The following is a 282,330-nucleotide window of genomic DNA, read 5'->3' as shown; positions in this document are numbered from 1 at the left end:
AAAACCAAAACAAAGCTCAGGTGATCTCAGCTTGCTGTACAACAAGCCTTTACTTTAACACAGCCTGGTTTAAGGGGTTGGACTTGTTTGATGGTTCCTTTTTTGCAAGGCCACGCAACGCTGAGATGTGGCTGCTTTTCCTTCTGCGTGCTGCAAACTGGGTTAGGATTTTTTGGGGTTTGTTTTGTTTTCTCAAATGTGAATTACAATTTGAAAGGAGTTAGAATATTGCCTGGATACTGGATGCTGGGATTCCTGCTTGTTTGCTCTTGGAATCTGGGTGTGGGTCTGCTGCTGCCTCATTTCTGGAGAGTCTCTGTGCTGGGGACAAATGAGAGGGACAAACCAAGCGGTGCCTGTGTGTGCAGAAGAGGAGGGATGGTGGTCACCTCCTGGTTAAGGAAGGGCTGAGCTTGTGTGTCACTGCAGCAGAACCATCCCTCTCCTGGGTGTAGCTGGATGAAGGTCCCTCAGCCCAAGTGATGTCTCATGGGCTGCTCTGAGGCTGATAAAGCAAAGCCAGGCTGTGTGTGCTGGGCAGAGCCAGGGTGGCAGAAGGGAGCAGTGTTAAAAAGAGATTTGTTTTAACTGTACTCTTTGGAAAGTGTAGTTAAACATCCCACATGGTCCTTGGTGCCCCACTCGTGCTGGTTAGTGTGTGCAGCCCCTGGGCCCTCCTCCAGCAGCACCTGCTCTGATGGCTCTGACCAGCCCAGATCGAGAGCCAAGGGGAGCCTTTGGCTAAATGAGGGAGGATTTGGGCAGCAGACCCCTGGATTTGGGAACTGGGCTCCAGTTGCTGAGTTTGTCATGTTGAATTGGCTTCATATGATATGATGCTTTTATGAGAGTGATTGAGAAGGAGCAGAGCCAGGTCCTGCCTGTTCCTTGCCACCAGCAGTACTTAGCACAGCCTTTTCATTTTCATTTTCTGAATATTCCCTCCTCACCATGGCCTGTTTCTGACAGGAGGCTGCCACGAACTTCAAAATTAATTTTCCTGGACTATCCTAATCATTCTGGTTGAAACATCCCCTTGTTATGCCTTTATTGGGATTTGGCTCTGGGGGATAAGGGTGTTTCGATGAACCTGCCTAATGTGGCAAAATTAAAACTTATTCTGGTTTTAATTTGTACTAATCATACACTCAGAAATAAAGAATTGGTCCCCCAAGTGTTTTTTCTGGACTGGAGGGCCAGGCTCATTTATTTGCAGGGATTAATAAGCTGCATGCTAATTGTGGGATGCTGATATTAGCCATGCCCCAGAACCACACTGAGCCAGGCTGCAGCCCAGATCCATCCAAACACAGATTTGTGCAGGTTTTTATCCCTAGATTTGCCAACAGAAAGATCGTTACATTCAGAAATAGATTCCCTTGTGTTAGTTGAAGCACCTCATTAACTGAGATGAGCACTAATTGGACATGCTTTGATCAGGTGGGATATTTCTGCCCCACTTCAATGTAAGGGGCAGCAGGTGTGTGAGTTGAACTGTTTGGACCAAGCACAGTGATGCAGTGGGTTGCTGAGCCACCCCTCAGTTCACAGGGACTGTCACCAAAACACCTGTGAAATAACAGCTCAGATGTTTGCAGGCTGGTGCCTGGTGCTGCTCTGGCTGTGATGTGTCCTTGTGCCCCCAGTGCCTGTCCTGCTCCCTGGCATGGCCCTGGAGCCAAGGTGAGCCCCTGTCTCTCCTCCAGGCACAGCACAGCTGGAATATGATCACTTTGTGTGGCTTTTGGGGTGGGCACATCACTTGTCATTAATATTATAACAAGCCAAGCAGGGATCAGGTTGCAGCATGTGGAGCTTTGGGTCCCGTGGCACCCGTGGGCAAGTGTCTGTGGAAGATTTCTCCTTCATTCAATGGCTGGGGTGGAAAGAACTTTAAAGATCCTGCTCCACTCCCCCTTCCATGGGCAGGGACACCTTCCACTAGACCACGTTGCTCCAAGCCCCATCCAACCTGGCCTTGAACACTTCCAGGATGGGAATAGCTCTGTTTAGCTCCATGTGTGCCTGTAAGTGCCTCCTGCCACAGGTACCCTCTGTGTGTTGGGGACTGTGGGCTGTGTGTGCACACCATGGCACTGCCTCTGACTGGGGGGTGCTCCAGTTACAGGGTGCAAAGTAAACTTGCCAAAACTTATCTCAGGTATTTTCCTGCTGTCACAGCCCAACCTGATGGTAATTATGAGCCTGGAAGTCAAATTTATCTTTGAAAAGCCACGTGGAAGGCACTTATGCTCGAGGCAGGAGGACACGGGTGGTTAAAACCCCTGGCAGGTTGTGTTTTGGGGAGCTGGGTCACTCCTCACAGCTCAGCCAGCCCCACTAATGAACCAGCTCTCTCTAGTCACCTCTCCTCCATTAATTAAAGCCCTTTGGTGTGAAGAGGAATTAAGGAAGGGCTCTTGATGCAGCTACTCTTCCCACAGATGTTGCTGAGTATCCATTACTGCCCGTGAAAGCCTTGTCAACATTTTTCCAAGGAAGAATGAAAATGTAAATAACTTTAAAATGATTCAATGTCACTGTGGTACGGAAAAAGGTCATGCTGCTGGAGACCATTCATCTTTTTGCCGATTTAAAGAGCTTTTTTCCTATTACATTTTTTGAAATTAATGTTTTTAAACATTACCCAAAGTAATGTTAACAATTAGGGGGTTTATGGGATTGATCGTTATGCAGGCTGGGATTTAAATTGGAGAAGATTTGTTTTAGGTGGTCGTTGCTGAGGGGTTTTAACAGACTTTTTGATTTAGTGCTTATAAAAATGATTGCATGATTTAATGCGAAGACAAACCCACATCCTGAATTCCCATGTAAATATGGGGGTGGAGTATTCTTTGGGAATGAGTTTTGTATTATGGAGGAAGAGCTTATATGTGGATGTAAATGTTAAAATACACGTCTGAGGTGAGGCTGAAGGGAGAGGGGCCTTTTTTTCGGGTTAGGGGTTGGGGGAAAGACAGTTTGGAGACTCTGTTTCCCCTTGTCCCCATGTAGTGCTTTTGGAACTCTGTGCTCTGTGGGAAAAAAACCCTCTAAGAGCATTGAGTGCAACCATTAACCCAGCACTGGCAGGGACAGCACTCAGCCGTGTCCCTGAGCACCACAGCTCCATGTTTTTGCTTGGAAAGGCTGACATAAAGATGCTCTTTGCATCTGTTCCACTGAGGGCAGCAGTGCCAGTGGTGACAGGCTGTCAGGGAAGATGGGACGTGGCTCCTGCCCTGGCAGAGCTCAACCCACGTAACGAGGTGGGCCAAGACCTCCTCGTTAACCCTCTGCTCCAGCTGTCAGGGGGCTCATCTCCCCCTGAGTGTGAAAACAGGAGACACTTTGAAGGCTCCCTGCTCCTCTGCACGGGAAGAAGGTCTGGGGAAGGGGGGAAATAGCTGTGCTGCACCAGCAGTGCTTGACCTGCCGAGATGTACTTGCATTTTTCACCTCTCTTGCCCCTGCTACAGCAAGTGTGAGGGAGCAGGGGATGCCACAGCTGGTGCTTTGCATGTAATTTTCACCCTCTTGTTAATGACCTTGCAGGGATTAGCATGGCCTTCTCCATATGCCAGTAGATTATGTCTGTTGGCAGCTGCTGCTACTGGAGCAAAATGGGATAGTTTTCATTAGGAGTGCTTGACACTGGGCTGCCCTGGGTGTCGTCAATCCTAAACTGTCAGTGCCTGTGAATAAAGCAGTGTACAGATGTGATTTATTAGACGTGCTGCTGCTTTGCTGAAAATGTGGCATTTCCAAGTCAGCAAGGTCTTGCAGAAGGTGTGAAAGGGATCTTCTTGCTCTTCCCTACTCACTTACCCTTCCACCCACGGGCTCTGTGGGGCTGTCTTGCAACACTGGATGGAAAATCCACCCTGAAATGATTGAGTGATGTGAGGGCTTGGATAAAATACCCCCCTGTGCTGCTCAGTGTAGCTACTCACTAGTAAATACATGTGTGTTTGTTTTTATTGGAGGGGATTTGTGATTTTTTTTTTAACAGCTTTAACTTGTTATCAAAGAAAATTTCTATCCAACTTGAATAGGGGATGGGAGGAGCAGGTTCTGTTCCTCAGTGTTGGAACATGAGTCGACTTTGAAATTATTTCATTTTGATGATTAGGAAAATATTCACATTTACCACACAGACCTCTCCCCTCCTAATTCAAGCAGTGCAGAGTGAAGTGATGTTTCACTATCACCTTACAACCATAACTGAATCAGGGGCATATCCTGAATTATTTTTGGAGTCTGAGGGGGGCACAGTTTCTAGGGTGAGATCCTGGCAGCTGGCTGAGGGAGGGATGCTGCAGAGGCTTCCCGGGGAGGAACCAGACTCTCTGTGTTCTGCAAGGTTATTAATCCTCTGTTTATCCTGTTTTAAAATAAGCAGTTTAAAGGAGGTTGTCAAGATGATAGGCCACAAATCCATGTCATTCGTTTGATTTGCAACAGCAGAGCTAAACCCTCGTGTGTCCCTCCCCTAACACGAGGGGGGTTGTGCTCCCCAGACACTGCAGGAATATCCCAGCCCATCCTGGCTGCAGGGACCCGCTCCTTAGGCTGGAATGCTCATTTGGAAAGGCCAAAGGCTCTCCCTGGGAGCATCCAGAGAGCCATTCACAGGATTCAGGGGTGTTCTTTGGGGCTGTGCCCCCCTGACAGACCCATCCATCACTGATGGATCGAACAGCAGACCTGGGGAAGGGCCCAGCTGCTGGGGGGGAGTCCTGGAGCCCCTCACTCTGCTTGACTTTGTGCTGCTCCCAAGAGCAGACCCAGTAGCCCTTCCAAGCAGAACAGTTTCACTATGGCAATTTAGCTACTTGAAGACTCTCTTTGCAAGTTCAGTAACCCCAATTCACTATTTGAGGCATGTCAGGGGAGGATTAACAGCCATGTCATACACCAGGTATGATTCATCTCCTGTAAATATGTCTCTTATCATCAATGGGTAATTACTTCATGAGAAATAGTTCTGATTAAATCTAAATTAATAGTGTATGTGGAAGATTTGGTTTAAAAGTGGTGATGTAAAGTGAATATTCCTCCTTTATTGCAATACAAAAGCTCATGGCAGAGCTGGCCCAACCCAAATGCCCAACAGGCACAACCAAAAAAAAAAAAAAAAGAACTGATAAAAAACCCCACAAATTTGGATCAAAATAATTTACTGGCACACAGTAATTTGAAAACACATCCAAACATTGCCTGTGGGCAAAGCTCCTGCTGCCCTGGGGCTGAGGGGGGTCTTTGGGCAGGTCTGGATGAGCTGGGCACTGGGGGAATAATTTTGTGCCCCAGGGACAGGGGGTGGGGGCTGCAGGGGCCTGGGGAGCAACTTGCTCTGAGCCCCTGAAAGATTTCCTAGTCAGAAGAAGGCACAGGGGAGTGGTGAAAGAGTGTGGGCAGGGGATGATGAATGAGGGAGGAGGGAAAAAAAAAAAGGAACAAGAATGGAGAATGTGAAAAGAAGTGCTTGGACTCTGGCTGTGGCAGAGCTACACCCCAGATGGGCTGGACTTGTGTATTCAGCAGCAGGAATAAAACATCTCCCTGGGCAATCAGAGGCAGGATCACACAGACAGTTCTCTCTCTGGAAAAATAATCCAGGTTAGCTAACAGTGAGAGTCCTAAAATGCCCAGGAGGTAATTTGAACAGTCTATCATATGTAAACTAAGCTCCAATCCCAAAAAAACGCAGAATAAAAAGTAATGATCATAGCTATTTAATTCCCTGATAAAGAAGGGTCATTCAGAAGATATAAAACTGAACTACCTGATGGCTCTGCTGCCAAATGGACAAAAATTTGGGATATGGAGAGAATATTGATTTTATTAAACTAGGAATTCTATTAGCTGAAATAAAGAGATATTTGAATATAATTGTATTTTGAACATAAAAAGTCATAGTCATGGTAGGGAAGTCTCATTGCTTTCCCCCCCACACACACTTTCATTCTGTTCTCGTTAGAGAAAAGCTGGCTCCAAAGTTTAGCTAATTATTTAGATTACTGGTGTTTTCAGCAAGGTTTACATTCTCTTGATATCATAAGCCTAAATTAGAGAATTCAACACACTGGTTGTCAACACCTATTAATTATGATGGGATTTTGGTATAGTTGATGTTCTTGATACCAGGACCACAGTCTCATGCCACATGACATCAGGCAGCAGCCTCCTTGCTGCAGGATGCTCCAAACACTTCCCTTCCCAGAATTTGGCCCGTGACATTCCCATATTCCAATTTCAGAGGCTCTGCAGTACGGTCTATCAGGAATTATAATTATTCTAACTACTTGTTAGAATAATTGGGTGGGGAGAAACCACAATTCCCAAATCCTGGAGACTCTTCCCCGGGGCACTGCCAGGTTAAAGCCAAGCCCAAGGTCTCCTGACAGCACAAGAGTCTCATAAAGGCTGACACCTTCCTTAGCAGGGCAGAGGTTCCACTTTCAGGGACTAAAATAAACAGTTAGTCCCAGTTTCAGGGACTAAATAACTGCAGTAACATCTGGATTAAGATTAGTCCCAGGCATGCAGAGGAGGGGGTGTCCCTGGGTAGGAGCAGAACCAGAGGGTTCAAGCTACTTTCCAAACCACCCAGGGAACACAGAGTTATTGGGATGCTCCTGATTCCTGACTAGATTTTTTTTAATGAAGTGCAAGTCTGTAACCAGAAGACACTAAAAAGCAATTGCATTAAATCAAGAACTACATCTGACTTTATGGATTGTTTATGGGATCTTTCTTTTATTAATTCTTTATCCTTTAATATTATAAAGGATTTGTGTCTACAATAAATAATGTAAAGTTACATTACATCCTCTTTGGCTTAAAATTTTAATATTCCTATTGCCCATGTCCATAAAGAAATTGTATTTGAGGTCATTGCATATGTATAGCTGGAGCCATAACCCTAATGGAATTACTATTCAAGCAGAGGCAAGATTAGTATGAACGCCAAGAAACTACCCGTCTGTCAGGGGAAAAGGTAAAAGTTCAGAGTTCAGCTTGCATCCAAATTATTTATCTCCCTAATAACTTAATAGATTGAATATATTACTTGTCAGTGACCTTGATGTACAACAATAAAGACCCCTTGGTAGTGTCAGAAAATATATGAGACTATAATAAGTAGTACTTATGTAGGGGAATAAAAACATATTCTTTATGATAATGAAGTCTCTTCCCCCAAGGACACCACAAGGACATGAAACCATGTAAATATAAACACTAGTATTTGGTTATAGCCAGACAGTGGATTGTCTCCTAAAACCAGTGGAATTGCTGCTGGTGTAGGATGCTGCATCCTGCAGATGCCCTGATGGGGCCACTGGTCCCTGCACACCTGGTGAGGGGTGGATTGTGCCCTTTGCTGCTTGTCCAGGCACGTGTTACATCCCCCATCCCATCTTACAGCCTCCTTCTGCAGGGAGTTATTCCCTTGCTTTTTCAGACTTCCTGCCCCTTCTAATTATTTCCCCTCTGGATCTCCTGAGTGTTTAAAAGAATCATTTAAATTAGAGTTTAGGATCAAAGGTAATACTGCAAATAGGCCTGTTGTAAACATGCCTAAAAATAGGGAGGTGATTTCCCCGAGTGCCGTGGTCCCTGGAGCAGTGTAACACAGTGTCTCTATTTCTTTCTGTTTCTATGTCTATTTTTCAAGGCTTCACAGTATCTAAAGGGGAAAACAATAAGCCCTCGAAGGATATTGTTCTTTAATAAAGCTTATGATTATGGATTTTTTTCTTCCTCAGCCAGCACAGAATCACCGTTAATGTAGTCAAATGGATGAGCCTCTCCTCTTTAATAGGTCATTTTAATCATATATTTAAAGTTTCACTTGGAGATAGAGGGGGAAGGGTGAGAGGGAAGACAGGAAAAAAAAGGAACTTATTTGATCCGATTGATGTCTTTCAATTAATCCTCCCAGCATGTCCACCCATGGTGCCTATGCCAAGCTGAGCAGGGCAGCTGGCTCTGATCCATGCCAGGAAGAGTCCTCTTGCCTCCTGGGATGCCCTGGGTGTGCACTGTGTGGGAATTTAAAGGAGTCCCGTGTCCAACACAAACACCAGTCTCGTAAAGCAAGGTGGTGTCGAGGTCCCTGAAGTCACCAAATCTTTCTTCCTCTGTCAGCAGAGCTGCATGGCCCCCCCAAAAATCCAAGACCCAGCCCTGCAGGCTTGTCCCTGCTCCCAGAAATCCCAGTGGAGCTGGCATGTCTGTGGCTGGGCTCCCGTTCCCCGGCCTCTTATCCCAGCAGCCTCACGGTTTTGATTGTATTTATGGCCACTTAATCTGTGCTTGCAGCCAGGATCAAATATATCTCCAAGTATTGATCAGCTTTAGGCTGATAGAAGTTCAAGCTCACGAGGTCTCGGTCTTTGACCCTCAAATAGGATATGAATCTCAATCCAATAGACTGATATTCACACGCAGTCGCTGCCCAGGGTTGCAGGCTGAGAGGGAAAAATCAATGGAGAGTGCTAATGATTCACAATTTATAGAGCAGCTGCCATTTTAATATTAGAATAAATGTTATATTGCAAAGGGATGGGAACATAGGTGGTGGCATGGAAAATATTTCTTTGCAGCCTTTTCTGTGAGGAAATGATGTGCGTGGGATTTTATGAAGTATAATTTATTGGCCTCATTTAGACTTATAATTTAAAACTCCTTATGAAAAAAGGTATTTAACTAGAGTGGATTGGGTAGGAAAAGCAAGGGCAGAGCTGGCTGGCTTAGAGTGCTCCAAGCACGTGCTGGTGGGGGAAAGGAAGCAATATCCTAATACAGGAGATTGGATGTAGGAATTCCCCTTTGCTTAAACATCCCTGCAGCATCTGGCAGCAGAGAGGCCCCATTCTTTGCTCTGGCTCTTCAGAGCACACTTGTAAATGAAAATACATATACTGAACATGCTGATGAGGTACATGGAGCACATTAAGATAAAATAATGGGTAGTGTCAGAGTGGAATGGTAGGGCAGAAACTCTGCTGAACTGGGGTGTGAGGGTTAGAGAGTTGCTGAAGGCAAAGAGAAGCAGCTGGAAGACAGATTTCAAACCATGGGAACATGGGAGCTCTCTGTCCACATCACACAGGTTTTGTTGTATTCTCAAATAACTCATTTTTATTTGTAATGCAATACAGTTTCGTTTGAGGTTTCTTTCCAGCAGTTCATGGGGCGAGTAATCGCCAGGCTGGTAAAGGGGCAGGAATTACAGGGATGTCAAAAAAAATGGAAGGTAAACTCTGCCCTCTGGCCTTTTCCTGGGGATTGGAGCTGGGAACCTTTCCAGAGAGAGCAAGGAGGAGGGAATGCAGTTCTCAGGGTGACCCAGCAGCTTGGGCCAGGCTGGTGTTGGTGAACTGGAGCCCTTCCTTGGCTGTAGCTGTGGGGCCAGTGTCCAGGGAGGTGGTATGATCCTGACCTGCTGCTGTGATGTCCTGGAGGATGAATGCCAGAGCTCTTTGTTGGGAGATGGTGCTTTTGGCTTGTCTGTAGAGAGCAGCATTCCCAAACTGGTTTGTGATCCACCCTTGTTGTACCAGAACAGGCTGGGAAAACAACATCTTTCCCTCCAGTTTCCAGCAGAACTACACATTTCTTCTCAGTTCATGTGCAGTAAGTCTTCACCTGTAAGTCCAGGGCACTATTTCAGTGTATAATAATGGCTTTCACTGTGTAGATGCAAATGGTAAAAGGATTTTCAGTACAAAGAACCCAGGCTTTTTAGAACAGACAAGGAAAGATGGAAATCCTACCTCAAACCCACAATTTATGGCATCTGTTTTGGCCATCTCTGTATTTATTTTTTTATAGAAGTGAAAAGAACTTAAATAATTCATCTGCCTGAGAGCTCATAACTCTCTGGCCTGTGTAGAATATGTTTCATATATCTCATAACCTGGAGCCTATTGACAAACTGTATGAAAAATAACAGCCCTTTCACTTGCAAAAGCAAAATCCAATTTATTGATTGTGATAGTCTGAATAATGGCATTTCTATGGACCAAAAGGTATTGCCCAAACAGGTTAGAGTTTACTTAACTCAGGGTGTGAAATGTCCCCTGCATACCTTCATAAACCCAAAATTTACTTGCTGTTTCTCCTTCCTTGATCCTACTGCCACTGTGACCAAACTGTTGAACTTGCAATGGAATTAAACATGAGATCTTTGAGGGGCTGGGTGGAGGTGAGGGGGGGAACAGACCCAGGGCATGAACACATTTTTTTAAGTCTGACAAGATACAGCAAAGGCTCAACCACACAGCTGCTCTGGTAACCCTTAGAACTACAGGGGTTCCAGCTTCTCCTGCTGACAGATGCAAGTCTTAAAGTCTGCACCCCAATCTGCTTCCTGAAGTATCTGCACTTTAAGGTGGGTCTGCTCCAAGGTCCTGAATTTGAACTTTCTCCCCATCTTGACAGATTTCTGATTTCCTTCGGGTGTTTTTTTCCTCATTCCGCATCAGATTCTCTCTAATTGGGCAGCAAAGAGATTGTTACAGCATCATAAAATACTGAGAACCCTTCCCCATCAATTCTGCCCACTGGAAAATGCTGTTCTCCAGTCCCAGTCTTGCATACATTCTGTTCTTTAATTCATAAATGTTTAAATAGGGGCCTAAGAGATCCCAACTGTGTCTTTTTACATAATGAAATTACAAGGAGCAATACGTTACTACCATCCATAAACTTACTGTGCACTTTACATAACATTCAGATGGGTGGCTCTGCATGAATGCAGATTTTACATTTTCAACTTTATTAAAGAAATGACTAGAGTGCTGGAAGGGCTGCGGGGCTGGATGGTCAATTCAGATGCTGGGGCCCATAAATCTGAGAGGCTGTGATTTGTTGTTCTTTGCTCACAATAAATTAAGCCTTTCCTGATGGAGAGGTTGGCTCCATTTGTTGCAGTTTAGGTCACGGTGTTTGGACAAAGATGTGCTGGGAAGGGAGTCTGTGCTGGGTCTGATGAGGAGGGAGAATATCTGCATTTTATCCAGCTCCTGGAGCAGGTTTTCAAAGCAGGATAACTGAGTGAGACGATTTTTGGCTGAGGGCTGATCGCGTTTTAAAAGCTTTTGATGTATTTCTTGGAGGTTTTTTCACCTGAATGAAGCAGTGGTTAAACCAACAGGGTTAGGGTGGCCCAGCTAGGAGCTGTGTCCCCATTCCCTGGCCAGAAAGATGCCACTGGAGCAGTTTTCAGGGAAAAAAAAAAAGGCAGGGCAGCCCTGTGTCCTGGGTAAAGCCAGTTCTGGGTAGTGCACATTGACCTGGCATGGCAGAGACTCGTGGGCATCATACAACTACAGTAATGTCATTTTACCTCCATCCCTAGTAAAAAGTGTCCCAAACTGCTAATTACTGGTGTCTCTTCTGAGTAAGGAATGGGATGATACCCAGGGTCTGGTGAAGCAAAAAGTATTACTGTTTCAACCACAAAATCATAACATCATTCAAAAAACAAATCATTTCCAAGTGCTCAAGTCTGTCATGTCTAGTGTGAAGGATGATTTAGTTGATAGTGGCTTATAATTTTCCATTAAGAAAAAATAATCACTGTTCCTAGGTTTGCTTTTCCTCATCAAGATTTAAACTTTCTTTTAGCCAGGAAGGAAAAACATTCTTGCCATTGAACAAGACAAAGGGCTGTTAAGTTGAAAGAGCAGCTCATTGAAAAACAATCTCAAAACCAACCAAACATGAGAAAATCAGACATAACTGCTGATAAATTGGCACTTAACCTTTTCCTGGAGATGCCTTTGCTGGAAGCAGAGTTATTCCCATATCTGCACACTAGATATAGGTGCCTGTGTGAGAACTTACAGCTGCTTAAGAATTCACTAAACAGCTCAGGGATATTGGTATTAACTTTATGACATTAAAACATAAAGAGTTCAATCTCTTCTGTCATATTATTGTAACACAGGACGGGTAGGTGTGGGTGGCTCATTTCAAATCTGCTCTGAATAAATATTGGGTGAAGACAGCAAATTTTGTTCCAGTGAGGAGTATATTTCAAGTTCAATAATAAAGTGGCCAGGTCAGCCTGGAATTCTCTTTCCCAGAGAGGCAGTGCTGTCAATTGGATGTTAATCTGTGTTAGACCCCATATCTGCTCTAAACTTCAGTTCAGGAGAAGTTTAAGCCTTGACCCTTTGAGGGAGTGCCCGTGCTGAGGGGTCTGGCCAGGTGGGTGATCCCTGCCAAGGCTTTCAGGGCTCTCCTGGTACATTCACTCCTAAAATTCCCTGACTCAAGTCTTGTGCAAAGCTGAGCTCTGGCCAACAGTGGCTGTCAGATGCTGCCATTGCAAACCCACCCTACATTTTGGTTCTGGTCGAAAATTTTGCCCACAAATTGCCAGGCAGTACTTGCTGAGGGAGCCAACCTTTCTGTTATCACCAGGGCAAGAATGGGTGGATTAAAACACAAAATCAGAGGAAAATGGGAAACCTGAGCTGGTACCTATGAAATGTGTGTTAACTTCTCGTGTCCCCAGTGCCCAGGGAAAACTGCTCTGACCTCTGTAGTCTGAACATTCCCCCAGTGCCGACACAAAGCACCTGACAGACTGTCCCAAGCACAGCCTGAACTTGAGGGGAATTGCTTTTGCTGAACAGCGATTATAATTCCCGCTGTATATCCAGATTTTGACAAGTAAATCTCATATTTTAAACACAGGATTAAAAATTTTTATTACTACAGTGGGGATTAAGTAGTAAAGCCTCAGAATGTAAGTCTGCAAAGTAGGAGAACAGGAAAATAAAGTGAAATGTATTGTTCAAAATAACTCGGGCTTAACCCTCTGTCCCCTGGTTCAGACCCAGATTGTGATCAGTGCAGTCCTGTAGCAATTATCCACGGGGCTCCTCTAACATTTCACAGGACAGGTAGGGGATATGGAATTTCTTCCTGTTGTTTTTCACATCCCTCCATTTCCAGCCTTGGCTGCACCACCGTGCTCAGAAATAGAAGTGGCATTGAATGGCATCCCAGAGAGAAACCCAAGCCAGCCGGGCTCGTCTGCTGCTCTGACTTGGCTGATTACAAAGTAGCTCATTTCCGTTCCTCCTTGTTTGTTTTCAAATGAAAGTCTCTTTATTGAGAGTTTCATTGTGAAAGTGCAGCAAATATAACAACTTATCAGCTGAAAAGCTTTCAAGCCTTTGGGACCCACAGGAGCCAGCAGAAGCCTGGCCCTTGTCCTCAGTGAGCCTGGGATTTTACCCAAAACTCTTAATTTTGAACCTGCTTCCCAGAAGGATGATCTTGGAATGAAGCAGAGGAGCTGCAAAGTGTGGGTTCTGTTTCCTCAAAAACCTCCCTTTCCTAAAATGATGGATAATAATATTTCTGTACCTGTCAGGTGGAAGTTTAATTCGACTGTGGATGGTAGGAGATTTGAAATCCTGAACGATATTATTGAGGTGGAAATAATAATTCTTCCAGGGTGATTTGAATGCACAAATTTGGAAGCTGCCACCTTCAGCTTCAGAAAGTGAACTCACAAGAGGCACTGATGTCACTCTGCTAAAATTTCCCCCCAAATATTCCCATCCAGAACAACCAAACACTGAACTTTACCACAGGGAAAACTGTAGCTGAAACAGGTACCAGTAGTAACCATCTAATGGGAAAAAAAATTGAATTTTTGGATGAATAAGGGAACTGTTTATGCTTACTATGTCTTTACTCCTCTCCCTGAGCTCACAGAGCTGATAAATTGCATTTTCCACAGCAGCGTTGGGGATCAGCAGCTGCTGGGTTCAGGATCAGGGGAGAATTTAGAATTTGATGTTGAGGTATATGGTGCAAAACTATCAAACCAACAGCTCCTGCTGTTCCCAGGATTTGGCTGTTTCTACCAATATTGCTTTTCTGAACAACTAATGAACCCCTAATATCCATTTAGCTGCTCCTTTGGATACAGGCACAATTCTAATTCTTATGAATTTGAAATCTTTACTCTTGGTTCTTCCAGACAGTGAGAATTCTGACTATCTTTTTAATTTTCCAAATGAACATTCCCGTATCTCCAGCGAGGCCATGTGAGCTTTTGACTTGATTCAAAAATTAAAAGTGAAATGGTTGATAAACATAAGCCTTCAGAGGTTCCCCCGCTTTGCTAAGGGGGGTAAATCTATCTAATCACAGGTTAATTACCAGCTATTTTCACACTACCAAAACATTCTTAAAAAACAAATCAATGTGTAATAAATGATTTATGTGTGTCCGATAATTAAAACCTGAATGCTCAGCACTTACCAACTTACCATGCTGGAACTGTCAGAAGATGTTATTTCATTCTAGCAGTATCAGGTTTTATATAACCCCCTGATTCCTGCACAAGGAAATAAAATTATTGAACATACAATTATTTAAACCCTCCCTGTGCTAAGGACATGTAACAGTTGGTGGCATAATAAGCTAATGCAGTTATTTTGCTCACTGGCACTCTCAGTCACATTCCTGTTTTCCTAGGCAAGGAACACACAGATTTGGCTGTACCAAACACAAAGGGAGCTGCAGGCAGGGATGGAGGTCATTCTGGGGCCAAAGAAATTTTAATTTCCATGTAATTTTAGCTGCCTTTTGATACAGTTCTTAATTAACTGGCAAATCTGTCTTTTCATTTCCATTGAAACATGTTGACAGTGCACTCTGACTTGGCTTGTAACCTGCTATTTTCCCTTTGCTGTAACCAGTGCAGAGGTGCCACCAAAAAGAACTTCTCTTTATCCCACGTAATTAATTGCCTCTTTATCTCCATTCCATTATATAACCAGTGTAACAAAATCATCTAGGAGGCTGCCTTATTGGGAAGGTGGATTGAATTTTTTGGCAGCACAGGTCATCCTTGCTTGAAGCAGAGCTGGAGACGAGTCTTGCAGTGTGGAAAAACAAAGCAAGGTCCGGCTGCCCTCGAGGAAGGGCTGCCTTGCAGTGCTGTGCCCATTGCAAAGGGAATATGTGCTGCAGCCCCTGCAACTATTTTCAGAGCTTCCATTACTTGGAGAAGCTCTGCAATTGCAGGGAGAGAGGTCCCACACGTGGGCACACGTGGTTATGGGAACACAGGATCTGCTCCACTCCATCAAACTATTGACTTGTCAGTTCTGGGGTCCTGCACTTGTTTCAGAAGCTGAAACTCATTACAGAATTTACGCCAACTTCCCAAGGGGGAGAAGGCACTGGAGTGAGCGGGAAGAGAAGGTGTGAAGCCTAAAGTTATTCTTCAACATGAAGGATTTAGCTTTGTTCACAATTTATTTACTAGATCCAGCAATTGTAACCTAGAGACTGAAATCCAGAGGTGGTTCTGGATGCTGTTGTTGGAGCTGAAGGTCAGGTTAGTTGGAATCAAAAAGCTGTTGGAAAAACTTTCAGTCCAACCAGCCTTTATGTTCAGGGGGTGACTGGGTCGTGCTCACTGTAGGGGGGTAGCCACACAGTTACACGGCCCTTCAGAACCCTCATGCACACAAGATGGGGGCTGAATGAAGCTGTTCAACAGGTTGACTCCGTACTGCTTCTTGTGTCAACTCTAAAAGTACTTTGTGATAAATAATAGATAAATACTGGAGGATAATGTTGCTCCACTGCCGTGAATTGCACAGAGCTTTTATCATCTCTTAAAGCAGACTGTGCCGTGGGGCTGTTGGGTAAAAGCTCTGGGATTTGGTATAACAGAAGGAAAGAACAAAAGATGACAGAAAAGGTAAATGAAGGTTACAGTTTTTGTTAATTAACTTCCTTCTTGGCCTTTACTTTCACTCCTGCCAGAAATCCAATTCCTGCTTTGTCCATAAAGCCCTGTACTCACAGGTGACTGATCCTGGGGGGAGTCTATGTTACATTTAAGATTAACATAATGCCACAGGTAAGCCAGAGGTAATGAGTTTGGAACCACTCCCTTAGCAGCTGGGCAAGGAAAGACAGAAAATTGGGATTGTTCAGCCTGGAAAAGAGTCATCTTGGGGTGACCTAATTGTGACCTGAAGGGAGCCTACAAGAAGGATGGAGAGGGACTATTTACAAGGGTATTTAGTGACAGGACAAGAGGGAATAACTTCGTAATGAGAGTAGGTTTAGATTGGATTTTAGGAAGGAATTGTTCTCTGTGAAGGTGGTGAGGCCCTGGCACAGGTTGCCCAGAGAAGCTGTGGCTGCCCCATCCCTGGAGTGTCCAAGGCCAGGTTGGATGGGGCTTGGAGCAACCTGGGCTAGTGGAAGGTGTCCCTGCCCAGGGCAGGGGTTGGAACAAGACGATCTTTAAGGTCTTTTCCAACCCAAACTATTCTGTGATTTTTATGATTCTATGAACTCCACTGCTAAGTCTGGTGGTGCCAGATTATCCAGCGGTAATGAATCACAGACTATCCCAAGTTGGAAAGGACTCACAGGGATCACCCAGTCCAACTCTTAACCCTGCACAGGACATTCCAACCATTCCACCCTGTCCCTGAGAGTGTTGGTGCTGTGATCTCTGCCTCGGGGAGAGTTCAGCGCCTAGCCACCCTCTGGGGGAAGAACCTTTTCCTGAGATCCAACCTAACCCTCCCCTGACACAACTTCGGGCCATTGCCTCAGGTCCTGTCATTGATCACTAGTGTTGCCCCGCCATGTCCCCTCAGGAGGAAGTCAATGAAGGCAGGACGCAAAATGGGGAGCGGAGGGGACAGGGCAGCACAGGAGAGCAGGGACAGGCGGATGAGAGGTGGAAATGGAGGGTTTAGAGGCTGGAATAAAACACAGAGAGCCGCGTGTGGAGGAAAATGGCGCATCCTCCCCTTTTCCCTCAGCCCTGAGGGGCCGCCCCCCCCCCCCCTCCCTTCCCCTCGGCCCCACAGAGTTCCCGCCTTAACGGTCCCTCAGGCTCTGGCGCCCCCTGTCGGCGCCAGCCCCGCGCTCCCCTCACGGATCGATCCCGCTCCATTACCCGGGGCCAAACCTCGAGGTTTTTAGAGCAGGTTCACCAAATTGTCAATTAAGTGCAAATCAATCCCCGGCCATTTATCACTGTGTTAATCCGCCTGCGCTCTGCGAGGCGAGAAATCGATCTGCTCCGTGTCACCGGGGAGCAATCGCGGCGCGCTGGCAGCCCGGCAGCTGCCGGATCAGGGCAACCGCGGAAATTTATAATCCCGGAGAAAAATTGCTGCTTGCCAAGAGGCACATTAAGGAAGTTGGGGAAGTTGAGTGTGTGCAGAGGGAAGGGGCTGTGACAAAGAGGCTGAGCAGGGAGACCCGGCTCTGGAGGTGTCCGGCCGGGAGACTGCAGCCTGAGGAACCGCTGATTTATTGAGGAGATAAATAAAGATTATTGTTAACTGGGATCAATGAGTTAATATGTGAGGGTTTGAGGGCATGGTGAGGGTGGGTGTGGGTATCCCGCTCCTCAGGAGCCCCTGTTTGGCTCCAGTCTGGGGAATCATAAAGTGAGGCAACAAAGTCTCTTCTCCCAGGAAACAAGTGACAGATTGTGCCTCTTGGATATCAGGAAAAATTTCTTCACGGGAAGGATTGTGAAGTATTGGAACAGTCTGCCCTGGGAAGTACTTGAGTCAGTCAGTATCCCTGGAAGAGTTGAAAAAATGTGCATGTAGCACTTGGGGACATGGGTTAATGGTGAACGTTGTGGGGCTGGATTGATCGTGGAATCATGGAATGGTTTGGGTTGGAAGGAATATTAAAGATCATCCAGTTCCACACCCTGCCATGGGCAGGGACACCTTCCACTAGCCCAGGTTGCTCCAAGCCCTGTCCAACCTGGCCTTGGACACTTCCAGGGATGGGGCAGCCACAGCTTCTCTGGGCAACCTGTGCCAGGGCCTGCCCACTCTCACAGGGAGGATTTCTTCCAATATCTCATCTAAGACTACCCTTTTTCAGCTTGAAGCCATTTCCCCTTGTCCTGTCACCACATGCTCTTGTAAAAAGTCCCTCTCCATATTCCTTGCAGGATCCCTTCAGGCATGTTTGGACTTGATGATCTTAGAGATCTTTTCCAACCTTAGTTCCAGTCATGGTTCCATGATTCTATGATCATCACGGCTATTTTTTAAAATTCTCGGAAAAAAACACCCCACGCTAACTTTGCAGGGAAATAAAACATGTCAATTATCCTTACATGGAGATCCTAGAACTGCTGGAAAGGGTTCCAGAATGCCTTCCCTGGAGGTTTGCCAAAGGTCAACATGGGGAGAGCCAGTTCTGGGAGAGTTCACCAAGAGAAGAGACTCTTGGGGAGCTCATTTCTTGAGCTTTCTTTAGGGTCTTACTGAATGCAAAGCTTGAAATCATAAGCACAAGCCAAGAGCTGGGGAATTAAAATGGTGAAGTGATTATTAGCTTAAAGAGGTGAACGGTTATTTCCTCTGGAAAAGAATGACTGTGTCCTGCACAGGGAGATGAGGGGTCCTGGCCTGACCCTGCTGCAGGATTTTGGGGTTGTGATTTCTTGTTTCACAGCTGAGGTTGAAAAAAAACCCCTTCCTCTGCTGCTTTTGGGGGATGGCAGAGTAGCTGTGCTTTCACATCAGCTGGGTTCCCCTGCTGCAATACTGAGAATAAAAGAGCAACTCAACTCGTAAAGGGAAATTGAACCAGACAAGAAAAAGTGTAGTAAGAACCCTTGAGGTTTTTACTCCTTTAGTCCAAATGAAAAATCTACCTTTTTTTTTTCTTCCTTTATGGCTGTGTGAAGGTCAAGAAGTTTGGTTCAAGACTCGGGTAAATAATTAAAACCCAAAATTCTTGTTTAAAGTTTTATATCAACAGTTTTCACAGCTGTGTTTCAATATGAACCAAATAGAAAACTACCATTATGTGTCTCAGCTTGCTCCTTGGCAGAATCATAATGGGGAAGGTGCAGTTTTCTTGCAGAAAGGAAATCTCTGTTGAATCAGGATTTGCAGTTTTTGGCAATGCCAGCAATCTGGCTGTAGATGGAAAAAAATCTGCTGAATATATTATTGAACTCTTTAGAAACTGCTGTATTTCAACTAAAGAAAAAGGTACTTGCAAGCTTCTCCTGCCACTCGGATGCTCTTTATCCATAGGGCTGTGTAGTTATTTGGGTTATTGGGAGGAAGGGAGAGTCCATGTGTATCTTCTCACTTCCAACAACTTTCATTAGAACAAAAAAATAATATCGAAAAGGAATCAACCCCTGCTGGGGGGTGTGTGTGTGTTACATTTTTCTTGTAAAATCTGCTAAAATATCACTCAGAATCAGGTTGGTTGGTCTTGGTTCCCAGATTAAGGAATTAAAGATCGACTAAACTCTTCTCAAGTATTTAAGAAACGAACCATCTGTATAAGAATCTAGGACAGATTACACTTAACCTTATTCTGAAGCAAGAGATTAAGATGAGAACAGCTACTGTAATTAAGATGCTGCAGATGCTGTTCACTAAATATTCAGCAAAGGAGATCCTGGAACCTTGTGCTGCAAGAGAGGGAAAAATAACAGAGGATCCTTTCTAAAAGAGCCTCGATATTTTGTGAAAACTGTCTCGCTCCAGTAATTTTTCACTGAACCTGTTAAATTGTCTCGGGCAGTGCTGTGCTGGTGATTCACTGCTGGGCTCACTTCCCATGGGCTCTGGTGATGTTCCCCACTGAAGCCTTTAAAACCAGGCCAGGTGCCTGTTGAAAGGTTGTTCTCTTGCCCAAGCACTGCAAAAACTTCTGGAAAAGGGCTTAATTCCTTTTGTGGGAGGTTAAAGGAAATGGGCAGGCTGCTCCAGCCCAGCTTTACAGCTTATTTGGGGATTCCCAGCTACAACCCGTCCTTCCCTCACCTTTTTCTAGGCAAAATTTACAATCTCTAAGAGAGGCTGTGACTCGGGAGTAGGGAGCCCTTGGAATTAAGACAGAAAGAGGGTTGGTTTGGGGTTTTTGAGGTTTTTTGGGTTGTTGGGTTTTTTTAGCTTTCAGTTTTTAAAGGTCATCCTGAAACCTTTCTTGAGAGTAGAGTAAATAATCAAGTGACACCGTGAAATACCGTGTACCTTGTGTAGAATCTGTTTATCTTGTGTTTTCCTGGACAAAAGGACTCCTTGCTGATGCCTGCAAGAAGTCCAGGCTCCTCCTGCCCGTGAGTCTGTGGATATTGCCAATTCAGGGATTTTTCAGGGATGCACATGCAAGCCATTTTCTACATGACCTTTGCATCTGGTAGCTAAGGAAAGGTTTTTGGCTACTAGGACTAGTGGTCATAAGGTGAAATACCAGAGCATCAATCTAACTGGCCTTGAGAAAACCTCAAGCAGTGATGTGGTTCCCACCGGGAAGCCCAGGCCTGGAAGTGAGCAGATCATTCCCAGGCTCTCCTCTGTAAATCGTGTCGTAACTCATCAGTCTGGGGCTTAATGAAGTGTTTATCATCCAGGAGGCTTCCAAATGGTACTGGTAAGAGAGAACTAAATCCCTAACAGTCTTCCAGCAACTGGGGTTCCCAAACGAGGCGGGAAGCAGGAATAAAATCCAGGATGGTTTTCTTTAAAACTTATTTACCACTAGAGATCTAACTATTAGTAGTAAGAATTTTCTTTCACTTCCCAAGGGGGAGATTTTTATGAAAGAAAAAGAGAAAAGACACTGAGGTGTTCCCTGAAGGAACTGAAGCTATTTGTCCATCCTGCCTGTGCTTTGAGGATATTTTCCCAGCCAGGCCTTGATCTGTGCTCACCAGACAGACCTTTGCTGTTCCAAAAGCCTCACCTGAAAGGAGGGGGGAGCATCTTCAGAATATTATCTGAGCTTAATAAAAAGCAACATGTTTGAAGCTACTCCAGAAATGAGTTGTGCATTATTTAAAAAGGGAAGAGTATTACTGCCTTCCCTGGATCTTGCTTCTCTTGCCTATCAGATTTTTTTTTTTTGCCCTGGGATGGCAGGGAGTTGCTTAAAATGAAAAATTGATCCCGATGAACAGCTGAAAACTGGTTTGCATAAGTCACAGTTATTATTCTGATATTACAATGCAAGGCAGTGAGACCCATGAATACTCTCATGGAAGCATTTAAATATAAAAGCTGAGTACTTCCAACCCCAAACAATCCCTGCAGCCTGCCAACAAACGAGAATCTTACTGGAATACACATAAATCATCTTGTTTCTGACAAATCCTGAAGAAGCAGGGGGAGGGGGAACAGAATCCCTTGCTAATTCCCCCAAGCTGCTGTTTATTGAAATTAGGCAGCAAGGATAAACTATAGCTGGATCAATAATTATCTGTCTAATATAATCAAGTGCCTCCTATGAGAGTCTGTCGTTAAGCACAACTTCCTGCCAAACCCTTGGACAATGTTTCATGCAAAGAGCTATCAGGCAGTTCAAATGCCGGGAATGCCAACTAGGACGTGTCCTGCTGGATCTCGACTCAGGAGAGGGGAGCTCCCTTCAGCCCTTGCTTTGTGCTGCTGCTCCCCCAGCTCCTGCTCGTTGTTTGCACGGTGTAGGGGCAGCACAAGCAGGTAGGGAGAGACAGGTGAAGTCTGAACTCACAGGCTACGAATCACCCTGATCCCGCAGCAGGAGCAGCAAGGCAAGAGCAGACAATCCCTTTAAATAGCACAAAATGCTCATTTTTTAATATTTTTTTTGTGTTGCAACCCTTTTGTTCAGTCCGTTCCTGCTCAAAGTCTGGTTTCTCCTGCCACCAACTAATTTGTGTGCTCTCTCCGAGGGGTAGATTTGAAAACCTGTACCTGTGAGTGAGTGGCTGCTCTGACAGAGACCAGCTCTATCCGTTGAGAAACAGGGAGTGCAGCTGTGAATCCTGGAGCACAGCCCACTGAACCAGCATTCCTATCGAAACAAATGAACTGTGAGACAGAAATTAGCAGGGAACATTTCCTTCAGTGGGAAAATGAGGGACAGAATCCATTTTGCCATTTTCTGCCCACAAAGCCCTGTCGGTTGAAACAACTCTATTTACTCTCCAGACACCAGAGGCACCAAGACTGCAGAAATTCCATTATTAGACACCTGTACAGACAGAGCTAATTGAACCTCTGTGATGAGGATGAAAGCAGAAAAGTATTCTGGTCGTTTTCTCCTTCTCCAAACTGCTTTTGCCATTCATCAAGAGGTTCCTTGCATTTTCCTGATTTTTAAGCTTCCTACTTGAAGTTTCACATCCGAGCATTATTTTGACAGACAGCCCACTTACCCTGTGAATTAGGCATTTACAGGCGACTTTCTTCTGTTTCCACAGTTCAGCTGCAGAATATTAAAGGCTTGTAGGTGTTACTGATAGTCATATATTGCGGCAATAATGTGTCCTACTGCTCTCAACGCCGCTGCAGAATTCATCAGTTCCATGAAAAATAGTTCCACGTGCAGGAGTGGGGAAGTTCAGTGCAGTGCCTGTGCCTGGGCTGTGCCGGTGCTGCTGTCGGCAGTAGGCATAGATCACTCCCTGACACTGCTGAAAGCTTCCCCACATACATATGAAAATGCCTCTCTGAAATGGAATTCACAATTTTGGGCCCTCCCCAACACCCCCACGGGTACATATGTTCTCAGAGCAGCTTAATGTACGTTCTTCTGATAGGCACCGACTTATCTTTATATCTCCAGTCAAGATTATCTTTCCTGCCTGTTCTCAGCTTGGATCTGATTGTGGTGCAGGGTGTGGAACCCCCAGAAGTTTTGGGTTATCGTAAGGATTCTTATTTCTTTCGAAAATTTGTGTTTCTTATAAATTAAGAATAATTACATAATGAACATGAAATAAAAATAAATACATGTGAATACAAGTATATACTTGCCCAGTCCTCTGGTTGGTGTCATCTGTAGATGCAGCCACTCACTAGGTCTAGTCAGAACTATTCAATTAAAAGCTTTCATCATTAATATCATCAGCTAAGAAGGGTCTCTCCTGTCGGAAAAGCCACTTCTAATGCAGATGTCCTTTCTCTTTTCTGCTGCCTTGCAGGAGGCATTTAGACTCGACTAAAAGCAATAAGCTGATATATCTCTGTAACACATCCTCTCTGGTATTTGTGTTTCAGCTGGCAGTGCAAATCGGAGCAGCCACAGCAACATTCAGATGCAAAGTCATTTCCTAACTAAGTAGCAAAATTCCTAATTAATTCTGTACAAAGTGTTTTATTGGACCTGCTTGCTAAAGCTCTTCCTACCAGCAGAACCACAGATCCTGCAGGGCAGAGAGACTTGGGGCTCTCTTCACAGCCCCCAACCGTGCAAATGCCTCCTGGGGAATCCCATTCACCATTTCCCAGCCAGCCACCTTCTACTGCAGGCTGGGAAAAACCCTTTGGGACCTGCAGGCAAGGGCAGCCTTTCCTTTCCTTTCTGATCAGATAGTGAATAAACCAAATATTCTGTCTTAGTGAAGCTGCAAGGGCTGGTTCTACTGAGAGGTACAATCTTAGGAGGATTCCAGGAATTATATTGACTTTTAGGGAGCATAAATACCTGGATATTGCAGGTATAAGTTATGTTGTTTTATAGGAATACCCTAAGAGGCTCTGAGATACAGAGATCTGAGTAGACTGAGCTCAAGTTTGCTCTAAAGGAAGAATTACTGCTAAATAAAACCTGGTATTCAGAAACAGGCTCCTTAAAATCTGTCAAGAATAGGAGACTTTAATACCTGAGCAGATAAAATCAGCTCCCAGCTTGTGAAATCTGGCTCCTCAGAAATTGCCCACCAGGAGAGCGTGAGAAACATTTAATGTTCTAATGCTCTGTGGCTACTTTCTGATTTAATTTTACACTTGGGTGAATAAGTTGAGCTGCTTTGAATTTTGCCAAGTGTAATTTAGATCATCATTTGTGTCCCCCTCCCTTCTGTGTTGTGCAAAATGCAAGATCCAGGCCTGTGAGGGGCAGGACACCCACGACTGTGGCCTGAAAGAATCCATGTGGGGGGTGTGGACTGACATGTGCTTTTGCACAGTTTGATTTATCATTTAGCTTTACATAACAGAAACTCCACAAATAAAGAGCTGATCAACTTCTGGTAGATATCTATGACCACAAAGAAATTAAAATGCTCTGTTCTAGAGGGAGAAAAATAAACTCAGACCTCTCCAAGAAAACAGGTGCCTTTATAGAAACCATGGAAATAGCCTCAAAACTGTTTGTGGTACTTAGACCTGGTGATTTGTGGTTCTGCCCTTCGAGAGCTGTCGTGCTCCAAGTGCTTTATACAGCCAGAGGTCAATCCTGGCTGACTTTGAAGGATATAAGACAGCAGCAGTAATATGTAAACTGAGAAAGATTTGACCTCTGGACTGTATTTACAGATAGGCAAAGGGCATCTTTGACCATACCTCAAAGTAGGAATGTGCAAACGATAAGATATATTAAATTTAAACCTGACAGTCTCTCACTACTGGGCCTTTATCCTGGCTTATACTGGAAAACCTTTGCAAACAGAAGTCCTGCTAGCAACAAAGTGACTGTGCTCGGCAGGAATATATGTAAAGTCAAACATGCACATGTATATTTAGGAGGTTGAAGCCCTCCTCAAAACATCCTGCTCTGTGAATACTTGAAACCATGAATAAAAGATCTCCATTTGGCTCAGTGGTCTCTCCAGGCTGGGTTCATTTCCACTTACAGATTATTACTCACCAAATGTATAGTCTATGGAAATGTAACTAATTTGTTGTTGTTTTCTGGTCGCTGCATCCTGCTGAGTTATTGATTGTCTGGACTCAAGGTATGCGTGTTATTGTAATAGGCTCCTGAGCTGTTAGCACACCATTGATTCAATATTTCTCTGGAGCAAAAGCCGACTGCCAAGGAATTTCCAGGCACTGAGGGGCTGTAACTATTCCTATAAATTTTATTCTTAGCACTTTGAACTCGGGGAAAACTCTTCTAGTTGTTGCCAAAACATTTCTCGTTATTAGCAGTAGAAGCGGGAAGCTGAATAAAAAATAGGAGCAAGAGAAGCTCCTCTTCTGAAGGGAAGCTTCTAAATGTGTTTTACTGCCCAACCCAATGTTCTCTCTCTCACCAGACCCTAAACTAGACAGGCAGAACACCCTGGTGAGGGGCAGAAGCAGTAAATAAACTGAGTTTTGCCCCCAGCTCTGATTTCCACTGGCTTTGGGAGCCCAGAGTCAACCCCACTCAAGGTCTTGAGATCTGAGGTTACTGGTTATTTTTCCAAGCCTCATTTCCTGATCAGAATCCTGATTCTGTGATTCCCTGTCCACAAACAGGGGTGGTGCTGGAGCTGCCTCACTGAGGAGCAGTGCACCAGGATGGGGTAAATCACTAAGTGGGTTGAGTTGAGGTGTTGGAAAAGTGAATTTGCTCCTTGTTTTGCCCTGCACTGCTAGGAAGGAGTGGAAGCCCTGACGTGGAACTGCTTGGAGGGGGGGTGAGATACAGACCCAGCACCTCTCCTTGCTCATGGAATTCTCTTGGGAATGCTCGTGGGAGCTGCAGTTCTCCCAAAAATGGGATTCCCATTTTCCAGTATCATATGCAGAGGTTTTTTCACGGGGTGAGGGGACAGAGCAAGCCTTTTGCATTATATTCCTAATTGTTAGTGGGGTACACAGGCAACCCAGAAACATTTAGAAAAGGAGCGTGTGTGTGTGTCCCATTTGCATCAGTTGGTTGCAGTGCTCTGCAGGATCATGGGTAGAGATTCTCCGAGTTCTCTCATGCTTGGCTTTGCTTTTTTTGGTAAGCAGAGCATTTCTTGCAGGGGATGTAACATCTCCCATGGAATAAGTGACACTGGGTGGGGTGAGGGCTTTATAACCATAAGTAAGGATCAGCCCGTATTTGTCAGCACTGCTAATCCCTCGCCTGTCCCAGCACTGATTCTCCCAGCTGAGCAACAAAGCCTGCAAGGAACCAACTTAAAAAAAAAAAAAAAAAGATGCATGAAACTAAAGGAAATCAAAAGCAAATTATTTTCCAGATTATAGCCCTCCAGAGCTGCTGAGATATTGCCCATTTTTCACAGCAGACAAAAACATTTTCCTGGGGATCAATTTAGCTTCCAGAAGTCGGCTCCTTTCAACCCATAATCCATCATATTTCCCCATTTGCAATCTCTCTGTGTCTGAGTGTTTTAAGTTTCCTATGAATTATTTTATAAAGAGTATAAAGAGGCCTTTTTTCCTGCTGAAATGAGGGAGTTGCCTTTCTGCCCTATCAGGTCAGATACCATTAGACTGTTGTACAAGGGGGCCCTGCCATCCATACCTCCATATTGGCAACTACCTTAGTAGGCTCATCTGTCAAAGAGATCCAGTAATCAATCACTGCAGTGATCAATATGCAGCTTATGCATTCATCATTCCTTTGAGGAGACTATTAGGATGAAGTTGTCAGTGAAACAGGAACAAAGGGAGAAATATACTGAGATGGCTGAGGGGTTGAATGTGTGTTGGGGCAAGAAAGAGGAGCTTAAAAAAGAGGAAATACAGCTCTGCTGAAAAAGGCAGAGGATTGTACCTTGAGGGAAGGAGAAGTTTGTGACAGATTTATCTGGATGCCCAGGAACGTGGTGCAGAAGGTGACTCATCTTTCAAGAGGCAGAGTGGTGTAAAAATTTCCAGATCTCTTGATTGGTGTGTCACTATGATTTGTGGGCTGCTCTGCCAAGGTAAAACAGGTACCACGAGGAGCTGGGTACAAGCAAGGCAAGGAGGGCGATGTGGGAAAGCTTGCGGACGAATCCGTGAGAGGCACGTTGAGGCAGGGAGAGGGCTATTTATTTATTGCTCTGAACTCGTGCCTTTATTCCATTTAATCTGAGCCCAGGAATTATTGCAAACATTGATGATCACTTCTGCCTTGAAAACACACCAGGGTCCCTCCAGGTGTCAGCAGCACAGACACTTGGAGGCATTTCTGATGAGCACAAGCTCCCTGCCTGGGGCACTCTGACCACAGGCCCCCACAAGCCCACATTAAATCTGCCTCAGAGACAGGACTGTGTTTTCCCTGTTTGCCTTTGCCAGGCAATGCTCTGTGCCTGCCCTGAGCTCCATGTCCACAGGGACAGGGTATGTTTTGCACACTGAAGGGAGACAGATTCCCTGGGGGAAGGCAGCTGGCTTGGATTGTTTCTGCACCTTGAGTGGGAAATACAGGACGTGTCCCTGTGCCCCTGAGCGTGGCCCTCCTCAGTCAGGTGAAATCCTGGCCTCTCTGGGCAGGTACCCCAACACTGTGCATTTCTCTTCTTCCACTGCTCCATCCACATCCTTCCCTGGTGTAACAAATATCTGGTCACTCTTCTGACCTTGCTGTTGAGTTAAGCTGTAGCAGCTTGGGAGCTTGCTTTGCTCTCCAAGTTTTTCCCATTGAGGCACTGGAGCAGGGTGACTGGAAGGACAGGTGGGGGCAGCTGCAGTTACTATGATAGTTCTGGTGTTGCCCAGATCTTCATGGATGGTGATAAGAGCATTGGATCAGGCAGGCTCAGCTCCTGCAGCCAAAGGAGTTGGGCTGGTACCCACTTCTCACATCAGGTCCAGTGGAGTCAGGGGAAAGGGTTAATTCTGTTGGACCTTGGGACGTTTCAGGCTCAATTATGATTATTCCCTTATCTGATGGCAGAGCCATTATTTAGTCACTGTAATAATTTACATTAATTGGAAGTAATGCATAACAAATTTATGAGACTGGGGCCGGGCTCAGCTTTTGCATGAAACTCATCTTTGTGATGTGCTGACCAAGCACAGTGGGCTCAGATCTGCCAGTCAGAGGAGAAGTGGTGCTGGCCCACATTGCCCAGGGACAGGAGAGAAACATGCTCAGCCCTAGGCCAGTGTGCAAACAACCTCTCTGTGTAGCAGGACCACAGGCTCTGCAGGGCCATCCCAGGGCAAACACAGGCAAGGAATCCAGGCTTTCCACACAGTTGCTAAAAACCCTTCAGCTCTGGTTGCTGTGGGGCTCTTACCCATAACTGGTAATGGTTGTATGTCTCTTCAGCAAATGGCTTGCACCATGTGGAGAGAGGGACACAATCGTGTTTGCCACGGATTGTCTCCTGTCTGGTTCCAAATTGAATGGAAAGAGGGAAGAACCTGGAGGTTTCTTCAGCAGAGGTTTCTGAGCCGAGCCAGGGTCTGTCAGGCAGACAAGTGGAGGCGAGTGGTGACTGGGAGGCTCTGACTAGAGGTCAGAGAGGACTCGGAAACAAAGAGGAAAGGGAAAAGCCTGTGATGTGATCCCTGGTGCTAATTAGCTTGACCCCAGTGATTGTGTCTTAAAGTAACACAGGTGACCCCTGACCGTGAAGGTTCTTCAACTGTGATCCAATAAAAGTTGCAGGAATGAATTTCGCTTTGCATGTGGCCCCAGGGTATTTCTCTCTTAGCTGATTTGTAAGAAACCTGGGAAAACACGGAATCCTTCCATTAACCTTCATATCCTTCCTTTACAAGACACAGTTTCCTTCTCAGACCTAATGACTGTTCATAAAAGCATCCGTCACCTCCAACCTCACACCCGGCAGCAGGACACGTGCGCGGCACGGGCTGGGTGAGAGACACGGCAGATGCTCCAACGTGCCCACCCTGAGGAAACCAAAGAGGCTCTAAACTGACCTTTTAGAGGGGGCTGAGAGTGATGGATCCCTCTGCCCTAAGTCCAGCATGTGCCAAGGGCAAGTCCTGCTGGTTGGTTCCATTTTGGTGCTTTCTTCCCTTGGTAGCCCCACTCTTTTCCTTCCTGGCGTCTCCCTACATTGACTGGTGACCCCAAGCTTGAGTCACTGTCCACTGGGACCAGCAGGAGCAGGACTGGCTCTGCAGTCAGCTCTCTCTGAAGGTGCTGTAGCTCTGTGTCACTGTACTTCCTCATGCACCCTAAGGAGTCCAGTGACTTTATCACATTAAACTTTGTGCTAACTGTAAAACTAACTTTCATCCTTCTCTGACCTTGGTGCACTGATTTTATGGGCTTGTTTTCATACCTTACATTGCTATTTTGAAGCAGATCCTGAATGAAGAACACCCTGTTTGGCAGCAACAGTTCAGATCTTAAAAACCAGTGCAGGCAAAATCCTCACGTGTGAATTGGTCAGATGAGGATCCAGCTGGAAAACAAGCAAAGCCTCCAGGTCAAGTGGTGCAAACTATCCATCTTTTAGGGACACTTGCCTTTTGTGCTGAGATAAAGAACCATCATCCTGGCTTTTCTCTAGGCAGGATCCCTGGAAAGCAATGGAGAAAGTATCTTGGCTTTCTCTGAGGTCTGGAGCAGAATTGCCATGGGCAGAGGCACCAGTGTCCCCAGCAGGGACAGGCACTGTCCACCACAGAAAATAAGGAAAGGATCTGGCAACTCTTCTGCTCCATGATGGTCCAACTAGTGACCAAGAATCCAAAGTCCTTCTCTCTTGACAGTCTCTTCCAGGGAGCAATGTATCTTAGTCGTTTGTCCTAATAATTTATTACAGAATTAAGTGTATTGCCTAGGAAGCATGCCAGTAATGCTCTGCCAGTATATGTACAACACTTTGTTAATTAAAAGTATTAGGCAATATAGACTCCATTGTTGTGAATTAATCAGTTTAATTACAAAGAGGATCAAGTATCGTAGTTAAAATATTGGCTTTTGTCACACACCAAGGTGAATGCCTTGCATGTGGCAAATATTTTTTGCCTCTAAAAGGAACATCATTGTCCACATTTATTTCCCTTCCCCTCTGCAATGTGTGGTCACCAAAGTGGCGTGAAAGGGAACAGGATCCACTTCTCCCCTGTCCTTAGCCCACCCGGGTGGGACTCTACCAGAGCTGGGAAGGGGAAGTGCCACAGGCACTCGCTCCTCCTGCACTCTCCTCAGACCTGCTGGTATTCGGGTGGAGGGCTGGGAGCCCGTGTGACGATCTCACGGGGCTGCTGGAGGTATCAAAACCTATTTCCCTTATTTATTTGGGGGATTACTCCTTTCTCTCAGGCAGGAGTGGAGCGCAGGGGGGTTGAAGGAGGTTTAATCCCCGAGACAAGAGGAAACCTTCCAAAAGGTTAATTGCTGGGCTTTGTGTTTTGTGTAGTGTGGCTGCTCAGGTTACAGCAGCGATGCCATCTGCTCAGCACGCTGCATAATTCACCAGCCCTGTTCGGATGGGCACTTGTGGGCTATTCATGAGGAAGTTACCTTTAGGCAGAGCTCAGGTAACAGGTTACTTGACACTCCAGACTGACTTCTGCTCTCTTGTCCTTTTGCCCTTATTGTTCCTGTCCCCAGGCTGTGGGAGTTACTGGCTGGTGGAGAGGAGCTGGCTGGGTGGTCTATCCCCAGCCTCCTCCTCCAAAAGTCACAGGGCACTTTCCTGTCCCCAGTCCCTCCTCCAAAGGCACAGGGCACTGTCCTGTCCTCAGTCAGTGCTGCTCCCCATCCTGCCCTGCTCAAGCATCACCTCTCCACTGCAGCAGCACTTGAGTTGCTGTTTTGGACTGGAACAGCAGGTCTGATGCTATTCCCTGTCCAGCCCATCTCCTTGCCCTGTGCATGTGTGCAAAGACTCTTCACTTTTCTTCCCCCATTAAAAGCTCAACCTGTTTGGAAGTTCCCTCTTGCTTCTTTAACAGCCACAACCTCACACAGGACTTTTGCCTGCTGACAGAGATGTGCTTTAGGGCTCCACTTTGCCCAATACACCACTTTACTGGTGACGTTGAGGTAATTAATGCATTTCAGCAGCACAAGGTGATTGGGATTTTTTTCCTGCCTCTCCATGCCCAGGCCCTATGTGGGGTAAGTCACTTCCACAAGGGTTTTTAACCTGATATGGAGTCGCTCTCCTGTGCCAGCACACCCTTCTCATCTCCGCTGTGTAACTCGAGTTCTCGCCCCTCGTTTAGTAGCTACCTCCCCATGAATATTTAACCAAGGATCTGAGCAGATGAGCTCCAGCTAACATGTGGCAAACAGATTTCCAGTACAATAGGGCCTCCTGAAATGATGATGCATAAAAGAAACCCTGGGAGGAAGGAGAAGGTTCACCTTCTGGAAAGGGAAGCGCAGTTGTTCCCAGTGAACTCCAGCCGGCTGCTCCAGTTGGCTGAGGAAGAGGAGAAAGTGGAGCACTGAGGGCTCTGGCAGAGCGTGCAGGGAGGGTGTTGGTGAGAGACAGAGACAGAAACATCTCAGGCAAATAAATTGGAGCTCTTCTGGTTGGCCTAAAGCCTTGTCCATGTGAGCTTGGAGTGGTTTAATTGATACTTCAGCCTTCAGCAACCTGCTGACCAGAGACCTCCTGGGTCAAAAGCAGGAGACAGACATATAATGCATAAATTTGCATAGTCTTCTTTTAGCTCCTTCCCAGGGACACTTGCATAGATCCTCCAGCAGTGAGTTCCATGGTTCATTAATTCTCTGGGGGAAAAAAATACTCAGCCTTCTGCCTGGTGATTTTCCTGTGTGCCACTTCATTCTTCCACAGAGAGGAACTGAGCACAGCCATGTTTTACTCCTTTGCTTGGATACAATCTTGATTATTTGCAGACAGCTACTGTGTACAATTTCTCAATATACTCTACCCAGGTAAATCTGTGGTTCTGAGGTTCATTAATCAGTAAATTGAAGATTAATTTCAGATCTAATGAGAGATTAATTTGGCAATTTCCATTCACCAATGAGGTGAAAACCAGCAGTGCTGTCAATAGCAAAAGGTCTTTCTGCTCTATTGAACAGCCTGAATATTAACAATAATCTCTGCTGCTCTCTTCAGCCAAAAAAAGAGATGCTCTGACCCCCACCCCCTAAGGACTCATTAATGATAAAGGGCCCAGATTACCAAATTAAACAGAATTACTTTGACCCAAGTAAGGGCAACAGGTTAATTTTTGCATAAACCCTGGCTGTGTCCGTGCCTGAATTGCTCTCCAGGCCCCTGCCTGGGTGTGGGGCTCAGAGGACACTGAGAGGTGAAGGTCTCCAGGAGTCTGTGCTGCTGAAATATTGGCTGTTTCACCGGGTTTCCCTCGTGAGAGGGATGAGCAGGATTTACAAGGCAGGGCTGATTTGAATTGGAGCAGCCATTTGCACAGAATAATTCCCTTTTCAAGCCCTAAATTCAGACTTTATGGCCTTCCCTGCTCCTTTTGGTCTGCTGCGTGTCCTCCCTCTGTTCCCACTCAGAAGCTTGGGGCTGCCCTGCCAAGGGCCAAGGAGAGGTGACAGCAACCTGTACTCACAGCCTGGCAAATGGACATTGGGACACTCAATCCAGTTTGTAATCCCTGTGTGTGCCTGTATTCCAAGAGGGAATTACACCAGCAAAGGCATCAGTGAGGGTGGGGCTGCACTGGACCTGACTGGGGGGCTGGAAGCTTTTAACAGAGCTGGATTTGGGGGCTGTGAATAGAGGCACAGCTTCCTGGGGGGAAATTCCAACCACTGTGGAGATGGAGGCTTGGCCACCTCTTTGCAAGTCCGGCCAAAAAATCTGGCACAAAGCCTGGGGTCACTCCTGTGCTTCTGGGACCAAGAAGACTCTCCTTCCTAACACACACTTAGGATTTAAAACAAATCTGCCATGAAGAGGGGTAAAGAAATCCCTTGGGAAAGCGTGTGAGGCTTTGGAAAAGGACCCTCAGTGGTCAGGGCTGTAACAAGGAGCAGGGTCTGCCCAGCCCTGCCTGCTCCTACCCACCTCCTCTCCCTGAAGCTCCTTGCTCCTTCCCAGTTGCCTGAGTTCCCCAGGCAGTGGATCATCCAGGGAAAACCAGGATTCCTCTGGAGTGTAGAGCCCAGGGTGCTGCTGGAGGTGGCCCAAGGCAAGCGGGGTTCAGGCTACTCCCTAAACAACCTCTCACTTTGTGCTAAGCTCTGCAATTTATTGTTAGTGTTAGTCAGGTTAATGTACTATTACTTTGCATATTAATAATATCTTATTACATTTGTTCTTAAGAGTGGTATCATGTTGAGGCAATGAGGATTAATGGCACCTCGGTAATATTTACATATTTACATTATTAAAAAGTAATACATCTTTTAGACAGCCCCGTGCATGGTGTAGAATTGCAGATGCTGTTCCTGAGCCCACTGCAGCCTTCACCCTGTGATACCTGTCCTGCTCACAGCCTCCCATCCCAGCTTTTCAGCAAGTTTAAGCACAGTGGGCAGAACCTGCGGCTCTCAGCACCCCCCTCCTTCTGAGCCCACCCATCCTCTGGCCATATCCTTCACAGCTCCATCCTGCTCCATGGTCCCAGGGAGTCTCCTAAATATCTGAGCAAAGGGTGCCCAAACCACCCAGCTCCTCACAGGTCGGGAGATGGTTGGGGGATGCAGTGGGATGGTGGTTCCCTCCCTGCATGACTAAGGACAGTGACAAGGGAGCAAAGGTTTCTCCCTCTCCAACAGACCACGTTGCTCCCCCAGGGAAAGGCTCTGCGACTCGGCTGGAGGCTCCCAATCACCTCCACAGTCCTAAACTTAATTAAAGCTGCCAGCTTCTAATTAAACCACTTAATTAAGTGCCACATTGTCAGTAGGTAAAGATGGAGCAGACTTAATTATTTAACACAATGACATAGAAGAAAAAAATCCCTTTAAAAGCCTGACACCTCCTAGGTGGGCAGGAGCCCACTCAGCCCTGCTGTGCCACCCCACAATGCCACCAGCCCAGCCAGTGTTCCCAGCAGCCTGATGGGACCAAGGCCTTTGGGAGCTGTTTTGGGTTTCTCCAGAAAGGAGACATCCAGAATTTCCAGTGACCTCACAGTCCCACCCCTGCCCGGCAAGCTCCTAGTGGGGTCAACCCCCACCTTCTCGCTGTCTCTCCACTCCCCCAAATCGCCCCCAGATGTGGATCATTAACCCTGGAGCACAGGGGGGCCATCCTGACCCCACTGAATCAATGAGCAGGGCCCAGCTGTCTCCCCAAGGTCAGGTCTCTGCTGTCACACACTGGTAGAGGCTGCTGGAGGACACCCTCCCTGTCCCCGGGCCCTGTGGAGCAGAGCTTGGCTTCACCCACCACCTACTTTGTCTCATTTCAATCTTCCTTTTAAAGCTTCTCTGGCCAAACACTCCTGTCTGCAGGGGTGATGTAACCTGAGTGACTCCCAGGCTGGCATTCTGGGGGTAAGATTAATGGCAATGTCCTTGTCAATAAATCCATAAAGCCCCCAAACCCGGTGATGAACGTGCAGAAGGTAAAGGCAATGGTTAATATCTTCCAAATAGGCCCCAGAGCCTTTGAGTGCAGGGGAAGAGGAAAGCACTAGTGACCCTTGTTAATCTTTTTATTGGCTCCAGCAGCTATTGGCACCTTTTGCTGGCCAGGAATTTGCAAGTCTTTGGGGAGCAATGATTTCACAGTCGGGGTCTCTTTGAGGGAGAAAAAAAATTCCCTTTGCTCCTAAAATGGGACCATTCTTCCAAATGAAAATTGACATTTTGGTTTGAACTTCATGACCTCCAGTAATCACACTAATGGCCTTGGCTGGCTGGCTGGGAGGGAGCTGGCTGTGGCCAGGATTGATGGGGACCTGTATGGATCGCTGGAAATGGGCCTGGAGATGAGGATGGGAGAGGCTGCTAACGCTGGGCTCTAACTGGCCAAGGCACTGCAGGTGATTTCTGACCTGCTCCAGAGACTTTTAACTGCATCAGGTTTGATCAAAGGTATTGGCAGGGCAGTCACTGAGTGCTCTGAGCCATCCATCCACCCACCCACACACCCTGTGTCCATCCATCCATGCCGAGCTCCTAAAGCCAAGGAGCACCCTTGGAGCTGTCAGATCAGCAGGAGCAGGGGGAGCTGGGGCAGCTCACGTGCTTCCCACAGCTCCCAGCCTTTCTTGGATGCTGCTGCTGAGCCTCTTGGACCAGCAGCACTGGAGAGGGGCTCCCTGCCAGCCCAGCTGTGGACACTGGTGTCCAGGAACAGCACGAGGATAATGGTTCCCACCACCATGGTATTGCCAGGGCAAAGCTGGAGGCAGGTTCCCCTTGGTCTCCTCTCCTCTTTCTTCCTCACTGACTTCAAGCAAATGCACTTTTCATGAACTCTTAGTGGAAGGACAATTTTTTTAGTCAAAAGAGCTTCTCCCTGCAGTGGTCTGTAAAAGTGAAGGGGGAAGAAACACAATACACCAGAGGCAGGATATAAACCCTGAACAGCCCCAGCCAGGTCACAGTAACTTCCAGGTTGGAAGCAGAGTTAATATTTCTCAGCACTTCCCAATTCCCTCCCTGCTGGGTGTCACAGACATTTTTTTCTACATTATTTTCAGTCCTTTGGTGTGTTTTCACTATGAACATGGGAGGGTCTTGTCTTCTCCCTGCTGTGTTTGTTCTTCAGTGTTGAATTTAGAAAACTCACGTAGGCAACTCTCTCTCACAGATGATTTTTAAGTAGTATTGAGTAAATATAAAAGGAGTTGTCGCTGTCCAGAGGTGTTCACAGTGTGCCTTGGGCCAGCTGCTCTGACTTTCCTGAGGGATGGATGCAATCCTAGGGCAGTTCAGGTGGATCTCTGCTCCTCCAGCATGGCTGAGACTGGCAAAGTTGAGATCTGGCATCAGATAAAAATTCTTGGACCATCCAGATGGAAATCCCTGTGGATGACACACTGTTGTTATCCACCTACACCATACAGGAATTGGCTGTAGCTAAGAAAGCAAGAGGGTCCTTTTAGTTTATTTTTTTTTAATACCTCATTTAGTAGGTTAATATTCCATGTTATTTTAGGCTGCTTGCTCTGTACATCTGCCACCCAAGCCCGTACAGATGTTTTAGGATTCTTTAATCCTGACAAAGGACTTAGCGTTAAGGAAAAATGGGTTACATAAAGATCCTTATCTCCTTAAGAAATAAAGCATGTTTTGGGCATATTGTGTGCAAAACAAGACTAAAATAGAGACAGAACATTCTGGGGCCACTTACCAGATGTCCAGGTTGGAAGATGTGGGTCTGGTTTGCCTGCAGTTCTCCTGCCTGGCTCTTGGATCGGTGCTGCTGAGGGAAGAGGGGGGGAATGTTCTGCAGGAGGCAAAACTACCAGCTCTGGTGTGGCACAGGGGAATTATTGAGCTCGTAGAACTTCCCACTGACAGCAGCCTCCTGGGTTAGATGGCAGGAGTTTTGCTTGGGAGAGGACTTTTCCTGGGACACCAGCTCAGACTGATTTCCAACAGCAGGAAAGGTGCCCCCAAGTTAAACTCCTCTCCCAGCCCGGAGCTGCTGGGGTTTCCAGGCTGATGTCCAGTATTTCACCCCATAAAATTGACACAGTTCTCACTTTTTTGTGACTCAGTGATTGATCCAGCCCGTGTAAATTACAAAAAGGAGTCACAATCCTCTGGGGTCTGAGGCAGAATATCAAAAGAGCACAGGCTCCTGCTGCCTTAATTAAAACTTAGTTTAATTAAAAACCTTGAGAGCTTTATTAGACTGGGTAATTGATTTAATTTTCTTGTGGAATTCTATTACAAAACACTTCCAGCATGTTGGCTTTGGAATCCTGGCTCCAGCACCATCCTTCCCCCTAAACAGCACCTTTTCCCACTCCGAGGGGCAAACCACGAGCTCCTTGGCCAGGCAGATCCCGGAGCCTCCCGGGACATTCCCTGGCAGTGAGGGCTGAGGGCTGGTCCTGGCTGGAACAGCAGCCTCAAAGCTCTGTCCCTTGTCCCATGAAGTCTCTCCTTTGTGCCACCCAGAGGGGCTGGCACTTGGCTTTCCCAAATTCCCTTTTTTTCCTCCCAGCTCTGCTCTTCACTTGCTGCCTCAGGCTAAAGTAGTGGCTCAGTTAAGGAATCAGTTGCCACATTTCCCCCAGCCCTGGCTGCATCTCTGTGCCAGAAAGGGTTGGCAGGGGGAAGAGCTCTGGGAATTGCCCCAACTCCACCTCCCCAGTCAGCTGGCAGTGGATGCTCTGGAGAGATTCTGGGTGTTAAAGCCTTTCTGACCAGGACACAGGGAATCAAACAATAAAATAAGAATAATAAAAAAAAACCCAAACCCTGCCAACACACAGTGATTGTCTGATCTATATTTATTTCATAACATCCAGAATTAATAGGATACAGGAGTTAAAGCAACCATGGCAACTGAATGCAGAAAGGGCTGTCCTTGTAAATAAATGAATTCATAAATAACTCACAAGTGCTGATATAAAAAGTCATGGGAATCTAATGCAATGCTAATGCAATTCAAGCCTTCCCTTTTTTCCAGGCAGAATTAGAATATTGGGAGCGCCTGGCTTTGCTCTGTGCTACAAGTGTCATTCTTAAGATAATAGAACTTGCTAATTGTACCAGGAGCCAGGCTGTGATTGATGAGGGCTTTGGGTTTTTGTCTCCTTCATGTTCTTCCTTGCAAAATGTTGCACCAGTAAGTTACAGGCTGGAAGTGAATTCCAGAAAGTTAGGGAGCAAGGAGCAGGATTCACCCTGCTCTGCTCCCTGGGCAGGGAACTGCAGGGACACTCCAGCAAAATATGATTGTTTGGTGACCTGAAGTGTAGCATTTTTGGGAGCAACGTTCTCAGCTCTTATTCCTGTGCTTCCTGAATGATGAATATCAGATTCATTGATGGAGGGGCAACTTGGCCACAGAGATCCACATTTCCCCAGTTCAGAGGAAATTATAAGGACAGGGAAGTGCTGTGATTTTCACCAAAAGCTTTATTTCCCTGCAACGATTTCCCCCAGTTTGAAAAGACACAGCTATTAAAAGTTGAAAGACTTGAAGATAGTTTTGTCTTATAAATACTTTGTTCCTTTTTTCTTGATCATTTTTATTGATACAAATTTTGCTGCTGTTTTGATGCTGGAATTTTCTCCTTTGCACTACACAGTCTAAGCATAATCCATGTCAAAAAGGTTCTGAGCTGGTTTTGAGCACCAGAAGTTTCTTTCAAATTGTCGGCGAAGTATTTTTCTCAATTGAAGCCAAACTATTGTCAGACCCCTTGGGCTGCCAGTGCCAATTCCCTTGGGAACAGAGGGACACAGTTCCTCTTAGCAAAAGGGACACAGGGTGCAGTTTGTCCCCCAAAAGCAGAGGTGAAGATGGCTCAGGGTCACGGGTGATGCAGAGGGTTCCCACTGAGGGTCCTTCCCGCAGGTACTGCATTCCCATCCCGCATCTTGGATACATCAGGAGGGACAGGACAGGCACCCACCACCTTGGACCGAGGCAAGGGGTTCACAGCGCTGAATCCAAAGCTTCCAATGCTGTGGAGCTGCTTTTCCCCGTCCCGCTGCTCCCTCCCGGCTGCGGCGCAGCAGCCGCAGCATCCCTGGGGCAGGAGCACCGCCACGTGGGATGCGGCCGCAGGCACAGCCCCGCGCTCGCCCACGCCGTGGGGACCCCTCGGGGGCTGCCCACGCCACCGGGACCCTCGGGGGCTGCCGGGGATCAGAGCTGACCCTCGCAATGCGCTGTCCCAGATGGGAAGGGTTTGGAGTGGGGAGGGAGGCTCACCTGCTCCACCCGGCTGGTTTCAAAAAATAATAGTGATAATTAAAAAAGAACTCGACACTAATTTACCTTAAAATATTCTTGACATATTTTGAGCACCCCACCAAAAAGCACCCGGTATTTTGGATTTCTGGCCCAGTGGACCCCTTAGTGCTGACAGTCACAGCTAATTCCAGCACACGGACACTCGGCACTGACTGATGCTCTGGAATAATGCCTAGGAAATATGGGAAAATTCGTCTTTCTATTGATCCCACTGAGCTGCTGTTCCTAAATTTGACACTCAGCCACTGCCTGGGGTTGATGGTCCCAGTGATTGACACTGGAGGGACAGGGGAGCTTGGGCACAAACATTTTTGCCAAGTGAAGGTTTGTTTCTGCTCCCTCTTGCCACTCTCCATCTTTCCTGAGCACCTGCCCTTTCCTTGGATGCAGGTACTGGATAAATGAGGCTTAAGCACTGGAGAAGGAATGGCAGGAGAGGTGGCTGAGGTGAAAGTTCAAATCTGCCTGGGTATCTCAGTGCTGTTTGTGGTTTTTCCTCATCCTCTGTTATTCTCCAGGATATTGCTGGAGAAGGAAGGAGTGGGATCTGGTCTGTGTTCCCTCACTGAAGAGCTCAATCTGAGTATTCCCATTTTTCCCAGTGTGGAGCTCCCAGGGTGGTTATTTGCCTTTGGCTGCTGGGGGTGCTGCTCTTTATCTGCAGAGCCTTGGAGTGCTCCTGTTGCACGAGGGGCTGTGGAACTCCCTGCCCCAAAGCCTGTCTGCTCCAAGTGCTGGTGTGGGGCTGAGCACCCTCCTGGGGGTTCAAATACCTCAGAAAATAGGGATGGGGGCACTAGAAATGCCAGAGACAAGACTTGGCCCAGCTCTGCTGCTGACCCAGGGGCAGGTTGCTGTGGCTAAAGTGCCCCCCAGAGCAGGTAGATCTCATCCACACAGGAGGATCCTCATGGATCCACACAATGAGCTTAAGAGGACCCGTCTGATACAATCTGAGATATAGTGTTAATGAATGGAAAACCAGGGAACTAAGATTCCCAGGGGAAAGATGTCACTTTGCCCTGAAATAGCACCCTTTGAGAAACACTTGGCAGAGCCAGAGGAGCTGGGAGGCTTCATGATCCTGCCCACCAAGGCAGGGATGGATTGGGTCTGTTTTACTGCCTCGTGCTTACATTAGACCCAGCCTACAAAGGAACAGATGGCAGAGATGACACTTCTCCTCGAGAGTTTTCTGCATAATAGGCAGTTTCTGACATCAGCCAGAACGGGACTCGCCAACATGATGCAGCAACAAGCCTTGGCAGGAGTTCTGTCCCTGGCAAAGCACCCGAATCTATTTTCATTTGTTTTAGAGACAGTTACTCACTCACCATATGTGTGCAGCTGGCTCCTGCTCCAGCCCCTGGAGGTTCAACAGGAATCTTTCCATGACTCCAGCACCTTTAAAATAACTGCCTTCCCATTCTCCAGAGGTGAGGGAATGGCTGGGCTAAGTGAGGCTCTGTCTTTTGGGGTAAAGTGTCCCTGCTATAGGACAACACACATTTTTTTATGAACGTCAAGCTTTTGTGGGTTCACTGGGATCCAAACCACACTGGCACTGGACTTTCTCTTTCTGTCCTGATCCCTGGAGCAGGGAGGGAGCAGTTTTCAGGGCAGAGCCCTCCAGCCCCTCGAGCCCCCCCCAGGCTTGCCTGGTTTTCAGTGCAGTGAGGGCTGGCAGCAGATTATTATGCCCCAAAGCATGTTGATGTGTCACGTAGCTGGAATACATCAAACATTACTGTCTCACCAAGCCTCACACCAATCATTTATTTCTTTAGAAACTGCAGACTGCTCTGGTTTTATATTTCGCCAGTCACCTGTAAAATATATATCCATAAAAATATTACAGGAGGCAGGATTCCTGCAGGGACACGGAAACAACTCCGAGCTCTGCAGCCCGACCATCTGCGCTGGCACCTCGTGTGTGCCTGGCACTGCCTCTCCCCAGCTCTGCAGGCTTTGGTGTTCTCTGCATCAGAAGTGCTGCAGAACTAGGAATTAATTTCACTTTCTGCTACGTATATTTTTATTTGATTAGTCCAATAGGCTGCATTATTATTTACCACGTGCAAATCTCCCCCCGAGCTGATTAGAGCCGACGTTTCGGCTGCGAGACGGGGTCTGGAAAGGAGTAATGAGGACAAATTATTTCATAAGCTTTTGCACTTTAGATCAATTACATTTAAAATTTAAGGGCCAAACTCCATCCTAAATCTCCTTTAAGGAAAAGGAAAGGATGAATTCCTTAATTTGTTATATTTCTGGCTCAGCAGAACCCAGAGGAGTTTGCACGAGGTGCCGTTGGTTTCGAGTGGTGGTTTTTGATACGACAGGAGGGCAGCAGTGAGTGCTTGAAAAATACCATGTCAACACATTTATTATCTTTAAACCTCTAAGAATTGTGTCTGTTTATATGGCTACAGAATTGCTGTGGAATTACTTGTTTCTGGGTCACCCAAAGAAACTTGGTGGCTGTTTTTCTGAATGCACTTTTCAGCACATTGGTTTTTATTTACTGATTTCTACTGGGGACCAAATAATGCTGGGTGCCAGACATTTAGAAAGCACAATCCCCATTTGAAGTAAAAAGCGACCAAAATGGTCAGTGAGCCTATGGAAAGTATATTTTGCAGTGAGAGAGAGAGAAAAAGAGAGAGGAGGAGAGTGTTGCAATGAGTTCATTCCCGCAGCAGCTACGTGGACATTGTTATTTTTTGTAAAACAGGTGTAGAAAGGTTAAAGACCAAATAAGGGTCTTATTTTCTGAGGTCCAGGTATTTTATAGGGTTGAATATACCTTGCAGCCTCCTTCCCACAAACTTGTAAATGAGAAGCTCTCCATAAAACCCTGCTTACGCCTGCAGAAATGCCATGTTTAGCTCTCCACAAGTAATAGTATTGAAAGCTTTTCTAGGCAGGGGTCGGGCCCATTTTATTGTGAGTGCAGATCCACTCAAAGAGCAAAAGGACTGAGCTAAAGGACATCTCAATATTACAGGGTTGTTACTCCAGCTCCAGCCTAAATGACCTGACTGAGGTGAAAGCCAGGCAGCCTGAGGCCGCAGTTCCCAGGGAAAGATCAAATTCACAAAATGATCAAAACTGTGCAGGGAATGTGTCCACAGGTGTGGCTCCTCTGCTCATCTCAGGCTGAAATGAGATGGACTCTGTGGGCTCACGCTGAACTCATCCATCCAGACAAGGTCTGTCCTTGACAGGTGTTTGCTGGAAAAAATGCCCCTCCAAACAGGAATAAAAAGGTGTTTCCATTATAAAATGATCGTGACGACTCAGCTGCTACTTTTTTGCCCTCGGCCTCGGAGGCATCTCTTGCATCCCTGTCTCAGCACAACCACCTCAGAGGCCCTTCACGTGCAGCACCACAGCCATTCATCATTACCCAGCCTCCAAATTATTCTAGTGTTGATTAAATTAGTAAATGCAATCACAATCTGAAGCAAGTTAATTGAGAGAATTTATTTGGCCCTGACAGTTTTATGCATGTTTGATTAAGTATTATAAGGTTTGTTTTTGATTTTGCATAATTTAACTTTAAATCCTGCACTGGCGTGGGGGGGGGGAACAGCTATTAATGACGGAAATAAACTCTTTTAAGACTCCCATATTTATGATTTATTTCTAAATGCAATATCTCCCAGATTTTTTTTTGTTCTGTTGCCAAAGTGACAAATATGTTTCAAGCAATATTTTGAGCCGCTGGGCTCTCGCTATAAATCTTGTGAAATGTGCACAATTCATTAAAAGTTTTGAAAGAAGTACAAGTTAGCATTTATATGGCAACAAGTGACATATAAATGTGTGTGTTTGTCTTCGGAGGGCGCCATAAAACATCCCAGCCCTCGCCGGCTGCTCTGACGGGGACTAATGGCCCGTTCTCGGGGCTGGTGATAAGTTCCACCACAAATCTTCAAAGCTGTCAACACAAAAACTGTTCAATCAACAGGAATATGAGTTGTGTCTTTAGGAAAATTAGCACGGGGAAGAAATACAGCCCCGAGAGCCGTGGGCGGGTCCCCTGTGGGTCCCCTCCTCCGGGAGCTGATCTCTCTGAATGTCAAAGCTCCAATTCATGCCCAGCCCGAGGACAGGTTGTTGTTCCTGGACACTCACACGTGTTTCAGCAGCACAGGGGTCAAAATACGACAGGCAGAAAATTAAATAGGGCTGTCCTGATTTTTTTGTCATAGAATCATGGAATGGTTTGGGTTGGAAGGGATTTAAAGCTCTTCTCATTCCACCGCCACCTTCCACTAGCCCAGGGTGCTCCAAGCCCTCTCCAACCTGGCCTGAAGTCAGCCTGGAGTCAGTCTCAGCACATGCGTGTTTGGGTTGTAGGGTGCCCAGTGGAGCTCCCCGGGTTTTCCTGGAGGACAGGAAAGCCTTTTCCCACCCAAGGGGTTCCTGCAGGACACCAGAACCTCCCTTTGTCACACTTGCATTCAGCAGCATCTCCAAGGCAAAGCTGGAAAGCCAAAGAACCTTCATAAATGTTGTTGCTTGGGCTGAAATTCCCATCTCTGGGCTGTGGCTCCAATCCCAGGGAATGGCATAGGGAAATAAATGGAATGTGGCTCTCCTGCTTAACTCAGTCACCAAACAGACGGTCCCAGTTCCAGGCGACTGGGAAAACTCTCCAGCTCCACTCCTTCCCTTCTCCCTCACACCAGAAGCTTGGGGGAGGGACACAGAGAAGCCAATTTCCCAGGAGAACACCCCAATGATTGCCTTGCCCAGAATTCCCCCTGGATGTACATCCTGCACCTCAGGCTGTTCCTTGTGTTTCAGGACCAAACTGCTCTGCAGGGCAGGGGAACAGGGAGGCACCAGGACCCAGGGATGTGTTTGGCCTCGTGCCCTGACTCCTGTGCAGGGCAGCAGCTCTGAGCTGTGGCAGATGGCCTGAGTTATTATTATTTAATGTTTTTCCACCATGGCACTGCCCAGACTGCAAGTGGGGCAGGGAGCCAACGACAGAGTTGTGTATTCTTTCCGTTATGGAAAGTAATTCCTAATTGAATCTGAGGGAGAACAGCAGGGAGGATGTGGTTTGTTGGGGTTTTTGGTCGTTTTTTGTTTGGTTTTCTTTTTTCCCTTCTCTATATATTGTTTTGAATTTTCGTCCACCTGTTTGTTTTTCAGGAACTTTTGGAGATCTTTATGACCTCCCAGGACATCTGGGTCTCCTGCATTTGTGATTTGACCCATCACCACCTTGTCTGGCAGACCACGGCTCTGAGTGCCAGGTCCAGCCTTTCCTTAAACTCCTCCAGGGATGGGGACTCCCCACCCTCCCTGGGCAGCCCTTCCAATGTCTAATCACCGTTTCCAGGAAGAAATTCCTCCTGATGTCCAACCTGACCCTCCCCTGGCACAGCTTGAGGCCGTTTCCTCTCTTCCTGTCCCTCATTCCCTGGGAGCAGAGCCTGATCCCCCTGGCTCCTCCCTCCTGTCAGGGAGCTGCAGAGCAAGCAGGATGGGAGAGTTGGGACTGGGACTCGAGAATCTTCGGGGCGACCTAATTGTGGCTTTCCAGTGCCTGAAGAAGCTACAAGAAAGATGGAGAGGGACTATTTACACGGGCTTTTAGTGACAGGACAAGGGGGAATGCTGTCACATCGAAAGAGGGGAGATTTAGATTAGGTATTGGGAAGAAATTGTTCCTTGTGAGGGTGGGAAAGCCCTGGCACAGGTTGCTCAGAGAAGCTGTGGCTGCCCCACCCCTGGAAGTGCCCAAAGCCAGGCTGGAGCAACCTCTGCCACAACCTGTCCCCGTTGTGCCCCGGGCTGGGCCCAGGCCCGGCCATCCCTCTCCCCCCTCCGTTGCCATGGCAACGCGTCCCCTCCGCTTCCGGCCTCGCGGGGGTGGGGTCGCGGCTCGATGACGCAATCCCTAGGCGCCGCCGCCGCTTCTCCCCGCGCGCCGCCGCCGGAACCGGAGGCCCCGGAGCCGCCCTCGCACATGCGCAGAGCGCGCGGCCCGCGGCCCGGGCCTCGCTCCGCCCGGGCCCGGCGCGGCCATGGGCACCGCGGTGAGTGCGGGGGCACGGCGGGGACACCGCGGAACGGGGGGGCACGGCGGGGACACCGCGGAACGGGGGGGCACGGCGGGGACACCGGAGAGCGAAGGGACGGCCCCGGGGCCGCTCAGAGCGGGCGGCGGGCCCGAGGCCGGCGGCGGGCGGGCACAGCCCGTGGGGCCCTGTCCGGGCCCTCCCCGGGGTGGGTCGCGGTGTCCGCGCTGCTCCCGGCGGGTCCCGGTCGCGCCGTTCCCTCCCGAGCGGCCGCGGTTCCCTCGGGATCGCTGGGATGCAGGAGGAGCTGGGTCCGCTCCCCCCGGCGCTCCCTGTTTGGGTGTCATTGCCCCTCACCCCGGGGGGCTCCTCCGGGATCCCCTCGGCTCCTGTGCGGGTCCCTCCTCCCGAAATGTCTCGGCTGGTCCCGCCTGGAATGTCCGGAGGATGCAGAAGAATTCGCGCTGTGTTCCTGCGCCTTTCCCACCTCACGCTCCCTTTCCGGAGGACAGGGAGTGAGAACTCCCCCAGGCGAGCAGTTATCCGGGCTTTTAACGCCCTGATGAGGCCACTCCAAGTGTGGGGTGGAGGACAAGGAGGTGCCTTGAGCTGGAATTCCTGGAGCTGCGGGATGGTGGCCACAAGAGGCCGAGTTGGCTTTCCAGCCTCACAGTGATGTGTTTTAAGACAGAAAGGCCCCCAAAATTATGGGATGGGTGTCCAGCTCTGTTTGTGGGCATCGTGTGCCAACACACAGATTGGGGGATCATGGAATGTTTTGGGTTGAAAGGGACCTTAAAGACCATCCAGTCCCACCCCCTAGCTGGGCAGGGTCACCTTCCACTAGCCCAGGTTGCTCCAAGCCCCGTCCAGCCTGGCCTTGGACACTTCCAGGGATGGGGCAGCCACAGCTTCTCTGGGCAACCTGTGCCAGGGCCTCCCCACCCTCACAGGGAAGGATCTGCTGTTCCATGTTCAATTTGGGAGGTGTTGGCTCTGTGTGTTCTGTGGATGAACAGTCTGTAACAGGAGAAGATGTCCAGCACAGTTCTTTTTGAGTTTCTCTGTCCTGGCAGTGAATTCCAACCCACTGATTCTTTCCAGCATGAATCAGTCAGCTGGAATCCTTATTTCATTGAGTGTGGGATTCTTTCTAGAGCCTTTATGGGATTAAAAATTCACATTTGAGGAGGGGCCTTGTAATTCTGAGCTTTATAATGAGCAAATTGAAGCTTAACTCTGTCATTTTGTCTTTCAGATCAGCTCCTGTGTAGAGTGTTGTGAGTCTATGAAGCACCTTTGCAGTGTCTGTCGCTCTTCCTAGAAGGTGTCACAGGAAAACTTCACTGTTTTATTACAAGAATTCCGTGGTGTCCTGGCACAGCAGTGGAGTCCAGACCTGCTGAGTGGATGGCAGCACTCTTACAATGTAATAACTCATGAAATTTATTCTGTTTTCACAATATCCCTCTGCTTGTGGCTGTTCCAGTGTTGATATTTGAGTTTATCCCACGAACCCCCCAAAGGCTGGGCACAGGAAATGGGAACAAAATGCTGCCTGTGGCTGTGGCTGTGTCAGAGCTTGCTGGGAAAACTTTGTGTCCTGGTGAAAGAAGTTGCAAAGGAGAGGCTGTATTGTTAAAAACTGAGTGCTCTGGTCCCAGAGTGTGTGATTTTTGACCTGTCTTGCTAATTTAGCCCTGAAATTGTCCCTGAAAGCAAACACTGAGCAGCATCACGTGGGCTGTGTGTTGGGTCACGTGCTCCAGGCCCAGAGCTGGGATTTTTGGAGCTGTGTTGGTTCAGTGTCTGAGCAATTTCCTTGTCTTGCAAAATCCACGTTTCTGAGCTGCCTGGTGTTTCCTTTCTGCAGGCAGGAAATATGGCAAGAGGGACCTGAAATTATGAGGGTGTCTTTGGTAATGGAGAAGAGCCCTAAATTTAGGTTTCCTAAATTCCTTAACTCCTAAATTAACCCCTACTCCTTTTTATTAGCCCCTGATCCACGTAGAGCCAAGAGATTGCCTCAAATTTCTTTAACAGCAAAAAGGAATTAGGACCTGGGGCCGAGCAGGACAGATCAGAACTACAATTTCCATTTCCGTGGAATGTGAGGCAGGAAGCAGCACAGAGTCTTCCCCAGTGATGGGCATTGTGTCAGAGAAGGTTTTTGATATGAAAGCACAATTTCCTGCAGCTCTGTCATTGACTCTGTGATTAGTTCTGGTAGTAATGAAACTAAAAAACTCTGGAAGTAACTTTTAAATTAGTTTTACTTTTAGAAGCAGTTAGGGTTTTGGTTCAACAAAGGAAAGATCTGGGTGTGTGAGGAGCTGGGGAAGTGCCTGTTGTTTTGCAGCATTATCTGATGAGTGCATTGTCATTTCATAATTCCCGGAATTTGGCACATGGGGAGCCTGGGGTGAAGCAGAGAGCAGCTGAGAGGCTCCTGCTCATCACTCACACAACAACAATGGGTGTGTGGAAGGATGTTAAGATTATAAATCCTAAACACTCCAGAGGATCAAGACATCTCACTTATCTCTGCAGGTCCCAAGGGGAGGAATAAACTGGGGGATGCCTTTGAAAGGCTGCCTGGCCTTGCAGTGACAGGGAGAGCACAGGGCTGGCCTGAGCAGGGGGAGGGACATCCTGTGGGGTGTGAAAAACATGACTGCCTCATTGTTCTTCCAGGGCCCACCATTATTTTCAGTTTGTTTATTTGGTGAAGCTTTGCCAAGTTTGGAAAGGAGCAGAAATCTGGAATTCTCTTGCAAAAGTACTTGGAGAACTCCTTTTTTCTTTTTTTTTTTTTTTTTTGGCTTTTAAAGGAAATATGATCCAAATGCAAATACATACTTCAATATTACTACTCTCACATTAATCTCCCTGCTCACAGGACTGGACTGTTGCAGGGTGGCTGTTTGATTAAGAAGGATCTGTGAATTAGGCAGGAGAATTTCAGACCAAAGCTTTGTCCTGGGTAAAGTTTATAACAGGCTGGAATCTGACTTGGAAGCAGAGTTGGAAGGGACCCACAAAGATCATCAAGTCCAACCCTTAGCCCTGTACCGGACACCCCAAGGGTCCCACCTTGTGCCTCAGAGGGTGGTCCAATATTTTCCTGTGTGTGTTTCTGGGAAACAATAAGTAAAGAAGCAAAACAAAGTTGTTTTAAACTATAAGAAGCAAAACAAAGTTGTTTTAAACTGTAAGTAAAGAAGGAAAGCATTTGTTTTAAACTATAAGTGAAGAAGCAAAACATTTGTTTTAAACTATAAGTGAAGAAGCAAAACAAAGTTGTTTTAAACTATAAGTAAAGAAGCAAAGCATTTGTTTTAAACTATAAGTGAAGAAGCAAAACAAAGTTGTTTTAAGGCAAGAAGTTGAGGTTTGTAAAGCAGTTTTAAGTGTAGAGTCTCTGCCGTGTGGCCTCTCCAGCTGGGGCTGTTAACTGTGTTTTCCTTCTCTGCCTTTGAAACAAATTCTCAGCAAGCCAAGCAAAAATACAAGGTTCTTGTCACATTAGAAGCACGGATAACTTTGGCCTGAAATAATTCTGCATTAATTCTTTATTACCTGTTTAGTGTTAGTATACTGAAATCTTCAACATTAAAACCTTAAAGGAAAAACGTATCCGTGCTAATAATGAACGTGCCTGATTTAGTACAGAATGTGCATCATTTAATACAGAATGTGCATCATTTAGTACAGAATGTGCATCATTTAGTACAGAATGTGCCTCATGTATCAGCTTTTTCAGTGTCCAATATGTAACCCCCCTCCCCGCAGGTCTGTCCCTCCCTGGAAATCCAGCCAGGAGCTCTCCTCGCCGGGCCGTCGGACGCGTCCCACGCTGAGGGATCCCGTGTGATATGTGGGGCCTGGCTGCCGGGGGAGGTGCCCGATGCCTGTGATCCCCATCCCCCGGCGGGTCCGCTCCTTCCACGGCCCCCACACGACCTGCCTGCACTCGGCCTGCGGCCCCGTGCGCACCACCCACCTGGTGCGCACCAAGTACAACAACTTCGACATCTATCTCAAATCCCGCTGGATGTACGGCTTCATCCGCTTCCTGCTGTACTTCAGCTGCAGCCTCTTCACCTCCATCCTCTGGGTGGCACTCTCGGTCCTCTTCTGCCTCCAGTACCTCGGCATCCGCATCTTCCTGCGCTTCCAGTACAAACTCTCCATCATCCTCCTCCTGCTGGGCCGGAGGCGCGTCGACTTCAGCCTCCTGAATGAACTGCTCATCTACGGCATCCACGTCACCATGCTGCTCGTGGGGGGGCTGGGCTGGTGTTTCATGGTTTTTGTGGATATGTAAATAAAAACCAAGCGCATGTGGGCTCAGCAGGTGGCTTTTCTTGCGCCCCGGGACGTGTCGATAACCTTCTTTTTAATATTAATTAATTTAATTTGTCAGCGCTCGTTTTTATCGATAAATTAACGTGCTGCTCTCTAGAATTTGTATCTTTGTGAGGTGCCTTTTGGGTTATCCAAGTGCAACACTTGAACAGGTTTTTGTCTCTAGAATTTGTATCTTTGTGAGGTGTTTTAGTCTCTAGAATTTGTATCTTTGTGAGGTGCCTTTTGGGTTATCCAAGTGCAACAGTTCAATAGGTGTTTTGGTCTCTAGGAGTTTTATATTTTTGAGGATCAGGGTGCCATTTGGATCATCCAAGTACAACACTTGAACAGGTTTTAGTCTCTAGAATTTGTATCTCTTTGAGTTGTTTTAGTCTCTAGAGTTTTTATATGTTTTAGGTGCCATTTGGGTTATCAAAGTGCAACACTTGAACAGGTTTTAGTCTCTAGAATTTTTATCTTTTTGAGGTGCCTTTTGGATCATCCAAGTGTAACACTTGAACAGGTTTTAGTCTCACTTGAACAGGTTTTAGTCTCTAGAATTTGTATCTTTTTAAGATGCCTTTTGGATTATCAAAGTGGAAGACTTGAATAGTTGTTTTACTCTTTGCACAGTGCAATGCAAAGAATATAAGTTTCTTTAATATGTTTCTTTTAGTCTTTTTTTTTAATTATTTTTTTAATAGTCTCTACAATTTGTGTCTTTGTGAGGTGCCATTTGGATTATCCAAGTGCAACGCTTGAGTAGTTGTTTTACTCTTTGCAGAGTGCAGTGCAAAGAATATATTTCTTTAATATAAGTTTATTTTAGGTTTGGGGTTTTTTTAATATAAGTTTCTTTCAGTCCATAGGAGCCTGTTTTGCTGCTGTTCCTGTGTTCCTGTGGACAGGAAAAAGGCAGTGATTTATCTGGAGCACAGAAGCCAGATAACTTTGCAGCCCTTAATCCATCTTCACCCTTTTCCTAAAAATGTTTCTAAAAATTCCTTAAGTTCCTTAAGGTCTCAGTCATGTAATATTTATCTCTCTTGACTTGTCCTGTGCATAGTTTGCATTTTGCATATTCTCTACTAAGAATATGGGGCCAAATTCCATATACTTATATATTCCTATAGAGTTGTTTTTTTTTTTTCTCCTGTTTTATACTGTTGTGTCCACTTTGAGGTGATTATATAGCTTTGAGTGGCTTTGTCCTTTTCAGGCAGTTAGTGCTGAGTAATTGAGTCTTTCCCTAACAGCACAAATCCATGGAAGGGATGGGAGCAGAGCTTGGTGTCATGTGCTCCTGAAATTCCTAGTCACGGCAAATCTGTTCTCATTTTGCAGTGATTAAGGGGAACCCATTGCAATGATCCTCAGTGTTTAGATCTTGGCATTTGGTTCTACTTTCCCCTGAATTGATTAGTTCCAGTTTTCTCACAGAGATTCTCCTGTCTCAGGGAGTACAGTGAGGTGAGACTGCCTTACCTAGAGGGATGGAGAGCTGAGTGTGGTCTGAAATGGCAATAATTGTTCCCTGGAATGACACAGATCAGTGAGAGGGGGGGTCACTGCAGAGCTTTACCCACAGCTCAAGAAGGGAGTTGAATATTAAGCTCAGCTTTACTGGTCTTTATCTGAGAGGTCCCTGTGCAGTCAGTCAAGTGTCTCCATTTATGGAGCCCAGAAAACTGGCCTAAAGTTTATTTTTATTCTGCTTTTGTTTGTTTGTTTTTCCTGATGACGGAATATTGCTCTTTCCCCTGCAGTTCTTTAAAGAACTGTTTAAAAACAAGCTGGTGAAAGCGATGGAGACCATTTTTCCCTCCCTCCACAGAATCTTTGGGGCCAATCACAGTGGAATAAGCAGGACTGGAAGTCCACGACTGTTCTTTTATCATCTTGGGCTGAGCTGTGAGTGTGGTTGAGAACAGGCCGGTTTGCACACAGGGAGAGGTGCTTCACATTTCAGCTCGTGAGTTTTCCAGTCTTTTGGTGACATACTTTGGTTTGTAGGCCCAATAACTCCCAGCCCAGTCCTTGTTTCACCTGGGAGTGGCTGAACTTCAGCACTCCTTGAGTAAAAAGGTGATTTGTGGTGCTTGGCTCTGCTGTGCCCCCCTCTCCTGCCTGCCTGGTGCTCTGTGAGGGACACACTCAACTGCTGGGCCAAACCTGTGGAGGTTTGGTCCAGGCTCCCAAGGAAATGAAGCTCTGGGCTGTTCCCAGGTCGTGAACTTCTCTAGTTTCAACCTGTTCTTTGAAAACCCCCACAGGAACAGGGTGACACTGAGCTTTGATGTGTGTGAGCTTGTAAAACCAGATCATGTGATTAACACATGAATAGCAGGTGGTTCTTCCAGCACTAATTTGGTCAGGGAACAAAGGAGGTTCAAGTGGGTACAAGGAGTCTCATATGTACCTTTTTCATCACTGGTAATTTGACTGCCAGCCAGAGGCTTTATTCCATAAATATGAGAGCCTGAGGGAGCCTTTTTGGAGCTGCCTGCATGGAGGGGATCTCCCCCAGAGCTGGGACACCTCTCAGGGTGAGTCCTCGAGGCTGAGGGACCCCTTGCAAACTGCAGGTTTTGGTAAGTGACTGATATTGGGCACAAACTGTATCACAGAGGACTAAAATCTTGCCTTGGGGGCTTTGCATCATTATCACTTCCTCTGTGCAGGGAGGAGGACACTGAACCTTGCTGTTGCACTTGGTTAAGCCTCACTTTTACATCTTCCTTCAATAAACCCACCTCTGCTGCTCGGAAAATGAGGGCAGGGAAAGGACATGTCCTCACCAAAGCACAGCCAAGAACCTTTGCCAAATGCCCAGAGGTTCCCCAGGAGAGACCTTGGGGCTGAGCTGCTTCAGGAGACAGTGGGAAGGGATTCCTCAATCTTTTGCAAAGGTGGTCAAGTACCTACACTCAGAATGCCCCAAAGCTCAGGGTCTGCTGTGGCACACAACAACCCCAAAATCAAGTCATTGAGGAGGCCTCCAAGGCACTATGAAGTTCAAAAAACTCTCATTTTTGGTCCTCACCAGCACTTGGACACCTTGAAACACGGGGGTGGTGTGATCCCACCAGCACAGGGGGGAAGTGAGGTCCCTGTGAAGTCCTGCTGGCAAGGAAGAGGAATTAATTTTTGAATTATTTGGTTTATGATGTAAAAATTCAGAAATTTTAGCTCTACCTGAGTGGAGCAATACTTGGCAGTTTTCAAAGCATTTTCCAACTGGAGCTGATTCAACCTCCCCACATCCCCAGGAGGTTGCAGAACAAGTGGGATCTTGGTAATGGTTCAGAATGTAAATTCATTGGGTTTAATTTTATTGTTTTAAAGCCTTTAGAATTATTTTGCCGAGGTATTTTTTTCTCAAGGAACTGAGATTCTAAAACTTTCTTAGAAGCTCAAAGGGAGCCAAGCCACAGCTGAGGGAGGAGAAAGAGTCAGACTAAACACTGTATTAAGTTTATGCAAAGAATAACCTGGTTTTTTTCCCCCACATTTGGTTTAATTGAAAAAACTGGCAATTTTTATTAAGGGAGGGGGGCACAAAATTATAAGTAAGGGGAAGCTGAACTTCCTGCTTTTCCAGAATCAAACAAGTGGCTGATAATGATATTTGCCAGAAATATTTCATGTTGAGCAGGTTCTTGCAAACTGTGCCTTGTTGGGAAAGTTCATATTCCTTTGTATTTTTCACTCCTTCCAAATTCATCAGTGCTGGGAGGGATGGACTGGGCTCCAAAATGTGTCATGTCTTCCCTTTTACTATATGGATGGTTTTAACTCTGAAGTAATGTAGAAATTTTCATTCCAGTGTTCCTTCATGCTGCTTCCATCCTGAACAGCGAGAGCAGATGGTTGGTTTGGTTGGATTTTTCCCTTTCTTTCCATGTTTGGGCTTTAAATGTCGTTATTCTGCTTAGTGAGTTAAAAATGGCCTCAAGAGTAATCAGGAAAATACTGATTTGGGAGAGTGTGTCCATCCTAGAGCTGTTCCAGCCCCTTCAGAGAACATCCCCCATGAGTCCTGCTCACTCCAGAGCTTTCCAGGTGTTTGGGTGACAGAGGAATTCCGGCTCAGGCCCGGGGCTGATCCGTGCGGTGGCGGAGCCGCCTTGGCCCGTTGTGGTGCCTGCAAATGTAGGAACGAGACTGAAGTGTTGGAGTTTCACCTCGTTATCTCCTCAGAACATGGCACCAGCTGGTGTTTTGGGTGCCTGGAAAACCCTGCATGAAACATGCCACCTACATTAAACTTGGGTTTTTTAACATGCTGATGCTTGGGAAGGAAAAGGAAGAGTTCTGTCTTCTGGTGGTGGCGTCGCTCCGACGTGGGGGTGTCCTGGATCCTCCTCTGGTGATGGGATGGTGGGGCAGGGGTGCAGTTTGGGTTGAAGGTTGGACTTGATCTTGGAGGTCTTTTCCAATGTTAATGATTCTGTGGTTCTGTGGAATAGTCAGGGTGAGTGCAGGGAAGGGGAGATGGGAAGGAGCTGTCCCTTCCCATCGAGGGGCACATCAATTCCTTATTCCTTTCCTTGCTGGAGCTGAGCTGGCAGTGCAGAGCTGTATTGTTTAAGGACACAGGTGTGATGATTCCTGTGGGAATAGAGGAATATTCCTACTTTGATGGACTTTGTCATTCCTGCTGTTCTTGTGTGATGTGCAACAGCATAAAACCCTAAATAGATGCTGGACAGGACTTGTTCTCAAGTAACTGGTGAGGTTGGAGCCAGTGGAGCACAGGCTGCAGAGAACCAGCATGGAGAGGATTATTTGTGTCCAAGCTGGAGAAATATTTGTGTGGACAGAGCAGCCCACATTCCCATGTGTGTAGGAGATGCTCCTTTCTGTTATCCCAGTCTAACAGCTGAAGAGTTGCAGTGGAGGACTTGAAAGAAAGGGGAAGGAGGTTTCCAAGGGAGGGAGAGAATGATTTGGGCAAGGCTGGATGTGTTTTCCCTTTCAGCAGAACGTGGGAGACCATCAGCAATGCTCAAAAACGTGGCTGGTGGTATCAGCACAGTGGCAGGTGGGAAGTTGTTCAAGTGCTGTGGAGTATCTTGAGGGCAACAAAAGGCTCAAGAATATATATAAATGTATATAAATGTGAATTGTCTATTATTAATGTTATTTTTAAATACATCTCTTGAACCTTTGCCATCTCCTGGGGAAGAACTCGTTTGCCCAGTTCCTAGAAGGAGCTTTGGGGCCAAGTTTTGACCCAATTTATAGCTGTGAGTCTCAGAAGACACTGGGAGCAGATTGGAGAAGAGGCCCTTACCAGCCTGAAAACTCCCTGCAGTTCTTCCCAGGGTTCTCCTAAGTCACTGCTTTTGTTTCTCTCCCTCCTGGGGAGGCAGGAGACAGCCTTTGCTACCAGTTGTGGAAAAGAGCACGGCACGTTTACTTTCAGGAACAGCTTTGGCTCTTCTGGAGCCTCCAGCACGCCCAGATAACACGCTGTTCCAGCGAACACGTCGCTGGAAAATATGAAGCCTTGTTATCTTTCTGGGGTTTTTATTTAGCCAAACAAGGTTTCCATAGCTCCTGGACAGCTCTGCTGCTGGGGGAAAGGAAAAAACAAAAAAAAAAACACCAAACCACCCTGTCATTTCTTCACCTGCCAACTCTCTGCACTAATTTTGTCTTCCTGCTTCAAAGCGTTTGTTGTGCCCAGAAAACGTCAGTTCAAAGCGGAGTTTTGTCCAGTAACGAGCCAGTGAAAATTGTTTGGTGTCAAGATCTGCCTGTGCAGCTCTCGGAGCTGTGCTGAGGTGAGAGCAGGGCTGGGCTGGGCTGGTGGGGGCTGCTCTGTGCCTGCTGGGCCTCCAGGCTGCTTTGCCAGAGGAGCAGCTTTAAGGTGACACAGGAAAAAAAGGAGCATCCCTGCACCTCCTGCCATGAATTCACCTACTGGAGGGGAGAAGAACTCCACGTCACATGCCCAGGGGCTGTGTAAACAGGACACTGCTCCGGGCTGGGCTCTGCAGAGCCTCTTCCCCTGCTGACCTCCTCCCCACACTGCCCTGGCTGTGCAGACTGTGCTCCAAAGCCGTGGGATGTTCCCCAGGCTGGGTAAGTGTGTGAAAGGGAGCTGTTCCTGCTCCTGCCAGCGCCTGGCCTTGGGACGGAGCCTGCGGGGGCCACAGCCTGACCTCGCAGGCACAAGGCCGTAGTAAATCAGGCTCTCTAATGCATCCAAAAGCCAACTTTTCCCTGCAAGGAGAATGCTGTATGGAGCACCGAGAGACAAATACCAAAGTCCTTAGCTGGTTCTTGAGGAAAAAAAAAAAAATAAAAAAATCTCCCGTTGGCCCTGGTGAGAGTTTTGCCTGAGTAAGGACATCCAGATTATGCATGCTAATTAAATGAGCGACCCATCCCTTCAGAGCCTGCTCTCTGCTGGGAATTCCCCTCTGAGTAACTTGCTCCCAGTGAGGAAAGGAGCTGCATGAAAAATTTCCCAGATGGTGAATCTGTTAGAGAAAATCACAATCTGTTTGTGGCTTTTTCAAACAAAAAAGAGCACAGGAGACGCTGAGGAATAAATTTGTTGTTGCAAACCATTTGCTCGGTAATGGGGAGAATTTAGATGGGCAAAGAGCTTTTTTTTTTTTTCTTTCTTTTTTTCAGAGCAGTCTCATCTCCCTGCCTCTAAAAATGAGCAATGGTTTAAAAAATAAATCACAGAGATGTATATTTTAAGAGCCTGATGCGGTTCCTTTAATGCTGCCTGTTCATTTATTCTGACATCAAGGGTGTCTGAAGCTGTCGGGGGACAGTGGCCTCGTCCATGCAAACCTCCCAGGGAACAATTGCTGCTGTGTTGCTGCACAAAGGAGCCGTTTCACACATCCTGCTGGGCCCCTGCCAGCATCCCTGGGCACAGGGACCCACAGCACCCGGATCCTGCTCCCCTGGCTGACCCTGACCCTGGCATTTGGGGCCAAAAACCAACCCCAGACCATGGAAGGGGCTCAGGGAGCAGTGGAGTGATGGAGCAGGGAGGCACTCGGGCTGGGGCAGGCGATGGCAGAGCCAACAGTGGTGCCAGGCAGGCTCAGGAGAAGGGATCTTGTGCCCACACTCCTGCCAGCCCCTTCCCATCGCTGCCAGGTGGGAGTGTGTTGGGATGCCAGGCTGTGCCCGGGGCCTGCGGGTCACTGCTCCTCCCTGCAGCACCTCTGGAAGGGGGCAATGGCCAGGGAGGGGTCACTGCTCTCTCCTGCAGCACCTCTGGAAAGGGACAACATCCAGGGAAGGGCCTGGCAGGTGGCTGGCACTGGGGAGGACTTGGATGCCTTGGATCTGTCAGAGCCCCAGACAGCACATCCCTGCCTTCAGCCTCCCTGTGCTGCATCACTGATGCTGCCTGGCCACGTTTCCCTTCAGCTCTGTATTTCATAAGGAGCTCCGAGCCAAGAAAAATCCTTCCAAGATTTTCCTTTTTTTTTTTCTCTCTTTTTCTTTCATTTAAACTCCAAATGAGCACTGCTTAATACTTTCTTGGAAACACGTTCGCTTGCAGTTCTGTGCAGTGTGGGCACTGTTACTTCCCTCTTTTCCATGTGAGGCTGACTGCAAACTGTCTGGTGGCAAACATGAAACCAGCGTTGTGCAACAGCAGGATGGGATGAGGGAGAAAGGGGTGGGGGCAGCACACACGGCTAAAGGGGCTGGAATTTTCAATGTGGAACTTTCCAAGCAAAGCTGACGGGGAGTTCTTGTGCACATACATTGGTTTAATCAGCCCTTTTAACAACATGGGAAGTGCTAAGAGTTACATAACCACGTCTGGGCTTTGCCAGGTTGTTTAGGAGAGATTTATGTGCCTTCAGGATTTGGACAACTTGCTGAGCCTCAAGGACTGAGGCAAACAGGGACTTGCTCACAGTTGTCCTGCTCTCCAGCCTTTCCCAACAAACTGAGCTGGGAGTGCTGATTTGCCAACACATTTCCTATTTACTGTTCAGCAGAGCATCAGTTGTGACAAATAAACAGAAGAAGGCAGCATTTCACTGAAAGCATTTTATGCACTGATTAAGACACTGTACAAAGAGCTCCTCTGGGTACAGGGGGAGCCTGGGTTTGCAAAGGAGCTGTTGCAGAGCTTGGGGGGGGCTGCTGTGGGGGCTTTGCAGGCCAAAAATCACCAAAACAAATGTATTTCTGCCTTCTGGCTGCTCCAAGCCAGGTGAGAGCATTCAGGGCTCTTTGCAGGAGCAGGGGGAGGTTTCCACAGGGGTTGTTTGGATCGTGCCTGTGCTCAACGTCGTGAATGACTTTGGAAAGTGCTCGATGTGGGGAAAACACAGGATCTTTTTTATGATCAGGAACAACATGATAGCAAAGTGCTACAATAAGGACAAGCAAATTTCATGCTTCAAGGGCTGTAGCTGCTTCCAGAGAGGGCAGGAGGGGACTGATGCTGCTGGGCATGGTGGGCATGCATGGAGGGGGCTTTTGGTCTCTTCCTTTAAAGCATCAAGCGCCAAAGAACTGAAGCAAGAACCAAGACCTGAAACCCTGATTATAGATCTTTGTAAATGTCTGATCCTGCTGGAGTCACTGGCAAACTCTCAGCGCTTCAGCAAGGTCAGGGTTTCACCTTGTCCCTTCTCAGACAAACCTGCCTTTTCTTGGGGAAATAAATAAACCAGTTGAAAGCAAAGCCCACGAGGTCAAGTTGCAAAGTGTGCACGTACAGAAGATGTACATCATTGTGTCCTGTGTCACACAAGAAATATGAATTCACAAACCCTGAATTCCCTCATTTCAGGCCCCTGCTGTGGGATTTTTCCCAGGCTGACTCTGCTGTAGCTCCCAGGTTGCTGCTGCAATTCCTGGCTGGCACGAGGAACAGCACATGGGTGGGACCATCAGGAGGAGGATGAGTTTGCTTTTCCCATGTCAAGGGCAAGCACAAGGGGTTGAATTCAGCCCAGGTGTGAGAGCTGAACCTCCCTAGGGGTGGTCCAAAGGCCCCCAGTGTGATAAGAAGTGAGTGATTTGGAGAAATCACCTCCACAAGGTCCTGCTGGGCCAAGGCACTCATCGCCCACGGCTTGAGCTCCACAGTGGTGACACCGAGGACAGAGATGGGCAATGATCAGGTTTGTTTAGGGAGAACTTCGTCACAGAAAAGGTGATTAATCATTGGAAAGGGCTGCCCAGGGAGGTGGTGGAGTCCTCATCCCAGGAGGTGTTCAAGAAATGACTGGACATGGCACTCAGTGCTCTGGTCTGGTTGACAAAGTGGGGATTTGGCACAGGTTGGAACTGATGATCTTGGAGGTCTTTTCCAACCTTAATGATTCTGTGACTCTGTGATTCTGTGACTCTGTGATTCTGTGACTCTGTGGTTCTGTGACTCTGTGGTTCTGTGACTCTGTGACTGTGATTCTGTTGTTCTGTGTTTCTGTGACTCTGTGGCTCTGTGATTCAGTGGTTCTGTGGTTCTGTGACTGCCCACAGCCCGCCCATGACCTTGAACATCTTTTCCATCCTTCCAGCACATGATTCGGGGGAGAAAGCAGCGACGGGGGCGGTGGCACCAGTATCGAAACGTTTGTTCAGCAGTTGCTGCAGAAAAGCAAACTTGCTTCAATCTGCAGAGATGCCAACTGAATTTTGTTTTGTTTTGGTATTTTGGAGGTGAGCCAAAAGCAGGATGTTGTGAAGCCTTCGGCAGCGACTGCCTGCTTGTTCCATACCAGGCATAACTCTGGATATATTTTTATCGGCAAACTCGGTCCCACGCATCGGGATGTGCAGACTCCAGCCCTGGCTGCTCTCTGAGGGCAGACTTTCAGGAGCTGCCCTCCAAAGGTTAATCCCTTTTCCCTGCCAGAGGAACAGCAAGGGGTTGGTTTGATTGGAGAGGGGGAGAAAAAGCAGCTCAGCTCCCACCAGGGTCCCCACTCCTCGGTGTCCACGCGACGGAGGTGTCGGTGTGGTCCTGGCTGCAGCTCCACAAGGTTGCAGTGAATTCCAGGGATTGCTTTTTGTGATTCACGTGGGGCTGAGGCAGTTTGTGCTTTGTCAGCAGAAGGGCCTGTTCTCTCCCTTGCACAATAGAACACTGCTGGGTATAAATAGCCTTTCATGCCTGTCACCTCAGTGACTTTAATGGCGATGCCCTGATTTATCCCTGCTGCCAGAGGATGCTTCAGGTGTGTGCTCTCCCCACGGGACTGAACACACATTTAAATTAAACTCCCCTTTAAGAGGCTCTAAGCAGCAGCACACTAAGCCCAGGTTTTAGCATTTTGCAGAGCTGGGACTGGCAGAGGGGGGAGAACCGAGCCTTTTGTTGCTGTTTAAGCACTACAACTGTTGCCTTCACAAAGGATCAGTGCTTGGAACAGGGAGACATCTTAAGGATGTCTGACAAACGTATGTGCACTCGGGGACCACGGGCCTCATATCTGGAATACGATGAAGGGAATGGAACATGACAGAGCTCCAGGGGGGATAGAGCCAGTGCTCCACCTGCCTGCCTGGAACCAGCCCCCTGGACCCCATCCAGGGTGGGATGGCAGGGGCTGGTGGGGGCAGGATGGGTGCCCAGCACCCAGCGGGCACAGAGGGGATGGGTGCTCTCTCCTGTCTTTGTCCAGCTTCACATCTCACTCCCATCAGTGTTTTCCAGTGCTTACCACGTCACTGCCCCAGTGTCACCTGGGGTCAGTAAGTGTTACCAATTTAATAGCAATAATTAAGAGATTTATCTCAGGGCGTTTAAGGGCTGTGCATAGAATCCCAACCCAAGTGACAGGAGATCTGTGCTGAGGTCTGGGCAGAGACACCCTAACGGGGTGTCCCAGTCCTGCCCTTGCCCTCTTTGCCCCACCTGCATCCTGGTTGCCCCTTTGTTCCCAAGAAGAGCCCCTGAGGTGACTATGGATGTCTTTTCAAATGCTCATCGTCACATTATCCATCAGATACATATTTACAATCATTCATTAAATTAGGATGTACGTTTCATTCTTCTTTCTTAGAATATTAATGCCTACTCCTGGCTGAAATGCCATATGAATATTCATTAAAAAATCAATCAATTCCTGTGCCAGGAATGATGTCATTTGAGCAATAACTGAAGCAGTAATCGAGCTCGCTATGAAAAAACGATGAATGCCATCAGATCTAATGTTTATTGAACTCCGTGGGGGTAAATCACAGCAGGTTTTTTTCCCAGGCTTTTGTGTGCGTTCACTGGTGCTCCAGTTCCTCCTCCTGCCTGGCTCTGGGAGCCCAGCCCAGCCTGGGCAGGAGTGGGAGCACCTTGGAGCAGGTGTGAGACATCCCCAGGGGATGGATGGGGCTGGGGGCCGGGGGGACGTCACCTCACTGCCATGGATCAGAATGAGGAGTGGGTTAGGAATTTGTCTTATAACAAAGGGAAACAAAAGCTCTCAAAACAGTTGTGGGAAACCTGGAAAATTAATTGCCTGAAGTCTTCTTTCCAATAGATCTTTGGCTGGTAAAGCTCTTTCCCCTCACTTGGAGCGTTGTCCTGAGGGATGGCTTTTCTAGGGTTGTCCTCTCTGCTCCAGTGATGCAGCTATCAGGGCAAATTCAGAAAAAAGAGTAACAATTCGCTTCAGGAGGGATCATTATTACTCTAAATTTCCTCAAATCAAGACCTTCCCAACAATAGCCCAGGAGCTGTGCCAACGCACGGGCTCTATCCCGTGATAAGATCACACTCTGGTTGTGTGGGAAATATTAAGAGTTTTGGCTTCACTTCAGCAGCAAGAGTCACTTGATCCCCTACAACGAAAACCCAGACTATCTCATGTCCAGCAGCAACATTTCAGGAGACATCTGGGCCAAGCCCAGAGCTGTGGGAGGCTCCATCCCCTGCCTAGTCCATCCTCACTGATCAAGGTCTGCTGGTTTAGCTGTCCAGGTGCCACCGTGAGCAGGGAGAACCCTCAGTGCCAGTATGAGCCCATTTCCAGTGGTGAAAGAGCCCCTTCCCAGCAGCTCCTGCCAGTGACACGGGATCCTGGTGGGGGAGGAGGAGCAGGAGCCAAGGTTACCCACTCCCACCTCCAGCACTGCAGCAGCGACTCGTGAATCACGGCTCTGACAGCGCTGACTTGCTGCATCAGTCACATCACAGACACTTCAACCCAAAATATTCCTCTACAGAAAGGAAGGGGAAACACAGGCCGATTATGCCAGTCTCATTTACATGCTTAGCTGGGAGAAATTCAATGCCTGGCTCTGTCTCAGGCAGCTTCACGCTCCCTTCGAGGGCGTCATCGTCTCCTGCAGAGCAGACATGCAGCCACCTCCTCCCCTTTCCACCTGGCCAGAGTTATTTGCCCTCCAAGGGCGACCTGAGCTGCTTGATTTAAGGCATCTTGCTTGTGTTTCTGTGCACCTACATCCCCAAATGGTGAGGGGTGGAAGAGAAACTGTAGGGAGAGCCTGACACCATTTGTTTGCTCCGTGGTCAACTGAGTGGTCAACTTTAAATCAGTTCAAATTGTTAGCCAGGAAAGACTTTGAAAAAGTGATGGTTGTATCAAAGAGATGAGCCACACTGTGTGAGAGGCCTGAGAGAGTCTGTAGGGAGTTTGGGGTTGAGATACATCACAGGGCTTTGCTCGGAGTCCCCACATCCTCCAGGGTGGCTGCAGACACCCCTCCATGCCACAGGGGTGCACAGGGCCCAGCTTTTCCTGCTCTGCCAAATCCAAAAGGGACATTTCAGAGCTCTTTAAAGCAAAGATTGACTCCAATGCAATGTGATGCAGCAGGAGGGAGTCCTTTAGAGAGTCACTGCAGTCACCCAGGCGGCCTGGCACAGTGGATCCTGCACTAACGGGATGTCTGCTCCCACAGCCAAGTGTCAGATGGTGCATCTGGGGAGCAGAAATCATGGAGAGAGCTCAGAGAGAGAACAGGCAGCCAGGGGAAGGCTTGTGATGTCCTGTGAATTGCACCAGCTCCAGCTGAACACCATTTCTGAGCGTTAGAGGCAATTAAATATCAAGATCGTTTACCAGACGAGGTTCTGTCCACCAGCACATCGAGTCTTTAAGATGAAAGCAGATTTCTTTATGGAAATTTGTTTTAATGCTGCTCCTGGGAAAACAGTCTGCAGCCTGTGTCCAGGGAGGTCAGGAGCCTCCCAGCATCCCAGCCTGGCAGCCTCAGCCGAGCCCGGGGTTTTAGTACCTGCCGTGAATTAACACAGCCAGAAAATGCCTCCCAGGGCTGGGGCTTCTCTGCTCCCTCTTGCACAGTCACCACACCATTACATAACAAATAATCACTGAAACAGGCCAACGACACATGATTTTTGTTGTTGTCCCACTCTCACCTCGTGGGAGCCAGCTGGAAACAAGCGGTGCCTTGAGCTTCTGGAGCAATTCTCCCAGCAGGATCTGAAGGATTTCTCTATTTACTAACAAGCAAAGCCTTTTTACACACAGCCTTGTGCCAGTTTAGCCGGGACCACGAGGCCGCCTTGGAGACACTCTCATTTCTGTTTGTTTTAACTTATTCCCAATCATTTTAATGCAAATCAAATAAGCCTGGTTGGAGTCAAAATAATCAACATCTGCACCAAATCAGCTGCCTGGCTCGGGGCGATGCTCGAGCCTTGTGTAGGTGCTTCATGTAAAGAACTCAGAACTTTATTTACCTCCCTCATAAAAAAATAACAACTCTAACTCCTCCCCATCCCTGGAAGTGTTCCAGGCCAGGTTGGATGGGCCTTGGAGCAACCTGGTCTAGTGGAATGTGTCCTGCCCACGGCAGGGAGAGTGCAACAATATGGTCTTTAAGGTCCCTTCCAACCCAAACCATTCCATGATTCCAGGAACATCCGAATCCATCCCACGGGCTCCCTCTGAGCAGTGTTTTATCCCATGAGTGACTTCATCATGTTCCTGGGGATGCTGATGTGGGAAAGCCTTGCCCAGAGCAGTGAGGTGGCAGAGCCTGTGCTTCCCTTTTCCTGGTTGACATCATGGGAGCCAGAGCAGAAAGCTGGGATAACTGGAGCCATCAGAGCCTCTTTGAAGCTGGAGAGGAGGGGAAAAAAATGACTGAGCTGAACAGCCAGCAAAGACAACAAACAAAAGGCTTTCTCGGGTAGGAAATCATCTCCCTGGCTCCTGCAGCTTTGGCTGAGCAAAGATTTCAAGGGCTTGTCCCAAAATGTGGTGTTTTGCCCCATCCCTCCTCCCGTGTTCTGGGTACCGGAGGCTGCACTGGATACTCGGCTCATCATCCCTGATGTTACCAGGGGGCTGGATGGCAGTGACATCCCGGGATCATGGCTGGGCTCAGGGAGCTCAGACCCATCAAAATGCCAGTTCTGAGCCCCAGGCCTCCCGAGGGAGCCGTGGGGGCTGACCTGGAAACATTACTGGGCTGGAATGAGACCCCTGTGACCCAGGAGAGATTTCCTGGAGCGGGGTTGAGGCTTTCCCAGTGAAACACATGCCAGGGAGGCTCCATGGTGGGAGCAGAGGGTAATCCTGGAGTGGGAAGTGGAAGGAAGACACCACAACACGGGCAAGGAGCAGAAGCAGAGCAGATGAAGTCCTGGGATGGCCACAGGTTGTCATCAAACCTCTTCATCTCCACTTCCCAAAGGGAAAGGCAGGTGTTACACCTCCCTTCAGCCCCGGGCTGAGCTTTGTGGCTGAGAGGTGTGTTCCCAGAGGAAAAGGCAAATCCCCCTGGAACAAATAAATAATGCATGTAAACAAGGGTTCCTAATACGTTTTGTTTTGTTATTTGCTGCTATTCATAAGTTATGTTAATCCCAATGAACTTTATTCAGCTGTAATGGAGCTGCCTGTCCTCTCCTCCCTCGGTGAATGCCAATTGTGCTCAAGTGGTGGCTAAATGAGCCATCAAAGGGAAGGGCTCTGGTAGCAGGTGATCTTCTCTACCTAACAGATGGCCTTGTAGCACAAATATTGGTCACATGTGTCGGGCTGGGGAGATAAAACAAAGCAGACCACAAAAACTCCTCCTAATACGACCATTGATCTGAAGGATTGCTGAAGGAAAAGGAGTCTCTCAGCAGATTCCTTGATTTTTGCACATCTTCCAGAGTCCTCTTCCACCTGGAGCTGCCCTGGTGAGTGTTTGGGGTGATTCCCACTGCAGCAAAGTGCTGGGGACCAGCCTATGGCATTCCTCAGCCATGTCCATGGGCATCCCCACAGCAGCATCTCTGGAGGCAGAAAGGTTGGAAAGACCTTGAAGGGCTTTTTTCATCACCAAGTTTGCTGGAAAGTCACATCCCTGCACAAAATAAATCAGAGATTGGTGCAGCGATGCCCTGCCATGGGCTGGTCCCCAGCCAGGCACAGGCATCCAGAAATACACCTGGAAAGCAAGGTACAAAGTGTATTTCAACCACCTTCAGCGTCCTCAGAGCCCAGAATTTGGAGAAGGAACAAAATCTCTAAAGCTTTGCAATGAAGAGCTGAAGTTAAGCTGAAGAGCTGCAGCCAGAAAGGGTTAAAGGGACGTGGGATGCTGCAGGATTGTTTCTTCTGCTTCACTAAACCACTGTTCAGATGGAAAAAAAAAAAAAAAAGTTAGCTTTCCTCCTTCAAGAATGTAAATGTTGGGTATTTTATCAAGTGATTTCTTCAGCCCTCAAGCCATTCTTCAATTTGAAATGCTAGATTGAAAAAAAAAAATGCAGAGAAGAGAGAGAGAGAGAGAGAGAAAGAAAATATTTCCACAGCCCAAGAACACTTTGCAGACATTATGGAAAATGTTGCCTGTTTTGTTTCCTCTAGTCACTGAACCAATCTTTCGCATTAAAATCAGCATAGTAGTAAATAAACATGTTTTCTCTCGCCCCGGAGCCATTCTGAGACATCAAATGGTACTTAAGAAATGTTTCTTTCTCCATCACAGAGCGTTTTTAAAATGTCCATGGCTGAAGGGAGGGAAGATGCTCCCCGGGCTGGAGCATTAACAGGCTCTCTGCTCTTCTCTCCGAGCTGGGGAGGCCCCGGGCCAGTCCCAGAGCTCAGATTTTCTCTCCTGTTTGGAGGAAGAACAGGAGTTTTCCGTGCAGCTCCCCATGGATGTAGCTGAGTTTCCTGTGACCCTTGGAGGGGTGCTGGGGGCTTCCAAAAGCCACGTCCCTGTGCTGAGCTGAAGCATCTTGGGGCGACACAAATGACCTGAGTCGTGTCCCCACATCCTCTCTGACATGGGGATGACCTGGTGTGGGCTGTGGTGCTCAAGGAGGGACAGGTGGATGGTGCTGGTCATCCCACAGGGGTCTTTGCCCCAAGGAGCAGACCCAGGAGGTGGATGGGGTGTTTTGGGCACCCCCTGGGGCATCTCCTGTGCCAGGGAGAGCTCTTGCAGGAGGTATTTCATATATTCCACATGTTTGAGCTGGAATGAAACTCAGCAGCTCTGCTCTGCTGGCAGGTGGCCAACAGGGACACCATTACCCAACTCCCTTCTCCATGGGATGGGGGGTGGGTGTCCATGCAGGTGCAGAATCATGGAATCACAGACTGGGTTGGGTTGGAAGGGACCTTAAAGATCATTCAGTCCCACTCCCTGCCATGGGCAGGGACACCTTCCTCTATCCCAGGTTGCTCCAAGCCCCGTCCAGCCTGGCCTTGGACACTTCCAGGGATGGGGCAGCCACAGCTTCTCTGGGTAACCTGTGCCAGGGCCTCCCCACCCTCACAGGGAACCATTTTTTCCTAGTATCTATTCTAAATCTACCCCCTTTCAGCTTAAATCCATTCCCCCTCTTCCTATTACAGTTCCTGAGGAACTGATGTCGAGATGCTTCAATGAAAACCAAAGGAGGGCAGCTGGGAACGTCACATTTGAAGGGAATACAACTGCTCTGTCTCACAATGCAGTTTTGGGACATGTTTCTCATGCATCATTTCTAAAAAAAAAACAAACAAAAAACCCTCGATTTTATCTTGAGCAGAAAAGAAAATGTGTTTGTCCTGACCTGACACTGTTTTTTTAAAGTGTCAAGTGCTAATGAAATTCCTCAGCCTTGAGCAGTTCTAGGCATCCGATGTTGATTTTTAAAATATGGGGATATTTCACTGCGGATTTTAAGGCAGCCTCGAAATGATAAATGTTTCGGGAGAGCGAGAGGAAAGAAACTTCCAGATTCCCAGAAGTTCTGCCCCGATCTCGCATGCAAAGCAGGCAGCAAACAGAGGGGTCGTAAAGAGGGGCTTTGTTACTCCTTTGAAATGTGTTTAGCAGAGCCAGGCCAGCACCGCGCACTTTCATCATGCAAATGTGCTGATTTTCATATTTTGGGCTTAGAGGAGCAACAAAGCAAAATGTCTTTTTATTTTTTTTAGGCTGGAGGACGAGATCTGGAATGGAAATGTGTCCGCAAGGCTGGAGCAGCCCCACCTCAGATAACTCTGCTTTTTGTCCCTGATGCTTTAAAAGGCTTTTCCTGCTGGAGAAGGGCATGGAAGAAGGGGCAGCCCGGGATATTGGGAGCTGGGGGCCCACAAAGACCAAAACTCCAGTGGGTTTTCCCAGGGATGGAAGCTCTGGGCCCCCTGGGTCTCCCTTGGTGCTTCCCTTGAGTGGTGGGGATGGAAGAAGGTTCCAGAGCTGGGAGTGCTCCCTGGGGATGCAGAATCCCAGTGGATGCAGCCAGTGGGAATGGGAGATGCCCATGGTGCAAAGTTCAGTAAATGCACCAAGGCTGATAAAATCAAAGAAAAAAAATTATATGACGAATAAAGTAACAAAATAAAGGAATAAGGGTGAATAAAACCAAAAGGAATAAGGTTAAATGAAAAAAAATATAAAACGAAGGGAAAAAATAGGAAATGAAGTGAAAAAATAAGGGAAAAATAAATTAGAAATAAGAAATTACAATGAAATAAAAAGGAAATGACAAAATGGAATGACAATAAAAAAAGAAAGAAAAAAGGAAATAAAATATGAAATAATAAAATGAAATAAAATTTAAAGCAACAATAAAATAGAGTAAAAGGATAAAGTGAATAAATAAATAGATGATAAAATATAAAGCGATAATAAAACAAAATAATGGAGTAAAATAGATTAAAAATAAGTGAAATAAAATATAGCAAAAAATAAAATAAAAATAGAATAAAATAAATACATAATAAAAGAAAAATAGAATAAAATGGAATAAAATAAATAAATAATAAAATAAAATTTAATAAAAATAAAATAAAAATTAGATGGAAAATAAAAGAAAATAAAAAATAAAAATAAAATAAAATAAAAATAAAATAAAAATGAAATAAAATAAATAAAAATAAAATTAAATAAAAAAAATAAATGAAATAAATGAAATGTAATAAAATAAATAAAAAATTTAAATAAATAAAGAATAAATGAAATGAAATAAGTAAGAATGAAATAAAATAAATAAAAAATAAAATGAAAAATAAATAAAAAATAAAATAAATAAAAATAAAATAAATAAAAATAAAATAAATAAAAAATAAAATAAATAAAAATAAAATAAATAAAAAATAAAATAAATAAAAATAAAATAAATAAAAAATAAAATAAATAAAAATAAAATAAATAAATAATAAAATAAAATAAAAAATAAAATAAAATAAATAAAAAATAAAATAAATAAAAATAAAATAAATAAATAATAAAATAAAATAAAAAATAAAATAAAATAAATAAAAAAAATAAAATAAAAACAAATAAATCAAAATAGAATACAATGAGTAGCATAAATTAAAACCCGAGGGAACGATCCCGGTTCCCGCCCCGTTCCCGGGCCGTGCCCGCCCCTCCCGCGGCCCCGGTGGGGGTGAGCGGGGCCGGGGGCGTTCGGGGGTCCCGCCCCCCGCGGCTCCTCCCGCCGGTGCCCCCGGAGGGGCCGGTGCCGCCCCCCTCGCCCCGTCCCCGCCCGCCCCCGGCGGCCCTGGCGCGGAGCCGCTGCCGGTGCCGGTCCCGCCGGGCCGGTCTGTGCGGCGGCTGCCGGCGCTGCTGGGCGAGGTCAGGGAAAGTCCATGTGAGGAGCGGCTGGAATCACTTCCTGCCGCCGCCCGGCCCCGCCGCGCCAGGCCCAGGGCAGCCTCGGGGGCCGGCGCCCCGCAGGTGAGCGCCGCGCCGGGACCCCGCGCTCGGGGGGGGACCCCCGGCCGGGCACCCCCGGCCCCGCACCGAGCCCCCGGCGCCGCCGCAGCGCCCGGACCGCCCGGGGGGGCGCGGGGGCTTCGGGGGCTTGCGGGGGGGGACGCGCACATCGCGCCCTCCGCCCGCATCCTGCGGGGGTCCCCGGGGGGCTCGGTCACACCGCGGGGTGCGGGGGGTGCGCGGGTTGGGAGGGGAAGGGGGGACACCCCCCCGCCCGCACCCCCGGCGTGGGGAGCGGGGTTTGGGGGGGTCGCGGAGTTCCTGCCGGTCCTGCAGCAAGGTGGGAATTGGGGGGGTTGTTGGACACCCCCCCCAACCAACCTTGGAGGGGCTGCGGGGCTGAAGGTCGGGATCGGGGATAAATGCGGACTTTTCGCTCCCGCGGGGAGGAAAACGCTGTGAAAGGGGGGATATTAAAAAGGAAAAGGCGGCGGAACGCTGGAATTGGGGGTTGGGGGAGGATCCCCGAGTCGGGGGGGGGGGGAAGTGCCCCCCTGGAGGGGGCTCATGGGGGGTCTCGCTATGGACTGTGCCCCCCATCCCGGTGCGGGGACCCCTCTGTCCCGAGGGGCTCCGTGAGCTTCGTGGTGGAAAAACTGGGATAAAAGAGCTGGGTTTGGATCTGGGGAGCGCCGGCGCTCCCCTGCCCACTGCAGCTGCTGTAGTTACAGCGCTCAAGGACTTCTCCAAACATCTTCCCTGCCGTAGGAAAACCCAACGCCAGCGGTACATCGCGTGCTGCTCCCGCCGGCCCGAGCGATGGCAAAGTGCAGGATCACTTCCAGCCAAGCCTCCATTACCCGCCGGGTCATTAATTTGAATATTCCCTTTTCTCTCCCCCCTCCACCCGCACCCCCCCTTCCTTTCCGGAGGCATTTGCGAGGTTGCGGGCGGCTTGATGTGCTCTGTGCCTGCCAAGTGTTTGCCTCTCGCCCTGGGTAATTGAGGGGCTGGCGTGCCGGCTCACCTTCTCCAGCTGAAATATTAAACAGCAGGAGAAGCTGGAATCGGTAAACAAACCGGGAAAATTGCTGCTTCTCCATGGGGAGAGCTGGGGAGACTCTGGCAGAGGGGTCCCCGGGAGACCCAGTCCTGCTCCAAACTGCAGCCTCCCAGCATGGCTAAGCCCAAATTTCCTGCTCTGAAATTATATAAGTTTTTCACCAAAAAGAATAAAGCTGAGCTGTTCCTTATGAGCTGAGTTGCTGAGGATAATAAGTCTGTGACCCCAAGGTGCGGATAATGGAGGTGATAGTAGCTGGATTTGAAGTAAGCGGCAAATATAAAATAATTAGGGTTCTTCTCCTCCGGAGAATAAATGTCCTTCTGTGGTTGTAGCTGCTGTGTTTTGGGTTTTTTCCTCCTGCAGAGGCCTTTTAATTAAGGCTTCATGGGGGAAAAGCTGTCGCATTGGGACACTGGAGGGTGGGGATGGATTTCTGGAACTTAAAATTTGTCAAAAAGCCCTCCCAAGGCAGCTGGAAATACAGACAGTGGGGTAAATGCAGGCGTCAGGGCAGGAGCAGGGGGGGGTCTCTGCAGCATTGGAGGGGTCCCACTGGGACCCTTGCTGTGTTGGCTGGGCTGTGGCTTTGCAGAATTCCCCAAATTGTTGTTCAGGGCTGCCCAAACTTTCCCCAGAGCCCCCCTTGTTTTAGCAGATGGATGCCATTAGCTAAGGTACATGCGTTGATGCTGGATCACTTTGGAAGTGATATTTTTGGAGCCCTCTGGCAATATAAAAGCCTTTTCCTTTCCCCAGCCGTGACTCTGTGCTTTCCTGAGGGAGTCTGCTGGGATTTGGGGCAGGAGGGTGGATTTTGCTTCCTCTCAGCAGGTACCAGTGACAGGTCCAGGGGACACAGAGCATCCTCACTGCTGATAAGTCCAGGGAAGGAAAAAATCCCCTCTCCTTGAACTTGATCCTGCCTGGAGCATCCAGGTGAGTCCCTTCTGGCCTGGGCTTTGGCTCCAATCCCAGCTGGAGTGTCGGGAGGTGTGAGGCCGTTTGCGGCGTTGCCGGTCGACGCTCGGAGAACAAGAGCCAAGAAACCTTCTGCCAGAGCCTGACCCATGCAGTGAGCTCTGGGTTGGCTTGGGAGAAACCTCCAGACTGGCCTGTGCTTTCCCAGCCGGGGACACAAACCAGCTCACCTTGGAATGGAAATATTTATCTCAGACTGTCTTGTTCTCAAAGGCCCTTGGCCCTGCCAGGCCTTCTGGAGGGCTCATGCCGGGCTCGGCAGGGATGTGCTGGCCCTGGTGACACACCAGGACTGAGCTTGGCACTGGGGTGACGTGGATTGGGGACAGACAGCACGGAACAACCTGTGAAAGGGTGCTGGGACTCAGCTCCTGCTTTGCTCTGTGTTTAAAAATACTCAAGCCTGACAAAATGGGGTTAGAAGGGAGGGTTCAGCCATGGGTTTGAATTTTTCCAGGTTTTCTGAGCCAGCAGCTTTTCAGGTGGGGAAATAGGGTGGGATGTGCTGGGCCGAAGGGAACTGCTCCCAGAGAGCTCCAGGGATGCTGAGGAGCAGGGGGGCTGCACTTTAATGGCTTTCCCCCCCCCCCTTTTCCTACCTTTCTTTGAGTTTACTTGAATGCAATGTAAGAAATAAAACCCAGGCATTCAGCTGGAGGAAATGAAAGGGAATTGTGAGGTCCCTGCCATACCTAATGGCCAGAGCGAGCATCAGATCTTGCTGCAATTAGGCTTCAAATCGAGCTGAGCCTGTGTTTGGCATCCAAAGAGCAGCTTCCCAGCCCATTTATTCCTCATCCAGGGAAGTGGCAGCGGATCCAACAGCCCTCAGCACCCACTGGGATGGGCACACCTACAGGAGGGTGGTGTGGGGTTTTTTTTTTAATTATTAAATCAAGCCTGTAAAGCAATTGAGAAATAGGTGAAGCATGCTTAAAAGAGGGTGAGGCTGTTGGTTTTCTCTACCTGACTTTATTTGTGAAGTGACAGGAATTTTGACAGGCTTTGTGTCTTTTTTAGCAAATCAAGTGTCATGCCAGGTTTGCCTGTGGATGAGATCATTTGCAAAATATGTTTCCCAGCTTGCTTCAGGCATAATTCATTGTGTCAACTGCAATTGCTCATTTGCTAGGAACTGTGATTCATTAGCGGTTTATTTTTTGTTGGGGTTTTTTTTTTGGGTGGTTTTTTGTTTTATTATTTTTTTTTTTAAGTCCAACTTGTTTTCAAGCGAATGTTTGGAGGCAGCGCAGGAATTTTTAAAAAAAAAAAAATAAATTAAATCTTGCATTCTTTGTACCCGCAAATTCTGCTGCTAAGGGGAAAACTTGCTAAAATGCTGTGATCCCAGGGAGGGAGAGGCAATCCCAGGCGAGCTCCCCGGGCAGGATTGCGCTCGGGTTTGTCATGTGGTCGCTCCTAAATGGGGACGGAGGTAATAAAAATCAGACTGCTGGGACAGAGCCTGCCATGTAGATGATGGAAGGAGCCTGTGGAGCTGCTTCCTCCTCTTCCCTGCTGAGGGGCTCAGCCTGGTGAAGGTTCCCCCACTCCCCCTCATCCCCAGGTTTGGGCAGAGGTTGCCCCAGGAGGGATGAGGGGGATGCTGGTGTGGGCAGCCCGTGCACGAGGTGTTGGGGCAGTGGTGTCGGGAGCAATTATTTGTTACGGTGACCGAGACCCCCCGAAAGCTCAGGGCTCAGTGGGATAAAATGAAGATAAATAGCCCTTGGCACAGGTTTTGTGCTGTGTGTGTTCCCGGGGCTGCTCGCAGCCGGCGCAGTTTGGCCTCGGGCTTTGCAGAGGTCCTCACGTCGGACTTTTAAAAGAATTTTGCGTGTCAAGTACATTTTTGTGTGTTAGATTTCCTATGAAGACAAATAGTTCAGTGCATTTTTTTTCCCCTAGGTGGGTGGATTGGGGGGGGTGGGTGGCAGGAATGGCTGCTCCTGCTTCAGCAGCCACAAACTACCCTCCCCTAACAAACCAGTCTGTGTGGGCTGAATAAATTGATACACTTCTCACCAAAAGATTGATTTTATTTAAAAATCCCCCAACCTTCTAAGTGATTATGAACTATACATTTAAGCATAAGTAACTTGACAGGTTTGTTGGTTTTTTTTCCCCCCCGTGCAACAGTTCTCTGTAAAACACTCTTAAAATGTTTTAGGGTTTTGGGGTTATTTTTGCTGAGTGTTTGTACGTTCTTCGTGTTCTCCTCCCAGTTTAAGGTTTTTAGAAGCCGGAAAAAATTAGGAGAGGGGGAGAGAGAGCACAGGAACGTGGGGAGTCTGCTGACTTCTGGCGCACCGGCGCCGTGCCCGAGCCCTGCCAGTTTTGCTGCAGAGCCCAGTGCCAGGAGCGAAGGGCAGCGGAGCGTGAGGGGAGGGAGGTGACTCCATCAGAGTGACCATATATAGTCACTGGGATGAGATTAAACACTTCACCTCCCGGTGTCATCCCCGCGGCCGTAAAGCCAATATCAGGATCTATTAATCATTCGTTAAAACAGCAGGAGAAGATTCCTGCTCTCCTGCGCAGCACCTCGTTTGTAGCAGTCAGGGCTCTTCTGGGCGTATCGATTGGGGGAGAGGAGCCAGATGTTTTTCATCCCTGGGTGTCTGGGGCGGGGAGGGTGGGGGGGACGAGTTTCAGCAGCACAGTGGCATGTGCAGAGAATTGCAAGTTAAGTGGGGGTGGAGGTTGTGCTTCCTCGGGCTCGTGGGCTCGGTGGCAGAGCCGTGGTGGGCCCTGTGTTCGGGTGCCAGCGCTGGCTCTGCTCCACACACCCATTCCCATCGTGGTATCCACTGGGGAAGCATATGGCAGCCTTGGAGATATATATATATATATATTGTGTGTGGGGGGACATGTTTTACATGCCAGTTCTCCCTGTCATAGGACAAACATTTACGCTCCGATTATACGAAGCATTAGGAAAACGAGGATTGGGTTTGGAGGGAGCATCGTTCCCTGCAGGGAGGTTCTGGGAAGTGCTGTTTGGTGATGACATGGCAGAGGAGTGGCAGTGTTTCGGTGCTCAGAGCTCTGGTGGCATTGTGCTGCACAGAGGTGTAATGTGCAGGTGTATAAATAGAGGGTTGGTGCTTCAAGGTGTGCCATGCAGAAGGCAGTGCCCAAAAGAGATGGGGAGCGAGGATTTATACACTTGAAGGTGGTTAAAATGACTTGATTTCCAAGGGAAGAGGCCTGGATAGCACTGGTGGGAGACTTCCAGTGGGATAGGATGTACCTGGCTGGCCTGGAGCACCATGGATCCCTCCTGGGAGAGGTGCTTCTCTTAGATGCAAAACTCATGGCTGAGATCCTGTGGGAATGAAATTCCCAGGAGTAACCCCTCTCCATAGGTGTCCCTTCACTAGCAACCTGTCTGTGCACTGCACCAGCTGCAGCGACCCTAAAGGACTAAACCTGAGCAGGATTTGGTTGTTGTGTTGTGGTTGGAATCACATTCTCACTGCAGATGTAAAGTTGATGATTTGCTAATGGTCATAAGGAGGGGCTGTATCCCTCTGACCGGATCTTGTCCCTTCTTGCAAATTCTGATGGACTGTGAGGGAAAACACTGTGTTTTTTGGATCACCCCTGGAGCTGCAGCCCAGCCCCACGGGCAGGTGCCGGCGACTGCGTCGCTCCCTCCTTCCTACAAACAAAACTTGTTTGAAACTTCATTTGTCTGCTCCTCAATTATCCTCTCCTTCTGCGCCTCCCTCCGTTTAGCCGTGCTCACGCCATCAATGCCCATGCTTAATGAAACATTATTGCTTAGGTTTAATTGTCTTCTAATTAAGTGAAATAAAATTCTGCGCGGCGGTGGCGGCAGCGCCTCTCCCGTCTGTGGATTCTGCTGTGGTTCCACCTGAGCCCGTGGTGGTGCTGTTCAGGGGTGATGGACAGCAGCAGCCACCTCCTCTGAATCTGCTGCTCCTCTGTATCATCCTGGTTAAATTAGATTAATTTCCAGGCTTAGAGCACCCTTTTTGGGGACAAATTTAAGCATTTGGTAATGCTGCTGGGGTTATTGCTTCAGCACAACCCTGCTGAAAGACACCTGGGCAAGACAAAAACAGGGCATGCAAGTGTAGCACTGAATTTTTGACTCTTGTCTGAGCACGGTTTCTACTCTTAATGCATCATTAACATGGTTTCCTGCATTGCATTCAGTTCCCATTACAGCACTCAGTTCCGTCTGTTAATTTTGGTATGTTGATATTTTTGTTGTCAGCAGTTTTTTTCTTTTTTGAAGCATATAAAACCATTAGTGTGAAAGAAGATTAAAAAGATACATTACAATTAAAATGTTAATGAAATCGGCATCATACAACTTTTGAAACCATTTAGGCATTAATCTTTCTTGGTCTCATGTCCATTAACTCGGGCGATTCTTATTCCACACTGACCCCTGCTGAGAGAGTCGTGCTATAATTGGATTTTTAAGAACTGGGGGGAAGAAAAGGAGGGCGAGAGAAAAGCCTTGGGAAAAAGTGGAAGTTGGGAAGGTTGCCTTAGCTTTCTGCATGGTGTCCATGGAAATGAACCTCATATAAACCAGCCCCACGGTTCCATCGCTCCCGAGTCCTGTGTTCTCCCCACCGGGCAAGTCTTGCCTGGGAAGCTGGGAATGCTGGTGTTGGAGGCTGGGGCAGAGCTCTGGGAAGTGCTGGGCTCCTTGGCAGCTGGCTGTCACCGTGACCTTGGGTAGGACACGAGCACCAGGCTCCGCTTTGGTTGATCCCAGTGTAACGTGAGCAGGGCCGGAGCCGGATGGTGAGAAGCCTTTTTAAGGCTCTCGGAGGAAGGGAATGGGAGAACAGCAAGTAATCACTTGCTGTTATGGCTTCAGCTTTCCCCCGTTCCTCCAGAATAGTATTTCTACATTTTATCTGTTTTGGGTTGGTTTTTTTTTTCAGCTTACACAATATTTGGGTGAGGGCCAGCCCCCCCTCCCCAGGAGAAAGAGGAGGATTGACTAATTCCCAGGCTGTGTAGTGAATCCAACAACGGGACTTCTTGACTCATCAGACAGCTCCCAGGATCCGTGCCACAGCTCCAGCAAGGCCATGGGCTGTGCTTGGCTGCTCCAAGGTCCAGCCCATCCAGAACACTCTGTGCTGGTCAGTCTGAGGCTTAGACTCACTCCTGGGCACCTTCTCCAGAGCTTTGCCTGTGCTGTCCAAGAACTTCACATCTCCTGCACCTCCTGTGGGATGCTGGATAAACTGGGAAGGGCAGGTCCTTTAGTGAAGAACACAACTGTCCTTCCCAGCATGGGGACGGGGTTTGGAGTTGTTGGGAGGGTGGGTGTGCTGCTGTCCCGGCAGGGATGTGCCTTGGGAGTGGATGAGCTGGAAGTCGAAGGATGAGAACATCCCGCTGAGGGAGGAGTGGAGTACCAGCCCAGCTCATGTTTATGCTGCAAGCATGAATTTTATTTTATTTTTTTTTTATAAAGAAAAAAGCCAAAGAGCACTGTGGAAGCTGCAGAGTTGTTGTCTCCCAGCCGCTCCGCTCTCCTCCCCACTCGCTGTTCCGTGTGTTACCACGCAGGCAGGGGAGCAGGGAGGGATGCTGGTGGGCTGACTGGGAAGCCCACTGGAGCTGAAACATCTGCAGGGCTCGGGAGAACACGCTGGCAGTCTTTGGGGGCTGGGTTCATGCCTTGTGAAGTGAGCCATGAAGCACAGAGCGTGCTGCTGGCACCGCATCACAGGGACGCGGGTGTTGGACGGCCGGGGAGATGGAAGTGCTTTCTTGGAACCATGGAATAGCTCTTTGCACACACCAGAGCCTGGGGTTTAATTGTTTTATTCCCTTTTTATGTGGGTAAAAAAACCAATTTATAATGTTGTTGTTTTGTGTCAAGGCATCTCGTGGATTTATAACCTGAGAGAATTTGGAGTGAGGATCCAGAATCTTCAAATAATGGCAGGAATGGGGGAGACCCTGCCCGGAGTGTGACCCATCCATGTCCCAACTCGTGCAGTTGGATGAACTGGGGATGTGTTTTGGCACAGGGGAGTGGTTTGTGCCTTTGGGTGAAACCAACAGTGTTTATGCCACTCAAGTTAAACTGCCTTTGGGAAGGGAAAGGAAACCAACCCACCAGAGCAACAATATCTCGGTGTGTTTGACCTGTCTCTGCCTTCCCATGCTACAGTCCCACTGGGATCCTGTACAAGGAGAGAATTCCTGGGAGCAGGAAGGCTGGCAGGCTCCCGAGGGTTACCTGGAGGTCTGGTCCAGAAGCCCTCAGAGGTGCAGGCAGGTGATGACCACCAGGATGGAGGTGGGAGCTCTGGTGGGTGTCACACTCTCCTTTTCCTGCGTGAGCTCCCCCTGCTCTTCCATCTCTCTGGGTGGTGGCAGACGTGCAGGCAGGGAACAAAGGCACTACTGTCTGGAATTCCTGGCTTATTTTATTGATGTGCAGTGGCAGTTGTAGGCCAAGGGAGAGGGAGCAAGAAAAAGCAGCCCTAGACATTCCCAGTGCGTGTCTGTGGCCCGGCACACAGGTGGGATTTCTAGCAAGGTGCATTTCTGTGCTGCAGATTGAACACACCAGAATCAATATCTGAGTCGTCCAATAAAATCTGTGGGAATTTCATTTCAACTCATTGCAAGCAATCTAATAACTGGTTTTTCAGGCAACTGTTAGGTTGTTTGGTTTTTTGAGGGTTTTTTTTTTTGGTGGTGTTTTTCCCTGAGCAACTGTAAAAATGTAGATTGAGCCCAATGTACTTGTAGTGCTTTGGTCTGGCAGTGTGAGCACTGAGCCCAAGGCTGGTTTGCTGTGGGGTCAGGCAGTGAGGGCTGGAGAACCTGTGCCACCAGCTCAAGGGGCCTGGCTCTGGGTGGTTTTCAGGTCTACTGATGGTGGCAATGCTTCTACTTCCAGACTGCAGCACTTTTATATCCTTACATGGTGGTGTTAGGATTTCTACTCCCATGTCCTTGAAGGTTCATGAATCAGTTTGGGGAGGAGCCTGAAATGCCCCATCCTGTTCTGCTCCCCAGCTGGGACCAGCCTGGAGAGGAGCACAGGTCTGGCTGCATCTTGAGTATCCATCCCTCTTCCTGGGCTGTCCAACAGTCCCAGCTCAAGACCCTTCCCAGGCTTGGGAAAGCACCTGAGCATTCCCTTGGGAGTCTGTGGCCACAGCAGAGCAGCTGGAGGTACCTGAGCCATGTGGTATCTCCATGAGTATTTCTACAATCCAGTTTAGGAAGTTTCCTCATTTACCTCCCCTTTAAGATCCCAATCTGGCTGTTGCCTCGTTTGTGAGTGCCTTAGGAGAGGTGTATCCTGCAGTACTTGCTGACTGATCTGGATTTGGCACAAGAAATGATGCAGAAGGGAGGATTTAACTTCTTGCAGTGGGACTTGGAGGGGGTGGAGAAACCAAGTGAACCTGCAGCCTGAGCGTGTCTGGTCCAGGCCATCACCCCACCACCAAGCTTAATTTATTTTTTTTTGCTTGGCCACCATCAAAATACAGAGGACCACTCCATGTACATGTGTCCACTGGTGATGTCCACAGTGCATAGTGTTGATTTTCAAGGGATTTTAAACAGCAAAAATATCCCAGTGGCCTTTACTGCTCTCTTGTAAGGTTTTAGAAAGTGAGTCATGATTTGTACGTTCTTTGCAGCCCTTGCACCTTCAAACTGGTATTTCCCCCCCCCCCTAGAATTCTTCAAGCACTTTCTGTGCAGTTCAATTGCAACATATTTATAAAGCAACACAAGTCAATGCCAAGTGCCAGCCCAGTTGCAACCATGCTCCTGCAGCCTCCCTTGGCCATGCATCACGGATAAGTGCTGTTGGAATGGTTTGGGTGTCCCACAGTCTGTCCCCTCCCCACCCTCCAGCCTGCTCCTGGCCTCCTGCGTGCCTCAGGAATGTTATGTAAAGCGTGATGTGCAGCATTAGCAACAGAAGTATTTGGTTCAGGCGGTTCCCGAGGCGGTTCCCACACCCTCGTGATCTCCGGAGCACACGTGCCGACGGCTGCCGGTGTTCGCTGGCACTTTGGAGAAGGTTTCCCTCTTGGCATCCAGGTGATGGTGGATTTGGAGCTTAGGAATTGAGTCTGGTGGTACCAGTGTGGATGGAGGTGTCAGTCTGGGGGAAGGAAGGGAGAGATTCGCTGGCAGACCCGTCGGAGGGAGGCTGGAGTGAGGTGTGGCGAGGAACTGCTGGACGCTCGTTAAAAGGTACGGAAAGGAGAGGATGGGATGGGGTGGAGGATTGTTGGAGGATTAACCTTCTTCCAGGTGGGGTGTTCTGGGACCTGACAACACACTGCCACACTGTCTGCCAGGATGGGGATGGAGGGTTTGTGCCCACAGTGCCAGAGCATCTGTTGGCACAGCTGGTGTGTGAAGACCCTGCAGAAACATCTGAGCGTGTTCGCGGGCTAATGACACTGTGACAGCCAAGCCACCAAGGGATGAGTGTCTGCAGAAATGCTCCCTGAAATGCTTTGTAGCTGGTCTGTGGTCTGAGAACTTTCCCTGCTGTTCTCCTGCCTGTTGCTGGATGTGGTTGGACAAACTCTGCAAGTTCCCAAAACTTGTTGACAAGGGGAATGATCCCGTGTGTCTGTGGCGGTTTCACACCGAGGGCAGTGGTTGAGCTGACATCTGAGAGGCTGTTTTCTCCTTGCCCTGACCGCACAGATCTGATATTTGAATTTTAGTCTTCGTTTTGTAGGTGGGAGAAGAACCACCCACCCTCCAGGCTGAATGATGCCCTGTTGTGTGTGTCACAGGCGTGGGTAGCACTGGCTGGACTATACGTACTTTCTGCATGTGGTCCATGGGCAGAGGCTGTGGGCACTGACTGTCTCTGGGGCACATCCTGGTGTTGGCACTGCAAGGCAACGCTCTTGGGAGCACAGCCTACACCGTGGATCCTGCTTCATGCTTCCCTCCAGATCTGAGGCAATGGATTGATCTGAGAGTTTCTTTGCCTCTCGTACGACTCCTGTATTTTATCGCCTCGTGCGAGGGCTGTCCCAGGAACCTCTCTCTTGTAGTTCAGGGAAGGTTAGCTCAGGTTTAAACCACTTGGTTGTGGTTGTTTAGTCTTAGTGACATATTAAGTATTTAATATCCAAGTGCATTAGCTTCCCACCCACATCCCCCGCTGCAGATGGGTTGAGGGAAATCGTCGGTGCCCACATCTATTAGGATGTTGCCCGGCATACTTGTATAAATGGCTTCCTCCTGGACCTCTGCTTTTATGTTTAGTTCCTGACCTAATTAGCCATGAACGATGGCGTTGGTGGAGATCTTGTGGCTGCATCAAACAGGGAGATTTCGGGAAGATCACTGCCTGCCAGAGGGGACACCTGGCACGGTGGGATGTGGCAGCGGCGTCACAGCCGTGATCCCTGGTGGCTCTGCAGCCAACTGGGCCAGAGCAGTAATAACCCAGCCTAACCAGTGTCCCCAGTCCCTGGTGGCAGGTAGGCCATGCCCTGGTGCTGCCACCTCCCCTCGGTGCTGGTGTGAGCAGAGAACCCGCCTTAATTGCTGCGGTGCATCTGATTGTGTTACAGCTTAATTTCCAGGTCCTTGCTTAACTCGTGCAGTACATCAGAGGCTCTTGTGAAATGTAATGTGCTGGAGCAGCAGCACAGGAAAAAGCTCTGCCTTCTGTGAAGCCAGACTGTTGCAGCGTAATTTGTTTTGTAAGATTTTGAAAGGCAGTGTTGCAATCTGTAACAGTAGAATAGTGGGAAGATGGTCAGGTGGTTCTTGGGACTTCAACAGACAGATTTCATGTCTGTGTGTTTTTGCAACACCTTTCTATAAAGGGAAACATAATTTAAAATATGATTACTTAGTGTTGTAACAGTCTTCTCAAACGTTTTTGCATTATGCAGAGATCATTATCAGAGGCTGATATTAACTTGCAAAGAATATTATGCAAATCATTCTCCTGTTCTTCTAAAAAGAAATTTCCTTCATAATGCAAAGCGTGACAAAAAAAATTGTGCAGAGGCTTTTGGCAAAATTACATTCAGAAGATGTAACAGTTTTTCTGCTTACTAGCACAATCCGTTTCTGCCTTTCCACTGGATTTGCTCAACTCAAGCTGATAAAGGCTGAATTTTAAAATGAGGGCTGGGGTTGGGGGGAGTGTGTTGTACCTCGTGGGTTCAGGAATAGACAGGGAGGTGTTTTGTGCTTAGATCGGTGTTTCAGACCTGTCCTGACAGTGATTACAGGCTCTGATGGTTCTCAGCTGTTCCTCCCTCTGGAATTATTTGGTGGTGTTTCGTATTCCGTGGGTTTGGGGTGCACAGCATCACCCTCACCCTGAGCAGTGCCCTGGGGGCACCAGGCTGAGATTCACCTTACAGGTCAGACTGCCCAGATGTGCAATATTACCCATTTATGGCTCTGTTTGGCCCCTCATCCTGAATGGGGGGCACTGTGAGTGATGGGAGGCTGGACCACGAACACCGGAGGTGGGATGGGTGGCCCTACCCTGAGGCCTCCCAGCCTTCCAGAATCCCAGAATCACTGAGGTTGGAAAAGACCCCTAAGATTGAGTCCACCCTGATCCCCAACTTGTCCCCCAGCCCAGAGCACTCAGTGCCACGTCCAGTCCTTCCCTGGACACCCCCAGGGATGGGGACTCCACCACCTCCCTGGGCAGCCCCTTCCAATACCTGACCACCCTTTCCAGCAAGAAATTCCTCCTGATGTCCAACCTGAACTTCTCCTGGCACAGCATGAGGCCGTTTCCTCTTATCCTGGTGTTACCTGGGAGAAGAGGCCGATCCCACCTCTCTACAACATCCTTTCAGGTGAAGCAAGAAGGTCTTACCTGAGCTTCCCTTTTCTCCAGCCTTGGCATCTTCCTTGCATTTCTCCAAGCATCAGCATGTTCCTGGAGGTAATCCTGGCCTGGCTGAAGTCATTGAGGATTTTACCACTGACTTCATCCCTCCTCCATATATTTTTTGTGTGTGCTACAAACTGGTTGTATCAGTTCAGAGCTGCCCCATTTCTCGCACAGAAACCAGACTCTCCTAAAATCGAGCGGATTGTTTTAGAGGTTTTGGATGTTCTGCTGTTGTTATGGATTGATTGACAAAAATAGACCCTAATAAATATTGTAAATGACTAAAATATTTGCAGGCTGTGCATTGCAGTCAGATTTGGAAAGGCTCATTTGCTGTAGAGCCCCGTTTTCCAGGCACTTAACACCAATTTATAAAAATGTACCATTTGTCCTGAATTTTTTTAAGGCATTTCTCAATACAAATTTGATTGAGAAAAGTCAGTAATATTCAGGCATGTAGATTGAATTACAGCGTTATAAAATGGCAGGCAGAGTTCTCCTGAAGATGGGAAGTTTTCAGGCTCCTTTTCTTGTGTCTGGTTAGATAACTCAATATTTAAAAATCAACCCAAATTAGATAAATAAGCTGGAAGTTGTAGTTAGCATTCGTCAAGCAACTTAGGCTGGATGTTCCAGCCCTGAGTGACTCCACCTCTAGCTGCAGGGTTTCCCTGTTATGAACGGGTGAATACTAATCCTTGTTTATTCCCTGCTGCAGAGAAGTGGATTTATCCGGAGTTTTCTGCCTTGAAAAGGAGCCCTCGGTGCGAGCGGGGTTGGGTGGGATGGACCCCTTGAATTCCACCCTTCACACCTTCTACCAACACCAAATACCTTTTCTGGGTGACACAGGGGAACTTTTTAACACCCCGAAAGTGGCCCCAGGGTGTGGTTGGGGTGTGATAATCAGAGCAGTGAGGCATTCCATGAGTTGGCTCTGCCCTGTGCTTCCCTGGGCATCTCCCGGGGTCAGACTCACTCCCGAAGGGAGCTGCTGGTTGGGTGTGGAACCCATGGATGAATTACTGGGAAAGGGTGACTTTTTTTTTTTTTCCCCCAAAGATTGTGTGGAAGGATGAATCAAAGCAGGGAGGTGTTTTATTCTAAACAGGATGGCAGAAAGGAATCTTTTTATCTCCTGGGTTTCTTTGTTTCTGGAATGTTTGGTAGCGCAGACTTGCTGGTGGAGCAGTGACAGACACATTCGTGCAGATCTCCTTCTGGTGCCCCCTTGAAAAGGCTGATGCTGCCAAACACAAATATTTAGCTCTAAACTTTTGTGGGGTTTTTTTTTCTCCCAAGGATGCCTCCTTTTGACTGTATTTCTTGGAGTTTTATGGTATTTCTTAGAAGACCATTTGCAGTGCTGATTATCAAGGCCAGGTTGGACGGGGCTTGGAGCAACCTGGGCTAGTGGAAGGTGTCCCTGCCCATGGCAGGGGGTGGGAACAAGCTGAACTTTAAGGTCCCTTCCAACCCAAACCATTCTGGGATTCTGTGATTCCCTTTGTTTTCCCCCTTTTCCCAGTTAACCTCATTTCAGACTGTTCATATCCACAGTGGCTTTTATTCTTTACTGCTCTACAGGTTTTCTATTCCTACCTGCCTCACTATAACCATGTTCTCACCATCAGTCATTAATAAAACCAAAGCAGAGGCCAGCGTGATCTGCTGCTCCCTCTGTGTCTGCTGGAGGGAAACTCTTCCCAACAGAGGGAAAATTACAGCTGGTTATGGAAATCATGGGGAAGGGAAAAAAATAGGATTCACACCTGGTTTAATTTGTGGGTTTATGTCTTGGATATAAGTTATACCAATGCATAGCACAGGTTATTTTAATGTGAATTATGGGCTTGCCCTTCTCTGAGCGTGATGCCGCCTCATGATGTGGGAGCAGATATTATAACCTTGAAGAATCTTGTAGGACATAAAAGTTTTAATTAAAAATCTGGCTTGGTAGAGGGTATTTTGGTTTAGTATGAATGTCTTCATTTCTTTTGAAAAAAGAATTAAATGAAACCCTCAGTATTCCTCCTTTTTTTTTTTTTTCCCCTCTTTTTGATTTCCGCATATTTATTCTTGAAGTCGGAGCATTAGAAAATAATTGAGTAAAACAAAATCCACAAGGCTTCAAATTACCTCTAGCTTAATGTTTTATTTAAGAGGTTTGCTAACTGACATTCTTTATAATGAATTAGGTCATGGGGCTCTAAAGAGTGTTGTCAGGGGGGTTTTTTTTTTTTCTTTTTTACATTTAAATTTGAGGCTGCTTCCCTTGAAACTTGGGCTCTGCCGCCGGAGCCGGGCGCGGCTGCGACTCCCCGGCTCGGGGAATCTCGCTCTAATTATTCTCAATCACACTTGTGCAAATGAATATATCCATGTTTGGAGGATCGAAGTGGTGTTGTCATGGCAATCTCCGTTAAGGTCATGAGAAACTCATGGATATTGTTCGCCGCCTCTCCCGGGAGGCTTCTTTCCCTACCTTTGTGGAACCGTGGGGTTTGCAGGGGTTGGGGAATAAGTTTAAAGCGCGGTTTTGGAGTGATTTGGTTGAAGGGGTTCGCTGTCTCCTGCTGGGGTTCAGAGGAAGGGGGTGGTGGGCTCGTGGCTCACTGGTCACCCTTCTCTGGGCACCAGATCCCAACCAGATCCCATGGACCAGGCTTGCTCTGGAAGGTGAAATCCTTATAAGTCTCCGGGGCAGCAGAAGGGACCCGTTTGGTCGGTGCTGGTTGATGGGGCTCAGTGTTCTGGGATGGGATTTGACTTGGGTTAGTTTTGCTTACACCTACTTAAAAAAAAAAACCAAAACAAAAAGCCCTAAAAACAACTACAAAACCCTCAAAACAACAACAATGAAACAAAAACAACAACGAAACAAAAACAACAACAAAAAAAACCCCAAACAAACAAAACTAACTCTGTTTTCTTTCAGGCCAGATCGAGTGAGTGACCTGGTCTAGCAGAAGATGTCCCTGCCCACGGCAGGAGGTTGGAAGGAGATGAGCTTTAAGATCCCTTCCGACCCAAACCATTCCATGATGCTGTGATTCTTAATTTCAGGGGTGGTGGTAGCTGGAGGTGTAGCAATAGGAAGATGTCCCTGTCCCCCAGCATGGCTGGGACTGGCACCCTGAGCCCGTCCCTTCCCTCGGTGTCCGTAGGATTGCCGGGAGCGCTGGTGGTGCTGGAGGCACGGAGGGTGCTGAGTGCTGCAGTCACTGCAGAGGAATGTGGGCAGGGACACGCGTGCCCTGCTTGGCCAGAGCTCTCCTCTCCTAAAAGAGATGGTGGCAGAGCCACAGCTGGTTTTATTTGGGTTCTGGAAGGTAAGGAAGTGATAACAAGGTGCAGCGAGGGGTTTGCAGCTGCAAATGGGGGTCTTTGCGAACTTGGAGTTGTGAAATCTTAAATTAGCTTTAATTCTAATTTAAAGGGGGGAAAAGTGTAACAGCAATCCAAACAATTCATTTTATTTAATAACTTGTATGGAGACATTTTGCATGTTTGGATGCAGCAGCAACACCAGTGACTTTACACGTCTGGTGTGGTAGGACAAAGGAATTCACTGAAATTGGAGTTCACTAAAATTGGAATTCGCTAATAGTGGCATTTAGCAAGTCTTGGTTGAGGTGATCAGTGTAGCCGTGGGTTTATGGTTCTATATTTCCGAGTTATTTTTTGTTTTTAAAAAAGACCCAGGTACCACAAAGAAAACATAACCACAAATAAATGGTTTTGATAGAGAGCCATCAAAGCATTTTGATTTGCAACTGAATTCATGTTAAATCAGCCTAATCCCAAATATACATACATATGTGTATATTTATACATACCCAAAGATACACAGATATACACACACACACACCCATCTTCCTGTGAGCCTTTAGACAGCTCTGGCACCTCCCTGTGCAATTTTTTTATGTGCAGGTTGCTTGGTTTGAAAGACCTGACATTATTTAATGATTGGTATCAATACTCTACAGAAAGGTATGAGATCCATGTTGAAAATTAAAAGAAAATCTGAAACTTTATTGGCTGTAGAAGAGAGGTGACTGTGCCTGCAGGGTGCTGGCTGAGCCTGTTATGTTATGTGTGTTATCAGCACCTAATTGCTTCTGGTTGCTGTGCCTTTCAAGGTGTTGAGCCTCAGTGATCTCGTCCTCTCACACCCAACATGTCCTCACCCATCAGGGGAAGAAAACAGGTTTTCACGGGTTTTTGCACCTGGCAGGTTTTCAAACAGGTTCTCCCATCCCTGCAAGACCCAACTCACAGAACCCCTGCCCTGTCTGGCTTTGCCCCTGCCCATGGAGTGTCCTGGCATGGGGAGGGTCCTGCACGTGGCAGGGGACACCCCGGGCCGTCACCTCTGCCCTGACACTTGTCTGGGTCCGTTTGGACCTGACTTTCTTTAGAACTTGACAAACATGTTGGGTTAAAGGGTTTTAAACTGGAATTTTAGGTAGTCAGAGAAGGGTTTCCATGTTTCCAGTGCAGCGATCAGTTGGGTTTAAAAACCCAACAGAACACGAAGCAAGTGGAAATTATAATTAAAGGGCTATTTACATTCAAAGAATTATCTTAAGTTGTTCTTTCTCTGCTTTCTGCAGAGGAGATGGAGCATAGTCTGGGCTGGTTTTCTCAGTTGACCTTCTGGCACATGGGATTTCTCAATGACTCTGTACTTCCAGGTCTCCAGGACCTGCCCAAATAACCTCTAAATAACCTATTCTGACCTATTCGGTCTTGTCCACCCAACACCTGCAGAAGTGGCCAGTGAGCTGCTGCCCTGTGCGAGGGGCTCTGTGTCTGATGAGGTTTAAAAAAGGCACGGGGGAGCCTTTAATGCTGGGAAAGCCATCAACTGCAGCTTCTGCAGTATTTAACGGGGCTCCAAAACCCCCTGATTATCCCTCCCGTTGGCTTTTGTCGATCGCTCGCTCGGCTAACGTGTTCCTTTCAGCCTTGGTGACAATAAAATGTGAGTAAGCAGAAAACTCAAATTTCTGAACGATGGCTCGTGGCGATTTCCTAATTTCCTGAGTGAGCAGAGGCTTCTTGGCGCTTCGTTCCTGTGCCAGAAAGACTATTTGCTCATACAAAGTTCTTCATTGTAATAGGAAAAAATCAATTTGATTACTTTCATGTCAGCATGCATGTCTAATGGCTTAGAAGTTATTGCAGCCATAAAATATACAGTATCATTTCTCTCTCACTCTGAAATTTGACAGGATTAATATAGTCAGCATGAAATCTTAGTCATAAAGTCGACCATAAGTGATGGTAAAATTAGCTGCTGAAATCGTCTGCTTATGGAAAGCATCTTCTGTTTTTCCTTCTGGGAAAAAATATCAAGGGGCTGCTGTGTGGATGGGAACAGAGCGTTTGCTCTGATGCAGAGATGGCCATTTCATCTCCTGCTGTTCTCATGAGGGACATCTGTGGTGTCCCCAACAGCCTGGGGTGTGGTTTGACAGCCCCTTCATCACCGGTGGGGCAGTGGAGGTGCTGGTGGGGCTGAGCTTTGTGTCCAGCCCAGCAGTGATGGGGGATTGTACCTCTCCTGAAAGTCATTCCCTGTGTGAGCCAAAGTGAATTTCACTGCAGGGCCTGAAAGTATTCCCTGTCAGAGGCTGGGCTTTGGGTTAGAACCTGGGGTTTGTGGTGTCCCCATTGACAATGTGTGTTCTCCAGCAGTGGGTGATGTTTGATTCATCTCATGATGCCCTGATTTATCTCAAGCAGAGCAGGCCTTGTCATGGTTGAAAAGCTGTTTCTTTCCATGGTGCAGTGCTCCAGTGAGTTTGGAGGGAGGTGAGGCCCAGCTGAGGTGGTCTTCCATGGGCTTTACTGGATGCTCTTCCTGCTGGTGCAACCCACCACCTTCTTGGTCACCCGCTGTCCTCCTTGCACAGTCCCCTTGGGAAATGGGCTGGTCACCTTCACTAAGGGCAGAAACACCCTGTAGGAGCCACCTTGCTCTGAGCTGAGATTGAGAAACCTCTGCTTGAAAGCTGAGTTTCCTCCTGCTGAGTGACTGCATTGGGAGCCAGCGGGGCTGGAAGAGCAGATGGCCAGAACAGCCGCTCCTTCCTGCTCACCCACCTCCAAACCTGCCCTTGGAAGTGCAGATGAAGGGCTGGGGTTAGGCAGGCATGTGATCCTTCACCAGCCCAGCCTTTGAACTCCTCGTTAATGGTTTTGTTTCATGACATCTCGTTTCAACTGTGTTGGGTAAGGTGCCCATAGCAGCTTTTTCTGCTTATGAAGCTCATTCCAGAAAGAATTAGGGAACTTGGTGCTGGTATCTTTAACATCTACTGTAAAATTAGACCAAGGGAAGACACCATCTTGCATCTGGGCATTAACTACCCGTTCCATAGGTCCCACAACAGGGTTTTGTTGCCAGTCCTTGACCCGCTTGGCTTTGCAAGGGGAAATTTCTCCTTCCCCTTGAGCAAAGACATGCAGGATTTTGCTCATCCAGGGGATCTCGGGGGTCCCTGATCTTGTATCTGGATGCTCCCACCTCTGCTGGAAGCTGTCCTGCTGGTTTCACTCGTTCTGCCTGCCTTGGCAGCCCAGTGTGAAAAGTTAATATCTGGTCATTGGTTTTGGCTGCATCTCCAAGGCAACTTCATTCATAGGCAGCTCCCGGTCCGGACATGCCTAGATGACTAACTCCCTTCTCCTGTTACATCCCAGAAGAGCTGTTAACTCCTTCAGCCCAGGTAGGTGTGATACAGCAGGGAATGGGCAGATAGGGAGGGTGGATGCCATAAACAACCAGCAGATCCGACCTGCTCCATCCTTTCTGCTTTGGTTTCTTTCCCAGCGCTTTGTTCGGCCCGGAGAGCAAAGAGCTCGTCGCTGTTTAGGATCCTTCTCAGTGCTGAAAGGTCTCAGACTAAGTTTGTTTCTCCTGGAATTATTATACTTCGTTATCCTTTGGTTTGGGCAGAACGTTGCCTTCGGCATCTACACTTACTGCAAAATTTTGTTGGGGAAAAAAAAAAAGGAACTTGGCCGCGCGCTGGCAGCGCGCCCTGAGATGCAGCAAAAATTTAATTCTGCATTTCATGCAAACCAAGGGAGGATTTTCCTCCAAGGGGCAGGTGATGAGGTGAGACCACCACATTCCCAGGTGCGTTCAGGGTCCGTGAGCCCCGAGGTGGAGCCGTAGCAGGTTAAATGTGGGGACACCCCGGTCCCTCGCTGATGCGCCTGTGTCTGTGTGTTTGTCAGATACAGATTTCCAACCCTCAGGGACTCCTTTGATTCTCACCAAAAGATGTAGGAAGGAGGAAAATGAGCCAGACTCTGGGGTTTTTGCTGTTTTTTCTCTCACAGCAGTGCTGAGAGGGGATGTTGCAGTAGATGAGGATTTGTCCTTAAAATCCACAGCGCTCGCTGGGATGGGTCCTGGAGCTCCAGTCCCCAGGAAAGCATCTGACTCCAGGAAGGAGTGGGACTGGGAGAGGGCCAGAGCAGGTCTGCTTCACACCAGCATCAAGCAAAGTTTGGCTTGAACTTGCTGAGCATCATAGAATCATGAAGTGATTTGGGCTGGAAGGGACCTTAAAGCTCATCTCATTCCAACACCTCTGTCGTGGGCAGGGAACCTTCCACTTGACCAGGTTGCTGGGATGTGATGCTGCCCTCTCCCTTCATGTGTTTGAATACTGACATGGTCCATGTCATGGTGCTGCTTTGGAGGTCCTGGAGGTGATTTGGCAGGAGCATAGGCACAGGGAGGAGAAGCACACTGGGTTTTAGTGGTCACATCCGTGCCCTCTGTGCAGCCTAAGTGGGGCATCTCAGCAGGAATCAAGGGTCAAGATCCCCCTGGGGATCACTGAGATGTACAAACCTGAAACCCTGTTAATTTTTTAATGCATTTTGGGAGATCTGTTACGCTGAAACATCAGGCAGAGGATTAAACACGCCGGGAATATGAACCTGCCGTGAGTCGGGATCGTGCCTGTGCTGTGGGATGAGGCTGTGGCTGTGGTGGTACCTCTGGAAGAGTTAATTAGACATGGGAGAGATTATCCCAAGGACCTGGGGTGCAGCTTGGTTGGAGAGCATCTCCCAAAAACCCACTGCCTGGCCAACCTCCCTCCTCCAGGTGCTGCTTTCCCTTCCTGGAGAGGAAACCTTCTGTCGGACTCTGTAGCTGCTCTAACTCTTAAATTTTAATAATAGATTACCATTAGTATCAGCCTTATATAATGCACAGCTCATTATTGCTTACTCAGAATAATTTCACAGCCTCCTTATAGAACCTTGGAACTTTATTTGCTGAGTATAAAATATGCAGAAATGCATGAATAGCTTTAAGACTTGGTACCCTAAACTAATACAGTGTGCTGCCTTTTTTTTTTCCCTGCACCATGATTGAAGTCAAATTAACATATTTACCTTCAGTGCTCCCAGGAGTAGCGTTAAAAAATTCAAGAGGTGATTCAGAATAGTCTCCGATTTACTGTGTTTAAAGCTGGATTTCATTTCTCAGTAAAACCAAGCAAACACTTGACTCCCCTTCAGCTTTCCAGCCTCTTTCCCCCCTGTGCAGGTCCTTGGACTCAGCAACAGATGGGAGCAGTGTTATTACCGCTGCCTTCCCAAAAGGAAGCTTTTTATTTTATTTTATTGGTTTTTCAGGATGGGGGAGAAAGCAGGGGCAGAGAAAAAGAGAGGAAATGAGTTATAACTAATGGCCCAGAAGTGTAGCTGCTGTTTTAATATGGAATAAGGAAAAGTATGGAGGGTGGTTTCTGTCTTTGTGCCTGCAGGCTCTGGCTCCCTGTGTGATGTTGGGTATTATGTTATCCTGCTCTGCCTCAGTTTATCTCTCTGTCATAAGTGTTTCCTTGGACAAATCATGGACCTTAATTTTTACTCTATGTTGAGGTCTTCCCAGGAAGAAATGCCATGTAAATGTGAGGTAGGAAATGGAAATGGTTGCTTTATTGCCCAGTGGTTTACTCTTACCAATGATACCCAGGCACTGTCCTGCCTGTGCCGTGATTTATTCCTGCAGCTGCAGGGCAGTTCCTTTAGCTCCAAGGATTTCAGACCCCACAACAGTTGGGTTCAGGGAGGTAAATCCTGCACCACACCCCCCAGGATGAACTTGGACCCTGTCACTTTTCCCAGCCAAGTAATGAATGTTCCAGGGAGAGGGTCTGTGTGAGGACCTTTTGCTCAGCTGGGGCCACTCGGTACCCTCTGAGTGGGACAAATCAGCAGATTCTCTTCACCACAGATCAGAGATACTGCAGTGGGGGTTTTTCCATGCCTGCTGCTAGATTAGGAAGTTATTTCAGCAGATGTTGTTTCCTAAGAAAATGGGTTAATGCCTGGTGGTTAGAACGGTGTGGCAAAAAAACCTATTTGTGTGAGGTTTTGGCTAATTGCCTCGCAAGAGTTACGGAGCGTTGCAGCAAATTTCCTGGATTTCGCAATTGCGATGGTTCTGGTTTAACTGGCCAGAAGGATTTGCAAAAATGCACAAAGAAATGGAAAAATAGAGGCAAAGCACTTGCTGTCTTGCTGCAAAAAAGCTGAAGGGCCTTGTGGCTGGGGTGAAAAGTCTCCAGGTTTAAGCGAGTGAGTGAGATTCGGGGTTGAATAGTTTTCAGGGTTTTGTAGAATTCCAGAACAGTTTGGGTTGGAAGGGACCTTAAAGATCACCCAGTTCCACCCCCTGCCATGGGCAGGGACATATTCCACTAGACCAGGTTACTCCAAACCCCGTCCAGCCTGGCCTGGGACACTTCCAGGGATGGGGCAGGACTGCTCCCCACCACTGCCTTGGCTCGTGGGACCGGTCCCACTGGCACTGATGGAGCTGGGAGCTGCTCCGAGCTGGGAGGGCAGGGAGGAGTTTCCATCTGCACTCAGGGAAGGCAGCAGTTCAGTAAAATGGGCCAGTGCACAGGAAAATGCAAATCAAGTGTTGTTATTTCCAAGAGAATCACTGTGAAAAGACTTTTTACTGTGTAGATGAACCGGTGGGGCTGGAAAGGAACCTGGGGCTCTCTCCTTTGCTGTCCAACTTCGTGATGCTGCAGGGAAAGTTGACCATCCTTCAGCCTCTCCTGCCATTCCTGTGCCATGGAGAAAACCCATTTTTGGGAGAGAATTCCCAAAGCCACGTGCGGGCACAGCCCCGGGTCGGGGGCCAGCACCGCTTCCCCCGCTGCTGCTTAAATCACTAATTAGATTCCATCTGAGCAGTAACATAAACCAGAAATAAATGGACTTGGCTTCCTAAACTTAGCACTTAAATATTTTCCCAGGCTGGAAAAAAAAAAAACCCACAACATTTGCTTTCCATGCAAAACATATAAATCTTGGAAAAGTTCCCGAAGTTGCGTGTTTAACTTTTCGGATCCGTGCGTTTGTGGGATAGGAGTGGTTATTCCCCTGCATAATTATTTTTCTTTTTAGGAAGCTGAAATGTTTGTGAGGAGGACATTTTAAGTGGGGATGAAGAAGAGTGAAGGGAGAGTCAGGTTGGATGGTGATGGCTTTGCTGTCACTGTTGGAAAGGAAGCACCTTCCCCTCATCCCCTCCCCGCCAGGATTAACCACAAATGCTGCTTTTACCGTTGTGTTTCGGGGCTGTTTCTGCTTGTCTGATGAGTTGTAGTGAAACATGTGTCTGGTTGTTGGTTTCTTTTTAATCCTACGACAGTACAAGAGCTGTTACTGGAGTTTATTTAAAGTCTTTGCATAGTTAAGATTGTGGCTGCTGTATAAAATGCAGGCTCGCCCCTCCTTCCCAAAGCTCCGCTGCAACTGGATGCTCCTTTATTTCCTGCACTCCCTCTCCCCTGTGCTCACCTCATGAGAGACCCCACTGTAACTGTTTAAATGCAGAGATACAGGGCATAGATGTATTTTGATATAAAATCACTGTTTCTCATAGAATCCCCAAGGAGATGCTGGGGAGGCCCATCACTGTGGGTGACATGATGCACAACCTGCACTGGCATCATCCTACCCTGTCCTGGGGGTGCAGGTGGGCAGCACCCCCAGTCCCACTGTGGCACTGGGATGCAGTCAGGAATGGGGTTGGAGATGAAGAAGCAGGTCTGTGGTGACTTTCCTGCCTGGAACAGGACAGGTTTTGGCACGAGGGCAGCTGAGATGAGTTTTGTGGGTTCCTTATTTGATGGACTGTCAAAACAAGATTGTCAGGGTTTCTCAGGGCTGGGATACGGTGGGGGTGGAGTGCACCAAGCAGGAATTTCCCCAGGCTGGTGGTGTGCTCAAAGAGGAGGCTTCCCAGCACACTGACCCTTCGTGAACGCCACGAAAACACACTTTGAAAGAAGCTGGAAAATAAAATCTCCTCTAGGGAGAAAAAAAAACCCCAATACCCATCCTCAGCTTCTCCCCACGGCACTCTGTGCCTTGCTGTCATTGCAGCCCCTATTCCAGAGCTGGAGATGTCGAATTTATTTGTGTTCTCCTAACACCTTTCTGTTTCATAACAGTAATCACTCCTGGGTTTGGCCAGGAGGCAGCGGAGCCGCCGTGCTCCCTGTAATCCAGGAGTGAATCAAAGCAACTTTTTACAAAACAAGATTCTCTTCTCGCTGTTGCAAAAGAGCTTTGGGGAAATCTGGTTTTTGTGGTTAAGGATCTTACTCTGATGCACAAGGAAAATTATGTGTAGCTTTTATTTGGCCCAAAGGATTCTTACAACATTATCCGTATTTCCTTTAATTTGTGGGATTTCTAGTAAATGGGCTTAAAAATAGGTCTGGGCAGGGTGCCAGGGTACATAAGAAGAGCAGAAAAGCTTTGCAGGCTGTGAGCAGCTCGCTTTCACTTCTCCCTCGGCGCGGGCAGGGGGCACGGAGCGGTTGCTCACCTTTTGGGGTTAAAATTTAATGGCGTCTCTGGAATTCTTTGGAAGTTGATATTGCAGAAAAGATCTTTTTAACTCTTTCTTAGAGCTGATGCCATGTCATTGTTGAGCTGGACACAGGTTCTGGGAAGGGGCAGGAGGACGAACTGTAGCACCAGGGGAGGACGAGGACAGGGCTGGGGAACCCTCACCCGCTCACCGCTGGAATTTGGGAACCCCGGAATGCCGATGTACATGTAGGAGCAGAACATGATGTTTATAAACATGGTTTTTTTATTTCTTTCCACTCTTCACTCTCAGAAGTCTCTTTAAGCCTTTTGTTAAACGGGAGGAATCTCATAAGGGAGCGGTGATGGCTCGGAGCAGCTGCCGAGTGCCCGGCTCCCTTCCGTGATATTTACCTCCCTTTTCAAATTCAGTCTTGGTTCAAGTGACTCAAAAATGCATTTTTCCCTGGGGACAGCCACCCATAAAAGGCTTTCATTAAGACCTGGTGGGTTTTTACAGCTGGAGTCCCAGTGGGAAGGGGAAGGTAAGTGGGAAAGGATCCGGCCGTGCCGTGTGGGATCCAGCCTGCCCCACTCCGCCTTCCTCTGCTGGGCCAGGGGGCCTCGTGGCTTCCCAAAAGCTGTGGGGTTTGTCCTACTCCTGTAAAATTCAGTTCATTTGATTTTAATTAAATCTTTGGGCCCAAATCTGTAAAAGTTTGGTTTGAGTCCCGTGGATGCTGCGCCTCTGTGTTGTGAGCGGCTTCTTGGGAGAGGATGAGGAGGAGCAGGGAGATGGATGTAGAAGAGGAGCAGAGAGAGGGATGAAGACTGGGGAGGTTTTGAGCTTCCTGGGAACAACAGAAGTGTTGTTCAGGATCAGTGTCTAGGAGTGGGGAGCTCTTGAACTAAAAACGTGCATTTTCACTTATTGGTGGTGATGAGATTCCATAAAATCCAGAGGATTTTGTGATGCCTGATGCAGAAGCAAGTGGTCCGAGGGAAATTATTTATGCTGTTGGCAGTAATGTACTAATAACTCTTTTTATCCAAGGGTATTGAGGAGCTTTACAGGCATAAAGTCTTCTGATGCCTCTGTGAATTGGGGGAAGTGGGCTCAGCTTGGCTGTGCAGGTGAGGACACCAGGCCTCGTGCCTGTTTCTGCCCTGGAAACATCCTGGCTTCTCAGCTGGTGCCACACTTTTCCCTAAAAGTGGATAAATTGAGAGTTGTTGTGGAAACCAATCCTCCAGGATTGTGGTGGCTGGGGACTGAAGTCCCACGAGCCATTCCCAACACCACACAGTTCCCCAGCATCCTTTCCGGGGAGGCAGGTGAATTTGCTGGAGCTCCTAAATTAAGGGATAACATTTGGGATGTATCTGGAGAGCCCACGGCTCCCTGATGCTACCTCAGAAATCATCTGTTCCCTCTGGACGTGCCAGTGCCCCAGAACACCTCTTTTCCCATTAAACCTTGGGATGGAGCAGCTCCCAGCCCTGGAGCTGCTCTGCCTCCCAAAGCCCCAACCTCCAGCCAACCCAACACAGGGGCACAAGTTCACGTTCGAGCTGATTCTTCAAATTTACCTCCTTAGCTGGGGATCAGCTTTCCCGGCCGTGCCGCAGGGAAAGGCTCCTGTTGTTTCTCCAAAGACCAAGGTTAAATGAGTGGCTGCAGCCCAGTTTGGTGGGAAAGGCAGGTTTTTAGGGGTGGTTTTGGGGAGATGAGCTGAAATTCCCAGGAGGTCACGACCAGAGTTCACCAAGGTCCATCACCAGGGTTGGGGCTGGGATGTGTCATCTCCCCTCTTAAAACAGTGTCATCCTGCAACTCACAACATGAACCCCTTGGATTTCTCTTTTTAAAAATAATTAGGTTTGTGCGTGCGGTTCGGGGTTGGTTTTGTTTTGGTTTGGGGTTTTTTTTTTCTTCCTCTTAAAAAGATTTTTTTAACAGCGAGCCAGCAAATTTAATATTTTTTTCAGTGTCTTGGCTGTGTTGTGATTTACATTTGATTTTTAGGCATAATTAGAAATGCAAGTGGAGCGCTTTGTGTTTTACCTCTGCTTCAACTATTTATGGCATGGTATGCAAATGAGGCGAGCTATGAATATTAAAGATTAGAGTGTGTTACAAAGTATCACTGTCTTTAATGAGTTCGGTAATGGGCACAGGCTCTGCGTAGACTTTAATATGGAGGTATTTTATGTTGCGTGCCGGCTCGGCGCTCCGCAGCTCTCCGTGCAGGCTTTGGTTACATCCCAGGAGAGCAGGGCTGGGATTTAAACCCTCTCCAGCCCCGGCTGCAATAGGTAGGTGAGATTTCCGAGCGTTCCCATGACAAAGGCGGCTGTGGCTGGCGAAGGGTGGTGCTGATGGATTATTTCACGGGGACTCTCCCCCGGTTTCCCGGCGAGGTCAATCCCTTTTCCGTCTGCTGCAGCCTCCGAGATGGATCCGAGAATATGAAAGCGCTCGGCGACCTTTCAAGGTGCTTTTGCAGCACTGGGAGGGAATCTTAAACACGCTCCTGCCAAAATGGAGCTGCTGCTCCCGACGGCACAGGCACCCCGAGAAACCCGTCCAGACACCCCTGGCCAGTTAGGATTGGTGACAGAGAGTTATCTGGGGGGTTATTGGCGGGTCTGAAGGAACATCTCACCCACTGTATAGAGGGGTGGGAATGGATTAACCCCTTCTTGATGCAGAAGTCTGGGCAGCCCAGTTTTAGCTTTAAACCAGTGACTGGTTTCAGCGTTTTATCTCTAAACCAGTGACTGGTTTTAGCTCTTAAATCCGTGTCTTCTCTCTGAACCGGCCGCTGGTTTTATCACAAACTGGCGTCAGAGTTCTAAAAAAGAGGAAGGTGGCGGTGCTTTGGGGTGCAGCAGTGCACACCAGAGGTTTAATCCACGAAGCAGCAGCTCTGCTGAGCGCCGGGGTCCCCGGAGGGGCTGCGGGAGGTGGGGGGGAAAAAGCAGCCAGATATGGAAAGCCAACGGATTTTATTCCAAATGGGGCTTGGGGAGGGTGGGCGGTGGGGAGGGAGAATGAAGCATGCCCCAGGGAGCGTGCTTTTCAGATTTGAGGTATTTAAATTACAAATTTTGATGAGGGAGATTGTCAGCAGTATTCAAAACAGTGCTTAAATTCTTTTGAAACACTGTCGAGCTGTGCTGTGGCAGTTGAAAAGTTTGGCACACAGGAACTTGGCCCAGAAGTTGCTGCTTGGGTTTTTTCCTTTAAAACTCAATTCATCTGTATTCAAGTGTCCCACATGCTTAAGGAAAAAAAAAAAAAAAACCAGCAGGCTCACAGTGGTTTGAGACAGACCCTTCCCTGCAAGAGAAGCTGCAAAAGTGATTGATCTCTGATATTAGAGGGGGTTCTATGTTGGTTAATCAGCATTAATAAGTATTTATACTTTGAAAAAAGAAGTTTTATGGTGTTTGTGCCTGCTCATAAAAACAACGAGCACACTAAGATGGGATTTAACATATTTTGTGATCCACTGGATTGTTAATCCATATGCATTAGTTATCTTTGGGTTTTTTGGATGATTGATTGGTGATTGTTGTTGTGGGATCAGCTCAGTGTTTGCAGCACGTTGTGAATATTGGGGAGAAATTTTTGCCTTCAACCTCTGACCCTCCTCTGCTGCATAAGGTAAAACCCTCTGTAAAACCCTCAAATTTAAGGAATGTCTGTGCTGGGCTCTCCCAGGGACTGCACAGCAGCACAGAACTTGTCACATGTTGGTGTTGGCTCAGAAGATGTAGTTGACCATATTAAATATATATAAAATACATTGACCATATATGATCTGTATTCTAATATTTCATATATATAATCATAGAATTATCCTCATCATCACCTATATAATACAACATTCTGGGCTGCAGTGCTGTCTGGGGGTGTTTTAGGGTGTGCTACAGAAATAGGCACATTCTGAAGCTTTGGGCACAATTTGTTGCCTCGGTGAAGGGTTTTGTTGCAGGAGCAGAGGAGGCAAAAATGAAGTCAGTGTTGAGGCTCCTGTACTGTCCTGCAGTGATGCTGGGAGCAGGGATCGGTCTGAAGGGGTTTTCCAAACCCTAGGAAGGGGGGAGAGAGGGAATTGTTTGCCAAAGTACAGGCAGTAAATGCAGTGTACGAAAAATGCAGGTTTTCAGCTTTGCCTTCATCTGCCTGGGGAAAGTGGGCATCAGGCTGAGGGGAGCATCTCATGGCACCAATTTTAGGTTTTTCAGGGTTTTTGCTTAATGACCAAACCCCTTGTTTTTGAAGAACCTCCTGTGCAGTCTCATATTTGCTCCTCTAAGCCCAGAAGCGCAGAGTTAAATGTCTGCAGTCTATAACCTCCCTTGTCTGCAAGCTTATATTTCCATTAAGGATCAAGCTCGGATGCAATTGTAGCTTTGCTTTATAGACTATTAAAAGTTTAATGTATAAATGTCTCCCTCCACCAGAACTTTTTGGCAGGGTCGTTTTCCAGCCCTGAAATCCCTACAAAACCCACACAGATCCCGATTGCTGCGCAGGCTCGGCTGCCCTTGAAGGGTTAATTATATTATGCCTTTTTTTTTTTTTTTTTCCTTTTTGAAAAAGCAGGGAGAATAAGCTGCAGCCAAAAGTAAAAAGTCATTAATTTTAAGGCAGAGATGTAAGCAAAGTTTCCTTCCCCTCTGCAGGTTGGTCAGGGTAGGCTATGCAGTAATTGAAAAGTAAAGGCAATTGAATTACAGGCTCCTGTCCAAACCGAGTGCGATTTCTTCTTCTTCTTCTCCTCTCTTCTTTTTTTTTTTTTTTTTTTTTTACAACCTCCATTGCATCAGAACTAGGCAGTATTCCTGATGTTCTCATGTGTGTTAATGCTGACTCACAGACTAACTTGCACAAGAAAAAAAAACACACAGGCAGCTCCACCATACTAGGTAATGAGCTCTAGCAAGAAGCAGCGTCTGATGTTTTGTAAGCTTTTCTTAATTGACCTTTTAAGATATTTACTTTTATTTTAAAGCTTTCTGTTCCGTAGTGGCACGGTGGTAGGACTGAGTCATGCATGTTATATATTGCCTGCTCTGCTGTTGTGTACTAGGAGTGAGGAGAATAGGATTCAGCATGGCACTTGTCTTTTTGATGTGTTACGGATGGGAATTAGTGCTTGTGCTGGGATGCTGGAGGCAGGGTGATGGGGTGCTGTTTGCTTTCTGCTGGCTGTAACTTACTCGGGGTCTTGAGTTTTTATTAGGTGGCAAAATATTCCATCCTGCTGGATAACTGTATTTTTTATCCAGGTCTCTCCCTTCTCCTTGCAGCAATCGGGGGGGGGGGGGGGAAACAACATTAAAATGTTGCATTTTCTATTTTTTGCTTCTCCTTGGTTTGAGAGGCTCTTAAAATCAGTGATAGGGAAGGGGAGAAATAAAAAAAAAAACAACAACAACTAATGAAATAATAATGGCAGTAACACGCTTCACCCGGGCTCAATGACGGCACTTTTTGGAGGCTGCCGGGTGGGTGACCTCGAGGAGCCAGAGATGTGCCCGGGCTGCTGGTGACTCACCTTGCAGCAGGACAGAGCCCAGGAATGGGGCTGTGCCAGGGCTGTGCCAGGGGCCTGGGGGAGAGAGCCCATGGGGCTGTGCTGGGTCCCCACGGAGAGACCCCTCGGGGCTGTGCCAGGGTCTCCAGGGAGATGATCTGGGGGCTATCCCAGGGTCTCTGGGAAGAGACCCCATGGTTGTGCTGGGGTTCCTGGGGCTGTGCTGGGGTCCCCAGGAAGAGGTGCTGGGAATGTGCTGGGTCCTCAAGGAGAGACCCCTCAGGGCTGTGCTGGGCTCCCCAGGGAGAGATGCTTGGGGTTATGCTGAGGTGCTCAAGGAGAGACCCCTCAGGGCTTGGGGTTATGCCAGTGGTCTCCATGGAGAGACCCCAGGGCTGTGCCAGGGTCTCTGGGAAGAGGTACCAGGGCTGTGCCAGGGTCCCCACGGAGAGACCCCTCACAGTTGTGCTGGGGTCCCCAAGGAGAGACCCCTTGGGACTGTGCCAGGGTCCCCAGGGAGAGATGCTGGGGGCTATCCCGGGGTCTCTGGGAAGAGACCCGAGGGCTGTACTGGGGTTCCTGGGGCTGTGCTGGGGTCCCCATGGAGAGATGCTTGGGACTGTGCCAGGGTCCCTGGGGAGAGACCCCAAGGCTGTGTTGAGGAGGGACCCCAAGGCTTTACTGGGGTCCCTGGGAAGATCCTCCAGGGTCGTGCTGGGGTCCCCAAGGAGAGACCCCAGGGCTGTGCTGGGGTCCCTGAGCAAAGCTCCGGAGGCTGTGCGGGGATCCCCAAGCTGAGCACCCATCACCCCACCCCAGGCTGCCCTGGCAGTGGGGCCACACTCACCTCCTGAGCTGCATCACCAAGCATTAATTCAGCTCACTTTTCCATCTTCTCCCCCCCATTCCCTGCCCGAGCCTGCAGGTCTGTACTTTCTGTGCGAACTTCCAGGATTCTGGAAGCCCCGTGCTGCATGTCTGCTGCGTGTGGGCTGCTGCTGTGCTACTGAGGAATATTTTGCAAATTCACCTCGGGCTCTTAATAAGGCAGAAATAATCTTCTTTCACCCATTGCCACTGGCTGCTACACTAAAAATAGGGGCCGTCCGCGCCGCTTGCCACTTGCAGCATTTCAAAAATAAATACTTTGGAGCTGCAGCTCCCGGTGCTGCAGGAGAGGAGCCTCGCTAGGACTGGCATTTGATTACTGAACTTAACCTTGTTTTCCTCTGCACAGGCATCCACAGCGTTCCACGGCCGAGCCCCAATCCCTCTCCCTTCCCCTCCGGGATTTTCTCCCCCTTTCAGGGGGGGATGCTCAGTTTTGGGGTGCAATGACTTTTTGGCTTCTTGTCTCCCTGCGGTGCAGGGGGGGGAGGAGGGGGATGCACAGCCTGGACCTGAAGTGCATTTTATTTGACTTAATTTAACTCTTTATTTTATTTAACTCTTTATTTTATTTAACTCTTTATTTTATTTAACTCTTTATTTTATTTAACTCTTTATTTTATTTAACTCTTTATTTTATTTAACTCTTTATTTCATTTGAGGCATTACAGCAGCTCTGGGCTCAGGGGATGGTACTTGGCTGCTGAGTTTGCAGGGAGCTGTTGCGTATTTTCCCTTGGGTTTGTGTAAAAGTGCATTTCCTTTGCATTAAAAAGAGGGGGGAATCAACCCCAAAACCGTGTGCTGAGGGCAGGGCAGGTGGCACCCTGTGCCTGGGGGTACTGGGTGGCTTTGGTGGATGACAACCCCTGCCAGCCTCAAATCCAAGGGTGGGATTTTTTCCCCCCTCTCTCCTCATTTACAGAAGAAAGAGAAGTTTCCTTTGACCCTTTGGGGCCTTCAAGGGCAGGACTTTTCAACTCTTTTCTTTTGAGGGGCTTGGGCTGGGGGGGTGAAAGCCTTTGGCTGCTTTGTCTCCCACCCCCAGAGGGTCCCTGTCCCTTTGTCCTTGCCCCAGCTGCTGCCCAGAGCACCTTCCTGCGGGAACTGCAGGACTTTGGGGATATTTGGGGGTTTTTTTGGGGGGTGATTCACCACTGAGGCTCTTTGCATGTTGTTTGGCTAAGAAAAAAAGACAATTTAAATACATTATCTAATTATTTCTGATTACTCCTGGGGGAGCTCTGATGGCAGCATCTTATTCCAGGTTGATGCTTTTTTCCTTTGTTGCTGTCGCCTCTTCCCAACCTTTCAGGCCTCGGAGCAGGGATTTAGTTTGGAAAAGAGCAAACCTGCTTTTTTTTTTCCCCAAAGCAGATGAGGGCAGAGGCTGAGAATTCCCAAACTCTCCTGGAAGTTGTCTCAAATAACGGCTGCATTTTTTATGAACATCTTGTGACAAAAGCTATGACTTTACAAAAATCAGGCAGAGATGTACAAATTGTCCTGCTGTATCCAAGTGCTGGAAAAAGAGGCTGCCATCAGAAAACAAAATGATGTTTTGCCTGAGTGGTCACATATGTCAGATAATCAAAAGTAGGAGGTGCTTGGCTGGTTTTAATCCACTTTGGTCCAAGTTTTCCCGTTTGGAGGTGTCCAGTTGATGGTCTGTCACCTGTAGGACACGGCAGCCCAAAGGGGACTGGATTTTTTTGGGTGGGAAGGGTGCTGGGGGCTCCTCCTGCACCGTGGGGCACAGCTCAGCTTGGGAGATGAGGTTGGAAAAATACAGTTTACATCTGGAATTGCAAAGGTCATTTTTCCTGCAGCGCAGCTCTTCCAATGTCAGATGGGCTGAAGCCATTTCAAACCCTTCAGAAGTCACTTGCTGCTCTATTTAAAAGAAAAATAATTGTATTTAGTAGAGGATCTTTTTAAGATAGACATTATCAAGTGTTGCTGCATTTGCCATCCAGTCACAGTAGCATTTTGTTGCTGTTGTTTTTAGGGAATGTGAGTTTTGGTCGTGAGCAGGCTCTCCTTGGCTTTCAAGACTTCTTTTATTTCTTGGATTCTTGGGGGATTTGAGGTTGTTGGTGTTTTTGGGTTGGGGTTTTTTTGGATTTTTTTTTTTTTATACAGTCTGGTCATAAAAAGACCGGGGCAGAGGGAGGAGGAAGAAAAAAATTCCAGCAGTCCTGGCTGGCAGTTTATTGGAGTGGTTTGGGCTTTTGCAGCTTGCTGGTACAGCTTGGCTTGTGTTCCTCAATGCTCTTTCTAGACCAAAGATGGTTGCTTTTCTCACCATTTCCCTGAGAGCCATATTTTGGGAGGGACCAGTTGTTTGGAGCATCTTGGGAGGTTGTACATGAGATCTGCCAAGGATTTGGGAGGCTGGGGCACTCTGGTACTTCTCTCTGACTTACCCTAAACCAGCTCAATTTTGGTGTTTTTAGGGAGACATGGGTTGCTCCTGGCGTGCCTGGCTTGTTTATAGAGCAAATTCAAAGCAATATTAATAATTAATATCTATTTTAAGTTGGCTTGTTCTGTGCTACTGAGCTGTCCTTGGCTGGTCCCTCACATCCTGCCCTGCTGGGTCCAAGGAGGTCCCATCCAGGGCCTTCCTGGTCTCTCCTCCAGCTCTTAGGGAGCCCTTTCTGGGAGAAAAAGAGGAGATCCTTCTCCATCCATGGTCTGCCATCACCATGGGTGAGGCTTCCTTCAGGTGCCTGAGCAATGAAGTTTATTCTGTGAAGCACATTTTTCTCAGTAATTCTCCCAGATCCAGAGTGGATCTGCATTTGCCAGGGCAGACTCCATCCCTTCTCCAGCAGAGATGGGTGGTGGGATGGTTGGAAGAGGTTTTGGGGGCTCTCAGGCTTGGCTGTCGAGGGGTCATCCCTGACCTCCTCACAGGGTGTCACCTTTGCCTCCTCATCAACACCAGGCAGAGATCCCAGTCACCTGCCCTGGGGTCCCTGAGCATTCCCAGTGCCTGGAGATCCTGCTCTGGGAACGGGGTGGCTCTGCCAGGCGCCGGGAGGCTGCAGGTCCCGTGGGATGCAGAGCAGCTGTGCTGCTGGTGTGGCTGGAAGTGCAGGGGAAGGCAGCCCAGCCCCGGTTTTGCTGCTCTGGAGTTGAACTTCGTGCACCAAACATCTCTTTGGATGTGGGAGTGGAGATCTGAGCAGCATCAGGAGGGAAAGGGTCACACCAGAGCATCCCTGTGCTCCCTGCAGTTGCCCTCCACTAAGGATGGGTTCACCTCCCAGCTCCGAAATGTTAAGTGTGTGTGACCATCCAAGCAGAGCAATTGAACCAAACTGGAGAGCAGGGGCAGAACTAAAAACACCCTGGGCAAGGCAGAAGTGAGCAAAGGGAGGCCCCACCCTCTTTCCCAGAAAAAAGCACCAAACATGCTCAATAAATGCGAAGGTAATTTAAAATCTGAATCCAGGAGACAATGTGACTGGGATTTCATTACTTAAGCAAATGGATTTGCTTTTAGTGGATTCAGCCACAGACTGAAAGAAGCTTTCCCCAAGGGGTAAACATTTTTCCTGCATTTGAAAGGCTTTCTTGTATTGGGGAGGGGCTGGGGGGGGCAGGAGGCAGGACTGTGGCTGCCCAAGGAGCACCTTTATTTTGGGCAGATTTGGGCATTCCCAAAGCTCTGCTTTTGGGTGGGTGGTTTTGGGGAGCTCTTGGGGTGGGATGCTGGGGCAGGTGGGATGCTGGGGCAGATGGGAGGATGCTGGGGAGGATGCAGGGGTTGCTGGGGGGGGATTTAGGGGATGCTGGGCGGGATGCAGGGGGTGTTGGGGGGGATGCAGGAGAATGCAGGGGACATGCTAAGGATGCTGGAGGGATGCAGGAGGATGCTGAGGGGATGCAGGGGTGATGCAGGAGGATGCTGGGGGGATGCAGGATGATACTGGGGAGATGCTGAGGGCATGCAGGAGGATGCTGGGGAGATGCAGGACGATACTGGGGGGATGTAAGAGTGATGCAGGAGGATGCTGAGGATACAGGCGATGCAGGAGGATGCTGAAGGGTACAAGGGATGCTGGGGGGATGCTAGGGATACAGGAGAAAGCTGGGGGGATGCAGGGGATGCTCCCCACCCCTGCTCAGTGCCTTCCTCCGGCCGCAGGAGTTAACCAGCAGCAGTGCCAGCTCTGCAGACTGTTTGGAATAGTTTAAATGCTTTGACACTCTGGATGTACTAGATGGCAGGGGAGGCAGTTTACAGCGTAATTCATATGCAAAACTGCACTATAAATTTAAAACCTGTCTCAGTTGCCGTGGCACCACTAAGCATTTCATCAGCATACAGTACAGTATTTCTGCCATCTTTGTTTGCATTGCAGTGACTCATCAAAAGTCTGTCTTGTACCAACACTGAGAGCATTCCTCTGGCACTGATATTTCTCTGTTTTTAAAGCTTCGGTTTGAAACTGGCATTTACTTCAGGTCCCTAATCAAAGGGCTCTATTCATTGCAGAGAGCAGCCTGAATGTTAATCTGCATCCGGCCTATTCATTTAGATGCTGTGCGCTGCCGGGGAGATTTGACTTGGTAAAAGCTTCAGCTCCAGCAGATACAAACCCAGGGCTTGATACTCTGTTTTATTTCCCCCCCTGCCCTGAGCCCTCGGCGGCAGCGATCGGGGGACCCGGAGCCCCTCGGCGAGCGGACGCTGCTCAAGGTACGTTCGCTCCCAGCCGGGCGAAGGCACCGGCAACTTCCTCGCTTGGAAGGATTTTTTTTTTCTTTTTTTTTTTTTTTTTTTTAACCATGCAGATACAATTAAATTGGCTCCGAGTGTGTTCCCTTTTCTTCCTGTTACCCCGTGGCCTTGCAGATAGGACTTTTTTTTTTTTTTCCTCTTTTTTTTTTTTTTCCTCCCCAGCAATGGGAACAGAGCGGCTCTTTGTGGGTTATTATTTTCTTTGCAGAGATTTTTTTCTTTTTTTAATCTTTCGCAGATAAACTTCTATTCCCCCCCCCCTTTTTTTTTTTTTTTTTTAAATATCGTTCTTCCGAGCTTTCGGTACTAGTTAACCGTAGTTTTGCTTCAGTAGTGTTGAAGGCAAACAGGATTTTAAACCTCCTGGACTCTTCGGGGAGGGAGCAAGGGGAGGGGGGGGGGTTTGGGCTCGTGTCGGTGGATCCGCAGTGATTTGCTCCGCTGGAGTTTTCGGAGCTCGGGCTGCGCTGGCATTACCTGCTGCGGGTTTGCACGGGGTCCCTTCCCAACGCCAGGCTTCCTTTCGGGTGGTGGAAGCAGGAATTCTGCCCGCGGCCAAAAGGTACGGCTGGCCCTGAGGAGCGGCCGCGCCGGGATGCGGAGCAGGAGCCGGGATGCGGAGCCTCCAGCCCGGGGGGTTTTTGCTCGGAGGGTCCTCACCGCCGGTACCCGGGGGCTGGGGGGCACCGGGGGGCTCTGACCGCAGGAGGGGCTGGGCTGGGGCTCCCCCTGCCCCGCTTTGGGTTTAGGGGGGGTGAAAATTAGAAGACAACGTGGTAGGCGGCTCGCTGCAGCACTTGGTTTGTTTTATTGGGGCTCAAATATCTGGCTTAATTTGGAGCTAAGCCTCGTTTTGTTGGAGGATAAATCTGTTGAGAAGGGGTTTAACTGTTGAAATGCTCCCTCTTTCTGGTGCAAATGGGAAGATTGCTTTTCAAAGTGCTTTTTCCTGGGAGCTGTCGCTCCGGCAGAATCCTGCATTTATTTCGGGCAGAATGGCACATTGTTTTATAAATATCTTTTCTGTAGTTTCAACAGAGCTGCTGGTTGTTGTGTTTCTTATATAATGCTACCGGAGATCTGTCTGACTGTCTTTCGTTTGCTTTACTGTTCTCTCCCATTATCGTTCAGATTTTCCTGCGTAAAGTAAAAGCCCCGGGGGAATAAATCAGTGGTGCTTATTTAAACAGACCGCAACTTGAAGGAAATACTTGCATTTTGGGGGGAATATCCTTGGAATAGCGTTCCCAGCGTGGGTTGAAGACATTGATAAGTAATTTTTATGAGCGATTGCTTTTTCCACGTCGGCTCTCAGAGCTCATTTTGAGCCTTTGATGTCGGGTGAGGTGGGTTCCTCTGCTTCGCCTGCTTTGGTGAACTGTCTAAAAACGCTCTTCCTCTCTCCCTGCCTTCTCCCTCTTTCAGATGTGCCCTACTTTGGATATTCCTGCATTGAATGTCTGAGGAGCTCCAGCCGACCCTGAGCCATGTCGCAGATGTTGCACATAGAGATTCCCAACTTCGGGAACACCGTTCTGGGCTGCCTGAACGAGCAGCGGCTGCTGGGGCTGTACTGCGATGTCTCCATCGTGGTGAAGGGCCAGGCCTTCAAGGCTCACCGGGCGGTGCTGGCCGCCAGCAGCCTCTACTTCCGAGACTTGTTCAGTGGGAACAGCAAAAACGCCTTTGAGCTGCCGGGTACCGTCCCCCCCGCCTGCTTCCAGCAGATCCTCTCCTTCTGCTACACCGGGAAGCTGACCATGGCCGCGAGCGAGCAGCTGGTGGTGATGTACACGGCGGGCTTCCTGCAGATCCAGCACATCGTGGAGAAAGGCACGGACTTGATGTTCAAGGTCAGCTCGCCCCACTGTGACTCTCAGACCACCATGATCGAAGACCCCAGCTCGGAGCCGCAGAGCCCCTGCAACCAGCTGCAGTCGGCCTCGGCGCCCTACGTCATGTCCCCCTCCATGCCCATCCCGCTCCTCACGCGCGTCAAACACGAGAACATGGAGCTGCAGGCGGCCGCCCTGCCCGGCGGGCCTGGGAAAAGGCCCCTGGAAGCCGGCGCCCGGGACGGGGCCGCGGGCGGCGGGGCCAACGCGGGGCCCCTGAAGCTCTCCCGCGTGTCCTACTACGGGATGCCCAACCTGGCCACCCTCATCCCCAACGTGCAGCAGGTGCAGTACTCGCAGGGGGAGCGGACGAGCCCCGGCGCCAGCAGCATCCCCACCACCGACAGCCCCACCTCCTACCACAACGAGGAGGACGAGGAGGACGACGAGGCCTACGACACCATGGTGGAGGAGCAGTACGGGCAGATGTACATCAAGTCCTCGGGAGGCTACTCTGGTAATGGGCGTCTCTGTCCTTGGGTTTTCTGCTCCCCTGCAGGGGTTGCTTGGGCCTTGTCTGGCTGCCACGGGTCAGTTTGGGTTGTTCATCGGGCTTTGGTCTTTGAGGGCTTCGTTTGTTGGTTTTTGTGGCGCGGCGCAGGAGGCGATGCACGTGGTGGGCTTGGTGCTGTGTCTGGGTGTGGCATGGGCAGGTCCTGCCATGCCATCGCTCCTGGGTTGTGTCCCCAGCTGGGAGACCCTTTAAATGAGTGGCTGCATCGTCCACCACAGTCACATCATCCACCACGGTCACATCATCCACCACGGTCACATCATCCACCACGGTCAGCTCAGCCCTTCACTTTTTGGCTGAGGCTGCCAACAAGGGGCCTGGTGGTTGCATGAGCCCTGTGCTGGTGACACCCGTCCCAAGGTGAGGATTGAGTTCTCCTGCCGTGGGTCATCTGAGAGGGGTGGTCATCCATGGGAAAGAAAGCATCAGTCCTTGGTGGCCCAGTGAAGGCTGGGTGGTTATTTTGGGAATTAGTCTTCAGCAAGGTGCCAGGCACGGTCCCCCTGTCCTGGTGTTTTACAATAAGATTTTTTTTAAAGTGGTAAATGTATAAGGAAGAAAAACATCAACTAAATCATTTTAATAGGGGTTAATTAGGAATATCTTCACAAAGAAGAAAAGGAGAACTTTTCTCCCCACTGCCTGAAGTGCCCCCTTCTCCTTAGCCAGCCTTGCCCCAACACATCGCTGTTGGAAAGGGAAAAGCAGTTTTTTGAGGGAGCTTAATTTTTTTTATTTCAGCATTAGAAACAGAACTAAGTAAAATTCCTCTCTTGCCCTTCCAAGATCCATAAGGGATGGTAGTGTGAATCCCTGGGTGGGCCTGAGGCAGAGGAGGTGGCTTCATTTTGGTGTTGCTCATCCTGGAGCTGCCTGCTCAGCCCTGAAGTGGGCACAAGGGCATGAGAGGCCCCTTCCCTCTCACTTCCTTGAACACACACCCCCTTTCCCAGGCACCTTGGAGGGTTCAGACCCTCTTGAGGATCAGGGGTGGGTACAGAGCCAGGGGCTCAGGACCAGAGGAGGAGATGCCCGCTGGGCTCTGGCGTGTCTGCATCCCACGTGGAAGCAGCTCACAGCATCCTGCCTGGACGAGGCTGGCAGCATCCCACATGGAAGCTCAGCCTCGCAGTGGCCTCCCTGTCAGAGCTGCAGGTGTTTGTGGCAGCAGCTTTGATCCAGGGGTGCTCCCTGGGGAGGGACATCTTCCCGCCGGCTCCGGCCGCACGCGGCATCCGCTCGCCTGGAGCCGCCTTCCCTGCTCTGGATCCTGGAATTGCTGGGCTGATGTTGCAAGTGTTTAGCTCTGGTTTGCTGCTGAGCTGGTGTTGATCAGCTTTCCTCAAAGTGGTTTGATTTTAGTCTTAACCAAGGAACAAGATTTGGCAAATAGGACAATTTCTGTTACCCCAAGCCAGGCTTCCCTAGTACTGGGAACAGGCTCAGCCTGACACCCTGTGCCATCCCATCCCATCCTATCCCATTCCAAGGAGCAGAAGCTCAGCATCCCCTTGGCATGTCCCTCTGCCAGACAGTGAGCAGATAAGCAATATTTTCCAAGTTTTTTTCCCAAGCTGTGTGAAAAAGAGGGAAAGCCGTGCGGGTAGCAGGGTTACTATTTCAATATTAGAAATGTTTGCTGAGAAAAGTGGACCAGCAGCTGTGGAAAATGAGCCTCAAAAGCCTGAGTGCCCTCCCAGCTGTGCTTCAGGTCCCAGTGGTTGGGATGGGATGGGAGAGGAGCAGGATCAGGGATGGGGACAAGGTCGGGGTCTCCTCCACAGCTGCTGTTAGAGGCGGATTTAACAGAAATTGGGCTGTTTCTGCACACACTTGTTTTGATTTTATATTGCTTTGCTCTTCCCTGCTGTAGAGCCTGTGGTGAGTAATGTGGGTTTGCCTTCAGTGCTGGGCTCGCACGTTATTCCTCGGAGCAGTGGGATTATGCCCTTGGACACGGTGTTTTCCATCCCTGCCACGGGGCCAGTTCATGCAGAAACAACAAAATCAACTCAGAAGACGAGGGCAGGACCAGCAGCTCTGAGGGTGTCCCTAATCCTTGCGGGGCAGGAGTCATCCCGGTTGGAAAAGTGAAAATCCGAGCAGCTTTCTCGGGTGTCGCTGGAGATGCTGCAGCTCGTGCTGGAGCTGGGCATCCCACAGCCAAGTTTTCCTGCCTGTTTTCTGTAGGGAGAAGACTCAAACCACGTCATGATACCGAGGCAGGGATGAGACAGGTTGTAAAGCCTCAATATCCCACATTTCTGCTCAAATTCCTCTTCCTCACCAGCACATTTCAGGGGAGTTTCCTGTTTTAAATAAGCCAGCTATAGTATTCAGGCTTCCTGGAAAAGAGGGCACACAAGAAAGAGATTACAAAAAAATAAAACCTAAGCTATTCCATTATGGTTTGGACTTGCACAGCTAACTGTGTTTTAATTACTCGGGATAAACTGTACCCTCAAAAGGTGTGGAATAATAAACCCGTGAGATGGAAGAGAGAAGGCAGCTAATCCTGCTCCTGGCATGTCGATCCCGACAGCCTCACAAAGGCCTGGGGGAGGGGGGAGCCCTGTAAAATAGGGATTGCCAAGGTTTCCAAGAGCCCTGTTTGTGAAAACAAAAACAAAGCCAAAGAGGAGCAGAGCAGATGAAGCCCTGAATTTCAGAGAGGGTTGGTTGCAGTGTTTTTTTCCTCCTTTTTCTCTGCTTTTTCATTCTCCAGCTGAAGTGTTGACTGAGCTCATGCTGGTGAGTGTGTGTGGGACACTGGTGGCTGGTGCTCTTCGCTTGAACATCACCCACACCCGTGCTGGGGTCATCAATCCTCTTCTTGCCCCAAGACTAGGGGGGTTTTATTTATTTTTCTTCACCTCTTTTTGTACTCAGAACCATTCTGAGTCTCCAAAGCTGGATCAGAGGCACATCTCCAAATCATAGAATCATTTAGGTTGGGAAAATTCTCCAGATCATCAAGTCCAACCTTTGACCAAACACCTTCTTGTCAGCTAGAGCAGAGCATTGAGTGCCACGTGCAGTTGTTTCTTGAACACTTTCACTGTGGTGACTCCACCACATCCTTGGGCAGCCTGTTTCAATGCTTGACCACTCTTTCCATGAAGAAATTATTCCTAAGGTCCAACCTGAACCTCCCCTGCTGCAGCCTGAGGCCATTTCCTCTTGTCCTGTCACTTGTTATGTGGGAGAAGAGGCCAATCCCGCTTTGCTCCAACCTCCCTCCAGGTGGTTGGGGTCAGAGAAACAAGGAGCAGATCATCACCTTGGCCAAGGGTTTGGTGGTAGAAGAGGGAGTGAGGAGTTGAGTGATGTCCCTCCTGCAGTGGTGGCTCTGGTCAGGGACCAGCACAAGTGTTGGACCTGCAAAAGGAGCAGCAGATGAACGAAAGGACAAGCCCAGGGTTAAACACAGGCCGATGGGAGGGTCAGGCTTAGGTGTTGGTAGACAGGGTGGCAGCTTGCAGAGGGATGTGGGAGAAGGTGGCTCAGCTCCCACTGTCCTCTGGCCACTCTCAGTGGCCCTGGTGGTGTCACCATCGTGGTGGCAGGACGGGAGCACTGCGGTAAAATGGCTCCTCGTTCCATAAGTAGGTCTGGCTGTGGAGAACATGTGGGCCTTGAGGACACGAGCGAGACTTAATGAGGTTTCCAGCATCTGATCTGAGGAATGCACAACTCCAGAAAATATTAAACAAAAGCAAAGTATTTTTATCCCTGTTAATTACAGCGTCGTGGGCCTGAGCTGAAGTGGGTTTGAGCAGGACTTGCAGATGCTCGGCGTTTTTCTGCACTGAGCCACGTTGTTGTCAGTCAGCTCCAAGCTCAGCAGATGCAGTTAATTTAATTTTGACAGGCACAAGTGAAGTTGTGTGAGGGTCCGTCCTCCTCCCCTGCTCCTGCTGCACCGGTTTGCAGGGGAGAGGAAAAATCTTTATGCAGCAAATGGCTGGAATGTAAAGGCTGGACTTGAAAGTTATGAAATCCTGAACTGACAAGAGCACACTTCATTAAAAATTCATCTAAAATAGCCATTATAGAATAGTTGTGGTAATTAGCTGAGAGAATAGTTTTCTCTCCTGGCCTCTGATTCCTGACAGTAAGGAAAGAGGGCAGGGAACAGCCCAGAATCCAAAATGATGCAGCCCGTGCAGATCCCGACCCGAGCCTGGGCACGAGGCGCTGCAGCGACGTAAATCACGGCTGTGCTGCTGGATAATTGCAGCCTGATGGAGGAGCTGGTTCCAACTGCAGGAATGTGACCTGATCCTACAAGGTCCCACTTGTCCCTGCCCACCCTGCAGTGACCAGTCTGACCCTGGGGAGGGGATGCTCGGCAGCAAAGAGCTCGTGGTTATTTAGGAAATAAAGCAGTCAAGGGATGCCCTGGTTATCCACCAGCTCACTTTGGAATTTTGCTGCAGGATTCAAACATCCCAACTGCTGGAAGCTACTCTGTGTGGCTTTAGTTGACGAGGTGCTGATTGGACTGGATAATTTTGGAGGTCTTTTCCAACATGACTCTGTGGTTCTCTGTGCCGACGGGAGCCGGGCAGTGCCGGCATCTCCCACCCCAACTCCAGGGCTGGTGGTGCTGAGCGGGAGGAAGGCTCAGGAGAAAGGCTGAGCCCCACACTGGGGGCTCACAGCCTCTGGCCTTTTTTGGCATTAAACTTCCAGTCCCATTTTCCTCCCTGTGAAACACAGATGTTTAATTTTAGGCTGGCAGATGTTTCACTCCTGGCTGAGATCTGAGGCGAAAGCAAGATAGGGGTATTTATAAACCAGTAATATTTTTCCTATACTAATTCCAGATTACCTCCCTGTATAAATAGGTCACAAATCAAATCTCTGCATTCCAGTAGGTTGTTGTAAATGTGCTGTTTGGACAATGTAAACTCTCCCCGTTGGGACTCTGTGATGGATCTGTCCCGTGGTGTCTGTGTGTGTCCTCTGGTACAGGTTTACATATGCAGCAGATGCTGGTGATGCCATGGCAGGGATGCTATTTTTGGGGTAGTCAGCCAGTGGAAAATAGGCTGATGGGATAGAAATGTTGGTGAAATGATGCTGTTTGAAAAGAGGCTTCTTGCCATGTAGGGAACAGGGGAGAATCATCCAAGTGTTTCATCCGTAGTGACCGGTGGTGCAGCAGATGGAGGTGGTTTCTCAGACCTTTTCTTCAGGGCTTGAGACTTGTGGTTTCATGTTGGGACTGTCTAAACATTAACTTTTGGGTGAGGCTCCATCACTCTGCTCTTTCTGTATCTCCAAATTCCATTCCTAAGTGATAAATTGTTTTGTGCCCACGGGAATGTCTTGAAGTTTATGTGCAGTTTGGGGAACCCAAACTGGTGGGAATTGGGGGTTCATGAGTAATTTCGAAGCCCTGGTGTTTGGACTGTCAGGAACTAAGGGCATAAGTGAGTGCTGGTGCCAGGTGTGTGTCCAACCATTCCCAGTGATGCCAGACCCCTGAGCAGCTTGTTGCCCATCAGTGGGGAGGGTCAGTGTGGGCTCAGCATCTCTGGTCCCAAACACCTCAGGTGGGATGTGCAACCATCCTGGTGTCCCCAAACCCTTATGGGCTCAGCACAAAGGTGGTGTGAGGGACTGCTGAACAGGACAATGTGTTCTAGGGACAGGGTGGACATGTGCCCCAGTGTCATGCAGAGCCTGGAGCTGTGGAGCATGGACCACTGAGTTAGCTTGAGGCTGTTTTTTCAGCCAAAAAAACCCAGAAAAATGGATATTTCCCATTCTGGACCACCTGTTGCAGCTGCAGCATCCATATAAGTTTGGGATGAAAGGATATATCCAAATAAATAAAATATTCCAGTGTTTGGCTGGCAGCTCCCGTGGCTTCCTCCGTAATGATTTCCTGCCCCTCTCTGCTGGCTGGGAGCTCCTTTCTTGGTCAGGAACAAAACTGTATCAAACAATACTTCCCATTGTTTGTCCTTTCATTCAGAGGGAAGGAGCCGCTGCCCTCTGAAGATACAGATTAATTAGAAGCAAATACTATCCTGTTCTCCGGAGCATAAAGGCCAAACAGACTGGCTTTCTTTGGAAACAGGGACCAGAGTGGCTCTTGTGTCCTGCTCCTTTACATAACTGATTGCTATCTGCTCCATGGAGGTGGCACTGAAAGCCCAAAATCTCTGACAGTTTTTGTTTGGTGTCGTTGAATTCGTGCTAAAGCCTGAATGGAAACAAAGCCCCCAAAGTGATTCAGGGCCGTGTTTAATAAGAGATTTATAGACAGCGAGTCAGCAGGGCAGATGTAACCAAAATCCAGGGGCGGGTTGAGTTACAGTTGGTCTTTTTAGCTGCATTTTGGGTTGTTTTAAGAAGTATTTGATTTCACAGGAAGAAACAGAAACTTCTCCGTGGCTCCTTGTGTAGGAAGTGAAATATTATCAAAAGCCAAGCTCTTCCAGGCAGGATTGTCTTCCTGAAAAGCTACTTTTCTTTCAGGCAGCGGGTTTGACACCAAATCCAGGTTTTTCCAGGAAGGTAGAATGAATATAGTGTTTGTCCTGGTCTTTCTCTTCCCTACCTTATTATTGCTACTCTCTTTGACCCCAAAATTTGGGGGTTTATTGGATGTTTGCCTGTGGAGGGTGGCAGAGCAGTTAGGTTTGTCCTTGTCCACTGGAGCTGTTTGCACTTGGATGTTGTAGGTGTTTAATTTCTTCAGTGACACCAGTCTTGAGAAAGACACTTGATGGAAAAGGGAGAAGGTTCAAGGCTGAGTTCTCCTCTTCCCATCACAGGCTGCAAGGATCTTCTGCTCTGAACTCTGTCTCATTTGGGTTAAAGTAAAAATGCAATATTAAAAGTGCAATTTTACACAACCTGGGCAGAGAGCTGTGCTCAGGAGGGGGGTGTATGGGTTATATATACAGCTCAAAGGGGTTATATATATAATTTTACCTTTTAATTCAGTCTGTGTGTGACCTGCAGAGGACTCTGGTGGGAGCCAAAAACCCCTGGAAGGACAGCAGAGCAGGACTTCCCTGGCTGCTGTTTCCTCCATACCCACCACCCCTCTCCTTTCGGTTTGTTTAATCTGGAAAATAATAGTATTTCATTGGATATACTCTGCTTATCACTCCTTGAAAGCCTCAAAATCTCAGATCTTTGAGATTCTCCCTTGGTGTGAGCAGAAGTTGAGCCCCATCTCCAGTGGGATCTTGGATCTGGACACTTGGGAATGCTGCTAAACGGGGAATGTCGCGGCTGGGGAGAATTCTGTCTGTCAGTGGGGCTGTGATGGAGAGAGAAGTTTGGTTTAAAAACATCCTGTGGGTTCTTCTGCTGCTCTTTGGTCCTTAATCCCTGAAGGATGAGGAGGGGGCATCCTCCTGGTGTTTGGAGTTTTTAGGGAAGGAGGGAGCCCCGAGGGTGGGATGCTCCCAGCCCCGTGCCTGCGATAGGATGCCACGGCACAGCCCGGCGTGCCGGGCATGTCCTACTTAGAACAGTGCTCCCATTGTCCCAGAGCCATCACCCCCTGGTTACTGCAGCAACAACTCTGCAAAACTTGTTATTTTATCTGGAGAGAGGAAAAGTGGCCCCCAGAACTCCGCAATAATCGCAGGAAAAGACACCTCTGGAGCAGGAGACATTTTGAGTTCAGAAACGCTCCTTTCTGCGGGTTTTTGCTTCTCTCTGTGTGCACAGATATTGAAGCACAGGGCTGGGTTTGATTTTGTACTTGGCATTTGACACATTATCAAACAGTTTGGGGGAAAAAAGGGGGGTCATTGTAGAGCTGGGCTGCAATTCAGCACTGTAGCTGCTCCCACCACACCCTGGAGTTGATGTACACCTGTTTTGCTGTCAAAAATTATCATTTTAAGCAATCCTGTGGCCTTGGACTGTAAATGTGATTTAGAAACAAATTTATACATCCACAAGTCCCAGACTTGGCAGTGCTGGTAGGACTGCTCGGTACTTCCAGCTTTTCCATGGAACTGGTTGCTACTGGGCAGTGGAGGGCTCTGGGGATGGTACATTGGGGCAAGCTGGGAAAATCTGGTGTTTTGGTTTTGGAGCCACATCTCACTAACATTTTTTGGCTTTTGGTTGGGGTTTTTCTTCTTACTGAGAGGAAATGCTGGCCTGGAGAAGGCAGAGGAAGAGAAGGTGCTTTGGAGGGTGAGCCAGAGGTGCTGTCCTTGGGAGAGGCTGGGGTGACCTTTCTGAGGGCAGACAGTATCTGCAGGGCCTGGATTGTAACTTCAGCAGGAAAAAAACCATCAAGAGAAGTAGTTATGGTACTGATGCAGATGTTTATCAATTTACTGCCTGTTTTAGAACCCTCTGGTGAAGTTACCTGCCGTTCTTCTGGGAGCGTTTGGGAAGCAGCTCCGTGTGCTGCGCTGGCAGAGCGATGCCAGCTGTACAGAGATGCCCATTTTCATAAATGATTAACTCAGGAAAAGTTAAAGCATAATTAGTTTCTAAGAATCCCTCTTGCAGAACGTGAAGCTGCTGTGGTGGATGGTGGGGGGAGACCAGGGGATTTTCCTGTGCTTTCAGGTGGCACCTGCCCTGCGGCCGAGCGAGCGCTCGTACATCTGGAGGGAGGAATATTTCCAACTGCTCCGTGGAAAAGTCGAAGCCTGACCTTCTGGTGGTGTCGTGCCTGCATAATAAGTTATTTTAACAGTTTTCCCTTTTAATTCTTAAGTTGCTCAAGAGAAGCCGGAGCAGATCCCGCTGGAGAACCGCTCCTGTGTCCTCATCCGACGGGATCTCGTTGCTCTCCCAGCCAGTCTTATCAGTCAGATCGGATACCGCTGCCACCCAAAACTCTACTCGGAGGGAGATCCTGGAGAAAAACTTGAGCTCGTTGCAGGTAAGGAGGGGTAACTTCTCCTTGCTTGGGAATACCTGGGAATCGCTGATGTTTCCCTTCTGGAACTGTGTTCTCCATCTTGCTGGAGTCGTGCGTCTTGCTGTGCCCTTGCTGTGTCTTTCTGGAAATTATTCATCACCAATCATCTTTTAAAAAGTTCTGAGTTTCCTTTAATTTGCTGATAGAAAAATGTGTCATTAACAGGATTTATTCAATTGAATTAATTTAGCATTTTAATTGAATTCTGCAGCTTGTGTTCTCCCCGCTCGGTGTGAGCTGCAGCGCCAGCGTGTTTTCATTTAGATGCTCAGATCTAAAAACCCAACAGACCCCCCTCCAAAAAAAAAATTATCACATTATAAGATTTACAAAGCAAAGGAGATAAAATTTGTGTCAGTGAGGAAGCTTTGAAAAACCTGTACAAGTTTCTTTCAAAATTTACTAAACAGCCAAACGCTGCAGCGGGAAGGAAGAGAAGGAATTGAGTTTGGTCCTTTCTTCTATCTTTATTTTCATTTTGGGGGGAATTTACAATATTGGGAGAATTTGCTCCTTCTCTATAAAGGATTTATGGCCAGTGTGAGGTGGAAGTTGTTTAGCTTTTGATGACACTGGTGGTGTAGAGCTGATGTAGTACCTGTAAAACCCTTGGTACAAAAAGGACGTGTGGCAGCACAATCCATCCAAATCAGTTGTTCTTCCTTTCTGGTCATTTATCTCTTGGTGAGTGGCATGATTTTATTTTCAGTCTGTAGAAGGAATCAGGATTTCAGAGGATGCCCAGAAAGGTTTCCAGCTGATGGAGGGTGGGACTTTGATGGAAGGCAAAGCACAGTGTACGACCACAAGTATTTCTTTTGTATCTGGAATATTCATTTTGTACCCATTTACATTTTCTGTGAGACTTCTTAAAACCATCAAGTGGTGCAGGTTATTTTCACAGTGAGAGCTGCAAATTGGCTTGAGGCAGCTCTGCTTGATTTACATTTTTCAATCTGGAAAAAAAAGCAGATTAATATCAGTAACCGATAGTGGCTGCCTCGGTTATTTATCATTTATTAAAGTGAAGTTCCCCTCGGTGGTGTCTGGTGTTCACTGTGATGCCTTATCTCTTCAAAGACAAAATAAACCCAGCTAATTCCTGTCTCAAACCTGGGGAGACCTGGGGGGGGGGGCTTGGTCCTGCTGGGAAAGTTTTCCTCAACTCTCCATTGGGAGCGTTTTCCTTTTGTCTCTGATTTTTCGTGCCAGGATTGATTCTGCAAACTTGAGCAGCAATCTCTGAGAGGGTCTTCAGCAAGGCTTGCAGTCATCCCAGCCCATCTGAGGGACAGAGGCTGTGCCTGGAAGGGAGTGTGTGGAAGATAAATAGGGGACACATGCATGGAATGAGTTGGAAGGGACCCTTAAGGGTCATTGAGTCCAACTCCCTGTTGCTCACAGGACTAGGAAAACTCAAACTAAAACTACTAAAACTAAGACTACTAAAACTCCAAAAACTCATTGCATGGAAGAGAATACATGGATGATGAGACTGAGAAGTGGGATGGCTCAGAGATCCAGGGGGTTGCTGGATCCTGGGATGGAATTGGTGGCCCGCGTGTGGCAGGGAAGGTGCAGAGGGTCAGGCTCAGGCTCTGCAGCTCTGGTTTCATCCAGGAGGTCAGGAACAGTCATCTTTCCTGGAAATACAGGAGGTGATTTTATTTCTCTGGTAGGTGTTTTTATATCTTGAGAACAGAGTGTGTTCTAGATCCGGATATGACCCATTATTTAATCTTAATTAAAAGCAAATACCAAAACCCTCTCACGTAGCAGAATGCTGGAAAAAAATCGAATAACATCTCCCTGGAAGCCAGTGCTGAGGCAGGAGTGGTTTGTCTGTGTGCAAAGTAAAAGGGTTTGGTTCAAAACCTGCTGTAAAGCTCTGCCAGACCCCTGGACATGTCCAGCTGCTTTGCAGGGGCTCCTTTTTCTTCCTGAAAACATCCTTAAAGGCAGCATGTTCAAAGTCAGCCATTCCTGTGCATTAGAAGGAAAATTCCCTGCTCGCCAGAGGTATCAAGAGGTGATGGGCTGGGCTTTTGGAAAGGGTTAGATCTGTAACCAAGTACCTTTTCTGTGCTAGATAGGGTTTTTCTTTCATTTCTAGTTACAGTCTTTCACTGGAAAAAAGAAAAGGTCAAATGGATTGGGGTTTTCTCCCTTCAGAGAGAATAAATAATCTGATCTGTACATATAAAATCACAGCATAAAGCCCCGCACTGTGTGTGTTGGTGAGAAAATAAGAGTCCTTTCATTTGAATTTCCATGGACTTCCTTTCTGTACAGATAAAATTAGGAGCTGGGGCTTGCCAAGGCCCCAAGGCACCGTGATAACAGTCCCTGCTGGGCTTTTCCACAAATCCCGCCGTCCTCGTTGGGCTTCCACAGGAGCGCGTGAGGAACATTCTCCCACCGTGTCGGGCCTGAGCGGTGCAGGAGGAGCTGTTGGTGGCTCTGTGAGCGTGGCAGGGCTCTAATTTCGGGTTCTCCCTCTCCACCCTTCCAGGCTCAGGCGTTTACATCACCCGGGGGCAGCTGATGAATTGCCACTTATGTGCCGGTGTCAAACACAAGGTCCTCCTGAGGCGTCTCCTGGCCACCTTCTTCGATCGGTACGTCCCCCTGCTCCTCGTGCTCTCCCAGGGGATCTGTTCCAGTCATTTCCTGGAGGTTTAACCTTGTGCCATGAGCGCTCCATCCTCTGCATGTGCTGCTCTCTCAGTTCTGTGCTTTCTCCCAGTGTTGCTCGAACCCGGTTTTCCGTTTTCCATTTCCACGCGCAAGGTTTTTCCAAGTCCTTGCCTTAAAGTCACATAATGTGGTGATCCCTCCATCAGAATCTGAAGGGAGGAGGACAGGGCTGGCCCCTGGAGTCCCCACTCTGAGGATCTTCCTTTGCCTTTCCTGCAGGAACACACTTGCCAACAGCTGCGGAACTGGAATCCGGTCCTCCACGAGCGATCCCAGCAGGAAGCCCTTGGACAGCAGAGTCCTTAATGCAGTCAAATGTAAGGAGAGAGATGTACTGCTGCCTGGCTGGGGCAGCATTCCAAGGGCAGAGCCCAGACCTGAGCAGGGAGGGCCATCTCTGTTGTGTAATAATGGTGAAATTAAGTTATTTTTTAGTTTGCATCATTTTTTGATTGCCCGGAGAAGCTGTGGCTGCCCCATCCCTGGAAGTGTCCAAGGCCAGGTTGGATGGGGCTTGGAGAAACCTGGGATAGTGGAAAGTGTCCTTGCCCATGGCAGGGGATGGAACTGGATGATCTTTAAGGTCCCTCCAATCCAAACTATTCTATGAGTCTATAATTTTGGGGGGGCTGAAGTTAATTTTTGGTGGGTTTTGGCAGTGTCTTCATATGAAACATAATTGCTACTGGACTGGTTTGCTCTGTTTTAAAGCACTCATTTTGCAGTTAATTAACTTATTGATAGATGCTCTAAAAAGGTTATTTAAATTGTGGGTTTGGCAACAATGAGAGCTGTTGGTCTTCAGCAATAAATGGGCCCCCAGGAACCAGGGAAGCCCTCAGCTGCTCCAGCCCTGCTGGGTGGGATCTGCTCTCCATCAGCTGCTCTGTTAGTTTTAGTCTATTTCCTTAAATATATTTGTAAACTTATTTTTTTAAAAATATACATAAAATGAGAGCCCTGCTGCAAGTAATTGGAGGTGCTGGGGAGTGAGGAGCTGGGTATTGTAGGAAACTCTGAGGGGTGCAGAAAGACTGTTATATACAGTGGAAATCAACGTGTTCTCTCACCCTGGCTGGATTCTGGAGGGTAAATCTTTACCTAAATATTACTGTGCTGGAATATGAAACTCTAAGGAGTTTTTTAAATTTCTTTTCTAAGATTTGGAAGATAAATCTTTCCCCTCCCTAATTGTTGCCATGCTGCTGAACTCCGGGGGCCTTCCAGCCACCCTGGGAGATCTGTGGCACGTGGAGAAAAGGGATAGGATGGCAGATGTTCAATAATGTGATGGAACGTGGTGCAGTCAGCTCCCTGTTAGCAGCTTCACCCTGGAGAGTCCCAGGGCTGCACCTTCCAGCTGTGGTCCTTCCTGAGGCTGGAAAGGTTTCTGGATGTGTCCTGTGGCAGGTTTCAGGATGGCTTCTCCCTGCCTGGCTTTCACCCTGTGCACAAGTTTTAGTTGATAATTATTCACCGTGGCAGTTCCTTGGATGTTGCTCCATAACATCAGGTGCTTGGCTCCTGTGGAGGAGCACGGTGAGGGGTCGTAGGGTTCTGCAGCTCCCAGCTCCTGCTGGATCCCAGTGGATGTGCCAGTGGAGTTGGAGCAGCTGTGCTGGCTGGGCTGCTGGTCTGTGCAGGGGACAGGCAGAGGACAATCCTTTGTGCATCCCCCTCAGCTCCCACATTTCCCAGGCTCCCTGCTGTGCCTGCAGCACTGTGGGTTTAAGAGCCATCGATGGAGCTGCTGCTGAGGAGTCTGTGTGATCTTTCTTGTGTCCATCTCTGGTTTGGTGGCTGAAGGTACCAACTCTGGCTGGAGCCTGAGGCTGCAGGCAGAACCTGGTCCCTCTGGGGTTTGGGGCCTCCCAGGGAGCGAGTTATCCTTGTCCAGCCCCCTTCCCCTGGCACCCGGGATGTTTATGCCTTCTGCTTTTATCCCTTCTTGGCTGTGTCTGTCTCCAGCTGCGGAGCCTTGTGTGTGAGTGTCTCCTTGGAGAGCTCTGCTCCGTGGGCGAACCTCCACCCCGTGGCACCTGCCCACGCTGAGGTCTCTGGGATCGCCTTTGTGCCGCCCCTGTGCCGGTTCCCGCGAATCCTCAGCTCTGTGTATCCCTGTCTTTGCAGTGTATTGTCAGAATTTTGCCCCGAGCTTTAAGGAGAGCGAGATGAACGTGATCGCGGCCGACATGTGCACCAACGCCCGCCGCGTCCGCAAGCGCTGGCTGCCCAAGATCAAGTCCATGCTGCCGGAAGGGATGGAGATGTACCGCACCGTCATGGGCTCCACCACAAACAGTGTCCCCCTGGATCCCGAATTCCAGCCCAACACTGCTCAGGTCTTCGAGCAGCGAATCTATGCAGAAAGGAGGAGCGACTCGGGAACTATAGTAGCCTTGAGAACTAACACAGTGAATGTAGAGCTGAGCAACGGATCCAACCAGTCCTTCGAACAGAGCGAGGACGCCGAGGGGGCCGGCTCTGTCATACAGGAGGCAGCTGCCACAGATGCCATGGCATCGGATACCCAAAGCACTCCCCAACCTTTTGAACAAGGTTCGGGCTCCTCCAGCCGGCCCGAGACTCCCGTGAGAAGACAAGATGGTACTTACGGAGGGACTTTATAGAGAGAGCAAACATTTCATGACCTATAAGGGATCTGTAATACTAAAGCTGCTTGCATGCATTACTAATACAAAACAAAAAAAAATGTGATCAAGCCACTTACCTACTGAACTGCTACTGTTGCCTGAAAAAAATGTGATTTTTATTCTGCTTGTATTTAAAATTTATGAAGGAAATAATCGCATTCGTTATACTGTAAACGACTAGGTCTGTGGCGACCTACTTAAAAAAATATTGGGCTCCTTTTTTGATATTCCTGAGGTTACTCTATAAGATTGTAGCTTTTTCTTTTTTTTTTTTTTCCTTTTTCCTTTCCTTTTTTTTTATTTTCTTTCTCGTTTTGTTTTAAGAAGGGGAGGAGAAAAGCTAGCCACCCCCCCCACCCACCACCACCCCGTCATCACCCCATCCATCACTCAGCTCAGAAGTAAAGCCATCGTTAACCTTGTCCTCTAAGGGAAGTTTTGTCACTGAACAGGAAAGCGAGGTGTGTTCGGGTGCAGGTGCTGTGACTGGCCGTGTTTGTCTCTGGAAGGGCTCGAGCCAAGTGGGACAGGGTGGGGGAAATCTGGTGTCAGAGGGAGAGCCCCGGGCCGTGGGTGCTGCGGGGCTGGGCTGCGGTGCTGTTGTCCCGGGGAGTTTCATCCAGCTCCCGGGAGCTGGGAAGGTTCCTTGGGAGTTCAGGCTGGCACGTGTCGGGAGGACTGTGTGGGATGCAGGTGGAGAGCCTGGCCGGAGTTGTGGTTGTTGTTGGTTTTTTTTCCCCAATACGGCTGGGGTTGGGTTTGGTTTCTCCCTCCCTCCCTCCCTCCCTCCCAGCTGCTCCTTTTCCTTTGCTTCTCCGCGTTTGCACCTTCGCGTCACCCGCTCCCGGGCGGACGGGCTCGTGTCACCCCCTGCACCAGTGCAGGTCCTGGGGGCACCTCCTAGGGGGGAACACCCCCTCCTCAGTGCCTGTGAAGGGATTTAGGGAGGAATCTGAGCATGGAAAGCACGTTGTTCTTGCTCCAAAGGGCACGGAGCCGGGAGCTCTTGGCATCGGCTCCCGGCGGTGTCTGCACCGGTGGCGTGCAGGGCTCACCCTCTGCCCCCTCCCTCCTCTCCAGGCCAACCAGGCTCTTGGCTTTTAATAATTTGGAGTGTATTGAATGCAAAAATTTTTTAAAAAACCCTCTAGATTTGTGCCCTTCTGTGAAGAGGTTTTGGGGAGGAGGAAGCGTTTTGCCTCCTGCTCCCCCTCCGACAGCCCCTTCTGGGGAAAACCCAATGTGGAGTTATTTCGTCTTTGTTTTCGTTGTTGCAGGCTGATGTCCCCAGGCTGTGGTGGCTTTGGTGGCCCCAGCTGGCCCTGGGATGGGAACTGTGGGTGTCCCTGGAGTCTGGTGGGCAGCAGGTACCAGCTCGGCCCCTACAAACCCCAAAGTGACCGGAGTCCTTTCCACAGATCCGGCTCCAACAGGACCCTGTGGTTCCACCCAGAGTGCTGGGGCTGGGCTGGAGGACCCCGGGCACCCACAGGGATGCCAAGGCCAGGGTGCCCCCAGGGGATGGGGGCAGTGACGTGAAAGCCAAGTTTGGCTTTTTCCTTTTTTTCTTTCCTTTTTTTTAATGCTGATTATTTTTACTGTGACTTAATGACCTGCTTTAATGACATTTGCAGCTTGTTCTTTAACACATTTGGGACTAGGAACAAGGTGCACAAAGAGTCACTTTTTGGCTGCTGTGGCTGTGCTCCTCTTTTCTTCCCTGCTTTGGTTCCCGAATCCAGACAACGCTTTTGCTCAGGGTTTTCTTCCTTCTTTGTATTTCCATTGGGAAAGGGGGAGCGGGGAGAGGATAACCCAACTTTTGGCCATTTGTTTTGTTTTCTTTGATACTTGAAGCAGTTTTTTGCATCGTAATAACAAGGCTGCCCAGCCTGTGCCACTGCTCCTGACACAAAAAAATCAGCGATGGGGGAGTTCCTGCCCCATGTCTTGCACAGCTTGTGGGTTTTGGCACAGCTTGGTGGGGGGACTGTGACACCCTGGACCAGCTGTCAGGGGGCTGATGCTGGTGGAGAGGTGTGGGATGCTTTGGAAGAGTGGGAATGAGCACAGCCAGGGGCTCTATTTGCACTTTACCCACATCACTAAACGAAACTGGGGACCACAGGGCTGAGCTCGGGGTGGGCTTTGTCCCCAGCCATCCCCAGCCCTCCTTGGCCCTGGGGGTGTCCCCATGCCCCCCACAGCAGCTGCTGGAGGGCACCTTGGTGGGGCTCAGGGGGTCAGGTTTGGCTGAGGACCCTCCTGATCCCCAAAAGTTTGGGTTTGCCAAAAGTTTTGAGGCAAGCTGGGAGCGGATCCGGGTGTCAGAGATCAGAAGTCGTCCCTTCTGTGTGTGTCTGTGTGCATATATATATATAAATATAGAGAGAAAAGATATTGCAAAGGATTCCTCCTCCTTTTTAGCACTTGCTGGGGGTGGGGAGCAGGCTGAGCCCCCCAGCTGGGGGCTGCACTTGGCTGTAGGGATTAATTGTGGACCAAACCTGTTCCCAGACAGCCATCAGGGCCTCCAGGGGGGCAGCAGCAAAGTACTTGAATGGCTTAGGACAGAGAGTCTGGAGAGAGTCAAGTTGCACAGTGAAAATATATATTTTTATACCTAGCACAACTTCCTGTATATTTTGGGGGTTTTTTTCTTTCTTTTTTTTTTTCCTTTCCTCTTTTTTTTTTTTTTTTTGATTTGGGTTTGTTTTATTAATTATTATTATTGTTATTAGGAAGGCAAACTTCTAAAATGTGAAGGGCGTTGGGTTTTTCCTTATCTGGTAGATGAGGGCAAGCATTTTGCACTAATGTTTCCTGTGTGTGGAGGATTAATGATATGTTTGAAAATGTTATATGGTAATGATTGTATTCTTCCGAGAAAAAAAAAAAAAAAACAGCGAAAAAAAGCAAAAAAAAAAAATAACCCCTTTAAAACACTGAATGTAAGGTGAGAACAGAGCAGTCCATCGATTGTATGCGGCTTTCCTGAGTGCCTTAGAATTTTTTGATCATTTTTTTTCCAAGGAAAACGGATTAAGAAGATCAGATCATAACCGACTCCTTCCTCCTCTTTGTTTACGACACTATTTTAAATTCTAGAATTTGGGGCTGCTTTATAATGTGAATAGGAAACTGCATTCATCTAGGTCTGACAGTGTAAAATCAGAGCATCAGTATTTATGGTATGTCTGCACCTTTATTCTTAATGCTTGACTATTAGCAATATTACCTGTATATTATATATCTAAAGTTATACCAAGCACCTTTAAAGAGCGCAGAGTGTAAGCACCCCGTTCCCGCAGCTGCCGTAGTGTAGGACCAGCTCCTCTCCTCCTCGTTAGCGCTAATTAAAGCACCTGCCCCGCGCTGCCGCTTCTCCGAGGGGCTGCATGACCCGCACCCTCCGCCGCCCCCCGCGCTGTCCCGCGGGACGGTGACATTCCCACCCCGGGATAATCGGCCTTCCCGCCCCGGTTCCATCCCCGCCGGGGGCGGGAGCTGCCCCTGGATGGGGCTCGGGAGGAGGGATGGCAGCGGGTCCTTTGGTTCGGTTCTTCGAGTTGTGGTTTCCCCCCGGGAGTTCCCTGCAGGGTGTGGAGCCGCCGGTGGGGAGCTGAGGTTCTTGGCACGCTCCGGGGCTCCCAAGGGTTCCACCCCCCCCAAAACTGGAATTGCCCCCGGCTTCGCCGGCCTTTGGGGGAGCAGAGCCGCGGTCCTCCTCCCAGCCCTCGGCCCCCGGGGTTGTGCTCAGATCCCTCGTTTTTCTGGAAATCCCTCGCTGCGAGTGGAGAAGGACCCGTGGGAAACCGGGATGAGCCCCGGGTGCCTCCCTGGCTGTGTGTGTGTGTGTCCCCCAGCATCCCATCGCCATCCGCAGCCATCCCGGGATTCAACTGCTGTTCCAAGTGTTCCTGCTCTCCGAATCGTCGTGCTGTGAGAAGGGACCCCCGCGCCGGGGCCGGAGGGAGGGGCGGGTGGGACCCCCAGCCCCACTCACCCAGGGAGGGGGGCTGGACTCGAGCTCACTCCCTTTGGAAACCCCTCGACTCCTCCCGTGAGTTTCTTCCACTGTTAAAGCGTTTTGCACACACACCGGGAAAAAAAAAAATATAATCGTGATTTTTATGTCAAGGTAAAAAAAAAAAAGCCAAAACTTGCAATACTATTTTTAGCAGACGAGAAGAAGAATAATAATTAAAAAAAAATTATTAAATAAAAAAAAACCAACTTGAGTATAAATGTATAAATATTTTTGACTTGAACATTTGGATGGCACTTGATTCAAATAGAACATTAATCCTTTGGACAGAATGTTTGGGATAAAAAAAAAAAAGGACTTAAAGTACAAGGTTGTTTTTAAAGCGTCTTCATAGGGTATTAGGTAGTACTGTAATTCATGACTGTTAAAAATACTTTCTGTGCTGTAAGGAAATCTCACAGTACCACTGAATTATGTTCCTCAACTGTCTCAGCCACGAACGATGCTAGCTTCTTTTTTTTTTTTTTTATTTTATTTTTTATCGTGCATTATTCACTAGTATTTATGTGCTCTTACTCTGTATAGTTCAGACTGTTATTTTGTAGCCATGGCTGACACGATATATCAGTAACTAAAAAAAAAAAAAAAAAAGAGAGAAAAGATGAAGACACCCCCCCCCTACCCCACCCCGAGCTGGAACTGTGCTCATAGCTGTTTTCATATGATGAAAAATCCATTTAAAAAAGAAAAAAAAAAAAAAACAACAAACAACAAACCAACCCAATGTGATCATTAATTGTAAAACGCTTTGTAAAATTCACATTTACAAAATAATAAAGTAAATTACAATTAAAAGGTTTTCTTCGCTCTGTTTTCTGTTTTTCTGGGTGGTGGGTGGTGAACAGGACGGATTGTTAAGAGGTGCTGATGGGACTCCGAGGGTTCAGGCTCCCATACCAGGTATGAAACAACCCCCAGACTTGGCCAACTGAAGGGTTTGGCCAAATCTGGGGGGTTTTGGAGTTCCCTGCTCTGCTCTGGGCTCTCTCCTCCCTCTCCTGATGTGGTTTGGGCACCTTTTGGCTTTTTTTCTGGACCCATCATGCACTCCCCTCCTCCACACTTATAAAAAATAATACTGATTTTTATTCTTACTATCATTGCTTAAATGTGCAATGGTGCAAAATGATTTAAAATTGAGTTTGCAGCCCCCTGATCATCACTCAGGTGTTTTGCCAGAGTGGGGCTGAGACTGGAGGATGCAGCACCAGTTGAAAATGCCACTTCCCTGCTCCATTGGGACCTTCCAGCCTCTCCACCAGGGGAAAACCTTAACCAGGCTCAGAAAACAGAGGCAGGACAGCTCCTGGACATGTGGGATGAGTGTGCCAAGTCTCACGTGTGGCTCAGACCCTGGCACAAGGTGAGGATGCTCCATGAGATGCGGCTGTGCCGCCACCCCTGCTCCCTGGGGACAGGGTACCAGGGAAGGTTCTCGGGAGCACTGGGAGGTCCAGGGGCTCCTGACACTGCCCAGGATGGGGCTGTCATGGGGGATGATGTTCTGTCAGGGGTAGGGAATGGGGAAAAGGGTTTCAAAGCCAAAGAGGCTGAGGTGGAGCGGGGTACCAAGGGAAGTGGGGTGTCAGAGCTGGGAGGGTGTAATTCTGCTCTCTGTCATTTTTGTCTTTTTTTTTTCTTTTCTTTTCTTTTTTTCCCCAACCCAATTGGCCATAAAATTGCTGAGGAGCTGCATTTCCCTCTGCTTAGCAAAATAGAAGTGCCCAAAACCACTTGCATTTGGGGTTTCATTTAATCTCGTCTCATTGAAAGGAAAAACACAGAGACTTGGATGCTCGCGTACGGCGCATTCCGCCGCGTTACATAAACCATTTCAAACTGATTTATTCTAAATGAGTTGTTATAATCAGAATTTTCCTTATGAGCAGCTTTCTTGCAGACGTCAGTATTTCAGGGGGAAAGGGAAAAAAAAATAAAACAACAACAGCAAAAAAAAAAAAAGAAACCCCGAGCCCATCGTACGCCCGCTCCAATATTTCAAACTGATTACTTCTAAACACCCGCGCTAAAATTAGGTCTTTGGTGTGTGGTATTGTCAGAGTGGGTGTATTATGATCTGCAGAGAGTATAAAAAGATAAATGAGTTATTTAACCAAGAAAACGACGTCGCTGTGGAAATGTGCTGAGGGAGAGTGTGCAGGGGAGAGGGGGAGGCTCAGGCCCTGCAGGCCCTGGGGCTGCGGCAGCGCCGCGGCGTGAGGGGAACCGGGGGAGAAAGGTGGGGTGGGTGGGAAGGGTCTCTTTTTGGCATTAATACTGTTATTTCTGTTGCTATTGTTGTAAAACGGGAGGTTTCCCCCTGCCTGTGTGGGGTCATGATTTTGGTGGCACCCTCCAGGTGAGAGGGAGGTGATGGGGGCACCCATGGGTGTGCTCTGCCCCAGGGCATTGAAAATGGCTGTTTGTTGGTGAGTTGGGTTTCAGGGAGCAGCTCTGGGGTTTAAGACTTGGCCTGCCTTCATTTACTTGGGTTGTGCTCCATCTGCAGCGCTGCACCCGCTCAAACTCCGTGTTTGGCTCTGCACCTCCACCCCCGTGGTTTGGTGCTACAGGTGCAGGTTGTCCCCAGCGTGGGGACAGCCAGGGAGGTGCTGGGGGCAGGGGCCACCAGCCCAAATTCAGTGGGAGCTATTCCACTTGCTGCAGATTTAGGCGGCCCCAGGCAGATGAACTCAGAATCACTGGAATATTCTGAGCTGGAAAGGGACCCACAAGAATCATTGAGTCCAACTCTTAAATGAACAGCCCACACAGGGATTGAACCCACAGCCTTGGCTGTGGCCAGCTGAGCTCTTCTCAGGGTCACACTTGTGTTGGCTGGTGCTAAAAGTGTTGGCCATGGCAGGGGTTGGTCATTGTAGCAAGAGTTTGTCATTGTAGCAGGCATTGGTCATGGCAGGGGTTGGTCATTGAGGAACACTGCAGAAGGAGTTGATCTCCAGTGACTCCTCCATTGCAGCAGTTGGTCCCTTCATGAGTTGCCCATTGCAGATGTTGCCCATTGTTGCTGGTCCTTGCCCTTGTTGCTGGTCCCTGCTGGTAGGCAGCCAGCCAGCAGACTCTGGGGGCTGGGATATCCTCTGCTCCCGTGTGAACCCGGCACCATCCCTGCTCTCAGCCACGTGGCAAAGAGAAGGGAGCAAGAGCAGCACCCCAGCAGAGCTGAGCCCCTGCTCACAGCTGGATCCACATCCCCCTTTCCCGAGGCTGTGCCCGGGGGGCAGCGAGGGGAGGGAGCAGCAGGAGGGTGTGTGCCAGGGGTGCTGGGGGTGCTGCCACTCCCCCTCCTGCCTCTGAACACGTGAGTGAAGTGTGAGATTGATGCCAGCAGGGCCCAGGGAGCAGATGCCATAAATCACATCCGGGAGCGCTCCCTGCGCCGCCGGCTCAGGAGCACTTCAGGCTGCTCTTATTTATATGCATCTTTTGCACCAAGCCATTTTATAATCGAGAGTGGAGCAGCACTCCAGCGCCTGAGACGGCTCAGGGAGACCGTGCAGGACAGAAAACACAAATAAAGGGGGAAGAGTAGGAAGTGCCTCACTCCCGACACAAACCGCCGTGCCCCCCGTGCTCCGCGGTGCCGACCGGAGAGCACCGGCACCGAACTCCCTGTGCCACCAGCACGTCCATCAGCCACGAGCAGGGCTGCAGGAGGGGCTTTGGAGAGTTGGTGTAGGGTAGCTTAATGGGTAATAATGGTGATAGTTGTGATAATGCCACAGGGTTGGTGGAGGGGTGGCAGGGATGGGTTGGAGTTGAGCCCAGCAGATGGACACGTCCTTGGGGTTGGTGGAGGGGTGGTGGGGAGTGGCAGGAGTGGGTTGGAGTGATGGCAGGTGGGCACCTCCTTGGGGTGGCACTGGGATGGTGACAGCCCTGGGCAGCAGCAGTGGCACGGTGACAATGAAGACATTCATACAGGGAGGCTGCCATGGGCGTGGAGGTAACGAGGGATGTGCTGCAGGAGCGGGGTCAGGTGAGACAGCAACTGGAGTTTTGTCCCTGGTGATTCTGTCTGTGCTGGGGCTGGGATGGGGCAGGGACAGCAGGGTGAGACCCCAGATCCCTGGGGGTGGGTCTGGTCCTTGCTGGGTTCGGGTCCCAGCAGCCCTCCCCCAACCCTCACCCCCCAGGGCTCTGCTTGCTCTGAGAGAGGAGTTGGATCAGTCTAATTCAGTGAAAGGACAAAAAGGGGGGGGGGGGGGAAGGCAAAAAATGCCGAGCCACAAACCAAGAGGAGAGCTAAATCCAGGAGGGGAATGTAACCTCACTCCCTGGGCCTCACCAGAAGTTACAATACGTAAATTATTGCGTCTAAAAGCATCTATAATTTCACTTGTGTGTGATTCACCATAACGGGCCGCGGTGCCCTCGGCATCTCCCCCTTTGATTAGACATTTGTACCAAGGCACAGCTTATGCCTAAAATAACATTACTGGAATGGAGACGGACAAGAGAATTCATTTGAATGGAAATCAATTTGATTAGAAAAGTAAATTACCCGCAGTCCATGAGCAGCATATTGCTGGTCGGAATAATAATAATAAAAAAAAAAAGTAAAGCGGTGGCAGCGAAGGATCTGAAATGTTTTCACATCTGAGCTGTGATTGCTGCCCACATGGAGATAGGGATGCATCCCCCAGGGCTTGTGCTGGGGCACCCCCAAGGCAGAGCTGTCCTGTGTCCCCAGGGTCCCCTGTGCAACCAGGACCCTCTGCAGGGGATGAGCCCCTTCATGTGCCCCAAAATGATGGGCAGGGCTTGGTCAAAGGGGATGTAAATGGGTTTATGTGGCTGGAGGTGCCTTCAGGAGTGTGATTTTATGTACCCAGGGGTGATGCTGGACAGCAGTGTCCCTCCCTCTGTGTCCACCCTCCACTGCCAAAGGTGTCACCAACAAGGTGACCAAGAGCCAGAGAGGCCACTGATGCCTGGCAGGATCCCTGGAAGCTCCCTCCAGGTGTCCTTCCCCTGCTCCAGCTGCTGTGCAAGAACATGGCTGAGCTGCACACTTTGCTGAGCTGTGATATCTTCTAAATAATCAATTGGTATTTAATTCCCATGTGATAACTGTCTTATTAAATCTAAATTTAATGTGTATTTGGGAAACCCTAATTTAAAGTGTTACTGCATGCACCATCTGGTGTGCTCTCTAAATACAAATGCAATAACATAATTCAGAATTACATCATAAAAGTAAGTTATAAGAGATTAAAATGCACAACTATGTTCTTCAGTCAAGGCAGCTTTTATGCTTTTGCTCCTGATTTAGACACAAATCACAGCCCAAACACCCCTACCCTGATGAAGTGATTTTCTACAGGGATTTGGGGTTTAATGGTGAGCAGGAGTGCAAGGGAGAGAGGCTGGAGAAGATCAGGAGCCAGCACTGTTGAAGACACTGGAGATGTGGAAATGTTGCCCAGAGAAGCTATGGCTGCCCCATCCCTGAAAGTGTCCAAGGCCAGGCTGGACAGGACTTGGAGCAACCTGGAAGAGTGGAAGTGTCCCTGCCCATGGCAGAGGGGTTGGAACGGGATGAGTTTTAAGGTCCCTTCCAAGCAAAACCATTCTGGGGTTCCATGATTCCATGAAACCCTCTGCTCACTGCTGCTGGAGAAGTTCAGGGCCAGGTACAGGGAGACTCAGCAACCCACCAAGCTGCCTTTTGTTGAAAAATCAGTCAAACATAACCCAGAGTTGGGTCCATCAATGATCTTTTATAGTGGCAGTAAATCTAATATCTCTGCAAAACCCCCTATTTTCTCCCTACGCTGAATGAAACATGAGATTCCTTAATAGAGAGGGAAATTAAAATCCAGTTTTATTGCAGTTCCTGTAACTGGTATCTAAGCTATTAATAATCAATCCATTCTTGCTTAAAAGCCAACATTTATCACGCCAGCGAAGAGGAGCTGACGGGCACTGGGGGGAAAGTACAATTGACTGCAATTACACTTTGAAAAATGTTATCTGTGCCACTGACCACTGGGGATAAAGAATGGGGTTTCTTCGTTGTTCCTTTGAGCTTCACGTTCTTTTTCCCAACTTTTTTGTTGTTGCTGGGTATTTTTTCCTTTCCTTCACCCTACAGGTCGCCTCAGGTTGAGGAAGGGCTGAGGGAAGGGATTTGTGCCGGCCCAAAGTTGTGGGGACCCTCCTTGCTGTGTCCTGGTGAGTGCAAGTGCCATCCCTCTGCTCCTGCCCCAGCTGGGGACATCGTGTCTTCCTCATTCCCACCTGGGGACATCATTCCTGGGGACATCATGCCTTTGTCATCCTCGCTGGGGACATTGTGACTGCAGCCACAAAGGGCACCCCTGGCTGTGTGTTGAGGCCAGAGGGTCCCATTCCCTAATTTAGGATAAAATTTAATTTAATTTAGGGTGCAGCACAAGGGCAGTGGGTGCAAGAGAGACTCTAAACCTCCTTTAACAAAACCTCCCCACAAAAGTTTATTAGTTTTATTCCTGCCCTTTCCAACGGGGAGGAAGAGGCTGGTGCAGGAATTGATTTCCTGGAGTTCCTGGTATTAATGAAGCCTCTGACCATAGATCTCCCCCAGCAATATTCTGCTCCCCACGATAATTCTCCAGGCTCCAAACTTTTCAAATGAGTTTCTGCAATTTAAAATTAATAATTGTTCTGTCTAGAACAAGGATAATTAAATGCCTGTTCATCCTCATTATTGTCAGCCGTGTGATTTGTTGTTTTCTCTGTAATAAAATTAACCGGTTTAACTAATGGGTGCCAAAACTTGATAATTAAAGCTGAGCAAATAATTCGCAACAAATAATTTACCCAGTGGGTTTGGGGGGGTCCACGGTGGGTCTGTGGCTGATGGTGAGGGGCTGGGAGCCAACAGAGGTGCCCAAATCCACTTGAGGCACCTCAGGAAACCCCCTTTTTCTTACAATGGTCATTTTTTTAAATGAAAATTCTTTTCTTTTTTTATTTCTAAGGAAAAAGGGTCCCACCACGGGGTTTTTCTCACACCTGGAGCACGAGGCAGATGGTCCATCAGTGTAGGCTTGCCCATGGATGAGGAATCCCACAGGAAAGAGGAGCTGCTCTCAGGTAAATCCCAATGATGACGTGTAGGTCGTCAAAAAATGGCAATTCTTGGGGAGGAGAGAAATTAAAATAACGAGCCAACAAAAGGAGTTTGGCCAGACACAATCCTCTAACAAGAATGGACTTTGAAATTATGGTTATTAGCAAGGTTTCATTCCAGCAGCAGTTAAAGAAGCTTTAGAAGGTACCGCAATTAATTTGTACGTTTATATTACACATTATAACGCGAGGGGCCATTAACGAGGTGGTGACATTAAATTTAATGGACTTGGTGAATGGGACACTCTGTCTCTCCCTCCTGGGTGTATTCCCTGCACGGCTGGGGTTTGGTGCTCCTGGATTTCTCCGCAGGGGCAGCGATTCCGTGGCTGTTCCAGACGTCGGGGAGGACCCTCTGGTACTGGGGGGGGGGTTGTTGTGATTCCAGGCTGGTTCTGGGGGACACTGGTGGGAAGCAAAGCCTTGCCCCCAGTTTTGTGGCACGGCCAACAAGCCTCAGATGAACACCAGGAGAATATGAAACGTCTCATACCTATAACTTTAAATTAAAAAAGCAATGTGCTGTTTATTGGCGCTGCCGAGTGTCTCCGGAGCGGGAGGCTCATAAAGATCATATTACAGTACAAGCCATTATGCAAAGAGTTTACTATATATACATTTCTAAATGCTTCAGCAAACAGCAGCCTCCTTATGAGCAGAGCAGGATAACTGGTTCGTTTGGGGTAACAAATGATCCTTGATTTGATTTTAAATGCAATGACAGCAAAATTTATTTCTTATTTAATCACTTGCCAGAGCTGTTGAGGACGGGATGGTATTAAACTGCACAATGCAGCATATGACTACTGAATCAGTTGAAATAGGCATAAGAATATATTATGTTTATAGGATAGAAAAAGATTGTACAGCAATGCATATAACTAGAATGGGTATTTTTGTCATTTATACAGTGGCTTATATCATTATTCCTTCCCGCTTCCAATTTTTCAGTAATAAAAATACAGGGGATGTGATTCTCTTTGCATTACAGATAAAGCATCTTGATTCTTTATTAAATATTTTTATTAATCTGAAGTACTACAAAGCATTTGAGCAGATAAATCAGGCTCCCAATAGTCATTTCCTCTCTGCTATGGCTCTATAAAGTGGATTCATTTATGAGTGCGCAGCACCCGAAGAGAAGTTTTCCATATTCATTAATATGCTTCCTTATGCTCCTGTTTTTCTACCCCACTGTACCATGCAGAAGGGTCCCTAAAACAAGACAGGTCTTGGAAACCCACTCTGTGATCCCTGCCTGGTTTTGTGTCTGATTTAATGAGGAATCACTGCTCAAGTAGCACTCACAGCCCCAAGTGGGAGGATGCTCGGGATCCCTCCAGCTCCAGCTCCCCCAGTCCCAGCAGGAGGATGCCCAGGGTCTCTCTAGCTCCAGTTCTCCCAGTCCCATGGGAAGATGCCTGGAGTGTCTCCATGTCCAGCTCCCACAGCCCCAGTGAGTGAATGCCTGGGATCCCTCCAGCCCCCTCAGCCCCAGCAGGAGGATTCCTGGGATCCCTCCAGCCCCCTGAACCCCAGCAGGAGGATTCCTGGGATCCCTCCAGCCCCCTCAGCCCCAGCAGGAGGATGCCTGGGATCCCTCCAGCCCCAGCTCCCCAAGCCCCAATGAGTGGATGCCCGGGGTCTCACCACCTTCAGCTTCCCCAGCCCCTTGCACCCCACCTGGGGACACCACCATGGTACTTTTGGGGTGATTGGACAGATCCAACCCCAGGGTCACCCTCTCCTTGTCAGCTCCAGATCAGCACCTTTCCCATCACTGCAGCCGCTCTCCCTGTAGGATGTGGGCATCCCATTATTCAGCAGAGAGGGATTTGGGGACCAGCCCCTCCTGGGAGGATGCCCAACACAGTGGGGCTCCCCCAGAAGCTTTCTGAGCCCCTAAGGTGTCTCTGGCCTCCTGCTGCCCCTCCTCCCCCATCACCCCACATCCTCCCACCCCACGGAAAGCAGCACTTCGAGGCCAGCCCCTCACTTTTGGCCAAGCTCGCCCCGTGCCCCAGCAGCTCCCAGGCACCCCAGGGGATGCTGCCGGAGGGGAAGCAGTGCGGGGGCAGGTCGGAGGCAGCCGCGCTCAGCCTTCGACAGCTGACAAGTCATTTACTCATCGGGGGAAGCTGCGGAGAGGCACAAAGGAATTAAACCTATTTAAAACCCAGCCAGGTGTGCAAACAAGTTTATCCTCTTGTAACAGCTCGCGGTGAATCAGGAGGGCTCCATAAAGGTTACAGCAGCCATGTGGATGTTTAGGGCTCCCCGGGAGAGGTGACATTTAGCACCCGGGTTTGCCGGGGCCGTGGGACTCGCCGGGACCCCCAGAGCTGCTGCCTGAGCCCTGCCGAGCCCAGGGCTGCGATTCCCTGCCCCGGCCTCATCCTGCCCCTTCATCCCTCCTCGCTGCTGGCACCCCCGGGGGGTTTGGCTTTGATTCCAGGTTTTACTGCAGCAGCTGTGTAACATTTGTTTGCTGTTCGGCAGCAGGAATTACGGCGCTCGGAGAAAGGCAGGGACCCGCCGGAGCTGCTGCTGGCGCAACCCCAGCCTGGCACCGCGGGGATCCAAAATGTTCCTCCTCCTCCAGGTCCTGTCTCCAGGAGGATTTAGCCATCCATCTGCCCAGGCTGCTGTTCGTTCCTGCCCTTGAGCATCCCTGCTCCCCCCAGGGTGTCCTCACACCCTGCACCAGATGGATGTCCAGCACCCAGGTGGGAGCCCACCAGAATCACAGAAGGGTGTGGATGGGGCTTTCCCCTCTCCTTTCCCACTGGTCACAGTGGAATAAGGTGAAGCTGGGGTTTGTCCCCACAGGGAACAGCACTGGGATGGCTGCTTTCATGGCTGGGGACAGTTCAGGGGCTGTTACCCCTCTCTGTGTACACTGGGGTGTTTTCCTTGCTGGGAGCTGCTGTGGCTGCAGGTAAATCCTCCTTCAGCCACAACTGTGCCACAGACGTCCCAGGACAGGAATTTTTTCTCCAGTTTTAGTGCTGGTGTAAAGCTAAATGATGGGAGTTGTCAGGATTAGCAAAAAACCACCATGCCTATCCTGCCTGCAAAAGCACAGCAGTGGGGCCTGGGGGCTGGAAGAGGTGGAGGAGAGGTGGGTCAGCTCCTGCTTCCTGGGAATTATAGGGACCAGGCTATTGTGCTGTGGAGTTGGACTGGTGCTGGTGGGTTGTTAACGGTCGGGGTAACTGGTATGGTGGCAAAAGCCACGGCAGGGTGGCAGTGCAGGTGCCTCCATCCCTCCTCCTCCCTCTGCAGGCTCAGACCCTCCTTGGGGCCCACAGAGAGGAAGGTGGAAGATCCGTTTGAGCTCAATCCAACCCAAAAACTCATGGCACTGCCCAGGCTTGAGCACAGACACTTTGGAAGCACCAGAGGCTGGCACCTCCACCCCACAGCAGGTCACTGAGGACGTGGAGCACCAGCCCCTCACTTCCAGGACACACAGACACCGTTTCACTTCCAGGACACACGGACACCGTTTCACTCCCAGGACACACGGACACCGTTTCACTTCCAGGACACACGGACACAGCTCAGCACCGGCTCGGGAGCAGCGGAAGAGTTTCACACCTTGGCAAAACAATGTTGAAGGAGGAAATGAGCAGGCAGGAGCTGTAATTGAGATGGATGGAAGGGCAGCCGGCTTCCCTCAAAGCGTTCCAGGCAACAGACTGGAGAGGAATATGAAGTGCTGCTGCTCTCTAACGATCGCCACGCTGCGGCTGAATTATTAATGACGAGGAATGATTTCATATTTAATCTAAAGACTATTAATTACACTGCAGAACAGCAACGCACACCGTCCTGAGAGCCCCTCTCACCAAGTGAATAATTCAGGGATGCCCCATATTTTACCTCAATGTCAAGGAGGGCGGTGACACCCCCCCTGGGTGAGCAGCCCTGTGGTGTTTGGGGCACACACTGATGTCCCGAGGGTTTTCTGATGCTGAGGAGAAACCCTGACCTCTGAGCCCACCAGTGAGATGAAGGGCACTGGGCAGAGGGGGGTTACTGGGGGCTCCCTTGGGGCTGGGGGCATGGCTGTCCCTGCTCGCTCAGAGCCCACTGGCAGCCCCAGCTCTGGGAACACTGAAGACAGATGTTTATTTGTCCAGGATTATTTGCTGATCACTGTTACAGTGATCCAAGATGATCATTAAAAAGTGAAATGGGCTGTTTAATAATGATGCTGAGAGCACGCAGTGTGCCTTGCATTACGAGGATGTTTAAGCATGAGCCCAATTAAGTCCCTCACATCCCTGCAGAATTACCCCAGTTGTGCAAACTATTAGGCAAACTCCAGGCTCCTTGTACTCACAGGCAATCCTGGAGCCTGGCACTCTGTTAGAGCCCCATTTCTGTCCTGAAGCTAAATTAAAATCCTATTGTGCCAGCGCTGCTAATATTTCCTGCTCTTGTTTCCAACAATTAAATTGTGACATTCTGCCAAAACATATGAGGAAATGAGAAAACGCTCTGGATCAGCTGGAAAAAAGAGAAGGCAAATCCTCCTGGCTGCCTCCTGCCACCCAGATGCCACGGTGACAGTCTCAGGTTAAACGGCACCTGAGGGATGAGGGGGGGGAATGTGGGGATTCATCGTTCCTGTGTGGGAAGTGGGACTTCAAATACGAAGTTGAAAGGGTTTTCTTCTCGATTTAGGAAAGAAATCTGGGAACTGGGTCATGCAATGCCAAAAGGGAAAGTGCTGATGTACTGATGGCAAGGGTTTGGGGCTGGGGGGCTGCAGGGGTGGTGGTGCTGGAGCAGCTTTGGTGGCACTGCCCAGCCAGGTCACCCCATCACAACTGAGGATGAGGGATGACTTGAGGGATAATTCCTGTCCCTGCCACCCCCAGTGGCCTGATCCTGCTGCCCTTCTCTCACAGGGACTGCACATCCTTTTAAATATCCCCTGAATTCTAATTCTCTTTTCCCCCTTGATCTGCTCCCCTGGTCAATGCCCACCCAGCACTCCTCGGGGAGGGCACAGCTGGTCCCCTGCCCCACACTGCCTTCAAACCCCCACAGTGACCACCCCAGTGCCCCCAGAGCAATGTCCCCCTGGTTGATGAGGGCTGTGGCTGCTCTTGGACATCAAAGAGCTGGTGGACACCCCGAGAGTGTTGGTGACCCTGCAGTGGCACAGGCAGGGACTGGCACTTGCAGAGCTGCGGGTCCTGCTGGGGAGAGCAAGTTAACTGGTGGAGGAGAAGGAGGGAGGGGGAAAAAAGATTGTTTAAGAAAGAAATGACTATTTGGTCATGGCTTAGAAGTTGGTACTTAGAAATTCCATGAATTTTAAAATAAAGACATTGTGAGATTTGAACTTTCTTTTGAATACTCACAAACTGCAGTGCCTAATACCTTCCCTGGCCATTAAGGAGCTGTGCTGGGAAGCAGGGAGGGCTAAGTACTGCACTGATAGAGCAGTTAAACAGTGTAATGGAATTGTGTTTGGAGAGGCTGCAAAGCCAGGTATAGAGCCCATACATAAACAAGGCCATTACCAGCCCCGGTAAGCGGTGATAGAATTTCATGAATATCCCTACAAAAAGCTTTGTATATTTATAACAACCTGCAGAGTCGTTTGGAGCACAGTCAGGGGCCTTTCAGAGCGATTCTGGAGTTAAATTGTACAACAGATCTGCGTGTCCCTGCATTGGGATGTCAGCTGCAGGCAAAGCTGGATGGGACAGAGGGATTCTGAGGTGCTGTGGGTCCTGAACCAGTGCTGGAAATGACATTCTGGTGGTTATTGCCCACCAATTCTTCCAGTTTCCAACTTCAGACACTCTTCTCAGAAAGGTTTTTAAGATGCTCCTCTGTTTGCAGGGTAGGGAAAACAGAGGGGCACTGCTCCCCAGCTGGGATGGAGAGAGGAGGAGCAGGAGTGGTTGCTCCTCTGCTGTCTGGCTGGGGAAGGAGACAGAAGTTTCCATGTCCCAGGAAAGGAGAAACAAATCTGGGAGCCATCAGCCTTGGACCATCAGGATGGGGCTCCCGTGGGGCTTCAGAGCCACACAGAGGGAGGGCTCAGAGGGCAGGTGAGAGCGGGGGCTCCTCTGTGGCACAGCGAGGCACCAGCTTGGGTGATGGGCACAGCTGAGATCCCAAACAGGGGCTGCTGGGCACAGACAGATCCTGGTGCTTCCCGTGGCTGCTTTGCTGGTGATCCTGCACCAATCCCACAGCATTCCTGGGGCAGGCTGTCCAACACAAGCAGGACACGTGTCTGCTGTCAGAGCTGCTAAAAACCTCCGCGAGAAACCCACACTCTCAACCTCTGCAACTGGAAAACAGGAAGGCCACCTCTTGAGCATATTTATTGCTTTAATTTGAATAAACAGGTACTTTAAACTTACAAAAACTTTGCTGTGCAACTCTTGCAAAACCTGAACCCGAGTGATTGGTGCAGCTCAGGCACGAGCCGTAATAAAATGCTAATTGCAGTTCATAAATTACGTCGGAATGCCTGGGACTGCTGGAGCTCCTGGATGAAGTGTAGCATTCAATTTATCCTGTGCACGCTGCAGACAGTGCTGCCAGCCTCCCTCTTGTCCCCCTGTGTTGTTTTGTCATCTCTGGACTATCACCAATTCATCACAAAGGCAACTGAACTCGCCGGTGTCCACCCACCGGGTGACTTCGTCTTTGCTACTCTATGACTTCTAAATTAAATTGTCAAAACACATTACTGAGAGAAATATCGTGAAGGGGAAGTTCTTTACCCTTTCATCCCAGCTGAAGAGAGAATGGGTTTGATTTGGAGAAAACATGTCTGCTTCATTATCCCTCCTGTTCTCATATTTCTTCACTCGGCAGCAGCAGGAAAAGGGAGTCGATACACAAGTCGTGGATGACATGATGGAGCATCCCACAGGAGTTGTCCTGCTAAATTCTCTGATTGCCCAGGAAAAGCTGGGGGGGGGAAGGGGGATTGTGTGTAATTTTCACTCTCTTTTCTTCCTCCCACTCACAGACAATTTAAAAGGTGTTACGGGTTTGTTGGTGTGGACTTTCCTGAACTGGATGTTCCCGTTCTGCCAGCACTGGTTGGTCTGGAATAAGCTCCTTGGAGTCCTTGCAAGGGAAGAAATCAGCCCAGGAGAGGCACAGACTGCTGGCTGTGGAGAACACAGGTCCTGCTCCCACCCCTGCCCTCTTTGAATCCCAGTACCCCAGAATGGTTTGGGTTGGAAAGGACCTTAAAAGCCCACCTCATCCCACCCCCTGCCATGGGCAGGGACACCTTCCACCAGACCAGGTTGCTCCAAGCCCTGTCCAACCTGGCCTGGAACACTTCTGGGGGGGCTAAGGTTGGGTAATGGAGAAAGTTCCTGGAAAATCATTCACCTGGAGATGTAAAACAAAAGGAGCCTTTCCTCAAAGGAAAGGAGCTGTTGATTCCCCCTTTTCTCATTCCTACGTTGGTCTCTGGCCATAATGGATTGGCCATAAAAAGCAAGTAGCACATTGTGCACTCATTCTTTTGGCTTTGGAAAATATTAACATAATAGACACATATTGTTTATTTATTCTGCTGTAGAGCAAGGGAAGGAGGTAGTGCCACATGTTTAAATGGGGTATTTTTAAATGCTCTCATTCCCGTGGCCGTTATGATGCATTAGCCATCAGTAGTCAAATTGCCTTGTATTTGCAATTTTATGGGTCCATTTTATCAAGCACACAGGAGCTGCATTCAAAGCATGAAAATAAAGTATTCCACTTGTGTTAGGCAAGCACTGTTTCAACTCGAGATACGGCCAAAGAGCAGAAATCTCCTTTTTTCTCTGCCTCAGCTCCAGATTCATTTCCAAATGTTGCTTGTCCTTGCAGCAGTGACTGCTGAGAGCTCCCTTATGGCTGTGGAACATCCTCTGCGCACCAGGAGCTCACCACGGAATTCAACCTGCTGGGAAATCATCCCGTGTTCCTTGGCTGGCTTAAAATATCTCCCAGTAAAACCTTATCCTTGTTCTCCCAACAGAGGCTGCCGGGGGGGCACCAAGTGGTGCCTTCCCCAGTCAGTGTCCAGATTTCCAGCTCCCCCCATGGAACAGGAAAGCCAAAACGCTGGGAATCAGAAGGAAAGAGAAGTTCTCAGGGTGGATTTGGTGGCCGGGGCATGTCGAGCAGCTGCTATCTGGCCTTCACAAGGATTTGGGATCACTCCACTGCTCCCGGGACTTGGGGTCACCCCACTGCCCCAGGACCTGCCCCATCCCCTCGTGTGACCCTCGTGGGCACTCCAGGGACACGCTTTTGGGAGGGAAACTCCCGTTGTTATTCCTGGAGGCCGGCGGGGTTTGCTGAGCAGGAATTTGCTCCCTCTCGTGGGCTCTGGAGCTGGTGGCTGAGCCACGGCAGAAAGGGATGGGATTGCTTGGAAAACGGGAAGGAAAATGTCCCATCTGGCCCCTGGGAGGTGCTGGCCCAGCACGGAATAAATGCAAAGACCCCCAGAGAGGCACCCCTGGGTTGCAGCAGCATTTGACAGCCCCAAACTAACTCTGCCTTTTGATGGGATGGAGTTCTGGCTCTCCAGAGCTCTCAGCTCCTTCTCACATAACACTTTATTGCTTTGTTGTCTCTGGATCTGTTAATTCCACCTGGATTTATTCCTTCCAGGGAGCTCTAGCTGCCCTTCAACCAACTCCAGACTCCAGGTAATGTGAATATTGCAGTGTTCGCTCTCTGAGGGGAAACTATGACATATTCTTAATATTTTCAGGACAAGTACAGCTCCATTTCACACATCCATAAAAATCCAGCAGCTTCGTTACTGCTTTAATGTAAATAAACAGGGAATTTAAATAAACTCGGGGAAACTTCACTCTGCGGCTCTGGCAAAACCTGAAGCCAAGCAGCTCGGGCACGAGGCATAATAAATAACACAGCACGTAAAAAATTTTAATAATAACATAAATAAGTAAATAAACAAACTGGGAATTGAATGGGAATTGAATCCCACGGGAAGGGACGGGAGCGGGCAGGGAACCGGCGGCTCGCGGGCCCCCCCTAACGGCGGGCGGGGGGAACGCGCGGCGCCCACGGCCGAGCCCGCAGGTTCCCGCGGGGCTGCCCCGGTCCCCTCGGTCCCCCCGGTGCCCCTGGGGGTGTCCGCGACCCCCCATCGCTGCCCAGGCCCCCCAAGCCCCTCCGGGTCAGGAACTACAACTCCCGGCATGCACCGGGGGCAGCGCGGGGATTCCGCCACGCGCCGTCCCATAATGCACCGGGGCCGCCGCACAGTCACCGCGGGGGCGCGGGGCTGGCAACGGACGGTGTTAAACGTCGTTAAACGTCATTAAACGTTATCAAACGTTATTAAATGCTTATTAAGGTTTTGTTAAGGGTGTGTTAAGGGCTTATTAAGCGTTGAAGGAAAGGTTAGGTAGGAGCTGAGGTGTTTGCGGTTCTGCCCCGTCCCTTCCGGGGGCGCCCGCGGCAGCGGCACTACAACTCCCGGCATGCCCCGCGCCCGCCGCAGTTCCGTTTCCGGGAGCGCCGCCGTGTCCCCGGAGGGGCGGCGGGGCCCGGGCGGTGACACCGGCGGGGACACCGCGCTCGGGGCCGCCCGGGGCACGGACAGCGCCTCGGCCTGCGCCCCCGGACCGCCCCGGGGCTCCTTCATGGGCGGGCGGCAGCGCGCCGCGCTGCCCCGGGCCTGGTGAGGCGCCGCCGGCGGCGGGAGCGGCGGCACCGGGGGAGATGTACGTGCAGGAGGAGAAGATCTTCGCGGGGAAGGTGCTGAGGGTCCATGTGTGCACCATGGAGGGCGCGGAGTGGCTGGAGGAGGTGCCCGAGGACACCACGGTGGAGAAGCTCAAGGAGCGGTGCCTGAAGCACGTAAGGAGCGGGGGGGACGGCGGGGCCGGGGGAGAGCCCTGGGGAGGGTCGGCGGAGGGTCCGGGCTGGAGATGGAAACCGGGGAACGGGGCAAAGGGATGGAAATTGAGGGTTACAGGAAGGGCTGGAAAGTGGAGATCGAAGGGAAAGGCTGGAAGTCTGGGACTGGGAAAGGGTGGAAATCACGGTGGGGAGGAGGGGTTGGAAATCAGGGAGCGAAGGGAAGGGCTGGAAATCAGGGACAGGGGAACAGCCTGGAAGTCAGGGACTGAGGGAAGGGTGGGTGCGTCCTGTGTGAAGAAAACTGATTTTTCCAATGCCCTGTAAATGTCTTTAAAAAGTGGGGGGAAAAAAAAAAAAGTTTAAGCGAACAGATGTTTTCGTGTTATGTTTAGCTCTGTCTGCCTCCCCCCAGGTTATGTGGGATTGTTCCATATGAAAGGAAAACACCCGTTTGGGAGAGTTTTGTGTGTTGGAAAAGGAGGGTTTGGGCGGAAATCCCTTAGTAGCCTTTTGTTGCAGAGTTTGGTGTGTGTTCTGCAGTGGGGTCAGAGATCAGCTCCTGTGTGAGCTGGGGGGGGGGGCGAGTTGGAGTCTGCTGAGCTGGTTCTGATCATTTCCCCTCAGAAATTACAGCCTGGCTTGTTTCTGTGTGAGAACAAAGAGGGAGAGTGGTAATTGTGGAGGAAAAATGGCACGTTTTGTAAAAATCTTAGTGCAGCCTCCCCCTGTGCTGGCACAGGAGCGACTGAGGTGGTTTTTGGGGTGATTGAAAGCTCTTCTAATGTTCCTCCTGTGCTCTTGATGGAAGGGGCCAAAGGGTAAATTACTTGTCACTGTATGGAAGAGAAAAGGTGCCAAAAGCAGAGGCAGAGCCTGTGGAAGCTGAGCAGGAGAACAGGGGTTCCCTGTGCTCGGTCACCCCCGTGTTTGTGGTGTTCAGTGTTAAAACCAGGGGTTTCAGAGCCACCAGACTGAGGTTTGAGGCTCTGCCCCAACTGTTTCCCTGCCCTGATTGACAACAGCAGCGTGTGAGGTGGGGACCCATGGCCAGGACTGCCCTGGGCTCAGGGGCCAGCACAGCTCTGGCAGCTGCAGCCCTGGATCCTGAATCCTGCAGCATTTCCTCCTGAGGGACATGAAACTTTGGAGTGGCAAAAGCAGGAACCTCAGCTCTCACCTCTGAGAGCACAATTTGCTAATTCACATTCAACAGTGGGGGTTTTTTCATCTTCAAAGTCTTGCAAAGACTTTTTTTTTTATTTTTCCCCACATAAAACACGTGCCATAAAAAATCCCTGTAATATGTCATTGCTTAACTCCTGTTTGAAGGGTTAAGGGTTTGGTTTTCTGGGTGAAATAAGGGTGCCCAGCAGCCCTGGTGGCCTCTGCCTTGGGCCTGCTGGCTGTATCCTTTTAGCTGGAATTCCTGGAAACCACAGGTCCCAGCACACCCTGGTTTTCCTGTCTCATAGTCCTTGTGCAAGTGCTTTTGGATTTAGGGATGAGAAGGGTCAGCAGGGGAGGGAGGATTCTGCCCCTCTGTTCTGCTCAGGTGAGACCCCACCTGCAGTGCTGGGTCCAGCTCTGGGGGCCCAGCATGGGAAGGACACAGAGGAGGCCACCAGGGTGATCAGAGGGATGGAGCAGCTCTGCCGTGAGGAAAGACTGGGAAAATTGGGATTGTTCAGCCTGGAGAAGAGAAGCTTTGGGGTGACCTAACTGTGACCTTCCAGGACCTGAAGGAGCTACAGGAAAGATGGAGAGAGACTATTGACAAGGGCCAGGACAAGGGGGAATGGCTTCAAACTGACAGACAGTGGTGTTAGATGGGAAATTAGGAAAGAATTCCTCCCTGTGAGGGTGGGGAGGCCCTGGCACAGGTTGCCCAGAGAAGCTGTGGCTGCCCCATCCCTGGAAGTGTCCAAGGCCAGGTTGGACAGGACTTGGAGCAACCTGGGCTAGTGGAAGGTATCCCTGCCCAGGGCAGGGGGTGGAACTGGTTGATCCCACCCAACTGGTCCTTCCCACCCAAACCATTCTGGGATTCCATGATCCCAAGGGAAGATGGGGCTGCCCCACTGAGAGCTGTGGGTTCAGAGCTCCCCACGCTCCCCTTGTCCCTCTCCAGCTGAGAGGTTTAAGCAGAATGGAGCAAACACTGCCAGAACAGGGTGGGGTGAGGCTGACCTGCACATGTGCAGAGCTGAGAGGCCTTTAATTATCAGGAAGCTTAATTAATAGATGCTTCCCTTGCCGTGCAGGTCGGGGCAGAAGACAATTGATAACTCGGTGTGATATTTGATTTCATTCTCTCTGCTTCTTTGTGCTCCTGGGGTGGATTTGCATAACCATCATGGATAATGGATAGTTGTATGGAGGGGGAAAATAGGCATGCAAAAATCATGACTCCTGATCAGGGGTATGTTGCACTGATTCTTGACAGCACCCCGAGATAATTTATGCAGCCACTTCTTGTGACATGCTGATGATTATGTCACCTGAAGTCTTTGGAATCATTCTTTCAGGGAGCAGAGGGAGATATTTGTGACAGGTTTGAACCAGGAAAGGGGCCACTTTTCCCTCCATAACATTCCAAGGCTTGCTGATCTCCAAAGAGCCACTCTCAATGTCTTTATTTCCCCTAAATTTTATGTGTTGGGGTTTTTTGTTAGCTAAAGGAAAAAAAAAACCCTCCCACTAGTTTTCTCTCTCACCTGTAACACCATAGTTGTGTTTGTTAAACAGATGGTTTAAGCCACCCAAGTTTAGTAGCAGGGAGTGTCAGTGCTACTTTCAAATGTTTCTGTTATTAAAGCAAGCAAACAAACAAACAAAAAAAGCTTTTCCTTATTTAAAAACAAACAAAGCCCTGTGGTTTCTCAGGATTCCAAGCTTTGCAAACAGTGTTTGGCATCACCAGGGCTTATGATTCCAGCAGTTGCTCAGGCACCTGTAACAAAGGTTTCTCACCTGCCTGGCTGTGAACTCCACAATTAAAAAGGGACTGGTGAGGGCTTGGAGAGGCACTGCCTGTTCTGCTGGCTTTTCTAATTCCAGGGCACATTAAAGTGTGAAGATAAGCCAAGTGTTTCACACAGCAGCCCCTTTGATATATGGAGTGCCCAAATACGCCTTATTATTCTCTGCAGTTGTTAATAAAGTGGTTGGAGGGACAGGGAATAAGAATTGCTGTCCACAGAACTTTGATTTTTTCACTTAAACTTTTACCTTATTAGTTTTATGACTAGTTATTGCCCACATTCTGTTGGCAGTGTAATATTCTGATTGCCCCCACACACTCCTGGGGGAAAATGGGTATTAGGTCTGTGTGTCCCACCCCAAACACACCTCACAGCTCCCCTTTTCCAGTTCTTCCTTTTGGGCTCTGACTCTCAGGATGTGGGACAAGAAGCTTGTTTGGAGAGGAGGTGTTCCACTGATGTCCTCTTGGGCATTTTGGGGGCCTTATCAGATCCATTACAGGAGGTTCTCTCAGCTGTTAATGTGTTCCTTGGCCTTGGTTCAGCAGTTAATTCCTAAGAAGCTCCTGTTAGACAAAGCAGGACTCAGACATTCCCCCTCAATCTCAGTGAGGGATCAGAACTGGACTCAGATTCAGGTGAGGAACTGGGATCTGTTGAAAACAAGTGTGTTTTGTTTGGAAAAAGAGCAGGGAGCTGAGTTTTCCATCAGCTGCAGTCAGCACAAAAGGTGGTGATGGACTAAAAAGGTTCCTTTGAAGGAGGGTGGTGATGGACAGGACTAAATTCTCCATCAAAATAAGGGCTGGTTTCAGTGGGATTTCTGGGAATGGCTCTGTCACACGAAGGCTGAACATGTTCTTCAGCAAACATGGGGAAAGGGGCTTGGTAGGAACATTTAGAAGTGTCATTAAAAGCTGTTTGCAGTGGGCAGAGCAGGTGAGGTCAGTGTTGAGTGTCCTGGTTTGTGGTGAGAACAGAGCAGCAATTTCATGGGGTTGGTAGGTTGTTATTTTTATTTTTGCCTTTCTGGAATTGCAACCACTTTGCTTTCTTTTTTCCACTCCCACAACTTAGAAGCCTCTAGGTGCACTGATGTAATAATGTTCCTGAAATCTCTCACTGTGGGTCTGGAGCCACCCTGGTGGGAGGAGGAGGCAGCTGCAGGCCTGTGTGTGCACTCCTTTTCCAGGATTTGAACTTGATTTCCCGGTGAATTATTGACATACAATTTAGAATTGCAGTAAGGAATTGGGCACAAGGTTCATATATGAAAAAGACCTGTGGTGTACTGATTATTTGTGGCTGGGGAGAAGAGCTGTGAATATAATTTGTGTTCAGTCCTTCCAGCAGGAACCCAGGTTAGGGCTCCAGCAGCCAAATCTGAATTCACCTGGAAACAAGTGCAGAAACTGCCCAGTTTAGGGTCAGATAAACCCAAATCACTGCTGGCAGTGCCTTGTTTACTCTGGCAGTGTGTGTAAATAACAACTATTAGATGGAGCAGGGAGTTCCTCCTATTTTCACACCACAAATGAGAACACCCTGCATCATTACAACCTTCCCTTGTGTAAAACACTGGCTGCCCTTTGTAGATCTGCATTCTTAGTTTGTGATACTAATTGCTGCTCACTAAGAGAGAGGGACCTTGGTGATCTGTTGCAGAATTAACTAAGCTGTGGGCCCTGGAACATCCTTGCTTTGCTCCCAATCTCCAAGGCCTGAGTATAGGACCAAGCACTTGGAGTTGTGTGATAGAGATGTTCTGTAGGGGAAGAAGTCTAAATCCACTCACAAAAAGGCACAAATCAAACCTCAAGTTCTTTAATAAAACACATTCTGTGCACTGGCCAATGGCTTAAGCTATTAAGAAGCCAGGAAATGATGCACAGTTTGTATGTGGGGACTCTGGAGTGCCCAGTAATTCATGCAGGAGCCTTGTTTCTGTCTTCTGATCTCCAGTATTTGTTGTCTTCTGCAGTGTGTCCCTGGGAGCTTGGAGGATCCCAAAACTGTGACACATCACAAGCTGATCCATGCTACATCTGAGAAGGTGCTGACAGACACAAAAACAGTGTTGGAGGAAAATATTCAAGACAGAGGTAAGGTTGTCTGGGTTTTAATCTTGTCAGTCTGGAAGCAGCAGGTTGTGTCTCATTTGGCAAGTTCCAAGCAGCAGCATTTTTAATATCTACTCTCTGCTTTGACATAGGAAACTAACTAAGGTGGCAAAAAAACAAAGAGGGGAAAAAAGACTTTTTTATCCCCCCCAGAGAAAGCACCTGGAGCAGTTTCCTTTTCTTCATTCCTGCTTTTAAGAGTTGAAAAGGAATTAAGAGCGGTCATTCAGTCAATGAGTTAAACTGATTCTTTTATCTCCTTTTAAAGTAATTTTTTAAACCTCCAGGGCAGCATTTACCCTTCAAAGCTATCCAAGGATAGTTCTATGGCTTCAAGAACCACATTAGGGGCTTTCTTGAGGGTGTCCAGGTGAAGCAGGAGGGTGGTTGCTGAGGTCTGAGTGAAGTTTAGACCTCACTGTCCTCTGCAAACAGGTCAAAATCCATTGCACTGTGGTCTCACTGACCACAGTAGAGTTTGTGGGGTGTGTATTTGCTCCTGAGATTTAAATGTGAAACAAAGACCTAAATAAGAGAGCTGGAGTCAGCTTTTACTGGACAGCTCAAGGTAATGGCCTGTTTTGGAGCCAGGGCAGTGTCAGAAAGTGAGAGAAGCAGAACTGAGATATTGTGTGAACCAGAAACTCTGCAGGAGTAGAGTTCCTGCTTCTTCCTGGGAACTGCTGCCATGGTTTCCCTTCCAAGGCAGTGTCACCTGTCACTGACAGGAGCTGGGAAGTGCCATCCTGGGCAAAGGAAGGGACTGTTCCTGCTGGGGGGGGTTGTTCTTTCCAGGCTCCTGTGGAGTGTTAGGTTGCAGTTTGCACAGCCAGGCAGCACGAGCTGTGTATCCCAGCAAGCTGTCAGGTGTCTGACTGCCTCTCCACTCCTTTTCCCCCTGCAGTGTGTACTCTGCCTTCCCTGCTCCTGCCTGGCAGGGACAGGGATTCCAGTGACAGCTGAGTGCCCCGGGCTGCCTGTGCAGGGCTCCTGTCACGTCTGACCAGCTGCACAGAGGAGGGTTCACAGCCCTCACCAACTGCTGCTCTTGCCTGTTCTGTGCTGGGCCAGACTGAGAAACTTGTCATGGAAAGCATGTTTTGTTTGCTTTGTACCTGCCCAGTGCAGTGGACTAAAAACTACCTGTCAGCCAGGCCTGGCTGAAGGACTCAGGGGCTGCCCAGGTTTGGGCTCTGAGCAGTGGCTGCATCTCCTCCCTCAGAATGTCTGTGGCAGTAACTGAGGTGCTACAAAGCATCACATGATCTCTACTAAAAGGTTGCCTTTAAAGGGAGAATATTAGTCTTAAAAGCCCAAAGAGAGCTGGTGCCAGGTGATGTGAGGCTGAAGACTTGTTTGCCCAGGTGGGCTGCCAGGGGTGCTCCCCTGCTGCAGGCTGTGAACCACTCCTGCCATCCACACACCATCCACTGCCATCCACTGCCATCCAACACTCCTGCCATCCCCACACCAGTGTGAGCTTCAACCTGGTGCTGCAAGTCCTTGGAGCTGAGTGCTTGGCCCCAGCTTAGACCAAAAACCATCTGTGCTGTCTCTGCTGCTTCCTTCTCAGTGCAAGCACTGACAGTGCTGATTCTTATTATTCTTATTATCGTGAGCTGTACTAATTATGTGGAAGACATCTGGAACCTGTAATATCCTCCCTTTAAGGGTGGTGTGTGAGGAGAAGAAACCAGTTACACAAAGTGCAATTAATCCTGGACCCAGTTTTGAATTCTCTGTGCACCAAGGAATCGTGTGAAACCATCCAGGTCCTAAAGGGTGAAAAAGGTCTGGTGCTACAGTGGGATTGATACAAAATTCATCTCCAGGAACAATTTGTGAAATATCTCACAGGAACTGTCCTCACATCCTTTCTAATGTGCTGCAGTGTCATTCTCTTTGTAGATGTGTTGCTTTTGATCAAGAAACGTGCACCACCTCCACTCCCCAAGATGGCAGATGTGTCTGCAGAGGAGAAGGTGAGTTTGAAATACTTCTCAGCTTGGCAGTTTTGGTTAACTGCTTTATGGATGGTATGTGGAAGGGTTACTGTGCTGTACTCTGCTTACAGAGGTAAATGCTGCCATTGAATTCTAGGAAAGTTACTTCATGTTTCTTCCAAGCTTAGAGAAAGCTGATTTTATGTTTTTAACTGTCATTATGAGAACATTTGCCTTAAAATAAGACATGCAGTTGCACTCTGTGGAAGTGCCATAGATTTGATCTTTGAAAAAATATCTAATGACTTTATAAATATAGTTCAGCAAGTGCCTTGCTTTGGTGGAAAACCCAAAGAAATGTGTTGACTTGCTGCCTCCTGCCTTCAGCCACCCTCTAACCAGGTCTCTAGAGCTGAAGTGTTGACCCCTTTCTGTTTTATTCCATTTTATTGGTGTGTAATTGTTCCTGAGGGTCGGTGATGCCCAGAGTGCTGTTTGTGCACCAGTGTTACTGCAGTTCATGTAAATCACATAAACACTTCAAGCAGTGCCTGGTGCTTAAAATGGTGAATTCCTGGGTGTCTCTTCTTCATCCTTGCACAGCTTTGTTTCTTCTGGGGTGTCTGTGCATCCCTTCCTGCAGGGATTGTGTCTGTCTCTCTCCTCAATATGGTCCTGCTGTGCAGAATGTCACTGTAAGAGCACAAATTATAAGACTTGGGAATATTTATAGTCTGGACCCTGCTATGTTTTGTGCTGGATCAGGAGCATGTGCTGCAGATTCCCTGCATGATCCTGGCAGGCAGTGCAACTCCCCCAGGGATAAGCAGTGAAGTGTTTCCTGTGCCCAGCGCTGGTGCAGCTCTTGATGAGCTGAGCTGTGAGCAGGCCCTGGGGAGCAGAATATGGTCCTGGGCACTGAGACCTCTGTAATACATCTCCCTCTTTATGCTGGAATTTCCCTGCCTGTTCAGATAACAGCAATAGTTGTGAGGACTGAAAGTGGGGCAGCCAACAGGCCCAGTTTAGCTCTGTCACTGCAGAGTGACACCGGCGCTGTTTGCCCGCGGTATTGAAGTTACAGGGCACTGCTTGATGCCTTGGTGGAGAGTCTGAAACTGCTGTATTCTCTGCTCTGTGGATAATGGGTTATGAAACCTGCTCCTGTTCCCTTCCCTGCAGAGGAAGCAGGAGCAGAAGGCTCCTGACAAGGATGCCATTCTCAAAGCCACTGCCAACCTGCCCTCCCGCAGCGCCGACCGCACCGTGGCCCACCACAGCATGAGGGATGTAAGTACTGCATTTACCTCCCACTCTGACCCCCCAACAGCCTTTCAGCCTGTGCAACCTTTCCTTTGACACATTTTACCTTTCTCCTTTCTGTATAAGAAAAATTCAGATGTATACAATATATATGAAAATAAATAACTCAAAAGTTTAGACACAGCTTATGCTATTTAGTGATAAAAAACCCACTGCTTCTGAATGATCATAGAGCCATAGAATGATTTCATAATCTTCATATTTTGATTTTAGGATTTTATTGGTATTTTATGATTTGAAATGTTTTATTCATGGAAAAGGCTCAGAATATATTCAAGATCTAGTAAACATTAAGTTAGAGGGGTTTATTTCTTCAGGCTTAAATAGTTCAGGTGTTTGCAGTGGGGTTTTTTCTCTTCCTTGACCCATGGGGTAGAAATAAAAGGACCTTTCTGCCCAGGAGGTAGCACTTCCCAGGAAAGTCTTCTTGAGAGACTAAACAATGAAAATAAAGCCCTACTAAAGCACCTTTCTGAGCAGAGGGCCAGGCTGCTGCTGTGCTGTAACAATAGATACATTAGGATTCAGTGATGTCTTGTCACATCCTGTCTAAATGTTTTGACAGTTTCCTTTCTTGCAGTTCCAGACAGAGCTCCGGAAGATCTTGGTGTCTCTCATAGAAGTTGCACAGAAATTGTTAGCACTGAACCCAGATGCAGTTGAACTATTTAAGAAGGCAAATGGTATGAACATATCTTTGTAGTTCAGTCCTGGGAATTTGTTTGCTTCCAGGGCACAGGAGTGGGCTCAGAGGGAAGTTCAGACCCTGATGTGACAGCAAAGCCGCCACAAACTTTGTGGCAAAAGTTTCACCTTGTAGATTGTACAAAACTTGTGGATTTATAAGGTCCCTTTGGGGTGGATGAGAAGGTCCATTTAAAAATGATCAGTAGGGATGGTAAAGAATAGTTGAAAATGCACAAAGAGGTAGTAAAATGAGGAGAAACTGTGACTCTTGATTCAGCTGGTGGGAAATGCTCATCCTTGAGAGCTGCTACAACAAGATCCAACTTAGTTTCTAGAGAAATGATTAATGGATCTTCAGTGAATCTCACATATTTAATTATGTGGAAATCCCCTGGTCATGTGTGAGTTAACTGCCTTTTGTTTGAGATCTTGAACACATCTGGACAAAGTCTTTGTCCTGGAAGAATCTCTCTGAGCCAGACTGAGCTGAGAGCAGCAAATTAAACGATGAGGTGGCAAACTGGGGGCAGGAACAAAAGAAGAGATGGAAGAGAGAATGGGGCTTGAACTTCACACATGCCATTGCATTGACACAGGGGTTTATTTGAGCTTGCAGTCAGTTTGAACATTGTTCTGTTTGTGTGTGTGTAGCCATGCTGGATGAGGATGAGGAGGACAGAGTGGATGAAATAGCTCTGAGACAGCTCACAGAGATGGGCTTCCCAGAGAGCAGAGCTGTCAAGGCCCTCCGGTTAAATCAGTAAGTAAATCACTGCATATGCTTGGGAAAAAAAAAATCTGCATTTTTCCTGAGGTTTCCTTATGTGGGTCACCTAAATTTAGGTTGGGAAAAACACTAACTCAGGGAACAGTGCTGCCTCAGGCAGAGTGCAGGTGGCACAGGGAAGGGGAAGCAGGGCTGGATTGCCCTGGAAGGTCTGTGGGTCAACAAGGCTGTTTCCAGGTATTAAATCACATTTTATTCTGCTTTAGAAGTCAGATTTCACAGAGGAAAAAGCCACCTTGGTCCATCCATGTTGGTCTTTCAACTGTAGAAATATGCTTTGTGCTGGTCTTTAGAAACATTCCAAGGATATTGTGAAGTCCAGAGAGCAACTGCAGGAAAATAGGAGGGAATGTAGTACTTCTCATGCCCTAAGAACAATGAGCTGTACTGCCTTGTTCCTGAGAGGGGTTTGCTAGGCCATTCTTGAAAAATTTTAATGAGAGAGAGTCCACAACACATTCCAGTTGCTCTTTTCCAATGTCTCAGGAAGAGTTTCTCCCTGCTGTCCTCCAGCTTTCAGGTTATAACTGAAAAGCTGAACAGGCAAAGGTTTGCCCTTCCATGAACATGTAACAATTCCTGTTACATGTTCACCTTCCCTTGCTTTTTCCTTCATCTCCATTGGGAAAAAGATGTGTTTGGGAGCTCTGAGGATCAAGTGACTGTGTCACTGAGGGCTCACAGGTCTCTCCTGGAGTCACAGTGGAGGGATTTCCAAGTGGGGCATTTCCAGCTGCAGTTGTCCCTGTTGAATTTTGCTCTGGCTCAAGGCACATCGTTCATATATAATGTTTTTCACCCTTTTTTCTCTTGTTAATGGCATTCCTTGGTCACTGGATGGTCTGAGGGAGATCTCCTCGAGCACCAGAGTTTTTGCCATCTGAGCTGTGTTTCCATGTGAATTTGGAACATGCTTTGCTGGCAGTTTTGTTGACAGTTGCAAACAGTCAGTGTTTGCCTGCTGTGCAACAAAGCAGATGATGGGGAGAGTAGGGTGACTCCCTCAGAACTGCCTGTTAAACTCTGGGTTGCAGCTGTCCAAGCTGGACGTGGTTCCTCTGTTTTCCTGGCTCCAGAGAAGATTGTGGTGCCCTGAGTGCACAGAGAATTGATGTGCTCCGAGGTTGGCTCCAGCACTTTATTTGTGACTTTTCAGGTACTAATTAACCTGCAAGTCAATATCCCAGGGGGATAAGAGCAAAGGCAGAGGTGTGTGGAGCCCTGCTGTACCTCTGGGGAGTTCCTCATCCCGCTGTTCCCCTTTGTTTCCCAGCATGTCGGTGACCCAGGCCATGGAGTGGTTGATAGAACACGCAGATGACCCTTCAGTGGATGCTCCCCTGCCAGGTCAGACTCCTGCAGAAGCCACAGCTGAAGCTGCTGCCTCCTCTGCTGAGGCAGCTGCGGGTCCCAGCTCGGAAGAGGGAGGGGAAGAGGCCAAGGATGAGCTGACGGAAATATTCAAGAAGATCCGGAGGAAAAGAGAGTTTCGTCCGGACCCGCGGGTACGTGCTGTGTGTCCCTCAGGAGGGAAGGGACTGTAGGCACCAAGGAATCCTTATAAATCTTTAGCAAATAAATTAAATGGGACATCTGGGTACACGTGTGTTGTGCTGGCTTGGCAGGATTTCAGTGGAGGTCTTTAGAGAGTGTTTAAATTTAGGAATACTTCCAGTCGTGGAATATTCTGAGTTGGAAGGATGTTACCTTGGGAATGCAGGATCTAAATGAGAGACACTGTTACTTCTGCACCTGAAAGCTGAGAGGACTGAAGTGAGACCCCTGGCACTGCCTCTTTGGCTGCTGTGTAGGGTGGCAGGACAGGAGGAGATCCTTTGTAGAAAAGGCCAGACTGGATAAGGCTCTGAGCAACCTGGACTAGTGGAAAGTGTCCCTTCCACTTAGTTGGAACTAAATGACCTCTCTAAGATCCCTTCCAACCCAAACCATTCTGGGATTCTATGAAAAGGACAGAAAGGTGTGACTGTATTTAGGGGGCAAGGAAGGGTATCACCAGCAGGTTGGAGTCTTGCAGCAAACTCAGAAGTTACCCTTTTTTCAGAACACAGGTTTGGCTGCACTGAGAAAGTGTTGTTCTCACACTGGGAGCTCACCAGGAGGGGCTCTTTGACATCTGGCACTTGAGATTTGGGTTAAAAGCTGCAAATGCTTTTCATGACCTGGGTGCAATTTCTCAACATTCTTATCTAAATACATCACACTCACTAACAACATAATAAATCCAGGAGTGAAATTAAATAAGGTGAATAGAACCACAAATGCACATAAACCTTGATCATTCAGATGTGAACAAGAGGAGGCAGGAGAGGAGTTCCTAAACAAGATGTTTGTCCTGTGCCTCTCCTTCCTACCCCAGGTTCACTTGCTCTTTGCCTTGCATTCAGCTTTCAGTGTTGAGGACAAGAACTACCTTCACTCTTAAGATTTAGTTTTCTTCCATACTGAAGACACTTTTGAAGTAGGGTATTTGAAAACTTTGTTGATGAAATCACTGAGTGGTCCCCAAATGGAAACAATGAGGGGTTTTTACCCCACAAAAACCTCCCGCACAGAAGGTGAAAGGTCATGATTGCTCTCATTTCTGCTTTAAATGTTACACTTATTAAGCTGTGCAATTCTTCTCCAGGCTGTCATTGCCCTGATGGAGATGGGATTTGATGAGAAGGAAGTGGTGGATGCACTCAGAGTAAACAACAACCAGCAAAACGCAGCCGTGAGTACAACATTCCCCTTCCCCACTCCTCTAAAAGTCTCTTCAGCTGCTTCTTTTCCTCATGGAATTGGGTGATGTTTTGCTCTATCCTAAAGCCAACTGTTCCTGGAGATTCAAGGAACCTCTTTCAAGTTAGATACACAACTACAATACAGAGGGTTCAGACTTCTCAGAGGAGCTCGGGGTGTGTGAGGTTGGGGCTGATCTGTCCAGCACAGCACATGTGGGCTTTCTAAAAGCTTTTGAGATACTCCCTCACCACAGTGTGCAAAAGAGATTGTGCTCTCCTGAGAAAGGAAAAGGTATTCCCTGTAATTAAAAACTGATTAAAGGACAGGAATAAATGATCCAGCAGAGATTCAAGCCATGCAGTTGTGTAAATGACCATTCAGCAGCAATGCTTCCACAGTTTCTGGAATCAAAAAATGTTAAGGTTTTCAAAGATTCATTAGTACCTCTGCTAGTGGGTGATGTGTTAAGGAAAATTATGTGGACACAGCTGACAGCCAAGAATCTTCTCCTCCTAAGGATCCAGTGCTGACTACTGTTGGAGAGAGGATACTGGGCTGGGTGGTGCAAGTGAATAGTAAATGGTGTGAAAAGAAATGCACAGCTCAGGCTTTAACTGTGGGAGGGAAAAGTATTTTTAAAATGCCACGTTACCAAAACTTTTATGTTGAGACACTTGGGTTCTAATGAAATCTCTTGTGCCTGGTGATTTCTTTCAGTGTGAGTGGCTGCTGGGAGACAGAAAACCTTCTCCAGAGGACTTAGATAAGGGCATTGACACCAACAGCCCTCTCTTCCAAGCCATCTTAGAAAACCCAGTGGTACAGTTAGGGCTCACCAACCCTAAAACTCTACTAGGTAAGTCCTGCCTGGTTCCTGCTGCACATCCATGTATTTACCAGCCAGTGGAAGTGGAACCTGGATGATGACAGCCCCCTTTGGGGGATTGGGGCAGCTCTGGACCCCTTTCCTCCCTTCCAGCCCTGGTGTTTGTTTGCTTCATCCTGCAGCTCAGCTAAACCCAGACCTTGGGGCTGTCCCAGAAATGATCCTAATTCCCCAGGATTACACTTGCTGAACTCAGAACTTTAATAGCTGCTGGCTGCAATGCTTTTGTGGATTTAGGAGACCTTTTGTGTGCTCCCTTTGGCCACGAGGGGAAAAATCAGGAATGTCTGTCTCGAACTCTGATTATTTCCCAGAAAAAACAAGGCTGGGTCCTGCTGTGCAGCTCCCTGTGAGCCAGGCCTGATCACTGAGACAGAAGATAACTTGTGGAAAAGTATCCAAACAAGAAGGATGAGCTAAGGCTTTGCCTGTCAAAATTGAGATAAAATGTGAAAACACGCTTCCCCTCGTTTGGGTTTGAGCTCTGGGGTGAAGTCTGTGTGTTCATGGTCAGAAAGGCTGTGAGCACAACATGTACCCAGCAGAGCCTCCAAGCTGGGAGGAATTGCTCCCTCTGACAACACAGAACAATGACTGGCTCTGTGATGTATATTTAAAGTTTTCCATTTAGTCTTTATCTTCAAAATTTATTTGAGGCAATGCCTTTAAATAAAGGCTGCATGCACAGCTCAATCAAGAGGGCTCTTGAAAATACTGCTTTAAGTGTAATTAGGAGAGTTTGCAAGCCTTTAAATAATTCAAGAGCAGAACCTTCCCACTCCTGATTTCTGAACAAATGGTCTCTTCATTTCCAACTGGGGTTCCACACTGCAGCTCAGAATATAAATAGAAAATGAAATGCCATTATAGGAGCTTGGATGAACATCAGAGAATATATTCCTAGTGATACATCTGCAAATTGCTTATGTCACAGATTTTAATAATGAGCTTTTACATTTAATGGGTTTCTTACAGAGTATTGATAAATCTTTGGTTTTAAGCTTTTGAGTCTGTGTAAAAGAATATAGTTCAAGTGGTGAAAGGTGAGATGTGTGTTTTATTTTGGGCTTTTCTGGAGGCAGTGCTGCATGACCTTGAGCAAGGTATTAATGATGAGCCTTTCAGAGGTGCTGGGCACTTCCAGCTCCCACTAATGCAGTTGAGCTCTGTGCACTGACACTCCAGGGAAAACTAACACTGACCTTGGTGCCAGACTCAACACTGGCATTTTGGGGACTGTGCAGCTGCTTTTTTTGTCCTGTTCTGTAATGACTGGTTCCAAATGTCCAGGAGTTCAGCTCAGTGTCTGTCAAAAGGCTTAGAAATCATTGCCTGGCCTGTTTTCCTGCCAGATTTGCATCTTGGCTCTTGCAGTGGCTGCCTGATTCCTTCAACATGAGGACTAGGGTGAAAGCTGGAAAATAATAAACCAGCCAACAAAGCTCATTGTAAAGACAGAAAGAAAAAATGCTCTTAAAAAAATAAAGGTGATCTTTTTGTGCACACCCAGCCTTTCCCCTCCTGTGTCTGGTTGCCTCCTTGACATCCTCTGCTCTCCAGACATCAGGAAGGAGGAATAAGATGCTGCTTCCCTTGTGGCTCCAGGGCCTCTGGAAAAGCTGGAACTCTGAGATTTGGGGGCTTAAGGGGCTGCACTTGTGCTGGCTCTGTGTAGCCTTTGGCATTTCTGCTTTTGCTGGCTTAGTTTCCAAAGGAGCCTCAGGGCAGCACAGGGAACAGGTGATGGTGCTTTCCATGAACTGTCTCAGTTAAGTACCAGGGAAAAAAAAGGGATACTGGTGCAAGAAATCCAGGCTGGGACGTGGAAAAATGTTTGATCAGAGGAGTGGAGCTGCAGGAGAGTGTTCTATAGGAGTGCTGGCAGCAGATGGGCCTTCACAAATGGATGGATTGCATGGCATGTTCCTGCAGACAAATGCCTGGGGACATTTGTTAAGGCTTTAGCTCTTCAACCCCATGGCCTTGAGGTTTTGTGGGATGGACTGTAATCCAGGCTGAGCATTTAATCGCTGTCTGCAGTGAATTTAATGCTGAGAAATGAGGAAAGCACAACCTGGAGCATCATCCCAGACTGTGGAGTCTTTGGAGCACAGGTGGTACAAGGTGCATTCCCACCATTTCTGGGTCGTGCTTGCCCACTGCCTTTGAGCTGTAGCCATTTCTAACTGCCCTGAAACATCCCAAACACTGGAGCTTTGCCAGGACTAACTGTTGCAATTCCCATCTCTTGGCAGCCTTTGAGGATATGCTTGAAAACCCCTTGAACAGCACCCAGTGGATGAACGACCCCGAAACCGGGCCCGTGATGTTACAGATCTCCCGGATCTTCCAGACCCTGAATCGCACGTAGAGGGGGGTCCCAGTGCACTGTGCCACTTCCTCCTGCCCCTCACTCCAGGGAATTTTGGGGAGGGGGCAGCTGGAAGGGGGGAAGGGAGGTGAGGGGGGAGATCCTGAGGTGGGTCTCTCCCACGAGAGCTTTTGTAGTTACGGCCAACTGGAGTGAGTTGCCTTGTGGATTTTAGTGTTAGTGGAAGAGGTTTGAAGACTTGTTTTTTGTTTTCAGGTATTAGGTTTAAAATAAAGTATATCAGAAAAACAGAACAAACAAAAAAAAAACCACAAATAGGAAAAGGTTTTGTGCAAAAACACTTCAGAATCTGATTGTTGGAAAGAAACATGATCCTGCTTGTTAAAAAGGCCTGTGACAGTAGTTTTCTAGCCAGCTTTGCTAGGACCTGGCTAGTGTTTACAAAAGGTCACTGACCACTGGCATAGGATATTAATCATCTCCATACAGTATTAATTTATGGCTTGATCAAATTGCAAAACTGCTTTTTAAAAAAAAAAAAAATCGATTTTAGGAAATGTTTTTTTTTTTTAAAAGCCCAAAATATTGGGAGAGCAAGCACATTTCTGTCCAAACTTGTTTAATTTAAAACAGAATCATTCAGAGATGGAATTCTAAATAAATAGCATTACTTTTTCCTATTTATTTGCTGCATTAGTGTTGTTGCAGTCCCACAGGGGTTGTACTTGCAGGAGGTTCTCTGTCAGGTACCACAAAGGTGCAGCTTCTCTCTCGCCACAGAATTCACCACACCAAGACTTGAATTCCCACGTGGCTGCAGTTCCTGAGCTCATATCCCTCTTCCATATCCCGTTGCAAGGAGGGATATGTTCACACAGTGGGGGTTTTTTTTATCCATTTTTATGTGCACAGTTTTGGAAAGGGACTTCTGTGGGGTTTTTATTCTGTTTACAAAGAAGCAGCTGATTTGCATGGGGGGGGTTGTTGATCTGTAGAGCAGCAGAACCACGTAGGTTTTTATCTTGTTTAAGGCATTTAAAGCACGCTTGAAATTGTTATCTTTGAGTTAGAAGTGGGGTTTCTTTATGCTTATTTTTACCATGACCATACCAAGAATGTCAGGCTGGGTCTTCCTTGTTTTGCCAGGAGACTGACTTGAGGTTTGAGAGAGGAATTCTGAGCTTTTAGGAGCAGAACTGTGAATATCCAGGACTGGGATTTTACAACTGGGCTCTGCAGGTGTCACTTTTTAACAGTCTGCTAAAAAAATGGGGTTTATTTCCAACTTAATGAAACAAAGATGGTATTTGCCATCATCCCTGCCATGTCCTGTGCTTCACAGCCCCTTAGGAAAGGCAGGATAGGCAAGTCCTGCCTCTCCAAACTGCAGAGTAACCAGGAGGAGACCCTGTGCTTAACCAGCCCAGAGGTGTCCTGTCAATCCTGAGCAAAGTCACCTCTGGAAGTGTGGGAGGGTTTTTCTGTGCAGTTGGGGTTTGCTTGGTTTGTTGTTTTTTGTTTGTTTTTTTTTAAACAAAAACTCAACAAGATGCAACCTGAAACCCTACAACAAGTTTTGGCCTGAGCTTGGCATGTGCTCTGTGCTGTTCTGCAGTCGAGGCACTGAAGTTGCCAATTTCTCATCATTAATAAGAAGGGTGGGGAAATCAAAACAGCCTGAGATTTTATCTTGACTTACTATCCCAGGATTTATTATTTGGTTTTTTGTTGCAATTTGTAACTCCTTCTGAAGCTTTGCAGTTGATGACTGCTGAAATATTTACTTCTGCACTTAGAAATTCCAAGCTTTATAGAGATGCTTCTTCTGTTCAAATTGGACAGTAAAACCATTTTTGTGGGCTCTTGCTAAGAATAGACTGACAACATGACATTAAATTATAACCTTCTCCTGTAACTCAAGCCAGGAACCAGATCCTGCACCCCAGTGAGCTCAGCACAGCTACTCACAAGTAGTTGTGACTGAATGTTGTGGTGTTATGAGAGGTTTTGATTATTTTTGTCCATTTTTTTGCTTATCCCTGAAGCTTTTTTCTTGTAATAATACCAGAAGACTGTTTTACTTGAAGCTCTTAATGTTAGAGCCACACATCCTTCTCTACCAATCAGGATTCTGGTTAATATTCCTTGTAATGGGTGTTTTTAGAAGGGAAAGTTGGGGAAAACTACCCTGTAGTTTGGGGGGGGGGGTGTTTGGCTTTTGAGTGGACAATGAGAGATTCAGACTTAAGGAACAGTCTTGAGGAATATAAAGGCTTGGGAAATGCTGGTTTTGATTTCAGCAGCTGGTTTTGATTTGGTTGGACTGTGGAGTGGCTATGGAGCTTCCAGGGAGAGAAAAGGGATCTGAGTTACCTCCCTTGGTCAACCAGGACCCCTCAGTGCCACTGAACTGGTTATAAAGTGTGGGCAAAAAGCTTCAGTAAAACAAATTATTCTGATGTAATAGAAGGTGAGATTGCCCAGGTTCAGCAGCAGCAGTTACAGACTGTAGGGATAAAGGAATGCTGCACCTTTGGAATGCTTGGAGGCTTGAGAATCCATGGTTATTTCTGGGTTTGGTTGTTCCAGAGCTCCACACTTGCACAGCTGAGGTGTTGGAGAGTGTGTTCTTGTTTGGGGTGGCTTTAACAGGGCCCTGCTTGGCTTGTGGGAACTTGAGTTTGCAGTGGCCAGAAGCTGAGAGAGAGCAGAATTTAGGGGGGGTGGTGTTTGCAGCAAGGCACAGGAGTTGGTTTAAAACAACCCAAAACTACCCTTGAGGTTGAAGGAACACGTGAGGAACTGCTCAAGACATCTGTGGGTTGGGGGTGTGAATTAGTCCAGGAGCTGTGTGTCCCCATCACTCCAGGGGGTGGGATTGCTGCTGCTTCACAAACTTGAGCCCATGGTGCTTGTAAAGGCTTTGATTGGCCCAGTTTTTACAAAACCTGCAAAAAAAAGCAGAATATCACCATTCCTGAGCGGGACTGTGTGATCCCCAGGCACAAGGAATGTGTGTGACAAGAGCTTTGCCTGGTGATCAGCTGTCCTGTTCCCTGGTCTGTGAGAGATCCCTAAACCCAGGGGATAGTCTTGTTAAATAAACCAGGTGGTTTTGTGAGGAACTCACAGTGAGGGTTTACAGGCTCAGGTCCTGTCCTTGCATATCTGGTGTTCAAGTTCTAACCAGCAGGGACATGTCACAGTTAAGTTTCTCATGACATGGTCTAGGGAATATTTGGAGGCCTGTGAGCTGGAGCAGGGAGGAGATGGGGTGGTAGGTGACTAATTGTGTTTCTTGCAGTATTTCCCCACTGACAGAGACAATCTTGTACCTTTTGCTGTGACAGGACTCTTGCAAGCCAACCAGCTATTTATTGAACTATATCTAACTTATAATTTTGTCATCAGAACACTGATATTTTTAATAGAAATGTACTATATGGAAGTTTGTTCTCAGGGCTTCGTATTTATACTCTTTTTAGGGGGGATGCATTTAAAGGGATGTATTTGGAAAAAAGGCCAGTGGCTACTTCAGCTTGGACCTTGATTGTCCTGACCTGTGAGCCCGAGCTTGTGTAACTCCTGCTAAACCCTAGTCCCTGGTCCAGTCCAAAGAATCTGCCATTCCTTCTCTCCCTGTGAGCAGTGGCATGAGTCTTCCTTTAGGATTGCTGCATCACTCCCTGGCCATGGTCACACAGGGTAACCCGGCTGCTTCCCGGCTCGCTGGTCTTTGCTCCATTTCAAGGACGTTTCTGTTCTCCATGCAGCTGGAAAATTGCCTTGCATGGTTCCTAAAGCAGCCAGCAGTGCATTCCTCCTCTGGGAAGGTGTGAGGTTCCCTCCTGCACAAGCTCCAAGACCTCCAGCTCGTGGCTTTTCTTGGCTCCTCTCAGCCTCTGTCACAGATATGACCCAAACCTTGACCCCCCCCATTTCTTTCCTCACTCTCCTGGAACCAAACTTGTCTTTTGGAGATTGATCTTCATATCCAAGCAACACTTTAGTGGTTATTGAAATCCTTTTTTTTTTTTAGTTAGGACTGTTATAATTAATTTTTTTAGGCATTGTGATTCATGGGCTGAGGATCTTTTAATATATTTTGGAAGTTGTTGAAATCAGCATCGCACCAAACGAATGTACAGTGGCACTGTCAGCAAATCTTGCCTGTGGAAGGGACACAGAGGTTACCTGTGATCTCTGCTCCAGGGGCAATTTTCCCAAAGTCTTGTGCACAGGATAATGAGTGTTTCATCCAAAGTAACCGCCCTGTTTTTCTACTTTTAATAATAAATAACATTTTTATTAACTCGCAGAATAGCGGCGCTTCCAGCTGGTATTTCCATCCGACCGTAAGTCCCTGAGCTGTGAGGTTTGGGATGCTCCTGTATCCTCCTCTCTGGGACAGTTACTCCTCGGAGGGATTTGTGCTAGCTGGTGTAGGGCAGTGGGTGCAACCCCCACCTCCCTGCAGAGGAAATTATGTCCACGTGAATGTGCTCTCATGGTGGTTGTTCTCACCTCCATCCCGACATCTGGGTGTAGCAAAAGGGGTTTTTTTTCAGGACCTCTTGCCCTAGATTTGAAGATCTTCAATGCAGATCCTGTTTGCAGCATGTGAACTTCAATAAATGTAAATGCATTAAATTCTTACTGAATTTGGGTATAGTTTTATATCGTGCTCTGGGGAGAGGGAGGAAATTGGATCACGTTTTAAGCGAAGCCCCCACAAGCCCAAGTGTCTTTGTTGCAGCAGGTAACAGAGGCCTGGAGAGATTTTTAATTTGCATATTTTTATCATGGCTTAACGAACTGTACACGAATGTGATTTGCTACCCAGCACTTCCCACGAGGCAGCACCAGGAAAATGATATCACAAGGTACTGACTTCACGTTTCTTTTCATGTCACCTGTGTATCCAATAATTAGGTACCACGTAGGATAACTTTGATCTGGCACTGCCAGCAGTGTGTGGCATGCTCAGCTCTTCCTAAGGTGTAACATTACTTTTCTGAAGCTTAACTAGGGCGGATGTCCCTGAGCCTGTGGAATTCAGGATTCATTCTGGCCACGCTCCCGTGGCTCGCTGACCTCTCCCCGAGTGGGAAAACCAGCAGGATTTGCTCCCTCCAGAAAACCTCCAGGCAAAAAAGGCAAGGAATGCTGCTAATTTGTGATCCTTTTAAGCAGTTGCTGTTGTCTGCTGAAAGGTATTCCTGGAAATTAGGGAGGTGTTGGCAGAGCCAGACCTGTTCAGGCTGGAATTATTGTGTGTGGAGGTGTCAGACCCATGGCTGGGGCTGGAATGAATCCTGAGGCTTAAACCTGCTCACACATACACACCAAGACACTGATGTTATGTGTGTTGTACATTTATAATATATCATAAAAATAAAGTTTTTTGATTTATTACAAGGTGTTCTGAACCATCATTTGCAGGAGCAGCAAAGGTTTGTGGCTCCACGTCATTGTTCTGTGTTCCTTGTACCTGCAGGTTACTGGGACTGTTTCTCAAAAAGTGGGATATTTGGAAAGCTGGTCAGGAAATTTCCACAGAATTTGTGCAGGAAATCCTGGTTCAGGAGCTGGTTTTGCACCTGGAATTTATTTCTCTGTTTTTCAGGAAAAGTTGCATTTGGGGAGATTCATTGCAAGGGCTTTGTGAACCAAGATCTGGTGATCCCCTGGGATGTTCCGAGGCCATTGGAGAGGGATTTATCTTGACAGTTGTTGACTGACAAATTGAAGCCCTTTCTTTCCCAGCAAGGGAACCCTCATTAAGGAAAACAGCTCCAGCAAGGAGCAGCTGGTGGGATGCAGCAGCTTGCACGTGATGTGATGTAACCAAAATTGCCTTTGGGCTGCTGGAGATCTGGGATTGAGCTGGGAAGAACCTCCGAGCCTTGGCCTTTGTCTGCAGCTGCCTTGGAGGCAACTGATGACGAGTGTAAGTGTGTGAGATTATTTCTCTGAAGCAGACAGGATCTCTAGAGTACATTTGGGGTTTTTTGGGGGTTTGGTTTTTTATTAATCAGCATTTTCCCCCAATGTTTAGGGCAAGGAACCCCCCAGCAGCCTGTTTATGTAGCACAGGTTGCATCAACTGCTGAGGAGTTCAGAGTCATCCCGTGAGAGGTGGGGGATTAGAGTATGAGACATCCAAACCCTGCTTGCTCAGGGCAGGCTGGTGAATGTGGTGTTAAATGCAGGTATTTGTGGTGTCAGGTGGCCCTAACTGAGATTTCCTGTGATGCACAGATCAGCAGCAGGACAATTCAAAGGTCCAGCTCTCCACTAATTTAAAATTAAAACAAAAAAAAAACCCTTAAAGCAGCTCGGGGTGTATCATTAGATAATGGTACTTCTGAACCTAAACTGGTACAGCAGGTCTGGGCAGAAACCCACACCTTAAAAATTAAAAAGTGCTGCTGTGTGAGTGACAGGATGGGCTGTAATTGGCGTGGGGTTTGTCAGCTCTCCGTGTGAAGGGTGGTTTCAGCACAGGGAGGTGTCACTGGGGTTCTCCAGCAGGGATAAGGAGCAAGGCTGCAGCTGCTCCAGCCCAGGAACCACCTCCAGCAAGGCTGAAATCCTGCCATGAAGGGCGGGGAAGGTGAGTCCAGGTTGCACTTGGCTGTGAAAATCAACTTGGTGTTGGCAGGTGAGACATCCCTGACAATGCCAGCGGTGGGGCAAGAGCCATTCCCAGCCCCTCCAGTTTGCCAAAGAAATCAGACTTTCTCCTTCCCTGTGCTCACTCCTTTCCCGTGAATCAATGGTCACAGTCCCACTGCTCCATAAAGAGGAGCAGAATATTGAACAATTACCCATCAGCTCCTCCAACCCTCTGCCTGGGCAGGGTTCCAGCAGTTGCCCAGAGAAACTGTGGCTGCCACATCCCTGGAAGTGTTCATGGGAGCAACCTGGTCTGGTGGAAGGTGTCCCTGCCCGTGGCAGGGGGTGGAATGAGATGAGCTTTAAAGTCCCTCCCAGCCCAAACCATTGTGATTCTGTGGAACAGAAGGAAGCAGCAGATGCTGCCCTTGGGAGTTCCTGGCACGCTCAGGCCAGGCTGCCATCCCCTCGGTGACAATCCCATTGTTCCCTCTGTGCTTGATCATGCCTTTTTTTTTTAAATAGATTTTGTTCTGAGAGGAATTGGCCAAAGGAAGCAGCAGCTCTGGAAGCCGCTGGGGATGATTTGCTAGAGGGTAATTGGGTTGGGGGCAGAATTAATGGAGAAATTCTTTTGTCTTGATATTCAAAACCTTTCACTTCAAATGCGGGACTTGCACTTGTGAACTGGATGTTGCTCCAGTGGTTTGTTTGTGGAAAATGGCTGGAGAGTGGGCAGGGCTGTGGTGTTCATGTGTGAGCTTGGCACGAGTGCCAGTGAGCGTGACCTGAGCCCGGCCCTGTGTATCCAGTGTCACCAGGAATCCAGGCACTGGTGGAGCTGGGGGAGGGACATCAGTAACTCGAGATGTGCTGGACCAGGCCACGCTGGACCAAAATAAACCTGGAGAGGTGACCAGCTCAGTGCCAGGGCTGTAAATCAGATGCCTGGCTGAGGAGCTGGTGCCTGAATACAAGGCCTGAGCTGAGAGCTGCAGTGCCCGGGGCTCCCGGGGGGGTCACTGGTGGCTCTGGGCTCCAGCAGCACACCCGGGTGCTGGGCTGCAGGTGGGATGCAAACCCTGCACTGTGGGGTCCTGCACCCATCCTGTACCCTGGGATGCAGCAGTGCTGCTTCCCTGCTCTGTCACAGGGAAGAGCTGCAGCTCAAGCAGGTTTCGTTACCAATGCCATCAGCAGTTGCATAACGAGCTCTCCCACTCTGGGAAGTGACTGTGTGGAGCTGGGAGCTGGTTCTAGACCAGGGCTTGGGGTGCACAGTGGGAGCAGTGGCTGTGGAGGCTTCACTCCTGCTCCCTGTTGAGGACTGGCTGAGCCTCTGGGGCTGTGCAGGTGTGTGTGGCTGCTGGTGCACCCTGAGACAGAATTATTCATGGCAGACTGGGAGTGCTTATGCATGATGTGGTTTCTTGGCTTTTATGAGCCGTAGCTCGGGCAGAAACCACATTTGTGTTGCATTGAACCTCTGTTTGTCCTCTGAGGAAGGGCTGCTCCACAGGGAATCCGTGCCTGGGAGTCCCAGACCCGCAGCAGCTCCCACACACCTGGAGTTGGGTTGAATTATTTATTGAGCTCCTCCTGGAGCTGCTGTGCAGGACAACCCTCGGAATAGCAGAGCCCCGGGGCTGAGCTGCCCCTGCTGCCTCCAGCCATGCACCCACCTCAACCCCTTCCTGTTGTGAGGGCCAGAGAGGGTGTTGGGACATCTCTCTGGATTTCTTGGCACATGGAATTAGATTTTTCACTCTATTCCCATGTGCTTGCGTGGTCCCAGCGGGGGTGATCCAGGCACTGTGGGCTGCTGGACCTCCACACCCCACACAGCTCCTCTGTGAGCGTGCAAGAAAAGGGAAGTAGTTCAGAGCCTTTAAAATCATCCTTAAAAGGACCCCAGGCAGCTATTTCCACACTGTTGGATTGGTGCTGCAGCATCCCTGCTCCATCTGTGTTTTCCCTGCACAGGAGCTGGTTGCCAGGCTGCCTGTGATGAATCATGGGGTGCTCTGCCTGGACCCCCCTACTCCCTGTTCCCTCACAGACAGTGCCTTCCTCCCCTGCTCCCACATGGGAACACTCACCAAAAAAAGAAAAAATGCACAATCCTCCCCAAAATCTGCGCTCTGGCCTCCGGTGAACCTTCCCCATCCCTCCTCTCCCATTTGCTGCCAATGCAGGCAGGAGCAGGCAGCAGCCCACTCTTCCTGCCAGCCCCCTCTCCCCCTTGCAGCAGCATCATGCCTGGTGCAGCCCAACCCATAACTGGTCTGAGGTGTTTCCATCCAGGTGTCTGGAAGTGGGAGATTTGGAGGTGCAGCTCAGGCCACCACGGGCTTCCCGGGTGCCGTCACTTCCCAAATTCCCGTGGGTTACCATGGGCTGTATTTATAGTTTGCTGGGCTAAAAATAAAAGCCCCAAGTGTTGGGTTCCCCGAGCCCAGCAGGGATGCCCAGGAGCCCCCAGAAGGTTGTCTGATGGGGAGGTGTTGAGTGATGCCCCTGGAGCTGCTCCCATGGGAAGGTTGATAGGAGTTTATTCTTTGGAGATGGTGTAGCTGCTGCACCACTGGCTGACCCAGCGCCGCTCTTGCTCAGCACAGAGCCTCGTGCAGGACTCTCATCCTGCTAAAAATACTTCCTTCTGTCTCCTCGGGCTCAGTCTAAGGGAGGCTGTGAGGGGACAGAGCGGCAGCGCTTCTGGCCGTGGCTGCAGATGGTGGGTGAGGAAGCCCCGCGGGGCCCTGAGCAAACCTGCTGCCAAATCCCTCTGAAAAATGTCTGATGGGAAGCGTTTGTGAGCTGGTCCCAACCCCCTGCGTGTGTGCCCAGCAAACATTCCTCCCTGCTCAGGACTGGTTTCCAAACAAGGTCCCTTTTCTGCTCCCACGACCACAAGTGCAGGGAGCTGCAGGGCAGGTTCCATAGGGATGATGTGCAGGAGCAGCGTGGCTGAAGACAAGGAGCCCAGCACATCCCCCTCCGAGGTGACTCCCCCCCCCTTCACACCCCTGGTACCAAGGGGAAACCAGTCAAAGTAAGTAATTTTAAACTGTTTTTGTTCATCTCGTTCGGTTTTTTGGAACAGAATCCAAGTCCAAGGGCGGGGGGGGAGCAGGACCTTGTCTGCCCGGGGTGTCCCAGCTTTCAGAGCTGGACGGGCTCCAGCATCTCCTCCCCTCCTGACTCCCTGGATCTCCTGCAAAATAACGCCAAGATCCCGGCGAGACGCTGCCCTGGGCGGGGGGAACGGATCTGCACGTTTTCTGTGCACGAAACCCTCCAGCTCTCCCCAACAAAACCGAACCGGGAATATCTGCTCCCGGCATCGCCCTCCAGCCCCCGGCCCCCTCCTCCGCGTCTCTGATGTCACTCAGAAAGGCTCGTGAGTCACCCGCAGTTGCCGTGGTGATTCCAGCGATGCCGAGGAGCGCAGCGCTGCCCCGCTCCCCCCAGCCCTTCCCGGCGAGCGGAGAGGACCGAGCCCCCCGGCGCTGAGCCCCCGGGACGTGCCATGGGCTCCCATGCCACGGGCTGCTGCCAAGAGACCCCCGAGGCTGCGAGGATGCCGACGGCTGCCACCCGTAAGTCAGTGCTGGCAGGGGGTTACGTGTCTGGGGGTCTTTGGGCTGTTGGGGGTTTTACAGCATCCGTGTGTCTCGCCCAGCAGGACAGGCACCCCATGGCCCAGCCCCAGGGATATGGGTGTCCTTTGCATCACCTCCTTCTCCATGTGTTCCTGGCACCCGGGGGTGTTGTCACCCCACTTTCCAGGACTCACTGGGGGTGTTCAGGCTGCTCTCAGCCTGCTCTGAGAGTGTGGGGAGTGAGGGGAGTCTGGGGCAGAGCAGTGCTGGGAGGGCATCAGCCTTGGCACGTGTGGGGATGGGGGTGGTCCAGCACTGCCCTGGGGACCAGGGCCATACAGCCCCACTCATGTGGGCACCATCCATGCCTGATGGCCCAACTGACCAGCACTGTGCCCACTTCAAGGGTCAGGGGGGTCACCCCTGTCACAGCAGGATGGGACCCGTGTTGTGTTTCTCCCCTGGGTGCTGCTCACGGTGCTGTGGCCGCTTTCCTCGCTCACCCCATCCTGCTGTGGGGCCACATCCCGCTCACACGGAGCCACTGGTGTGGCTCCAGCCTCAGCAGGTGCCAAAGCCTTTGGAATGGATTGGGTGGGGGGGATCTGGTGATGCAGGGACCCCTCTGTGCCAAGCTCTGGAGCAGGGAAGGACATTCCGTGTGCCCCTGGGCTTTAGCACCCATGTCTGGAGTGTGGGCACGGGCTGGCAACTGCCCAGCCCTCCCCCCAGGAATCTGTTCCAAGGTCCATCACCTGGAGCTCACTGTCGGTGGATCAGAGATCTGGCATCTCTTGGTTTCCTGCTCAGTGTCTCAGTTTTAGAGTCAAGTCCTTGCTGTCAACAGGACCTGGATGAGCAGGATCGAGGTGTTTGAATTACTCTGACTAATTTGTACGTTAACATATTTCTCTGGCTACAGGTTTAAGAGTGTTGGAGCATGTGCAGGCTGGCCAGGACTCAGAGGGGTGATGAGTGCAGTGTTTGCCTTGGCACCTCTCCACAGGCAGGGCAGGAGGGGACAGGGCTGCCAGGGGAAGGGCTCAGCTGCAGCACAGAGCCGGTAGCAAGGGAACCAGGAGCTGCATCCCACCAGAAGGGCAGGAGCTAAAAATACTGAATGGGAATGAGTCCAAATGCAGTGGGAAGTCACCGCCCACCCCTGCCAGACCCTGCTGTTGTGGAATTAGAGGAGCTTTAATTTGCTTTTGAGGCAGTTTTTGTTCTTTAGGCGCTCTCTGGGTTGAAGCACATCAAAATAACCCGAAGCAAGAGGCAGCGCTGGTCACTCAGCCCAGGGCTGAGAGTTTATATTTATGAAGGAAGAAGCTCTAAAGTGCAGAAATGTCCTCAGAATATCTCCTGTATCATGAGACCATAATGCAAACCTGCCATAGGACAAGGAAAATGCTGGGTCAGGTACATCCCTCCTGTGTCTGGGAGGGATGAGGTGATTTTCCAGGAGCTGGCAGGCAGCGTTTGCCTTTGTGCATCCCCCAGGAGACCTGGAACGAGGCGGTCCCAGATTTGTTCCCACACAACACCTCCCCCTGTGTGATGAATGTCAAACATTTCAGTGCAATAACGATGTTGTAACACCCTTTTGGAAAGGGTTGGCTGAGCTGGCTGTGAATTCCCAAAGGTAACACTTAGCAGAGGTTCAGGATGTTTTTTCAGGATATAACCATGTGATGGCTCATGAGGAGAGGAGAGGAGAGGAGAGGAGAGGAGAGGAGAGGAGAGGAGAGGAGAGGAGAGGAGAGGAGAGGAGAGGAGAGGAGAGGAGAGGAGAGGAGAGGAGAGGAGAGGAGAGGAGAGGAGAGGAGAGGAGAGGAGAGGAGAGGAGAGGAGAGGAGAGGAGAGGAGAGGAGAGGAGAGGAGAGGAGAGGAGAGGAGAGGAGAGGAGAGGAGAGGAGAGGAGAGGAGAGGAGAGGAGAGGGTCGGAGAGGAGAGGGTCGGAGAGGAGAGGAGAGGGTCGGAGAGGAGAGGAGAGGAGAGGAGAGGGTCGGAGAGGAGAGGGTCGGAGAGGAGAGGAGAGGAGAGGAGAGGAGAGGAGAGGAGAGGAGAGGAGAGGAGAGGAGAGGAGAGGAGAGGAGAGGAGAGGAGAGGAGAGGAGAGGAGAGGGGGGCTCTGTGCTGTGTTATCCCTGTGCCAGGGATTTGTGCTGCTCCGCAATCCCAACGGCATCTATTGGGATGATGACACTGAGTATGTTCCATCTTGCCCTGGGCTCCTGCACCTTGCTTAGTCAGGAGCAGGAGACAGATGTTGCGTCTTGGAATTCAATTAGATTTTTATTCTTATTCGTTTATTCTGCCTTTTAGTTACTCGTTGCTTTCCCTTAATGTTTAAGTGGGGAAAAAGTTGGAGATAACTCATTCTCTCTTTGCACAGTTAGGGTTGTGGTAAATATAGTTTTACTCTAAGTGGCCTAAGGAGAAAAATGCACTTTAGAAAGAAATCATCTGGGAAAAGCAAACCAACAGTCCCAACAGAAATCGATTTCTCTCTGAGCACCGCCCAAGTGTGACTGCTGAAGAGGGTTTCATGAATGTAAAGATATATGGACAGATAGAAACACCTAATTTGCTCATTAATTAGATCATGACAACACTCAAAACCCTCTCAGTGCTCACCCAGCTCGTCCCTGGGGTCTCCCTGGTTGAGGTTGCTTGAGGAAGGACAAGGCTTGGTGGGAGGAGTCTTCTGGGAAAACCTGCTGGGCTGTAAATGCTATTGACCCGTTATCCTCCTAAACATAGTCCAGGGACTTTAAAAATAAATAATCTTACAGATAAAGATATCTTACAGGCTAAACCCCCTCCTATTATTAATGCAGGCACTTAAAACCCACCGCCAGCTCCTCCAGAGCTGTAATTGTTGGAGATCTCCGTGGGCCCGGAGCATCCCGCTCCTCCCAGCCGGGGAAGGAAGGTCTGGCTCCCAGCAAAGCAGGGAGAGCTGTCACCCCTCCCTCTGCCAGCTCTTCCCCCTGGCAATAACAGAGTCATTAATTAATGTTTGCACAGCACTTTGAAGATAAGTGTTGAACACAAGTACTCCTTTAGATGCGATGGGGGAAGCCCCTCTCTGTAAGCAGCAGAGCTGCCAGTGCTTCCTGCCTGATACACATCAAACACTCCAAGCGAGGGGAAAAAGAAATAATTCTGAATAACTTGTTGCACTCATCAGCATAATGGCTGTGTCTCATGCACGTTGCCTTTGAAACAGCACGAGTGAAATAGAGTCCTGCAACCTGCCCTTCATTTGTTTTCTTTATTCACATGAAAAATCCTGCTGGTTGCCTGCGGCTCCCCGGTGCACGGGGCCACAGCTCTGCGTGCTCCTGGGGAGCTCCAGGGCTGGAGATAAGGAATTGCTGACAGCGGCATCAGGAGCTGCTCCCGCGGCGCTGGGAACGGCACTGAGGTGACGGTTCCATTGCTAAGAATAATGTCCTGCTCTCTCCTCCTCAGGGTTTGCTCCGTGATGGACTGTCATGGGAAACTATTTTGTACAAGGCAGGAAAAGACATTCTGAGCTGTCGCAGCAGCAGTAGCATGAGGAGGCTGCCAGTCCCCCCCTCGTCCCCCTCATGTGATGGGACCCTGGCTCCTGACAGTCAGGAGATATTTGAAATGTCTTTTGGAGCACATCTCCTTTTCCAGGCAGCCGTGGTACCAGCACTGGCCCCACACTGTGACCTCTGGATGTGCCCAGGCTCTAAGTCGATCCTGACTGGGGATATTAAGTGCTCAGCACGGGGGCAAACGAGGCCCTGAACAACTAAGCACAGGGAAGCAGCTACAGCAGGGTTCAAAATTAGTCCAGGGCTGAAAATAGAGCCCTAAGGAGGGAGCTGCAGGCAGCCAGGGCTCTGGGTGGGCATGAGCTGCTCACTGCTCTACGGGGACCGTCCCCAGCACTCATGGCCATGGTGGAAATTCTGCAAGGATAAGAGGAAAAAAATATCGATTCATTTGACTGTTTTCTCTCACTGCTGGGAGAGCACAGGCAGGAGTTGTTGGGCAAGACTGAAGGTGAAGAACCTTTTTTCAGGTACCACCTGGACTGCTGAGGAGAAGCTGTGGCTGCCACATCCCTGGAAGTGTTCAAGGCCAGGTTGGACGGGGCTTGGAGCAACCTGGGATAGTGGAAGGTGTCCCTGCCCAGGGCAGGGGGTGGAACTGGGTGATCTTTATGGTCCCTTCCAACCCAAACAATCCTAGGAATGGAAGCTCTTTCTTCCTCTTCTTACCCAGGAACTATCTCCACCCTCTAGGATCCCAGGGCACTGCTGGTTTCTATTTTTTCTATTTTTACAGAAGATACTTTTTTTTTACAGTATCAATTTGGATCTGATGTCCTTGGGATGCCAAGCAACTGATATCATTATTCCACATGAAGTCTCCCAATATTCATAAATGAAACATGGTGGAAGAAACTGAAATCCCAGGAACTCATCCAGTATGGGAGAAAACAAGAACACGGGTTCAGCTTCGCTCCCTGTAATAGGTGTCGTGTTTGAATATGGTGATTTCTCACAGGAATTGCCTCCCAGTAATTAATCTCTGAGCTCTGCTGGAAGACGAGTTGTGCAGAGTGTGTCAGTTCACGTGCACTCCCACTCTGAATGCGTAAGGAATCCAGGAGTCTAATAGGGAAATTATTTCATATAGAAAGGCAATGTATTAACATTTTGCAGAAGAAAAGCCTTGGAGCGTGTTTTGTAGTGGAGTACAGAGAGAAACAAGTGGCACACAAATTACAGCTGAATTTGCTGCTACTGAACACGGAAGAGTCATTTGTTTTCTCAGGGAAAAAGCAAACATGCTCAGCAATCCACTGGTGACCCTCCCACTTTAAGTGCAGGCTTTTTATCTGCAGGACAAGTTTGAGGACGCTGGTGTGGGATGATGCCGAGTTCTTGACAAACCACTTCGTCATCACCTGCAAAGTTTCCCCAAAACATCAATTTCAGCTTCCACTTAAGGACACGCAAATGCCCTCACGACCAGAGTTTCAGGGAGTTACTGCAGAGGAAGAGGCAGCAGCACATCCCACACCAGGCTGGAAGAGGTGCAGAAAGGAGAGGAAGGGGGAGAACAAGAGGCAATTCCAAGGTCAGGATCCCACGTGCAGCCTGGGAAAGAAGTGTGTTCTCACCACCAGACTCCCCCCTGTGCTTTTTCTCCACAACGTTTGTTTCCTTGAGCCAAACGTTTCCATTTTTTGTTTTATTCTGAGAGTTTCAGGGATCCAGGTTAACACTGACTTGGTTTCACAGGGGTAGTCTGCCACCTTCGTAGAACGTATTTTGTTTCTGATGAGCGTAACAACTGAATCCATTATTTATCTCAAGGAAAAATATGTCAGAGGAAGAAGTAGGTCAGATTTCTCATGGTTGCACCTTCACCCTCGATACAGGTCACCTGCTCTACGAGTCCAAGGGCTGTTCTGTTCCTGCAGTGGATCTAATGCCCAGTCCACCACGAAAATGAAAACATTCTTCTCAAATATAAGGGGATTTGGATTGGGCCTTAATGCTTAATCTAAAAACAAGAGCAGCTTGTTCTAGTGATAACGCCGTGAAACGACAGCCTCTAACAACCGTGCTGAAAACCAACCCCTTGGAACAGAGATTATAAAACAACCGGCAACTTGTTTGCAAAGACACTTTAATTGCACACAATCCTTTAATGTGGAGGAGTGATAGAGGCTGGAATAACCTTTGAACGCCAGGTTGTATTTCCTGGTGACACAGAGTGCCCTCCCCTTGCACTTTGAGAAGACACGGGGAAATAAACGTGGAATCTTAAGACAGACCCAAATGAATCTTTAATGATTTTGAAATATTTATGTAATCTACCAGTTACATGCAAAAAAAATTAAAATTATGAGAATCATAACAAAATTATGTAGAATAAGGTCAGTCTGCTATGCTGTTGTGCAGCTAAACCTATAATCATGGTTTCAGTAGATAGATATGAAGATAATTCGTCTCTCGGGCACAGGCACTAAAGGCTCGGAGCCCTGTTCAATCATGCAGCTTCACTTTTGCGATGAGCCCTGGAACTCACTTGTCAAGTGAGTTAATCTGCAGGATCCGGTTTTGGTCACGAGCCTGGTGAGCAGTGGTGCCCAAAACTATGTGCAGTTTAGGGCACCACAATACAAGAAAGATCTAAAGCTATTAAACTGTGTCCAAAGGAGGGACATGAGGATGGTGGAGGGGCTGGAGGTGAAGCCGTGTGAGGAGTGGCTGAGGTCACTGGGTCTGTTCAACCCGCAGAAGGGGAGATTTATCTCTGTCTACAACTTCCTCAGCAGGGGACATGGAGAGGCAGCATCAATCTCTTCCTTCTGTGACCAGTGACAGGACTTGAGGGAATGGTTGGAGCTGTGTCAGGGCAGGGTCAGGTTGGATCTCAGCAAAAGGTTCTTCCCCCCAAGGGTGGTTGGGCACTGACCAGGCTCCCCAGGGCAGTGAGCACAGCACCAAGGCTGCCAGAGCTCCAGGAGGGTTTGGACAACACTCTCAGGGACAGAGGGGGATTGTTGAGGTGTCTGTGCAGGGTTAAGAGTTGAACTGGATGATCCTTGTGGGTCCCTTCCAACCCAGCAAAAACCAATCACATATTGTACCTGTCACATATTTCTTGCTCTCTTTGTAGATCATGACATAAAGCAGGGAAAGAAATTCCCTTTTTGCTAAGAAGCACATAAGACATGTAAGCCAGGCTTCAGCCTGGAAACTCTTTGATGTACTTTGGTGGTGAGCAGGTGGTAACTCAACGAGCCTTGAGGGAGATTATTTGTAATAACGTGAAGAAAATTGTTTCTGGTACTTTTTGATCCAAAAGGGGCTGTGGGTGCATCAGGGGCCGTGGGTCCATGAGGGGCCGTGGGTCTATGAGGGGCCCTGGGTCCATGAGCACGGTGGGTCCTTGAGGGGCCATGGGTCTGTGAGGGCCGTGGGTCCATGAGGGGCCCTGGGTCCATGAGGGGCTGTGGGTCCATGAAAGGCCGTGGGTCCATGAAGGGCCGTGGGTCCGTGAGGGGCCGTGGGTCCATGAGAGGCCCTGGGTCCATGAAGGGCCGTGGGTCTGTGAGGGGCCATGGGTCTGTGAGGGGCTGTGGGTCCATGAAGGGCTGTGGGTCTGTGAGGGGCCGTGGGTCCATGAGGGGCCGTGGGTCCGTGAGGGGCCGTGGGTCCATGAAGGGCCATGGGTCTGTGAGGGGCCATGGGTCTGTGAGGGGCTGTGGGTCCATGAAGGGCTGTGGGTCTGTGAGGGGCCGTGGGTCCATGAGGGGCCGTGGGTCCGTGAGGGGCCGTGGGTCCATGAGCACGGCGGGTCCATGAGGGCGGGTCTGCGCTCCCCGCGCGCGCGCGGGCCGGCGCGGTCGCCATGGCAACGGTTGCCCGGCGCGCGCGGGCGGCGGGAGGGCGGCCGTGCCCCGCGAGCGCGCGCGCGCAGCCGCTCCCTCCCCCGCCTTCCCTCCCTCCCTCCCTCCACCCTTCTCTCACCCGCCTCTCTCCCTTTTCCCGCCGAGCGCGCGCGCGCGCGCTCCCGGAGCCGGGAGCGGCGGGAAGGGAGGGGGCGAGCGGCGGGAGAGAGGGAGGGAGAGGGCGCGGGAGCGCGCGCGGGGCGGGAGGCGGGCGCATGCGCGCGCGCGGGCGCGCGCGGCCCCGAGCGCGCTGTGGCAGCCGCGGCCCCTCGGCGGCCGCTCCGTCCCGGCCCTTCCCTTCCCCGCCACCGGCACCGGCGCCGGGCCCGCCGGGCCGGCATCCCCCCCTCCCCGCCCCTGCCCCACCCAGGGCGCCGCGGTGCCCCCGTCCCTCCCCGGGCATGAGGCAGCGGTAGCGCGGCAAAGGTGAGGCGGCGGGGCCTGCAGGCCGCGCGGGGCGGGCGGGGGGAGCGGCGGCGGCGGCGGCGGGGGCTCGGCGGGGCCCTGCGCGGAGCCGGCGCCGGGTGGGCTGCGCCCCCTCCCCGCCTCCCCCGCCCCCGCCGCCGCCTCCTCCTCCCCCTCCGCCCGGGCGGGGCCGGGGATGCGGGAGGGGATGCGGGGAGGGGGCGCCGCTCGGCCCGGCCATGGGCGTGCGGGCGCGGAGCCTCTGCTGCTTCTCCGGGGCTCGGCGGGGGAAGGAGCCGCAGGTGCTGCCCCGCGGGCGGGGAGGGGGCGGCGGTACCTGCGCGCATTGTTCGGGAGAGCCCCATCCTTTATCCCTTCAGCAGGTGACGGGGCTGCGCCTTTCTCCGCCGAGCCGGGCCCTGCCCTTCACACACACACACAAAAAAAGGGATGCTCGTCCCGGGCTCCGATGCCCTTTGATTTCCGAGTGGGTTTTGAATCGCCTCATCAGCCCTCCCGGTGGGAATCCCGAAGGATGCCGGGCCTGTTGTGTGCGGCCCCTCTCCTGCGTGGCCTCGGAATCGACTCGTGTAAATCGGCTCGTGTAAAAGTCGCTGTCTTTTGTTTTTGTTTTAGATGGTGGATGTTGATGTTTGTGCGGGTGGAGATAGCACCAGAAGAAAAATGGATGCTCTGACGGATAGTGCAGTTGAGATTGTCCCCTTGGAGCTCTATGATTCAGCCAGAGCAAAAATAGCTGCTAATCTACAATGGATCTGTGCTAAAGCCTACGGAATAGGTAAGATCACCTCTGTCAGGAGCTCATTCTTGATTTTGTTCTTGCTTTTTCTGTCTCCCCTGCCGTTCCAGGAGTAATTAAATTTGGCTTTGTTTTAAATATCAATAACATGGCAGCCTCGTCTCTTGTTAATGTTATGTGTTTCCTGGTACCTCCAGCAGGAATAACGGGACTGTGTGAGATGCCCTGAATCAGCAAACCTAATGGTGAACGCTCCCAGATGGTGCCTGGGAGGTGCTTTGCCTGCCTCAAAATGTTTAAATCCTTGCTTTAGCTAAGCAGACTTTGTTCCTCAGAGCTTTATGTCACTGCTTGCAGGCCCTGAGTCCCTCCAGGCTGGGAAGGCTTTAGGTGCTTCCTTGTCTAGTCATCTTGGCCAGTGGATGCTGGGACCTTGACACCCTTTGTGTGCTCAGTTAGGACTTTTTATCCCGTCAGATTGTGGGTTTGCCTTCAAGATGAGCTGAAATACAATCCGTTTGTGTTCAGCAGCGTTTTTCTTTTGTGAAAAAGAAATGAATGAGCAGGTGCAGTTTGTGTTCTGTGACATTAAAGAGCAGGTTGTAGGTGACAGAGGAGTTCTCCCTTCCCTCACATTGTCACGAGTCTGTACAGTCTAACGTGGAACAATAAATATTCTTGGAGTATATTTGAAAGCCTTTTCCTGGCAGCTGTTGAAATTTGCTTTTTTCTTTTGAACTAGATCTGTCTCCATGTGCTAGATCCATCTTGAGTTTAAGTAGCTTCATTGTGAACAAATAGGATGGAACACTAGTGGTTGGGGTTTTTTTATCCAGAACAAAACATATAATAAAACCATGTACAGAGTCTTGTTTTGGAAAATGAGGTGGCCCTCTTAATCTAAGTCTAATTCTCCAAACTCATAATATGCTTAATGGATTAGCACTGGCTTACTTGGTGACAAGGCTGAAGAAAAGAGGTCCATTCCTGCCGTTAAATATTAATCCTTGCTGGAATATTTGTCAAAATTATTTTTCTTTTCAAATATTCCCAGCTCTGTCAGTGGCCTCCTCATCTCAGTGACTGTGGGGAAAATAAAATCATGGATTTGTAGTGTTTAATATTAGTGAAGGTATTTCATTACACGCAACAAGAGGCAAAAACCCTCCCCCAGGGATCAGATATCGTTTAAAAATGTGGGAATTTGGGGAGGGTGTCAGCAAAACATTGATAACTTAAAAGAACAGAACGGGCGGGTTTCCCGATGTAAATATTTCTCAGTCGCTGGAATTGTTTGTAACATTGCCTGAAACTTTTTAGCCGTCAGTGATAAAATGGCTCTTGCAGGCCTGGAGATGCACGCTGTGTGTGCTGTGACTTTGTTTCCGAGAGAAGCTGCTCCTGGAGGGAAGGGACTGGCACGGCTCCTGCGCTGCAGTGAGGGCTCGGTGGCCTCGTGCCTTGGGTGGTGTCTGCTGGGGCTCCACAACTCACCCTTGTGTCTGGACCTCCTGGACCAGTGAATTGCTCAGTGGCAAGTCTGTTTGTGCACTTGGCAACACAGACTTTGATTGGAGAAGTATTTGGCTTTCCTTTCACCAAGGACTAAAAAGAAACAGCTTTCCCCGTGGCAGAGATGTGATCCCTGGCTGGAGCAGCCTTTGCCAGCTTTTCTGCTTGCATTTAGGCTTGTGCAGATTACATTTAGCAGCACTTAAATGCCACAAACAGTAGGAAAAAATAAACTTTTTCCGTGTTATGCTGGTGGTGCTGCTCCAGTGAGTAAGGATTTGTGTCCATGTGTGTCTCTGCAGGACTGTGACCCGTGGAAATGTAATTTGATTTTTGAAATGGCTCCTGCAAGTCGTTGTCACATGTTTAGCCATTGCTGCTGGAATAGCATTGCACAGTCCCTCGAAATTTATAAGCCTCTTTAATTCATAGAGAGATGGGTTTAAGAAGGTTTCCTATGAGCTTATAATTTTGAATAATATTTGAACTTGATGACTTGATGTCATCTCTCAGGGTTATGTTTTTGTTTTAAGATGTTGGATGTGTTCAGTGAGTGATTTTCTTATTTAAAATCTCACTATGCAGATGAAAGATTTGGGGGCTTTTTTATTATTTTAGACTAATTTCTGGTCAATTTGGTTAAAAAAAATGCTTCTCTGTTTATAATATTAAAACATGTTCTGAAGTAAATCTTACCTGATAAGGTTTCCATAACTACCTTCAAGTGGCTGATTAAGGGTGTTTCCCTGAAATGTTAGATTTGGATTTGATGCATGTGAATTGACAGAATTTTGTGCCTTGATCTTTCAAATCCTGGTGCATATCCTGGATTTCATTTTGATCTGAGTAAGGCTGAGCTCCTGGGGAAGTGTGGGAAGGGTCAAGAACAGGAATTTGATTCTGGTGTAGACTGTCACTGAAAGTCATTCATCGCTGCAGGTTTTACCTGCAACTGTATTTTCTCTTTACTATTAAAAGATATTTGACTTCCCCACCTCTAAGCTGGCATTTAAGTAGGAAAATTCTTCATCCTTTGTTGTTTTCTTTTCCCTCAAGGACAAATCACTGGGAGCATGCATGACAATTTAGATTTGAACTCCTAGTTTTGGCTTTGTTTCATTTGATGGTGCACTCTTCCTCTTTTTTTGTTTTTTGCCTTCTGGCCATGAAAAGAGAATTTTGGTAGCCAAACAACTGGAGCTAGAGAAATTCTGTGAGACAGCCCCTCTTCTTGCCCAGGAATTGGGCTGAATGGTTTGTTCCTGGAAGCTGGAGCTCCTGGCTCTGGTGGATGCCTGGTTGGCACAGATGGACCCCAGAGGGAGGTCCTACAACTGTTTGTCAGAATTCCAGAAGGCAGAGGGGAAGGATGTTGTGAAGGAAGGTGTTTCCCCATTCAGCATCATCCATCTCCCCAGATAAATCTGGGAATACTGACAGGGATCACTCTGTGCATCTGGAAACCTGCACTTGGAAGATTCCAAGTCCTTTTAGCTGAGACAGTGGTTTGAGAAAATGAGGTTTCATTAGAACAAAATTACCTTTATTCATCCACAAACTTCCATGGGAACCCAAGGGGCACTTCAAGGAATTCTCCTGGCACCGAGAAAATAAAGTTCCTGATGTTTAAGTGGTCAAGAAGCAAAACTACCACTGGGTTTGTGGAACTTTGGTTCACAGGAGGTGAGTGTGGGAGGTCTGGGGAGGCTTGGCAAGCCATCCTTGGGGAGATCACTTTTCCACAGCCATTGGAATGAGCCAGATTGCCAGGCAGGAATGAGACCAGGTGCTGCCCAAAGCTGAGCAGAGGGGAGTGACCCTGGTCCTCCAGCCCCACTGGCCCCTTGGGCTCTGAGATAAACACCCCCAGGATGTTTTTGTTTGGTACCACTTGGGAAAATAGACAATGACAAGGAAAAATTCTGATTTCTTGGCAGATTTAGTTAGTGCAGCGTTAGTTTATGTGCAGAAATGATGTTTTCCACCATCACAGTTATAATGTCAAAACTCAGATATTGAAGGAGCATATGGAAGTGTCTCAGTGCTGCAGCTTGCTGGGAGCAGGGGGTTGTTTCCAGCCCTTTCCATAACAAATGTTGTTGCCTCTGTAAAACAGTGTGTAAAATTCGGATTTTTCAAAAGGAACTCAGTGGGTTTTACTTATTTATCAGGCCTGGGAGCTTTACATAGTTTCCAGACTTAATGCTGACAGTAGCCTGAGACCTTTGGCAAGATGCAGGCAGGAAAGCCAAGAGCTAATGTAATGCATTGGAGGGGAAATGCAAGTTGGCTTTTTTTTTTTTTGGTCTTTGAAGTGCTTAAAATTTACTTGTTAAATAAGGTTTTACAGTGCTGTGATATTTACTGGTTGGCAGAAGCAGTGTGAGCATGTTTCCTGGGCTAAATAGCCTAAATCCCTGGATTCCCTGCTCTTCTTTGTCAGCTTTCTTCTCAGGTTGGTAGCAAAAATACTTGTAAGAAAGCTCTTGTGTTTAGCAAATATTCAACAGTTAAGCATTTGTTCCTTTAACAGCACCTGTTTCATAAACACTGGGTATTATTGTGTGGAGTTTACAGGGGTGAAGGATTCCATAATTATTATTTTGTCTCTCCTGCTTCATCCAGGTTTGTGGCTTTGTGCTCGATCAAAAGATATGATAATGAGCGCGGTCGCTCTCCCAGCACTTCCCAAAGCCTTTGGCTTGGCTTTTTCCTGCCTAAATGTTCCTGTGCCCTGTTCCACATCACTTACAGGGTTTATAATTCACTGCTGGAACGAGAACCACCAAGGAGTGGGTTTAATTCTGGTGGTCTTAGTGCCGAGAACATGTAGTTTCTGCAGCTTGGAGGACATCCATCCAGTGCTGAATAATTCTGGGGACAGATACTGATCCTAATGAAATCCTACTCAGAATTTGAATAAGCTCTGTGCTGTTTACCATCCCACTTTGGCTCTCTTTCCATGGGAAACCAGTTCTTCGTGCTTCTGGAGGTAAAAGAACATCTGGGGTGTATCCACTGCAGCAGTTCAAGGGATAAGTCAAATTTGTTCAGATTGCTGTATTTTTCTTTATCAAGTCACAATCAGGTGGTTGTCTTAGAGCAGGTTTTTGTAAGTGAGATGATAAAGGAGAGGAGAGAGTCTGGCAATAATTGTCTCTCTGCTGGTTGTTGCAAGTGAAGTTATTTTTATAATCCTCTAAATGATGTTGTACTTGGTGATTTGTACTCAGAACTCAGTTTTTGAGAGATTAGAACTCACTGATATGATGGCACAGACTGAAGGAATTGCATCAGGAGAAATCATGGGGGTTTATTTTTGGGTCCTTCCTCTCTTACACAAAGAGCTGGTGAAGGTGTCTCCCCAGCAGTCTCAGCAGGGCAAGAACACTCAAGAGTTTATGCTGCTGAAACTTGGAAAAAATATATTACTTCATTTTATAAGTGTGGGAAGCAGGAAAAATGAGCATTTTTGCTCCATAATGAGCTGACTGCATGCAAATCATTAATAGGGTATAAAATTTACATGAATTCCATGTGTGAAAGGGATCCAGTCAACTCTGGTATCAAGTAGGGTGGTAAATTCTCCAGCAATTCTTGATAAAAAACTGAACTAATGATTTTCACCTTCACAGAGCTGATTGCAGGTTATGTGCTGGTTTTAAATTACTATGAAAACATCAGTAGTTTTTAAGTTTCATCTTTTGAACTCTCAGTTTGCCTAAAACTGGCAACTCTAAAGCCTGTCTTGAAGCTGATGCAAACAAAGAAGGAGATGATTTAATTGTTTTTGGTTTGCTTGGTGTGATTTGTTATTCAGCAGAAAGTTTTGTAGCTTAGAAGTGAATTGCTCAAAGTTAATTTTTTTCAGGTCGATTTTTTTTTTTTTTAATTTCCCAAATTCCAAACCATAAATGTGTAAAAAACAGGAGTTTTAATCAACAGAACTTTTGTAACATCTGAGTTCATTTATAGGTCACAATGGGAAGGTGCTGAAAAAGATGCTGATAAAAACTGGGACTTGGAAAGATCAGTCTCTTAGGCTGTACTTTCAAATACTTTCAAATATTGAAGATATCTCACAATTAAACCTCTTTTTTGTGTGTAACTGCCTGGGAAGGCTTTTTTGGCATAATTGCATCCTGTTCAGAACATCAACTGCATTTGGAAGTTTCCCATCTCAGTTATATATTTATATAGCATCCCATTTGCATTGCAGTTTTTTCTACCTTTATTTCTCATTTATTTGTGCCTGCCATGTGGATAGTGCAATTATGTCTGGTATAAATAAATGTGAATTAAATAATAAAGTTAATATCACTGCTCTTGAGCTTTGATAGGGCTTTAATATATTAAAATTTCCATGGCTCTGTCTGTCAGGACATGAAATCAGTTACAAAACTGTTCCTATGTGTCACAGACAAATTTAGCTGGCAGAAGATGGGGTAGAAAATAAAACTGGGCAAGTGTTTGCTGTGAAATAAGTTGCTATTATGGGAGGATTAATGTTGATGAGTAACTTCCTCTGATAGTATTCAAATTATTAATCCTGGTACTGGAAGTTATTCCCACCCTGACTTGCCTTTAATCCTGGTCAATCCAAATCCATTCAGTCCTTAAGCACTTATGTGGAGATCAGGAACATGGAGTTGGAGGGTTCTTCAGTAGAGGAGACAAAGATTTCAGATTTCTTGGCTGGACATTCAGAGTGAACAACAGCTGATAAAATACAAGGGGGTTTTTTTGCTTTGCTTTGGGGTTTTGTGTTTGTTTGGGGTTGTTTGTTTGTTTGTTTGGGGATTTTTTTTTAAATATATTGATTTCTGTGACATGGAATCTCCTCACTGAGACCCAGATCCAGTCAGTGCTAGAAAAGGCTTTTAAAAATCATTGGAATGGAGCTGGTTTAATCGAAAATTGATGTGGGAGGCCTGGCTGCCCCTGTCACACTGAGCATCCCCTTCCAGGGCTCTCCTGCTTTAATATGTGTGTAAACGCCCCAATCCAATGGATTGTATCCCTTGGGGGGGGGGTGAGTGTTGCAGAGAAACCTTTCTGCTCTCTGGAATTACAGTCTAGAAAATAATCTCAGTCTGTTCTTTACCTCGTGGAGAAGGACCTGAGGAAAATCCAGAGTGCAGGGTCTGTCCAAGGCTTGGAGGGACTCTGTGTCCACCCATTTCATCCCAGTTCCAGCCAGTCACTGGTGGAGGGCAGGTGTTGGTACAAAACCCCTCAATCCAAGTGCTTTCAGACATTTGAAATTTGCTTTTTTTTTTGCTTTTTTTTTTTTGGGTTTGTGGTTTCAAAAAAAAGCCTTTCAAACTTGGAGTGGGTGCTAATGCTCTGCCAGAGATGTACAACTTCATGGATATTTTATGAGCTTGTATTATTGCCTTTCACAAATAATTCTAGTACAAAGCAAAGTGGCTTGGGTTGTTAAAGGTGTAGCTGCTTGTAATGAGCTCAGATGTTGAATTGTATGAGCTGCTTTGCATTTAGATTTTTGGATCTTTAGAAATGGAAGCTCGAGTTCTCTGCCTGGAAACTGCAATGGCCATTAAATGGAATTAGCTTTCAACAGCCTTTGATTTTAGGTCAGGTTGACTAATGTTAAGGAGATTAAAAATATTTGAATTTATTATGTATTTCACTAAAAATGGACACCCATGTTAACAAATGCCACTCAGGCAGTGCCAGTGGGATTTATTGTGTCTCTTCCCAACCATCTTCAGTATAAAGTCACATTAAGTGTCACAGAAAGAAAAAATAGTGATCTTAATTTTTAAAAACTTTAGAAAGCTTCCCATTTTGAAAAATAGGGACAGCACTGACTAACAATGGCTGTTAGAGATGTTGCAACAACACTGGTTTCTAAATGTTTTTGTCTATGTGAGATGTGCTTCTGGCTCTCACAGTAAAATTCTGTCTCAGTTTCTGTGTGAACATCAGGTGCTCTGCAGTATACAGATGTTGTGTGGCTTTTTTTTTTTTGCAGTTTAAGGATATGCTGTGGGTAGGAATTCCTTGGAATGGGAGAATTGAATTGTTCTGGTTGATGAGCTGAATGCAAAGTAAATTAATAATTCTTTTAACTGTAGGTGTACGTATTTAAAATGAACCATCGAAGTGACTTTGGGGAAGGATATTCAGAGGGACTGGATAGAACAAATAGAATTTTATGTCTGAAAATTAGGAAATGTCAGGCTTCTATTAAGACAATACACCTGAGGCTGGAAAATATTTTTTCTTGGGGTTGCAGACTCTCATTATTCCTGCTAAGCCATTATAAAGATCGATAGCTCCTGAGCTGGTTACTGAGTATGAGTAAAAGTATTTCTTTTGGGATGGATTTGAAACGTCTGAGACATATTTAGAGTGATTGGAATATTAGTTGTTGTCAGTGCCTTTCTCTCCTGGGCAGTAGCAAAAGTATCTTTATGGTTGGGGGTGTGCAAGGGTCAGGTCTTCTGTGTTGTTAATTTTAACTTGCATTCAAATTGCTACACTCAGGATCTATGTTCAGGTTGATAAAATCCTAATACAACTTGTGGAAATCCTGCCAAGCCAAAAGAAGTTAATTTTTAGCCTTGGTTTAAAGCTCCTGTTTAATCCAAGTGGCACGGGTTTGCTTCCTAGGCTTGAATTTTCATTTCAAGACCAAAAAGCTAAAATACGTTCTTGTCAAAAAAATAGCCCATCAGCTCACTGGAGACCTGATTGGTTTGCAAACTGCTTGTAAAGTGCTCAAGGTTTTAGTCAGATATTTTGGTCTTTCGATGAATTTTGGCAGTTCAGAACCAAGATATCAGTGGCTTAGTTTTCTTGTTCAGTTTGAGGCAGTGACTGAGCCTTGCAGTTGTGCTGTTGCTGTGTGCAGATGTTTTGGGATATTCTTGCTCCAAGCAGCTGCAGATTTTGCTTTGAAGATACACATAAATGGTGCCCATCTGATGCCCAGAGCATTTTCACAGAATCACAGGATCAACAGGGTTGGAAAGGACCTCTGAGATCATCGAGTCCAACCTGTGACCCAACCCCACCTTGTCCCCCAGACCGTGGCACTGATGCCACATCCAGTCTGTCCTTAGACACCTCCAGGGATGGGCAGCCCATTCCAAGGTCTGATCACTCTCTCTGTGAAGAACTTCTTCCTGATGTCCAACCTAAACCTCCCCTGGCACAGCTTAAAACTGTGCCCTCGTGTCCTGCTGCTGGTTCCTGGGAGCAGAGACCAACCCCCCTGGCTGTACCCCCTGTCAGGGAGTTGGGGAGAGTGATGAGGTCTCCCCTGAGCCTCCTCCTGTCCAGGCTGAACAACCCCAAGTTGTGCTCCTCACAGGAATTGCGCTCCAGACCCTTCACCAGCCTCGTTGCTCTTCTCTGGACACACTCCAGCCCTTCCATGTCCTTCCTAAACTGAGAGGCCCAGAACTGGACACAGCGCTCGAGGTGTGGCCTCACCAGTGCCAAATCTAGGGGCAGAATCACTGCCCTGCTCCTGCTGGACACTCTGTTCCTGTTCCAGGCCAGGATGGCCTTCTTGGCTTTCTTGGTGGCTTTCTTGGCCACCTGGCTCACGTTCAGCTGCTGTCACTCAGCACCCCCAGCTCCCTTTCTCTCCAGCCACTCTGTCCCCACCATCCCTCTGTTTTAACCTGTGCTCCAAACAGTTCTAATCCCAAAGAAAATCAAACCCCCCTAACACCCACCAACCAGCTTTCTCCCTGCTGTTCCAGACAACGTCCCAGAGGAGCTGAAGGACCCGTTTTACATCGACCAGTACGAGCAGGAGCACATCAAGCCCCCGGTGATCAAGCTGCTGCTGTCCAGCGAGCTGTACTGCCGCGTCTGCAGCCTCATCCTCAAGGGCGACCAGGTGGCGGCTCTGCAGGGCCACCAGTCCGTGATCCAGGCGCTGGCTCGGAAGGGGATTTACGTCATGGAGAGCGATGACACACCTGTGTCTGAGTCTGAGCTGGGCTCGGCACCAATCAAAATGGTGAGCTTAATTAAAGCCACTAACGAGCTGCCTTTTATTTAACGCTGGGTAAAACAGGGAGAGGGAGGGAAGAGCTCTTCGTTTCTAGGTCGCCAACTTTAGGAGTTTTTTGATTTTAAATACAGTTGGAACACAGCACTGTAAGTGTAGATACCCTTCTGGAAGATCTGTAACGAGGAGATCAGGGCTTGTTTCACTTAGGAAGTCTTTCCTGCCTATAAAGAAGTACCTTTCTCAAGGATAGGTGGATTGTTTTTTTCCTTCTGGATTCCAGAGGAAGCTTTCAGGCTCTCTCTCTGGTATGAGGAGAGAGAAACCCTCAGATGTTACAAAGATAAAAGCCTGGAATAGAACAGGAGGCATGTCTTTCTCAGGCCCAGTGCTTTTTGCAGCACTGTTAGAAGTTTTCCCTTGTAAATCCAGTGTTCTCCACTTTGGAATAAACTCTCCTGAACCCCTTGCACTGCCTGGCATTCTGGGGTTACCTGTGTGTTCCCTTACTTCACATCATTCTTTCAGAGGGATTTTACTTTTCAATACTCCTCGTTTTCCCCTTCCAGAGCTCTCACATGGCCATGATTGATGCTCTGATGATGGCCTACACCGTGGAGATGATCAGCATTGAGAAGGTGGTGGCGAGTGTCAAGCGCTTCTCTACATTCAGTGCCTCGAAAGAACTGCCCTATGATTTGGAGGATGCAATGGTTTTCTGGATTAACAAGGTAATATTTACTTTGGGGAAAGCATGCCTGTCTCTTATTGTCACTTTTCAGATATTTAAAATTATTCTGATGAGTGTCTTCCTTCCATCTTTCTCACCGGTGCATTTCCTGTCACCTTTTTCCACTTTTGCAGTTCCTTTTTCTTAGGGATGAGTAAAGATGGTAAATTTTAAAATGAGGAAGATAATTAGGAACTAAGTTAGGAAAACTGTAGAAATTGGGTTCTTTATTTTCAGACTGTGAGGTGGGGTTTTTTTGGTTGTTTTTTTTTAGGTGAAGGATTGTTTCATGTTAAATAACAGGGTGGAGTTAATTCTAACCAGCTTGAACACATTCACCAGAAATACTGGAACTTTTCCAAGGGCAACAGTTAAGTTACTGTAACCCTTTTGAGTGACACCAGAGTCACATTCCAAGGGGAATGTCTCCTTGCAAACCCAGGATTCCCTAGTTGTGATTACAGCTACTGTTAATAGAAAACTGTTGCAACATGTTATTCTGTGAACTTTTAATGTTTGTAGAATGGATTGACCATTCCATGGGAGGAAGAACACTTGACTTGTGGAAACATATTCAGATGTATTTTAATATACTTTCTATGTAATGTCCTTTTAGGTGAACCTTAAAATGAGAGAGATAACAGAGAAAGAGATTAAATTAAAACAGCAACTAATGGAAAGTCCAGGGCATCAAAAGGTAAAACAAATTTGTCTTCAATCTTGATACTGTGTGTTGATGATGAATGGATTTAAATATCAGTATTTTCTTTGTCAGAGAAATGGGAGGGCTCCAATCCTCAAAACTCCTGAGGTTTTGTGCATCCAGTTTGTTTTATCTCTGTCATCAGTGCCCTTCCTTCCTTACCTTTGGAGCCCACTGGTATCTTCTGACTTTCCTTTAAGTTTCAGTTGGATGAAAACAGCTTGTTTCAACTTAAAATAACTTGTATCAACTGTACATGGGTAAATGTGACTCAGCTTTCACAGCACAAAATATATATTATATATTTTGAAAGCTTTTGGGGTGTATTTTTTTTTTGCATGGGTTATTTGTCTAATGTATATTCAGAGACTTACTCAGGTTCTGTCCAGTAAGGATACTCTTGGCATTCAAATGTTACATGTGTGTGTTTGTAGTTTTTTCCAGCTTTTCCCCTTGAAATTATATCACAATGCACTAATATTGCAAAATATAGCACACTTTCATTTCTGGAGAATGTCAAACATAATGTCTGTCAGCTCTCTGAGCTCCCAATTTATGATTTCATAAATTATAAATAGTATGTTCTTTCCTCAAATTGGCATTGCTGGGCAAAGGGGATCAAAGTGTGACATTTGAACAAGGCACAGTTGTTTAATTTTCATGTTAGTGCCTTTTATGGAAAATAATATCCTTCAAAAATAAGGACCTAAAGAGCTGTTTAATTTGCAAACTGATGCATAGTCTGAAGGATCTCTTTAATTATTTGACTCTGTTGACTCTTGGGACTCATTTTTAATATCTTTAAATCTAAATTTCTAGGCTACAACCCCTCTAAAATATGAAAGTGTTTATTGCTGAAGTGCATTTAAGTATTACTGCTTTTAACTTGCATTGCTGATGTTCCTTTCCTATTCCCACGTTCCTTTCCTTGCTTCCTGAGCAGTCTCCTTCCAAATGGTATTGGAAATTAGTACCTGTAAGTGAACTACTTTTACACCAGTTGTCATCCACAAAACCATGGCTTTTTGAACTTCCTCAGAGTGTTTGCTTCCATTAAAATGCTTCTTAGCTGCTCTTTGAAAAGCACCTTTTTTTTTTTTAATTTTTTTGTAAGCTTTTGGGTCATCAGGCTTTGCTTCCATGACACGCTTTTTGCATACTGTACAGCATCCAGCATAATCACAGCATCCCCAAATTGCTTCCACACTGCAGGAGGGAGGGAGGGAGATGGAGCAGCAGCAGGAAAACCCTGGAGAATGAACAGTTGGAATATTTGTATTTTTGTTGGAAGTAGGGAACTGATCCCAGCACGGAGGTGAGGGCAAAGCTGGGCAGCTTAAATGGCTGTTGAATCTTGGAATCCATAAAGATACTCAGATGTTTGAGCTTAAATAATGCTCCTACACTGCTCTGGCACCTGAGTCTGTCAGGACCAGAGCTCTGTTATTCCTTGGGATGGGGTTGGGAGGTTGGACAGACCACTTTGGATCCCGTGTGACACCTGCCCAGTTAATGAGCCTGAGCTGGCAGATGGGAGGGGAGACAGTTTGCATATTGGAACAAAATGCTTGTTTTTCTTGATGCTGAAATGTGAAAGTGGAATATCAATTCCACTCTTTAAAAAAAAAAATCCCACTCTATAAAAAATACCAAAATTGTACTTGTGGTATAAAATCCTACTTTGTTCTGTTGGAGTGTTCTGGGTTTATTTTAACTTGCAGAGGTTTTCCTTTGTTCCTTTGCTTTCCTGAGCTTTGATGCCCTTTCTCCTGCACTTGCAGGAGTTGGTGTTGCTCATTTTCCCTCAGGGGAGATGGGAGTTGTTGTCTCAGTTGCTGATTCCTTGGAAAAGGCAGGTGTGATGGGGAATTTTCCTGTCCCCATGACCTCTCTGCCTTCCCACAGAGAGCTCAGTCCCACTGCTGCCTCCTAATCCTTTGAACCAAATATATGGGCTGCAGTAAAAATTTGAAATATCTTAAACCAAAGGGGTAAATAGAGGTTGTCTCACTGCTACAACTTAAATTAAACTGGTTTACTGGCAGATTTTGCAGTCTCCAAAAGTAGTTGTCAGATTCTGTCACTTCTGTATTTCTTTTTTATTTTGTGATTTGGGGCATTTTTAATATAGAGTTGTCTCTATTTCAGTAGCACCATTTCTGCTCTTTAATGCATACAAATGTCATTAATTGTGTGCATGGGCAGGAGGGGAACAAACCACAAAACTCAACTTAGAATATGAGAAAGAATTCAGAGTTTTCAGTATAAAAGACTGAATGGTTAAGAGAATAATAGTTGAGCAAAAACCAAGGAATTAAATTAAGTCCCTAAAAACCCTCTTTGATAAATTGGTGGGATTTTTCACCAAAGCTACAAGAAACAAGGAATTCTTAGAGATTTTACTTCTCAGTGTTGACTGCAGTTGGTTTAAATTCTATTTAAGCCTATTAGAAAAGAACTATTTTTATCTACTTTAAACATAGGAGGAATTAAAGTTTCAAAAGAATTTCTGAAGTGTTTGGTTTTTTTTTTAATATGCTTACTCCCAGTGGCTAAATGCTGACCCTTTTAAGCTAACCAGTTCACCTGAGTGTGCACACTTATTTTCCCAGGCTGAGGGACCACATTCCCAGTGCATAATGGATGTTGCTGATGCTTTTGATTTGTTCTGTTGTTTGAATAACCACCATCCTATATCTCACTGTTTCTCTCTGTGTAAGCCTGATCTGATGCATGCCATATCACACTGCATGCTGGAACCAGTGGAATATGCTCGTGTGGTACAGTATGATTCCCATTCCACTACATATTCATGGAGTGCTCCAGGCTGGGGAAAAAGATAATTTGCACCTGGTAAAAGGACAGGAAAAAAAACCAGCATTAAATACAGAGATAGCTTTGAGTTCCTTGGGAAACTTAACTTATATTTATGCAAAACAAAGAAATGAACCTGGTTCTTACTCCTCCGAGCGATCTTCATTCCTCTGAACAGATTTTTTCACAGCCTGTGCCATCCTGAGTTGACACATAGGAGTGTGTGTGTGTATCTAGAGAGCTTTCCCAGGTTGGCTTGGAAAAGGGTAGGATGCCATTGGTAAAATGCAGCTCTCCTCTGATGGTTAAATCCATGATTGGTGTATCTGCACATCAGACAGGACGGGGGGTTAAATGCTGAGTGTTATTAATGCCCTGAAGTGCCAGAGGGCTGGTTTTGCAGCACTGACAGGGGTTCCTGCCAGTTGTTGTGCTCCTGCTGTCCCACTGCTTCGCTGCTCAGCCAGACACAGCCTCCAGTGCAGTGCAGTGTGGGGGTGATTTAGGAATTAGCAACCCTGCAACTTCTCTTGCAAAAACTGCAAGAGGCAATGCCAAGATCTGTTCTTCAGCTGTGGCTTTAGCAGCTCCAGACCCCCCGAGGGCTGGGGGTGGTTTGCCAAAGAGGCTGATTTTTATTTGTGGTAAATCATGGAGATTTTTGCTGTTCACATCAAGCCCTCCTTGCTCCTCTCTCTGACCATTTTGGAAAAGGCCATGGGTTTTATTTTTGTCTGCTTTGCCCTGTTTTGATTTTCTCTGAGACAACTTTGCTGTCCGTGGATGTGGGTAATGTATGAGAGATCACCAGCTCATCTGAATTATTTTTTGCTGTGTTTTGGTTTGGTTTGCCCAAGCTTTAAGTGTTTTCATGTAGTTATCCATGTCTCTTTCTTTGGATCTGCTGCTTTCATGCATCTGTGGGGAAGATTTTGACTTCAATTGGTTATAATGAATTACAATGTGTGAATGAAGGGAGGAATCCAGCAGCATGGATTGCTCCCAGACACGAGGAGACTGAATGTAGATGAGCAATCTGGTCTAGTGGAAGGTTCCCTGCCCATTGCAGGGCCTTGGACTGGATGACCTTAAGGTCCCTTCCAACCCAAACCATTCTAGTATTAAAAGGAAGCACCATATTCCTCAGAATTGGCTTCCAGGGAGAGAAAAGCACACCCTTGTCAGCTGGTTTGATTGGAGCAGATGCTATAAAGGATCCACTGAAAAGAGGTTTCAATGCTTAACAAAAATGCCTTTTTTTGGCCTTTCTTTCTCTTGTCTTTTTGCATCTTCAGCATCATGTGAACTCCTGTTTTCTCTTGGTAGGTGCGTTACCGACGGGACCATCTCTCCAGCAGACAATTACCCTACTTCCCTTTGCTGGAGGATCTGATGAAGGATGGCAGTGATGGTGCTGCTCTTCTAGCTGTGATACACTATTATTGTCCAGAGCAAATGAAACTGGATGGTATGTAAAATAAAAGTTTCCAGGGGAAAAAAAAAATTAAATCTTTGAAAGCTGAATTAGAAATACATTATCAAATAAAAATGCAACACAGTAGGTAGTGGAATATGGCAAGTCAGAGTCAAATCACATAGAATCTGCATCAGTTTTTTTACTTAGTGTATTTAGAAGACTGTGCCCTGTATATTATGAGCTACAAAAATAATCCTTTCTTTTATAGATTTGGGTGAGATGGCTTTCTTTGCTCAAATAACTGAACTGGTTTTTAATAGGCCAAAAAAAAAGGAACACACATGTCCACTAGTGTTAGCTGATAGGTCTCCTGTTTTTCTGTAGGAGTGCATAGCTTGACATTTTAAAATCTAGATTTTAAAATACTTCCTCCCAGTCTTCAGCAATTGTCACTCTCAGCATTGCAAACATGTGTTCTCTTCTCCAGAAAATGTGTTGTTTTTTTTTTTAATAATTCGTTTTCCTTCTTGCATTCACTTCGTCAGATCAACATTTTGTGTTGGTTTTTAAATTCCCACATATGTTGTACCTTGCAGAGCTCCTGGGTGTTTTCAGGAGGGTGAATCCTAGGAGTAACATTTTGTTAGATGCAAATCAAGATGTCTGGTTTTAATTGCTTCTGTGTTTTGTCATCCTCTGTGTTCTCTGTAGCCTGCTTCCCTTCTCTGTTGCTGTGACAGACAGAATCCTCTGTGGAGTCAAAAATTAATGCAGAATTGATACTGGTTTATCTGTGCTTTTCTTCCCCCTTTTCCTGTCCCCCTGGGATTGAACAGGCAGAGAAATGTCCCTGGTAGCCAGTAAATACTCCAGGATGGTGCAGAGTCTGGGAAGCTCCTGTTTGTGGTGTTCCTGGGAGGTGGGATGGAAGGCTAATTCCTTGGAGCAGTGCCATAATTTCCTCCTCCCTCTCCCCTTCCCAGATATCTGTTTGAAGGAGGTGACATCAATTGCAGACAGCCTCTATAACATCCAACTTCTGAGAGAATTCTCAAATGAATACCTGAACAAATGCTTTTACCTCACCTTGGAGGACATGCTCTATGCTCCTTTGGTTTTGAAGGTAAGAAACATAACAAAGGACATCTCTTCCAATAAAATAGGGGTAAATCAGGAGTGGTTTGTTATTGTGAGGTGTAATTTCCCTTCTTCTCTGTTCCAGCCTAACGTCATGGTGTTCATTGCAGAACTCTTCTGGTGGTTTGAGAATGTCAAACCAGACTTTGTCCAACCCAGAGATATTCAGGAAATAAAAGATGGTAAGTTTTTAACCATTGATAAATGTTAGTATGTTACTTAAAAAATACTTACAATGCAATGAAACTGTTGCCTGGTGATGTTTCCTTCAAAACTTGCTTTCTACCCGAAGTTTATTCATGCTGGGGTTCTTTGAAAGCAGTAAAAACAGAAGGAAAGTTAGTCTTACATCCACTTGAGTTCTAATTTTTTTGAATGGGTAATTTTTGAACAGGTAAAATTTTCCTCTGAACCCACTACTTAATTATTTATTTGAAACTTTCTTCCCATTAAGGTCACTAGAAAATACACATTTTTGATACTCGCGGTTTTATTTTAGCGTTGTGTTGTAAGGTTTGCTCTCTAATATACTGCAATTTGAAAACTTCCTTTCCTGTTTTGTCATTTTAATGGCCTGTGTGAGTTGTAAATAATGTAAATGAATGTTGTAAAAATATGTCCCAGTCAAAGCAGTGATGCAGCAGAAGAGCAGCCGCCCCCCTGTCCCCATCTCCAACGCCACCAAGCGCAGTTTCATGGCCAGTCCTGCCAGTCCCAGCCCAGCAGAGCTGCAGCCCTCGGCCCAGACAGCCCCTGAGGCCTGCAGCAGGTACTACCTGCACCCCGAGGAGCCTGAGTACCTGTAAGTGTGTCCTCATGGTGTTTGAGCTTCAATTTATCTTCAGTTCCTGCCTCGTGTTGTCATTTTGCTGCAAACTGAGCGGATTTGAGTTGCAGTCGGTCTTTAAAACAGTCCCAGTTCTCAAGTTCACAGAAACACTTTGTGCTGTTGTTCTTTAGCCAATGCCAATAAGCCCCTGCAGGTGCCTGGCAGAAGCTCTTAGTCTGGCTTCTGGTTTGGAAAAAACGGGAAATATTAAAACTGGGTTGGATATTAGGAAGAAATTCTTCCCTGTGAGGGTGGGGAGGCCCTGGCACAGGTTGCCCAGAGAAGCTGTGGCTGCCCCATCCCTGGAAGTGTCCAAGGCCAGGTTGGACGGGGCTTGGAGCAACCTGGGACAGTGGAAAGTGTCCCTACCCATGGCAGGGGGTGGAACTGGATGATCTTTAAGATCCCTTCCAACCCAAACCAGTCTGTGATTCTATGAAAACAAACCTGGTCTGATGTGCAGGAAGGTCAATGACAAGGTTTTTCAGCTCACCTAAATTTGGTGGCAACCAAGAAGTTATTTCAACCTTTGTCTCTAATTTGCTGTTTACATAAGCAACATTTTAAATATAATGTGCTCAGAAACTTAGTTTAATGTCTGGTAATAAGTTTACCTTTGTATAGTTACATGTGAAAACCTTTTCTTCTCTTTAAGTAACTTCTTTAAAATTAAAGATACATTATTATGTTTTAAAGAGGATGGGGTAACTATTACCAGTTGTAACTTCATAACTATATAATTTTCTCATTATAGAAAAAAAATCTTGTAACAATGAATTTTTGCTTTTCTGAATCAGTGGCAAAGGAGGAAGCCCTGCCTTTAGCCCTTCCCATCCACTGCTCCCTTTGAGGCAAAAGCAACAAAAGTCTTTACAGGGAGAAGACAGCCCTGGTAAGTCCACCTTGAATTTGTGTTTCAACTGTGAGTGACCATCAATGTCAATAAAATAATAAAAATACAAGCTCATTTATGTGGGTGATTTAAAGTCAAACCTGTAATCACCCAAGTGGTGAGAATGTTGAGTCTGAATAAATCATCTTTGTTTGCATTAAAAGATTGTCAAGATCTTTTAAGAAACTTACTGGATTTTAATTTTTTTAGGCTTTGGCTGTGTCTGTGGTTGCAGCTGCAGCAAATCTGTTTGCTGCTGCCATCTGTTGGGGAAGGAGTCAGTCCTGTTGTTGTGTTTGCTGTTAAATAATGTGAGAGTGCTTGTCTAAAGACCATTTTAAAACTGTTATCAATTCACAAACCGTTTCAGGGCAGCGACATCGTTCGAATTCTCTGACCCGCGTGGACGGGCAGCCACGAGGGGCAGTTCTTGCGTGGCCAGAGAAGAAACCCAGGTAAGAGAGACCCTTAGGTATTGCAGTATTGCCCAAGGGCATAATCTGATTGTAGTACTGTGGTATCACTGCCTTAGAACTGGACTGACAGCCACTTAATTTTGATTTTTGTTTTCTTTTAATGTACATTTTCAGAGCTGACTGATTTTAGATTTGTATTGGAAATCCATCAGACATGATTTTCAGGAAGCACTCTTGAAAGTGGAAATATCTGAAGTTGCTGCCTGGTGTTGCTGGTCGCTTCACACAGGATGCATTTTTAAAATAAAGCAAAAATTTTAGCTCTCTGAATCATGATCTTTAATTCAACAAATTATAACTTGTTGGGCTTGAGTGTCAGCAGACTGTTCTTATCTTTTCTAGGCCTCTGTCTCAGCCAACACCGTTTGCTCTTCATCATTCTGCCAGCACTGATGTGGACCCCGGGTCTGGTGACAGCATCAGCCTGGCCAGATCCATCAGCAAGGACAGCCTGGCTTCAAACATTGTCAATGTAACCCCAAAAAATCAGCCCCACCCTCCGTCAGTGAAAGCCAACGGGAAGAGCTTGCTGAACAACGTGGAGATGGAGGATGAAGATGAAGAGCTCATTGCAATTATCAGATCTGAGGAGAGGCCAAACCGTGGTGACCTGGAGGTGCAGCACCCACCAGCCAGGGTGCCCAGCATAGTGACATCAGCGTGGTCCCCAAAAACCAACAGCGACACCTCGGACAGCAAACCAGAGAGCTTTTACCTGGAGCCCTTAATGCCTGCGGTTCTGAAACCAGCCAAGGAAAAACAGATCATCAACAAGGAGGATGAGTGTGGGGAGGGGAAACAAAGGAGTTTTGTAACCAAGAGGTTAAATGAAGGACACTTGCCTTTGGGCCGCAAGAAAGCGCCGAGCAGTCATGGTGAGCACGACCTCAATAGGACTTTTACTCCCATTTCTAGCTCTGATTTCACTCCAGCTGCAGATCCCAGTACTGCAGATCCAGTGGCCCTGGGGGAAGCAGATTTAGAAGCTTCCAGACCTTTGGCTAGTAGCAGTTTAGATCCTTCCTCTCAGGAGGTGTCCACTGGAGGATTCTTTCTTCATGCTGCTAAACCTGATGATGAGGTAACGAGCAAAGTCAATGTAAGTTATGTGAAAGGCCTCAGTTTGCACGGGCCGGACACGACCTGGACTGTGGTGAGACAGGACTCGGAGTCGGATCTCTTGGACATGGAAGACGCTGAGCAGGATTTGATGGCCATGGGTGACCATCCCATAGTCACTAAGTACATCGGGGAGGAAGAATCTGCAAAACTGCAAGAGGACATGAAGGTGAAGGAGCACGAGGACAAGGATGATGCCAGTGGGCGCTCCAGCCCCTGCCTGAGCACCATCTCCCAGGTGAGCAGCGTGTCCGTGGCCAGCGGGAGCGTCCGCATGACCAGCTTCGCTGAGCGGAAGCTGCAGAGGCTCAACAGCTACGAAACCAAGTCCAGCACGAGCAGCTCCCAGAAGACCACACCAGATGGGTCAGAGAGCTGCCCAGCACCACTGACCACGTGGAAACAGAAGCGAGAGCAAAGCCCCAGCAGACAGAACAAAGATAACGTTAATCTTTTGGCTTCGGAGTTGGTGCAGCTCCACATGCAGCTGGAAGAGAAACGCCGGGCCATAGAAGCTCAGAAGAAGAAGATGGAAGCCTTATCAGCAAGGCAGAGACTAAAGTTGGGCAAGGCAGCTTTCCTGCATGTTGTTAAAAAAGGGAAGTCTCCTGATGGCCCACAACCCCTTAAACCAGAACATTTTGCAAAAGAGTATGCTCGGCACAATGGGGAAGACTTAGATGAAGTTTCTTTGGGTTCCAAACCTGAGGAGTTTCTTGGGAAAGAGGAGGAGAGAGAAGAAATGCTCAGCGATTCTCAAGAAGTGGCAAAAGTCAAAATGCAGGAAAGCCTGGCTTTTGCTGAGCAACACAAACCAAAAGACTCTGCTGCTATACATGATCTGGAAAAGAGTAAAATTATTTCCGTCGCCCTCCTAGAAGACAACGTGACTGAGGTGGACATAAATGAATGTGATCTTTCTATTGAAAAACTGAATGAAACAATCAGCACCCTTCAGCAGGCCATCCTAAAGATTTCCCAGCAACAGGAGCTGCTTATGAAATCTCCAACAGTGCCATCACCAGGAACCAGAAGTAACTCTCAGGACCAAAAGGTAAAGCCTTCGATTCACTTTGTGGAGCCCCTGTCTCCAACTGGAATGAACAGTCTGCGGAAACCACCCCGGTTTGGCCAAGGGAGGACTCCTCGGTCAGGAAGACCAACTGATCTCAAAGTCCCTAAAGACAGACAGCAAAACTCAACACGAGTTAAAACCCCAACACCAAGTCTAGAAAACCTACCCCATTTAAGACCATTCCCACCCAACAGCTTGGCAAAGACACCCACGGAAATCGGCTTGGAAGGGAGTCCTGACCTTGGAAGTGGCTCTCAAGAGAAGTGTTTCTTTGATACCTATAGACTTCATGACGAGAGCAATCAAAGGGCACTTGTCCTCTCCACCTCCAAAGATGCAAATATTCTGTCTGAAATGAGCCAGGAGGTGAACAACAGCTTCAAGGAAACAGGGCTGAATTCTTCCGATGGCTCGGGCAAAGAGAACGTCCCGGTGGAGGAGCCCCTGAGGAGCAAGGCCAACCTCATTGAAGTGGACTTGTCTGACTTAAAAGCTCCAGATGAAGGAGAACTTGAAAACCAGGACAGCTCCACGGATCTGATCAGTGAAGGTGATCAGAAGTCTGGTGTGGGCTTTTTCTTCAAGGTAAATATGTTACCTCTCTCTCTTTGGTTGCTGTTCCTCACCCAGCACAAGGCCTGTTGTTGCCCACTTCATTCTGGTGGAACACTGCACAGACTGGTTGCAATATTTGGATATAAAAAAAGCTGCATTGGAAAACAATTACTTGTGGAAAAAGAAATTGTTGACTCAGTGTATGAAATCCTGGTGCTTTTTCACTTTCCTAGGAACCAGAAATAACCTTGATTTTCTTGTCTTTCCCTGAGTTCTTTTTTCTGTCTGAGAGACAGAAAACATGTTGTAAATACTTGAAAAAAAAAAGAATCACAGAATGCAAGGGAGGAATTTACCATTTTGAAATCTCAGCATCCTGTGAACCTGTTTCAGCTGAAAGAAAACATTCTGACAGAACACAGGTATCCAGTCAAAGCCTGCTGAGCAGACTGAGGCACTTGTCAGGGAGCTGGGAGGCTGAACTAGGGATTTTTTTTGGCATTTGCACCCAAATTTCTCTGATTTTGAGCAACCTAAAAGTCAAGGGCTCTAATGGAGGATTTACTTGTATGGCTGTAGATGCAAGCAAGTGAAAAATTAGAATCTTCAGTGGAAGAAATGCCTGGTTTTCATGCAGCTTTTGGTTTTGTCCTGTAATGGCTCATGATGAATAAGTATTAAATTTAAATAATTATTCTGAATCTGGCTTGGGGAAAGGGTTGTTGTTAAGCTGTTGTGGTTTTAGTACAGTGGTATTTCTTACATTGGACGTTCTTTAAATAATATTTCTGCTCCTTCCACCGAGGTCAGAACTGCTCTCAGAACATTTAGTGTCTCAATTTGTGCTTAGCAGTGATCATTGTAAATACCCCAAATGTGCTGACATGATGATGCTTTTCATTTCTCTTTCAAGAAGGTCAAACTAGGCTGTCTCAATCTCAGTGAATTGAACTTCTGGGTTTTTTTATAATGTGATTAAAGTTGACTCATTATGATTCCACTGGGCTATCTGTGCCATCCATCCCAGCCCACGTGATAGTTGCATTGTACTTTGCAGTCCTAGAAGGTTTTGTGATCTTTAAACATGCTTAAAAACAAGTCAGAGTAAGATGAGCCTCTTTTTTTTTTCCTCACAGCCTTAAGGGAACACCGAAAATGTCTCTTAAATTCTTCTTGAGCAACAAGAAGTTCTGGCTTACACCCAGTGTAAATAGCTTACATTTGCTGAGGATTCCAGGGAGATTTGAGGAAATCCTGTGCTGTCCAGCTTCACATATTGTCTTCTGTTCCCTAAAACTCTGCATCCCTTTGGATTTTGCAGGATGAGCAGAAGGCAGAGGATGAGTTGGCCAAGAAACGCGCGGCGTTCCTGCTGAAGCAGCAGCGCAAAGCCGAGGAGGCTCGGATCCGGAAACAGCAGCTGGAGGCTGAGGTGGAACAGAAAAGAGATGAAGCTCGGTAATGATACTTGGAAAAGAATATTTCTTTTTATCTTTAGGATGAGGAAACTGTTACACGTTGAATATTCCGGTGTGTTTGCTTTGCAGTCGCAAGGCTGAGGAGGACCGGATACGGAAAGAGGAGGAGAAGGCTCGAAGGGAACTTATCAAGCAGGAATATCTAAGGAAAAAACAGCAGCAAATCTTGGAGGAGCAAGGGCTTGGAAAGCCCAAATCAAAGCCCAAAAAACCCAGGCCGAAGTCGGTCCATCGTGAAGAGTCTTACAGTGATTCAGGGACTAAGTGCTCTTCCACACGTAAGGCTCTGGGGTTGTTTGCTCTCACCGAGTCTCCAGATGTGCTCTGACAGAACATACCTGACACTTTCTCTTCTGTTTTGCAGCTGATAATTTGAGCAGTGCTCAATCTGGTTCCAGTCTGTCTTTGGCCTCAGCAGCAACAACTGAGCCTGAAAGTGTTCACTCCGGTGGCACCCCCTCGCAGAGGTACAGCCAGGCTGTTCATTCCTTGCTTCCTGTGCTAGGGAGTAGTGTTGGGCTTCAGTGCTGCCTGCTGCAGCTCACTGGCACAGAGGCACACAGTGATTGGTGAATTCATCTGTTTCATGTGGCTGCCAACCCCAGTGTTCTGTACAGACTTGCAATTTTGTTCTGTTTTCTCCCAGAGGAGTCAGAGCTTTGCTTTGATACCTCGCAGGGAGAATCAGACTGTTCTGGGGAGGATAAGGGAGAATAGCCTGTTCCAGTCAGGGCCAGCAACTGCTGAGTTAATGTGAGATTAGAGGGACAAACCCCAAAATCTTGGCATATAATTTTTTTATTTATCTCCCTCCCAGAGTTGAATCAATGGAGTCCTTACCCATTCTGAGCAGAAATCCCAGCAGGAACACAGAGAGAGACTGGGAAAACGCTTCCACAGCTTCTTCTATTGCTTCAGTGGCAGAATACACAGGTGCCTGGTTTGTTTGTTTGTTTGTTATGAATCCCAGGTCAGAAAACCCTGTGGTGTGTTTGATGTGACTGTTACTTGTGAGGAGTTGCCAGGTGTATTTTGTTCTGTTTAATATCTCTAAAAGTCAATCATTCTGGAAAAAAACAAGGGTCTTTTTCACTATGAATGAAAATATTAATGTTCAGAGATGCAGGACAAATAATTTTTACTTGTTTATCTTCCCTAGGTCCAAAATTATTTAAGGAGCCCAGCAGCAAATCCAACAAGCCTATTATTCACAATGCTATATCTCACTGCTGTCTTGCTGGAAAAGTGAATGAACCACATAAGAATTCAATATTAGAGGTAAACATGAAAATTATTAATGCACTCACAATCAAATGTGTCTGTAATGCTAATTCTGTAATCCCACTGGTGTGTTGTATGAATTTAATTTCTTAAAAAATGCCTGTATTGGAGGATCCTTTACTTCCCACGACTGTGGGCCTTGTGGAAAACACAATCCCGTATTTACAGTTCCCCTTTTAAGTTTATAAAAGGACTGAAAATCAGAGTTACTGAGAACAGCCATTCAGCTCTAAGTGCAGGCTTGAAGCTGGGCATAATGTGGGAATTTTCCTCATTTTTTTTTTTAATGCAGGAACTAGAAAAATGTGATGCCAACCACTACATCATTCTGTTCCGCGACGCCGGCTGCCAGTTCCGAGCACTTTACTGCTACTACCCCGACACGGAGGAGATCTACAAGCTGACAGGAACGGGGCCAAAGAGCATCACCAAGAAGATGATTGACAAACTCTATAAGTACAGCTCGGACAGAAAACAGTTTAACGTGATTCCAGCCAAAACCATGTCGGTGAGCGTGGACGCCCTGACCATCCACAACCACTTGTGGCAGGCCAAGCGACCCGCGGTGCCAAAGAAGAGCCAGCCTCGGAAATGACAGGCCAGGATCTGCTGGGGACGAGGATCTGCTCGCTTGGGATGGCGGCCAGAGAAGACGTGTTTACCACTTTCCTCCCGTTTGGTGTGAGATGTGCAGAACCATAAACACTTTTTAAAGAAGCTCCGGGACAGAAACCGTGGGTGCGAGTTCTCGAGGATGAAGGAACGTTTGCCAGTGTTTTTTTATGACTGATCAATCTGCTGTTACACCCAATGCTATAACTACTGTGGCTTTCGGCTGACGAGGGACTGTGCATGTAGCAAGATCTTTAACAAGTGGATTTCCTTTTACTTGAAGCTTTTCATCGGTACAAATTGGGAATAATTTAATTCTCTCTCCTCTCCACCTCATTCCCTCCTTTTTTTTCCTGTCCTTCTCAAGAGTTGGCGAGCTCCGAACTTCGGTAGGAGGATTGAACAGATCTCGGGTGAAGTGCTTTGGGTTTGGTTTGGTTGGTTGTTCTTTTTTTAAACAGTCTTTAGGGAAATCTTCCTTTCAGACTTTTTTGGAGGAACTGTTTAATACATCCAGTTGTTGTACTGTATCTACTGCCAACGTTAAGTCCAGCTCTCAGATTTCTGGAAAAAAAAAAAGGCAAAAAAAAAAAAGCCCCAACTCGTGCTGCTCAGAACAGAGTTTACTTGCAGTATCTGTTTAGGATAAGCATTGCAAGGATTGCAAAAGCCAGTCTTTTTCTAAAAAAATAAAATAAAATAAAATAATTGTTCACAGATGTAAAGATCTCTGGAATACAATCATGAAGAGGCATAACAGGTGCTATAGCTGGAACGTGCCTGACTGCCACTTTAGGCAATGCAGCACAGTGGTTACTGATTTCAGTTTCAGGTAGTGTCCTAAAGATTTGTTTGCTTTAATAAAGGTGGATTCTGGTAGGTATAGAACATTTCCACTCTGAGCACGCTACTCCTGTACGATGGTGCACTTAATGATCACAGATTTTAATGTTTTTATTACATCATGAAATGTAATTCTACTTTCTTTGTCCTGTCTTTATTCTGAATGAGCAGCATGCTCTACAATGAAGAGTGTGTTATGTTTTTTATTTTGGGTGATATATTAATATATATTGATTTGTTTTTCTCATTTGAAGACAATTTTTAAACAGAGACATTTGCATTTGTTTCAAAAGCCCAAATAAGTCGAATGGCTTGGATTTCTTTTCATGTTGAAATATTAAATCTTGAGTTATGACCTTAAAAGTCTTTGTGTTTCAGCAGATTAAATTTTTGTCTGTGGTAACAGGGTATATTTGCAGTTCCTTTTTTTTATTATTTTTTTTTTTCTCTCTCTTTTTTTTTTTTTTTTTTTATTTTTAATCCTCCCATGTCTCATCCTTGGCCCCAACTGGTTTCCAAGTAGGTTCCTGTAGCAATTCCCTAATTTAATCTGCTCCTCCGTGGGTCCGACCCGTCCGCCCGTGGGGTCAGGGAGGTTCTGGCTTTGGTTTGCACATGTTTACTTTTATTTGAAGTGTTACTTGAATCCAGGTCTCTGGAGTGCAAAAGGCCCTGCACCATCCTCGAGATGAGCTCTGGACTCCAGCCAGTGTAATTATGAACCCCTGAGATAATGGAATTACAGAGTTCTGTACATAGTGGGAATTAGGGTACGGAATGGAGGGCTGGGTAGGTAGGGCAAAGTGAAGGTCTTCCAGTGTGGTCTCTCCATGGTTTTTCCCCCCTTCCAGTACTCCCTGACTAGGCTGCTGCAACTTTGTAAATGATGTTGGATAGTTTGCTGCTTGTAAATAATTAAAAGGCTTTATGGTTTCTAAAGTGCTGAGTATTAAACACCGTCATGAGTGTAACTTTTGTTACCATGCTTTCCATGCTTGTGCTTTATTTCTCACTGTTTGATATTATAAACCATATTTATTTTATGAAACACTGAAATTTAATAAAAATCATTAACTGATTTCCCTTTTTATTTCATGTGTACTTTTGTTGGTGTGACACTTCATCCCCTCAAAGAACTAATAATGCTTTAAAGATGTGCTGTTCTGTTCAGTAAAGCTTCACCTGGGAGGAGCTTTAATAACTTTATGACCAGAGCTTATTTCTCCTGACCCTGCTTGCAGTGTGCAAGAACTGGAACAAAAAAAAAGGCTTTCAGAAAACTGGGAAGTAGTTTAGGGGTTTATTTCCCTGTAAGGATTTATTTCATCAATCTTCAGACTCTTGAATTTGGCTGCTGGTGTTTGATCTGTGTAGTCAGTGGCAGAATTTTGGTGATTTTCTAAGTGACTCAATTACCTAAAATTTAATCTTGAGTTTTAATTTACTTATCAAAAAAACCCCCCATTAATCTGAAATAACCTTGGCAAGAAATAAAATGTATTAGTCTGAACACGGGGAGAGAGAGAGGAGCTTGTAAGAACAGGATAGAATTTGTGGGTGAATGTGCAGGGAATGTGGAGGCAAAGGCAGTCAGTGTTTTGTGGAAGGGAGAATGATGTATTTTCCTGCAGAAAGTTTTTGGATAATTCCAAATTTCCACTTTGAGGGTGTGTTCACTGCTGGGTGTCAGCTCAGGGGAAAACGTGGTTGTAGGACTGTGACTTCAGAGCTTTGTTAGTGCTGGTTTTGGGGTTGATTTTATGGAATTCTGAAGGCAGAGGATTTCTGACTGTGGCTTCAGTGACATCATACTCAGTCCCTCACTTTTAATGAGTGAAAAAACCACGTGTAGGAATAATGAGGTGATCTGTGCCCCAGTAACTCAGGGGAGAATTGTGATGATTTGCTGATGTCACTGCTGAGAACACAGGATTTTGTCCTTCCAGAGCCACTGGAGAGCAGAGTGTAAAATAAAATACCCTGACAGTGAAATGGGTGGGAATTACCTGTTCCCTCCCTGGAGAAATAGAACTATCAGCTGTAGATAAATAGAATTAATTGGGTGACTTGCAGCTTAAGCTGTTTGTTGAGCTTGGTTTTCCCCAGGATCAGTTGGAGCCAGGGGTTGTTCCCTCTGGATAAAAAACCAGCTCCCAGCTGCTCACAGAGGTCCTGGTTGTGCTTCCTGGAGGAGCAGAAAGTGGGAGCTCTGCCTCTGACCTCTCTTGATTTTTATTTTTTATTAGTTTCTCCCACATAACAAAGACAAGAATGTACATCTTTAAAGTGCTTTTAAGTGCAATTTCTTTTTCTCAAGCTCTCATCCATCAGTCTGTGTGTTCCACGTGCTCTTTGTGTTTGTAGTTGACGTGTCCTTGTCTCATTTTCATCCTGCTCTGCTGGAGGAGGAGTTCAAGAATAATCTTAATTTGGAAAAGATTGCCTTATTTTTAACACCTTAATAAAGCTACAGTGGGGCTGCTGGAAAGGTTGAGTGTGCAAAGAAAATAAATCTGATTTTTGTCCTCACTGCACTGGGGAGTTGAGTGTAGAAATCTGGAGTTTTCACTTCCTACAACCTGTTTAAAGCTGTAATTTAAAGTAAAAATAACACAAATGAGTTCTCAGGAATTAAATTTGCCTTTTCATTTGCTTTTCCCTCCAACAAACCTTCAGAACTGATCACAGAGGCAGTGTCAGAACACCCCAACCCCCCCAAATTAAATATTTTATTTAATTTATTCTTTAAACAAGATGTGTCATCTTCCCTCTGGACTATCCTGGAATTTGGTACCTGCTGACCACACCTGGAATGCACCACTCCTTAGGGATGTGGATTGTTATTATTTTACTAACTTTATTAGCTTTATTTATTTTATTAGCTTTATTAACTGGTTTGCAGTTAATTAGGGGTGTAAATGGAATTAATTGTGAGCAGGTGAGGGGGATGCAGGGGGTGAGTCCCAGGGTATGATTTTGGGGCTCAGGATCTGCCAAATCTGCAAATTCAGCCTTTGGATGAAGCACATCACTCCAGAAAGAAGATTTTGGGGAGATTTTTATACCATTTTTTTTTGCTGCAGAACTGAAGAAACCTCTGAAGGATTTTGGGGGAGGGTGTTTTTCTGTGCTTCTGGTAAGTGAAAACTTTTATAGAACCTTCTCCAGGCCAGTTGGAAATGGGGATATTCCCGTGGTCCACTCAGGTGTATTTTCAGATGTCTAAAATACATCATTAAAGCCAAAAAATTGGACTTCTTGTCCTCAAGTGGAGCAGATGTCCTGTTGGTTAATTATATATACAAAACCTGAGTATTAAAAACGGGAGAAAAAAAATTATTTATTCTCACCTCTGTAATTATTTTGTTGTTACATTTATAATATGAGATATTTAAAATTTCCAGGGATGAATTTAGCTTTTTTGCAGCAGCCAAAGTTGTATCATAAGAGACTGTCCACCGTGAGAGGGCACAACATGAAGCTTATTTTTGATTAATCCACCTCTCTCACATGCTTCAGGAACTAAGAAAACGGTGAATTTAACTGGTTTTTTTTGATAAAAAACACATAAATCTCCCACAAATCATCAGGACAAACACACCAGAATTACAGGAGAAACTTTCACACCATGAAAATAAATATATTCCCCAATTAATTTGAGATCACTGCTCAGACTTCTCTTATTGTGTAGTAAGTAAAAAAAAAAATATTTTTTTTCTTTTATTTTGTTTGGCAACATTGTCAATATAAAAATATATAAAAAAAGAAAATATTTCTGAGCTTTCTCTTGCAGGTGCCTTGAGGCTCGTTCTGTTTTTTGGGGGGGTGTGAAGATTTCCAGTTTCCAGTGAGAGTATGAAAAGGTGCATTTTTTGCTCTTCTCTTCCAAGTTCAACTCTCCTTGGGAAAAAGAAACCAAATTTAAAAACCTTGGATGGGGAGATTCCTGCAGGGATGGGAAGATTCCTCCAGGAATGTCCCTTCTTGGGACAAGAAGATTTCTTAATTAAAATGCTGCTTTTTGGGGTGTGTTTGATTTTTTTTTTTCCAGTTCATAAATGATCCCAAATCTCACAATCAGCTGTTCTTGTCCCTAGACAGAGAGTTCCTCGATATTTGGAGAGAATAAGTGACAGAAATACAATTCAGTCCCTGAAATGATATTAAATATAATTGAATTACGTAAAACACAGCCTGGATGGCACAAAGATAAATTCCAGAAATGGAAAGATTCATTTTATGCCCTTTCCTTCCCTCTGAGTGCTCACCATGGGCACATTCCTGTTGTAAAAATTACAGGCTGAATTTATTTCCTTATCTGTGCCAAATATAAATTTACTTTCATCTTGGTCTTGAAATCCTGTCAAGAGTTTTTTGCTCCATCCCTCTGAACTCGTTCAGAAAGAACATATTTATTTTAGGAGGGGGAGAAAAAAAAAAAACCAACAAAAACCTCTGGGGAAGTGTCTTAAACTGATTAAAAGGGATGATTAAAAATTCAATATACAGCATTTGTTCCTGTTCAAATGAGGCACTGGGAAGAAGGGGTTGAAGCAACCAAATCTCCCAGAATTACCTTGGCTTCATGTGGAAACCTTGGCAGAGAAAATCCCCATTTCTTCCTGCTCTTTGTCTTCCAGGGAATAACTCGAAAAACCCAAATTTACAGCAAAATAAAAAAAAAATAAAAATCCTTCCCTGATTTGCTTTCCTTTTTATTTCCCAGCCCCATCAGCACCACGATTTTTAATGTAATTTTAATAATATTTTACTAATGTAATTTTAGTAATATTTTTCTCTTACACAAGAAGTTTCCAGTGTTAGAAGCTTAATTTTTTTCCCAGTTGGGGCAGAGTTTTAAATGGATTTTTTTTTTCATTTTCCAGTGTTGTTTCCTCTTCTTTTACTGAGTCTGTTGCTGTGGAAGGCGAAGCAAGAGGAAAAGATGCAGCAAGACGAAGAACCCACTGCTGAGAAGCTCAGAAGGCCCTTTGTACATTATATTAAATCCTGTTCTGCAGCCTGGAATGGGGTTTTATGCAGCAAGAGCTGCTGTCTGTGGTGTTAAAATTACCTGATTTTGGGTGCAATAATTGTCCTGGAAAACTGAGAGGAATTTTGTTCTCCATGTCCAGGTGTGTCCTGTTTAAAGCTGATAATTAAAAAGTCATTTAACAGGGATTTCTCCCTGCTTGCCTTGGGTAGATTCACTTCCAGCTTTCTCACTCATCTGTTAATCCCAGAATTCTCTTCCCTGGTTAAGGGGTATTGTTTGTGCCCTTCTGTGTGATTTTAAATAAATAGATTTTTGCAGTATTTGCTTAAAATGTTTAATAAAACCACTCTCTGCTTATCTGCATTTGATCTCCAGGTTAAAATCTCTGGGTAGGGGTGGAGCATGTTCTAAAAATGTGTTGTTTTATTTTTTTCTGGAAATAATGGAAACTGTGGAGTCAGTGAAAAATTTCTGAGTGTTGGGAGGTAGAAGAACAACATCAGTAAAAAAAAAAAACCTTAGTTAAATACCCACAAAATTTAATTCATTTATTAAATCACAGAAAATCAGAATTAAATAAATGAATTAAATTATGTTTAACTGCTGCTGTACCACACTGAGCAATCTAAGATGCCCTTTGTGCATTCAGGCACGAAGAGCTTTAAAAGCTGAGGCTAAAAAAATAAAGTTTTGGTGCGTTCCAGGCTTGGAGGAGCTGATTTGAGGCTCATTTAAAGCCACGGTTTTGCCCTGGATTTTAAAACTGTTGTTTGCTCCCAAGAAAAAAAGAAAAAAAAAAGAACAAAAAAATCCAACAGCAGTCTGTCCTGTTGCTGCATGCAGCTCTTTTATTTTCATTTATCTTTACAGAAATGTGAAGCATCTTCACAATAATTGTACAAAACCCTCTCCCCTTGGCTGCGTCCCGGAACAGCTCCCAAAATTCGGTCTCCGAGAGGAAAGACGGGAGTTTCACCTGCTCGTTGCTGCTAAAAAATTCCATGCAGGAGCCGACCTTGGAATACAAACATCATGTTCTAGAGAGATTAAATAAAAAGGGGTATAACAGGAAATAAATATACCTGTAATATTTAATGCAGGATATATGGATTTAGTCCATGTTGAGCGTATCGGGCGTTAGTGGACACGTAACATGCTGCTGGAAAACCCCAAAAGATCCCAGCTGTCCTCGTTTCTGCAGCTCCCCAGGGCCTGTCCTGCCTCTGCACTGGAGCACAACTATGGCCTTCCAAAAATCAGGTTTTTTCCAAGTGGTTGGAAGCAACAACCATCCACGGAAGGTCCTTGTACTCCTGTCCCAGACAGAAACGACTCCTGTCGCTGCTCCATTAAAAAAATAAAATACTTCTGTTTTTTACATTAGTATTGTAACTGAGGCTAAAGAACTAGGAAAAAAAAAAAAGAACCCTCGGTTCTCAGACTTGCCTTGCCCGTGGGTGAATATCTACAGGGGGTTGTTCCTCCATCCCAGGAGGAGCTGGGCTGGAATTTTACACCGTGGGAAGAACGACCCTGCGGAACGGGGAGAGCCCGCCTGGAATCCAGGGGTTTATACACTGGCCATCCTCAAAATATGGGAATATTGAGGGTGTTTGGGGAGGATCACAAACCATGGAGAGCCTTTAGTCCTTTAGGTTTGTGGCTTCCTCTGAGGTTGATTATTTCCAGGGATTAAGGGTCAGGAAGGACCTCGTGTGCCTGGTGAGGGAGGAGAGGGACCCAACACTCAATGGAGCCTCTGGAACAGGGACTGGGCCACATGGCTGACCTGGCTGCTTGGGGCTGGGGAGTGAAATTTAAAGTAATTTAAGGGTTTTTTTAAGGAATTTAAGTGTCTTGAAATGAGAGGGTTTAGCTGAGGAGTTCTGTTTGCTTCTCCACACCCACCAACACTGTGCTCACCCTGTCCTGCCCCAGAGCAGCCAGTCAAACAAAAATACCCACCTAAAAATCGTATATTCTGAGTAAACGCCTGCAGATAATCACATCTGTTATTTTATTTGGGATTTGGGCTTCTTTTTAAACCTGTAACCCTGCTTTGTTCCACTGTCCCTTGAAAAAGTGGGGTTTGGAAAATGCTCTGTCTCAAATGTAGGCAATTCAATATATAAATGCTCAACGAGGCATTTTTGGGGTGATCTGAGCATCTTGAGGCTTTAAATTAACACAGAGCCAGCATGTGTTTTAGTACTTCAACCCCTCCCACTTTTAACCTTACAACTTTTTTTTCCATTTGAAGGGACAGATTTGGCACGGGAAGTTACGAGCAGAAATAAATAAAACAGGAATCTGCCCTAACCAAATAGATACAAAATTAATAATTGAAAAAAAAGGGCAAAAAATAGGCAATAAAACAACCCCCCCAAAAAAACATTAGAGACAGTTCTGTTTGTGCCCAGAGCTCAGTGGAGTGGGAACATTGGACTCTGCTTTTCCCTGTGGTGCCTCTCCAAGCCCGGGATGTGCCATCACCCAGGGCCTCCTGACCAGCACTTCAGGAAAAAACAACAATAAATAATAAAAATACGGACCCCAAAACCCCCATCCAGGCACAGCAGGTCTCTCTCAACACCTTCTCAAGGTCCTACCTCGGCACAGGTCCTACTCTGGGCAGGACGGGCAGCACATCCCTGTGGGCTGGGGCTGCCCCAGGGCATCTCCCCCCAACTGTTAAAAACTGTCATTTTAAGCAGGTTTTGGCTTCTTTTGTTTTGTTTTTTTTTTTTTCCTGTAAACATTTAGTTGGGGTGTCCTGGGGAGCAAACAGTGGATGTTAATGGCAACAAACCGTTCAGTTGGATGCTGATGGGATTTCACGGCCATGTTGTGCTTTCCAGGCTTCTTGTTAAAAACAAACAAACAAAAAAAAAACCACGTTGGAGTTTGAAGATATGAACACAAAAGTATATAAAGTTAACCCTGCCTCGGTCAGTTGCTTGGCAGGCAAATAAACCCTTTCCACATGTGCAAAAATAGATGGAAAACACATCTGGTGCCTCCGCTGCCACCGGGTCCCCACGGGTGGGTGATGCTGGACGTTCATGCACCTCTGCTGCAGGCAAAGCCAGGGGGATGGGGGGATAAAGCCAAACAGGGATGGCTGGAGCTGCTGGGGGGTCCTGGTGGGTGGGTGGGGGGACAGGCAGAACCTGCTGCCTTAGTGGTGTTATTGATCTGTGACTTCAGGGAGGGGAAGGACAAAAAGCCATGACCGGGACAAACGGGAGGGTTGGAGCCCAAACTGCTCCTGGATGGAGGGGAAAGGGCTGAGCTGAGACATCAAACCACCACAGCCAGTGATGTGTGGGCCTGGGCACTCTGCCCCATCCCACCCCCAGGACAAGGATCCCCAAATCCCCCCCGGCAGCAGCAACAGGGGACACAAACCCAGGGGCACCGTGCCCGTAGCCAGGGCTCAGGCTGGGCACGTGTGCCAGGAGGCACTGCCGTGGGGATGGCACGGCTTTGGGCACCCGGGCTCGGCGTGTTCTGGTTTGTGAGATGACACAAAGTGCTGGAGGCAGAGCAGCCCCTGCCATGGCACCGGTGGGGGCTGCACTGCCCCATCCCATCCATCCCACGGCACCCCTGGGTCCTTCCCAGCACAGCTCTGAGCGCTCCTCGCGCGGACACCCGGCACAGAAACCCAGTGGAGGGCAACGAACACGAGCTGGGTGAAAGAGCACAACTTTGGGGACCCGGGGGGACACCTGGTGAAGGAGGAGGAGGGTTTCGGCGCAGCTTTGCTCTCGCATTGACCAGCCCCACCCAACGTGCCCCTTGTGGGGCGACACCAAACCCAGCCCTGCTCCGCGGGGGCACCGGGCTCGGCCACGTCCCCCCGGCCCCCGCGCCGACTCGCTCACTAGTTGCGGTATCGGTATAAAAAGTTAAAATCCACGGGGCGCTGCCGCCAGCTGGGGTCTGTCCGGCCATGGGTCTGTCCGGCCATGGGTCTGTCCGGCTGTGGCTCTGTCCAGCCGTGGGTCTGTCCGGCCGTGGCTCTGTCCAGCCGTGGGTCTGTCCGGCTGTCCCGCCCCTGCCGGGGCTCCGGGCGTCCCTCCCACGGCGCAGAGCCAGGCTGGGCATGGCCTTCCTCCGGCCCCCCCGGCTGCCCCGTCCTCTTCTCCGCCGCCTGTCCCGGAGCCCTGCGGCCCTGGCAGGGGCTCTGGGCGCGGGGGGGCCACTCACAGCTGGGTCTCGTCGCGCGTTTCGGGGTTGCTGGAGCCCAGCTTGTTGCTGCAGCTGCTCTTGCGGCTGTGGCCGTCGTTGGCCACGTGGGCCAGCGGGTCGGAGCGGATCAGGTACCTGCAGGGCACAGCTTGGTTACACCTCTGGGACCCCCCAGCTCCCCAGGACCAGGAGGGAGCTGTGTGGCCCCGGAATTGGGGTCTGGCCCAGCCCTGAGGCCGGGATGTGCCCCACGGTGCCGTGCTGGGAGCTGCTGCTTGCAGAGCACAGCAGCTGTTAAAATAATAGGTGTTAAATAGTAATAGCTGTTAAAATAAATGCCATAAAGCAACACAATAAATAATCAGGAGGTGCTCCTCCTGGAGCTGCACGGTGGCAAAAGCCAAAGGAAAAGCTCCACATTGCTGGGGCTGGAGTGGTTTGGGCACTGGAACACTGGGAGGGGGAACGGCCTGGGAAGGAGCCAAAACCTGCAGGTATTTATGAGAAATCATGGAAAGCAACGCAGTGGGGGTTACCCCAGGGCACTGTGGTTAGTCTGGGGGCACAGGGAGCCCACAGGTGGGTGGGGGCAACACCTACACGATGTCGTTGAGCTCCAGCCGCGTGTCCGGGGGAGGGTTGATCAGGACGTAGGACAGGGTGTTCTGGTGGTCGTTCATCTCATCTGTGAGAGGAGGGGAAAGGGCTGGTGAGGGAGGGACACCCCGACAGACACCCCAACAGACATGCTGACAGACACTGTCCTGGCCCTTGCTCCCCCAGCAAAGGGGTCCCTTCACTGGGAAAGCCGTGGGCAATGGCATTGCCAGCGGGAGAGCACCAAGAACGTCACTGCCACCTCCCTCACACCTCCCCAGCCTCTCCCCGGCCACAGCACGGCCCAGGAGACGGACAGATGTCACTCTTCAAAGCCCCCACTCCCCCCCAGAATAAAGTGAGATGTCTTACCTTGGTTCAGTGCAAAAGAGGGAACAGGTTAGTCCTGCTGCGTTAGGTACAGCAAAAGTCCAAGACTGCGTCAGGGCAGCCAAACCCCCCCGGGGCCACAGAAACACTCTGCCCACCTCTCTCCCTTCTTCAATTACTCAATTTAGCATCAATCCAGCAACAGGATTGCTTCTTTCCCCTGCCCAAGGGAAACTGCCCCCCGTGGAGTTTCAGAGCCGTTGATGCAATTTGGGGACGGCTCTGAACCACAGTGACCTCCCGGGGGGGCTCGGGGCCACCAAGAGCTGCACCCACGGACATCCACGATGCCAGGCGGGGCCCCTGCGCTTCCCGAAATAGCCAAGAACAAGATCATGGTGAAATGGATGGGGGTGCGAGGCTGCGGGCGGCCAGGAGGGGGGGAAGCTGCGACAGAGAACACGGTTTCCAGACGGGGTGATGGGTGTGGATGGACAGGATGGAGAGGGGACGGACAGATGGACGCCGGGGCAGCGTGAGGAGCACGGCAGGACACCAGCTCACTGCAAGGCTTGTCACTGGGATGCCTCTTTTGGAAAGGCCTTGGTGTTGGATGATCCCAGAAAACGGAGCTCAGTTTGGGGGCAGCAGGACCAGGATCTGGGATCGGCATCAGCTTCGGGCTGGGGGGGCTGCTCCCGGCTCCCTGTCCTGCTGCTCCCACCACCCCATCCCTGCTGTGCCCCTGCCTGGGGTGGGGGGTCCCTCTGTCAAAGGCTGCCCTGCCCCGTGGTGGGCACAGCCAGAGTCTCCTGCCACAGCAGTGCCAGTGGTGCCCCATCACCCTGGCACGGGGGGGTGGCCCAGCTGCTCTTCAGCCCCAGCACGGGGGTGAAACCTTTGAAGTGGGGCTTTTCTCCAGCTCTGGGATGAGCCACAGCAGCTCCAGCCTCCACAGCCACCCAGCACAGGGGTGCAAACAGGTTCCTCCTGAGCTGCCTTTGCCAGGACGTGTCCAGATGAACCCCGGGGCACCTCAGGCAGGTACCACACGCAGCAGTGCTTGCAGGGGGACACCAGACCCTCGTTTTGCTCCTCAGACACATCCCTGGCACCTCTGAGGCCACAGAAGGTGCTGTAGCTGGGCGGGGAGATGCTGTGTGGGACCCCCAACCTGTGCCGGGGTGTCTGACCCTGGTCCCTGGACCTTTGGCCATCCCAGTGCCCAGCCTGACAGCGTGACAGGGACAGGGGTGGCAATGCTGGGGCAAGGGGGGCACACAGACCCTGGGACCCCACGGCAGACACGGGGTTTGACATGACAGGAGGTGGGGAGGGCCCTGGCTCGCGGCAGGTTTCCCTGCTCCATGGAAGCACCTTTTCCTGACCCCCATGCAGCCAAGCCAGGCACTCTGAGCACACCAAGTATATTGCTCCATCACCCCAGCGCCCAGGGCAATATACTCTGCTGGAGTGGGGCTTCCATGAGCCCCAGCTGGGGCTGCCTCTCTGATGAAGGACACACTTTACAGGAAAATGCCAACGTTTCACCTTAAGCGTGGCCCAGTGAAGCCAAAAATGCAGCTGGGTCAGACTATTGCTAAGCTCAGGGCTGCTGCAGCAAAAAGGGGCCTCTCCAGGGCACGTCACACTGTGGTGTAAAGATGAAAATAATGCAAACACCCCTCAGCTCCTGCAGACCCCAACGAGGTGCCCAGAGCAGCTGCAGCACCGGTGGCACCTCGTGCTGAGCCCAGTGAGAAAACAGGGCCTGCCAATGCTGGAGAGGGGCCCAGGGGGGCAAACCGAGGGGTGCAAAGGGATTTTGAAGGGGTGCCTTGCCCCTGGGGCTCACCCACATGCACCAAGGTGCAGGAGCTCCAGCAGCTCATCATGACATGCGCAGGCAGCTCTGCTGTGCTCGTCCCCTCCTCAAACTGCCACTGGCTTCACAGCCCAAAGCCACCTTGCAGAGCCATGGGGGGAGGGTTCTGTTAGAGACAGCGAGGGCTGTGATTTCCCTGTAGGAATTCAACTAGAAAAGGGTCCCTGAGGTTTCTGTCTCCCTGATTTAGCGAAGCCCTGAGTTTGCACCACCACTACAGGCCAGTCCTTTGATTTCCAATGCCACCCAACAAATTAGTGCTGAAAAGCTCGGGGATCTAAGGTGAAAACTGGCAAGGGTGAGGTTTGGGCTTAGCTGGCATGATCTTGTTGTACGCTGCACGCCATGAGTCACGCGGGACTCCCAGGGAAAGGGAATTACCTTGCAAATATCCCAGGTTTACCCGATTCATCACATCACTGGCTGTTAAATTTGCTACATCCTCTACAGAACATACAGGGAAAGGCACAGACATAAACAGAGAGAGAGAGAGAGGTCAGCAAGCCATGGTTCGGCAATATCAGAGACGAGCTCCTGCGCTGCAGCGATAACATGAGCAAAAGAAAAAGGAGAGGGGCAGAAGGCAGAGCAACGTGTGCTTCCAAAACACCACGGGTGGCCAGACACTGACGGTGACACGTGGGGACAACACACAGACAGCCCCAGCACCGCTGGGTGCAGAGGTGCCACAGGGGCCAGGGAGCTGAGGGTGCCCCAGTGCCCTGGTCCTGTCCCACCCCGACAGGATGTGGGTCCTGCACCCCCCCACTGCCTCTTCTCCTGCCAGAGATCCCCCAGTTTGCTTCCACTGACATTTTCCAGGACAAGGATGCCAACTCTGATCTAACCCCAGGATGTGCCCTGAGAACCCCAGTGGGGCTGATGGTGGGGTGGCCCCTGGGAAGCCTCACCAAGGCCAGGCAGCCCCCCTGAAACTACAGCAGAAACTTCTGGGACCAGGAATGTAGGGGAAAAAAGGAGAGGGGGATACACCACTGCAAGCCCCTGCCTGGCATTCCCTGTGCTCCCTCCATCCCACCTCAAGCTGGGTCTCCTGCCTCCCTCCCTGGGAAGGCTGGTGACACCCACAGCCAGCCCTCCACTCCAAACTCCCCCTGCACTGCACTTTATATACTCTCCTCCTCTTTCATGTGCCTAAAGCCAAGATGGGAGAAGAGGGATCCCACCCCCCAAACGTCCCAAACCCAGCTGGGGCTCAGTGCCAGCCTGAGTGTGGGCAGGGGCCGGCGCGGGGTGGACGGACTCTCTTGGAGGATGGAGCAAACAAGCAGCAGCACAGGATGGCTTCAAAGAAAGAAAGGGAAAAAAAAAAAAAAAAGACCAAAACCAAAACCAAACCCAAAGCAAACAAACCAAGGGAGCTGTGGGCTACAGACTTTGTCATAACCAAGGGGTGGGGAGTCGTCCGGGGGGACACAGACGGCAGCACCGACGGGCAGGTCAGAAGCTTCACGAGAAATGCAGCTGCACAGAGGGACCCTGAGCACTGTCACAGCCAGACACCGGTGTCACACGCCATGAAGCAACTCAGCCCTGCAGCTACCGAAAGGTTTTCCACGGAAGAGTTTACGACGGATTCAAGTGTCTACAACAACCGGGGTCTGCGCCAGCTGATGGGGTTTCACCTCTCCCTGCCGCACTACAGGGGCTCTCTCGAGCACAGGGGCTTTGCTGACCTGGGGCCGGTGTGTCCTGAACCACCAGAAAGTGGGGGGCAAGCGGGGCATCGCCCCCCGAGGCTGCGCGGGAGCACCGGGTCCTGCTGCGGGCAGGAGGGCGAGTGCCACTGCCACTGCCAGCTCCTGCCTGGAGCCATCCCAGAGCCCAGAGGTGGGGGGGTGGCAGGGCAGGGGGGTCTGCGTGGCGGGACCCCAGCCTGGAATGCCGCACAAGCACAAGCAAGCTGGGGAATGAGGCGCTGCTTGGAGCAGGCCCGGCAGCGCCTGCGGGGACAGGCTTGGTGCGGGGTTAAGCTCAGGTTTAGGCTTGGCATGGGGTTAGGCTTGGCGTGGGGTTAGGCTCAGCTTGGGGTTAGGTTCAGCTTGGGGTTAGGCTCAGCTTGGGGTTAGGCTTGGCACGGGTTAGGCTCGGCTCGGGGGTTACCTGAGGAGCCCGCGGGCGGGACGGGACGCAGCACCGCAGAGCAGCTCGGCCGGGCGGCACTTACCGTACCCGGTGGTGGGCAGGCCCAGGTGCTTCATACGGTTCTTGACGAGCTCGGACAGCTCCTGGCGCTCGGAGCGCCGGTACAGGCTCAGGCGCTGCTGGCTGATCCACTCGGCCGTCTTGCTGGAGTGCTTGTTGCCCTTCCTGCTCAGCCGCCGGGCCCACTGCATGCTCTTGCGCCGCAGCAGGGGATGCTCCGACTGGTCGCTGGAGCACGAGTTCCTGTGGTGGCTCGTCTTGATCCCCCAGTGCTCCTTGATGTCCTTGGTGTCCTCGCAGTCCTCAACATTGATTGAGATCTGTGACTGGAAGCCCGGCAGGTCACGGGGGTGGGGGAGCCAAGAATGGCTTGGCCTGTGGCTGGTGGGGTGGGATTTCCCCCCGTGGGACGGGATCCTTCCTCTGAGCCCCCCCTTCTCCTGGCACTTCACCTCTGTGCTGCAAAAACTACCTGGCTGGCAGATTTCACAGAACGATGGAATGGTTTGGGTTGGAAGAGACCTTAAAGATCATCCAGTTCCACACCCTGCCATGGGCAGGGACACCTTCCATAGACCAGGTTGCTTCAAGCCCCGTCCAATCTGGACTTGAACACTTCCAGGGGTGGGGCAGCCACAGCTTCTCTGGGATAAGCACTGTTGAGTGCTCCACAATTACCTCTGTGATATCTGCCTGAGACACAGCCATGCCCTCATCTGCCTGTCTTCCCTCTTACAGCAGCAATGCTGCCACATCTCCGACCCAGCAATCCCACTGGTGAGCAGGAATTTATTAATAAAGCCCTTCAAGGCCTCTCAAAGAGTTGGGCTGCGTTTAATTAAATGTCAACTTTCGGCTCCCTGTCGCTGCTTCCTACAAAGCTGCAAAATGACAGTGTTTAAGAGGGATCCTGGCTCACTTCCTTGCTCCTTATCCCAGTTAATTACATGTCAGGGCACTGAGGACTTTTCCCAGAGTGCTGAGTGAGGCTCAGCCAGCGTTGCCCTGCCATGGGGACGGGCAGTGCCGTGCCGGGGCTGACAGCTGGCACAAGGCACGTGGTGGCCCTCGGTGGCCAGAGCTAGGACAGCACTCGCCCATGGATCAGCCCCTGGTTTGGGGGGACCAGAGGGCAGCACTGGCACCAGGGCAGTGCCCCACAGCACCCGAGTGCCCGCGGCGGGACGCGAGCAGCACTCACCTGTGCTCTGATGTCGTGGGGCTGCAACGGGGGGGAAGGAAGGGAAAGCAGAGTCAGCCTGGCAAAGGGACAGCCCTGCTGTGCTCCCCTGGTCCCTGGATGCCCAGTGGCACGGCAGAGCTCTGCCAAGGACATCCCTCCCTGCCCACGCTGCCCGGAGAGACGGGCACTGACACCGACCCAGTTTATCCAGGACACCACCCCCAAAACAGCCACGGGGTTGCTCGTGAAGGGAAGGCAGAGTTTCCCCTCCCCTCGTCCTCCCACCACTGCTGAAACCAGGTCTGAGGGGCCTCATGGATCCCACCAGCAGCCCCTTCCTGGCATGTGCCACCACCGCGCCCGTACCTCGGAGGTGGCGAACATGTGGGACTCTGTCCTGTAAATCCCGATGGGAATCTCCGCACTGGAGGAGCAGAGCTTCTGGAAGAGGCGGCCGTACGTCCGGATCCACAGGTCATCCTCGGTGATCTTCATCTGAGCAACAGGGGACAAACATGAACCACAGAGAACACACTGAGGAGCACCTCGGGCTGCTCCTGAGCTTCACCCCAGCTCATCCATGACAATCCCAAAGGCAAGCTGGACTCCACGAGAAGACCAGGAGCAACTTCTGACCTCAGCCTTCAGAACAGGGGCTGTGGTCCTTGGCAGTTCTGAGGCTTTTGGTAGTGCCAAGGTTCCCCACAATGGAGGGGAACAATGACTTGGCAGTGCTGCTCCCCCTGACTCCCCAGAATAGGGGAACCCCCCACCCACATGTGCAGGGTGATGGATCCCACCAGATCCACAAAGACCTGGCCCTGTGGTTACAACCCAAAGGGACTTGGCACTTACAGCACAGAGGTATCCAGAGCCTGGCGTGGTGTCGAGGCCCAGCAGCAACCGGGTGATGGTGATCATGTAATCCTTCACGAACGACTGGGGGAGACATTTGGGTGGGAAACCAGGGAAAAGGTTTGCTCAGTTATTCATTGGGAGGTGGAAAGGGGTGGCCAGAGCTGCAGGGGTGCATCACCCAGAGCCCACCTGGCTCTCACCTGGTAGAGCAGCGTGTCCAACATGCTGATGCTGAAGACCCTCCCGGCTGCGAAGGGCAGCCGGAACATGAAGGCCAGGTTGGAGCCGTTCTCTCTCTCTCTCTGGAAGAGGAAGGAGAGATGAGAGCACGGGTTGCACAGAAACTAGAGGGCTCATGGAAATGGGGAGGACACCAGTGTAGTGTTTCTGGTGGGTGTGACAGGAGGGAACCAGGGCAGCAGCCTTGCACTGAGGGAAAGAGGTTTTTTTCTCCATGGAAATGTGGGAGACAGGACTGGGTTTTCTGGATGTGGCAAGAGCACAGGACTTCAGGGAGCTCAAATGCAGTCACTGCCAGCAGTGACTTCCCAGGCCCCCGTGCAGGGGACAACCTTCTCTTACCTTTTCTAGTTTGGAAAGGGCAAGAGAGTAGCTGTCCTTTGCTCTGAACTGCATGAACCTCATGTTGGAGGGGTGGGTCAGCTCCGTGATAATGCTGAGGCTGGGGAAGAGCCTGCAATGGAAAGAGACCTGTTGTCCTTCAGCTCACTCAGAGGTGAGATCATTCTCTGCAGTTATAGCCTGAGGAGGACCAAAACCACCCCTGTGCCTGTCTGAGGACAGAAATAGCTGATTAGGAGCTGTTTCCTCAACCACAGATGTGTCCCACTGCCCACAGCCACCTCCCTGGTCACCAACACCCTTCCTGGCCTTGTCCCCAGCAGTGGTCAGTGGTCATCCCTCACCTGAACATGGTCTGGACATTGACAATGGTCTTTGCATCTGCCATGTAGTCCTCCTCGGCGCTCATGGTGCTCTCCTTGTCCACCACCACCAAGTTGTCGGCGTAGATGATGCCGCACTGCAGCAAGCTGTCCAGGCTGGGCAGTTCCCAAAGAGAAGAGCGCAGGGTGAGCCCTTGGGAAGGACACAGGGAAGCAGCACGCTGCGGCACGCAGCGCTCCAGCCAGCCCAGCCTGCTCCCCACCACCAGCTCTTCACCTGCTTCCATCTACCAGGGAGGGGCTGGCACCCCGAGAAGCCAAGGGTAGGCTCAGCTCTACCGGTGCCAACCCTGGGGCTTCTCATGGGGTGACCCAAAAGTCTGGGCTGGGATAAATCCAACGCATTCAGGCAGCACCGTAAGTCACGACAGCCACGCACGGAAACACCTACTTGTCGATGGTGCCCTCCATGTAGTAAACCATGGGGAAACAACAAATGGCTTCCAGAAAGTGGTGCTCAGGCCTGGAGGGAGAGCGACAGAGAGCAAGGCGGTTCAGCAAGCCCGTGGGGCAAAGACAGACACAAAACCCAGGGCCAACATCAGCCGAGACACCCGAGGGCGGCACCGCCGTTGCCCCACGCTCCCACCCCACAGCATGAGACGCCCACAAGAACACAGGGAGGGCTCAGTGCGATGGAAAACATCCGTGGAAAAGTACTTGCTTGTTGTCCAGCAGCAGCACGATGGGGTTCAGCTCTTTGCGGGACCGATAGTAGGCCCGGAGGGGCACGATGAAGTTGTACAGCCCGTTCCCCGCCGTCTCTGCCGAAACGATGATCAGTTTGTTCTTGAACCCGTAGGCTTTGGCATCCTCAAAGCTGTTGTGCTTGCAGCCCTGTGGGGTGGGAGGCAGCGGGGGGGACTCAGCAGGTGGCTCTGGGGGGGCTGCAGCCCCCAGGCAGCCCCCACAGCCCCATCGTACCTTGTCCAGCCTCAGGCAGCAGAACGGAGCTTTCTCAGGCAAAAGGTGGCACAGAGTTGGGGAGCTCCCAATGTAGGGGGAGTTTGGGGGGTAACCCTTCACATACCTGCAGCAGAGAGAAAACCCAGCAGTGTGAGGGCACAGGGAGAGTGTCCATATATCCAAAACTCAGATGCTGGGAAAAAAAACATTTAACAGCAGCAGCACAGGACTCAAGCACATCGGTGGCAAATGCTCTGCAAAAGTCTCCTGCAGTAGCTGGAAATTTTCCCAAATATACAAATATTTAGGAATGTTTTTTGCTATGCAAAGAGCCATGAGATTGTAAAGATGCAGGGCTAAAGCCCCACATTCCATGTTCCCAGCACAGGTAGAGAAGGTAGCAGACAGGACCACTGGAGGGAGACAGGGCAGTGAGGGCCAGGAGAGGACAGTGCTGAGCCAAATAAAGAAGCAAAAAACTTCATGGTCCATTTGTAGAGTTTGCTTTGGTGAACAGGTATTTTAAAAAAATCAGCATTTGTACTTTTGATGGAATCAAAGGCAGAAATTTTCATTTAAAGAGCAGCTAAAAGTGGACGTGAATTCCATACCAGTTTGTGAGGGTTCCTGGATATTCAGGAACTCCCCTCACGGCTGTGACACCGTCCAGACAGGAAAGCAGTAAGGTAAGTCCTTCCCTGGCTGTCACAAACTAACAAACACCTTAAAAGCTGTGGTGAATATCTATTCTGTGGTTTTTATTTATGTGCAATGGAGAACAGGACCCTCTTCACATCACTGGTGAGTGGAGGAGGTGAGAGGAGTGACGGAACAACCTGCCCATCCCCAGCAGCATCTGCCTTGGGGCAACTCTGCTGATTCCCAGAGAATTCTCCAAAGCAGCCCAAAAGGCTCATGGCCATGGGGACTGTCCATGGCACAGCTGTTCATGTGGTCATGTTAAAACTGAGAGGGGCTGAGCCTGAGCATCCCTCGGGCACCACTGAGAGTACCACGGTCCCAGTCTTTCTGAAACTGGAATGAACCAGAGAGAACTGGATCCCACTAGGACAAAGAGGATCCACCCAGAATGAATTGGATCCAACCAGAATGAATTGGATCCAACCAGAACAAAGAGGATCCAACCAGAATGAACCAGCCAAGGAAGGGTTCAAGGAACAGAGAGGGACTCACTCCACAACTGCCGACCCCTCCTCGTCCGACTGTGTCATCTCGTCCTCGGACTGGTCGCTGAGCAGGTCGCAGGGCAGCAGGGACGAGGTGTCTGCCAGCTCCAGGACGGGGGCGATGCTGGGCCGGCGGTTCCCAGAGCCGTTCTCGGCCGGCAGAGCCAGTTTGCTGCTGTTGGCAGGGCGACATTCCGTGTTCTGCAGGTCCATGGCCACTGTACCTGGACGTGGCGGGGAGGGAAGCACAGCAAACACTCTAAGGAGGTGCAGAGACCTGAGGAAGCACCCTGGAGCCCTGCACAGGGATGAGGGACAGCCCAAGTGATGCTCAGCCATCCACAGGCGTGGGGAGTGCAGGGAAAGCCCCCACCAGTGACCTCCACCTGGGCACTGGTGTGTGGAGCATCTCCCCGGGGGCACAGCTCAGCGGGCCCAGGGACTGTCCCTGTCTCTGTTGCCAGCTAAAACGTTTGCCCACCTGCTGCTCACTGAACAGCAAAACCTGGCTCTGTGATGGTTTTTATCATTGTGATATATCTGTGAGATGAAAACCCTCCAGCCTAACCCCTGCCTGCAGCTCCCTGTAGGCTCTGGGAGGCACCAACCAGGTTGGGAACAGCCAATTTAGGAATCATGTCTGCCCCTCACTGGGACACTGCCCTCCCCATGGACACCTTGTCACCCTGGTGGTCCTCAAGCCCCCAGGGAGAGGGAGGCAGGCAGCAATTCCCTCATCCACCTGATCAGCTCCAGGTCTTACAAACACAGAATTGTTAAGGCTGGAAAAGTCCTCTAAGTTCACTGATTCCAACCATTTCCCCAGCACTGCCAAGGCCACCACTAAACCGCGGCCCCAAGTGCCACAACTACACATCATTTAAAACCCTCCAGGGATGGTGACTCCACCACTGCCCTGGGCAGCCTGTCCCAATGCTTGAAGAAATTTTTCCTAATATTTCTTCCACTGTGAAGAAATTTTTCCTAATATCCCATCGGGGACAAGAGAGACTTCCTCATCCCGTCCTCCAGTAGCTTCCAAAAATCCAACTCACTGATGGAGCATCCCACTAAGCAGAGCCCAGGCACTGGCCTTGCCAGACACCACTGCCCTGCTGGCACTCCCATCACTTCTGCCCCTTCCTTCACCCTTTGCCAAAGGTCCCTCTGTGAAGGAGCCGTGTTTGACGGGAACAGTGACAAAAGTGCTCAGCAGAGCTCTCTGCGCCTTGCTGGGGGATAATCTATGCAAATTGCTGCTCAGGAGTACAAACACATAAATTATTTGCCTGGAATATAATGTGCTCGTGTGGCGCAGCCTCCCCAAAACCCGCTCTCCCCAGATACAAGCAGGAAGTAATGACTCATGGTATTCCTCAGCTGCACAAACGCACCGCTCGCCGCAGAGCAAACGGCACTTTCCTGGCGTGGGGAATCATAAACGTGATTTAGGACGTGGCCAGCGGCATTTCTTCCTCCAGGCCTGGAAATAATTGGGGGCTAAATCCAGGCTTGGGGGGGTTTATGCAAACACCCTTAATGATAACAGACATTGTGAGGTTTAATAATGATCTCTGAGCTCGCTGAGGGCACCCAGGGTGCCAGGAGATGTTTGTGCTGTACTGGTGAGGTGACCGGGACGGGGGGTGCAAAGGGCTTTTTGGCACTGGTGGGGGAGAGGGCAAGGAGCGTGCAAGAAGCAAAACCAAACCAAACCTGGGAAAGGAAACGAACCCAAACTTGAGGAGGGCAATGGAGAGGTGTGTGCAGGCTCCTGCTCCCCCCTGCCCACGAGCCCCCAGCTCACCCATGCTGGCGATGATGCTGTGCACGGGCAGGCGGGACGGGCCGTCGTAGCTGCCCCTCCCTGCAAAGCCCTTCTTCTTCTGCTTCTCCTCCTGCTTGAAGATGAAGGCAGAGTTCTCCTCCTTGGTGATGTTGATGTAGAAGCAGGTGTCGGACGCTGCCATGATGTGCCGGGGGCCGGGGTTCAGCAGGATGCTCTTGTTCTCCTCCCTCCGGATGCCGATCAGGCACACGCCGTACCTGCGCCGGGAGCACGAGGTGGGAATTCGCAGCTGGAGAGAAACCCCCTCCGGGGCTTTGTCCCTGCACAAGGGACCCCGCAGCGCCCTCCTGACCCCCAGGGATGCAGACTGGCAGGTATCTCCTGCCCACCCCTGCCCGTTGCCCCCCCGTTCTCACTTCTTGTGCGCGTGGAAGGCGGCGTAGGTGAAGCTCTTCCCCTCGTACTCCATGAAGAACTTGCTGTCTCCCATGCGGATGTGATAGACCTCATTGCCCGAGCAGCGCCCGTACATCCGCTGCCACTGCTCCGGGGACTCCTGGCCCTCCCTGCAACGACAGCAGCAGTGCTGGGATGGATCCCTTGGTGCTGGGATGGGACAACCCACGGTGCCAGGTCAGGACATCCCGGTGTTGGCACAGACCCCGGCACACCGGTCAGGGCAGGACACCCCTGGCACAGCAGCCAGATCCTGGGGCAGAGCCACAGGAAAGGAGCACTAATAATCTCTGAAGCTGCCACCAAGCCCAACAGCGGTGAGATGACAGCGGTGAGATGACAGAGGTGAGATGACAGCAACACACCACCACGAGCTGTCGGCGTTTGCTGAGGACAAGCTCGTTTCCATCTCGGGTTTTAAGTGCCTTTTTATTTAACGAGGGCCCCTGCAGAGTGCAGAGGGAGGGTTCAGAGCCCGTGTTGGCAAACAGCTCCGAGCATGGGGTGAGAGTCATCTGGCAAGGATGTTTCATAACTGTTTTGATGGCACTTTACCCAAAATTCAGACATTTCTGACTGGCCAAGGAGCGCAGGACATGCACACCACTGTTCTACCAGGCTGGCAGAGTTCCTTTCAGCCATGCTGGACATACACCCACCAAAAAGCCTGCAGGGTCTGGGTATGCTCAGGCTGTGAATTCACCTTCCTGCCAGTGGGACTGTGCCAGCATAAAGATATTTTTTTTCCCAGTCTCTGGAAAGGTGGCATTGCCCAGCACATCTGCACTGGGATGGTTCTCCTACAATATGGCTTTTGCTCCTGACCTGGATGGGGGTCCCAGACCCCACTGTGCTACCCCAAACACACCCCAGACCCCCATCTCATCCCCTTGGGCTCGGAGACCTCGGTGCTGCCATCCCTCCATGCTCAGGCAGGAGCAGGGGAGGCCAGGGGTGGGGAGAGAAGGGGAGGGGTGGGAAGGGGAGGGCAGGGGCAGCACTCACTGGCCACGGGAGGTGTGCACCAGCAGCGTGATGAGGGTGGAGGTGGCAGGGCAGACGCAGTTCAGGGCCAGCATGGCGTATTTGCACTCCTCTTCACAGACAACGTGATCTGAAAGGCAGAAGGGAATGTCACAGCAGGGAGGGGGACGGATGGTTTCCCTGGCTGGCAGTGCCTGGGGATGTGGTAATTTTGGGGTGGTGTTGGGGACAGGGTGTTTCCTCCTCCTGCCAATCCAGGAGGGCTTTCAGCTGATCACCAGCTGGGGCACAGCCCCTCCAACTCACCTGCAAACTTGACATGAAATTTGTTTTCTGGCTTTAAGATCTGAACATAGAGGGGACAGTTCGGAGCGAAGTCTTTGACAGCCCAGGCCCTCAGGATGGTCTGGTGGTCCTGGCCAAGGAGAAGAGCAGCAAGAACTACTTGGCTGATGGTTTATTCTCCTTGATGCTTCTATACCTGATGAACTGCAAAACACCCACCACCCTGGAGAAGTACAGCAAGGACTCCTCCAGCTCCTGCTGCTAATGGGGGATAACTGTGCCCCAAAACCCAGCACTGATGGGAAACCAGAACAGTAGAGGGAAGGTGAGCCCACAGGGGGTCAGCCACCACTGTACTGCTGCATGTCCCTGTGCCATCCCTGTGCCATCCCCGAGGCTCTCAATGGCACTCAACCCCGTCCTCTTGTCCCAGCTGCCTTCCAGTACCCTCCTGTGCTGGGCAGAGGTGAGATGCACCCATCACCCCAGTCCCCACTGCCTGGGACATGAACTGTCTCAGACTGTGCCATCCCCTGTCTGGGCTCACCGCCGCAGTCCGGTCCACCTCGTTCCGGCTGCTGAGGATGAAACAGGCTTCTCCATTGTCCATCCTGCAAAGAGACAGCAGTGACCCCATGAACTGCATGGGCCCACAAAGCTGGGCACTGCCTGTACCAGCCAGGGCGCTGCCAGCCCCCTCCCAGCCCCCAGAGAAGGGACACCCTCATTGCACATCTGGGGTGACCTCCCTGGGGACCCTCCTCTGGGGTGCCAGGACCTGCAGGCAACTCAACAGCGTGGCAGGACCGGCCTCGCCGGGGGTGTGCAGGGCTGCTCACTTGGCTCTCATGAGGTCCTGGTCCTTCAGTGCAGAGCCCTGGAGGTAGATCACTCGCTGCGACCACAGAGGGATCTGCAGGACCCGCCGCACCTGGATGTCCATCTCTGTTGGGCAAAGGATCACCACGTAGTAATCCTGGAAGAGAGAGGCCGGCGTGGGTCGGTGGGCCCCCAGCCCAGAGAGGCCGCGAGCCCAGCGCCGTGGGACAGCACGCCTGGTCCTCACCTGCAGGCGTGGGTGGGCATAGAACTCGTTGAGGAAGTCCATGAGGAGATCAATCTTGAGGGAGCTGACGCAGAGCACGACGTGTTTCTCCGTCTGGGCGCGGTGCCGGCTGTAGTTGCCGCCCGACTTCTGCCGCTCCATCCACAGGTAGACGAGCTCCTCGAACTGCAAGCGGAGGCAGAGAGCTGATGTCCCCGTCGGCAGGGCTGCCCCGGGGCAGGCTCTGCCTGCCTGTCCCTCCTCAGCCACACAGGTCTAACCTGGAGCGGCAGCACGACCAGGGCGACGCAGATCATGATGACGACGAGGAGCTGGGAAGGCCAGATCTTGGGTGTCACATCTCCGTAGCCCACCGTGGAAAAGGTGACGATGCAGAAATAGAAGGACTTGAAGAGGGAGAGCTTCTCACCCGCTCTTTCTAAATGCTGGATGCCACAGGTCCTGCAGGGAGAAAGCCCCATCACAGCCCAGGAGACAGGGCAGCACAACCCCACAAACCTGCAGCTCGAAGTCATCCTGCTAAACACAAGTGTCACCTCAGTCTTGCTGGACCAGAATTGTAGCCTCACCAAGAAACACCTCCATGGCCCCAGCAGCAGGAGATGCCACGGGCCAGGGGCACTGCTGAGCTCTGAGATGGCATTAGTCACCCACATCAGAGCACCATCTTTATTGCCAAAACCTCATGAGCCTGAAAGCTTCATTTCCTCTCCGTTTAGCAACTTAATGGTGTAATATGCCTCAAATCCAAGCCAAGGGAGCCAGGGGAAGATTCAAAGCCTAATTTAAAGCTAAGTAGCCAGTGATGAGCACTGCACCCCCCACCCCAAAGGAATGGCCTTGTTGTTGGAAACACAGGGTAAAAGGCCCAGTTAATTAACAGGAGCCCCAGTGGCCTATTACACAGATCTGGGGGGGGAGGAAGAGCGTGGTGAGAGCCAGCGAGTGTGATGGGTTCTGGTCAATGAGCCGTCACACATCAGAGCCCACGTCCCTGTGGGAAGCTGCTGTCTCTGCTCTGAAACTCCTATCACCCTCTGAGAACCCCCTCATCCTCACACACGCCTGCTGAAAAGTTTCTGTTAAAATCATAGAGTTAGGGAGGATAATTAGTTTGGTTTAGAACCTCCCTCCCAGTGTTCAGGGAGGGGTGATCCCTGCCATCAACCCGGGATGGGCACAGCTGGTCTCCCTGGATGAGGAAGGGGATTTAGTGAAATGAAGAGCAACACTCACCCAGTGAAAACGAGACACAGGAGGGTGCAGATCAGAATGAGCACCTGGTTAAACATCGCGGACTGGGTCCTTTGGATGGCTCGGTGCAGGTCGTTCTGGGGAGAGAGGAGAGGGCTGACCCTGGCTCAGAGAGGCTGGAGGTACAAACTCCTCCAAGTGCCAGCTGTTCTCTTGCTGGCTCCGGCAGTGCCCCCCCCCCAGATGAAGGTCAGGCCAGTATTTGGCCCTTGGAAAGGGATGCACATTCCCATGAGCAGGTCTGGGATCTGCTGCCCGGAGAGACAGCTCGAGTGGGCACGTGAGAATGTTTGAAATACCTCATCCCTGGCCATCCCTGTCAACATGCAGCTCCTGCTGCTCCTCCACAGCAGGTCACAGCCTGGCATTCCCAGCTGGCAAAGCCTCACTTCCCACCAGCCCGGCATGGCTGCACACACTGAGCACTAAAACCTCCCCAGAGCTGGGGGTATCCAAGAGCTCCCCTTCCAATCCCACTGCCCTCCACATCCCTGAGGAGCTGGACAAAAGGGGTCACTCACTATCATGTTCTCCAGGGCGTACTTGGCCAGCCAGCAGTTCAGAAACACAGGAATGAACAAATTCCGCAGAGGAGGCCAGAATATCTACAAAAGCAAGAGTTGTTTGCAGTAAAATCCATGCTCTTTAAAAAAATAAAGCTATAAACAGCCAATTCAAGCCCTTTCTGGAAGGATCCATCTCCAAGCTGAGCAGAGGCCAAACACAGCCCTGCTCCCCTGCCTGCACCAGAGTAGCTGAAAAGGGAGAATGGATTTTGGGATAAGGCTCCGGAGAAAGTCATTATATTGTAAAATATTGAAGGAAAAACTTCCTGGCAGCTTTAAATGCTACTTGGCCAGACATCCATTTTTCTTTATTTCACCTCCAGAACTACAGCACTTTAACTCCACTTAGAGCTGCTCTCAAATGTCACCGGGAAACACTCACCGTGATAATAAACGGCACCGTGTTGATCATCTCAAGGATGAAGGAAATGCGAAAAATCTGCTCCCAGATGTTCCCCTGAGGAATTAGAAACAAATAAGAATTAAATAAGCTTAAAACTTTCCCAAAGGACAATTAAAACGCTCCCTCTCTGCCACAGACCCTGCTATAGATGAGGGAAATATGCTTCAGGAACCAGGAAGATGCTCTGGTTTGCCTGCAGGAGAGATGCAGTGGTGGTGGCAGGCACACTGAGGTCAGGAAACATTCCCAAACCCTCCAGTCCTCTCCACAGCCACCACATCCCTCTCTCTTTCACTGTTGCTGGGGGACAACAATGCTTCATGCAAGGAAGGAGAGTGAGAGTGCCTGTTACAAATCGCTGGCACTCAAACCAGGGGGGTGACGCAGGGTCTGAGTCTCTTCTGCCAACTCTCCCCGGGTCCCTGAGAAGATGCCATTTGTTAAGGTCACTTTTTTTTGGCTTTTTTAAGGGGCTTTGGTCCAAAGGAGTCAGCTTGTTCCTCTCCCTGTCTGGTTTGGAGCAGTGCCCACGGAGGCAGCAGAGCTCGGCACAGGCAGGAATCACGCTGCCGAGCTCAGCTCCAGCTCCTCAGCCTTAGGAATCCCGGTGTGTGTCAGTCTGACCTCCCTTAAAAACACGTGTAAAACAGGTCTGAATTTAAGGGAAAGCAGAAAAGGAAGATATTCTGCTCTGCACAACACTTATCCAGGAGCCCGAGGGGGAATGAGAAAGGAAAACAGGCGGAGCCAGCGCTGAGACAGCGCCGAGACAAACATCCTCCTGGGACACTCCAGCTTCAGGCAGCTCAAAACAGGAGAAATGAATTCATGCCAGGGGGGCAGAGCCAGGCTGTGCATCACTACCCCCTGCCTCCCTGGGCACTCACCTTGTAGCTGAGATAGATGAGCAGCATGGTCTCCAGAAAGCTGATGAGAGCGATGCTGACCTGCAGGGACACAGGGAAAGGCTCTGGGGGCTCTCTCCGGGCTCTGTCAGTCCATCAGAGCTCACAGATCCCCCCTTCCCCGTGCCAGGGGGAGCCCCTGGGTATCACAGGTGGGGCAGAGCTCCAAGCCCAGCTCCTCTGTGCTCCCCCCCAACCATGCCAAGGGCTGGGTGCTCACCTGCACAGCCCACAGTGGTGTTTTTCTGTCCACCCAGAAGATGTGTGACCTGCAAAGAAAATCCCAAAGGGATCTAAGCTGTAGCCCAGCCACCAGTGTCGTTACCCCCCACAGAATGCAAACCCAAGGGCACTGGTGCAGGACCAGCACAGGTACTGGTGCTCCCTACTGCCCAGTTTGCTCAAGCAGCCTCTGCACTGGGAATAAGGCATTCCCAAGGGTGCAGCCACAGGCTTTCGTCCATGGATTTGATTCTGGCATGATGCTCCACATCCCTTGAGCAGCCCCACAACCAAGAAATGGCCATGGGCAGCTGCCAGCAGCAGCCACCTCCATCCCTGCATTCCCACACCCTGGCAGGGCCAGACCCCAGCACTGGAGCAGCTCTGACTCACCAGTTTATGTTCGTGGACTGGTTAAATGCTGTGTAATTCTGCTTTTCACATTCCCAGCTAGGAGAGAAAGAGCAAGGAAAAGCAGTCAGGAACAGGGATGCTGGGATTGACCCCCCCCAGGCCCACGTGGTGCCCTCATCGCTGGGTGCTGATGCTGGGGGAGGCATCAGGACAACACTTCCATGGATCCAAACACACTGATTCCCATAGCCAGGGCTTTCCACAGGAGTCTGTCTCACCCAGGCAGCCTTGAGCATCTTATTACTGGAGAATAAAACCCCTCAGGTAGTTAAACCCAACCAGAGATGCTGCAGAACACCAATATTCCTGAGGTACAGCACTCCCTGGCACAGCGTGGAACACGGGGAACTGGGAATTACCAGATTACAATTAGCAAAAGCTGCTGAGCTTCAGCTTCTGGGACAAGGCAGAGCATCCTGCCAGGCAGCAGCACCGAGCCAAGCTCTCCCTGCCTTGCTGTGAGGGATGTGTTCCCGCTGGCCAGCCTTTATTCTGTCACACACCCTCAGGAAAAGTGGAATTCCCTGAGCTGCAGCTGCACTAAACCTTTCAAGGATGAGCATCCGTGTCCTGCTTCGTTCTCACAGGTTTGGAAGCACTTTTGGAACGTGCAGGTGCACTTGGTAGCCTGCAGCCTTCACACAGAGAAAATCAAACTGCCAATTGTCCGAGCTCTTGGAAAAAAAAGCATAATAGTTTGTGAGCTAAACAAAGCAAGGACATATTAAAAATAGGCTTATACTGAAACCCGGAGCAAAGCTGATGGATGGAATCATCTGTCACCTCAAGGACCTAAACAGCACAACGTATTTCTCTCCCAAATGCTTAAATGGGATTTAATGTAGAAGTATTCAAGGGCATCAGTGTTCAGAAACTATTTGCATGGTGATGGACTCGAGTCGTGAGCTCTCACCTGTGTCTGAAGGCCACGGTGCCCCCCTGGCAGGTGCCAGGCAGCACTTGGAAATGAATGTGACCTGAATTCTTCCCCCATCCTCTCCCTGTGCTCCAGGCAGGGCCAGTGAGTGCCCACACACCCATCCATGGGATTTGAGCAGGGAGCAAAGCCCTCTAACCTGGGAAGATTTGCTAAACCACCAATTCAAAGAGCTGGAGCGAGGAAAAACCATCTCCACACCCGCTGTGAGCGGCTGCCACTGCCCTCACCCCCAGCCCTGCCCAGGGGCACTCACCAGCCTATGCCCTCCTCGGGGTTGTCGAGCAGGACACGGACGATGTACAGGAGGCACGTGAGCAGCTTCAGGGAGAAGTTGAAGAGCCGGATCCTCAGGCCTGGGGTGGAGGGGAGCATGGAATGGGGCAGGCAGCGTTCCCGGGCACCCCAAGCCCCCTGGGCACCCCAGGCACCCTCTGCATCCTGGGTGCTCCACTCACACCCTGGGCAGTCCCCCAAAGCACCACCCCTGTAGCTTCCCACAAGCTTTGCACAGCCCCACCCACCACAGGACCCCTCGGAGCCCCAGGGCAGCACAGGAGTGTTGCTCACACCTTGCCCAGGGCTCTTGGTGTCCTCCCCCGTGCCAGACACACAGGAGCCGAATACAGAAATAAATAACGATGAGTCAGCTCCTCGCTGACCCCAATAGATGTGAGAGACGAATGAGGAGCTGCTGGAGTGTGCCCCCCTCATTAGCAGGCATCCATTAAAAAGTACCAGACCAGAGCTCACCACACTGCAACCAGCTTGTAGGAGCAGGGACAGCGAGCAAAAACTGCTGCTTTATCCACTCTCCCTCCCCAGCCAGTTCATAGGGTCGTTACTCAAATTACAAGTGAGAAATTCATCACATTTTCATTAAAAACTTCCCTGCGGGCACCCTGTTGTGCTGGGCTCCAGCTTTTTAACAAGACAACAGGATGCAGGGAGAAAAAAAGAAAATGTGAATTTCTAAATTAACGAGCAGGCTCCCTCCAGACAGCTAATGATATCTCGGAGAAAGAAAATAAAAACACCATCAGTCAAGTGGAGGCTAATCCGGGTGGCTGGAGCAGGAGTGGGTAGCTCACGGCCTGCCCTGGCTGTCCCCACGGCCTCAGGGAAGCACATGGGGACACTCACTCCCTGATGGGGACCTTTGCTCTCTGATAACCACAGGCAGCTCCGGGCACCCACCCTGCTCCCAACCAGTTTGTCTGGCTGATTCCTGTGCTGTGGTTGTTCCCAGGGAGCAGAGGTGGCAGGAGGCATCCCATCCTCCTCGTGCAACCACGTCCCCCAAACCAAGTTGGCCAACACCCAACAGAAAGGCCAAGAGGCAGCAGCAGCCCCGGGCTGGGGACACAATGGGGACACGGCCACCAGCAGATGGCAATGGCTTCTCATCCCACAGGACTGGCTCGGGCAGGGTTTGGTTTCCCCCAGAACACACACACTCCATGCACAGGGCACTCACTGGATCGCTGGTTTTTGATGAAGAAGAGCTTCAGCCGCTCCTTGAAGGTGTTTTCATTCACGTAGAACTCGACCTGCACCCTGCGGGGAGAGCGCCCGGAGGAGCCCGTCAGGGGGGTGGCAGGTCAGAACAGCAGCCCCCAGGAGCCCTGTCCCCCCATCCCAGCTGGGAGACCACCTTTACAGCCCACAGACAACCCTGGACTCAGCCCCAGGCTCCCAGCTGCTCCCACAGTACCGAACCACCAGTACCACCAGTACCACCAATACATGATACATCAATGACTGTCAAAGCAGCAGGTTTGACCCACAGGGCCAGGTCTGCTTTGGGCTGAGGGCTCTGCTTTCATTCCCACACAACCAGCTGACATCAGACCTACAAACTTCTCCTTCCACACTCACTTTACAGTGTCCAAAACTTCTCAGAGAAGTAGTGGCCTTGGAGCAGCTTCCCCTGGCAGCTTCCCCTGGCAGCTTCCCCTAGCAGCTCCAACCCCCACAGCTGCAGCAGAGCAGGGGCAACGTCCCCAGTACTGCCCTGGCTCTGCCTGGGTAGGAAAAACGTTCAGCATCAAAGCTGTTAAAAATCAATTCAGCTCTGAAAGGAGAAAATTTCCCTTTGTTGCTAAGATACCACATTTGGTCATTCCAGAAAAACCCAGGAGCTGACAACCAACTCCAAACATCACTTGGCATCTGGAGCCACTGGTGACTCGTGGCACAGGGACGAGGCACTGGGACAAGAGTCACCTGCCAGGGCACTTCACAGGAACCAGCAGTGAGGAGCCACATTTCTGGTGAATCCAAAAATGTCCCATCTACTGCCGTGACCACCACGGGCAGTGTCCCTTCATCGGCTTCTCCTGCCTCCACCCCTGACCCCCACCCACAGCCCTCCCACCAGTCCTGCATTCCAGGTGGATGGGAGAAAACCTCACCAAGGCTGGAGGTTCCTCCCCATGGATGTCAGCAGGGGCTGGGATCAAGCCCACCCAGATGAAGGGTGTGTGGGCAAAACCAGCCCCAGCTCAGCTCATCTGTCGTCACCTCCCCTGGTACTTTATAAACACCTGCAGCCCTTTGCAAACCCACTGGTGACCCCGGGCAGGTTATAAATCACACTGGTCCTGCCAAGTGCCAGCAAAACGGGATCAGTTCCTCCTGCTCAGCTTCAGACTGAGCAAGACAAAGTCTGCTCATTATTAGTTCAGCCCATAATGGAGTTAAGTGCCATGAATTAGCCTCTTCCCCCGTTCACTGTATTCAACAAGTCCCTTAAGTAAGTGCTACTGTTATTACTCATTTTTTAACTCCATGGAAGAGCTCATCAAGACCTCATTAATCAGGCCTATCTCCCAGGCAAGGCACAGATCAGGGTGAGCAAGTTCCCTGTGGCAGTCATTAAACTGCCCAGGTTATTCTGTCGGGGCACACGTGGTGCCAGCTCCGGCCGAGTGTGTCCCTGGCACGGCCACCGGGCTGGGATTTATTGGGAAGCAGCTGCTCCTCACTCTGACACAGAGTGGGATAAACAAATATTCACTGAGCATTAACACCCAGCTGGTTGGGAGGCAAATTAGGAAGGGGGTTTATGAGCCCCCTCACCCTGAGCCCCACACCAGGCAGCCCAAGAGGCAGGAGGGTGGTCAGAGGGGTTTTCCACCGAACCTGGTGTTTGTTCACCATGAGAAGGGAACAAGGAGGTGGGTGGGCAAGGACAGACCCCACTGCAGGGAGAGAGCAGGAGAATTTACGGGCCCTGGCTCTCCAGCACGATGCCTCAGGAGCAAAGAGCATTAAGGCAGACCTTCAGAAACCCGGCTCTAACACGTCAAAATTAATCGTTTCCAAAGCCAGGCTCGGCAAATAATTTTTCAGTGCCAGGGCATAAATCATCTGCCACGACTGCTCACAACACTGCACACAAGCTAATTGCTCCTTCTCCATATTAAAAATGCCCAGGAAATGCTGGGAACTGGCTTTCAGCTTGGACAAGAGTGCTGAGCACCCCATTCATCAGAGTCCCTCGGGATTAAGCGCCTTGAGGAGACGGAGACTTCAGGGAGCACGATTCCCCTCCCAGACATTCGTCTCTGTATCAAAGAAACAAACAGCAATATAAATCTCTGTCTCCAGCCAGATGGTTCACTGATCTATAGCTCTGCAGCCCACCTCGAGATGATGGATATAATTGCTGGTGGATAAAAGAACTAAATGATTAGATCTAACTTTTCAAGACAAAGTAGCCCATGTATTCATCCATCCTCATGGCTGCAGGAGGGAGAACACTGGGAAAGCAACTCAAGTAGGTCTCAGGAAGGGGGGGGAAAGGGGTGTTTATCACTGAAAAAGAATAAGGCAATAAAAGAACGTAGAGAGAACATGTTCCTGTGCAGATAATCTGCCCTCCCTGTGAGCTGGGCTGAGCCCCTGGAGCTGTATGGGGGTCCCACTCAGGCACTGGCACCTGCTCTGCAGCCAACACCCCAGTGGCCCAGGGCAGAGTGAGGGATGGCTTTCACCAGGCAGCTGCACCATCCAAGAATATCAAAGCTCCTACTCCCTTCCCAGCTGAGGGAAGGAGGTGATATCATGTAAAACATACCCTTTAATTTCATTGTCAAGAATTAACTTGAAATAAAAAATCAAGCGAAACTCTGACTGCGTTGCCACCCCAAAACATACCCTGAGGGCTCTGCCTTCCCTGCAGCTCAGACAGGATGGTCTGTTCAAGCTGCCATGGCTGGGCATCCCCCCCACTGGGAGCATCCTTCCCACTGCCCCAGCATCCATCCCACTGGCCAAGCACCCCTGCTGCCAGTCAAGCATCCTTCCCACTGGGAGCAACTTCCCCACTGGGAGCAACCTCCCCACTGGGACCATCCTTCCCACTGCCCAAGTATCCCTCCCACTGAGACCATCCTTCTCACTGGCCAAGCATCCCACCAGGACCATCCTTCCCACTGGCCAAGCATCCCTCCTGCCAGTCAAACATCCCTCCCTCCAGCCAAACATCCTTCCCACTGCGAGCATCCCTCCCTCTGGCCAGGCAGGGTGGTGCCAGCCCAGCCCAGGCAGCTCCAAGGGTCACCAGCAGTGATCCACCCTGCAGGCAGGGAGAGGCAGCACAGCACACCTCTGCCCCCCTCTCTCCCCTCCCTGAACCCCCCTGGGGCCGTGTGGATAACGATCCCAGCACAAGTTTAGCTATAAACCCTGTGCTTGGAAGTGTAATTACTGCTATTATGCACTTCATAATGCCTGAGCGAGTTCATTCTCCTCACTCCGTTATTTACTGTACTTTATTAATCTAAGATTAGAGGCAATTTGTTGTAAGATGATGAGTTCCCAAAAAAGACACAATAGTTTGTTCAGAAAAAGTGCAGGATGAAAGACCAGGACGAGCACATCCCACCCCACTGGCATTAAAATAGACACTGAGGAGCACAGCCCTGGCTCTGCACCTGTACCCTCCCCAGGGAGCTGGGACAAACACAGTTCTCTTAAAAAAGAGGGAAATACAAAAAACAGCAGCCCAGCTGCAGCCCCCCATGCGGGCAGTGCTGCAGGGACAGGGGTGGGTGGAGATGCCCCCCCAAAATCTGCATTCCCAGGACACTTACATGGGCAGTTGGGCACAGGCAGCTCTCTCCGATCCCCACGGCATGTGGCAACTGCTGGGCTTGGCCTGAAAGCTGAGACATCTCTCCCTCCCAGTCCAAAATCCAGCTCCAAAATCCACCAGCCAGTCAAGGGAAGGAACTGCCAGCTCTGCCCCAGCACCTGCCCCAAGCCACACTGCTCCTTTCTGAAGGACTTGGGTGCCCCAGGTTGTTTTTGCTGTGTTTTATAAGACACCTCTTGCCATGAGAAATGCATCTTCAAATAAATATTCCCCTTGACAGGAAAGAAAAAATCTTAGTTTTTTGCTCCTTGTCCTCACACTTCAGCTGGGTGGGAAATGCTGTTTCCAACAGAATCCTAGAATGGTTTGAGTTGGAAGGGACCTTAAAGCTCATCCCATTCCAACCACCTGCCATGGGCAGGGACACCTTCCACTAGATTAGGTTGCTCCAAACCTCATCCAACCTGGGACAATTTCTTGTCCCAGGAAATTTCTCAAGAAATTTCCCCCATCCTGCAGCAGGATGCAAATGAGACTCTTCAGAGATTTCTTGGGGGATTAAAAGAATAAACAAACCAACCAGCAAAATCCTAGAAATCTCTGCAATACTCTGCCAAGGCAGTGCAGTCCCAAGTGAGCCCCTGCTCTGGCTCAGCCTATAGGACAGCTCTGCATCCTCTGTGCAAATCCACCTGGATCAAATACAGCAGAAACGTTGCTGTGGCCAAGTCTGGAATTAGGGAACTGTGTTGCTGGCCCAGGGGGGCTCCCCAGAGACTGTGCCAGGCACAGCTCGGGGCAGAGGAAGGTGAGGAGCAGGGCTGGAAGCTCAGGGCTGCAGCATTTCCTCTCCCAGCATCCTGTGGCACGAGGAGCAGCAGAGGCTCCTGTGCAAAAGGCACGAGGATGCTGTGAGGGCACCACGCCATGGCCAGGCTGCCTCCGGTCCTGCTCAGCCTCCAGAGCATCTGGTGCCAACAGGGCCCCACGGGCACCAGGGGAACCTGAGCTGAGGCCAAGTCCTTCCCAAATCCTTCCCAAACCACCAAACCAGCCAGCCCGAGGCTCAGGTACCTGCTGATGGCAACCACACTGACCACCCAGGCACATCTCCTGCACCTCCAGCCCTCCTGATTCCCCTGGGGATGCTCTTTCCTTTTTTCCCCGCACTGTTTTCTTGCTGCTAACAGATGTTTGGGTACAGAAGTTACAGTGAGACAGGTGCCACACTGAGCTTTGCACACTGACCCCCTCTGTGATCCGTGTTTGCCACCCTCTGCCCATCCCAGGGCATGCAGAGGATGGGGGGCAGCTCCAGCCCTTCCCACCCGAGCTCCCGGCTCGCCAGCATGACGAGCTGCTCCCGGCGCAGGGTTTGGAGATGGAAAGTGGGAATAACTGTACAGGCTGTGTGCACACAGACAACCTGGCTGCCTGCCAAGGGGAGAGACAGGGAACAAGCTGCCCCCACGCTCCATAAGCAGTAATTGAACAATTACTCAAAGGAGGAAGGCTGTGGTTTCGGCAGGGCTGTGCCAGCGAGCGTGCAGAGAACGGCTCCAAACACGGGGTGCACGGCCCTGGGGGTCCCTCATCGGCCAGGGGGATGTGTGGGTTCACCCCTCCTGTGGAGCAGCTGGGCAGGACTGATGCTGTGCCACGAGCCAAAGGTGGTTGGACACCCCTCCACTCCCCACCGAGCCGTGAGACACCGTTGGCAGGAGCTTTCTCCATGAACGCCTCGGCTTCTCCAGGGCACCACCAAACACCCGGGAAACCTTTCACTGCAGCAACTTCCCCAATAAATCTGGCACATTTTTAAACAAGAAAGCACAAAGCAGCCAGAGAGGGATGGGGATCCAGGGCATCACTCCATCTCCCACTTTGAGGGGCAGAGCCCCCCTGCCAACAAGGGAAGGGGAGAGGGGACACCTGTCTCAGGGAGAAGGGCTGGGGCCAGGAGAGAATGTTTCAGAGCCTGGGAGGTACATGAGAGCACTGGGGAGACCAGTGGCAGAGGCTGCATAGTCCCGAAGGCCAAGTATTCCAAACAGGGGAAATCCAGTTGGTTTTAGTGTATCACTCTCATCCAACATCCCTTAGTAGGTGCAAGACTGAAGCTGCTTCCCCGCTCCTCCTGTAGGGTCCCAGACGATCCCGATGGATCAGGGCAGTGCTCAGGGCTGAGGCACTCAGCAGGTCCCACAGCAGCCCCTGAGAGGCACCATGACAGCCACCATGGCACAGTCACAGCCACTGTGCCACCATCACATCCACCACAGCACCGTCACAGTCCCCATGGCACAGTCACAGCCACTGTGCCACCATCACAGCCACTGCGACACCATCACAGCCACCACAGCATTGTCACAGCCACCATGGCACTGTCACATCCACCATGGCACTGTCACAGCCACCACGGCACTGTCACAGCCACCACAGCATTGTCACATCCACCACAGCCCTGTCACATCCACCACAGCCCTGTCACATCCACCACAGCCCTGTCACATCCACCATGGCACTGTCACACCCACCACAGCCCTGTCCCAGCCCTGTGGAAAGGCAGACATTCCCACCAGCTCCCTCATCCCCAGGAATGAGTTTGCTGAGCTGCCCATGCTCCTGACAGAGCACATGCTGACCCACACCACAGAGATTAGCAAAACTGAGTCCCACATCAACAGCCACGCTGCACAGAGAGCCAGGATGCCATGCCCCACAAGCTCAAAAACTTGTTTCTCCCAGATTTCGTGCATTTACCTCGGGAATAACTCAGGAAAAAAAAATCCATCTCCTGTTTTATTATGGAGAGTGATTTTTGCCCAGAGAAAGAATTGATATTGCCAGCCACTCTGCAGCAAATTAAACCCAGCTGGGTGCAGGTAGTGTCATCCTGGCTCCAGCAGAAACGCTGCAGTTTTATTTTTGAGGGGATGGAAAGCAAGCTCCAAGCAGCTACTTCTGGAAAGACTCTGCCAAGACGAAGGTTGGCTTCCCAGGCCAGTCCTCAGGACAACTCAACTTGCACCATGAGAAGAGCAATTCCCTGAACTCATCCACACAAGCACTCGTGTGCCAGTGGGACAAGGGCTGGGTAGGAGGCACCAGGCTGAGGGCACTGAGCTGGGACACAGGCCCTGGCCAGCCAGGAAAGGCTTCATGAATCTGTAATGATATAAAAGAAATCTCCTGCTGGACTTTTTGTTCTTTTTTTTTTAAATATATATATATATATATACACACACTATTTTTTATTATTAGAGAGGACATTGCAATGAGAATGGGATTTTTATCGATTCCTCATTCCCTGAAGGCAGCTGCAATCCCTCTCCAACTGTATTCAGCAGCTGCAGGGCTCATTTCCAGGCACCAAACCAAGCACTGGAGGAAGTAGTGACACACTCAGGGGTTGGAGATCATAGAATGGTTTGGGTTGGAAGGGACCTTAAAGATCATCTTGTTCCACCCCCTGCCATGGGCAGGAACACCTTCCACTAGACCAGGCTCCTCCAAGCCCTGTCCAACCCAGCCTGGAACACTTCCAGGGATCCAGAGGTAGCCACAGCTTCTCTGGGAAACCTGTGCCAGGGCCTCTCCACCCTCCCAGGGAAGATTTTCCTCCCAGTATCCCATCTAACCCTGCCTTCTGTCAGTGGGAAGACATTCCCCCTCGTCCTACCACTCCATGCCCTGGTCAAAGTCCCTCTCCAGCTCTCTTAGAGCCCCTTCAGGCACTGGAATGTGCTCTGGGATCACCTGATCCAGACCTCTCCCTGTGGGGTCCCAGGGCTCTCGCTCAGCACTGAGGACACATCCCCAGCCGTGGGCCCTGGGCAAGGACCTGCTCATCCCTCAACTCATCATCCCACTGTCTCCCATCCAAGGTCTGGACGTTGCCCATGGCTGGGCAGTGGCACCACTTGCTCTTAATAAAATAATGATAATAATTTTAAAAGATTAAAACCCAAAGAAGGGAAGAAGCAATGGAATAACACGCTGTGTTTCGTTCGCCTTATTTGTTTTGCAACACTGGAGGCTGACACTCATGAGTCTGCTCCTCTAATTGCTTGTGCTGATGAATCTGCATTGTTTAATTAGGGTCTGTGCATGGAGCTCATGGTTAATGGGTAATCACCAATCTGCTGCCAAGGATATCACTCCTTCCCCCAAGAAACCTGCCAGTCCCTGGGTGCAGATAATCCTCCCCACGGTGGGGATCATTTCAGAAGGGTTTGCTGGTCCCATACACAACTCCTCCGTGCCAAGAGCAGTAATGAACAAATCTTGTGCTTAAAAGCAGAATAATCATGGAATCACAGACCGCTTTGGGTTGGAAGGGACCTTTAAAAGTCAGGGACACCTTCACTAGACCAGGTTGCTCAAAGCCCCATCCAAGGTGGCCTTGAACACTTGGAGCATCCACCCCTAATCCATCACTAATTTAAAGCCAAGTCCAACCACTGTTCTCAGCAGCAGTACTGCCCAAAATACTTTGCTCACCAGTGCCCCCACACCACACAAACCCCCCAGATTCCAAGGGGTTTTCTGCTCTCTGGAGAACACCGTTGGCTTCTCCCTGTGGGCAGAGCGACGGTCCCCGGGGCCGGCGGTGCCAGCGCAGCCCTCGCCCCTTCCCGCGGCGCCGGCGCGGGGAAAACACGCGGAGAACTTACTGTGAGAAGGAGGAATCCACGCTGAAGTCCTCGGCGTGAGGCCTACAGAGCGAGAGCAGCACAGCAGGTGAGGGAAGGCACAGCCACCCGAGGGGGGGAAACCGGCACAACCACCGGGAACGCCGACACCGCGGCACCGGCATCGCCCAGCGGGTCACACCACACCTCCCCGTTCAGGTCCCACGGGGGGGACACCAGGGACACAGTGATGCTCTGGTGGCTTTGCCAATGTCTGGCCCCTTTGAGGACTCAGCTCCGTGGATAAAAGCAATTTTTATGCCGTTTTTTTTCTTTTTTAAATGAGCCTCGCAAACGGTCTCGCTGCTCTGCCGCTAATCAGCGTCACGCCTTCTCTGCTGAGAAATTAGGCTTTGGGAGGTCGGTGTTTTTTAGGGGCTGGGGGTGCTTTTAGAGGAACTCAGTGTCGTGTTTCTCCTGGGCTGGTTTTACAGGCACGAGTGATGAACAGAGAAGGGAAAATAAAACAGCATAAAAAATAAATCAAATCAAATCAAATCAAATAACAGAAAGGAATAATGAGGGTAAGGCGGGAAGATGAGGGCAGGGGGAGAAAGAAGAACATAAAGAAATATGAGAGCGGGTGGGAGGCAAAGGGCCTGTGCTCGTGTACTGTACATCCCACAGACAGACAGACAGACAGAGCTGCAAAGGGAAATTAGAGCTGCAAAGGGAAAAATTCCTTTTGCAAAAGTGATGCTCTTCCAGAGATTCCTGGGATGGCTCTGGGTCCCCATCACCAACAGCATTAGCTGAGCCTGAGCCCTTCCCTGCTCCAGCAGTGCCCTGAACCTGCCTGAGCCTCAGCCCTTCCCTGCTCCAGCAGTGCCCTCTCTCCTCTCCTTATTTACCACGAGCCAGGACAACCGAGAAATATCACCCAAGCCAACGGGGCACTTGCAGCTCATAAAGATTTTTCTTGTATTTTGCTTTTGCTTTATGAGGCCACAGCACTCCAGCACTCCAGCACAGTGCAAAATAAATAAAAGCAATAAATCCACATTTCAGTGAAAATGCGAGTCCAAAGGAAGCCGATCCATCCCTCAGCTCCCGGGCACGCGGAGCAGCCTCCCTGCGACGTGATTTACTTTGCTGCTGCTGCTGCTCCTCGGCTCTGATCCCTGTGAGGGCTGCAGGGGGGAGCTCAGAGGGAGCACAGGATGTCCCACTGGAGCCACCACCCCGGGGGACACCGACAGCAATGTCCCCACACCTCAGATCTGGGAAAGCCACGGGAGATGCTCCATTTGGGAGAGATGCCGGGGCCTGGCGGGAGGGAGCAGGGATTCAGTGTGGGGTGAGGTGATGCCGTCTAGACACAGCCCCACCTCCCACGACAGGAGGCTGCAAGGTCCCCAACCCTAAAGGGGGAGTTCTTGGGGGGCCGTGGGGCAGGAGGGGCTGGGGACAAATAGGACAAATCTTGTGCTTATCAGTTCCCTTAAAAGCAGCATAATCATGGAATCCGAGGATGGTTTGGGTTGGAAGAGACTTTAAAGCTCATCTCATTCCACCCCCTGCCATGGGCAGGGACACCTTCCACTAGCCCAGGTTGCTCCAAGTCCTGTCCAACCCAGCCTGGAACACTTCCAGGGATCCAGGGGCAGCCACAGCTTCTCTGGGCAACCTGTGCCAGGGCCTCACCTCCCTCCCAGGGAAGAATTTCTCCCCAGTATCCCATCTAACCCTGCCCTCTGGCAGTGAGAAGCCATTCCCCCTTGTCCTGTCACTCCAGGCCCTTATCCAAAGTCCCTCTCCAGCTCTCTTAGAGCCCCTTTAGGTACTGAAGGTCTCTCCAGAGGCTTCTCTTCTCTGGCTGAACACCCCCAGCTCCTGCCCCTCTCCCACCTGCCTCTCACCCCTCTTCCCTGCTCATCTCCAGCTTTCTTGTGTGACCCTCCTGGATCAGTGAGCTCACACCAAGTGGTCCCTCGTGCTGTCTCTCACAGCAAGAACAAGCCCTGGGGTGGGTCTATCAGCTGTGCTGTCCCTCGGAGCAGTCCTGGCATTTATTGGTGACAACCACCCCAGATTTTCTCCAGCTGCAGACCAGAGGCAGGCACAGCCCGCGGGAAGGAGCTCGCCAGCTCAGCCTCCCTCCTGCCAAATTGGATTATCCCACGTTAGCAGCAGGGGCTGCTCAAGCCCCTCCACTTGTGTTTGGTTTTGAACAGTAGCCTTTTATGCCTCGCAGAGATGTTTATGGGGAAAGAATCAGCGGATGATTTGGTTTTCTCCTAATCTAGTGCCAGCTGGCAGCCGGGAAGGGGCTCATTCCAGCTGCAGCTCCCCAGTGCACAACAACACTCCTGAAAACCAAACAGCAGAAGCACATTTAATCACACAGCCCGATGGGGTCCTGCAGACCCTGCAGGTCTGGCACCACTGTGGGTTCCAGAGCACTGGGATGAGCCAGCAGGATTCCCAGGACACCTTCCTCAGACTCCTCCTTCCCACCAGGCACCCAAATTCTCATAAACAGTCCAATCGCTGAGAAAATACGGAAATTTTTCTAAGAAAACTAAAAATCATTCCAAATCTCATCTGGAAAACAGCTGTTTTCCAGATCCCAAAACTTATTATCCGTGATTTACAACAGACAGAACTAAAACCCTTTAACGGCGTCAGAAAGGTTGCACTGGCTTTTAATGGGTTTTAGATAATCTGCTTCAAATTCACCTTTTTATTTCATCCAGATCTGCCTCCCTGGGTATCCCTGTGCAGACAAACCTCAACTCATCTCATTCCTACCATGGAAAATAACCATGGCACAGGCTGCGAGCCCGACCTTCGCTCCCTCCTGGAGTCTGGGGCCTGGGAGACAAATGCCATACCCAGACAGGGAAAGCTGAGGCCCCTTGCCCTGGTGTTGCTAAGCATTAAATCACAATGCCAAGCTCCTGGCTGGCACAAGCAGCACCTCCCAGAGAGAAGGGCAGAGTAGGAAAGGATGGGAGAAAGGAGAGGAGCAGAGGGGGAAGGAACTTGGCTGCTCCAGAGACACGTCTGCCCCCACCTTTCAAGCTGCAGCCCCTTACAAAAAAGAAAGGTTTTATTAGAAGGTGAAGAGACAAAGGCACATTTATTATTAGAACAAAAGCCATAATAAACCTTGCTTATGTAAAAGAGAGCAATCACCTGCCCACCCATGCTGGAGGCAGCTCCTCAGCTGAGCAGCCACCTTCCACCTCATCTGCCTCCTCAGCTCTGGCTCCAGCACACCCCAGCAAAGCAGTTCTGCTCCCCTGAGCTGGGCAGGGATGTGAGCAGCACCCCTGGGCTCCAGTACCCCAAGAATTTGGGTAGCAGAACCAGCCCCCTTCTCTCCAGGGGAGGAAGGCAGCCATGCCAAGCCCCGGCTCTGCCAGGGCGCTGCGGGATCCAGGTGGCATTTGGCTCATCTGCCTCATGCAGATAATTTGAGGCTAAAAACTGTCCCTGCCTTTCAAGTGCTCGAGGATGCTCAGATGGAGAGAGCAGCAAAGCACAGCAGCAGCTCAGCCCAGCTCACAGAGAGCCCTGCTCCCTCCCAGCAAACTCCCTGCCAGCCCTGCGCCTTCCCTGCTGTCTCCTGGATTTTTGGTAAATGAAGAGTATTAAAAATTCACCCCTGGTTCTGCATTTCCTATTCAATTTACAGCCATCATTTCCAAACAAAAAAAAACCCCAAAAAACAAAATCATGCCTTGACTTAAAGCCTCTGAGAGTTAAAAAGACACAAGTAATGACCTGCCAACACCACACTTGGCTTCAGGCTGCTTAATCACCACTTGCAAGGCTCAGAGGTGTTTGGAGACCAGGGCAAAAAGGTATTAAATCTGATGCCTTTCTCCTCTGGCCATGGGAAGGATTTAATGCCTTTTCACCCTGATCTCAAAATGCCTTCAAGATGAGGTCAAGGCAGGGGGAGTTAAGATGAGCCAAGCAAGGTAAGTGCTTGGGAAGGCTTCCTGAAGTGCTGCTCATGCTCTAAAGACATGAGCTGCACCACGGTTCCTACCATATTGACAGTGAGAAACTCAGCCCAAAATAGCCTGATGTGAGAAGGACAGATGGAAGGAGATGAAAAAAGAAAGTAAAGAGGGGGAGAAGGAACGAGCAAGAGGAAGGGGAAAGGGAGAGGAAGGTGCACACGTCCTGCTCACAAACGCGTGCGAGAGGGGAGGGGAAGGGCAGCCCCCCTTCTCGGCTGCAGGAGGGAGCAGGGATGACCCCAGGAAAGGGATTGAGCCCCCAGCACACCCAGTTTGGAGGTGTGCTGGTGGGCACCTGGAAAAGCCACCAACTGCTCCAGGCACGTGCTGACAGCTGGAGAAGGGCCACATGGACAAGCCCTTCCACGACCAGAGGCAGAGCACCCGCACAGGCAGGGAGGCAGCCTGGCCTCAGCTGCCTCCTCAAGGTACTTCCTCAACCACAGAGGTACTTTTCCTTGGCTTTCCTCTGCAAAACCCCAATCACAACTAAAATACAGAAAGTTTGGAAGCAAACAGGCGCGGTGCCAAAGCCGCAGCATCGCTCGCTGCAGCCGGACAAGCTGTTCCCAGCCCACTGTCCAGCACTGCCTGCAGTTCCCTTCCAGGAAGTTGTGCCTCCCCCAGAATCATAAAATCACAGGTTGGAAAGGATGTCCAAGATCATCAGATCTGACTGTTAACCCAGCACTGCCAAGCCCACCACTATCCCATGTCCCCAGGCACCACAACCACACGTCATGTAAATCCCTCCAGGGACGGAGACTCCACCACTGCCCTGGGCAGCTGTGCCAGGCCTGGACAACCCTTTTGGTGAAGAAATTTTGCCCCAAATCCGATCTAAATCTTCCCTGGCACAACTTGAGGCTGTTTCCTCTTGTCCTAGTGATTGTTACTTGGGAGAACAGACCAATCCCACCTGGCTACAACCTCCTTTCACTGCCAAGACTGGGCACTGGGCAAAAATGCCCTCAGATCCTGAGGCTGCTCTAACACACAGCTCCCTGTCTTTGCTAATGAGCTTTTAACGAGTCCCTGGAGTCCTGACAAGTGCTCGATCCTTGTAGATGAAGGACTGGGCCTGAGCTTGGAAGGGGGTTATGAGACCCCCCCGTGTCATGGTCCTGCACAGCCCCACGTGCCCTCTCAGAGGGATGGTCATGGCTGGTATTCTGCTCTTCCAGCAAGCAGGAAAGCCTCTCCTGGAGGAGGAACATGCTAATCCCTGTGCCCTGATGAGACCTGGTGGGAATGAGAGATCTAAAATAAACAGAGCCAAAACCCAAGTGCTGTGCTGAGCGTGGCATCCTTGGGTGGGGATGGTGTCTGGTTGGCAGTGCTATGTAGGGCACCGACACTCTCAGCAGTGCTGGCGGCTCCCCAGCAGCCGTGGGAGGAGAGCTCAGCACTTCCCCAGCCCAGCCTGTTCCCCTCCAGCACCCAGTTCGGGGGGTGGCATCACCCCGTGCCCAGGGCACAAACACTTTGTGCCAGAGTGTGCCGGAGACAGGGACAGGGGGGTGAGGGATGGGAACCACAGACACGGGACCAGACCCTGAAACACATCCCAGACTGCAAAAGGGAGGTGAGAGCTGGGCCCTGGCTGGGACACAGTGATGGGGGTCCTGTCCCTGAGCACAAGAGTGGGTACAAAACGGGGGATGAGCAGAGCCTGGGGGCCATTCCAGCAGCTCAGGGGCCATTCCAGCAGCTCCAGAACAAGGACAAGAAGAAGTCAGGTTCAAGCCTGGGATGGAACTGCTGCTGTTTATGAACAGCTCTGTTTAGTGCAAAGGATGCCAACGGTCAGCTCCCTGGGCTGGCAGCAGGATCTGGGATTGTTTCTTGTTCATCAGGATCAAGGAGTGCATTCCCATGCTGCCCTTACAGTGGAGTTCAGCAGCTGAGCACCCTGCCCGATTTCTGCAGTGGTCCTACACTGAAAACAGCCTTGGCATCACCCAGCAGTGCCCAGAAACTCCCAGGTTAAATGGTGTGTAAGAAGTGCCACCCCCCAGGCCTGACAATGCCAAGGAAAACACACTCAAGGCTGGAAGGAGAGGTGATGCTCAGCGAGCACCTTCCCATGGGAGTGCCAGGCACAGACCCACGGGCAGGCTGGGGGGTTGGACCCCAGAGCTGAGAGCAGCCCGTGGTTTGGTAACTGCTGGGGGAAGGGTTGGAGACACCACGCTCCAGTCTGGGCAACCATCACACACCAACACCCTGCCAGCAAACAGCTGCACGGCAGAGTGAGCCCCAGCTGGACCTGGTGCTCCCCAGACAGAGACACCCCTGCCAAAAATACACCCCAGTGAGGGCTGCCCTGCCCAGTCAGAGGGAAAGTAGATCAAGACCAAAACACTTTTTAAGCAAAACTGTTGGAACCCTCCCAGGCTCCATTTCAGATCTTGCCCATAAAGGTTCCCACAGCAAAGCCAGTTCCTGCCCTCCCTCCCAAAGTGGCAGCTGAGTCCCAGCTCAGAGAGGAGCGGTGCAGGAGCCAGGTCTGGCACAGATGCAGAAATCCTCCCATCACCAAACCCTCTCAACATCCCCGGCCTCAGCACTGCCCAAATACCTGGTGTATGAACCCTCATCCACAACCAGCAGAGCAGCAGCAGAAGACCCAAGGCTGGAGCATACATTGGCAGGGCAGGGGTGAGCAAATCCCACCCAGGGAATGTCCCTGGCACAGCATTTCTCCTGCCCAAAGCCGCCTCGCCGGGAGCGGAGGTGCCCGACCAGCACATGGCACTGGCTGAGGGCAGAGATACAGCTCTGAAAGCACTTTTTCCAACAAAGCTTCTGTTATTAAAGAGATGTTAAAAATAAATAAATTAGCTGTTGATTTATTGTCCCCCTGGGAGGGGATTCAGCAGCACAGCACGGGGATGGTTCAGCAGGGAATCGTATCCAGGCTGCTCCAACATGCTCCAGAGAACATCCCCCAGAGAGCTGCCTGCAAGGACACAGCAGCTGCAATGGTTTCACTGGCCAGACTGGACCTGCCTGTGGTCTCCTTGTGTGCAAGTGCCAGGCAATGAAAACACACTGAGCCAGACCTGTTTGTTGATACCTGGCTGCCCCTGGCAGGAACAAAACATCGACCGGCCAGAAATTCCATTTTCAGCCGTATTTGGGTGAATTCCTCACTGCCCAGAGTGCTTTACCTTCAAGAAACCTCCCAGTAAACTTGCCCCAGCAGAATGCTGCTGTTTGCCTCTGAGGAGCCTCCAGCCACCTTGTTGACTGGAGCAGGGCTGAAGCAAAGTCCCATTTATTCCTGCCAAAAATATCTCAAACCGAGAGACGAGGCAAGGCTGCGGGAGGTGGGAACGTGCAGCCTGAAGGAGAAAGGGAAGGAAGGATCCAACTGATGGGTGAGGAGCAGTCAGCCCCCTCTGGGACACACACAGCAAAGGGACAGGAGGGAACAGGTAAGAGATGCAGAGGGAAAAATTATTCCCCCTGGGAGTGACCAAACCCTGCACCCGGCACCCAGAAAAGCTGAGAAATCTCCAGCAAGATGTTCAGAACTCAGCAGGGCTGGTCCTGAGCCAGCTGGGACAACTTTAAAGCCTGTCCAGCTTTGAGCAGGTTTGGAGCAGAGCCCTCCAGGGTCCTCTCCAATCCCAGCTCTTCTGCAATGCTAATTTTCTTCCCCAAACCTTCAGCAGTTCAGATTTCGGCAGCTCAACAAACACAACTCAAGGAGGCGAGGGGGGGACACCCAGCCCTGCCAAGGTCTGGAGTGGAGTGTCCAAAGCAGATACCTAAAGGGAATGTTTGCAATCCCGTTGGAATACCACTGTTCCCTGGGACAGGCAGTGGCCAGAGCTTCTCCTGTTTCCAGCAGAGCTGCACAAACAGGACATGGTTATCTTGTAAAAACGTTTGTTTGTGTTTTTAAACCCACTCCTCCGGTGTTACAGGGAGATCACCGGCCCATGGAATGGGATCCAAGCAGATATTTCCATGTCCTGCCTCCCGCCAGCAGCTTCTCCCCAAACAAAGAGCGCTCCACAGAGAGCTCAGAGCACAACTGGGCTTTGCTCTGACTTTGTTCCCCATCACACCTTTCCCTTTCAAATCCCTCCCAACACAAGGCACAGGGAACTGACCTGCCTCAGGAAAAACTCGGCTCGCAGGGAAAGGCTCAGCCTCTCCCGGCTTCTCCAGTCGCTATCACTGGCTGCCAGAAGAGTTTCAGTGCCCAGGCAGATGGTCTGCAGCTGAGCCTGCCCTCCCTGGCATAGCCTAGAGGCTGCCCTGCTTCCAACCTCATCTCAGAGCAGTCCCTGACATACAGGAGTAGCTCCAAGCCTCTTCAGTGGGAGATATTCCCACAGGGGCAGCCTGGGCTGGTCCCACCCTGCACACAGGAAAAAATCCTTATCCAGGATGCCCAGGGACAGTCCTGAAGTCCCCTTTTTGCCTTCCAAGTGTAGAATAATACACATCTGTGGAGTGGTTTCTCCTCAGATGAATTCAAATCCTTTCCTCCTGTTTTGACTGGGAACTCCTAAAAGCTCTGAGGTGCTGCAATGACTAAGAGACAGAGTAAGGAGGTAAATAAAGTAGGTGAGAATTATTTCACTGGCTTCAATCATCTGGAGAAATCATTTGCATCCCTGAGAACATCCTCTAACACACATCTCCTTCCACCATCACCTGCTAATTCACTCCCAACTCCCAGTGACAATTGTCGCTGCCGACTTGATAACGCTGCTTGTGTCTGGCTTTGGAGGAGACGAAGCACCTCAAACACGCTATTCATCACTCCCAAACCAATCTTCCTGCCTCTGTTGCTTGCACAGGCGGTGGAAGAGAAGTGCACAAATCTTAACTGCCAACTCATCGTTGGGAAGCAGCACACAGGGAAGGAGGGAAGCCCGGCACTCGGGAATCAGGCACCGCAAGCTGCAGCTCGCGGGGCTCTGCCCACAGGCACACGAGGACAAAAGTGTGCCACCAACTTCTCTACCTCCCAGCATCAGCTCCTCACAACAGGATTGCAGCAAACACTTAAAACTCCAGCAAAACTCGGGGAATCAGGTCTTTCACCCAGCCCTGAGGCACCCGGTGTGCTCCGCACGCTGGCCCTTGTTAAGAATCCACTAAAACACTGTAGCGATGTGATTTTTGGGATTGCTGTATCCCCCCCAGATCCAATGAGGCCTTGCAGCACCCCTCCCTTATGCTGTGCTCCCACAAGAGACAAGGAGGGTCAGCCCTGGGATGAAGATTTGGCTCCCTGGTCCTGGGCAGGAACCCGCCAAGCCCCTGAGTGCTGGAGAGAAGCCCCTCTTGCACGTCTAATCACAGCTGATTAGCAGTGGGTGGGATGAGCTCATAGGAGTCCCCAGTTGTATTTTTCTAGTCACAGCACACCTGGGTTTGGCCACTGGCCCTGCCCTGAGGGGTACAGCCCCAGCACCTGGAATGGCACAGAGAGGAGGTGTTTGCTCCAAAGACTTTGCCCACAGTGGAGCTCAGGACATGCCCTCAGAGGTGCAGGTGCCCCCAGAACAGATCCAGCTTTGGTGTCTTTTTGAAGCAATGAGACAAGACACAGAAGCAGAGCACGAGCAGCCTGATCAGCACTGGGAGCACACTCAGATTGTTCATCAAAACGTGCTCAGACCACACCAGTTCCAGGGATTTAGTCCCACTCCACCCACATGGTGCCCGTTTGCAGCTCCCCACACGTGCAAGCCCTTGCCTGGCCAAGTCAGACCCACCAGACCCAAGTGTTTGCTCACCAGAGCACCAGCACTGGTGCCATCTGGAGAGCTGGCACATCACACCAGGGACACACCAGGACTCTGCCTCCCAGACCTGGAGACTGAAGCATGTGCCCGGCACGGCTCGGCACCGGGAACGGCCGCGCCGGTGCTCCCGCAAGGCACACCTCCCTCCCCGGCTTCCCCCGCGGGGACACAGCTGCTCCTCCTGGCTGGGTGCCACCCTCCCCCCAGATATGCCAGGAGACTGAGGCTGAGGCGTTAATTCATTCCAATCTGAAGCCAAACAAGTAAAATTCACCACGAGCAGAAGCCTTCCTACCGTGCCCATCTGCACCAAACCACATCCTAGAAGACGCACAGTACACAGTCACAGGTGAGGCAGTTCCTGCCGGGAGGGGAGGCAGCAGGGATGGGCTGAAAGGTTGGATAGATGGTGGAAAAAAAACCAAACAGAAAATGGAATGAACAGAACAAGGACTGAATTGGTGACATATGGATCCTCATCGTAACTAGGGGACCTGGCTCCTTCTGAAACACTGTAATCCCAGCGCAGTGTAAAGCATTTCCATCCTCCTGAAAAAACAGCTCCTTCCTGGCTGTACACTCAGCTGTGAGCTTGCAGAAAGGCTGCAGCACTTCCTACAGCAGCTTTTTTTTTTTTTTTTGTATTGCAGTTACAAGTAAATTCTTGCTCAGATGGAGCATCTCTCCTGCCATGCAAACATGGGGCTACTGTACAGCGCCGATCATGATGTTAGCAGTGTAATTAAGCTTTGGTTTTATACTGCGCAGAGAAGGTGCAAGGCAAGTTAACAGTGGTGTGTGGCAGCCCCACGGACTCAGGCTGCCATTCAGACATGCTTTAGGCATATAAAAAAATCAAGAAGCACTTATAAAAAATTTAAAAGGATTGGCTTTCTTCTGCCCCAGCTCCCTATTTCATAATACAACTTCGGAGCCGGTGTGGCTCTATGAGAAGGATTTGATCCACCACCCCTCCAGCCCGTGGAGGCTCTAATCCTTCCCCTCTCATTTAAAAGATAAAAGGTGCTGCCTCCCCCCCACCCACCCCACGCACCACTGCAGTCCTGCAATACCTTTGTCCGACATCACTCCCCATGGATCCCATCCTCCGAGACGGCAACAAGGGGCTCACCCCATGGACATCTTCTGTCGTCGCAGGCGGGACGGTTTTGACATGGGAATTGCTCTCGGAAGGGGAATTCTTCAGCTTGGCTCTCGCCATCCTGCGAGCCTTGGCTGCCTCTGTGACTTCCTCCTGTTTCCCCCCTGAACTCTCTCATACATAGCAATCCTCACCGCAATCAGTTTAGAGCTGTCGGCACGTACCATCTCCTTCCTTCTTCTCTCTCCCCAGTCACGGCTGCTCAGTGGAACAATCCTGCCCTGTACATTTATTTTGGTAGTGAGGGGAGTCAAGGCAAACTCTGTGGCCTTGCTGCTGCGACGAATTTGGTGCAAAACAACCGAGAAAACATCCACAATGCAGAAATCCCTGAAAGGGCTTTGTTTGCTGAATAATGAAACTGCCCTGCCTCGGTTAAAGGAAAGATTGCACTGCTCTTATCACCACAGGCAGGGCAGGGGCTGGAGGATTATATTTTTTTTCCCCATCCCTGTTTTTCAGTAGCAACGTGAGGGGGAGGAAGCTTTTTTATCTTATTCCTCTGTGTACAGAGCAGAGTGTGGACTGCGTGCCAGGGAACAGACTCAGCAGGCTTGGCTCGCACACACAAAGCAGCAGAGCAAGGTCCCCTCCTGAAAGCACCCAGTGTGAACCCAGAGGAGAGGAACTCACTGCTGGGACTCAGGCACTGCTCACCTGGCCAGGCAGGTGCACGTTACCTGGCCCAGGACGACCCAGATTTCCCTCTTCAGGTGACAACAAAAGCTGCTGCTGATGCTTGGCATCGACCTCTGAAGATGTCAAACAGAAAAGAGAATTCACTGTGGCCAGTGGAGACCTGAGCAGGTGATACCCCCCCAAGTCCCTCAGTGCAGGTGGGATTGGAAAGGGGGGGAGGGGGAAATGGTGATGTATCCTGCCCTCTTTTGGGGATGCCACCAGTCCACAGCTGCTCGTGCTCAACGGCAGCCCCAACAAACAGCATCTTCCAGTGGCCCTGGACGGTGCTGCAGCGCTGTGGGGGGGGCACAGGGCTCAGCACCACGGACAGCGGCGGCCCGACACCACCCCAGCTCTGCCACATCACCCACAGCACGCCAACATCCCCCCAAGGCCTGCCACCATCACCCCGAGTCATGCCAACCCCACCCCATGGCGTGACAACACCCCACGCCAGCGCTGCCCCGCGGCCCAGCAGTGGGTGGCAATGTTGCCCCACCAAGAGTAAATCAAGGACTGACCCCAGCAGGATATCACCACAGGAACAAGTGCAAATAATTCAGCTTCACCAGGGGGTTCCTTTAAAATTGACATGTCAACATATGGAAGGGTCTTCCCAGAGTCTGGGAATGGCAGCTGGGCAAAGGCTGGCTGTGAGGGGAGGGCAGGAGCTGCCTTGGAATGGGAAATCTGGGATCCAAAGTACTCCCCTGACAATCCCTTCTGGCACCAGCTCTGTGTCCCAACCACACCACACACTTCCATAATCCCACCAGGCTGTCAGAGCACTCGGCACCAGCGTCCTGCACCAAGCTCTGGGAAGCAAAGGCCAATCCTTCCCTTGCCCTCCCTCACCAGGGAGCTGCCAGGCACGACCAGCTCTGCTCTCCCCCAGAGATCAATGCCCAACAGTGATCTGCCCCATGACACAAAGGCAGTTCCCAGCTGCTCTGGGAAGAGAAACAAAGTCCCTGTTTCCTGTTAACCAAATCCTTGTTTCCCTACTCCGGGCATTATTTCTTAATGGGATTTCATCCTACAACATCCTTTATTTCAGCATTTTGAAATGTAAAATGGATAAAAACCCACAGCCCATTTGCTAATGTGCCAGCTTTCAGAGTACATTTAATTTCTTGTTTTGCCTCAAAGTGATTCATTAGCTCAGTGCATTCATTTCCTACCCGAGTCATTCCTTTCTGCTTCATGGTTTGATTCAGCCTCATCTTCAACTTATTGCTCCATCTCTCTTTACTTCAGGGTGTTGTTCTCAAACCCCAAATATAATCACTGCTGTCAGCCCTCTGAATTGGAATGTGCCCAGCCCAGGGCCTGATGAATCCTCCTGGACTGAAGGAGCCACTGGGATGGGGGCAATCAGGTCTCTCTTTTTGGGAGAGTTCTACAATTCTATTGTATTCCTGATTGCAGAAGAACATTAATTTTAGGACTGAGATTAGATGTGAAAAGTGGCTTATGCTTAAGTTATCATCTCAGCACTAATGCCATCACAGAGCAGCATGAACAGGGGAGGGATTAGGGAAAGACCTGGGGAATTTTAATGGAAAATGGAAACCCTCCTGTCATACTTTTGCATAAGGTGACAAAAAGCACATCAAAAAACCCTTTCAGGAGCTCTGCCTGCAGGAGCCCCTCTGTGAAGTCACCTTCTCTGTCAAGCACTTGAACACAAACCCAGACAGGAAAACCAGACAGGGGGAAATGACCCAACACCAGGTCAGGAGAAGCTGCAAATGGGGCCGTGGGTGTGAGCAACCATTCCCCTCCGAGGGGGAAAACAGGTCACCCGGTGCCGAGGAACATCTGCGAGGCTGGATGACCCCACAGAGTGACTCAGAGAGCTCAGCTCTGCCCTGAGCTGCTGAAGCAGTTCTGTCAGAAAAATATCCCTCTCTCAGCAATGCAACGTGTTCCCCACTTCACCTCAAGATCTACAGCCCCGGCAGCGTCTCCCCTCCCAAACCTCCTCCCCGACAGTCTCCGAGTGCTGGTGTGTCAGGAGGAGCAGCTGAGGGAGAAGGAGTAAAGCAGGAACTTGGAGCAAAGGCAGCCCAGTCCATCCAGCACACCCAGAACACCCACTCTGGCTGAGAAACAGCCTGTTCCTCGAAAGAGCCGTGGCTGGAAGTGTCCCCTGAAGCACAGCTCGGTGAGCCAGCCCTGCAGGGACAGTTTCGGCCGTGCTTCCACCCATGGAGTCCAGGGGCAAGCCACACATCAGGCACCTTGTTTGAACAGCACGTTCTCCCAGGGAATCCAGGAGGGAAAAATCAACAAAACACAATCCCTGTAACATCAAAGTCCGAGCAAGAATGCCTCTGGTCCAGAAACGTTCCCCACGCCAACTGAATGCCAACCATCTGACTGCAAGCCAGGAAATCGATGTTTAATTTTAGTTTGAGAGCCCATTACAAAGTGCTGATTTCCCATTTCAGTGTCTACATTATGCAGAGACCACTGCTGTGCCGGGGGGCTGGGGAGATGGCTGGGAATTGCTGAGCAGCAGTTGCAGGGGTAATAATATTTCTGAAAATAAGATTTAGAAAGAAGCAGATTCTTCATTGCTCCTAATTGAATCCACAGCAAGTGCATTGTTAAATATTCTCCCTCTCATCCAGGTTGGTTTCAGTCCCGACTGCCAAAACTCCCTTCACGCACGTATTCAACTTATTATTAAAAAAGCATGACCCAATCCATCAGAACAGGTTCATGAAACAGGAAGGGGTTGGGTTTTCCTCATTTTCTTCTGGCAAACAAACCTGTTCTGCTGAGATACCACCCGAGGGTGTTAAGTGTGCAAAGCCTTCTGCAAGGAAAGCCACTTAAATGTATTTAAAAATCTTCAACAGTCACCTTGAAAGGCATCAGCTCTGCAAAGACAATTCCAAACCCACAAAAAGTAGCCTGGGTAGGGAAGCACATTTTGCCAGAAGACAAAACCAGCTCCCGACCACACCAGCACCTCATGGGAGACTTTATCAGCCATGGCAGAGCTGCTGCTCTACAAGAGGGGCTGTGTTCACACAAACAGAGTGTTAACTCAAGGGAGTCGGAGCTGAAAAGTCATTAAGGTTCATTATTACCCCCTCCAGCAACCCCCTGGTTCTATGGAGCCACTGGACAAGCAGCTCTAGGAAAATCAACTTCCCCTGCACGGCCCCTCTGGCTGCTCCGTGCTCCTGCTGCCTTGGCAGGGCACCCCTGATCTCCCTTTATTTAATAACATAACACCAAGGAAAAACAAGATCCCATGGCATTTACTACTGCCACAAACACTTCTTACATTTCAAGACCCCAACAAATGCCACAGCACGACATTAATGGCTCAATAAACTCCAGAGCACAACCAATACTTTGACAAATGCTACAACCCCCCCTGGCCCAGCCTCTTGCTGAAGTGTTTTTCATGAAGTGCACAAGCATCAGTTTTGCCCTGGAGTCGCCAGGGGATGCCCTATATTGTCACCAGGCACTTTGCAAAATTGCTTTTCAAGAGCTGCCAATGTTTGGAGGTTGCCAAGGCTCAGGCAGAGCCCTGCAACCACCCCCCCAGCTCCCCACCGAGGCTCCTGCAGCCAGCCCAGCACCAAGCCACTTCAAACACCAGCAGACACATCCCCCTGCAACAAAGCTGCCTGGAAATGTCCATATTTTTGAAGAAATCTAAAGATCTGGGTTTTTTTTTTTAATGTTTACTAATCGTTCTCTGTTCCAGTGAGAAGTTAAAATCACAGAAGTCGGAGGTTCTGCTTCCTCACCAGAGTACTTTTAACTCTGTCATTTCTTTCAGTGAAATAACAAATTTGCCAAAAAGAAAACAATGCAAAAAAGCAACGTTGATGCTCCATCCCCCTTCTTTTGGCCTTTCCATCCTGGAGTGGTGCCAGTGCTGCTCCCCTGCACAGGGATGGGTGGGAGCATGGACACACTCAGGGCACCCTGAGCACCCAGGAGTCCCTCACCTGCTCCCCTGAACAGCACACCCTGCTCAAGAACGGCCAAATTAACTCTTTTCCTAACAAGACAGGCCCTTCTCCCTGTATTTTTGACTATCCATCAGCAGCTGGAGTTGCAGCCCATGAGAGGGTTGAACCCAGAGAGCTTCATTCCTTTTACAGTCACAAATACAATACCAATACATTGATTAATTCAGATTGCAGATATTAGAATATACAGGAGATGCTTGGCAACCCTCTCTGGGCAGCGAGGATGTATATATTTATTAATAAAAGTGCTTAGAGAATACTTTATCTACTGATTCAGAGTCAATTAAAAAAATTCTCTCCATTTTTTTTCCATTAGCCTGGAGAGGAAGGTCCTCTCTGGCCCATGGCCTGGGAGCAGGAGCCCAGCACTGCTGAGAGAGCCAGCAGGTCTTTCTCAGAGATGAGCTGTGCAGTGAAAATCGGGGTTTAAAAGACACAGAGGATCAAATCCTTCCTGAAGGAAAGCCAGGGATGGATGGGGACTCCTACCTGCTGCTCCCAGAGAGGTGCATCCAGGTGAGCTGGTGCTTCCCAGGGGCTGCTCCCCATGAGAGAGACATGGATCCCCCACACAGCCAGAGGCTGGTGCTGTCAGAGCAGGGCAGGGCAGGGCCAGCTGAGGCCACAGCAGCACTTTGCAATTCAAAGCACTTGCAGACATCTCCTGCATTGAAGCTCCTGCAGCCTCCGTGTCTGAGGGTTGTGGGTCCTGCTGTCCCCACCCCTCAGCAGCAGAGTGCCAAAGATAATGGGAGGATTTCCCAGAATTTCAGCTTTCTTTGAGGTCAGTCCACGCCTTGGCATCTCCACAAACAGCACCAGTAAGGGGCTGGGAGCAGCAGGGCAGAGACACACGAGAAGCCTCACAGTGACTCCCCCACCTGTGTTCCCATTATTATTATTCATATTATTCATAATGCCCATTACTGTCACCGCAGCCAAAACAAGCCTCTATTACCCTGGGCTCAGCACAGGAATCAGTCCTTTTCCCTGCAGTCTGGAGAGGGCCAAGATGCACCAGGGGGATGCAGAGCAGGACAGAGAGGATGGAAAAAAAAAGCCCCGAACTCAGTGACTTCACAGGAACTTGTAAGAGGTCACAGCCTCTCTGAGTCCTTCAGCTAAGAAAGGAATCTATTGCTAAAGGAACTATTTCAGTGGAATTTCTCCATGTACTACATGGAGCACACCAAGGTCCAGAGGACAGTCAGGAGCTGGGAGCTCTGGCTCTGAGCAGCCAGAGAGGGGACGGGCAGAGGGACCAACACCCATGGGATTTAGGGCAGCAGCAGCTCCTGGAAGTGCCCACTCACCAAGACCCAGGGCACCAGTAAATCCACACTGTGCCCTCTCCTGCCTTGACTTTCCCTGGTTTCTGTTCCCTCCACACACTCCCTTGGCAGGGTTAATGCCTTTGCACCACAGGCTCTGACGAGTTCCCCGAGAAGCCGTCAGATGGATCGACACCACTGTGAGTTCTCCTTTGTATCTAGGACTCCTCCCTGACATTTGTCTTTAAAAAGCAACACCATTTATATGAGAAGTTGATTAATTCCACTTGTTATAATTACTCCCACAAATAAAACCAGCTATTCCCCCCCTGTGAACATGGGGGATAATGGTCCTTACCCTTCGCAGCGAAGCGTTTCAGTTCCAGGGGTGAGGAGCTCTGTACCAAGAGCTAAGTGTTATTATTAAACTGTCATTAAAAGCATTTCAGGAAAAGTTCACAAAACTGCAGGGATTTCTGTCATCACAGTGGCTGGCTGGGACAGCAGTTGGGTTGAGTGTTACTGCCAAAATCACAGTGGTACCAAATTCCCTGTCTCCGTTCTGGAGTTTCAACTGGAGACCACAACCACCTTTGGAAGGGACTCACCTCCAAGCATTTCCCTGTTTCAGTGCCCTGTGGGACTGGTTCCCACCACGGTGGGATTGGGAGGTTGCTCCATCCCCACTACACTTCCAGAGGGTGCTCAGCACCACAGAAACCCACCAGGAGAGAGCCTGGAGCAGGGGAACACTGATACTCACTGCCACCACTGCCACCATCCCACAGTTGCCAACCAGTGCTGCAGCAAACACCAGGCACTCCAAGGCCCCTGCATGACACAGGCAGAAATTCACTGGCTGTGTTTTGTTCCCTCCCTTCCCCTATTTAGTCTTGGCAGCTGAGCCAGGCAGCACAACCAAACAGCACCAGGCAGCAGCTCCCTGCATCGCCCAGCGACTCCTCAGCAGAGCTGGGGAGACTTCCCCAATAAACCAGAGCACTGGAGTTTTGGGGAAGAAGGAACACTTTGGAAAGCGCAGAGGAGAGTGTATTTAGCAGCAGCAAGAGAGCTGGAAACAGAAGGAAGCCTTTGAAGAGCTGGGTTGATGGAGAGAGATGGAAAAATTATGTAAAGTAAGAAAACACATCCAGAGCTTGCAGGCAGGCTGCAAGCCCGGAGGGGGACGGGTTCAAACTAGAAGAGCCTTTGATTTCTCTCCTCTTCCAAGTGTCCCCTGCATTAACATCTCAAATGTTAACAATTCCCAAATGTCAGTGCTCAGAAGAGACGACCCAGGACTTCAGAAACTGCCCAGTAACAGGCAGCAGTGCCCTGTGGTTTCCCTCCCACCCAGTGCCACAAGCAACCCCGGTTGCTCCCACTGCCGGGGCCTTGGCTGGTCCCCCCATGGATGGATGGAGGGGATTCCCAAACAAAACCCCTCCTGGCTGGCCCAGAGGAGGGAGGGCAGGTTCCCTTCACCAAGTAACTCCCCAGCTACCCAGGGAGTTGGCAAGAGCCCTTATATAACTGCGACGCAAGAGCCTCGGCGCTGAATCCCAGAACTGTCATCGCAGCCTTTGCAAAGCCATTTTTACCTCTCTAAGTGTGGCTCATCAGCGACCAACGTGAAAGCTGCAAACCCAGGATGTTAACTTGGGGCTGCTTAGCAGGGAGAAGAGAAACAGAGCAGACTTGAGCAGCTGCTGAACAAATATCCCCACAAAGTCACGGTGCCTCTGACACGGTTCCTGTTTCCGTGGTGCATTTTAAGTGCTCACAAGCAGAGCAATGAGAGCCTGAAGCCTTACAGTGACTCCTAATCTCTTCCCACTTCTTCCCAAAGCAGGTTAAAATGGCTGGAGGAGAAAGGGAAGGTAAGCGTGTACCTGTCACAGCCGCTCGAGCCAGAGAGGAAGTTAAAAGCCCTGGGGTAAAATCTAAATATATATCTGCAAGGGAAGCAGGAAAAGACTCCAGGCAGAGAGCACAGTAATCAGGCACGGCCAAGTCACTTTTCCAGGTGAGTACATAACGGGGTCACTATCTGCTTCCCAAGATTTAATGAGCCCAGCGCCGGGTCCTCACCCAGGCGGAGTTGGCAGGAGGTGCCGGCAGGGACGGGCAGCGCTTCCCGGAGCATGAGTCAGCCCCGGCTGCGCGCAGGGAGGGAGCACTGCGGGAGCGGCAGGGACGGGAGGCAGCGATGGCACAGGAGGTGCCAGGGCAGCACCCGAACCCAGCCGGGGGGAGCGGGGGGCTCCGGGCTCCCCCCGGCACAAGGCTCAAGCTCAGGGAGCAGCCGGCTGCGTGACTGCCCTCTGCCAGCAGCTCCTGTTCGCTGCCTCCCAGCAGCAACGATCTTTGCACCATAAATGTTTATTGCTTGAAGCATTTGGGCGGGACTTTCCCCCCGGGAGTCTGAAAACGCCTTGGAAACATCTCCGGGTACCACCGGCAATACTCACCAGAGGGGTGGGGCAGGAGAGGTCCTGCACCCAAACTGGGTCAGGAGGAGCATCAAGCCCACAGCATGTGGTGGAATTACCACAGCAGCTCTCTAATGGTCCTTCCAGCCTCTCCAAGGGCCTGAGCCCCTGCAAGGCAGGACCTTCCCCTTGCTGCCCTCCTTCTGCAGGTGGCTGAGCCAAGACCCTGAGAAAAGACAGAGATGCTCTGGGCATCCTCAGCCAGAGGCCAAGGGCAGGACAGGCAGCAGGACAGACAGCAGCACTCAGCCCCAGCTCCTGGGGCACATCATCCACTCACACTCTGCTCCAGGGGACACCCTGCTCCCTCGGGACTCACCCCAGCTTTTCCCAGGGGATGTGACAGGCAGCAAGAGCTGGAAAGGTGCCTGGTGCCTCCCCAGACGCCTCTCATGAACCCTTCCAGCACTTGGTTCCCAGCCCAGCAGCAAAGTGCCTTCAGGAGCTGGAGATGCTCCGGCTGGAGACGCTCCGTGGTGTTCCATCAGCTCCCTCGCTGCTGCAAAACACCTCCCTGGGCTCCCTGGCAGAGCTCACCAGGAAGCAATTTCACAGAGACTTTCAAAATGCCAAAGTGATTCCCACTTTGCAGTCTTAAAGGACTCCAAGCCTTCCTTTTTTTTTTTTTTTTTGCATGTCATTTTTGCAGCAACTCCACTTCTGAAGTATTAAAATCGTAAGGAAACCCGAAGCAGTGTTCACTTATTACATGGCACTGAGAGTTTCTGCTTTAAAGATGGAGAATTTCAGCTCCTAGAAACTTTCTTAAAACACTTTTTTTTTTAAAAGCCCACCAGAATTCCATGAAAAATTATCAACATTCAAAGGGCAAAGTCTGGCTTTGGGGTTCTCCATCAGCTCTGCCAATTATGTCTCACGGTAATAAAATTTCCTTCCCTCCCCAGGGTCGCTGGATCATGCCAGGTCCCATCTCCCAGACATTCTTCCCTTCTGTCACCATTCTTTTTGTAATACATTATATAAGACAGAGAAAATGGCAAGCCCATATAAAGATAAACTCACAATGTGCTGCAGAAATGAGGCATGAACTCCACGGAGTCTGTGACAGCCTCATCAGGGTGTGTGGGAAGGACTAGAACAAGGGGTTGTACCAGACCATTGATCTCCAAGTACGTTTCTTATTTTAACTTCAATGAGAAAAATCTGCTTACCCATCAACATTGTGCTGCAGCTGAGAGTTCTGCTGGGAGACAGGAGTCCCTGCACCCAGGGGATGTGCAATTCCCAAGCCACCTGCACCCAGGGGATGTGCAATTCCCAAGTCACCTGCACCCAGGGGATGTGCAATTCCCAAGCCACCTGCACCCAGGGGATGTGCAATTCCCAAGCCACAGCTCACACTGTGCCCAGATGCTGTTGGGAATCTGGCAAACAATCTTTCTTTACACCTTCAGCCAAAAGCAGGGGTCAGCACCAAGGCATTAAAAGGAAAAGGAATGTTCCTTGTGGCCATCCAAACCACCACAAACAGGCACAGTGTTCCCTAAAGCCTTAAATGCAGCAGTAACAAGGAGTCCTTTCACAATGTATCTACCCCTGTGGTGTTCTTCTGAAATAAATGAGTAAAATAAGGTGGGCAATAACCGTGTGGAACTCCATGACCCTGATGTAAGGGGCTCCAGGAGCCTCTTCTGTACAAAAAAACCCTGAAATTCTCCCTGAAAGTACCATCCAGCTGTGCTGCCTTGTGCCAAGCCCGCCCAGCCAGGAGCCAGAGTTGAACTAAAGCCACAGAAAAAGATTTTAAGTCAAGTTATTATCCAGTCTCAGCAAGTTTTGATTTAACTTCCATGACCAACTCATCTGTTGGGAAGGGAATATCCTCTCCAGGAGTCAGTGTGACAGCAGATGCTGTTTCATGGGTGCCAGGTCTCAACTGCCTCATACATTTACAGTAAAAAGCACACTGGGAAAAAAAATGTCTTGGCCTGTTCTCATCTCTCACACAAAGACACATACACAAAAAAAAAATTAATAGGAATAGGCTGCAATTTTTTACACAGTGTCTCCTTAAAGACTGAACTGCAAACATCATCCTCTCCATTTATATTCCTTCTGGCATAGCAGGAGCTTTTAGGACGAGAGATGGTTTAATAAACAGACATTCATAACAAGTGTCAGACCTTGCAGCTTCATCATGTGGAAAAAGAGTCCATTAAACCAAGTGAGAAACTCCCTGATAACTAAGGGTGCCTAATAGGATTAAAATTAAATTCTATCATGACTATGTTAATATCTGCACCAGCAGGTTCAGCTGTGCTCTTTCTCTCCCTAAAATCTGCTAGTGGGAAACAGAGGGAAAAAAGCTTAGAGGGGGAAAAAAGGCCTTTAAAGTTGGAATAATTTGTTCCAGCTCTCCAAAGTTTCTCAAGAAAAGCAGTCATTGGGTCCTAGAGTGGATCTCAGAGCTCTCCTGGGCTCACTAACACACACTGGAGCAGCAGCACCCTCTGTGCCTTCCATGAATCCTCCTCCCTCAAAAGGGAACAGGGATCACACCAGGACATCAAAACAACGCTGGGAAAGGGCACGGGACTCATCCAGTCATGCATTTCATCTGTCATCACACGAGGAACGTCCCTCCTTTGCCTTCTCCCTCCTGCTAAAATCCTGATCCGTGCTCCCCTCGCTTGCTCCCGCTGAAGCAGCTCAGTCTCTGGGGTTTGAGAGTCCTTCCATCAGGAAGGAATCCCCCCCTTGGACATGCACAGGGTGGTTTGCACACGTCTGTAAGGCAGAGACATTTGTGCTGCTGAAGCCTGGGAGGCTGAACATTTCTGAGCCACAGAGCTCTGCATCCAGCACTAAAACCATTTCCAAGTTCTTAGCAAGAAAGAAATATTTCCCACTAGAGACCTTAACGAGAGCCGACTAGAAATTGGTTTTCCTCTCCATTTTCACACAATAGCTGCTGGCAGTAAATCTCTCCATCAGCACTGGGCAGTTCTAAGTGCAGATACTGTGTGGGAAGAATCCAAACAAAGTGACAATACCAAGCATTAAAAGCACTTTGGAGGAAGATGAAAAGGAAAAATTGTTGAACGGCAGCCCTGGAAGAGGCTGATGAGCTGTAATGGCTCTTTGTGTCACCACCTCACACTGACAGCGACCCCACAGATCCAGCTCATGGCAGTCCCTGCACAACAGCTCTGGGATGGCGACCTGGGAGATCTCCATGCTGGAATGGGGCTGTAAAGTCTTTCTCCACATGGAAAAACCTCATGGTGCTGACTCACTGACCTGGAACTGGTGCATCCTGAGGTACCTCAGACAAGCAGGGAAGAAAAGAGGGACAGAGAATATGAACATCCCCTTTCTTGCTGACACATGAGTGAGTACATTCATGCACATATGTGTGTGTGAGCACCTCAGGAAGGGGATGTCCCTGTGCCAGGGAGCTGGAGCTGCTCCAGATGACTAGAAAGACCAATTTCAAGTCATCTGAAGTGGGAACTGAAGTGTCAGAGAAGGCCTTCAGTCTCAGCAGCGTGGGTGTAATTGCATCAAACTGTAATGAAGCAAATCCATCTTCAAAATTCCAAGCTCAAGAACGGTGACTAAATAGCTTCCTCAAATAAATGCCTTTCCAGAGACCAGCTGTAACTTCTTGCTGAGAAATATGGGCACCACCTAAAACCCACTCCTGTCCTTGAACAAACACCGTGACTGCGCATTAGAAATACCAAACCAAATTAGCACACTAGTGTCCGTGCCAATTATTTCAATTAAACTCTCTTCTGAGAGCCAATTACCACCCATTTTATTAAATTAGGAATTTTTCAAACAATACTCCCATGCGGAGCTTTCAGCCCAGATGCAATTACACCCTTCACACGTCGACGTGTGGACACCGGGCAGAGTTTCTCTGAGTCTCTGTAATGCAATCACAGGCACAGTTTGGCTGGAAGGAGAAGTTTTAGGCAGGGTTTTAGCTTTGAAAAGCCATATTTAGCACCCACCCGTCTGCAGGAACCCTTTCTGGTTAAGCTGCTTTTTGCTCACCTACAAACCACGCAGTGAAAAGGCCACTTCCTAATTAAACTGCTCTGGGGAACGATTAAGGCATTCAGAAATAAGGCAGCATGGCTTGGCCAGATGCTCATGCCCTAGTGGTAAGAGTTCCATGTGCTGGAGCAGGATTCCCACTGCTCCAAGGAGCTCACGCTCCATGAGTCTCCCCGGTGGAAAAACACCCACTTTTGGCAAAGGCCCTCCTTGCTCGTAAACATTTAACTGGTGGATTTTCTGCTGCTCCCTGACAGGATAACACATTTCTCAGCAATGTCACTTCTGCCCACAGGATGGCAAGGTCTCAAGCTGACATTTGCTAAACATCTTCACCACCTGCTCCCCAGAACTGCTCCTCTCTCCTAGACGGAGGAGACCTTTTCCTTGACAGTTCCTGCCCCCAGGGAGACAGCACATCCCTGCCACCCTGCCACGGTGTTGGTGCTTCATGCTCCGACTGCTCCGTGACACCCCACCAAGGCTGCTGGATTCACGGGGGCACTGATCCGAGGCCGAGGCTCGGGGAGGGTTGTGAGTAGCACGCCTGGAATTTGGAAAGCCCGATTCCCAAATGAACCTGCTCTGAAGTCAGGAACTCACTGCAGCAGAGCTCGAGCGAAGCGATGACTTTGCTGACAGTCACCCCCGGCTTGTCGGGAACGGGAATGAGACACGCAGAGCGGCTCGATGGCTCTGCCCACAGCCCGAAAAGTAAGAGCTCCCTGCCTGAAGGGAGATGCTAAATTTGCAGGGCCCCCCTCCCGCCGCTCGGGAGCCCGCGTGGGCCGCAGGAAGAGCGGCAGAGCCAGCGATCCAAACAGAGCCGTGCGGGGCCGGCTCCGCTCCGCAGCATCCCCAGAGCACTCCCCCGGCTCCTCCCGGCAGAGCTGCCGACCCACGGCGCTCAGGAATGGAGGAGACACCAGCCCCAGGGCTCGGGAGGTGGGTCTGAGCAGCCCAGAGACCAACCGAGCTGGGAAAGGACCCACGGGAGACACAGCCAGCAGAGACATCCCCACCCAAACTGAACATCCTGCAGAGCCCCAGCCCAGGTCGATCACAGATGCTGTCATGGGGTTTTGCCTCACCTTTAAGAGAAACTTCTCTAAAAGTCCTGCTGTTGTAGCAGAGAATGACAGCACACGGCACCCCTGTCCATCCCCAGCGGTGCAGGAGAGGGACAAGCCCCAGACCAGAGTGACAGGTTCGTCACAGTCCTCTGCAAACCGGGACCAGGGAACAGCCAGCACGGGAACAAGCACAAGCAGCACCTGAAGAGAGGGGGGAAACAACCTGCAGATCCATGTTTAACTCCAAGAGTTTCAGGACCTGCAGAGAGGAGGAGGACAGTGCCTTCCTCAGGACCCTCGCACGTTCCCAGGATGGGTGGGGAATCCCAGTCTCCAGCCTTGGCAGAGCAGCTGTGGCAGGGGGAGCACAGGGACAGCTGCCCAGGCAGGAGACATGGACATACCTCCTCCTTGCTCCCCCGCACCCTGCAGTCAGCACATCTCACATGCAAACACCCCACACCAGTCAGCTTTATGCAAAGCTACGACCAAAAGCTCAATGGCAGGTGACAGCAATAAAACGACAATAAAACGACAGTTTGCCTGGATTTGGGGAGGTGCTGGACAGGAGTGATGTGCGTGTTGGCCTCAAGAGGGCCCCTCCACAGTGCTGTGGCAGAGCAAAAATCATCTGTGACAAAGGAACTGTTGGCAGCAGTAGACACAAAATCGAGCTCGGCAATCCCACGACAGGGGGACACAGAGCCAGGCACTGACACTGGCAGCCCCACACGGGTCAGGGCAGCGATGCCACAGGGGTGAGAAAGCAGCTCATGCCCGAGATGGACACCCTGAGGTTTGCACTGACCACAGTGAACACACACGCTCTTCTCCATCAGTTCATGCAACACCCAACACCCGTCTGGGGGCACAAAGCCCTCTCTGGGTGGCAAAAGGCTTCCCTGCTCCCCAGGGAAGGGTCAAGGGCTTAGCCTTGCTTCTCACACCACAGCCCAGGAGCCCACTGGAGCATAACACTGCACACACTGGCACGGTGACATGGTGACAGGGCAGCCAGCACCTCACCAGTGCCCAGTTTCACAAGCAGCAGTTCCACACTGAGCAAACCCAGGTTATTTCTGAGCACAAACACAGTCAGGTACAAAACCAAACCTCACTATTTCTTAGCTCACATCAGGCAAGACTTGAGTTCATCAAAACAGCAACAGCACAAAGGGAAGAGGTGAATGAACCTCTTGGCTTCACCGGGGGACATCTCACTCTGTGTTCCCCCTCTCATCACACTTCAGTCTTTGCCCTTGAGCCAATCACTCACCTCAGCCAGCGAATTCACTGCTGTGTCACTCTTTACATTGCCCAGCTGACCTCACAAGCTGACAGCGTGGGTTGTTGTCCTCCTGCACAATTCCTCCTTCCTTCCTTCCTTCCTTCCCTCCAGCTGCGCCCACGCCCTGGCCCAGCTCTGAACCTGAAGGCTGTGGCCGTGGCTACTTGTACATCATGGCACACATTTCTGCACACCCACACAACTGCTGCAGAGAGCCAGGCAGGGAAAACAACAATGGCACTGGATCAGGGAGAGCATGAGCAAAAGGCACCCTCTCCATTGCCTGTTCCATGGGGAAAAATTATAGAAAAAACACAGGGAAAACACACCTCACACACAGCCAATCCATCTGACAGCAGAGACTTTCATCCCTGAAACAGAGGGAATGCACCCAGCACATGGGAGCTGACCACAGAGCCACTGCCTTGGAGATGTCACAATCCTGACATGCTGGGTCTGCCTTAAACTTTGCTTTCCACCTTCCACTCACAAAACACCACTGCCACGTCCTGTGTGACTGTCAGCAAACAGTTCCAGGCTGTCTCTTGAAGAAGGGTGAGCAGAAGAGAACCAGATGGTCTGTCTCGAGGGAAGCAGAAGCAAGACCAAGCAACTGTGGCCCCCGTGCAAGTCCAAAGAGGCAAAGCCAACTCAAAGCTCCTGGAGTTCTTCCAGAAAGCCATGGATGGCCCTTGCAGAGCACTCCTGTCCCTGCACCACATGGCTGATTAGTCTTAGAACAGAAAACTACTCTTTAAAATGCTTGCAAGCAGTGATTCACTCACTACTCCAGGCCTCCTGCTTGAAGGGACAAGTTTTCTGAGTTTGAGAGATTTAGAAAACACGCCTTTCCTTTAACTCCAACCTGCTAGGAGCGTGCTAACATCCACAACCCCTCTGTCCCACCAAGACACAGGCCCTGCATGTCGACTCTATCACCACAAACTTCTTCATTATCAATTATTTATAACCCAGAATAATTAAAGGGGCCATGCTGAAGCCTATCAGGGGACCTGCAACCCTGGAAACCTCCTTCCAGCCCTCTGGCTATGCAGGGGAGATCTTAAGACACCCACAGTGATGTTGTGGGGACAGAACAGAGAGCAGAGACTGTCACCACAGGGACCTGCCTTCTCCAGGAGATTGGACTTTGATCATCTCCCTGCAGTAAAACAGCCATAAATTTGCTAAAATGGTAACAAAATGCTTCACACAAAGAGAGGAAATAAGGTCAGGGAGCAGATGAAATTCAATGCCATTATTTTATACAGAGTGTGACGTAACAATGGAATCTGAACTCTGAACCAGCTGAAAGATAAGAAAGAATGGAGGATAATTTTTTTGTTTATTGCCAATAGGCTGATAATAGAAGAAATCTTCAGATTTGGGGACTGGGAGGCTGGTGCTGCTTCCCCTTGCACTGCCAACCCTTCCCAGGCAGCACAGCCCTGTTGGCAGCTGGCAGGAGCTGTGCACAGAGCCTCTATGACCCACTCTCTGAGCCGTCAGTCAGGAGGAACATGAGGTATTTTATTTGCAAATTAATACCTACATCTCTGCTACAGATCCAGGCAAGTGCCAGTGGAGCAGAGGCAAATGCAGCATGGCAGGGAAATCTGCACTTGCTGCAGGGCTCCACAGGCAAGGTGTCTTGATAATCAGCAATGAAAATAGACACCAGAGTATCAGCCCTCTCAGTGGAACTTCTCAGAAACACTGATGTTTTGATCCAAGTTTCAGCCTTTTATTCCTCTCTGAACCCCTCTGCTGCACAGTCTATCACTAAAGGAGTCTCTGAGATGCCTTACAGGGGAACGTATGGGGGGACTTATTAACCAAGATATTTAAGCTCTGCTTGTGATCTCCTTGGCCACAACCACACAGGGGCCTGTGAGAGAGCAGCTCACACCAGAGCAGGGCTGGCATTAGGACAGGGTTGGGTGCAGGAGGGGCCGAGCCCCCGACTCCCCTGAGGCTGCGAGCGGGGGATGCCTGAGCTCTGACACTCCCTACACAGTCAGTCACTGAACAGGTTGTGCAGAGGAAAAGCAACGAGCACCACCTTCAGAAGAGCGGTAAATTATTCCCCTTGGGAACAAAGATGCAACTGTGAAGAGATAAAGCAGTGGGAAAACATGGCAGGAAAATTTAATGCGTTCTCTGCAATTACAGCCACAGCTGCCAAGTTGTTCCTCGTGCTGTCACCACAGCAGCAGTGACAGCGTTGGTGTCAGCCTGACCTTTCACCCTCACCCAAGGCAACACAACACCCCCGTGGGTTCCTGCAGGCACAGGGGTTTGCTGGGATGACAAACACCACCACTCCTCAGCAGATCTGTGGACACAGACTCACACTCACGACACTCCCCTGGCGCTAAAGCGACCCACGTCCCTGCAGATCTCTGCCAAGATCTTACATTGCAACCAAAGCTTCTCCCCCTGGCTCTCCTGAGTCCTGTTCCCTGCTCTCTCCCAGCAGGTTTAAGCAGCACAGGAGCTCCAAGGAGCCCCAGGCAGAAAGGAGCACCAGGGCCATGCACAGCTGGAGCAACCAGCAATGTCCCCACCCGGCCTCAGTGTCACGCCAAGAACACGTGGAAGGAGGTTGGTCCCAGTTAACCTTGGCAGGAACCAAGACTCCAACATTTTCCATGACCCTCTGCACTCCCTTCACAGGACTCTTTTCAATGAGGACTTTTGGTGTGTCCTGCCCAACTGGTGGAAGAGAATAAAACAATTCATTCTGTCAACGTGTTCAGTTTTCCTTGAGTAAGGCCAATGCCAACCCCCAGGGGCTCCCCTGGGAACGTGCCCACCAGTGCTCAGCGCTGGGCTGTGAGGGTGGTCACTCCTCCCTGTGTCCTTCCCTTTCCCTTTGCCCTTCCACACATGAGAAACCAAAAAAAAATAGATCCTCAACCACTGCAAGTCTCTGCTGGAGCTGCAGGGACATGACCCTCTGCCCCCCTTGCTCGTGCTCTCCCCTTCACTCAGACAGGTACTCTCTGATAACCTGAAATGCTGTTTTCTCTTTCAAGCCCATTCTCCCAATAAATTGAAAAGAAACCAAAGGGAATGTAAATAAATGGGAAAAAAACACCCCAGGGAAGGATGGAAATCTGAGCCCATAGTGTTAAATTGCACTAAATAACTGAAAATCAATGTTGTTCTTCCTTTTCATCAGGGCACAGCTGTACATTCTGCAGCACTCCAGGGACACCTCTGCTCGTTCCACCATCCTGCTACGTGCACTTACTTTTATTGCTACAAGGGCCCCTTCCTGACAGTAAAAACAATATGCCTGAAAAGAGTAATGGCCATTTTTTAAAATAAAATAACAGATATAATTATAAGAGAACTGCATTTCTTCTTTGCTCTATTACTTTCATAGCTTTCCTAATATCCCTGCTGATGTCCAGGGGTACCTGCCTCAAGATGGATATTCACCAGCACACCAACAGCACACACAAGGAAACATCCATTTCAAAAACCCCAAACAGCACTGCAATTAAGGTACCACATCAGGAATCATCCCTGCAGCCTTTAAGAACAGCTAGAAAAGCAAATCTCAATTAAGAATGTTATCTGTCATTAAAAAAAAATAAATCTACAGGCATAAAAAAACCCAAATCAGTTTTATAAAGCTGTCTCAGGCCTCCAACCCCTTCATCCCAGTGTATCCCATCTGGAGCTGGGCTGAGGAATCCAGTGGCAACACATGGTGATATTCACTCTGTTAAAGGTGAGGGAGGAGCTGCTGGAGAAACCCTCTCTGCAGAGGACCCAGGGCTTTGGAGCTCAGGTTTCATGGTCACCCTTCCATGGAAGGGAGCAAATGGGACCAGCAGCAGATTTAAGAACACCAACACCCTGCCCCAGGAGCTTTTCCCTACACTGCTCTAAGCTCTGCTTGTCTGGTCCCACAGCACTGTGCTTCAGAAGAGCCATGGGGATGATGGTGGCCTGGGATGCTCCTGGCCTTCCATTCCAGGAGTAGGAGGAAGCCGTGCTGGAGGAGCACAGCGTGTCCAGCCTGACCCCCACAATCTCCAGCACTCCTTGCCAGCAGCTTCTCCCATAACTTAAATTAGGGACTGAATTTGGTCTTGTCCACAGCCTTGGCTGGCACAGCAGAGCTGTAAGAATGTACTTTGGAAAGAGCTACACCCATACATGTCACCTGCCCGACCCGCCCTGGCCCAGGAGCAGGAGCACACATGGAACAAGGATCATTCCAGGCAGGAGCAGGGTCCTGCCCAGGGCCCTCAGGAGGAAACTCCTGCTTCTTCTGTCAGACAGAAACTTTCTGACAAAGAGTTGACTCAGGAAAACAGCCTAATCCAATTAATAACTGTTCTGGTTCTGCTTTGCCAGGTGGCAAAGGCAGAGGAGAAGCAATTCAATTCCAGCAGCCACACCGACACTCCCAACTTTGGGGTCCCACCACCTTCCCCAGGGTTATTTATTGCTTGGTCTGGAGCTGGGCTCAGACATCACAACTGAGTCACCCCTTGAGAGATTCTGCACCCAGGGCTGCTGGGAGATGGCTCTAAACACTCTTATTTAGGGAACAGATATTAGCAATAAATACCTTCATCCTGCTTCACAAGCAAGGGATCAAACTGCTGGGGGATGAAGAGTCTTCCCCAGAGGAATTTTGTGGCACATATGTATCAGAGCTGGATCTCCTAATTCCAGGTACAAACCTTCACTAGCACAGATGCTACAGCCTGAACAGCCACTGCAGTAACTTAAAATATTGGCCATTACCTCACCTTCACAGAAATAAATGCCTCTAACTTCTGGATACAACCTGCAGCCTTCAAATTAGCATCTGCATCTTCCAAATAAAATGAGGAAAATTGCCCATTAAATCAAATGTCAATGAAATGGGGACTCAGCCACAGGCACATTGAAGGAACCCGACTCTGGAACACAAAACTGCCCGGCTCCATTAATGTAATGATGCATTTGATGAGGAAATCACTTGGGGAATGTTATCATGAAACCCGCCAGGGTAAGATCCTAAAGCCTGAGATTGCAGCACTTCAGTTTGCTCACACCAAGCACAGTCTGACCTATGATTTAGAGCCACCACTTGGTGACAATTAAAGAGACAAAGACCAGATGCCAGTTCACAGACAAAGAGTCTTCAGACTCTATATAACTCGGAAGAAGAAACTTAAAAGAATTCGTCCCAGTTGTTAAAAGTCTCTTTTCTTTGTTATGTAACATCCAAAAAAATCTTTGATTTGAAACAGAAGATGTTAAAATTTTTATAGAGATGTTGCTGAATTCTTCTGCACAAGCAGCTTTCACAAACACCCTCATCCATCAAAATGATTTTTTCCTGATAATTAGCCTCAGAAAAATGCACTTAATCAAAGTGACATCCATTACTTCTCAGTACTGTAAATAGGACTGTGGCTTCTGACAATGATTTTCTGGAAAGTGTTCAGGCTATTTAAATTAGGCAACAAATAAGCTCCTAATGACACTTTTCTGAGATACAGTTTAATTTTATTTATGGGCTTTTTTTATACGTGCCCCAACCCAGCTGTCAGCACTGTCCAAGAAAAGAGAATGCAGGCGATCAAAAACTGCCGTAGTCAGGACAGCAGAGATCAAAGGGATGCCACAGCTTGTGGTATAAGACAATATTTATCAATTCAGCAGATGTGCTTTCTCAGTTGCCTTTAATCAGCAATTCCAGTATCGCTTCAGAACAGGAGCCTGCCTTCCTCACGGAGCCCAGACTCGCAGCACCCTTGGGATGTGAGCTCAGCTCCCTCTCCCTTCCTCCAGCCCCCTTGGCCTCACTCCTGCACAGCCTCCACTGCACAGAGGATTCCCATGCCCAGAGGAGTCCTGTGGAAGGGCAGCCAGGCACCAGCAGCACTTGTGCCCCCAGTTCTTCACCCTCTTTTTGTTTAAGATGTTACTCAACATCTTAAACTTGCCTGTACTGTTCAATTCCAGTGGCTCTGAATTGCTCTCAAGTCAACAAAACATCAGTGAGATAGGAAATGCAATACTGCCATAAGAGAGCAGAACAAATCCCTTTTTCTCCCAGTATTGACATTGACAGAACCTTCCAAAAGGGAAAGAAACTTCTGAACTGGACAGGACTAATGCCAGACAACCGAGGAACTGCAATGTTCCCAAAGAGAGCCTTCCTTCCCCAGAGGAGAAATTACCTCCCAGGCCCTATCAGTCAGATTCATGCCCTGAACAGCAGTTTGTATCCTCTGGAAATTCTGAGCTGAAATGACAGTTAATCCTGTTTCTATAACCTAAAGACCTGCCTTGCAGAAATGCCAAGCCCAGAGTTTAAATCCAGCTAAGCCCAAAGCCGTGGTGGTGAGTTCCAAAAATGAGTCAGATGATCCTGGAAGGAGCACTTCCACTTGACAACTCTAGAATTGCTTGTCATTAGGTTTTTCTCTCTCTGTTCCACAAATCCATTTACCTCCCACATTCCTCTTCCAGTCGGTCATTTCCTATTTGCTTCCTGGCCAATTTACTGCATCCTCCACACCCCATTCCAAGTGTTGTTTTAATGCTCCTGTCACTCAGCCCACCTGCCAAAGAGCAAGCCCTGCCTAGTTAGACTGACTGGCTTCACCTTTCACATTCTAAAAACAGAGGTAAATGAGGAGCAGGCTGTTTTACCTATTCCACCTCCCATTCACTGATTAGTTCTTTCAGTTCCAGAGGTTATCCGGACATGCTCCCTCCTCCTGCCATACCACAGCTCTCTAATTATCTGCTTGTTCCAACAAGCTCTCATCTCCTCAAGCTCCAGCATTACCTCATTCCCTCAGCTCAGCCCAGTGTTGGTCTCCTCAGCATCCTCTGTGATGAGGATGCACTAATTCATCTCTAACAGAGCGTTTTTAATTCTCCAGAAGCAGCAAAACCTATGGCCCTCCCAACCTTTTAGTCCTCTGCTGACCTCAGAAACCTCCTCACTTTTATCATTCCAGAGAAGTTTCCAAAAGCAGATATTTGAGACACTAATGTTTTAGGCATTGCTTTTATAAATAAATGAGATATTTAGTGCTATGGGTGTTTTCCCTCAGTGTTACATCTGTGAGTCCAGTGAGCTCTGTTTGACCATTCATAGTTCCCACAGTGTTTCCATGGGGGAATTTCCCCCAGCACATCCCTGTAACAAAGCACTTCAAAGCACATCTTTGAGCTGCTTATCATTTATAAGCACAGCAAAGCCAAAAAGTCTTTCTGCTTTTCTTTTTTCTTCTGCTTTTCTCTCTCTTTCTGATGACCTAAATCAGCTCCTGATCCAGTTGGTTTGGAACAGACTAATTTACTAGTCATAATTACTCCAGTGAGCTTGGTTTATCCGTAAGATCCCGGTGTTATTAATGACTTGGGACTAAAACTTAGGCCTAACAGCAACATTTCCCAAAGCCTACAGCTCATCTCAACTCCCAGGGAAGTCAAGAGGGCTCCAGTGAACAGCAAATGGGGGCTCACAGATTTGCATTCCCAAACACGCTGTGAAATGATCAATATTTTCTAGACAAAGGGGAAATCAAACAACTAAAGAAAGCAGCACATAAAGCCACTGAAACAGAGATATCTTAAGAAATAAGGGTAATGAATTCTTGAGAAACAAGGCTAATGAATTTAAAAATAATCCAGAGTAGCTCCACATTAAAATTAAAGAGAGACTCTGAATCAGAAACACCCAAATTGAGATGAAAATGAAGGTTAAGGGGTATAACCAGTGAAACACAGAATGAACACAATCTGCAATTCCCAGCTTCTGTATTACAGATGCTTTCAAATATTTAAATGAAAACTATTAAATCTTCAAAGAGCCAAATGAGCCGTAGCATAACTGCTCTGAAATCCAGACATTTTCTCCAGCAGGAATTTCATATCAACTTCTCACTTTATACTATAAAACTATATTAATGTTTAAGTGCCTGTTAAGAAAATCTGGGCTTTAAAACCTTCAGGATCACAGACTCATTTTCGAGACAGACCAATTTTTACCGCAGTTACAAAAGTTAGGAACACTTACACAGAACATTTGTAAATCCCACATTCATTTTCCAAAGCCAAATTCACTTTTTCTTTTTTTTTTTGGACGACGCTGGTACATATAAAAAAATTAATTTGCCTTTTAACACAGACTCCCAAAAGCCTTGGTGCAGGTACCAAACACACAGTTAGCCAAAGGCTAACTCGCCAGGAACTGAAGGGTTTTTTTTCAACAAGAATTTCATCTCTCTCTGTTTGCATCACACAATTAATTGGTGGGAAAAGATAACAACCTCACTGACTCCCCATTAGCACTGCAGCTCCTGGGTACTTATGACATGAACAGATTTGAAGGGAAGGTTCTCGTTCCTCTTCATTTAACTGCTCTGCCCATGGAATGCACTTGCCACTCATGGCATTCCTTCCATCGTTCACTCAACCTGCTCATAAATCCCTGCCGGCCAGGCAGGAAGAGCAGGCTTGGTGCTCAACACATTAAGACCATTTCTCTGGTCAGCCCAAGAAAGAGAGAGTTGCACCACAACCCCAGCAGCTCTTTATAATTTCTCTGCTCCCATCAGCACACCCTGCTGCAAAGACAGCCTGGAGGAGCCTCACCTCCTAAACAAATGGATGTGCTCAGCCCAAACTCTGCACATGGCAGAGTTCCACCAGCCCCTCACCAACTCCATCCCGTACATCTCCCAGACACTGGTCCCTTTTCCTCCTTGCCAACCCCTGATGGGACTCCCTGCCCAGAATACCCACCCAGCTCAGCGTCTGCTGGCCCAGTACACCCACAACTCCCCCTGCCCAGTAGGTCCAGCACATCCCACCCTCCTGGAGCACCCAGATGTTCCTGCTGCCTGCTGTCCAAGGCACCCCTGCCCTCCACCCCCTTCACATCCCGGTACCCTTCTCCCGGGCATGGTTCCTGCGAACATCTCCCAACGCCCGCAGGCTCCGGGTACCCCCCGTAACCCCAAAGCCCCCCTCCCGCAGCGCCGGCCCCGCGCTCAGCACCGCGGAGAGCTCCGCGCCGGGCGGGGTCCGGCTGCGCCCGCGCTCAGCACCGCGGAGAGCTCCGGATCCCCCGCCCCGGAGCGCGCGGGGGTCTCGGGCGTGTGTCCCCATCCTGGGCGTGTGTCCCCATCCCCGGGCGTGTGTCCCCACCCCGGGTGTGTGTCCCCACCCCGGACAGTGCCTGTCCCCGGGCCGTGTCTCCCTCCCTCGCTGTCCCCGCGTCCCCCACCCCGCTGTCCCCGCGCTGCGCCCCGAACCTGTCGTCGCTCTGGAAGGACTGGTCCCCCAGCAGCAGATCTCGGAAGCGGTACCGGGGCGGCAGGGGCAGCACCTCGGACTCCAGCTCCGTCATCTTCAGGGCGGCGATGTCCAGAATGACCCCGCTCTTGCGGCTCCCGCCGCCGTCCCCGCCGCCGCAGCCGCCGGGCGACGAGAGCCTGCGGGAGACAAGGGGGTAGCGGTAGGTGGGGGGGCGAGAGGGGAGCCCTGCCCTGCCCTGCCCGCCCCCGCCGCCCGCCCCGGCACCTCCCCCGGGGCCGGCCCCGCGCCTCCCGCACCCCGCACGCACCGCGCCCCGCACCGCCGGCCGCGATTACATTGCGGGGCAGGCGGCCGTGCCCCCCCTGCAGAGCGCTCCCCCCGGGGGCATTGGGGGGTCGGGGCTCAGGCCGGGGGCCGGCGGGGTGGGCAGGGCGCGGAGCGCGGTCCCGCGGAGCGCCCCGCAGGGCAGCGCCGGGCACAGGACATTTGCTGCTCGGCAGGCGAGCGACGGAGAGCAAGAGGAGCCAATGGAAAAGCCCAATCGCCGGGAGGAAATAAAACTGCTCGCAAGATAATCTACAGCTGCCAGCCGAGCCCGGATCCACCCCCCAGCCTCCCCCCGCGACCAAAAGTAGGGATGGGAGGCAGACGAGGCGATGGCTCCGCAGCCCTGCTGGAAGCAGAAGCACAACCTCCTCCCTGGACTGCTGGCACTTAAATCATCCCAACAACCCCAGGATTAAATGAGAAACCACGAACAATGATGACTCAGTTGTCTGTCCAGCTGCCAAGTGCCGTGGCCAGGAGGATCTGTCACCCATCCCTCGGCTGCCCATGTCTCTGGTCCAGGGATGGGGGGGTGCAGTGCCCGGGAGACACCCAAGGTGGTGGCTCAAAGACAGCTCTGCCTGGCACACACAAAGGAGATGGACCTCAACCAGCTCTCAAACTGCCCTTTCAGAGGGTTAAAGGCTTTCTTTGGTCTCCTTTCTCACACCCCCTTTACCAACCAAAACATGGGTACAACAGTTCTGCCCATGTCAGTGTGAGCTACTAATTACAGCAGACTGGGGTTAGGCTGAAACTTCCCTTCACAGAACCCCAAGGCAACAAAGCCATTCAGTGCTGTAAAGCCAGTGCACAGTCACATAGGGCAGGATCACAGCTCCTGATCCCTTCTGTCCTGGCCTCACCAGTGAAATTCATCCATGCCAAGACAGGAACACCAAATTCACAGACCCTTTGTGGAAAGTGGGGAGGTCAGGGAGAGCCTGGAAGAGGAGACGTCGTGCCTCTGCAGTGAGCTGATTCTTTGTCCATCACGTGTAACTTCGGGGTGTGAGGCAGCAAAGAGCTTGCAAGGCTCCAGCTCCTGCCTGTTCTACTTCCAAATATCTCACCCAAAGCCTCTCCAACCCATTCCAACCACCTTCCCACAGCTTTACCTCCAGCACTGCACAAGGCAAAAGAGCTCCTGCCAGCTGAATGCTGAACTGAGCAGACGTGGAGGGGTTTGCTGCTGGGTTGCAGGGATGGGATCTGAGGCTCCTCAGATCTTCTTCTACCTTTAACAACTCAAACCCCTGCAACTCAGCTCCCAGCTGACCAGATTCCAAAGCCCTGCTCGGTTGTTGTTCCCGGGTTTCCGGAAGAGCAATCAGCATGCAAAATTTCTGCTGAACAAAGCCCCAGAAGACAACCCAGCTCGCTCTCAGCGCTTCAGATGATTCTCACTGATGTTATTTGCCACTTAATTCCGTACCCCCAGAGCTTTCCAGCTCCTTTTAGCTGCCATATGCACCGTGCAGCCAAGGCTCTGCGCTGAGTGATGCATCTGTGCAGGGCCTGGGGCATCAGGGAGGTTATTCTATTGTATTCATTGATCCAAAACTTGGTGTTTGAGATAAATCAAGCCAAACCCCTGTCAGCTCAAGCACTCCCTCTGGATTAACTGATATAAACACCAAAGTTAGCTGACCGTCTCCAGCTCACATTGCAAAGGAGGATCTAACATTAAGCACACACAAAAAGAAGCCACAATGAAGTCTTTCCTCTTAAGAGTTTAACTATGATAAATTAGGCCAAAAGCACACCGTTTCTAGGCCACCTCCAAGAAATTCTAGCCCAGATGAGGTTTCTTGTTGCCGTGAGGCCAGGACAGCATCCTAAAACTGGAATTTCAGGGGCAGAAAAAGTAAATTTTAAAAATCATCCTCTCTCATTAAAATCAGACTTTAAAGTAGGGAGTCAGGTGCCTGACTCCAAATGTGGGCAATTATACTTGTGTTTGAAGGAGACTGTCACACCCAGTGATCTCCACTGATTATGAAGTGCCTGTTCAAAGGAGCAGGTTGTTTCCTTTCCTGCACAGCCATGGACACACTGACTGCCATGTGGAAAGGGCACCTTTACACAGAGCTACCACCCTGTCTGACACTCCACAGCTCCCACTGTGGGGCCAGGCAGGCAGGTCCACATTATCTTGGACCCACAGGGAGCTATGGATGCCCACAGCTCTACCCAGCCATCCCCTTGGATATCAAACACTCCCCTTTTGAGGTTTGGGTGTGGTTTTTTTCTTTTAAACTCCACATGATTCTTTTCCAGATCAATGAACTCATCTCTCCTGGCCTCAGATCCTGTGTCAGATTCATGAAACAAAGCAAATATTTACCACTGTCCTTTATTAGCATTTAGAAACTGTAGTAAAACCCAATTATACCAGTATCTCTGGAAACACAATCTCTGCTATTTGCATCTGAGTTTCTTCTCCCATTGGCAGCAGCAGCTACATTTTTAATGTATTTTCATTTATTCTTGCATACAAAATCATTCAGAATTTTAACATTTTGGAACATTTGTTCGTTCTGGATGAAGCTTCACTAAGACAAATGCTGCATTCACTTATTTGTTAAGATGTCTTTATCACTTACACAGTGACTTTGAGATATGTTGCACAGCAGAGTCTTAGAAAAAGTGCTCCTGCACCTCACACGGGTCTCCTGACATCAGCACAGAGGATTTACAACCACCCAAACACAGAGATCCTGAGCTACAGAAACACCACAGTAACCTGGCTACTTCTTCAAAGCTGTAGTGGTACAAAATAAAAAATTCATGAACAAGCTCATTTATTGCACAGTCTTCAAATACTACTGAAAAAAAAAATAATCCTGAAGTCGTTTATAGCTAAATACAGAACTGCAGCTTTATTTTTATCATCCCTTCCCTTCCTTCCTCCAGAACCCTGTACCACCAAAAAAGCACGCTGTGCTCAGCATATGGGAACCTCAACACTCTTCCACTCTCTCGCTACGACACCGTCTCTCCCCCAGCTTGGCCAACTCCCCAGCAGGCAGGGAGGGGACACCCCACTGGGAACACAGGAACTGGGATCCCACCAGAGCTCCCTGTGGATCTCCCCTCCCACTAAAGCACAGGCAGACCAGTCACCACCCCAGTCTGGCAAACTCTCCCTCAGAGCCCCGGAGATGCTCCAGCCTCAGGTTCCTTCAGTCGGCTCTCGTGTGTGTGGGCTGGTCACACCCACGTTCTTCCCTTGCTCATTCCCCCCGGGACACACAGGGAAGGCTCAGTGCTGACAGCACCGTCCCCTGAGGCTGGAAATGCCACCACGAGACCAGTGACAACCCACCCCCCTGCCTGTGCTGAGCCAGAGCTCTGCCAGAGGCTGTTTGGGTTCCCAGCACAAAAGAGGCAGCTTTGCCTCAGAGGAAAGTCCCCAGGCTGGGAGCCTGTTGTAATGCACTTCAGAATTTTTGTTATTATTTTTGACTGCACATGTCAAAGAAGAGGAAAGACAAAACCCAAGTTCCTCTTCTTCTTTCTTGCACGCCACAAAAGCCGCAGAGCATCCTCCTGCTTCCCACCACAAACCACCCAGGGTCATCACAGATCCCAAACTCAGATTTCTGGTACCTGCATGAGGTAACTGCCCACACCTGCCAGGCACCATTGGGAGCCCCAAAGCTCTCAGTGACACCCCTCACTGAAGGCCCTCCCAGAAATGCTCTTCCTCTCCTCCTTCTAAGGGTTGGGGTGTGCAGCCAGAACAGTTGAACCTACTTCTGGGGCAAGTTCTTGCATAACTTACAATCCAAACCCCTCCTCTCCCACTCCAAGCTGTAAAAAGCCAGAGGCACAAGGTCCTGCTGGCAGCCATCTGTTCTAACTCCATCCTTTCCCCAGGAGGATGGCCAGGGAGTCTGGATGTGCAGCCAGGAAAGCAAGGACCTCGTGTCCAATATCAACATCCCCCCCCCCCCCAGGCAAAGCCACTTTTCCTCGAGCTTTCATACTCAGCACACAACCCAACACCACAGCCAGCTGCTGCTGGGCCTCCTGTCCCCTCTCATGGCACAGAAAGGACAAGCCCTGGCTGAAGCAAGGGTGGAACAAGAGTCAGACCCAGGGAATGACCTTCCTCTCGCTGTCGGCAGCGACACACGACACAATCTGTTGTCAGAGGAGAATGGAGCCTTTTGAGCAACAAACAGGCACTGGTGGGGCAGGAGCCTCCAGCCCACTGTAGGGTGATGGTGCCCAGATTGCACTCAAGGGATGGGATACTGCTCCAGAGGGTTCTTGGAGCCAGGCTGCCCCAGGACACCAAGGACCGTGCCACGTCCCCTCCTCCCTGCCACAGAGTTCCACCAGAGTCTGGCCCTGCATCCTAATCCATCCCTGGCAAGCTCAGCTGCCACCAGGCTCTCAGAGCCTCTCCAGGGAACCAAGCCATACAGGAAACTCTGCCCTTTCTTTTTCTACAGTTATTTAAATACATACAATCATCTTGTGTTTGTTTCTCCTCCCACAGCTCTTATGGTTACCAGGTTACAGTTGTTCTCCCCTCTCTTTTCGATTTTGGGGTTTTTTTTCCCCTCTGAGTGACATCCCTGTGGGGTCTCCTAATGGCTCCAGTGTGTGGGGAGACACAGGGTTGGTCTGCAGAGCGGGGCTGGGAGGCAGCACAGCCCCCCCTGACAGGGACACAGGACTGCAGCAGGTGCTGGCACCACTCCCCTGGCAAGGAGGGGCAGGAGCTGGCACAGCACCACGGCACAGCCGGAGGAGAGGGCACAGAGCACGCAGGGAAGGGGGGCAGGGGGTCTGCACACGTGTGGGCAGGCACACGTGCAGGGCAGGTCCCACCACACACACACTGCCCTTCCATGGACACCAACTCAGCAGCTGCCAGGGCAGGATTTCCCTGCAGGGACACCCCCATGGAAGAGTTGGGGTGCTCATTTCAGGCTCGGAGCTGTGCATGGTCCTCACTCACCTCCCTGTGAGCACCAGCCAACATCATTGTTGGTTATGGCTCAGCTGGATGGAGGAAGAGCCCCAGACCCTCATCCCACCATCCTCTCTCCCTTCCCAGAGGTCACCCAGTGACTCACTGGCCCCGTTCACAGAGCTGGGGTTACTGTACAATGGCCATGGATTAAACACTTTTTTATTCAAAGAGATGTGAACAGGCCCATCGTAACATCCAAGTCATTATCTCCAGCTACTCTGAGCAGCTTTGGCCCAAGTCACCTTTTGTGGGTACAACAGCTGCAAAACATATATATATATATATATACATATATACACACACACACACATATATAAATATACACACACACAGAGTACACGAAGGGCTCAGTCTCCCAGATTAAACTCCTGCAACCAAATCTGTATCTCCACAGTCAGACTTGTCCATGTCAGGAGCTGCCGTTGTCCAAAACTTCTCCAGGACTGCCAAGCCCTGTGACAAATCCACCCATCGCTTCGCTTTCAACCAGCACAGGCAATTTAACACCCCAGGCCTCGCAGAAAAATTAGCATTTTGTGTGTTTCACGTGGAAAATGAACAGGAAGAGTGAGTCAGTGCAAAGCTCCACAAGCCTTTCCCCTGCTGGCAAATGCTATTTTCCAGAAGATAAAAGTAGAAATTGTACCTTCCAGGTCCAGAGCTGTTTTTCTTATTAGACAACCCCATATTAGCAATTCAACCCCACGTCTCCCCGTTCCCTTCTGGCCTGATGTACATGAATGCTTTGTGTGCCAAGGTAAAGCTCAGGGAAGGCAGAGCCCCACTGAGAAGCCTTTTCACTCTTCTTTCATCCCACAGCAGCACAGGGAACACACGAGTGGCAGAGGCAGCTCAGCTCCCCCCAGCTTTCCATCAGTGCCCTGCCAAGGGGAAGGGATCCAGGAGGAGTGAGCCACAGGCATCCCCTTCCTCCAGAGCATCCTGTCTGGAAGGCCTGGCAGTGCTGGGAGGGTCCCAGCAGAAGCAAAGGCAGACAAGCCATGCTGATGTCCCTGGTGACTGCAGAGCCCAAATAACACCAGGAGAAATGAGGAGAGAAAGCACATCCTACACACCCTTGGCTCCTGGCAGGTGAGGGGATCACTTCCCACTCCTCAAGCCTGGGCTGGGGCCTCCTCATCTTTTCTTGGCAATCCCAGGTGGTACCAAAAGAAAAAGCAGCCTGGAGCAGGGGAAGGTCTGGTGGAAGCAACCTGAGCAATCAGGTCTATGGAAGGTGTCCCTGCCCGTGGCAGGGGCTTGGAACTGGATGATCTTTAAGGTCCCTCAAAACCCAAACCATTCTGCGATTTTGTGACCTGCAACCAGTTTATTCTGCCGTGTAAATATGCAAATAGAATGCAAATCAGCTCAGATGATCACTTACAGCACAACACACCAACCCCTGCTTCCCTAATTAGGGTCACCGCTCTGCTCCCCATCCCAGCCTTCTTGGGCAAAGGTCCCCAAGGGTCCCACTCCCACCATCTCATCCCTGAACAGCCTCAGAAGAAGGGACAAACCCAAACCACACTCCCTCAGCTCAGCCAAGGTCACCAACCCTGCCGGGAAACTCCTGACTCGGCCACCTCCGGGCTATTTATGGATTACAACCGAGGCTGTATCTTGGTTGTAGGAGGTCTGTGCTGAGGGAGGAGCAGATTTCCCGGAGCATCCAGTCCTTTCCAGGCAAGGACATCCCCCATTTTTGCCTGTCACAGTTGGTGAGGTGGCCTGGGAGCACGTTCAAGTTCATCTAAAAGCAGAATCAAGCCCAGGGCCCAAGGAACGAAGCAACCAGGACTGACACTGC

General features: G+C 49.3%; 5 protein-coding genes and 1 long non-coding RNA gene across 23 annotated transcripts; 5 read left to right on the top strand and 1 right to left on the bottom strand.

Annotated features, from left to right (window-relative positions):
- Positions 1-44,424: 44,424 nt before the first annotated feature.
- Positions 44,425-48,928, top strand: TMEM250 (transmembrane protein 250). Its single transcript, XM_051807684.1, has 3 exons — positions 44,425-44,550; positions 45,791-45,961; positions 48,325-48,928. Exon 3 carries the CDS (start codon positions 48,440-48,442, stop codon positions 48,857-48,859), a length of 420 nt encoding a protein of 139 aa, XP_051663644.1. The 5' UTR covers positions 44,425-44,550; positions 45,791-45,961; positions 48,325-48,439; the 3' UTR covers positions 48,860-48,928.
- An 18,895-nt stretch (positions 48,929-67,823) lies between these two features.
- NACC2 (NACC family member 2) lies at positions 67,824-125,407 on the top strand. Of its 6 annotated transcripts, none has more exons than XM_051807655.1 (6): positions 67,824-67,995; positions 105,390-106,316; positions 115,087-115,254; positions 117,806-117,911; positions 118,210-118,307; positions 120,121-125,407. In XM_051807655.1, exons 2-6 carry the CDS (start codon positions 105,452-105,454, stop codon positions 120,618-120,620), a joined length of 1,737 nt encoding a protein of 578 aa, XP_051663615.1. In that variant the 5' UTR covers positions 67,824-67,995; positions 105,390-105,451; the 3' UTR covers positions 120,621-125,407. The 6 variants fall into 6 exon arrangements, with proteins under 6 accessions (XP_051663615.1, XP_051663619.1, XP_051663618.1 ...); XM_051807659.1 differs by lacking the exon at positions 67,824-67,995 and adding an exon at positions 97,635-97,712; XM_051807658.1 differs by lacking the exon at positions 67,824-67,995 and adding an exon at positions 97,678-97,749.
- A 5,336-nt stretch (positions 125,408-130,743) lies between these two features.
- On the top strand, positions 130,744-135,322 carry LOC127480209 (uncharacterized). Its single transcript, XR_007907795.1, has 4 exons — positions 130,744-130,890; positions 131,679-131,793; positions 134,332-134,555; positions 135,115-135,322. It is a non-coding gene; the product is annotated as an uncharacterized LOC127480209 (long non-coding RNA).
- Positions 135,323-141,362: 6,040 nt separating this feature from the next.
- Positions 141,363-162,936, top strand: UBAC1 (UBA domain containing 1). 2 transcript variants are annotated; one of them, XM_051808093.1, is made up of 10 exons: positions 141,363-141,711; positions 146,677-146,797; positions 148,724-148,797; positions 149,941-150,048; positions 150,662-150,764; positions 151,420-151,528; positions 152,829-153,060; positions 154,203-154,289; positions 155,018-155,156; positions 157,442-162,936. In XM_051808093.1, exons 1-10 carry the CDS (start codon positions 141,574-141,576, stop codon positions 157,555-157,557), a joined length of 1,227 nt encoding a protein of 408 aa, XP_051664053.1. In that variant the 5' UTR covers positions 141,363-141,573; the 3' UTR covers positions 157,558-162,936. The 2 variants fall into 2 exon arrangements, with proteins under 2 accessions (XP_051664053.1, XP_051664052.1); XM_051808092.1 differs by having other exon boundaries at positions 141,410-141,711; positions 150,647-150,764.
- A 4,607-nt stretch (positions 162,937-167,543) lies between these two features.
- CAMSAP1 (calmodulin regulated spectrin associated protein 1) lies at positions 167,544-202,221 on the top strand. Of its 4 annotated transcripts, none has more exons than XM_051808075.1 (19): positions 167,544-167,735; positions 176,229-176,391; positions 185,604-185,866; positions 186,427-186,588; positions 187,204-187,284; positions 188,234-188,266; positions 191,431-191,572; positions 192,505-192,644; positions 192,744-192,840; positions 193,283-193,460; positions 194,285-194,379; positions 194,750-194,834; positions 195,198-197,634; positions 198,926-199,062; positions 199,152-199,360; positions 199,447-199,549; positions 199,900-200,015; positions 200,242-200,360; positions 200,656-202,221. In XM_051808075.1, the coding sequence occupies exons 1-19, from the start codon at positions 167,676-167,678 to the stop codon at positions 200,956-200,958; spliced, it is 4,923 nt and encodes a 1,640-aa protein (XP_051664035.1). In that variant the 5' UTR covers positions 167,544-167,675; the 3' UTR covers positions 200,959-202,221. The 4 variants fall into 4 exon arrangements, with proteins under 4 accessions (XP_051664035.1, XP_051664036.1, XP_051664038.1 ...); XM_051808078.1 differs by lacking the exon at positions 167,544-167,735 and adding an exon at positions 175,411-175,613; XM_051808079.1 differs by lacking the exon at positions 167,544-167,735 and adding an exon at positions 175,872-175,894.
- Positions 202,222-207,639: 5,418 nt separating this feature from the next.
- KCNT1 (potassium sodium-activated channel subfamily T member 1) lies at positions 207,640-275,339 on the bottom strand. Of its 9 annotated transcripts, none has more exons than XM_051808080.1 (32): positions 250,983-251,300; positions 240,144-240,185; positions 231,844-231,923; positions 230,623-230,722; positions 229,409-229,465; positions 229,014-229,062; positions 228,776-228,835; positions 227,868-227,942; positions 227,441-227,524; positions 226,902-226,996; positions 225,926-226,106; positions 225,666-225,830; positions 225,439-225,575; positions 225,147-225,210; positions 224,621-224,729; positions 224,336-224,444; positions 223,291-223,440; positions 222,893-223,131; positions 221,093-221,309; positions 219,917-220,022; positions 219,657-219,829; positions 219,384-219,455; positions 218,954-219,088; positions 218,610-218,721; positions 218,228-218,329; positions 218,025-218,108; positions 217,536-217,664; positions 217,188-217,208; positions 216,009-216,312; positions 214,202-214,264; positions 211,609-211,693; positions 207,640-211,143 (listed from the first exon to the last, which is right to left on the bottom strand). In XM_051808080.1, exons 1-32 carry the CDS (start codon positions 251,129-251,131, stop codon positions 211,023-211,025), a joined length of 3,669 nt encoding a protein of 1,222 aa, XP_051664040.1. In that variant the 5' UTR covers positions 251,132-251,300; the 3' UTR covers positions 207,640-211,022. The 9 variants fall into 9 exon arrangements, with proteins under 9 accessions (XP_051664040.1, XP_051664041.1, XP_051664043.1 ...); XM_051808081.1 differs by having other exon boundaries at positions 216,009-216,306; XM_051808083.1 differs by having other exon boundaries at positions 216,009-216,288.
- Positions 275,340-282,330: the final 6,991 nt, after the last annotated feature.

This window comes from Manacus candei, unplaced genomic scaffold (assembly GCF_025592945.1).
Source record: "Manacus candei isolate 608988 ecotype Guabito, Panama unplaced genomic scaffold, ASM2559294v1 h1tg000071l, whole genome shotgun sequence".
In the NCBI taxonomy this organism is placed as follows: Eukaryota; Metazoa; Chordata; class Aves; order Passeriformes; family Pipridae; genus Manacus; species Manacus candei.
This window is presented reverse-complemented; position numbering and strand designations above follow the sequence as displayed.

Bases quoted from the DNA above. Each gene is read 5' to 3' on its own strand.
- UBAC1 (XM_051808092.1), top strand. From the start codon at position 141,574: ATGTACGTGCAGGAGGAGAAGATCTTCGCGGGGAAGGTGCTGAGGGTC. The intron at 150,765-151,419 runs GTATGAACATAT...GTGTGTGTGTAG, and splicing joins ACTATTTAAGAAGGCAAATG to CCATGCTGGATGAGGATGAG. The intron at 153,061-154,202 runs GTACGTGCTGTG...ATTCTTCTCCAG, and splicing joins AGTTTCGTCCGGACCCGCGG to GCTGTCATTGCCCTGATGGA.
- CAMSAP1 (XM_051808075.1), top strand. From the start codon at position 167,676: ATGCCACGGGCTGCTGCCAAGAGACCCCCGAGGCTGCGAGGATGCCGA. The intron at 193,461-194,284 runs GTAAGTGTGTCC...TTTCTGAATCAG, and splicing joins CCCGAGGAGCCTGAGTACCT to TGGCAAAGGAGGAAGCCCTG. The intron at 194,380-194,749 runs GTAAGTCCACCT...AAACCGTTTCAG, and splicing joins ACAGGGAGAAGACAGCCCTG to GGCAGCGACATCGTTCGAAT.
- TMEM250 (XM_051807684.1), top strand. From the start codon at position 48,440: ATGCCTGTGATCCCCATCCCCCGGCGGGTCCGCTCCTTCCACGGCCCC.
- NACC2 (XM_051807655.1), top strand. From the start codon at position 105,452: ATGTCGCAGATGTTGCACATAGAGATTCCCAACTTCGGGAACACCGTT. The intron at 117,912-118,209 runs GTACGTCCCCCT...CCTTTCCTGCAG, and splicing joins CTGGCCACCTTCTTCGATCG to GAACACACTTGCCAACAGCT. The intron at 118,308-120,120 runs GTAAGGAGAGAG...CTGTCTTTGCAG, and splicing joins AGTCCTTAATGCAGTCAAAT to TGTATTGTCAGAATTTTGCC.
- KCNT1 (XM_051808080.1), bottom strand. From the start codon at position 251,131: ATGGCGAGAGCCAAGCTGAAGAATTCCCCTTCCGAGAGCAATTCCCAT. The intron at 224,730-225,146 runs GTGAGCCCAGAC...CTCCTTGGCCAG, and splicing joins AGGTGGACCGGACTGCGGCG to GACCACCAGACCATCCTGAG. The intron at 214,265-216,008 runs GTAAGTGCCGCC...TATGTTCTGTAG, and splicing joins CCTGCCCACCACCGGGTACG to AGGATGTAGCAAATTTAACA.